At 50.4% G+C, this 283,567-nt stretch overlaps 6 protein-coding genes and 1 pseudogene across 37 annotated transcripts in view; 5 read left to right on the forward strand and 2 right to left on the reverse strand.

Moving 5' to 3' along the window:
* The first annotated feature begins 54,752 nt into the window (after positions 1–54,752).
* Positions 54,753–126,856, forward strand: LRP8 (LDL receptor related protein 8). Of its 19 annotated transcripts, XM_080654091.1 has the most exons (21): positions 54,753–55,005; positions 55,758–55,877; positions 90,534–90,656; positions 98,345–98,473; positions 101,457–101,834; positions 102,688–102,810; positions 103,565–103,687; positions 105,570–105,608; positions 106,815–106,934; positions 107,009–107,134; positions 108,831–109,005; positions 111,268–111,495; positions 112,407–112,525; positions 112,765–112,904; positions 114,521–114,662; positions 115,502–115,654; positions 116,635–116,859; positions 118,457–118,525; positions 121,425–121,597; positions 122,931–123,107; positions 125,378–126,856. In XM_080654091.1, the coding sequence occupies exons 1-21, from the start codon at positions 54,897–54,899 to the stop codon at positions 125,414–125,416; spliced, it is 3,030 nt and encodes a 1,009-aa protein (XP_080510217.1). In that variant the 5' UTR covers positions 54,753–54,896; the 3' UTR covers positions 125,417–126,856. The 19 variants fall into 19 exon arrangements, with proteins under 19 accessions (XP_080510217.1, XP_080510231.1, XP_080510228.1 ...); XM_080654105.1 differs by lacking the exon at positions 122,931–123,107; XM_080654102.1 differs by lacking the exon at positions 105,570–105,608.
* A 4,833-nt stretch (positions 126,857–131,689) lies between these two features.
* On the forward strand, positions 131,690–141,065 carry MAGOH (mago homolog, exon junction complex subunit). Of its 3 annotated transcripts, XM_080656065.1 has the most exons (6): positions 131,690–131,860; positions 134,653–134,711; positions 136,105–136,215; positions 138,549–138,631; positions 140,312–140,422; positions 140,670–141,065. In XM_080656065.1, exons 1-5 carry the CDS (start codon positions 131,773–131,775, stop codon positions 140,409–140,411), a joined length of 441 nt encoding a protein of 146 aa, XP_080512191.1. In that variant the 5' UTR covers positions 131,690–131,772; the 3' UTR covers positions 140,412–140,422; positions 140,670–141,065. The 3 variants fall into 3 exon arrangements, with proteins under 3 accessions (XP_080512191.1, XP_080512192.1, XP_080512190.1); XM_080656066.1 differs by lacking the exon at positions 140,312–140,422; XM_080656064.1 differs by lacking the exon at positions 140,670–141,065 and having other exon boundaries at positions 140,312–140,573.
* A 1,611-nt stretch (positions 141,066–142,676) lies between these two features.
* On the forward strand, positions 142,677–148,630 carry CZIB (CXXC motif containing zinc binding protein). 3 transcript variants are annotated; one of them, XM_080657329.1, is made up of 8 exons: positions 142,677–143,034; positions 143,247–143,330; positions 144,356–144,412; positions 144,762–144,843; positions 145,036–145,067; positions 146,260–146,337; positions 147,141–147,206; positions 148,383–148,630. In XM_080657329.1, the coding sequence occupies exons 1-8, from the start codon at positions 143,029–143,031 to the stop codon at positions 148,458–148,460; spliced, it is 483 nt and encodes a 160-aa protein (XP_080513455.1). In that variant the 5' UTR covers positions 142,677–143,028; the 3' UTR covers positions 148,461–148,630. The 3 variants fall into 3 exon arrangements, with proteins under 3 accessions (XP_080513455.1, XP_080513456.1, XP_080513457.1); XM_080657330.1 differs by lacking the exons at positions 142,677–143,034; positions 143,247–143,330 and adding an exon at positions 143,387–144,216; XM_080657331.1 differs by lacking the exons at positions 142,677–143,034; positions 143,247–143,330 and adding an exon at positions 143,401–143,580.
* A 1,164-nt stretch (positions 148,631–149,794) lies between these two features.
* Positions 149,795–174,892, reverse strand: CPT2 (carnitine palmitoyltransferase 2). 3 transcript variants are annotated; one of them, XM_080657327.1, is made up of 6 exons: positions 174,437–174,720; positions 166,390–166,470; positions 164,561–164,667; positions 152,233–152,810; positions 151,506–151,950; positions 149,892–150,541 (listed from the first exon to the last, which is right to left on the reverse strand). In XM_080657327.1, exons 1-6 carry the CDS (start codon positions 174,586–174,588, stop codon positions 150,210–150,212), a joined length of 1,695 nt encoding a protein of 564 aa, XP_080513453.1. In that variant the 5' UTR covers positions 174,589–174,720; the 3' UTR covers positions 149,892–150,209. The 3 variants fall into 3 exon arrangements, with proteins under 3 accessions (XP_080513452.1, XP_080513453.1, XP_080513454.1); XM_080657326.1 differs by having other exon boundaries at positions 149,795–150,541; positions 151,506–152,810; XM_080657328.1 differs by having other exon boundaries at positions 151,506–152,810; positions 174,200–174,892.
* A 34,710-nt stretch (positions 174,893–209,602) lies between these two features.
* Positions 209,603–210,117, forward strand: LOC308241649 (ferritin light chain-like; annotated as a pseudogene). The gene has a single exon. The product of its transcript is annotated as a ferritin light chain-like (transcript).
* Positions 210,118–217,520: 7,403 nt separating this feature from the next.
* SLC1A7 (solute carrier family 1 member 7) lies at positions 217,521–261,622 on the forward strand (the record flags this gene model as incomplete). 4 transcript variants are annotated; one of them, XM_080655648.1, is made up of 11 exons in its annotated part: positions 217,521–217,697; positions 224,712–224,791; positions 241,704–241,919; positions 249,840–249,882; positions 251,699–251,921; positions 257,122–257,221; positions 257,930–258,163; positions 259,185–259,379; positions 260,109–260,243; positions 260,686–260,788; positions 261,404–261,622. In XM_080655648.1, 11 exons carry the CDS (start codon positions 217,521–217,523, stop codon positions 261,620–261,622), a joined length of 1,725 nt encoding a protein of 574 aa, XP_080511774.1. The 4 variants fall into 4 exon arrangements, with proteins under 4 accessions (XP_080511774.1, XP_080511773.1, XP_080511775.1 ...); XM_080655647.1 differs by having other exon boundaries at positions 217,563–217,697; positions 257,930–258,176; positions 259,000–259,379; XM_080655649.1 differs by lacking the exon at positions 241,704–241,919 and having other exon boundaries at positions 217,563–217,697; positions 261,385–261,555.
* Positions 261,623–264,048: 2,426 nt separating this feature from the next.
* PODN (podocan) overlaps positions 264,049–283,567 on the reverse strand; it is a 21,683-nt gene continuing 2,164 nt past the window's right edge. The window contains exons 1-11 of one of the 4 annotated variants that reach the window (XM_080656062.1): positions 280,900–281,191; positions 278,908–279,224; positions 277,350–277,443; positions 276,077–276,141; positions 274,454–274,563; positions 273,258–273,414; positions 272,884–272,999; positions 271,646–272,303; positions 268,620–268,768; positions 267,457–267,656; positions 264,049–265,000 (exon numbers count right to left, since the gene is read on the reverse strand). In XM_080656062.1, coding sequence (XP_080512188.1) covers positions 267,464–267,656; positions 268,620–268,768; positions 271,646–272,303; positions 272,884–272,999; positions 273,258–273,414; positions 274,454–274,563; positions 276,077–276,141; positions 277,350–277,443; positions 278,908–279,219 — 1,854 coding nt within the window. In that variant the 5' untranslated portion in view covers positions 279,220–279,224; positions 280,900–281,191 and the 3' untranslated portion in view covers positions 264,049–265,000; positions 267,457–267,463. Of the gene's footprint in view, positions 265,001–267,456; positions 267,657–268,619; positions 268,769–269,004; positions 269,785–269,883; positions 270,115–271,645; positions 272,304–272,883; positions 273,000–273,257; positions 273,415–274,453; positions 274,564–276,076; positions 276,142–277,349; positions 277,444–278,907; positions 279,225–280,899; positions 281,192–283,567 lie in introns of those variants that run through there. The other 3 variants (XM_080656061.1, XR_013959931.1, XM_080656063.1) reach the window with 3 other exon arrangements.

A 283,567-nucleotide genomic window follows, 5' to 3' on the forward strand; every position in this document is an offset into this window, starting at 1 on the left:
GACTCTCCCCACCCCAACTTGAGTGAGCTCTGGGAGGCCATAGAGGCCCACACACGAAGCAGATGAGGCTCCAGCTGCCCTCCTGCCAGCAGGCTGGAGAATGTTGGGGTTTGGGAGGGTGCATTAAGTTGCTAGGGCTCCCATAACAAGGTACCACAGACTGTGTGGCTTAAACAACAGAAATTTATTTTCTCACTATTCTGGAGGCTGGAAGTCCAAGATCAAGGTGTCAGTCAGCAGGTTTGGTTTCTTCTGAGGCTTCTCTCCTTGGCTTGCAGACGGCTGGCCACCTTCTGTTTTCACATGGTCTTCCCTCTGTCTGTCTGTGTCTAAATATCCTCCTCTTATAAGGTGGGTTAGGGCTCACCCTAATGACCTATTGTAATTGGAACACCTCTTTAAAGACCTTACCTCCAAATACAGTCATATTCTGAGGTCCTGGGGGTTAGGACTTCACCATGTGAATTTTGGGGAAACACAATTTGGCCTATAGCAGGGGCATGCTGATGCTTTATTTTGATGGGGACCCTGTGTTAGTATCCTAAGGATGTCATAACAAGTGAGCACAGAGTAGGTAGCTTAAAACAACCAAAACTGGTTTGGTCCACAGTACTGGAGCCTAGAAGCCCAAAATCCAAGTGTAGGCAGGGCCAGGCTCTCTCTCCGAAGGCTCGTGGCAGGTTCCTTCTTTGCCTTTCCCAGCTTCTGGGGTTTCCTGGCAATGCTTGGCATTCCTTGGCTTGTAGACTTATCATTCCAATCTCTGCCTCCATCTTCACATGCGTTCTCCTCTTTGTGCCTCTGTGTGTAAACTTCCTTCTTCTTATAAGCCCCTTAATGCAACATGACCTCGATTAACTTGATTCCATCTGCAAAGACCCTGTTTCCAAGTAAAGTCACATTCACAGGTACTAGGATCTAGAACTGGAGCATATTTTTTGGGGGGGACACAATTCAACCCCCAACAGACCCATTCTCCTTACTTCCCTGCCCTCCTGCCCTCTGGGCTGCCCAGGTACCATTATTTTGCTTAAAGGTGGAAAGAGGGTGCTAACTGGCTTTCCTTGCTCAATGCTTTTTTTTTTTTCTTTAAAAAAATATATGCTTGCCGAAGCTGGTTTGGCTCAGTGGATGGAGCGTCGGCCTGCGGACTGAAGGGTCCCGGGTTCGATTCCGGTCAAGGGCACGTGCCTTGGTTGCGGGCACATCCCCGGTGGGGGGTGTGCAGGAGGCAGCTGATCGATGTTTCTCTCTCATCGATGTTTCTAGCTCTCTGTCCCTCTTCCTTCCTCTCTGTGAAATATCAATAAAATATATTTTAAAAAAAATAAAAAAAAAATAAAAAAAATATATGCTCAGTGCTTTTTTTAAATGACTAACATCTTTCTGTTTCCTGTCCCCTTTCCCTCCCTCCTTTTTTCTTTTTTCCTCCCCCTTCTCCCTGGACCTCTCTTGTTTTTGTCTCTCTGTTCTGCCTCTCACTCCCCCTCTCCCCTTACACCAGGTCCACAGCCTCCTCCCCTCCTTGCTCAGGCATCTGCCCAGAGGACACCGTTTTCTCCCCAGATGTGAAGGCCAGGAAGAACTAGAAAAATCCCGAATCTCTGCTTTGCTCTAGGGACCACACGGCGCCTTTCTTTCAGCGTGGTCATGGATTGGCTCTGCTTTTTTCAAGCATTTTATAATAACTATTTGGCTTTTTATCCTTCTGAATTCTCTCTGGAATTAATAAAGTTAAAAAAACAACAATACACCACAACCCTGGTTGTTTCCTCCTTCTAAGGAAGCCCCAAATTGAGATGGGTTAGTTAATTCAGCTCGAGTCCACTCCCTGCCCAGTGGAGGGGACCATTGCTGGTCCCTCGCTGACAGAGGCCCACCACGGGCCACGGGTGGGGTTTGCGCAGGGACCACAGTAGCACACAATCACACCATTCCCTAAATTTTCATGGCCAGTGCCTGAAGCCTCCGCCAGGTTTTTCCAGGCTGCTCTTTGCAATCTGGCTGGTCCAAATCTTGGTTCATTGCCCTCACTAAGGACTGTAGAGGCTTAAGTCCTAGGTAGTCAATTAGCAAACCCAATCCAGCTGAGTATTAAGAGACTAATAGGCCACCACCAAGTAGAGCGTATCACAGACATCAAGAGAGATCCCAAGAAATGAGCCCAGATAAATCTCAAAATCATTACTCTGAGTGGAAGAAGCCGGACAAAACGAGAAGACATCTACAACTCCAGCAAGTGCAAGCTGGTCAACAAGGACAGGAAGCGCACTGCTGGCTGCCTGGCGGAGGGGTGTGGGAGGCGCCAGGAGGAATGGATTTCAAAGGAGCAGGAGGGGACTCCTGGGGATGATGGATGTGTTCTCTCTCTTGAAGGTGGGGATGTTTTCACAGAGGATAGGCTTATGCCAAACATCAAAGCACACACACAACCATCACAGAAGACTCCACGGTTAAGAAACCTATTAATGCAGTCGAGCGCACAAGACTTGGCACAAGGGGTGAAGACATAAAAAGGAAAGGCACGTGGCAGATGGGGGGATGTGGTGCCGGCCCATCTCTCCCTCCCACACAGCTTTATTCAGTGACAGTGGACGCTGGAACCCAAAGGGCCCCGAGTTCTCACCGTGCCTCTGCCTGCGGTTGCAACTGGTGTCTTGTGTTTGGGCTTTGAGCCTGTTTTCTGCAAAATGAGGATAATAACTGTGAAATGAGGGTAGTAACACTGATGCGGCTGTGGTGAGGGCGAGAGGTAATACGCGTGAGGTGTTCACGGCAAAGTAGAGCCTCCATGGCTGGTAACAGGGAGAAAAGGATGACTCCTCGCAGCTTTTCCGAGAACCTGCTGTGTGCCAGGTACTACTGAGCGCCGATCCTGAGAGGACAGACTGGGCCCGGCAGTGCCCTTCTGAAGGCTGTGTGCAGGGACAAGCGAGGCACGCGCCGCTGCAGGGACTAGCCCGCCCCGTGCTCGCCCAGGATGGGCCCGTCCTCACTCCTTTCCCGGGAATTGTTCTGGGATCTCCCAGGGGAGGGAGGCCTTTCCTCACAAGCAAATTTCACCTGTTTGAGAAGCATTCTGAATGCAGAGGGGAACATTATACACAGCAGAGTAAAATGAATGTTGGAAAGGAAATTCATTTGAAAAGAAAGAAAGTCATAGTATTGACCAGAACAAGGGAGAGCGTGACACTGAGGAAATAAGGCATTAAGGCCATGTTTTGCGAGGTGAGATCTTAGGTTTTAGAATACATACCCAAGTTCTCCTGGCTTTGGAGGGCCTGGTTTCATGATCAGCACCTGCCATTCCCAGGGGAAGCAGAGATCGGGGATGTGGTATGGGAAGATGCTCTCAGAGGCTGCCCCAGGTGGGGGGCGGGCGGTGTTCCCACAGGTGTAGGTACACTTGCATGAGGGCTGGTGATGAGCCCTACAATCTCTCTTGGTAGCCCAGGTGTAGGCTCCATCGTAGATCTGGTCAGGCTGCTGAAGGACAAACCATCACCACCACCATCGCCACCGCAGCAGCGAGCTTCTATTGAGTCTTTGCGTTGAGCTAGGTGATGTTTGAAACACTTTCCATCGTTCATGTATATCTTGTTTAATCCTTACAACAGCCCTATGAAGGTTAATACTAGTTATGAGGGGTATAATATAATCCCTATTTTACAGATGAGAAAACTGAGGCATTGAAGGTTAAATAGCTTGCTTGAAGTCATACATACCAGTACGTGGCTGGGGAGGGGAGAAGAGAGTTGACATGCTAGCAAGAAGAATCAACAGATTGTTGTTGATGGATCATTAATCTAAAATTTTTATTTTAAGGGCATTGGCTCCCTAATCTCTAGGAGGATACAGGCCTGGGAACACTCAACCAGTGTGTGTGTGTGTGTGTGTGTGTGTGTGTGTGTGTGTGTGTATGATGCATGTCATGACCATTGTAATGATGGTCAGAAAACAGAAATGAGGGGCTGGGCCCATGGCTCCCAGACCAAACAAGGGGTGTGGGGTGACTCCCCAGTTTTTCTGCTCACAGAACATCTGAGTGACCTCACACTTTACAGATGAAGAAACTGAGTCAAGAAGAGCTAAACAACTTGGCCAGGGCCCCACAGCGAGTACAAGCTGGCACTTGAACTCAGGGCTTCCGTGGGCTAGCTGTGCCCACAACGAAGGCCTGTTATGTACAGTTACAATGACCTACCTCAGACAATCCCGTGAAACCGATGCGTATTTGAGCCCCATCCCACTCGTGGCAGGTAGTGGAGAGATTTGCCCAGAGTCCCTGTCATTTTGTGGTGGGCCAAGGCTGGAGCCTGGCATGTGCCTCTCCATCCAGTCTGCGAAAGAGGCAGAGGAGGAACTGTCATCCACACTCCTCTGTGTTCAGTAGTTTGGTGCCGTCGCCTCTGGGGTGCTGCCTGCGCAAGCCCAGGAGGACTGCCTGGCCCGCCTGGAAGGCCGAGGCCTGAAGAGCAGAGCAGGTGTGCATCCATCCTCTGAGTGAGCCTTTGTCCACAGAGCCGAGGTCTGAGCTTGGCAGAACGCCGTTTTGCCTGTGGCCAGCAGGGGGCGCCGCAGGACAGATGACTTCTTTGGGCCCAACTGCAAGCATCACCCAGGAATCCTGTCCTTCATACACTGCAAACCAGTGACCTTGCTCTCCCTCTTCTCCCAGATTAGGCCTTCTGCACCTAATACCCTTGACCAGGCCCAGACCCTTGGAATGAGAGGCCCTTGAAAAGCCCCCACCAGCAGTTTTTTCCAAAACACTTAGTCCCATTCATCAAGGAAGGGGAACAGCTCATCTTAAGGAGAGGGCTGGGGGAATGCTGATTGGAAGAGGGTTGCGGGGCGGTGGGGGAGGGGGGGGGCGGGGGGGGGGCGGGGCGGAGAGGAGCTATGAGCATTCATCAGAGCCATTGCTTGGCGCCTACTCAGCCCTTCCCCTCTTTAAGCTCCTTGCCCTCAGGGGATCTGCCTGCCAGGAGGGATGTCAGAATCCTGGCCCCTACACCCATGACAGTCCCAGAACAGCCCCGGGGTGGCAGAGGGCACTGCGGGGCCTGGAGGAAGTCTTCTCTGGTTATTTTAGGCTGAGAGCAGACAGCCTTGCGCGGGACTATGCAATGGGCTGTGCAGATAACCGCCATATGAGCAGAGTTCAGCGCTGTGATTAAATACTGCGTACAACAAGTTATCTCACGCCTACCTGAAGACACGTGTGACGGCAATTGTGTGGCATGATAGTTGGGCAGAAATAGAAAAAGCGTTGTGTAAGTGACTATAATTAACACTGCTTTGCTCGGCCACCTTTCTTAGAGCTTCTTGTCCCCTGCTAGTGCTTTGCTAAGCCAGGTGGATGGTGTCTCCTGACACCATCAATGGTACTCATTGAATGACTGGGTTTGTCGAGAGATGGAGAGAGATGAGAGGGATGAGCCAGAGGACAGGGTCATGCTACTCACTAGGCAGAGAGTACGAGGAAGAGAGTACGTGCCACCACCACCAGCTTCCACTTTGCAAATGTGTGGTTTGAGTAGCTGGGGGCATCCGGGCACTTGTCTGGTGGGCTGCTGGCCATGTAGGTCTGAGGGTGAGGGGGCTCTGGAGAATTCCTCTCCAGAGAGAAGAAGAGGACAGAGGAGCAGAGCCAGGTGCCGAGAGGTACCTCCGTTAAAGGAGGAAGAGGGTTTGAAAAAGGGAGAAGAGAGTTTGGAGATGCCCGTTCCAAAGAGCCCTCCCCGAGTCATTGCCAGCCCCACCCACACTGACCCAGCCCATCTCCGCGCAGGGACTGTGCCTGAGTCCTCCCCTCAGCACAGCCTACACCTGACATGTGAGGGAGCTCATAACTGTTTGCTGGACGAATGAGCGGGTGAAAAAGGAAAAAGCAGCGGGGCTGATGCACTACAGATATGAATTTGGCCCAACGTCTCACCAAAATAATCAGATTGGGACATTAGGACACCAGGTTGGCTTGTTCCTTGGGGTGGCACTCTTGTCTGACACCTCTGAGAGGGACTGTCTCCTCCAACCGAGGGGCCAGGGTCCTCCCCACTCCCCTCCCTCCCTTATGCCGCTCAAGTCACAGCCAGGAAGGAGCTGGCATGGAAACAGGCCACTTGTTTTCCTTTCCCTTTCCAAGACTTTGGTTCTTCTTTAATGTGGGTGCCCCTCAGCGCCTGGCCCCAGCGCCTCTGTGCTCCTCTCCCCTCCCCCCAGGCAATGTCTCCATTCTCAAGGCTTCCAGATGTTCCCCTCTGCTGACCACCGTGGTGCCCACTCAGACCCACACGGCCAGCAAACAGCCCACTGGACAAATGCCCCGATGCCCAGGGTACCCAAAGCACACATCGGCGAAGTGTCTTTCCATGTACCCGGCCCTCCTTGCACTCGCCTTGGAGAATAGCTGGCCCTGGCCTGATCAGTTCTCAGTGGAGGCAGGAGGGAGGCGGTCTCCAGAGGTTTCTCTCTGGGCGGCTCCCTCTTCTCTGGTGCGCTTGGCGCTGTGGGCTTCCATTCTGTCTCCTGACTCAGGGGACAGGCGCCCCCTGGGACCCCTCCCTGCACCGCAGCCTGAAAGCTCTCCCCAGGCGGGAAACTGGGCAATAAGGGCTCCTTCCTCGGGTGTCTCCTCTCCCGGGGGTCCCTGTCCTGCGCTGCCTGTAGTTCAATGTCTGAAATCCGTCGTTTCATATATCTTGTCTAGTGTTTTAGTTGTTTCAGGTGGAAAGTGAGCCTGGTCCCTGCTGCTCCATCTCGGACGGAGGCACAATTCCAGCTTTTGTTTATTTTAAGTGAGAAACGTAGTCGGTGTTTAGGTAGCAGGGTCATCTGTGTTTCTCACTCAGCATTCCAGCAGAGTGTTTTCCCAGGCTGTAAGCTTTCCACAGACATCATGGTGAGGGATTCAGAACATCCAGTCAAGGGCATTGACCTTGCCCTTCAGTCTGGACACCCCGCATCCCAGCCAAGTAAAAGGGGTGCAGCCCCCCAGGTCGGGGGCTCTGTTTTCCTTCCTCAGACTTTGCCCATCACTCAGAGGCACTTCCTCAAAGGAAGATGTTTTGTGTTTTGTGCCGCAGACTTCAATGAGGTGGTGATTAAGGGCTGCAGAAGAAGCGTTTTTCCATTGAAACCTTTTTTTTTTTTTCCTGAATGGAGCAGGTGTCTGGAAGTCACAGTTACAGGAATGAAAGGATTACATTATTCACAATTTTTCTGTAATTAGACTCATCCACTTTCTGAATGAAGCCATGTGCCTCAAATAATAACTATAGCTCCCACTTGTGGTTTGCTCCAGAGAACAGTGAACCCCCAAAGGCCCTCCTGGGACCCCTGAGCAGACCAAGGTCTGCTGTGAGCTGAAATCCTACTCTAACCAGGCTTCCTTTTCTCTGGTGCTGGCAGAGACCTGGTGGAGGAGATAAACCAAGCATGTTACCAGGGGGTTGACAAGATAAACTCAGCAACATAATACTAATGACTACCATTTATTAAGACTTAGTGCTAAGCGCTCACGAAAACCCTGTGAGGGTCAGAATGAGAAATTACAGCTCAGAGAGGTGAGTTCACTTGCTCAAGGCCACACAGTGAGCTGGTGGTGTTACTGGGATTCTAATCTGGACACTAACTCCAAAAACATTTCTTTTAACCACTATGATTTGCTTATCGACTAGAAGCCCCTCCCCCAATTCCCTTCCACCCTTCTCTCGACAAGAAGCGCAGGGGAGCGTGGAAGGGTGGGTGAGTCTGAGAAGTGCTGAGCCCCAAAGAAAACTGCAGTCCTGGGAACTGATCACACCGAACACGAAGAGCCACACCGCAGCCATGCCTCACCGCAGCCATGCCTCACCGCAGCCATGCCTCACCGCAGCCATACCACACCGCAGCCATACCTCACCGCAGCCATACCACACCGCAGCCATGCCTCACCGCAGCCATGCCTCACCGCAGCCATACCACACCGCAGCCATACCTCACCGCAGCCATACCACACCGCAGCCATACCACACCGCAGCCATACCACACCGCAGCCATGCCTCACCGCAGCCATGCCTCACCGCAGCCATACCTCACCGCAGTCATACCACACCGCAGCCATACCTCACCGCAGCCATGCCTCACCGCAGCCATGCCTCACCGCAGCCATGCCTCACCGCAGCCATACCACACCGCAGCCATGCCTCACCGCAGCCATGCCTCACCGCAGCCATGCCACACCGCAGCCATGCCTCACCGCAGCCATACCACACCGCAGCCATGCCACACCGCAGCCATGCCTCACCGCAGCCATACCACACCGCAGCCATACCACACCGCAGCCATGCCTCACCGCAGCCATGCCTCACCGCAGCCATACCACACCGCAGCCATACCACACCGCAGCCATACCACACCGCAGCCATGCCTCACCGCAGCCATACCTCACCGCAGCCATGCCTCACCGCAGCCATACCACACCGCAGCCATACCACACCGCAGCCATACCACACCGCAGCCATGCCTCACCGCAGCCATACCACACCGCAGCCATGCCTCACCGCAGCCATACCACACCGCAGCCATACCACACCGCAGCCATGCCTCACCGCAGCCATACCACACCGCAGCCATGCCTCACCGCAGCCATGCCTCGTCACAGCCATGCAGGTCTCTCCTGCTCCCACGTCCATACCTGTCCCCAGGTGCCAGTGCCCTCTTCCTGCCCCGAGCTCTGAAAGAACCAGAAAACCCTTTAGTGAAGTCCTGCACCAGCACTCCCAGTGGGTGTGTCACAGTGTTCTCTTTTGAAATTCTCTGGGTATATTTTTATTTATATATTTTTGTTGATTTCAGAGAGGAAGGGAGAGGGAGAGAAAGATAGAACATCAATGATGAGAGAGAATCATTGATCGGCTGCCTCCCGCAGGGCCTACACTGGGGATCGAGCCTCAACCCGGACATGTGCCCTGACCAGGAATCGAACTGTGACCTCCTGATTCATAGGTCGTCGCTCAACACCTGAGCCACACTGGCCGGGCTCTCTGGCTATTCTTATTCCAACTGTACTGATGAGGAAACCAGTCTGGGGGGGGGGGGGGTGATTTGTCTGAGACGTGGAGGAGGGGGGCTCTGAAGGGAGGTCTGCTGAGGAGCCTGTCGCAGTGTGTGGGAAGAGGACCCACCAGCAGGGAAGTTCTTCACCTGCAGGAGCCTCTGTGTCCCTCACCTCCGCTGTGAATCTGTAAGTGCTCACTGAGCGAGTGGACAGCACAAGGCGCTCTGCGCTCTGCTTCTCTGGGGAGGCGGGGGGCGGGGGGCGGGGAGCTGCATGATCAGACAGATGACGTGCGCTACACTCAGTCCAAGGCAGCCTGGCCACACAAACTGATTCTGAGAGCTCCCTCCAAACCATTCTGTGGCGTCATTATGGCGTGTGTCCAACAGGGTCCTTGGTTAAGAGCAACAAAAACGGACGTAAGCAACTGGAGCAGAAAAGGGCTTGCTGAAAGGATATTGATTTGAGCCCAGGGAGGCCAGGCACCCAGGACCCCGCCACAGCCATGCCACCTGGAGTCCCTGCACCACTATGGGGAGTCCCACAGAAGACCTACCCCTCCCCCCCACCCCGGCAGGACTCTGAAGGAATAACAGCAGCAGCTAACCTTCACTAAGCTGCCCCAGGTCCCAGCACATGCCAAATGCTTTGCCTGCACGAACTCGTTTTATAGATGAAGAAACTGAGGCACAGAACGGTGGGTCAGGTTGCCCAAGATGAACAGCCGGTAAATGGAAGAGCCAGGATCCCATTTGGCTGGCTTGTTCTGGAATCTGTTCTTTTTTTTAAAATACGTTTTTATTGGGTTTTAGAGTGAGGAAGGGAGAGGTATAGGGAGACAGAAACATCAATGAGAGAGAAACATCGATTGGCTGTGTCCTGCACACCCCCTACTGGGGGTGGAGCCCGCAACCCAGGCATGTGCCCTGACCAGGAATCGAACCGGTGACCTCCTGGTTCATGGGTCGATGCTCAACCACTGAGCCACACCAGCCGGGTGGAACCCATGTTCTTAACCACCACGGTGCTACCATCGCTGGTGGTCCTTTTTGCTTTGTTTCCCTTCTTCAGGGTCCAAGGTCCTAGCACAGTTCTGAACCAAGCCCACATCTCAGCTTTCAGGAGGAGGAGACCATCATCTCTGCCTCAATTTCCAAAGTGGGGGGCATAGCCTTGAATCTCGAGACCCCCCCCACCATGTGGAAGGGAAATGTTAATGGCCCCTAAGGACTAAGATGACTCCTCCTGAGGGCTGTCTGCCGGGTCTAGTCTGCCATGGCTAGCCCTCAAAATCTTAGACCCACACATAGGAATCAGTATGCATTACAGACTTTGGGATCCTTAGCAAATAGTTCGGTCCCCAGTTCAGGGGTAGAAAGGGTACCTTGTGGCATGAGCTGATGCTCCTGCATGGGGACAGCTGGGCTGGGGCCAGTTCCAGGCAGGCCGGAAGTCATATTCTCCCAGGATGGTGCCAGCATCCCTCACCCTGCTTTCGGGAGAGGCGGAGCGGCTGCCTCCCATTCCTGGAGTCACATCTCAAGGAGAGCAGCGCTGCTATCTTTGTTTGGCATTTTTCAATGTCAGCAACAGAGAAGCAAAATCAGCCCAGCGGACTGTTTAATTGCAATATGAAAAATCACGCTTTTTCAAGGGAAAAAGGAGAGTTCTCCACCCCTTTGGTTTCCAGCACAAGACCGTATCTGCTGATTCGGTCCCATTCAAACCCAAACAAGCACATTTATCATCACAAAAATTGCCATTTAAGTGAACGCTCTCCACGGGCCTGTATTTCACCTCAAATGTTCCCAAGCCCAATTAAGCCTGGTGCAAGCAGAGTGGGCATGCAGGGAGATGCTGCTGGGGCACCCTGGCAAAGGCCAGCTGGCTTCTCTGGTCCCCCCGGGGCAGGGGACAGTCAGCAGGAGCCCTGGACGGAGTCAAAAGCCCTGACCTAAATACCAGCTTGGACCTGGGGCCTGTCCCTTCCCCTCTCGGGGGCTTAGTTTCCTCTCTGTAAAAGCAGCAGTCAGGCTGGATCAGGGATGGCAAGTTTGTGAAACCTGCACCCCTCTTCTTCCCTCCCTTGCTCGTGCCTATGTCTCTCATTACTCAAGACTTTTATTTGCTGAGCCAGGTTCGGTCTCAGAATCCTTCTCAACACAGCCCTTTATACAACTGGCACTGGCGATGGAGTGCGGCCCAGCCTGGGCTATAACAGTCTCCTGGGCCCCCTCCAGGTCATGCACCTGAACTTGGAGAGTCTTAGAAACATCCACAGACCCCTGCTAAGTGCTCCCTGTGGGTCAGAAGCATTCCGAGTGCTTGACCCACCTGAATATTTACTGAATATTTACTGAATCCCTTCGATGACTTGTTGCTAACGGCCCCATTTTATGGAGGAGGCCCAACTGGATAAGTAACCTGGCCAAGGCTATACAGCTGGCAAGTAGAGGAGTTGGGATTCAAACTTAGGTCATCAGGTTCCAGACTGAGCTCATACCCCTCACTATGATACAGGTCCGTCAACCAAGAATCCACTTCCGGGAGAGGCAGTGGCCACCCCCGGTCATCTTTATGTCCCCAGCACTCTGCACTCAATAAATGTTGACTAAGCAGATGAATGAATGAATGAATGAATGAATAATGAAGTGAGAACTAGAAGAACACAGTAACAATGATGGAAATGATGGCTGCCATTTCTTAAGGGCTCACTGTGTGCCAGAAGTGACCCCCACCACCACCACATGGGAGAAGCTCCACATGTATTTGTTGAAAAATAAAGACAGTAACACTTATTTCATCCAATCTCCCCTCACCCCTGTGAGGTAAGAGCCCCGTGGCCTCATTTGATCGAGGGGAGAATGGACCACGTCTCCTGTCAGCAGTGAGGAGAGCCAGGCTCCGTGCTCAAGTCCGACTCTAACACTACCCTTCTGGACTCATCCTAAGCCATGGGAGGCCCCGGGGAGAGAGCAGCTAGGGAACCTGGAGTGGGTGTCCTGGTTAAGCTGGCCAGGGAACCCCCTCAAGCTGCTGGAAAAGAGAAGGCTCAGAGGCCGGCCTGGGCAGCCTCCGGGTTTCCTCCAGCCGTGGCCAGTGCTTTCGCTGCCTGGCTGCTCAGGGACCAGAGGGCCGCGTGGGGAGGCACGGGGAGGTGCTGTGCTCGGAGTCCTCTTCCTCCGCTCCTGCCTCATCACAGGGAAGGACGCGGCCTGCCCATGCTCAGACAGGCCTGCACATGCTTTACATGTTTGGAAGCACTCTGTTTTGTACACACTCCGGAACAACAGTCCCACAAAACAATACTTACCCTTTTGAATTGCAAAATATTGTGATAGCTTTCTATTCTATCAAAAGAAAATGCCAGTGGTGACTCACTAAGTGGATTCCATAGCCCATGAGTGGGTTGTGTGATTTGAAACACTTCACTCTGGTGTCATGCATTAGTAATAGCTAATATTAACTGAGCTCTCACTACCAACTGTGCCCGCAGGACTGGACTCAGGCAACAGCCGTTACTCTATTTTTCAGGCGAAGGCACTGAGACTCAGAGAGTTTGGTACCTCAGCGGTGCACCCCTGAAGCATTGGTCAACCACTGCTGCAGCACAGACAGCCTCAGGATCTCAGCGGAGCCAACAATACGCACTTCTTTCTCACTCGGAGGCCAGGGGCTGGCTGGTGTGCCTTCGCTCCATGTCTCTCCCTCATCCTGGGACAGCAGGCCAGCCTCTCAGTGGCAGGGGCACGTGAGCCCCACGACAAAGCACACCTCGAGCTCCTGCTTGCATCACCTCTGCCAGCTGCCAAGTCATGGGGATGCACTGCTGCTCTTTCGATGAAGGCTTTGGGCTCTTCAGAAGAAGAGAAAAGAGAGCGACCTACAGCTGTGCACATTCCATTCAGCTGCTTGTTGGGTGTGGGGTCAAATACAGCACTTAAACCTCATCCTTTACATACCCTATGCCTAGGGCAAGACTGCCATATGTGTTTCCAGGAATTCATTCTTGTCAGAAGAAAAGAAGGGGGAGAAGGAAGGAAGGAAGGAAGGAAGGAAGGAAGGAAGGAAGGAAGGAAGGAAGGAAGGAAGGAAGAAAGAAAGGAGGGAGGGAGGGAGGGAGGGAGGGAAGGAGGGAGGGAGAAAGAACCCAGAGGGTGGGCATTCAAGTGGCCTCACATCTCTGAGCAGAAATTTCTTCACCTTTAAAATGATGACACAGATGAATACGTTTTCACATGCTGTTGAGTGACAAAATTGGGTTACAGCACAGCGTGCAGAGTAGCGTCTCATTTTCGCAGCTTTGTATTCATGTGTAATATATATGCATGTGCGTATGTATTTAGGTGCATAAAGAGATGTCTGCAAAAGCTTTACCTAAATCTTACCAGCGGCTACTCACAGTGGTGGGATTTGGAGTGATTTTTTTGGTGTTTTTCTGTGTACTTTCTCTGTTCTGCATAAATGTTTTATCGGGAGAACCTATTACGTAGATCATCAGAGAAAGCAACAAGGATAATGATATTTTGCTAAACAAAACCCACATCACCAGCACTGTGTCCTGTCCCAGTGCCCTGTGATGCAAGCAGCCTACACCCCAAGCTGGCCCGCTCTTGGAGCCCAGGCCTGCTTATCTCCCAGTCAGGGCGCAGACCCACGCACACACCCTCACGTTCTGGTCCCGTGTCCTTGTTCCTCCTGCTCATCACTCTGAACACGCTGCACATCTTATCTTTCACATTCCATTTTCCTACCCCTTTTCCATGACCCTTAACAACATGGAGTTCATCTTCACGAACACTGTGAGGTTGGAATTCATTCATTCATTCATTTTTCCATATATTCACTCATCTATCTGTTCATTTAGCAAACATTTACTGGTGCCCACTTTATATCAACCAAGCTCTGTGCTTGATGCCAGGGACACAGAAATAAATCAGAAGCCTGCCCTCAAAGTACCCCTTGTCTGACATGTGGCACACATCAGCTGATAGTAGCATTACAAAATGCTCCAGGAGCACAGAGGAAACTTTGATTTCCCTGGTCTAACCCTCAAGTTTACAAATAGAGGAATACGATCACTTCCACAATACAGAGAAGCATGGCAGAGGCCCTGGCTTCAGGCCTGGAGGGCCCTTCCAAGCACCGGTTAGGGATGATAACTACATGACATGTGCAGCATCACTCCTAGCCCATGACCATGTTGGACACTGTTGCTCCAACAGGCATCTTTCCCCAGCACCCTGGCACCTTTGAGTCCATGTCTGCTCTCCGTTCCAAGGAGCCAGACTAGGCAACTGGAGTGGCATGAGTGCCATCAAGTCCAATCCCAGATGGGGGAGTGGAGACTCAGGCTCAGGGTGCTGAAGGTCATGTAACAGGTTAATCTCCTGACTCCTTGCTCTTCTTAGTCACAGAGGGAACTGACCGCAGAGGGGCTGTGTTGGCATCTGTGGGAGCTGCTCCAACCTCCCTCCCTGCACTGCCTGCAGGTGAACTCCGGCTCCCTCCATTCTCTGCCCTGTGGCTGGCGGGGAGGAAAAACGACTATCAGATGAAAAACTCCAGCAGGTGAAGTGGCAGGGCGGCTCTTCCGTAGGCCTGTAAATTGCCAAGTGGATTAGGAAGGATAACTGAGCCGGAACACACAAGGCCCACACAGGGTAACGGGCATGCTTGGACATATTTCATTTCTGATCACACTGGAACGGAGCAAGAATTATGGACAAAGTGCATAAATCTAAGCAGCTGTTTCTGATAATTTACACTCCTCACTGTCATTTTTAACACACCATGGCCGCCTCTCTCCAACCCAGGAAACACTAAATCCGGCCGCTTGAAGCACCACTTCACGTTACACTATGCCAAGAGTCTTTCTGTATTCGATGGGTGGGTGGATGGATGGATGGATGGATGGATGGGTGGGTGGGTGGGTGGATGGGTGGATGGGTGGATGGATGGATGGATGGATGGATGGATGGATGGATGGATGGATTGATGGATAGATAGATGGGTGGATGGATGGATGGATGGATGGATGGATGGATGGATGGGTGGGTGGGTGGGTGGATGGGTGGATGGATGGATGGATGGATGGATGGATGGATGGATGGGTGGATGGATAGATGGGTGGATGGATGGATAGATGGATGGGTGGATGGGTAGGTGGATGGGTGGATGGATGGGTGGGTGGATGGACAGATGAAAGGATGTCTAAATAGGTTTTATTTCTGGCACAGAGACCATCCAAGCAGGGGTTTGAGAAGCCCCAAGTTTGGCTTCCCTGATGTCAATCTCAAAAGTGACATTTTCTGCTTCCCTCAGTAAGCCACCACTCACCCACTATTAGAGAATTTTGCTGAATTCTTCGCAAACCTATCCAGATCCTCAGTAGGACTACATAGACCCCACTCTCCCCTTCTGCCTTATTAAGTCCAAAATCCTTAGCACTTAGCTTTGACCACTACAGCCAGGTCTGTCCACCCACACCCTGAGCTGGGGCTCTGTGGAGGGCAGGGATGGCTCTGGGAGGGGCCGGAGCCCTGCTCCTGGCTCAACACGTAGAGCTGAGGCATCTTGGGGAGAATACCCCACTGGCAAGTATGACTGGTGTGGGCCCTTTCAAAGTCTGCAGAGCTGTTCAAGGTCTCTAGTTCTTGGCTCAGCTGGGGCCAGCTTTAATCGAAAGCGCAGAGTCCCCCAGTTGGCAGCCTCCCATCTCAGCCAGATGCCCACGGCGGTGCAGGGTGGTGCCTTCCTCCTATCTCCTGCCATTACTTGACACATCATAAATTGCTTTTTATGAACTCAGGCAGGAGGCAGTCCAGGGGGAGCCACTGCCTCATGACAAGTGACATTGGTAAGGTGCGATCTTCATTCTGTGCAGGCAGGACGGGCTGCCTGGCGTGGAGAACCCGCAGCAGCGGCGGGCTACTGTACCATGGCCTGGGCCAAGTGCACCAGCCTGTGGGGCTCTGGGGGGGGGGGGGGGGCAGAGACACCGGAGGAGGTGGGTGAGGCACCCTGCAGGGACCAGTGCCAGCTGCCCGCTGCTAGTTCTGAGCTTTGGCTTCCTCTGCTTTCAAGTGAGTGTGGTGGCCGCTCCCACCTCACTGTATTATTCTGAAGATCAAAGAAACAGACGTCATTGCAATCATAACAGCGCTGGCATTTGCACTGTGTCCTAAGCTAACCAAGGCCCCTCCTTGTCAGGAACACCCTCCCCTCACCCATGAACTGCTGCCAATGATTCCACCATGAGAGTCGAGTTCCTTTGTCCTAAGCCTTGATTGCTCCCCTCCTGTCCCTTCCCAGAATGGAATGTTCGGGAGCAGCCCCAGCTCTCTCCTCTACACCCTGCTGGCCACCTTCCATCTTCGAGTGGGCAGGTTCAGGGAGGAGCAGGATCGCGCTGGGGGCCAGGACAGGGGTCTGGATGCCACGGAGGAAGCATCTACCCTGGAGAGGATGGAAAGGAAGGGAAATGTCACCCCCAGCTGCTGGCTGTTCCCAGCTGTGTGCTGGGTGTTGCACAACGTGTTGTGCGATGCTGCCAACAACCACTGCTAGGTCAATACGTATTAACACCCCATTTCACAGGGGAAACTGAGACTCAGAGAGGGCAAGGCGTGTCCCAGCCACAAGGCCAGCAGGTGGCCAGGCCACGTATCTGGATCTGCTCTGTCTGAGGCGGTGGCGGGGGGGGGGGGGTGGGGGGGAGAGGGAAAACCAGGGGACAACTGGATGGGTTTTGGCCATGTGCACAGACGGGCGAGGAGGGAATGGAAGGGTGTGTTGGTGAAGGAACTAGGAGAGTGCGGGTTAAGGCACAAGTTAACAGCAGAGCGTGAGTCAGGCTTCCCCCTCCAGCACAGTCTTCTCCTGCCCTCCTCTGGTCTGGGCCCCCGGGGCCTCCAGTCCAGGGCAGGAGAGGCCTTTACCTGGGCATGGTCTCCAGGAAGCTGGGTGGGCCCCGGGGAGGAGTGGGGAGGGGACAAGAACAGGAGATGAGACTGAGACTGACTTCCTTCCCTTCCTCCTGCCCCTGCCCCCGAGGTGTGAGGGCACAGGCCCAGCGGGGGGCGGCAGGAAAGCTGCAGGGAAGTCCTGCCTGGTGGGAGCTGTGCTGGAACAGTCACAGCGTTACTCCTGCTGGAACGGAGGAAGCCATGGGGAAAAGGGTCCCTGGGAGTCCTGAGCGGCCAGCACAGAGCTGATCCCACCCGGAGGCCAGCAGTTTCTCCTCATCGAAGGCGCAGCAGCTTGCACCCGGGCACTCCCCCAGATCCCCGTGCCCAGGCCCCCCCTGCCCCTCCTTTCGCCCCGGGAGCCTTGCACACCCAACGCTTCTCTGTCTGTGCTCATTCCCATCCTCATCTCCTAATCCATTTGCAGGGACAGCTCTTCCTTCCAGTTGGCCAGGCCAGGAACTAGGGCCCATCTTGGGAGACTCTGCCTCTCCCACCACATTGTCGTCAGATCATAGGCAGCAGTTCATAGGTGAGGGGAGGGTGTTCCTGGCAAGGGGGGGCCTTGGTTAGCTTAGGACACGGTGCAAATGCCACCACATTGTCTTCGGGTTCCAGCACCTTCCACAGTCCCGCGCTGGCCTGGGCACCCCTCCTAGGCCTGGGCACACAGTGGCTGCCCATTGGTCTCCCTGCTTCTGCCCCTGTCCCCTGCAGTCCCTTCTCAGCTCAGTGTTGAGAAAGAGCCCCATCAAATCCAGGTCAGATTACAGCACCCCTGGGCTCGGAACCCTGCATGGCTCCCAGCTCACCAGTCTGTCCTGTGGCCTCAGGCCCCGCATGACCAAGTCCCACCCCCTCTCTGGTTCCCCCACTCACTCGGTTCTCACCTCACTGGCCTCCTGTCTGTTCCTGGCGTCCTCCAGGCACATTCTCACCTCAGGGTCCTTGCCCTGGCTGTTCCCCCTGCCTGGAACCCCCACCACCCGCTTCAGTCCTGCAACCTGCCTCCCCCAACGAAGCAGACCCAATCTCCTTCACGTCCTCTCCTTTTCCCCAACCACCCTAGCACCTTCTCGCAGCGACATAATTCTGAATTTAGTGTGTCCATTGTTCATTGCTCCCCTGCTCAGGCAAGACAGAGGCAGGGATTTTTGTCTGTCTTATTCCTCCATGCATCTCAAAGCCTGGAACAGTGCTTGGCACTCTGTAGGCACTCTATCAGTGTTTGCTGAATGAGTTTTAAGTCATTAGAAATGTTCTACCGTGTTATAAAAAAAATGGGAAACACAATAGAAAGATGGAGATGTAAATTTCTCATGATGTTACCACTTAAACACAGCCTATCATTAATGTTTTGGGATAGTGTCTTCTAATCCCTTTTGTTAAAATGTGTATAGCAAGAACCATGAATTGTTCGTCTACTACAGACACTGTCCTAGGCATTTCCAAATACCATCTTACTCTTTTTCACAACAAGCCCTGTGGTAGGTATTGTGCCTGTTTTTCAGAGGAAACAGAGGCCCAGAGAGATGAAGAAATTTGCCCAAGTTTAAATAGTCACCTTAATAATTGTGTTAACTGGATTATAGCATTTTTTTTATCCTGCCCTTTTCATTTAACTATAATCAGAATCCTGTCCTCAAGTCACTAAAATGATTTGTAAACACAATTTTTAATGGCTACAGAATATTCTGCCCAGAGGTTACACTATTATTTTCTTAACTAATTCCTATTGTTTAAAATTTCGGTTATTTCTAAATTTTTATTATTATAAATAATAAATGAATATTCTAAAACATAAAGCTTTTCCCACATGTTTTATTATTCCCTTCATCTGGACTTCAAGGAAAACCTAGGGGTAAAGATGTACAAACATTAAAAAGGCTCTATAGGCCTGTTACGGAACGCCATGCTGACGTCTGAGAGGGAACGGTTCCGAGTGTGTGAGTCCACATCGGGGCTCATCTCAGATGTTTTCCTGTGGTGTCTGTGTCCTGTTCATGGGCCAGAGCAGCTCACGTTTCTCCAGGTGAGGCCCTCGTTCATTATTGAAGCTCTAGCCCACAACATGGCTGAAGCCAGGGCCCTTGGCCGGCCACATTCACTTTGCAGACAGCACCCCTGAGGCCCTAAATATTTGATCAGAGTGTGTGCCAGGCTGTCCGTGAGCCGTTTTTGGAGCAAATGAGACCTTCCTCCCTTCTGTAGCACCAAAGCAGTGTGAGGACTGGCCACCATCAGGCCATGCAGTCAGCTGTCTGTGCAGAGCAAATAACCGTGGGAAGACAGGTTAAAACAATAATGACACATATTACAGCAGCCTCATCATTCACTCTTTATATGCCACATCTGACAGCTTGCAACAGCACCCTGCCATCTGCCGGGCAGGGAAAGGCGGGGTTTATAACACCCAGCCCAATGCCTGGCACACAGTAGGCCCCCATGCATGTTCATCTGTGAGTGGATGACTTTTCCTGAAAACAGGGAATGTTCATTCAGGTCATTTGCCCACCACATATTAAGCACCTACTACTGAGAGCTAGGCTCCAAGTTATGCTCTTTGCAGTAATTGTTTTAATTGCACTTAGAATAGTACCTATCACATAGTGTTTTTAAAGGGTTAGCTATTATATTTATTATCTCAACTAGAGGCCCGGTGCACTGGGGGGCAGGGGTTCTTCAGCCTGGCCTGATCCCTCTCGCAGTCCAGGACCCCTTGGGGAATGTCTGCCTGCTGGCTTAGGGAGAGTGGGCCTAAGCCGGCAGGCGGACATCCCCTGAGGGGTCCTTAGCACTGCCGTGGAGGCAGGAGAGGCTCCCGTGACCACTGCTACGCTCGCCAGCTGTGAGCCCGGTTTCTGGCTGAGCAGCGCTCCCCTGTGGGAGCTCACTGACCATCAGGGGGCAGCTCCTGCATTGAGCATCTGCCCCCTGGTGGTCGGTGCGCGTCATAGTGACTGGTTGTTCGGACATTCAGTTGATTTGCATATTAGCCTTTTATTATATAGGATTCTCTATGGGAGGTATGATCATTATTCCCATTTTAGATGAGAAACAGAGGCTCAGAGACTCAACTAAGGAGTCAGGAGGCTGACCACAGTTCTTGATCATTCATTCCAGATCTAGAACTGGACATGGATACCATGGCCCTGGCCGAGGCTTGGGGGCTGCGTGGGGCTCCACATTCATCTACCCAGGCTCCTCCTGCCCTGGCTCAAACCCAGTTCTCCACCACCTGCTCCTTGCCCAGCCTCAGCTATAGGGAGAGAGGAACAGATAAACCCCTGGGGCCGAGGATCTGCCTCTCCTGACAAGTATGGCCCTGAGGGGGCAAGACCCTGGTTTTCACAGTAGAAGGTCCCCATCTCAAGCTGATGTCTAGCCTCTCACCTATTAGGATGCTCTAAGGCCTGGTGACAGGGCCTGGAAGGAGAACAGGAATGAGCTCTGGGGTGGCTGGGGTTGATATAGTGCAGAGGATGGTGAGGGAGGAGGTCCAAGGCAGATAGTTAACCCTTGGGGACACCCTGGCCATGTGACACTCATACAGAGCTGCATCTCGAGATGAGGCCATCTGGAGCCGCCATGTCCCAGCCCCCGTGAGGAGGGAGGAGCTGCCCTGCACAGGGGCCACAGGGAGGGGCAGGGCTCCCTGGCTATCTAAAGGTCACCCCTCTGGCCTTGGGCAGACTTCTGACAGATGTGTCTGCTCCCCATGCTCTCTCTGTGGCACCATGTCCTCTCATGTCCCAATAATATCATTTATTACCACTTCCAGGAGTGTATTTTTGGAAAATAATGGAAGAGGCTTGTACATTTAGTCACAATGGTGTTCATCATGGTGCTGATAACAAGAATGCTGCATCCATATGACTAGACCCATTCATATACAGTCACTAATTCTCTACCTCCTTCATTTGTTCATTCATTCATCAGACATGCTAAGAGGAGGTGGGAGGGGCTATCACTCCTCTACCTTAAATCCTCCTATGACTTCCCTTCACAGTTACCGGGAATCAAACTCCTTACCTGGCCTACAAGGAACTAAATAATCCTCCCTGGCCTCCCTCTGATGTCTTTCTGTTTCTCCATTAGCATCTGCTGTTCCCTTGTCTAAAACTCCCTTCCCCACAACCTCCCATCATCTTTCAGTCTCAGCTCAGCCTCCCCTTCCTGGCAGACCTGGCAGCTGAGGTGGCCTCCCTACTGGAGTAATGCGACCCCATCACCCTGTTTTAGTTACTCACTAGATTATCTTATTTAGAAATTTTCTTGTTTGTTGTTCACTCTGATTGCAAAGCCTCGTGAGCGCAGGGCCTTGTCTTGGTCACTGTTCCCAGAGTGCACATGCACGCCTGGCACTGCTGAGGGGAAGGAGAAAGGGAGGGAGGAGGACAGACCAAGCAGGCTCTCTGCGCCCGCTCTGAGCGGGTTTGGGGTGCAGCTGAGAGTGCCTACCCAGCTGAGACTGGTGCATGGGGAGGGAGGGACCCAGGTGCCCGGCCTGTGGGGTCTCTTTATCCCATGAGAGGAAAAGGACGGGCTGACTTTGCCCATTTTGCAGATGAGCCTCGGGAGAGACTGACAGGCCCTGGGATCAGAGGCTCCTCTCTCCCCGTCCCTGGCACTCTGCCCCACCCCCTCCATGGTCAGTGCATGGCTCCCAGTCGGGGAGCCTGCCTGCCCTGCTTGTCATTCCGGCCTCGGCTTCCTCCACCCTCCACTCTCCTGCTTCCCACCGCGCCAGGAGTAGGTTTGTGATAACGTCTGAATGAATTATTTAAGCATCTTTCGGTGAGGTGGAGATGAAACTGCAGGCTGATAACAGAGTGGGGCTGGAGGGGAGGTTCAGGGCCCCCCATCCTGCACCAGCTGTGACCATTTCAGGTGGGCCCCCTGCAGGTGGCTGCCTGCCCTGCAATAGCTGTTAATTAGACCAGGCAGTGCTGGGAGGGGGGCAGTGCTGGGAGGGGGGCAGTGCTGGGAGGGGGGCAGTGCTAGGAGGGGGGCAGTGCTGGGTGGGGGAAGTGCTGGGTGGGGGCAGTGCTGGGTGGGGGCAGTGCTGGGTGGGGGCAGTGCTGGGAGGGGGGGCAGTGCTGGGTGGGGGCAGTGCTGGGAGGGGGCAGTGCTGGGAGGGGGGCAGTGCTGGGAGGGGGGCAGTGCTGGGAGGGGGCAGTGCTGGTGGGGGCAGTGCTGGGAGGGGGCAGTGCTGGGTGGGGGCAGTGCTGGGTGGGGGCAGTGCTGGGAGGGGGGCAGTGCTGGGAGGGGACAGTGCTGGGAGGGGGGCAGTGCTGGGAGGGGGCAGTGCTGGGAGGGGGGCAGTGCTGGGAGGGGGCAGTGCTGGGAGGGGGCAGTGCTGGGAGGGGGCAGTGCTGGGTGGGGGGCAGTGCTGGTGGGGGCAGTGCTGGGAGGGGGGCAGTGCTGGTGGGGGCAGTGCTGGGAGGGGGCAGTGCTGGGTGGGGGGCAGTGCTGGGAGGGGGGCAGTGCTGGGAGGGGACAGTGCTGGGAGGGGGGAAGTGCCGGGTGGGGGCAGTGCTGGGAGGGGGGCAGTGCTGGGAGGGGGCAGTGCTGGGAGGGGGGCAGTGCTGGGAGGGGGCAGTGCTGGGAGGGGGGCAGTGCTGGGAGGGGGGCAGTGCTGGGAGGGGGGTAGTGCTGGGTGTGTGGGGAGGCAGCTGTGGGATTGTCCTTACTCTTGGGCTCAAAGTTCCTCAGGGAAACCAGGACCACAGGGCAGGGTAAACAGGCCGGGGTCACAGGCTGCGAGGACCAGAGGGAGCGCCTGCCCTCCTCCCCACCCTCAGGACCTCCCCGAGGGGAAAGGGTTCCTGATAGAGGCAGGGCTGGCCCTTCGCATTGCTGGCTCCTGAGAAATGGGGTGGGCAGTCCCTGTGGGGTGCAGTGCAGGGAGGAGTGTGTGTGGGGGGTGTCCCCAGAATATAAGGTTGAGGGAGCCTCTGTGGAGAGTGGGGGCCGCCTACAGGAGGTGACTGCTGCCTGAATTTGGGGCAGATGGGACCCAGAGTGTGTGGAACGCCAGCAGTCCGTGAGCACCTGGCAGGGAGCTCAGGTGGGGACCGCTCTCTCGGGGAGGACAGCAGCAGAGCCCCCTCCTGCCGTGAGTGTGGGGAGGGGAGGTAAAGCACGCCCTGGGGACCACTGAGAGGAGCCGGGGTCAAGCTCACGTCCGCAGGTGTGTGAGTAGTGCCTTCCCGCTTTTCTAAGAATCCACTCAATCTGCTCAGGATGGTGGGAAGGGCCTGAGGCGCAGGCTAAAGCACGGGTGGGGCATGGGGGCAGGGGTAACAGAGGAGACTCTTGGCTGGGGGATGGGCACCTCAGCCTTGGGTTTCTTTCTACATCTCAGGGAAAGCAGGGAAAGGTGGGCTCTGATCAGAGTATCCTTTGCAAGTTTCTGTTTTGGGGCAAAGGACTCCAGTGAAGTGGGTTTAAGACCTGGCCATGTGCCAGCGCGTGACCTAGGACCAGAGCTCTGACCCCCGTGAACCTCCACCATGTCATCTGTCACTCTCATGCGAAGTCCCTCTCCTTGCGCTCCTCCTCCCGGGGCCCTAGACCCGTCCAGTGTTGGGCTGGTGTGAGCCCCTCAGCACGCAGCACACGGGAGGTGCTCCTGGCCCCAGAGGACCGAGGCAGCGAGCTGGTGTGGCTGCTGACGGGCTGGGCTGGGACGTGAGGAGGCCGGGAGTGAGGTCCGGCCACAGTTCGTGGTGCTTCATGATCTTAAAGCCGGGGCCCCTTCCTGGGCCTCAGCTCCCCTACCCTCCGTGGGAATCCCAGTCCTTGCCCTGCCCACTCACAGGACACAGGACACGGGACACAGGACACGGGACACAGGTAAATAGTAACAGCTCAGCCTACGGAGTGCCTCCTGGGGGCCTGCTGCCCTAAAAGCCACACCTCTGTCCTCACTTAGTCCATGCAACAGCGAGATGGGCCCTCTGTCCCCCCTTACAGATGAGGACAGAGACACCGGGGTGACTGACCTGCCCAAGGACACCGCCAATGGAGGCTCAGAGTGGCTGAGCTGGCTTCAGAGCCGACGCTCTTCATCTTCACTGCCGCGCGTGACAGGATTTGAGGAAGATTTGTTTGCCACGTCCTCGGGGTGTGGAAGCTGGCCCTGGCTACCCGCTAAGGCCCAGGCCCTGGAAGGACTTGCCAAGGCCCCAGAGCCTGGTGGTGAGCTCTGCCCCCTCAAAGTGCCCCCGAAGGCGGCTGGACCCGAGGACTCAGGCTGCTGGAGCTGGGGGTGGGCCTGTGGGGGAGGAGGGGAGGTCCGTGTGGGGAGGACAGGCCGGCACAGGCAGCAGCTGGATCTGCCTCACGGTCACCGGCCGCCTCCCGCCCCCTGCCAGAGCCCTCCTGGGTAAAGAGCAGCTGCTGCCCTGGGGGGATGTTGGAGGCTGGTGCCACGTGGGAGGTCGTGGTGCCAGGGGCACCTGGCTTCTAGTCGGATGGGTGAAAAGAAGGAAGCAACACACCCACAAAACCTCACTGGTTAGGCGGGCCCATCCCCCAAACAGAAGCTGAGGCTGGAAAGGGTGGGAAGGAAGGGCACAACTGAAAGCAAAGGGGCAGCGGAGGCGGGGGGGGGGGGGGGGGGCGGGGGGGTGCAGGCTTTGGGCTAAGCCCTGCAGGCAATGCAGCTGCACCCAGCCAGCACTTACTGAGCACCTGTTTTGTGCCTGGCAACGTGCTGGGCCGTTAGCTCCATTGTACAGGTAAGTGACTGAGCTTCAGAAGAGAGGAGGTGGCCGCGGGGTCGCACAGCTGGCCGTGTCCGAGCTACCTGGAAGCAGTCCTCTGTCCGCTGGGAAGTTTTAGTCAGTTGGGGGAAACAGGCCCAAGGCAGCTGTGATGGAGATATAAACGGATTCCTCGGGAGGCAGCTGGGAGGGAGAATGCCAGTCAAAGGGGTTTCTCGAAGAGCAGGAGGAAAGTGCCTGACGGGGACATCTGCGCTGCTGCGCACCAGTTTAAAGGCAGGATGAGGGGGAGCATTCCAGGCATGGGAACAGCAGCAGCCAAGGCAGGGAGGCAGAGTGGGTCAGGGCAGCACCCAGAGAATTAGGAGGTGTCCTGGGAGGCTGGGCACCAGCCATGAGAGTAGGGAGGGGAGGGAGGCAAGGCAGCCCTCTGGGGATCCCCCAGGATGTGGAGAGTCTTTCTGAGGTTTGGAGCAGGAGAAGGCCAGTGGGGAACTGGCTGGAGGGCGATAAACCGGGAAAGGCCAGGGAAGCGAGAGGGGAAGAGTGGGGTAAAGAGGGAGGCGCGGGGGCGGGGGGGGGGGAGCAGAGCGGGGGGGGGGGGGGAGGGCGGGGAGCTCCCGAATTCAGCTGGGCCAGTTGTCTTGGGCTTCCACTCTGGCATCTGGACACATCTGGGTTTGAGTCCTGGCTCTGCCCTCACTTGCTGTGTGGCCTTGGGAAGTTGCTTGCCCACTCTGAGCCTTGGCTTCCCCCTTATGTAAAGAACTGCCTCCTGGGGTCATTGTAGATGGCAGCTGTGAGCCCAGAGCTTTTCATTTACCCCTTCCAACCTCGGAGGTGGGAGCTGCCATTCTCCCCATTTCACAGAAGGGTAAACCGGTGGCCAGTCCTGGCTGGGATGTAAAGGTCCAGACACTGACCCACCGCAGGGCAACACGGGCCATTGTGGGCTGCAGGGGTGGCCGAAGCTCTGTTGGACCAGGGGTGTCACCAGGGGATCTGTGGATGGGCCGGGCTCTATGAAGGCAGCCAAGGGAGGTCTTGGGTCACCCCATTATTCCCAGATAGGAGGAGGTCTGTAAAGAGAGATTGGCTTTCTGTGGAGGATTGGCTGTGGGAGAGAGACAGGGAGGGGCACTCCCACAGCCTGTGGGGACTGCAGTCCCTCCAGGATGGCGGCAAGTCCTTGGAGGAATGAAGACTCTGGACCATGCAGACAGAGTGTGTGCAGGGAGACGGGAGCCCAGTGGCAGTACCAGCGCATTCCTGGGTTAATCAGATTAGCTCCTGAGGGCCCAGGAGCGGGAAGATGGAGCAGGGAGGGAAAGTGGGCAAGAAAAGGCCTCCACTCTGAGCTCTCCTGGTCTCCCCCACCCCATTCTAAATCTTGTACATCTCACCATCTAACTGCCCTCCTTGCTGCTCCTATGGGGAAACTGAGACCCAGAGGGGAAAGGGACTTGTCCAGGGCCACACCATGTCCAGGTAAGTCCTGGCCCCAATCTGCCCTTCGGCTGTTTTCCCAGCCCCTTTGGTGATAGTCTCATCCCCACCCCGCGTAGGACAGGTAATTGTCGGGATGCAGTGCAAAATGAAAACGGACTCCCCTTGCCCGTGGAAACATTATTAAGTTTCAAGATGGTGACTGCAAAGCCCTAAACCCCTCTGACTGTGGCCCGTGTGATCGCACAGACTTCGGGAAGCCACGGCCCTGGCCCCACACCTGCTCAGCGCTGCTACTCCTCCTCCCCTCCACCTGGCCACATCCCCATCCTGCCATCCCTGAGCTCCCAGCCCCCATCCGCCCTGGGAGGGAAGCCTTTCTGGGCGGTAGTGGGTCAAGGGCTCTCCCAGACACAGCACCCCCTCCAGGCTCACGCAGGCTCACTCAGGACCCAAGCCCAGGCCTCAGAGTGGGATGGCCCCCCCTCTCCGGGAAAAAGGTGTGGGCTAAGGAAGATTAAGGTGATAAGGAGATTTCACGCAGAGCAGCTGTAAAGCTCGGTGACAGGCTGAGGATTAAGTAGGTTAATACCCAGGGCCCGGCTCCCGGTTCTGGGCTCTGAGCCCAAATCGTTGCTGATTACTAGTAAGTGTTAGCTCAAGTACAAGGAGTTCAAGAAGTACAGCTCCCTCCAGGCAGTCAATCTGGAACAGATAATTGATATTATTCCCATTGTGCAGATGAGAAACTGAGGCTCAAAGAGGTTAAAACTCTTCAAAGTGATTGAGGTGCAATTTAAACTCAATGCTGGCCCAAGATGCCTCTCTAGAGTATTGGGTCTTTGAACTGAGCCAGGCCCTGTCTCCACCCTCATGGCACTCACTATCTAGTGGCTGAGACCCCCAGGGCATGAGACACACAGAGAACTCAGAAGGAGAGGTCACGGTGTGCTAGGGCAGTCAGGGGAGGCTTCCTGGAGGAGGTGGAGGAGAGACCCATGAGCTGCCTTTGAAAGTCAAATATACCATTCTCTTCAGGTGAAGACAAACTGTCACCTGTGAGCACAGCAGCCTGAGCAAAGGGGTGGAGGGTGACTAGGCGTGGCAGGTTGGGATCTCCACACATGGCCTGGTAGAACTGGGGTCCTAGCAGGGGTCCCCACATGGGCAGCAACCAGTCCAAAGAGTTTGGCCCTGATCATCCTGGCCAGGCAATCTCTGGACAAGTGAATTTCCTTTCGGGCATAGCTAACTCCAATGCCAAGTACATTGTTCTGAGCATAGAGGAAGGCGAGCTCTCAATTATTTTCATGAAGACAGTTTAATATTGATAACAAAACACAATAAGGCACTAAGTAAAAAACAATAAATCAATCTCGTAAATATTGGGAGTGTGACTATCCTAAGGAAAATAATAATTTTAGGTATTGTGATGGGTAATTTCATGTGTCAATTTAACTGGGCCACGGGGTGCCCAGATAGTTGGTCAAACATTATTTTGAGTATGTCTGTGAGGGTGTTTCTGGATGAGATTAGCATTTGAGTCAGTAGACTGAGTAAAACAGATTGCCCACCCCATTGGCCTCATCTACTCTGTTGAGGGCGTCAACAGAACAAAAGGAAGGGAGGATTCTTTCTCTCTGCCTGTCTTTGAGCTGGGACGCTGATCTTCTGCCTCTGGACTTGGACTTGAATTGGAACGTACACCATCAGCTTTCCTATCCGCAGGCCTTTGGCCTCAGGCTGAAACGGCCCCATCTGCTCTCTTGGTTTGGAACTTCTCAGCCTCCATGATTTCATCAGCCAGTCTCTCTTTCTCTCTCTCTCCCCTGTTCCTCTGGAGAACCCCGACAACACAGGAATATAGTTTAAAATCCAAAAGCACATTTAAAAAAATAGCAGAATCTGTAACTAATCTTTGCATGGTTGAATTTTAGAAAACCTACTAATGTAGGTTAATATCAATAATGTAATATTACAAAATGTCATCATTAATAGATCAAAAGAAGAAAAATATGTTATTTTCTTGATAAAATGTAAATAAGTGGGTACTTCCTTAATGGGATAATATGTATAAAAGCAAAAGCCATTTTCAGTATGTATAATGGTGAGCAACTTAAGGCATTCCCAATAAATTTCAATGCTAATATCTCCAGAGTAATGTTAGATAAGACTGGTAGGAGGGGACATCATGTCCCCTCCTACCAGTCTTATCTAACATTATAGATAATGTTAAGGATGTCCCCTCCTACCAGTCTTATCTAACATTACTCTGGAGATATTAGCATTGTAATTTCACAAGAAATAAGGGGGGAAAATATTAGAAAGAAACAAACAAAAGACAAAAGTGTTGTTATTTGAAAAACCCAAGAAAATAGAATAATTATTACAAATAAGATAATTTGGTAAGATAATTGGGTACAAAATTAAAATATAAAAACTAATAACTTCCCTAAACATGAACAATGAGTTATAAAAGACAATTAAAGAAAAAGCTCATCTAAAAAAGCAAAAAAGACAAAATATATAAGGTAAAATGTCTAGCAACACATTTAATAAGAAAAATGCAGGATCTATATGCAAAAACATTAAATACTACTGGACATCTAAAAAAAAACACAGCCAGGAATAAATGGAAAGAGATTCTCTGTTCTTGGATAGGAAAAAGAAACCAGTTTTTTCTACATTAATATATATATTTAGAATAATTCCAAAAAATAAATATCTGCAAAACACAGGATTGATATCCAGGGTTTATAAAGAACTCCTACAACTCAATAATAAAAAAGGCAAACAACCTAATTTTTAAAACAAGCAAAAAATTTGAATTGATACATCCCAAAAGATATGCAAATGGCCAATAAGCAAAGGAAGTGTTTCACACCGTAAGTCATCATGGAAAACCACAAGAAGATACAACTACACACTAGAATAGTTATCATTTTTAAAAATTGACAACACCAATTATTAGCAAGGTTGTGGAGCAACTGGAATTCTTATATATTGTTGGTGAGAATGTAAAATGGTGCAACCATTTTGTTGGGGCGGGGGGGAAAGTCTGGTAGCTTCTTGTAATACTAACCACACACGTGACCTTCACCCTAGCAAATTCCACCTAAGAGAGATGAAAAAATATGTTCGTGCGAAGATCTGATTAGAATTAGCCCAGGTGTCCACTGACAGGAGACTGGCTAAACAAAGTGAAATATTCATATCATGGACTATTGTGCAACAATAACAAGGAACAATCTATTGATATGCACAACTTGGGTGAATTTCAAAAACATCATGCTGAGTAAAAGAAGCCCGGCATAAACATGCACATGCTGTATGATTCCATTTCTATGAAACTTTAAACAAGCAAAACCAATCAATGATGGGAAAACTTAAAGTTGTTGCCTCTGGGATGGTGCAGGTGGAGACTGACTGGGAAGGAGCCGGAGAGAATCTTCTGGGATGATGGAAATTTCTGTCTTGTTTTGAGTGGTGATTATACATGTATACAATTGCCAAAATTTACTGAACTGGACACTTAAAATCTGCATATTTTATTACATATAAATTGCACAAAATGAAAAGAATGGCTGGGAAGATGATAAAAAGAATTGATAATTAGACAAACACATATGAGATTTTAATTTGATAGAGGCATCATTTCAAATGAGTGGGTAAAAATGGTTTCATTAATAAACGATGTTGAAGTAACTGGAAAAAAGTATATTGGAACCACATGTCATTGCTTACACCAACATTAATTTTGGAGGGATCAAAAGTCTAAAGGTAAATAAAAACATGAAAGTATTGAAGCAAAGATGGATAATTCTTTTGTGATTCTTAGTTTGAGAAGGGGAAAGACTTTCTCAAAATAATTCAAACCCAGCAACTATAGAAGAAAATATGCAAATACCCATTAAATCTGAACATGGCCGATTTTTTTTAAATGCCACAAATGAAATCTTTTTTTAAAAATGAACACACTATCTCATAGATATGGGAGCCCACATGTCCATTTTTTTAAAAGATCAATAACCCAGAAGAAAAATGGGCACAGGACAGGGACAAGTGGTTCACAGAAAGCATACACAAATAGCTTCTAAGCATGTGAAACATGTCCCCGATCAATTACAGCGAGTGAAAAGCCGAGCTACTGTTTCCCCTATTAGATGGCACGGACCAAAAGCTTTGATAAGCTCCCGTGTTGGTGAGAAGATAGGACACACACTCTCAGGCATTGTGGATGGGCGTATAAATTGTTACAATTCTTGAGAAGACAATCTGGAGGTATCTATCAAATATAAAACTGCACCTACCCTGTGACCCAAGCATTCCACTTCTAGAAATTAATTCAGCAGATACACTTCCACATGCCCAGAAAGACGAACGACAGAGAGACCCGTGCAGCCTTGTTCGCAGTGGCAAACAGTGGCCATCAGGAGGAGGCTGGTTAAATAAACGACCGTGTCTGGATACAACGGAATTCCCTGAGATTGCCGGAAGTGCACCAAAACGGATTAAGTGGACCCTCACACATGGACTCTGGAGCCAGAATGCCTGGGTTCCACTTACTGGCTGTGTGACCTTGGACCAGTTGCCTAACAATGGTCGGCAAACCGCGGCTCGCGAGCCACGTGCGGCTCTTTGGCTCCTTGAGTGTGGCTCTTCCACAAAACCACGGCCTGGGCGAGTCTATTTTGAAGAAGTGGTGTTAGAAGAAGTTTAAGTTTAAAAAATTTGGCTCTCAAAAGAAATTTCAGTCGTTGTACTGTTGATATTTGGCTCTGTTGACTAATGAGTTTGCCGACCACTGGGCTAACCTAAGCTCTCTCGGCCTCAGTTTTCTTATCAGTGAAATGCGATTAGTAGCAGTGGTAATAATGCCACCTACTTTAAAAGGTTGTGCTGCGGAGTAAATGAGTGAAAAAAACCTGGTCTTAAGACATTTAGGTCAGTGCCTGGCACATAGTAAGTACAATGTATGTATAGACTGTAATTATTACTGATCTGAAGCAATCTCCAGAATATATTAAGTATAAAAAGAACTCCAGTTGCATAAAACCAGAGTGTGCAGGAGGGTCCTGCTCCTGGCACATACAGATCTCTAGGAGGCGGCACCAGAAACTGGAGCTTGCACCTGAGGCGTGATCGGGTGGGAGGCAGTTCTCACCGAGTAACTCCTGTACTTCTAAATATTTTCAAACACAGTATATGTATCACCTATTACAAACTTCTAAAATAAAGAAATACGCCCAGCGAGGTGTGGCTCAGTGGTTGAACGTCGACCTAGAACCAAGAGGTCACTGATTCGATTCCCAGTCAGGGCACATACTTGGGTTGCAGGCTCGATCATCAGTGATTTTCTCTCTCTTTCTCTCCTCTCCTTTCCTCTCTGGAATAAATAAAAATACATTTAAATAAAATAAGGAAATATATTTGGAAAAAATGTCCCTTGGGGTGATGGAACTGTCCTATGTCCTGATTATGGTGGTGATTATACAAATCTATACACATGTTAAAATGCATAGAACTGTACACCAAAAGAAAAATGTAAATTTACTGTACAATAATTTTAGAAATAAAAAAATAAAAAGTCCTGTTGGAGGACAGGAGACCACTAAGGAGGTTTTTTTGTTTTGTTTTTTGAGGGAAAAGAAATTCTTAGAGCCCCAGGGAGGAACGATAGCTGTTGCTTATTCCTGCACCTGACTCGGCTGCTGAGCCTGCTGTGGGGTGACTAACCGTCCTGGTTTGCCGGGGACTGACCCAGGCACAGCACTGAGAGACACTCATCCCAGGGAACCCCTCTATCCTGGGAAACTGAAACAGTTGGCCACCCTAGTTGAGTGGGGCTGTCAGGTCCAGGCCGGCCTGGGCTGAGGAGGCTGGGGCCTCTCTCCACGGCCTCTCATCCTCCAGAGGCCAACCCCGGGTGGTTCTCATGGCAGCAGTGACAGGGGGCCGAGATCAAGCAGAATCATGCACAACATCTTAAGGCCGAGGCTCAGCTCTGGCTTATCATCACTTCTGCCACATTCTATTGATCAAAGCGAGTCATAAGGCCAAGCCAGATTAATGGCGTAGGAAAATAGCCTCCCCTCTTGATGGGAGGAATTGTAAAGTCTCATTGCAAGAGGCATGGCTATGGGGGCCAAGGGGGAGAAAGGGTGCCAGCTTTGTAATCTGTCACAGAAGGGAGTCAGGTGCAGTAATAAGCCCAGCTGACTTGTAAATGCTTATTGTTTTACACCCACTACTGACTTGGGGAGGTTATTTGTTACACAATAAAATCACACTGATACACCTTCTCTAGTTCACGGGGTGCACTTGGAGAGTGCGGGGAGTTCAGCATGGCTACAGCATGGTGGGGCGATCAGAAAGTGGAGGTGGGCAAGAATGGCTGGGTCTAAGTGTTTCTCATCTCCTGAACTGGCAGGATGAGGACAACAGGAGAGGGACCCATTTAAGGTGAGAAAGACTGGGGCCCAGAGAGGGCAGGCATGTGCTCAAGGCCACACAGCTCGTCAGCATGGGTAGGGATTAAAATCTGCTGGGGCTTTCCCGGCTGGGCCCAGGAAGGCCATGGGAAGAAGAGAGGTTTGAATGTACTTTTGCAACCTCTTTACTTAAGACCGAGACCATCAAGTCTCCATGAACGAATGTGGAGGGAGACCTGATGGAGAAGGGGGTGCTGAAATCACGAAAACTCCCCTTGGCACCTACATACCTGCAGGACCGGGCTTATTTATCCTTTCAATTTGAATGATGATGTGTCTTTTTACTTCAAAAATTCCCTGGAGCTCTCTCTATATCATTAGTAGCCAATGAGTTTGCAGGTGTTTAATTAGGCTGGAAAATTATAGACAGCCAGGGCCTTGACCGGGATTCCCTGCCTCCTGGGAGGCTCCCAGGCCAGGAAATCAGGCCAGTTCCAGGAAAGGGTCTCCCTGCTCTCATCCTGGCCAACCAGGCGCCTTTAAATCCACTGACCTGTCACTAACTTGTGTGGCTTTGGACTAGGTCCCCTCTCTGGGCCTCTGCTCCTGGTCTATGCCGTGAAGGGCTGGACCAGGTGAGAAGCCGTGTGGTGGGATTTGGGACAGCCAGGAGGCCTGGTGTGAGCAAACGGGCAGTAACAGGACCAGCCAGGAGCTGTGTGAGGACATGACAGCCCCCAAAGTGGCTGTGAGGAGCCAGCTGGGCCTGGGGAGCCGGGAGGAGGTGGGAGGGGCTCTGTCCTCTCCTGGAAAGGGCAGGCGACATTCGGGTTTGACCACAAGGCTGCTTATGTGCCGGTACATGTAGTCTGCACTGCCTCACTTCAGCTCCTCATGCTCCTGGAGGGATGTTTGCTCCCCCCATGGCAGGCGGGAAGTGACTGTCCTGTGCGATGCAGGAGGCGTGAGTAGGTGGGATGGGCAGGGGGGTTCCCAAGCCTGACTGTGGCTTCCAGGCTCCCCGACATGTCTGCTGACTGCAGCAGCCCTCCCAGACCCCGCTGCCCAGGACTGGACTGGACACTCTCCGTTTGTCCCTCCAGGTACACACTCTGCCCTTCTCTCTGCTCCACCAGCTGAACCCCCTGGCCCTCTGGCTTCTGGCTGGGTCAGCCAGTGGGGCGCAGTGGCTGGGAGGGTGAGAGAAGAGAGAGGCTGGGGGTTTGTTACCTGGCGCCCCTCCTGTGGGGCTAGGTTGCGTCCCTCCAGGTGGCCCTCCCCCAGAACCTCTGCCCTCGGGGGACTCCAGCAAGGGCTGCCTGCCTGGCCCTTCAGGTGCCACTGTTCCCACTGTTGCTAGTCTCAGGATGTTTCACCACCTTAACCTGTCCTTCGACACAACTCTGAGAGACACCCACCCACAGGCTGCTGTGCCCCCAAAGAGCTCTGTGCTCTATCACCCACAATTTCTCAACTACTCTCTCCTCCCGACCCACCTGCCCCCCTGCCCACAATGCTCTTCTCCCGTGAACACAGTGGGTCAGCAAGAAAGCAGGCCAATCAAACTGGTTCCCGGCAAAGCAGTGCTTCCCACCCACCAGTCCCTGCAAACCTCCAGAGCCAGTATTTAGTATTTTCCTTCAATCAACTCTTTTTTTTCATAAAAACTTTTTTAAAACATTGAATCTGGGTTTTTTAATTAAATTGTTTAATTTTAGAGGCATTTTTAGATTTATAGAAATATTGTGAAAGTAATTCAGAGATCAACTTACTTCTTAAACTTTATTCTAAACGGAAGTTTTTATTATTCCTGCAAATGAAAAACCAGCATGATTTGCCTCAAATAGACGTTAATCTTAAAAATGAGCAGTGAAAACAAAACAATGTTATTAAAATTTAAAAACTGAATAAAAAATTAACAGCCCAATAGAAGTACTAGTAAATCTGATTGACATATAAAAATGCATTCTGTGCAGAATTGGCAGGGGTGTGTGTGTGTGTGTGTGTATGTGTGTGTGTGTGTGTGTGTGTTCATAGGCAAAAGGGGAGGCGGGGCTTGAAGCCCTTCACAGCGCAGGGTCATCTCGAGGCACCAGGTGGTTTTCCCCCAGGACCCGTGTCGATGACCCTGCCATGAGTTCTCCAGGGAGCAGGCCAACCACAGCCCAGCCGGTGTTTATGGAGCACCGCCTCTGGTGGGGCGCCGTTCTGGTGACAATCTGTTGACTCATCAGAGCCTCAGGACAGCCTGATAGTAGTAGGTGCTGCTATCATCTCACCTTTTTAACGGAGAAACTGAGGCAGGTTAAGTCACTGATTCAAGGCCACAGCTCAGAGACAGACCCAAGCAGTGGCGCTCCCAAGCCTGCACTTGTAACCACTGTGTTCTGCTACAGAGAAAACAGGACTGTCTGCGGAAGGGAATTCAAGGGAGAGGACTTCTCAGTGTCAGCCCCCTCCCCAACTGTGTACCCCACAATTCTTTAATTACACAGAGAAGTTGAAAGACTAGAAAATGAACACCCTATCTCCTTCTCCAAGATTCAGCAATTGTTAACCTTCTCTCTCTAGGTGTGTAAAAATAAACAAAGACTTTCTCCATGTGTCCTTGGCTATAATACCAGGTTTGATGCGCTTCTAATTTTTTTCCTGAGGACATTTAAAAATAAACACATTACTGTGAAAATAAGGAGATGCTTCTCCATGGACCTCCGAAAGTCACTCTGGTATGACCGCCACACTCTGGGAAAATCAGGCCCCAAAGCACGGGATACCCATGGGCCTTGTGGTTATTTTCAACAAGATTGCCACCTAGACCCGCCAGGTCCCTCTGCTGGCAGGGCCGGGCCGTGTGGAGAAGAGAATGTGGGTCTGGGTAGGGAAGACAGAGGTGTCCCGGGGTGAACCACCTAGACCGAGAAGGAGGCCGTGGTGCAGTGCAGACATGGCTTCACTTTGGTGCTCCCTGTGCTGGACACTTTTCCTGCGTGTTTGGAGGCACCCTCCCTCCCTTTCATTGGGTATCTGCTCAGATGTCCCTCCAAGAGGCCTTGCTGACCACGCATGCCACTTAACCTGCTTCATTTTCCATCAAAGCATTTCAAATCCTGGCACTGTTTTCTATATGGTCTGTTCACTCCCTCAGGGCAGGGACACCTCTCTACTCAGTGCTACCCCACGTGCCTGGCACAGAGCCTGACACTAGCACATGCTCAATAAGTGATCGCTGAATGAGCGGATGAATTAATGAATGAGTCAGTGGCATGGGGTTCAGATTCAGACTCTAGGCCTGATGCCATCACTAGGGGCAATCAGCCTCAGCTTGCATGTGCTCTGTGACAGGGATCTCAGTCTCTACATTCCTGAAAGGGGACCACATTTGGGGAGTTTTTTTCTAGATTTTTCTATAGCTATGATTTTTTATGTCCCTCCAAACTGGAAACATATGTCAACTTAAAATAGTAATGTAACTCCCTGAGGAAATGAGAGGGAGTTTGTGCCCAACATAGAGACTCAGTGAGGGCAAGGACCCTCTGGTTTCTCTGGACCCCCATTATACATATTTCTGAGTAAGAGCCCAGTTTCCCATCAGGCTCTGGGCCCATGGGGTCCTCACTCCCTGCCCCCTACCTCCAGTTTACTCCTCACCCCACCCATTCCTACTGTTGGGGAGATGGGAACATCCTCCTCATGGCTGGGAGGCCTTGTTGACAGAATCCTGGGCTGGATGAGGGAGTGGGAAGTCGTCCCCCTGAGATGCCTCAGTGCTGGGCTCTCTGCCATGGGTTCACTGTGTAACCTTCAGTCTCGCCTTCCATACCTGCAAAATGGGGATGGTGAACTTGTTCTGAGCCCAGGGATAAGAAACTGTGTTCTGTCAGACCTCCAAGCCCCAGGGGCCCTCTGCAAATAGCAACTGAACCACCCCGTCTCCAGAGGCCTCGGGCACAAATCAGCAGCACAGAAACACCTCCGGGCCAGTTCGCCTAAGCACAGGCAGAATTACGGAGGAGGAGCCGGGGAGGGGGCCTGCAGCAGCCTCCTTCTGAGCTGTCAGCGTGATGCATTCGATAAAATAAGTTCATAAAGTAGTCAGAGTGGGCTGTGGCAGCTTGGTTTCAAACTGCTTCTTGGCCACTTTGGCTGGGGGCTGGCAGGGTTGCCCTTTGAAAGGCCCAGCTCACTGTCCACCATGTCCACCTCCCCTCCCCACTGGCCAACGCAGAGCCTGGGCACCAGGCCTTTGCTTAGGCAATGTGCCTATCTGATGTGCTTCCCCCGCCTGACTCAGCCCACATTTTCTGATCCAGAAGAACTGGGTTGGGGGGGATTTCAGATGCCAGGCATCTCAGTGTAGGAATGCCCAAGCTGAGGAGCAGGCTTGCCCCTGCCCCAGCCTCCCAAAGACCCCTCCCCAGGAGCAGGTCCCCTTCCTCAGGCTGGGCCTGATACCCTGCAGAGCCATGGGACTGCCACATTGGCTCTTTCTCTATCACATGGCCCTGCAACCATCAACCCTGCAACACGGGCCCAGAGACTCACTGGGACTGGCCCACGTCACCTTTGTGCCATCGGAGGATGGAACACATTCCTCAGTGGTGTCCAGGGTCTCTGACTGTTGTCTAATCAGCTGGGCTTAGCCAAGGTGTCAGGGCATGACTGCCCGGCTGCTGGCCACACACCTCCTTGTCAGGCAACCAGGAAGCTGGAATTCTTATGACTCCTGGCCCTGGCCCTGCCCTTGGGAACTTTGCACACTCCTGCACAGGTGTGCCAGCCGGAAGTGCGGGCCGCACCCCAGCATCTTATTCCTCAGTGTGACTGGAGAGCTGCCTGTCCCCCACCGCCCAGGGTTCCACCATGAAAGCAGCCTCCCTGTGAGCCTCACTGGTATCTCTCAGGCGGCTGGAAAGGACACAGACTCAAGAGCCTGGGTCTGAATCCTAGCTATGCCCCAGCTGTGTGACCTTGGGCCGGTTCCCTCACATCTCTGGGCCTCAGTTTCCCAGAGGGTTCAAGTACTCCATGGACAGGACACAGCCTGTACAGTAGTTTGTTTGTTTTAACCAAATTGGTTGCCAACATTTAAAAAATAAAAGATTATGAAATTTTACACAAAAATCTAGATTTTCAGTTTCCCCCCACCCTGCCAGGTAACAGTCTACTGGATTGAATCACATTCTCCAGTCCCTACAGGCCATGTGGTCCCTGGAAGCTGCTGGGTTTTCTGTTCCTGAGAGCCCTCAGCCTCTTGCCTCAGGGTCCCCAGAGCTCCTGGCCCAGGCCTGGTTATTGGATGGGTGCTGACTGAGTTGATGAATGAATGAATGAATGAACAAATGAATGAATACAGCAAAAATGATAACAATAATGCCCTACTCCCTGCCCCTCACTTTCCCAGAAAAGCACAAGGAGTCCTCTCATTATGTAAACTTTGAAGTTCCGGGAATCTATACTAATAAGAGAGCAATATGCTAATTAGACCGGGAGACCTTCCCGAGACCTTCCAGACATCCTTCCGGACAAAGCTGGGGGCTTGGCCGGGCAGCAAACTGCCCCCAAACAGCCCTCAGCCCCTCGCCCAGGCTGGCCACGCCCCCCTGCAGGGACCCTCACGCCGATGGGGGCATGGCCAGCCTGAAAACGGCCATCAGCCCCTTGCCCAAGCCCACCCTGCCCCCAGCGGGGACCCTCAACCTGATGGGGACATGGCCAGCCTACAAACGGCCCTCAGCCCCTCGCCCAGGCTGGCCACGCCCCCCAATGGGGACCCCCACCCCAATAGGGGTGTGGCTGGCCTGCAAACCACCCCAGGTCCCTTGCCCAGGCCAGTCCCGCCCCCCAAAGGGACCCCTACTCTGATCCAGGACCCCCTTCAGGGTAGACCAGCCAGCCCCCACCCATGCACCAGGCCTCTATCTATACCAGTAAAAGGATAATATGCTGATTAAACCGGAAGGCCTTCCGGACGTCCTTCCGGGAAAAGCCATGGTGGCGGGGCCGAGGCAGAGGTGGTTAGGGGTGATCAGGCCAGCGGGGGGGGGGAGTGGTCAGTTGGGGGCGGGCAGGCTGGCAGTGGGGGGCAGTTGGGGGCAATCAGGCTGGTAGGGCTGGGCAGTTGGGGGTGAGCAGGCCGGCAGGCAGAGTAGTTAGGGGTTATCAGGCAGGCAGGCAGGTGAGCAGTTAGGAGCCAGCGATCCCAGATTGTGAGAGGGATGTCTAGCAGTCGGACATCCCCTGAGGGGTCCCAGATTGGAGAGGGTGCAGGCTGGGCTGAGGGATACCCCCCACCCCCCGCATGAATTTCATGCACCGAGCCACTAGTAATAATAATAAATATGTATATAACACTTACCAAATGCCCAGCCCTATTCAAAGCAATTTTCTTCTATTATCTCATTTGTCTCTCACCATGGCCCTATGAGGGGTCACCTTTTCCACCCTGGGGAGGAGAAGACAATGAGGAACAGTATGTGGCTCAGAGGGCTGGTGGGAAGATTAACTTAATAAATGTGGTAAGTGCCCAGAAAAGAGCCTCAATAAGCACTAGCCATCAACATACGCATCAGGCACTTTCATCAGCAGCGAGCTAATGTGGTGAACAGGTGAGCCCACCAGCGCTGGAGGAGGTTGGGACTTGCCCAAGGTCACAGGGCAAGTGGCTTGGAGAGGATTCTCGAGTGCAGAGGGAACAGGTGACTTCCCGCAGTGGGCAGCTGCTCTCCAGTGGGTTCTGATGAAGGACCTGAAGAGCATCTCTGGGTAGGGGCAGTGGGAGACCAGGAGAGCAGAGGACGCGGGCCACAGCAACATCCTTCTTGTCCTGGTTGAGCTTTGGCGCTCTGGGCTTCTGCCAGCCCCTCCCAGGTTTGCAGCTGATATCTGGAGGCTGCCTTTCCACACCTGAGCTCAGGGTCCTCCACTCCCATTGACCCACCAGCAGACCCTCTCGTCCAGCTCTCGCCGCACAGATGGAGAAGCCAAGGCCGTGGGAGAGGGTGGAGATGCCTGGGTTTCAGGTCAGACCCACCACGCTTGTCCCAGCCCTGCCACTGACTAGCTCTGTGACCCTGGCCACGCCTTTGAACAGCTCTGATTCTCCATTTTCTCATCTTTAAAGACCCGTCAAAAGAGTTTGCCCTGCCAGGCACTGGGCTAAAAGCCTTGTATGTATTATTCCGTTTATTCAGATTTCTTTCCCAAGGTCATACATCTGGAGGGGGCCTAAGAGTCAGAATTCAGACTCAGGTCCCAGTGAGTCCAAAGCCTGTGTTCTTGAAATAAAGAGAATGATGTGGACCCTTCCAGAATAGTAAAAATAAAATAGTAGTTCATGCTTTCCTAGCCATTAATGACATGCTAGGTGCTGTTCTGACTGTTTTACCATGTTCAATTGTTTAACCCATGCATCAACACCATCCGCAGGCATAGATGGGGAAACGGAGGCACACAGAGGTAGTGACACACCAAGGTCACCAACTAGAGAGTGGTAGGGTCAGGATTTGAATCCAGGCTTTTGGCTCAGAGTCCTTGCTTTTTTCCTCCCAACCCTGTGAACATAGAGTGCGGTGCGTGATCAGTGTGAGGGCGGCAGAGCCAGCAGCGAGGGTGCAGTTCCCAGGCTTTCCTGTCCCAGACCGCGCCCCACCCCCATCGGTCCAGCCCCACCCAGGTCTGCTCTGCGCACAGGACAGAACCACCAGGACAGGGAATTAACAGGCTGAGAACAATGCAGGAGCCGCACCATTCATCTCCCTCCACACCAGAGGCAGGGCTGGCCCACCCGCTGTGGGGAAGGAGGAGGCATTGACCTCCTCTTTTGAGGCCTCCCTTCCACTCAGTTCCCTGAGCCCACAATTGAGAGCTTTCAGGAGGCCCCTGGGGGCCATGACCACACTCTTGGCCTTTCCCTGTCCTAAATTCAGCCCCTTTAAGTCCCCTTAAGTGAGGAGACTTTACAACGTTGTTTCGACATGCTCTTTCCAAGTCCTGGGCCTTTGCGGCACTATTCCCTCTGTCTGAGGCTCTCCCACAACCTATGGAAAAACTCTCTTTTCCCTGAAAGCAGAGTTTGTACTGCTTTCCTCCAATGCCCCCAAGGCCCTTGTCACCCCCCATCACACATTATAGTCATGCAACTGCACAGAAATACATCACCATCTTTTCTTTTTTGGTGGCTGTGAAGCTGGGGAGTTCTGGGCCTGGCTGAAGGATGTTGGATCTCATTGTTCTCCCAGCCCTTTGACCCTCCCCTGAATGCCCTCAATAAAATGGTTGAATCCCCCCAAATATATACCACTGCTGTCTTCTCCTAGGTGCACCTAGACACCCAAAGACCCAAACTACACAAAGGCACATGCATACATGTATGATGCCCTAACCACACACATACATACACAGCTACCTGCACAGAATCCCATACTTGCAGACATAGCCTTCTACATGCCTGAACACACACAAATGCACACTCATGCAGAACCATGCACATCACCCAACAGTGGGATACACACAAAGGTGCAGAACTGCACACACACTGGAGCCAGTCCCCGGGGTCAGCTGGCTCTGGCCTGAGGCTGGGAGGACGTCTCCTGTCTCCTCGGAGACAGGCTGGCCCCCATAGCAGGCCCTGGGAAACCAGGCCACCACCTCTCCTGGAGCTCACGCCTGGAGGGGAAGATAAATGATGTGTCTACTGGGCTCCTGGGGGGAGGATCCTGGGCGGGAGGGGAACTCGGGCTGATTCCTAACTCCTGGTTCCTTCTTGCCACTTGTGCTTTCAGACCCCCTTGGGCTGAGTGAGCCGCTGCCCATCCCAGTGGGAGCCCAGGCTCCTGAAATTTTGACCCACAGGAGCTGAGTGCCTCGGGCTATCCTGGGCACAGCCAGACCACAGCTGGTGCTGGCGCCAAGGGTTTAAGAGATTAGGACAGGAGGAGCTTAAAACTAAGAACCCTCCACGCCAGGCTGATTGCCTTTACGAATTCAGCAAGACACCTGGGAGCAGACCCACTGGACGCAGGCTTAGAGGAAGCAGGAAACTGCTCCAGGCCAAACCAGCCTGGGCTGTGGGTTCCCCACGCCTCGTCCCCAGGACACTGGGAATATTTGTCTTGGACTCTCTGAGTGAGATTGACAAATCCTGCCCATCTCTGGGCCTCAGCCTCACTGCCCCCCCCACTCTTGCCCCTCCCCCCATCCTCTCCACCACTGAACTCCAGGGGAGATTTTCAAACCACATTTCCCATTTGGAGAGGGGCTTGGGTGGAAAGCTGCCAGCTGTGGGGCTCCAGGATCCCTCTCCAGCCTTCAACAGAAGCACTCAGTGGGACGGCGGGCTCACCAGCCTCATTTCTTCCTCCTGAGCCCACAGGAAGCCTGCATTTCTCACCCAGCCTGCCCGAGTGACAGGCTGATCACCGGGTTCTGTGGAAGGAGGAGGCAGACGTGCTGCACACTGTCCCCAGGCCCTGCTTTCCATCCCCCAGTGTGACGCTTAGCTCTTTCCTTTGCCTCCCACAGTGACAATGTCCTGAAGTCCCATTACTCAGGCACTGTGAGATGGGAGGGGCTTGGATCCCTGTGCCGTCAAGTGGAGGAGAGATGCTCAGGGGAGCCACTGACCCGCTTTGTATTTGTGTGAGCGAGAAATAAACTTTTATTGTGTCACCCCGTTGGGATTTCAGGGTTTGTTTGTTACCTCAGCAGGGCCCAGACTAGCATGGCTAATATACTCCCTTTTGAGGGATTTGACATCATGAGTTTTCGCATGGATGTTTATTGAAGAAAGAACTCTGTGACTAAAATCCCTCAGCCCTGCAGTCCTGAGACGCCCTATTCCGATAGCTGTGGGCAGTGGAAGCCAGGAGTCCTGGGTTTGGTCGGATGCCCTGGCTGTGTGGCCGTGGGCAGGCTTCCTCACCTGTAAAGAAGAGGCAGCGGCCCTGACCAGTTTGGCTCAGTGGATAGAGCGTCGGCCTGCGGACTGAAAGGTCCCAGGTTCGATTCCAGTCAAGGGCATGTACCTGGGTTGCAGGCACTTCCCCAGTAGGAGGTGTGCAGGAGGCAGCTGACCGATGTTTCTCTCTCATCGATGTTTCTAACTCTCTATCCCTCTCCCTTCCTCTCTGTAAAAAAATCAATAAAATATATTTTAAAAAAATAAAAAATAAAGAAGAGTCAGCGATGCTTCACTACAGAGGTTCTGTGAGGATCAACGAGGAGCCGCAGACTGTGAAGGGGGGACTGTGCTTCAGCAATACACTGGCATTACATCACGATGCACATTCTACCCACAGTACCCACTTCAGGCCAGGATAGACGAGAGATTTCAGGTGGGGCTCCAGGAAGTCATGCATTTTATTCCTTCCTTCACTCAGCAAATATTCATCGTCACCGCTTTAGTAGCACAGGGTCCAGCAGTGACACACCAAAGTCCTTGCATCAGGCAGGGTGTATGTACAGGTGGGGGACACATCCTGCCCTGTGCTGGGTCCTGGGCCACCAAGAGAGTCAATGCAGTCAGATCTTCTCTTCTCAGACATCATGCCCTCTGTCTTGGAGAAGAAGGAAGGGTGGTGTCTGCCCAAAGACAATGATCTTACACCAGTGCCTGCACATGAGACCATGGAGCCGTGCAGATCTTGTGTGTTTGTGTAGATGTGTGAGTGGTAGGTGTAGGATCGGGGAGGGGAGGCTGGTAGTGAAGTAGGCTCCCAAGACGAAGCAGAATAGTAAAATTTCTCTGTTGCTTTGTCTCCTTCTGTCTCTCAGATAGCCTCTCCCCAATTTCCTTCTTAACCTCATTTGATACAACTCTTCCTAACGTCACAGTTCTCTTTGCCCTGCTTTCATTCTTTAGTGCCTCCTCACTGCCCTCAGGAGACAACCCAAGATCCTAGGCTTGGCAGTCAAGGCCCCCAGGAGGTGCCGTCCTCAGTCTTGCTTCCAGCCACTGAGCTGCCCTGCGCTCTGTGCTCTGTGCTCTGTGTAGATTGAACTGTGGGAGCTGCCCTCCTGAGCCTAGCTGGGTTACAGGCAAGGTGTCAGGGACCCCTGGAGGATGGCCACACACAGAGTGACAGGGCGAGAGGAGGGCAGGGTGGGACCTGGGTAGGGTAGAGTGTGAAGACTAGGGCATAGGGAGGTCAGAATAGGCAGAGGTGTTCATCCGAGGCCCCAAGAACAGATACCCAGACTAGTTCAGAAGAATGCCAGGGCCAAACCACAAACATCCTATTTGACCTTGGCTAGGCCATGGCCCTGGCATTAAACATTACATATATTACGTAATAATAGATACATACAAACGAGGTGTATGTTGCATTTTTATAAGAAATAAATAGGGGCCCTGGCCGGTTTGGCTCAGTGGATAGAGCGTTGGCCTGTGGACTGAAAGGTCCAGGGTTTGATTCCAGTCAAGGGCACATGCCCAGATTGCAGGCTCGATCCCCAGTAGGGGGCATGCAGAAGGCAGCCAATCAATGATTCCCATCAGTGATGTTTCTATCTCTCTTTACCTCTCCCTTTCTCTCTGAAATCAATATAAATATTTTTAAAATAAATAAATGTGTGTGGGGGGGGGGCGGAGAAATAGACAGGTCATATAATCTATTATTCAAATCAGGACCTTTCTGAGAAAGAAAGGGTTGCAATAAATGATTATCTTGAGACCACAGGTGTTGGGAAGCCTGGATGTATGGCCACCCTGAATATGAAGCATAATAATAGACACCTTTGAACCCACTTACTCATGGGAGTGTGACTAATGCTGTGAGCTTCTTCCTTATCTCATTCCCTCCCTCTCCCCTATAATAATATCCACTATTTCAAATTTTGTGTGAATCATTTCCTCAATAAGAAAAAACAAACACACTTGTATCACATATATATGAGAACCTAAACAATATTAATTATTTTGCTCACTTTTGAGCCTTATAAATGTTGGATTATATTGTATGTAGTCTCCTGCAGCAGGCTTTTCTCACTCCACATTATACTTCTAAGATCCCTTATCATAGTTGGCTGCAGCTATATTTGATTCATTTCCACTGCTGTATAGGATTTCAGTATATGGAGGGGCATAATTTATTAATTCATTCTCCTGCTAAAGGCATTAGCTTGGTTTCCAGGTTTTTGCCATTATAAATGACTCTACTATGAACATCCTTGTACGGGTCTCCCGGTGCTTTTATGCAAGAGTTTCTTTACAGTTTCTACTTAGTAATGAAATCACAAGTCTCAACGTGACTATAACAATATCCACTGCTTTCAGAGCATAGAAGAATTCCTATTGCTTCACATTCTCATCAATGCTCCTCTCTGTCCTATTCCCTTTCTGAAAAATCTCATGCAGTATTCATTTGCATTTTCCTGATTACTATAAGGTTCAGCATCTTTTCTTTAGGTTATTTCCCATTCATATTTCCTCAGCTGTGAAATACTTGTTCATATCTTTTGCTATTTTTTTTAGTTGAATTGTTTGTCTTCTGGTTGATTTGTAAGAGTTCTTTATCTACTCTGAGTAGTAATGCTTTGTTCATTATTTGTACTGTAATAGAGTCTTCCAATTTGTGGCTAGTCTTTTAAACTATCAGAAAAAAAATGAGCCCTAGCCAGTTTGCCTCAGTGGATAGAGAGTCGGCCTGTGGACCAAAGGGTTCCGGGTTTGATTCCGGTCAAGGGTACATACCTTGGTTTCAGGCTTTTCACAAGTCCAGGCCCTGGTAGGGGCACGTGCAGGAGCAACCGATTGATGTGTTTCTCTCACATGGATGTTTCTCTCTGTCTTTCCCTCTCTCTTCCACTCTCCCTAAAAACCAATGGAAAAATATTCCTGGGTGAGGATTAACGGAATAAGAAAAACAAAGAGCTTGGAGGAAGCAGAGACTATGAATGGTATTAAACACATTAACAGAAACAATGATAAAACATTATTAACATCCTCAAATAAATAACAAAATATTGCATCCATAGAAAAAGGACAAGATACCAAAAAAAAAAAAAAAAAAAAAAAAGAATAGTCACTCAACAAACATGGAGTTCTTGGAAATATAATAAGAGAAAAAAGAAAATTGTAGAGGGTTAAAGAAATTTTCCAGAATGGCGAACAAAAAGAGGTGAAAAAATAAGAGAAGAAATGTAGACCACTTCAGGAGGGTCAGTATTGGAATTATTAAGGAGATCCAGAAAGGAAAAAATCGGGGGGGGGGGTGGAGGTGAAATAATCATTATAAAGGTAGTTCTAGAAAATTTTCTCCAAACTCAAGATGAGTTTCCAAAATGAAAGGACCTACAGCATGCCCAGCACAATGAATGGAAATAGATTTACTCTAAGACACACACAGGTCATAGATGTCTAAAAGCTTCCAGAGAAAAAGAACAAGGTTTACAGAAAAGATTAGGAAACAAAATGGCATTGGACTTTTTCAACAGAAATTAGAAGACAATGGAACAAGCATTTGGAATTCAGAAGGAAGATTTTTTCCAACTTAGAATTCTATACCTAGTCAAACTATCAATTAAATGTGGGGCACTTTTAGAAATACAAGGTCTCAAAATTTTACCTAAAATATCAACTTTTGGAAAGCTACAGGTAGATGTTCCCCCAAATAATGTGGGGAGTATAGAGGGAGGATGTGGGATCTAGGAAGCAAGAGATTCAACAAAGAAGAAGAAGCCTCCTATGGTGGTGAAGGGAGAGCCCATGATGCGGGCTGTGCAGCTGGCCTTGCCATCAACCAGGCCAGGATGGAGCCGTAAGAAATGTGCAGGGACTTCTAGGCAAGTGAATCAGTAGAATACTTAATATGAGTGATTGTATTAAGAGGAGATTTACACAAATGAAGGAGAGTTTGGAAATAAGGAATAAATTTTTAGAAAACTAAGCAAAAAATATAATATAAAGATTAAGTATTAATTTCAGGAAAAACACAAAGTTGTGCAGGAAAAAAATATTAATCACAGCACACTGTGAATAGCATTTCTTTTGCTCTGATGACATAAAAATCCTTTCAAGATATGACACCAAAGCACAGACCACAAAAGAAATAAAGATAAATTGGGCTACAAAAAATAAAAACTGTGTATCAAAGAACACAATCAACAGAGCGAATAGGCTACCTACAGAATGGGAGAAAATACTTGCAAATCATTGAGATGAAAAAGGATTAATGTCCAGAATATATAAAGAATTCCTACAACTCAACAACAACAAAAATCTAAAACAACTCAATTAAAAAATTGGCAAAGGATTTAAATAGACATTTCTCCTAAGAAGATATACAATGGCCAATAAGCACATGAGATGATGTTTGACCTCACTAATAAAGGAAATGCAAGTCAAAATTACAATGAGATACCACTTCATACCCACTAGGATAGCTTCTATCAAAAATAAAACAAAACAGAAAATAACAAGTGTTGGCAAGGATGTGAAAAAAAATGGAACCCTTGTGCACTATTGGTGGGAATGTAAAATGGTGCAATTAGTATGGAAAATAGTATGGCAGTTTCTCAAAAAATTAAAAATAGAATTACCATATGATCCAGCATTTCGCACTTCTGGATATATACCCAAAAGAATTGAAAGCAGGGACTAGAAGACATTTTTGTATATTAATGTTCTTATTAGTGTTATTTATAATAGCCAAGAGATGGAAGCAACCCACGTGCCCACCAATGGATGAATGAATAAATAAAGTGTGGAATATACTAGTACATGCAATGGAATATTATTCACCCTTAAAGAGGAAGGAAATTCTGACATATGATACAATATGGATGAACACTGAGGACATCATGCTAAGTGAAATAAGCCAATCACAACACGGTAGATACTGTCTAATTCCACTTATATAAGGTGCCTACAGTAGTCAAATTCATAGAGACAGAAAGTAGAATGTGGTTGCCAGGGGCTGGGAATAAAGGGGAAAGGGGACCTACTGTTTAATGGGTATAGGATTTCCAACATGAAAAACAGTTCTGGAGATGGATAATGGTTATAGTAGCACAACAATGTGAATGTACTTAATGCCACAGAACTTACACTTACAAGTGATTAAGACGGTATTTTTTATGTTATATGTATTTTACCACAATTAAAAACAAAAAGACATTTTTAAACATCGCAACCACATTGGAAGGATGGGCAGAAGTTGACGCACAGGGGGTTGAGTGTGTGGGTGTCCGCATGTGTATGTGTTCCAGGGTGCTGGGGGGTGTGAGAGCTAAATCTTCCTGGTCATGGTGGGAGTCAACAGATAGTGCCTGAGACCGAAAGATCAAGAAATAGAAACAAGTGTGTTATTTAATGATAAGGAAGTAAATACCAAAAGAATCAGCCAAAAGAGTTGAAAGTGTTTGCCTCTGGGAGAAGGACATGGAGGTGGAGAGTGAATGACTCAAGTGTTTCATAACCAGCCTTGCAGAACTATTTGGTTCTTTAAACGGTGTGAAGTAAAACTTTGATAAGAAAATATACAATAAAAATGAAACCACAACAAAAGCACATGGAAAATGGCGGAACCTCTCCTGGAAGGCCCTGTGACTCAGGCCGTGGGCACCCGGGGCCTGGCCGCCTACAAGTCACCTTGAGAAACCTGTCACCGTGGGCAGCGTGGTCAGGGCTCCTGCCCTCCACCCTGTGCCCCAGATTAAATGGGAGACACAGAGTGGAGACCTTGAGAGAAGCGGGGCACATCTGGATGGACAGAGGAGCATTGTTTATTTGAATAAGCATACATTTATGTTCATGTGTATTGGAAAAATATAATTAGCATATCAAACATGTGATTTCATGGAGGTTATTGCTTAGGATAAAGCTAAGTTTATTGAGTGAAAGGACTTAAAGGAAAATACTAGGATGAGAGAAGGTAAGTAGAAATGGAGATAAGAAAATAGTATGGCAGCCCAGCTGGCGTGGCTCAGTAGTTGAGTGTCGACCTATGAACCAGGAGGTCACAGTTCGATTCCTGGTCAGGGCACATTCCCCGGGTTGCGGGCTTGATCCCCAATGTGGGGCGTGCAGGAGGCAGCCGGTCAATGATTTTCTCCCATCCTCTCTGAAATCAATAAAAATATTTTTTTTTAAAGAAAGAAAATAGTATGGCAGTTCCAGGGGGAAATACTGACCTAGTCCAACCCCTCACATAGGGATGGGGACCCAAGCCCAGAAGGGGAAAGGGACCTACCCAGTGTCCTACAGCAAGGCAGTGCAGGGGGCAGATGTGAGGCCTGCTCTCCTGAGAGCACATGGCCAGCAGGAAGGAAACCGAGCCTGTGATTGCCCTGCTCTGCCTCTAGTCTGCTCTGAACTCTGGACACGGTCACCCTCCCAGTTCCTGGGCGTCTCCCTCTGTATAGTGAAAGGGTTCGACAGCTAAAAGCAATAATGTCCATGATAGTTGTAGATAATCCTTGTGGAGTGCTTACTGTGTACTAGAAGCAACAATAATAACGTAATAAGCAAACACTTATATTGGGCGTGCTACGTATAGAAAACTCTTCTGCACTAGAGGTATTAAGGTTCTACAAATGTATTCCAAGTGTATCAGACACATCCCTAGACATTTCCCTGGTCTGTCATTTTTAGCTGTGAGAGTTTTTACATTTTCATACAGGTATCTGAGCCCTATGAAAATGAATGTGTAAGTGCTTAATCAAACTACTTTCAAAAACGCCAACTCTTTTAGACTAAAAATGCCAACTCTTTTAGACTAATATATAAAACTCATATATTATATATATTATATAATATAATATATTATAATATAATATATTATATAATATATATAATATATAATTATATATTATATAATTATATATTATATAATATATAAATATTATATATATTATATAATATATTATATTATATTATAATATAATTATATATTATATAATATATATAAATATTATATATAGTATATAATATATATAATATTATATATTATATAATATATACTATATATTATATATTATATAATACATATACTATATATTATATATTATATTATATATAATATATATTATATATTATATATATTATTATATATAAATTTAATATGTATATAAATTTATATATATTAATTTATTTCACCCTCACTAATCCTGTGAGATAGTGTGGCAGCCAGGCTCCAAGACGCCCACAGTGATTTTTGCCTCCTGGCTGTCACACTCCTGTAGAGTCCCTTTCCACACGGAATAGGACTGATCTGTGTAACCAATAGGACATGGCAGAAGTGATCGAGTGTGACTTCCATTGTTAGGTCATAAAAGACTTCATCACCTCCTCCTTGCTTTCTCTTCCTCTCTCTTGGATCAGTCACTACAGGGGAAACTGGCTGCCATGTCGGGAGGACACGCACGCAGTCCCGTGGAGAAACATGTGCGCTGGAAAACGGAGTCCTCCTGCCAACAGCCAACATGAACCTGTCAGCCATGTGAGGGAGCCAACCCTCGGCCCCAGTTAAACCCGCAGAAGAGTCAGCCCAGCCAACACCGTGGCCAACTAAGCTGCTGCCCAGTTCCTGACCCGCAGACACTGAGAGATAATACATGGCCATTGCTGTCTCAGGGTGCTCCGTCTGGGGCTGCTGTTCGGTAACATCGTCACTCCTGTTCTATAGATGAGGCACTTGAGGTACAGAGAGTTCAAGTAACTTGTCTCAGGTCACACAGTTAACAAATAATTTAAATCCTGGCAGTTTGTGTCAGTACAAGGTTCATGGAATGAATTAGAATCCCCCTTTTATAGGAAGGAAGATGAGAGAGAGAGAGAGAGAGAGAGAGAGAGAGAGAGAGAGAGAGAGAGGAGAGAGAATTGGGAATTGGCTCACAGTACGGCATGAAAGACTTGGACTGGACTTCTGTAACGTGCAGGTAGTGAACAGAGGGAGAGCTCTGCTGCCTTGAAGCTCAGCTGTGATGAACTCAGGACCCATGCCTGGGGGTGTGACGCAGCCTTGGGTACCCGGGGGCGGGACTCTGATGCCCCCGAGCAGCCCCCTTTCTGGGGCTCTTTTCACACTGTGCTGCCACTGTGTGATAAGACCGAGATCTCAAGGGCCGTGATGAAGTCTAGTTCATCTGTGCCCCTTGCCTAGCACAAGGCCAGCAAGAGCAAGCTGGGGGGCGGGGTGTATGCAGAGGCCCTCTGGCCTTATTCCTGGCCTGGGGAAGAATTCATATTCACACTTCCCTTTAACAAGTCACCACTGGGGACACAGCAAGAACCAGGATGACCCCGTTTCTGGCTTGAGGAGCTCCCCATTGGATGGAGGATTCAAGGACGACAGCCCAGTGTGATCAGAGAGATGGGGACACACAGTGTTGTGGGGGTCGGAGCAGGCAGGACCTCTCTGAAGGAGACTGGAAGGCTTCCCAGAGGAGGAGACATTTGAACTGAGGCCCAAAGGACGACTAGAAGTCAACCAGTGCAAGAGTGTTTTAGGCAGAGGGTGCAGCCTGAAACTCCAGTTCTTGGGGGGCAGGGCGAAGGAGTAGAGTGTGCATAAGGTGGGCTGCTCGGCCACTGGTTGCTCCGGAGGCAGAATATGGAGGCTTAGGTGGGGCAGCAGATGGAATGTCACCTGTTTCCGTTTCACGGGGAATCATTGTACTTGGGGTTGGGTTTGAGGGTTTTCTTTGGAAACCCAGGAGTGTGCAAGGCCCCTATGTTTGAGTCGGTCGAGAATGAAGAAGGAGAGGACAGGGGAGGACAAGAACTCCCCTGAACAGCAGAAGTTGTACCAGAACCTCAGTGTCCCTTTGGTGTCTGGTATGTGCCAAGGGTTAGGCTTTCTCCATTTGCCCCTCACTAGATTTCAACCACTTATGTGCCCTGAAAAATTCCCTGCTCTGCCATGTAGGTTCCAATACTGGCTCTGCCACTTACTAGCTGTGTGATTTCCCATTCCTCAGTTTGCTTGCCTGTAAAATGGGATAAACGTGAAGGCTGCCTCAGGGGCTGTTGTCGGGACTAAATGAGTTAAAGCACTTAGATGGTGCCTGACCACCAGCAAGTGTACAATAAGTATTTACTATTATTATGACTTGATATGATTTTCCTTCTAACTTGATTTCAAGTATCTAAACATCATTTATCTAGTGCTTGTTATATGTCAAGCCTTGTATTTATCCTCTGAATATACGAATGATAAGATATAGTCCTCCTGGGTGTACAGAAACCTTCAGTAAAGGCAGGAACAAACATTGGTAAAATGTGGCCTGTGCCAGGGACCCACAAATGCAGGAGAGCTGATTCCTGTCCTTGGGGAGATCACAGGCTGACTAGGGAGAGAGGCAAGTGGCCCGAATTGGGGAGAGGAGTCCAGAGAACCTCTGCGGAGGGGCTGTCGAGAGACAAGGCGTGCCCTTTTTGGCAACTGGTCATTTGTGAGACAGTATGAGAAAAGACCCCCTTTGGAGGGGAGGTCAAGGAATGCCTGGGCTCAATCTATATTGTTTGAGTGTGGAGAAGCCATCAGGGTTTTCTGAGCAGGGAATTGTGTTTGAATCATAGCAACATAACTAACAGTTATTATGCAACTACTGTATACTACATGCTGTATATACACAATCTTATCTAATATAATCCTCACAAAAACACTGTGAAGTGAGTACTGTCACCATTCCCATTTTACAGATGAAGAAACTGAGCCACAAAGGTTAAGTGAGTTGCTCAGGTCACATAGCGAGGAAGGGAAAGAACAGGCTTAAATCCAGGCAGTCTAACCCAGACCTCATGCCCTTAATCTTTCTACCTTGATGCCTCTGAACTTCAATCTACATAATTATCTTAAAACTAGAATGAACCTTGGAAATATCCCATTACCCCCACTTTGCAGATGAGAAACTGAGGTTCAAAGATGGGGACTAACTTTCCTAAGACCACAGAGTGAAGGAGGAGGGGCTGAGCTGGGGAGGTCAATCTGGCCTGCAGGAGGGGCTCCATCCTATACTCCACAGTCCTAGGCATCCTGCTGTCCCAGCAGGCATCCTTGTGCTTAGAACAAAATCCAAACTCCTTACTGGGGCCTGTAAAGCCTTCATGTGATCAGGCCTTACTGCATCCCTCTGACCTCACCTGGTTGCCACCCTCTCCTCATCACCAGGCTCCAGCCCACCTCAAGGCCTTTACACTGCTGTTCTCTCTGACAGGAATGCCTTTCCACCTGATTACCATGTGTTTGGGCTCTGTCTTCGTCTATTTGGGCTGCCATAAAAAAATACCATAGACTGTGTGGCTTATAAACAACAGAAATTTAATTCTCACATTTCTGGAGGCTGGGAAGTCGAAGATCAAGGTGCCTGCAGATTTGGTGTCTGGTGAGAGCCCAATTCCTTGTTTATAGATAGCCCTCTTCTCACTGTGTTCTCATGTTGTAGAAGGGGCCAGAGGTCTCTCTGGGTCTCTTTTATAACAGCACTAATCCCTTTCACGTCCTAGTGCCTCCCAAAGGCCCCATCGCCATATATCTTCACATTGAGAATTAGGTTGCAATATATGCATTTTGGGAAGACACAAACATTCAACCTATAGCAGGCTTGCCATTCAGTGAAATGTTCCTCCTCAGAGAGGTCTTCCCTGATCACCTCTCACATAAACATGTTTTATTTTTTTCATAGCAGTTATGATGATCTGAAATTATCTTTTTTGTTTTCTTGCTTTTGTGTCTGCCTCTCCCAACTAAAATGACAGCTACAGGAGAGAAAGGAGGGACCTCATATATTTCTACACTGTATCCCCAGGCCTCAGACAATGCCTGGCACAGAGTAAGTGCTCCACACGTTTTTGTTGAAATCATACCTGTATTTCATTGTCTGCTGATGGTCTGTCTCCCCACCAGTCAGAGACCTCACAGGGGCTGGGACCATGTCTGATTCACCTTGGCACCACTTCTAGGCCCAAGACAGGGTTGGCACAGAGCAGGGCTGGAATATGTTTGTTGCATGACTGAATGAACAAGGGTAGAAGGGGCAATGGCATGAATACCTGCTGGGCTCTCCATAGGGTGGCCACAGCCATTGCCAAGGGGCTGCCCTTTGTGGGAAGTAACAGGGCTCAAGAGGCTGTTCATGAAACAGAGGGACTTCCAGGCCTGGGACTAACCCCTCCTGAAGCCCCGTCTTCTGCCCCTCTGCAGTGGAAATGAGAGGGCAAGAGGGAAGGGGTGGTGGACCTACACTGGGCTTGGGCACCTGTGAGTCTGTCTCTTTTAGTGGCCTATGCCCTTAAACATCAACAACCTAATCCCAGGTCTTCTCTCTGCACCCTGCATCCTGTACCCTGGCACAGGTGAGGTGGGCTGTGACTTTCCAGAGGTGGGGCCTTCTCAATTCATGCAGAGGCCAGCAACAGCGGCAGAGGTTTTGTCTCCTATGGGCAGGAATGACAAGTCCCTTCTGTGGAGCCCACGGTCCCTGCCCTTCTCTATCACAGCAAGGTCTACCCTGATGTCCCTTCTGATTGTCTACCCTCTGCCCCACCCCCTGGAGAGTGTCAAATGAGGATGAATGATTAAGTCTGTGCACCAGGTCCATCCTTGGCCATGGTCACATGAGCAGGTAACTTGCACAGATGTACTGTACATGGGCATATTAACCAGCTTCACGGATGTGTGATGTCCGGGTTGGAGCTGGTGAGGCACGCAGAGATCCAGCCCCACTCCCTTACCTTCTTCCTGATCATACACATCCTGGTACCCAAACTCCTCTCCACCACCACCACACGTGCCCACTGCACTGACCTGTGCACACAGGAACACATCTCCCCTCCCATCCAGATTCGCTCCTAGGCTTCCCTCAGCCTCCTACCAGCCTGCCACCTCCTCCAGGCAGCCTGTGCTGCTTCCTCTGGACTATCTGCTACCTCTGGGAACAGTGGCCTCATCTGGCTCACCCCAGCTTCTGCAGCACCCAGCACATGGCCTAAGCAGGGTCACGGAGAGCCTGCCTAGGGAGGAGAGGACCAACGTGAGGGAGAAGGGAGAGGTGGCAGCAGCGAGAGGGACGTGGGGCGGAGGCGGCAGCGGGAGGGGGCGCGCGCGCCGGAGGCGGCAGCCCAGGGCCGGGACCGCGCGCCCAGCCTGAGCCCGCCCCGCCGCCGAGCGTCACGGAACCTGCTTGAAATGCAGCCGAGGAGCCGGGGCGGGCGGCGGCGGCGGCGGCAGCGGCGGCGGCAGCGGCAGCCCCGGCGCCGCGGCAAGAACTCGGAGGGCTGAAGCGCGACTGCGGCAGCGACACCGGGTGTGCGGGGCGCTGCGGCCGGAGCCCGGGGCCCGCCATGGGCCGCCCCGAATGGGGCGCGCTCCGGCCGCTAGCGCTGCTGCTGCTGCTGCTGCTGCGACTCCAGCATCTTGCGGCGGCGGCGGATCCACTGCACGGTAGCCAAGGTACGTGCGGCCGGTCCCAGGCCAGGCTCTGCGCCGCCGTGGCCGCCAACAAAGCGTAGCCTGGAGGCCAGGGAGCGGGCCGCACCAGGGCCACCCAGCCCGGGCCTGGCAGAGGCGCCCGGGTAGGATAGGTTTCTCTGGACCCATTTATCTTTTCATTTGTCCCCCGCCCCCGCGGCTCCCTGTGTTGTGGGCTCTGCCCTCGGCACCTGCTCTTGGGGGATGGACGCAGTGGGGGCCCGGCGAGCCGGGAACTTTGGGGTGGGGGGTAGTCATTGATGATTTTGGGTGAGCTATAAGATTCTTGTCGTTGACACGCGCTCCGTGGCGGCGGTGAGCGGAGCCGGGCGACTTCCCCGCCTGACAATGCGTTTCCGGGGACCCCTGCACGCTGCAGAGAAAGAGGGACTGCGAGCAAGAGGGGCATGTGCCCAGTGCATGGGTCTTGGTGTGTTTGGGGGCTCCCTGTGGGATGTGTCTGCGTGGATCCTTGACTATGGGCCGAGTGTGCGGGCGAGTGTGACTGAATGGAGGGTACGCCTAAGTTGTTTGACACGGACTGTGTGTGCCTGGCCTCGTCGTGCCACGGAACTGCCTGCCATCCCAGGACCCCTCCTTCCCTCCTTCCAGATCGAGGGTGCCCGAGGTCCCCGGGGTTGCTGCATCGCCCCCTTTCCTTCACCGCAGGAGACCCTGCCCCCTGCCTGGACTGCAGGGTCCGCGGTCCGTCTCACACCCCGTCTCCCGCGCAGGGCTGGCCAAGGAATGCGAGGAGGACCAGTTCCGGTGCCAGAACGAGCGCTGCATCCCCTCTGTGTGGAGATGCGACGAGGACGATGACTGCTCGGACAACAGCGACGAGGACGACTGCCGTGAGTGGCCGGTGGGGGAGGGCGGGACGGTGGGGGACGCCATACTTAGAGCGCACGTGGCTCAGCTGCCGCCCAGCCACCTGCGTGGACCTCACTCCGGCAGCCGGGCAGCCGCTGGGCACCGCCTCCCTCGGGGCTGTGTGGCTGAGCGATCCCGCTGGGAGCTGGGCTGCAGGCGGGCCCTAATGGGGTCGGGGGCGGAGCCCGGGGCGCAGTGGCCCTGGAGGAGGGCACGCCATACCCGGTGGCTGAGTCGGAACTGTGGGCGAGGACGCGACTGTCCCTGCGCGGGTCCAGCTTCCTACGAACCGGCCTCCAGGGCTCCAGCCTCTGCTCCATGGAAAATGCGCGGCTTTTTCAAAGTTTCGCACAGCTCCAGGCCTAGCCGTGCTCCTCTACTTCCTCGTTTCTTTTTTTGTGAATGAATGTGCTCCCCAGGGCCCCTGATTGGCTGAGCCAAGACCACCCCATAGGCACAGGCCCCAGTGGTCTGAGCGGCCAATAGTGGTGAGGAAGGGTGTGTGGTTTTCGGGGTGCATTGGGCGCCAGGGCCTTGCCCTGGCCCCGCCTTGGCCACACCCCTGCTCACCCGGCTGGTAGTAGTTGCAGGCAGACCCAGAGCTAAAGCCCGCTGGTTTTCTGCCTAGTCACAGGGAAGCCCTTTTGTGCCACCCTTGTTAGCCCACCTGGATCTCCATGAGTCATACCAGACAACCAATGGGTCTTGGCTGCCTGTCACTACATGAGCCAGTTAAGCAGAGACAGGGTTGAATCATATATGAGCCATTATTCCAATAATGCGGGCAGTATGGGAGAGCAGCAGGTCATCCACAAAAATCTGCTCTCCCCTCCCCATAAGCCAGCTATTTATATTGGGTAGAAGGACAAAGATTACCTGGGAGAGTAAGAATTACAGGCCTGGGAAAGGAGGCAAGGTGTAATGGTTACAGGCAATGCGGGCTGGGGGGCGTTGCAGAAGATGGGTGCCTCCAGGCACCTCAGGCACAGGCAATATGGCCTAGGCGTTGCAAAGGACAGGTGCCTCCAGGACTAGATTGTTTCAGCCAGGAGGCTGTAAGTCTTTCCATGATGGTAGGCAGTTCTTGAGAAAGAAGGATGGACTGCATTCCGATGTTAGCTCCCATGTCCCAGGGTATACAGCTCTCAGCCGCGTTAGAATGTGCTTCCTCTAATTAGAACAGAACCATCACGGTTATCAGAACATGATTAATTTTTCTCATAATTGTAGCTAGTCCCCAATATTCTATTTCTGCCCCTAACCATGGGGCAGACCAGGAAGGAGGGAGCCAGGAGGAAGAGTTTGTTTCCTGGAAGGGACCCGAGGATCCCGAGGCTCCATGTGAACCCCGGCCGTGTGTTGGTTGCAGGTGATCTTTTCTGAGTTTGGTGTTTGTACACCGGGGGCAACTGCTTTGGAAGTTCCTTTTTGGGGTGCACGTGGTTTCAGATGTCGGTGGGACCAGAAGTGAGTTAGCAGGCAGTTGCTCCGGTGGAGTGTAGTTCCAGGAATAGAAAAAAACAGGATTTATAGAAACAGAATCAGGTGGCCATTCATTCTCTGTTACTGGGTGCCTACTGTGGGCAGGCACTGGGGCACTAGGAGAGCAGGCCCAGCCCACTGGCCAGGGGAACAGGATCTGCGGGAGGAGAGCAATGGGTAGATAGATGCTTAGCTCCACACGGTGGCAGGGGTAGGGTGGGGTGGGGTAGAGGGAACACCTAGACAGGCATGATCTGTTGTGTCCTCAAGGTTTTATTTTGTTTTTTAAATCCTCACCAGAGAACATGTTCATTGATTTTTAGAGAGAGGGGTTGGAGGGTGGGGAGAGAGAAACATCAATGTGAGAGAGGACTATCAATCGGTTGCCACCCTAACTTGTCCCAACCAGGTATAAAACCTGCAATCTAGGTATGTGCTCTGACGGGGACTCGAACCCATGGCCTTCTGGTGCACGGGATGATGCTGCAACCCTCTGAGCACACTGGCCAGGGCAAGGTGTTTGTTTGTTTGTCTGTCTGGGTTTGCCAGCCGGCCTCTGGGCTCATTTTCTCTGACCCGACCCGCAGTTGGCTCTGTGACTAGGGCACATCTTTTCCTCCTGCCTCTGTCTCCTTACCTGACCACGTGGGCTAATGATTCCTGCTCTGTTTTTTGTTTTGTTTTCTAATATATTTTTAAAATTGATTTCAGAGAGGAAGGGAGAGGGAGAACGAGATAGAAACATCAATGATGAGTCATTGATCCCCGGCACGGCCCCCACAGGGGATCGAGACCGCAACCTGGGCATATGCCCTGACCGGGAATCGAACAGTGACCTCCTGGTTCATAGGTCAACTGAGCCACGCCAGCTGGGCTCCTGCTCTGGTTTTGAGGACCAGTTCTAGTAATGTAATTGGAAGTAATGAGATTAACTCGCTGACCATTAGCTGTGTGCCAACTACTATGGCTGTGCTTGTATAAACTCCTTCAATCTTCAGATTCGTCCTATTTTACAGACTATACAAACAGAGGCGCTGAGACAAGTTACTTGTCCCACAGCTACTGAATTACTAAGTAGGAGCTTGAATTTAAGCATCTGACTCCAGGGTTCTCAGACTAATCATGACTCGACCATTATCCAGTGCTATTTGAAGTTATGAATATGGCTGAGCTGGGGTAAAATATTATGAGTCTCATCGTGGGGAGTTCTTCTCTGTGGTCCCTTTACAGCTGAGGATGAGGCAAGGAAATGAAAACTACATTTCTGACCGTGGCCAGGTGGCTCATTTGGTTGGAGCATCCTCCTGTACACCAAAAAGTTCTGGTTTCAATTCCCCATCAGGGCACATACAAAGGTTTTGGGTTCAACCCTGGGTTGAGGCAAGGATGGGAGGCAAACAGTCGATGTTTCTCTCTCTCCTGTCCTCTTTCTCTCTAAAATAAATCAATAAAAATATATCCTCCGTTGAGGATTAAAAAAAAAAAAAAACCTGAACAGCCCTGGCCCAGTGCTGGTTGAGCATTGTCCCATGAACCAAAAGGTCGCCAATTTGATTCCCAGTCAGGCCACCTGCCCAGATTGCAGGTTCTGTCCCATCAGTAGTATACAACAGGAGGCAACCGATGGATGTTTCTCACATCAAAGTTTCTCTCTCTCCCTCTTTCTTCCTCTCTCTCTAAAATCAATTAAAACAAACAAACAAACAAAAAACTCCTGTATTTCTGGTCTAGTTATACCTTATCTCCCTGATTCGTTCCAATAGCAATCTTCCAAGAGTGGCTGTGAAGAGCAGACCTTTTTCTTATCATCCTGTTTGTAGGTAAGGGTCTGGCTCAGAGAAGTTGAGTGACTTGCCCAAGATCACACAGCAGACAATGACAGAACTTGGTCAAGATGTCCACCTGCCTCCCAGCTCTGGGGATGGGGAGTGGGGTGTGGAAGGATCTAGGAAGGTGATCCAGGTTTTTGAAAGTCATACTCTGTGTGTTGAGCCTGTTACTTTTCTTCTTTATTCGAGGCTCTGGGCAAGATGAGTGTGAAGTAGTGGGTGGCTGGGTGGCCCCAGATGGGACCAGGGGAGATCTGATGGCCAATCTGGGTTCCTGATTTCATCCTGAGATAGAGGGGGTGGATTGATAGGCAGAGAGTGAAGAAAAACAAATGACATTGATATCTTGCAGCAGAAGAAGGGTTGGGGGCTTTGCTGTTAGTACCAAGCATCAGTTCCACATGCGTGTCTTCTCTGAGTTTGTTTCCTCCTTATCTGCTGAATGGGGGTAGCTGTTCCTCCATCATAGGTTACACGTGTAAAAAATGTTCACGTAGGGCTGGCAAAGAGAAGGGAATGGATGACTGTTCACACCTCCAAGGTCTTTAGAAAGGGACCCCGAGGAGCCACAAAAAGAAATCTTGAAGAAAAGGGGGTGGGGCCAGTTGTTCGAAAATGATCTTTCCTCACTTCTTCCTTCCTCATCTGGGGATTTCTCCCCCCATTCTGGGCCAATTGCCCAAAATACATTTCTTTGAACTATCCTCCCCTCAAGGCTCTTGGCTTCTCCCTGAGCAGCCTCCCTGCCTTTTATTTTTTATTTTTATTTTATTATTATTATTATTTTATTGTTTAAAGTATTACAAATAGTAGTACACATGTCTCCTTTTTTTCCCCCCCATTGAGCTCCCTGCCTTTTAAATGACCCCTTTCTTTGGCACTTCCACCCTTCCACTCCATGACAGCTGCCTCACCTTTGTACCTTTTGACCTGCAAAATGGGTGTTGTGATTTGTAAATGAAGTCTGTGTGAGGCAAAATGAGTTCAAGCTCCCAGAGGGGCCAGAATGCAGCCTGTGAATACCAAGCACCGAGGGAGGCTGGGGAAGCACAGGAAGGCTTCCTGGAGGAGGAGACAGATAGACCAGGCCTTGAAAGATGGTAACTAATACCATTCCCTTAGAGCTTACCACTTAAAAATAGGTGGTACAGTCCCCATATTATAGAGGAGGAAAATGGGGTCAGAGAGGTGAAATTACTCTCCCAAAGTCACAGAGCTCATCGGGGTTGGAGGCAGCACTCAAACTAAGGCCTTCTAAATCCTCATCCTCGGCCACCGCAGGTGGGACTCAGCCCTCTGGAGATACAGGATAGAGCTGGCGGGCTGGGGAGAGGAAAGGCTCACAGAGCTTCAGTCCCCAGCTCAAAGGGCCTTCAAAGTGTAGGAAGGGGCTGGAAGCCCAGGGGTGGCCCAGCCAGGGGAAGTTGGGTGGATCCCTGGCTGTGGACATGGGTCACGTAGGCCAGCTGGCCCCTTGGCCTCAGTTTCCTGTTGCTCCGTAGTGTCTGGAGGCAGACATGGGGGCTCTGGTCTCTGGCCAGCCCTTTGCTCCCAGAGTAACAACAACCGTGAACGTTTACTGAGCACTTGCTGTGGACCGGGCGTTGTGCTGAGATTCTCCGTGCATCACATCCTGCTTCTTGGTTCTATAAAATGGGGCAACTCTATGAAGTACCTGCATTATTCCCATTGTACAAAGGCACGAAGGAGTTAAGTCACCAGTCCCAGTGTGTATGGTTTTTAAGCAGAATCGCCTCCATGGTGTGAATGCAGGCACCCACCTATGGAACCCGTGCTCTCGCGAGCACTCTCTGGTGGCCTCGGGCAAGTCCTTCCAGGCCTGCTTCCCCATCCTGAGATGACATCCATCCACTCTACCCCTCCAGCTCTGGGAAGAACGTGTGTTTCTCTCTGTGGATGGGCTGAGGGGCTGGGTATATGGTGGACCGGTTTTGTGCTCAGATTCCTCTGCCTTGCTCTGTCTCCTTCAGGCTGCCTTGTTCTCCCAGCCCTCATCACCCCTCCATCCCAGGTCTAATGAAGAGCAGCCACAGCGAGCTCTCCCATGGCTGAGAGTTCATTAGCTGGGCAAGGCCCGGCTGCAGGAGCGCTGAGGCCTGCTGGGAAGCAGCCTCGTAAATAATTAAAACTCCGCCACAGCTCCCAGCTGGGCTGCGGCCTGCATCTGCCCTTCTGTGTGCTGCCTGGCCGTGGCCCCATTCTCACACCCCTGCACTAGGCCCAGCTTCATCTCCTTTCTGGATGGAGTCATCTGACAGACAGCGCCGCTCCTCTCTGAACCTGTTTCCTCATCTGACCAGGCAAATCCTCCATTCAGGGTCCTTCTGAGGCCTTGTTGTCCACGTCCCTCTAGCCCAGTGGTTGGCAAACCGCGGCTCGCGAGCCACGTGCGGCTCACGAGCCGCGGTTTGCCGCTCTGTTGACTAGTGAGTTTGCAGACCACTGCTCTAGCCTGTTCCTGTCTCTTCCTGTGAGCCTGTGACACCACACTGTAACTTTTTTCTCACTCTTGCTTTCCTACTGCTTCTCACCTCCGGGTCTTTGCACGTGCCATTTTGTCTGCCTAGAATCCTCTTTCTGCTCCCTCACCTAGCTACCTTCTTGTTGTCACCTTCGAAGATTCATCTTGGGTGTCACCTCCTCAGGGAAGCCCTCCCTGCTGCTCTCTCTTCTCGAGGCTGAGATACAGGAGTCAGAGAGAGCGACTTAGAGGCCTGTGTTTAAATGACAGCTCAGTGGGGCCCTGAATCAGATACACCTGGCTTTCTACCTGCTGCATGAGCTTGGGTGTGATAATAGTCTCTCCCTCCCAGAGACGGTGTGAGGATTAAATGAGATAATGTGCCTGGTCAGCAGTAGGTAGATGTTCATTGAATGGCGATGAGTATGATTGTTCTTGGAGGGAGGATTTTCCCTGAAGTCTCTAGTACCTGCTGCCCAGGTGTCTGAAGGCTCCTGCAGCTGGGGCCTGCCTCCGCCGGTGGGTTGTCCAGCCACAGCGGAGGTTGCCCCAAGGCCATTCATCTTGGACCTGGAAGGGAGAAAGGTGTCCAGGGAGGGGCTGAGGGAAGAAATGGGTCGAATAGGCCTGGTTGGTTTCAGCAGGGGCAGTTCCCGCAGGCCTGTGCTTGTCCCAAGGCTGGTTTTGTCCTGTCTGGCCTGTGCTCCTTTCTTCCTGGCTGTGCCTCGGAGGGGGAAGCCCAGCACCCCCAGGGCTCTGCCCAGCAGGCGAACTTGGGAGTGTCTCTAGCCCCAGGCTTCAGAAGGTGAAACCAATGTCCCGGTAGCTGGACATTGGCTCCAGGGATCAACAGAGACTCAGTCTCAGAACTAGGGTGTCCTGGGCAGGACTCCAGTCAGAACAGTGTGCTCCCACCTCCTCCCCGCTGCAGCACCCACCTGCCGCCCCTGCCCTCTCTCTTCCCTCTGGATCAGGGAACAAGGTATTCCCAGGCTAAAGGCAGGCCACAGGCTTATGCCACAGAAAGGGCTTTGGGGGACTCCAGGTGCCCGCCCAGGATTGCTGGGAACGCATCTAAAATCATGTTAGTTGTAATAAGAGTTAATGAGCATGTTTGCTGCTAGGGGCTTTCTCATACGAGACCCCCTTCAGCCAGGGCCAGGAAAGAGCCGAAGCTCCAAAGCTTACTTTTCCCAGGCAGTTTGGCTGCTCGGTGGCAGGACTGGGCCAAGCCTGTCTGGTGGCAAAGTCTGATGCAGGTGAAAGGAAGAGATAGACATTCCACCTTCACACATCCCGGTCACAGCAGCGTGAGTGGCGCAGGGGATGAGCTGTGGCCCTTCCTTTCCAGGCACTCCAGGTGTCCCTCTTAGCCAGCCCCCGCCAGTGGCTCCTTCTGGAGCAGCTCTGGCCCATGCAGACCCTCAAGCATTTTTAACCACCAGCCTCGCTCACCCCGCCTCTCACAAGCTTCTGTATGTCACAGACCCCAGGCAGAGCCTCTCAGCCAGAGTGGCTCAGAAGGGGCAACTGTGAGCTCCCCATCCCCTGCATCCAGTCTGACCTCTGTGCCCCTAGCAGGGCCTCGCCCAGAAGCTTACAAGCTGGCCGCTTTGGGGGTGCAGAACCCAGCATACTATCAGGTCCCTCAGAATGCCCTCTGGTGACTGAGAGAGTCAACCAAGAGTCATGGGGCTTTCAGGCCCACACAGTTCCCAGGACCCTCACGGCCTCCACACACCTGCCCCTTGGAACACGGCAGGACAGACAGCCCAAAGCCTCTCTGGGAGTCCATGGGAGTGGTCATGTGGCCACTCAAGTTGCCACCAGGGACTTTAGCCCAGTCACTCTGGAGACTACACTGAGTGGCGAGATTATTATGATCTCTGAAGGCATAATAATCTGGCCACTCAGTGTATAGCCTATATAATAAAAGGCTAATATGCAAATTGTCCCCTTGACCAGGAGTTCAACCAGCAGGCAGGCCGGCCAACCATCCATGTCCCCTCCCCGTGGCCAGGCTGGCTGGACCCCACCCATGCACAAATTCATGCACCGGGCCTCTAATACACACACACACACACACACACACACACACACACACTGAGTGGCCAGATTATTATGCGTTCAGAGATCATAATAATCTGGCCACTCAGTGTATTTCAGGTTCTAGCCCTCTCACCTGTTAGGCTGCAGGATGGCCTTTTCCAGCTTATGCCTCACAGCCATCCTGGGAGGCAGATGGTGCAGGGGCTCATTATTACCCCATTTTCCTGATAAGGAAATTGAGGCCCAGGGAGGGCACGGGGCTCGCCGAGGGCCACACAGCTAATTATTGGTAGTGCTGGAGCGGAGGCTCGCTTCAGTTTATTTTATTCATTTATTTTTCCAGTGGAAGTAACTTGATGATTATAAGAGTAATTTCATGCTTGTAATTAAACACACACACACAGAGACAACACAGAAAAGCAGAAAGGATGCTAACAGTCACCCTTGGTTACACCGCACGGAAGCAGCAGATCCTCCAGAGGTTTTCCTCCGCATGTGAGCTGGTTGTATGAACACATTTATTTTTTAAGCAAAAATAAGGATGTGCTATGCCAGTTCTTTTCTCCCATGTCATACGTGTCTCTCCATTTCAATAACAGAAGATTTGTATCGTTGTTTTAAAGGACCAGGTAGTATTCTGTTGCATGAATCATTCCATTTAATAATACCGTCTCCTACTGATAGACGTGTGTTTAGTTGGTTCTGTTTTTCCTATTCCACACAGCGCTGGGACCAACATCCTTGAACTACATCTTTGTGCGTTTATCTGATTCTTTCCTTAAGATAAATTCTTACTGTAGGGTTTGCTGAATGTGTGCATTTTTATGAGAAAGCCACATTGCTCTCTTTCAAGGAGACTGTTTTCCCATCTCACACCACCACCTAATGCCCCAGCCGGTGCCCGGCCCACAGGACTTCCTTCTTCCTTGAGCACAGGGCCACCTTGTCCCGGGTTCACAGGACAAAGTAACCAGATCTCATCTGCACAATCAAAGCAAAGAGAAAGGACAATTGTGTTCTGGCCCCAAGGACTTCCTCCCCCACTGAAGAAAATAAAAGGGAACAAAATTGGTCTTCGTTCTTAAGATATTCATAGAATCCATGCCCTTCACAGCATTATAGTGTTCTGTCTCTACCCCCACTTGACCCTGGGCCAGTGGCTCTTCCTCTCTGAACTTCATTTCCCCTTTAACCACTGGTCCTTGCTCTACCTACATTGCAACCAGCACTCTGAGCAGATTCCTCCTCCCAGGAGCTGGGCTCAAGGCCAGTCCAGGACTGGGGGTGGGAGAGCTGTGGCCCTCACGCTCCTTACTTCCTGGTGAGGATTGGCAGGAACCTGGCTGGCTTGGTGGGTGGATTCTGGCAGGCAGATATGAAGGGTAGCTGGGCTTCGTAGGGTCCACTTCCAGAACTCAGCCCTTAGGCCCAGTTTCATTGGGCCACTTCCCTTCTGCCTTCTTCCTGTGCCGTGATTGGGCTGGATGCAGTGGAGTGATGGAGAAAAATGGAGTCAGGTCCTTCAGCCCCAGGACCGGCTGGCTGGGATCCTGGTGTAGGCCTAGATTCTGAGCCTTAGATCCTGGTCTGTGAAGTGGGATAATGAGCCCAGCTGGTGAAGGTGCACAGGCTGACGCAAAGCATTCTGCCCAGATCCTGGTCCTGAAAATGAGCATCCTCATTCCCCTTCCCAAGCCTGTGACCCCTGCACAGGGAACAGCTGACTAGAAGGGACAGCAGCAGCTTCCCTTCTCCTCCACCAAGGACGCAACAAGAGGGCAGCTGCTGAAATAGCAGGAAAGATGTAGGTCAACTGGCCAGTGGGGAGGACTTGGCTGCCTGGAGCACAGCCGCTTCTCCGGTTGGGAGGGACTCTAGGAACCATCCGATCTGCATTGGGACCCCCAGGGTGGCTGCTTTCCGGGTGGCCTGGAGCAGCTAGTTAAGCAGAGGGAGCCAAGGAGAACTGGTTAACCTGCCAGGCCTGGCATGGTTAGTTATCCAGGAGGGGCCTTGGTTCACCAATGGGTCCAAATTAACATCAGAGAGTTGGCTGCTGATAAGAGGCGGGAAGGCCCCATCAGGCCCAGGTTAAGCTGCTGGAGTGAATAGCTGGAGACCAAGGCTGGGCTTTCCTGGTGGCCTGAATCCAAGGACATTCAGGCCAGTGCTCCCCTCTCCCTCTCCACTTCCTGGACCCCGAGCTGCCATCTGCTGCCCACCTGCCCTCAGAGCCCTCTCAGCCATGTGCCCCAGCTCACGCGCATGTGCACTGGGTGTGCGTGCTCGAGGAGGGGTGCGCCACGAGGGAGGTGACTTATGGATACACAGAGGCTGCAGGGCCAAGGACGTCCTTCTTCCTCCCACACAGGCCAAGGCGGCCCAGCCAAGCCAAAGCCGAAGCCCCCCACTGGCTGTTTGTGGTGGGGAATTATTTGTAGCTGGAGAAGTGCCAGCAATCTCTGTTCCCAGCCTGCCCCCCGCCAAGCAGCCTCTCCCCACTGAGCCTCAGCCTGAGCCCACTGTCTAGCCCCCACCTAGAGGGCTGAGGTTGATATTATTGCCATGGCCCAGACCACTGGCCCACCCTGCTTCACCCCTGCCCCTCTTGGGGTCTCTACTCATGGGGAGCCAGGCACCTCCAGGCCTTTTTTGGCCCAGTTCTCTGGGATTCTTTTGTTTCTCCCTGAGAGCCAGGGTATTCACAGGAGTCCCCCACAGCCAGGCCCCAGGTGGGAGTGGGGGTGAGGGTGGGGTCTAAGGAGCTGCCCCTGATCCCTGAGGCCAGGAGACCCCTGAGCAGGGAGCAGGGACTGTGAACTGCAGCCCCTCACACAGGGGACATGGCTAAACACGCACACAGAGCCAGAACCAACTGTTACTACATTCACTCTGGAGTTCCGCCTGTTTATTTCTTTGCTGAGTTTGACCAGGCCAGCAGAGCAAACGTCTTATCAGCTGTGTTTGTGACACTCTTTTGTCTCCCTCCCCTGTCCACCCACCACCCCGCAGGCCACAACTGTCTGTTTCTCAAGGGAGCAGAGTGGGCAGGGACCAGTGTGTCCTCCCAGTGCCAGCCGGACCTGGGTTTCCACTGCACTTCCTCTGCATCCTGGCTGGGGGGCCGGGGGCAAGTCCCTTGAACCTGAACCCCAGATGTGGGTAAAAGTAATTTCTGGCCCATATAAACTGTGTTGGGTCCCACAGGGCCAGTCAGTTCTTCCTTCACCAGGACCTGGGCCACACCAGGGCCCAGAAGTCTGCCAGCCTGTGGGTGCAGCCCCTGGCCCCTGTGCCACTCCTCTCCCAGACCTCTCGCCCACCCTATCCTTGGCTTTGGGCCCTCCCACTCTTGCATTCTGTACGAAGTTCTCCCCCTTATCTGTGTGGGTTCACTGAACCCTGCTGCTGTTCTCACCCACACCCCTGGCTCTCAGACCCACCAGGAACCAGGTAGCCTCACCTTGTCACTGACTTGCTGAGTGACCTGAGCATGTCTCTGCCCCTCTTGGGGCTTCAGTCTCCTCACCTGTACTGGGCGGGAGTTAGGACTGGATCAGGAGTTTGAATCACTTTGGGCAGCATTTGAAATTCAGATCCTCTGGCCCCTGTCCAGGCCTGACTCCAAACCTCTGTTTACTGTGCATCCTGGAGGGAGCCATAGACGTGAAGACACCCCCTCAACCCCCTTCAGGTCCCCTGCCTCTGACTGCTCCTGCATGCGTCACCTCATCCATGAGAGGCCTCCCTGCGACACCGATAACAGCCAGGCCTCTCACAGGACTGCCTGGGGTCCAGTCCATACTTCACTATTTCCTAGCTGTGTGACCCTGGGCAAGTTGCTTCACCTCTCTGAGCTCTTGCCTCATCTGTAAGCTGAGCCATCAACACCAAACCCTCAAGGTGGCTGGAGGACTATGTGAGTTAACTACAAAAGGCACGGGGAGCAGTGCCTGGCCCATGGTCAGTGCTCAAGTCATGGTTAGCTAAGCTTATTTCGCCTTCTGTGACCCCTCATTTCCTGTCTGTACGTCAGGAATTCCCTCCCTTGCCATGCTTCTCCACTGCTGGGTAGAATGGGAGGGGCGAGGGCCCCAAAAGGCTCCTTTGTCTCCCCTTCTTCCCTGCGGCCCCGGGCCATAACTTACTGTCCTAGTTTAATTAGGAAGAGCCCTTCCAGAGACCTCATTAGGAAATGAGCCCAGAGCCTCAGGGACCTCTGGAAGGGGTGGGGTGCTGGAGGAGGTTGCATTGTGCTTGCCCCTGCCCAGCCCATGGCCCCGTGCTCGCTCATTGAGAGGGGACGATACAGATCTGTGACATGGAGCGTGGGCAGCCAGTGCCTCCATCCTGTCCCCTGTCCTGCACCAGCCTCGCCCCTGGGTGGGGTTGTGGAAAGCTGAGAGAGGAGGTTTTTCTCGGATTCTGCTCATGGTCCCCAGCCTGGCAAGAGCAGGCCTTGGTGAACGTGTGCTGAGTGAATGAAGGAGTGAGCCATGGCTCTGGGGCTGGAGCAGCATCCTCATGTCGCCCAAGCAGCCTCCCGACTCGCATCCCAATGCAGGAATTCCCGCAGCAGCCTCAGGGCGGGGTGTGTGGAGGGGTTTCCAACTTCTGCTTGAATACCTCCAGGGACAGGGAGCTCACTAACTGACCAGATAGCCCCTTCTGTCCCTGGACAGCTCTTCCTGTAGAAAATCTGTCTTCTTTGCAATCCTGGATCTGCCTCCGGTGACTCTGCTGTCCCCCTCTGGTGCCAGCTCTGTTTCTGGGGCCTCTGCTCACAAAGACTGCCTTCACCCCAAGCCTGCTTAGGGTCCCCTCCCAGCCTGTGACAGCTGACATGCTGTATGACCTCAGGTAAGGCCCATCCTCTCTCCATGGCTTCTCAGGGCCTGGGGGCTGCACCCTCGGGCTCTGCAAACGCTAGCTGTCCCTGTAACCCACCTGCCAGGGAAGTGGAGGGTGCAGACGGATGTGCCGGGCCTTGAGGTAAAGGTGACATCTCTACAGACAGCTTGGTCTCCTGGTCAGCAGGGTGGAGTGCCCTCACCCTATGATGACCTGCACACAGGCACTGGGGGCTGAGTATGGACCTCTTCTGCCCCTGGCAGCAGTCCACAGCATGGACCTCACCCGGGCCCTGGGAGTTGTCACAGCCCCACTCTTCCTCACCTACAATAGCCACCAAATCCTTAGATTCCTCCCCTGCCACCGGCCAGTCCAAGCCCTTTCCCCACTCACTGCAGCCTCCCTGGCGGCTGCAGCAGCCCTGACTGTGCCCCGCTCTGCAGCTCTTAAACACGCACAGTTTTGTTCTGTCCTTGCTCAGCATCACCCTTTCACATGCAGTTCCCCTCTGCCTGAGGCCCTTCCTCTGCTTGTCTGACCCTGCTTTACCTCCAGAGTCATTTCCAGGAACTTTCCCCACAGGTGAGTTGGGGCCTCCTCTGGGCTTCGACCCCGTGTTTCCCTCATCTCCATCCTTGCCATTCTGCACTGGAATGGTCTGGTTAAGAGTCTGGGGTTCACCCTGGCTGGTGTGACTCAGTTGGTAGGGCATGGAAAGGTTGCTGGTTCAATTCCCTGGGTTGCGGGCTCGATTCCCAGTAGGGGGCCTGCAGGAGGCAGCTGATCAATGATTCTCTCTCATTGATATTTCTATCTCTCTCTTCCTCTCCCTTCCCCTCTCTCTCTCTAAAAAATAAATTAAAACATATTTTTAAAAAGTTTGGGGTCACACCAGATCCCGGACCTCAGAGGGACCTGGCCAGGGCCTGGGAAGGAGGGTGGAGGGGAAGGAGGAGGGATGGGGTCTCTCTGGCCTGGCACATGCCCAGTGTCCCTCCCACCCACCCCATGCTGTGTCTCCACACCTCATGCTGTATGTGCCCGGACAGGGGTGTTTCTGTGGGTCCCATGGAAGCATCTGGTGTGGACTGGAGCCTTTGAGTCCGAGCTCCAGTGTTCACGGAAGGCTTGCTCTGCACCAGTGCCCTGCCAGGACCTGGGGAGGATCTATAGATGGAAAGCAGGCCCTGTCTTCTGAGCCGTGGCCGCCTAACCCAATGTGTGACCTTGGGCAACGGGTGTCCCTTCTCTGAACCTCAAGCTTCCTTGGCTATGAAAGAGCTGGAGAACTCAAGACCCCTCCCCCTTTTCCCTGGGCACATCTGTGCCGTGGTTGGGGTGAGATATGGGCTCCCCAGGACCGCAAGACTGCAGCTGGGCCAGCACTTCCTCTCCACCTGGCCTCGGGGCCATGGGCCCAGCTTCACGGGGTAGAGAGTGAGCAGGAGTTTTACTCTCTTCTCACCGCTGCGTCTGCCCAGCACTGCGGCATTGTCCAGGGCCTGCTCCCCCGGGGGTGACCACTCGTCTGGGTGTGCTCAGCACCGTCCTGGTTTTTAAACTCAAAGTCCCATGTCAGATGGGACGTATAGGCAGTCTGCCTGCACCTCATGAACCCTGGTCGCTGCGCCCCCAGGTCTGCAGCAGGGCTTCCTCATTATTAGTGGGTTCTGCTGCCAGTTGGTCAAGGATCACTTTTTTTAAAAAAGGTGAAGAGTTGATTTCTTCCTCATGTTTGGAGAAGTTCAAGGAGAAATAAAGCCCCTTGGAAGGAAGGTCTGGAGGAGCCAGGGCCGAGCATCCTGTTTGGGGTGCTGCTGGTGTGGACTGTCCAGGAGACCTGGCCGCTGTCCCGATCCCGCCTCTAACCCGGCCGAGTGGCTGCTCCCGCCTCCAACCTGGCTGTGTGGCTGCTCTCGGGCCTCAGCTTCCCAGCACTGCCCTGTGCACCTCACATTGCGTTCTTGCTGGCTGCCATGTACATCCTTCTAGACATTGTCCCGTCTGTTCCTGTACCATTCTGACCTCTCCACTGCCAAGAGGAGGGCAGCTGGATCTCCATCCCCACACTAAATAGGAAGAAGCTGGGGACACCAAGCATTTGCCTGCGCCAGGCCCCGGGACTCACAAAGACTTGCCACATCTTGCCTCCGGGCTCCGAGTGGCCCTTTGGAGGCATGCTTGCTGGGATTGACTGCTGAGTTGTATAGACAGGGACACTGAGCCCACAGTCCCACAGGATTCCGACCCCTTAATAGGCAGGGAGCGGTAAGGGATGAAGACAGATGGGTGGCTTGCTGTGGCTGTGGTATGTGGAGGTTGCAAATAAGTGTGTGTCACAGGCTGGCTGGTCCCCCCACCACCACTCCCACTTTGTCAATGTCTTCATCAGCAGGAAAGAGGCAGATAGACAGAAGGGAAAGGAAGACACAGGGGTGGGGGGAGAGCAGGAACATGGGGGTGGGGAGCGCTAGGGCGGCAGTGGGGAGGGGTCCAAGCAGAGTCGCTGCTTACTCTTGTGGTTCTCACAGTCTGTCTCACCGATTCCTGACAGATGGAGGGTAGGGGAGAGCTGGTGCCAAGAGGCTGTCACCGCAGGCGGGCAGAGTTGGGGGAGGGTGCTTTGTGACCAGGGTTTGTGTGGGGAGGGGGCAGCAGCTGGTGGTCTGGCTGCTGGGCCTCCTTGGAGCCTGCTCCCCGGGAACCATGGTTGAGGGGGGCGGGATGTGGGGCAGAGCAGTGAGTAAGGGGTGAGCTCACCACCTGCCTGGGACAGGCTGTGCCCTTGTAGAGACAGCTACCCCTCCCTCTTTCACACCCTGCTGCCAGCAGGCCCCTCCCTCCAAGGACACCTCCTCCCCACCCCTCACCGGGTACTGGGACAGGCAGGGGGGGACTGGGACAGGCAGGGGCGCCGGGGGCTGGCAGTGATCTGTGGTCAAGGTGGAGCAGGGCAGGGAGAGCACGGGCCCTGGGAGGCGCGGGAGGCCCCCGGGATCACAGGCCTGGGGGGCGCTCAGAGCAGGTAGAACCCAGCCTCACTTCAGGGGCCAGAGCTCAGCCCCTCTTGTAGCTGCCGGGTGTTTCCCGAGCCTCCTTCGTGGCAGTGCCTCTCCTTTCTTCTCCAGGCTCCGACACACTCACAGGGGCGGGCAGGCCTGACCGGGGTCTGTTTGGCACCTTCAGCATCTCTTGAGTGTGGGTTTCTGCAGGCAGGATTGGGTCTCATGCTCTTTCCCAACCCCCAGTGCCCAACACAGGGCTCCGCACAGAGGAGGGGCCAGTGAATGCTTGTTGAATGAATAGATGGATCCCTTGCTTGCATATCTCCTGGGACAGAGACTTCACTTTTTCGAAGGAAGTTCTTTCTATTTCCAGAGACAAAGTTCTTTCTGATTCTGTCCTGAGGGGTTCTGTGAGTCCCAGGCCTGTTACCGGGCCACCCAAAGGCCCCTGGCTGATTCTGCTGTCGGAGCAGCCTTGAAGCTCCTCCAGGGCACCTGGCAGGGCTGGGTCTTCCCTGCACTAAGCTCCGTTGTCAGCAGTCATAGCTGACAGCAATCAGTGCTGTCAGTCCCTGAGCCCCATTCAGTGCCAGGTGGTCTCTCATTTGATCCTCACGGCAGCCCCATAAGATAGGTACTGTTTTTGTCCCCCGTCTTACAGATGAGACAAATGAGGTAGAGGTGATGAGTGGCTTTCTAAAGGTCTCATGGCTAATGTCTGAGTCAGGAGGTGGGGGCTTGGCAGAGGGGGCCAGGAAGGCTTCCTGGACAGGGCGCTGTGGCAGGGCTTGGGGGTGCATGGGGCTTGACGGGGCTGGAAAGCAGTCACACTCTGGAGATAGAGCTGCCCCCTCCTGCTTCCCCACAGTATTCCCAAGCAGATCCTTGACACCAAGACTCCAACTGGGCCCTGGCCAGTGTGGCTAAGTGGTTACAGTGTCGGGTCTGCACAACAAAGGGTCTCGTGTTCGATTCCTAGTCAAGAGCATGTGCCTCGTAGCAGGTTTGATCCCTGGCTCCGGTCAGGGTGCGTGCAGGAGGCACCCAATTATTGGGTCTCTCTCACATCGATGTTTCTCTCTCTCTCTGTGTTCCTCCTTCCCTCCCTCCATTCCACTCTCTCTAAAAATCAATGGAAAAAAGTATTCTTGGGTGAGAATTAACAACAACAAAAAGACAACAGGGCACTCCCTCGGTCCGATCTGGGGACCTGGGGACCAGAGCCCCTTGGAGACCAGGGCAGGGGGTGCTCCTGGTGGAGCCCAAGGACCTTAACACAGCCTGTCCTGTTCAGTGGCCCAAGATGTGCCCAGGGTGCTGGCTGGGCCTGATGTGTTGGGATGGATGGGTGGGTGGGTGGGGCCTGAGGCTCCTTCCTGCTGCCGCTTAAAGTTGGCTCTGGTCAGAGGTGTCTTCCTCATTAATATTAATAATGGCGATCATTAATGATGAATTACGCTGTGCCTGCCCCAGGCCAGGGCTGGGCTGGGTACCCTGAAGAAAGCTGAGAGGAATAGGAGGTGATACCAATCTTGAGAGCAGGGCTGCACCTTCCACTGCGATTGTCTTCCTCAGAAAACAGGCGTCTGGACCTCTCTGGTGGGGTACCCACTGCCTCCATCATTCACAGGCGGATTCCACATGGAGCCCTCCCCTTGGCTCTGTGGGTCCTTCCAGAGGCTCTCCAGTGAAGCAGTGGGTGCTGTGTTCCCCGCACCCCTGCGGACTATCTGTGTGGCCTTGGGCAGACCTCCTCCCCGCTCAGTGCCTCGGTTTCCGCATCTGCACAGTGTGGTTACCAGTATAGCAGTCCCTACCCCCAAGAGCCACAGGGAGGATTAAATGAGATGATGAGCAGGGACAGTAATCCTCAGTGTTTGCTCTGATGCTTATGATTTGGGGGTTGTGGGGGGAGGATGCAGATCTCAGAGCACCTTTGCTCTCCGTGAATGACCTCCCGAATCTCCTGACAGCCCTGGGAGAGGGATTTGTCCAGTCCCCTTTGCTGATGAGGAGAGGGAGGCACAAAGAAGTGGAATGACTCCCCTAAGGTCCCTCAGCATGAGAGGGCGGATTTGAACCCTGGTCTCTTGGACTCTGAGGCCCGTGTGTTTGCCACTGTGCCAGGCAGGGCACACAGAGCTCAGCTTGAATGCTCCTTTATAATTAGAGTCACAGAGGCTCCTAGCTTCCTGTGCTGATCTGCAAGCCTCCATCCAGCCCCCAGATCCCAAATCCCTCTTAATCCTGGGAGAGAGGCAGCCCCCGTGGTCACGTCTGTCAGCAGCTCCGAGAGCCCTCCCTGGGCCTCTCACCTCCCATATGAGCAGGGAAGTGGCAGGCGAGGGCCTGGGCTGCAAGGATAGGGGATTTCCCAACTCTGGTTGAGATCTGTCACAACATTAATGTTAATTAAGCCTCGTTAATTCAGCCCTCTGCTTACGCAGAGCTCCTGACAGCAGATTACTCATAAGTGAGGCGGTAAATTTATTGCTGCATTTCCCCAAACACTCAGCAGCAAAGAATGCACCCCTGGAGAAGGCAGCGGCAAGGCCTGCAACCTGAACCACTGTGCTCTCGTGGCCCAGAGAATGGGCCAGGGCTCACCTTGGTCCAATCAGAGCAGGCTGCCTGGACACGTAGTGAGCTCCCCCTCGCTAGAGGCATGTAACAGGAGTGCAGGGAGCATTGCCAGTCCCTCTGGACTAGCCTATTATCTTTCCAACTCGTCCATCTCACACATACTGCAGTGGCTCTGTGCTTTGTTTCCTCTCCTGGTACCTTGAAGTCACACAGTGGGGCTCATAGGGCAAGTTTGGATCTCAACGTGAGCCCAGAACTATACAGGCTGACAGGAGCCCTGGCAGCCTTGCAGGGACTGAGCTCCCTGTCTGCTGAGGTGTGCAGGCTGGGCAAGACAACCCTGCCAGGGCTGCCTCAAAGGGGTCTCTCCCTGTCTGAGGTCGTGGGGTGCTCTTGGAATCAGGATCAGGCCCATGTTTTGAGTGCAGCCTTCCTTGCTAGGCTAGGCATCAACCCTCCAGGTGAGCGCTCAGCCTCTCCTGGGTGCAGGGGGAGCCCCTCTTCCTCCCAGGCCCCCTTTCCCTCTCCCTAGGACCTGCTTCCCTCCTTGGCCTCAGGCTGGGCCATGTTTGGGACATTTGGAACAAACCCTTGCTCTGGGTTCCTAGAATATTTTTAAATTAATTAGAGCATTAAATGGTAGCCCTCTGGGAGAATCCCACCATCTGGTTGTCACAGGAAAGGCAGGAAAATCTATGATTATTTGTCTGTAGTGTGTGAGAGTCATATGAAGCCACCTGTGCACATGTGGGTGTGTGGTCCGTGTGCTGCGACATGTGCACAGTGCAGCATGTGTGTATGAGTATGTTCAGTATATGGTGCACGTCTGAGTGTGCAAATGTGTGCCTGTCTGCACATACGTGTGCTGTGTGCATGGGCCTGAGGTCTGCACGTCTGCCTGGGCACACTTCTGTGCCCGGCTCTGGCTTTTGGTACAATGAGCCAGGCAGAGAGGGGGCCTCCTCTCGTCCCCTCCTGGCCACAGGGGGCAGGGGTTAGGGCTAAATTTAGCCAGTGCACCGCTGACCTGCAAGGGGCAGGTAGGGTGGGATTCTTGTCCCCTGTTTGACAGACGGGGAAGCCCAGGCCCTCCCAAGCACAGAGCCAGGGGGTGAAGGGGCCAGGACTGGGGCTCCCTGCCATGCTCTTTCTCCTCCAGGAGGCTGTTGCCCTGGCCAGTGCTTCATGCCTTTGCTACCTTTTTGCTATTGGATTTCATGGTGGCACAGAGAGGTTCTTGAGAGGGTATTACCCCTCTTCTCAGGGTTGCTCAGAGGGCAGGGTCAGGGCTTGTACTGCAGTTCCTTCCCGTTGCATTCGAGGAGGCAGCCGGGCCGCTGGCCTGGCCCAGGGTTGTGGTGTCAAGGCAGAACACTGGGCGGATGGATGGTCCTGAGCCCATCCTGTCCCTTTCTGAGCCTCACGGGCTGGTGTAAGAACTAAATGAAGAGGTGTACTATATACAAAGGGCTTTGTAAACCTTAAGATGCAATGGGCAGATGGGGGCCTGGCCCAGAGGCGCTGTCACACTGTGATCAAGGCCACATATCTGGTGCCCTCCCCAGCCTTGCTCTGCCAAGGTTTATAATCATTGTGGGATTAGCTGGGGATGCCACTTCTGAAACAGCCAGTCCTGTGAGCCCAGCTGGCTGTCCAGCAACAACTCCACCTGGACCTTTTTCTCTAAGGAGCAGCCCTTCTACGCTATGTACGGAGACACCAAGTTAGGAAGAACGAGGCCAGGCCTCCTGATGCCCTTTAACAATTGTAACAAAAGCTTCCTGAGGACCCCCTACCCGCTGTGTGCAGAGCCTGGGGCTGGGGGAGCAACTGAGAAGAGTTGGGAGGAGCTTCTGTCGCTGAGTATTTTCTAAGTCCAGGCTTTATATTGGGAAAGACTCACAGTCTGCAAGGCTAGGAGGACACCAGATATGTGGTCTTGATCACAGTGTGACAGCGCCTCTGGGCCAGGCCTCAGCTGTCCACTGCATTCTGACTTGAATCCTGACAGTCAGAATTCATCATCACAGTTTTGGATGAGGAAAACACAGGCTCCAGAGGTCAAGTAAGTTGCCTGAGGTCACAGCCAGGAAGAGGCAAAGCCAGGGTTTGAGCCCTGGTTTCTTAATCTGCTCCTGGTGGGAAGAGGGCACAGCGGGCAGCAGACTGGCATCTTCCAAACCTGTGCTAGGAGAAGATGTCCACTTGAAGAAAAGCCTGAGGTGGTGGGGTTGTCACGAGGCAGCAGGCACGCTATAGAGCAAGCTGTTCCAGAAGTGGCTTCTCTTTCATCTAATCTGTGCTGGGACCCATCTTGCTGGGGGAGCCCTGCTGGCTCAGAACCTCAGGGTGACGGGCACCCTGCCTCAGAGGCTCTGAGAAGTGGCAGGGGTGGCGGAGGTCTGGGCCAGGATGCCAGTGGGAAGTGAGGGTCTGCTGGCACCTGCCCCACTCCCTCTCTCTGCTCACTTCCCACAGCATGTCTGTCTCCTTTTGCCCAGCTCTGGCCAGAGCCTCCTAGCCATCCTGCTGGGCCCCTGGCCGGAGGCATTGAGCTGTGGCCCGCAGCCATTACTCTGCCCACGCTGCCTGCCTCATGGGTGGGTGGTCTCCACCAGAGCCTTGAGCCCAGCCCTACAGGATATGGCCACCTCTTAAGGTCTTACCTAACTACAGGGCTTGCACCTAAGAGGGCACCTGGCACACAGTAGGCCCCTACTTGATTCTTTTGTTTTCCAGCAGCAGAGACCTGAGATGTTCCAGTTAGAAGAGGGGTCTACAGAAGCTCCGCCCTCCCAGACTCCCTCCCAGGACACAGGACTTAGGGGTGTGAGCTGGGCAAGGGGAGGCCCCAATGGCCCCTGCACTGAGCTCTCCCTGAAGAGGGCCTGAGACATCTCTGCCCTGAGCACTTGCCAAGCAGTCCAGTGGCAATATGTGGGCCCGCCTTCCCTCCCCCTTGCGTAGCCATCTCGCAAGAACAGGGAATTTTCCCTCATTCCCATCATTAGGGTGCCAGGGCAAACAAACAGTCTAATCCAGATGAGCCCGGGGCCACAATCACAGGCTCTTTGGGGGTTTTCTCTTTATTTCTAGCAGTTTTGAGAAGGCTGAAGTAATTGGTATTCCACACAGGTTAATAGAATTGCTGCCTCCTCAGTATTATGCCTTAATGTCCTTTATCGCACAGCAAGTTGGAATTAATCGCCCCTCTCCATCCCTTTTCCCACCGAAACCTATTACCAGTCTGTCTGCTGGTTAAAGTCATTTTGTGGCAGCTCTTGGCTCCTTTCCACTTCCCTAGGAATCTTTCTGATCAGAGCCAAAGAACAAGGAGGGGTGAGAAATCCATTTGTACCAAGTGGGGATCTCCTGTTGAGAACTTATTTCCCTCCCTGTACAGAGGAAGGAGCACTCGAGCCCCCGGCCGGCACAGCTGACTGAGCCCCCTGTCGCTGAGAGCATTCAAGGAGGCAGAATTGCCATATGTCAGCGGTGGGAACGAGGATTCCTGCACTGGTGGGAGGAAGAGCAGGCCTTTGCCACCTGGTGCCTGGAGCAGAGTCTGTGACTCGAAGCTTCCCGGGTTCTGTTTTCTGACTTTGGGTTTACAGTTCTCTCTGTGATTTCAAAGTTGGAAAGATTCTGTGAAGTCACCGTCCTAACATCGGGCCGTTTAGGGTTAGGTACATTTTTGTTTTGTTTTGTTAAGCCTCACTGATGATATTTTTTCCAATGCTTTTCAGAGAAAGTGTGGGGAAGGGAGAGAGGGAGAGAGAGAGAGAAACATCGATGTGAGAGAGACACATCGACTGGTTGCCTCCTTCATGAGTCTGGACTGGGGGTGTGGAGTGAACCCGCAACCCAGGTATGTGCCCTTGATCAGGAATCAAACCCGCGACCCTTGGGTGCGTGGGCTGACGGTCCCACTAAGCATACCGGCCAGGGCTAGGTTTAAGTACTTTCAAATTGTGTGTTTTAAGATTCCAAGACCCTCTCCTGGAATTGGAGATTCTGTTCTGTCATTCTAAGGCTATTTTATGATTCCGTGAGCCCCTTAAGCTGCAGTTCTGTGCCATGACCAGGTCTTGGGAGGGCTTTGCTGAGGCTGCCTTGGGAGTGTGGCTTCAGGCCAGGCCAGCTCTAGCCTCAGTTTTTCCCCATTTATGAAATGTAAGATTTGGACCAGATGGCCTCCAGGGCCTGACCTCCCGTTGTGCTCTGCCTGCAGCCCCAGTGAGCACCTTCTGAGCCTCCCCCCACAGTGCCCCACCTGCACTGGCCACCCCCCAGCACCTCAGGGGACCTTGAAGCTTTTCCCACCTGAGCCAAGCCCCTTGTCCACCTGCCCACATCCCTCTCCCATTCCAGAAGGGAGGCACCCCGCTCTCCTCCAGAGTCCCAGCAGGAGAACCGGTGGGGTGGTGGTAAAAAATAAGCCAGATCATTGACAAGAGCTCTGTGGCCTTTTTGCTCTCTACAGTTCACCATTTAATTTCAACATCTGTAATACCCTTTCATTCTCACCCCTTCCCTGAGGGTGTAGTTATCGGTTGTTGCCCGTTTTATAGATGAGGAAACTGAGGCTCTCAGAGGTTAACTCACCAGTAGTCACACTGGTCGTGCCAGGACCCTGCGTCACACAGCCTCAGGCCACCCGAGTTGACCCTAGCCTAGGTAGCCCAAGGTGGTCAGTGTGATGAGGAAGCCCGGGGGCCCTGGGCCATCCTCCTAGGAATCGCCTACCTGCAGGGTTGTAGCCCCCACACACTTTCCTGCTGGAACCAACTCCTGGGCTGTTAAAGGACTTTGGAGAACGGAGCCCATTTCCTTCCAAAAGCACAAAGAAGCAAAAACAAAACAAAACAAAAAAACAACAAAAAAACACCTTCTCCATCTGCTCTTAGAATCTACCTTCTTCTGGATCAAACAAGATTTCTCAAGGTGGGCTTCCCCAGCCCCTACTGGCTGCCGCCAAAGTCACCCCTTTTCTGAGGTTCAACTTAAAGGCTCCCTGCTCTGCCCCAGCCCCTCAGCAGCCTCGCTCACAGCGAGTAGAGGTTCAGAGACCCCCTGGGTTCAGCATCCTTGTTCCCAGGCTGGGGCACTGAGGCCTGAAGAGGGGAGATGACTGTCTGAGGTCACACAATGGCCTCCCCACCCTCGATTCTAATCAGGACCATCTTATCTGGTTCTGGGTTGTGACTGTGGTTATATCTGAATTCCTGGCTCCTCAGCTTGGCCGTAAACTGTGAGGAAAGGTCCACCTCTCATCTTTTTATTTTCTTGTGGAGCATTAGGGATAAGACCACCTGGGTTCTGGTTCTGCCTTGAGCTCTAGGACCTTGGGACAGTCCACTGCCATTCAAGGACTTTGCCTCCTCACCTCTCAAAAATGGTGATGCCCCCCACCTCACAGAGCTGCTGGGCCTGGGGGCTCTAACCTGCTACTCAGCACTGCATCCACTCGGGATCCCTGTCCTGCAGATTTCCTGTGGACCCTGATGAGTCTAACCAGTCTCTTTGTCCCCCTAACATGGTTCTCCTCTGTGGCCCCTGATGTCAGCCCCCTTCCCCTGTCTCCATGGAGCACCTGCCCTGAGCCACTCGGGTGCTCTGATGTCCTCCTCACACCTGCTGCTCCTCCTAGAAGCAGGTGCCGACCACGCCGGCTCGCAGCACTCAGCCCTGCCCACACACCTGGAGTGCCCTCCATCAGTCCCTTCCACTCTCCACCTGGGGAGGCACCCAAGGCAGGCTTGTGCGTGGTGCACCTGGAAAACCTGACTCCTTTTGTAACCGGACAACCAAGGGGTCTGGGCTGCCTGCCACTACGTGGGCCAGTTAAGCAGAGACAGGGTTGAATCATATATGAGCCTTTATTCCAATAATGCGGGCAGTATGGGAGAGCAGCAGGTCATCCACAAAAATCTGCTCTCCCGTCCCCATAAGCCAGCTGCTTATTTTGGGTAGAAGGACACAGATTACGTGGGAGAGTAAGAATTACAGGCCTGGGAAAGGAGGCAAGGTGTAATGGTTACAGGTAACAGGCAATGCGGGCTGGAGGTGGAGGGGTGCCTCTGGGCACCTCTGAGGCAGATTACAGGCAGTAGGGGCTGGGGGTTGCGAAGGGTGAGCGCCTCCAGGAGTAGATTGTTTATCTTTCCATGATGGTAGCAGTTCTTGGGAGAGGAGGATGGACTGCATTCCGATGTTAGCTCCCATGTCCCAGGGTATACAGCTCTCAGCCAGGTTAGAATGTGCTTCCTCTAATTAGAACAGTACAGTCACGGTTAACAGAGCATGATTAATATTTCTTATAATGGTAGCTAGTTCCCAATATTCTATTTCTACCTCTAACACTTTCTCCTCTCACGACTAGATGAGGAGACTGAGGCATGGGGAGGGTAAGGGACTCATCTGAGGTCACTCCAGAGGTCAAGGGCAGCCTGGGGAGTGCCCAGGATTCCAAGGCCCATCCGATTCAAAGGCTCCTTCACACCCTCCAAACCCTAGCCTGGGTTTGTGGAACGTCCCCAGATGAGCCCGTGAAGGGCTTTCCCACAGCCCAGAGCCCAGCTACAGGGGGAGGGGAAGGTTGGCACCTCCTGAGGCCGGCTTCATGGTGGTGGCCGAGCCGCTGGCGGATGGCTTATGAGCCCGCACCAATTTGGTGGAGGACTCCCTGTCCTCCTCGGCTGCCAGCAGGGAGATGAGTGCTGTCCAGCAGGGCCCTACATCTTCACCTGGACACTGCCAGCCAGGGTGGGCGCAGCCTGGAAGGGCTGGCTGCAGACACTGCCCAGGTCTGACCCCCCAAAACTGTGGCGACAGAATAAACACCTTTTGCAGAACTGAGCTTGCTAATGTTCTGCCCTTGGTGCTCTGGGCCCCAGCAGGCCCGGGGCCGGGGCTCCACTCCTTTGGCCTTGTTGGAAGTGGAGGGCGTTGTCAGACCCCTCCGCACTGATGCTCCAGTGGCCTGGACGGGTGGGGAGGGTTTTCCCAGTGAGATGGAGGAGTCTGCTGCTGGTGGCGCTGCACAAGCCCAGGCACCTGGTGGGACAGCCCTCTGTCTGTCCTTGACCATTGAGCGGATGTGGAGGCGGAGCGGCCAAGGATGCAGAGCGGGCACATGTGGCAGGACAGCCTGACGTGGTCCTTAGTACCTGCTAAGACACGTGGTCACGCTCTAGGGGAGATGGGAACCCAGTATAAGAAGGAAAGATGGCTTTCAGATTTTGGGGAGGCCACAGCAGGGCAGTGGCTACTGACTCTGGATGTACAGCCCCCAACCTGGAGCCACAGGAGGGAATGGGGAGGCCGGGGACCGAGCCATGGTTCCCTCCCTCTGCCAGCCTCACCTGAACCCCGGAGGGTAATACCATACCTCAAAAGGAAAGGAACTTAGAGATCATCTTGTCCAACCAGTTATTTTGTGGGGGAAGCAAGGCATAGAGAAGGAGGAGGAAAGGTCACATGGTAGAGCCAGGCCCCCAACCAGGGGTGGAAGAACCCAATCCTAATCCCATTCACAGTGAAATACTCTTTTTTTTTTTTAATTTTTTAAAATTGATTTCAGAGAGGAAGGGAGAGGGAGAGAGATAGAAACATCAATGATGAGAGAGAGGCATTGATTGGCTGCCTCCTGCATGCTCCCCACTGGGGATCAAGCCCGCAAACTGGGCATGACCTGGAATCGAACTGTGACCTCCTGGTTCATAGGTCAATGCTCAACCACTGAGCAACACCGGCCGGGTCGCAATGAAATAATCTTAATCTTTCTTCAAGTAAAAGCCAGCAGCTTCTCTGGCACAGGCCTAAGCAGCTTCACAGAGTGACGCCCTCACCTTCAGGCTTCCTTCGGGGCCAGCGAGGAGCTGGGGGTGTTGGAAAGCTCATACCAGCCTCCTGAGCAAGAAGCCCTGGGCCAGCACAGAGGGCATGCCCCTGAGAGACCCACCCAGTCCCAGGCGATGGATTTCCCAAAAATCGGGTGTCGCTGTCCTTTACCACCAGGGTGGCCCAGTGGGGCTCCTCCTGGAAACGCTTCTCCGTCCAGCCTAATTGGTGAAATCATTTGCATTTTCCACTTAGCCAGGGCTGCTTCCCAGCATGGTCAGCCACTGCCTCATGGCCAGAGGTGCTGACTGTGTGAGGAGTGGGAGGAAGGACTCTCCCGCAGTCACTCCCTCACACCTCCAGGCTGTGGGGCAGGAATGACTGGCTTGTCTCCCGCTCCCTCTGCAAACCCCATCTAGGTTGCTGACTGAGACAGAGTCCCTGGTAGGGATGGAAGGGGGAGGGGGGCATCCACAGCTCACTGGCAGGTCTGACTCATGCAGCTCTGCCCTGCGTGGGTTCTCGGGCCCCTCTGGCCGGGCCTCCTCACTCCTGGCTGCAGGGCTCTGTCCTGGAGCCCTGGGTTCCCCACTTGAAGCCGGTGGGGAGGAAGGTAGCAGAACCCAGAGAGGCCTGCCCGATGTCACCCAGCATGCTGGTGGCAGAGCCGGGCTGGAATGAAACCTGGAGCTTTCCCTCAGCTGCTAAAGAGGAGGCAGAAGAGCTGCCTCTCCTCCCACTGAGGGCTGCCAGGGCAGGAGAACAGGCCCTGGAAGGTGGGGGCCTTGGCAGGCTCTCGGGTCTGCCTGAGGGAGGTGGAGCCATGGAACCACCCCACCCCCAGCTCAGGAAGGTCCCATGGTCAGAGGAGGCTGAGTCCCCACTGGGGCCAGCAAGTGCTCCTGCCCGAGTGGAGGGGCAGGTGGCTGGGAGCCAGGCTGGCTCTGGCTGGAGGTCACGGGGGCTTTCCAGCCTCCTGTCCTCTGGAGGCTTCTACTCTGAGGATACCCTGCATTTTCCTCTGGCTGGTTCCATGAGACCTAAAATCCTAATGCCAAGTGGGTGGCCCAAATCCAGGGTGGGCAGGCCTGGCCTAAAAGATGGGCAGAGCCATGGGTAGCCTCTGTGTCCTGCCTGCTCCTCTGAGCAGCACCCCTGCATGGTGCAGACGCCAGCCGGGACCCATGCGATTCCCCCCACCTCTCCCACACCCATTCCCCCCACCCCTCCAGCTGTCACTGGCCCAGTACCTCCTGCATCACAAATCACTGGGACAGGAAGACCCCTTTGTCGTCAGTCCCTCGGAGACGCTCGTCTTCCCCGTGGCGACAGGGAGTCCCACATACCCCAGCGAGGGCTTGGACCTCCCTTGGTGACAGGGCTGGGGTCGGGCAGCTGGCTGTGCTGGGGCCTGGAGGAGGGACTTGGCCGAGGAAAGCCCCAGGTGACCTTTCCGGAGGGGCCTCAGGCAGCGCCATGAACCACAACCATCTGTGTCTTTAAGTTACAGACCCAGAATGTCTGCTGTTGGGGGTCCTTAAAGGTTTGTTCCCCTGAGGAAACTGAGGCCAGAGTGGGAAGAGGTCACACGGTCTGGCAAAGGGGCGGGGCCATAGGTATTCTTTGAGCACCTTGGTGTCAGACCCTGTGTGTGGCCGTGTGAGGGGGACGCTGCGAGGAAGGAAACGCTGGGGAAGCATAACCAAGGGGCCAGGTGACACCCAGGCTGAGGACACTGCCCAATTTAAAAGCAAGGATGCCCACACCGGAGTGGTCGCCTCACACTCGCCCCTTTACTCTTTCATCTTCTCCAACCCTTCACAGGCTCACCTGCCCGTTCATTTCCTTTCTCCCTCGGTGGGAGGAGAGGCTGGGCGAGGAAGCAGACTCAGATGCTACCTGCTGAGGGATGGTGGAGGCCAGAGCCCCGGAGCCCGCCGGGCCCACGGAACCTGGAGCTTTGCCCCGCCGACCACACTCTGTGGGTGTCGGGACACTGTGGGAACTATTTGCTTCTCTGGTACCACCAAGACCCTTGAGTCTGACTGTCAGTGTGTGGACTGAGACATGTCCCCTGTGGGGATGGGAGGCGGGGGGCATCCACAGCTCACTGGCAGGTCTGACTCATGCAGTGGCTGTCCTGAGTCCATCACAGGGCCGAGGGGGAGTCCCTGTCACAGGGCCGAGGGGGAGTCCCTGTCACAGGGCGGAGGGTGAGCGGACCCAAGTGGCGCAGTCTCAGAACCTTGGGTTAGCAGAGAGTGAGAACCGTAAACCCAAGGCGCTGTTTAAATGTTCTATTAGTCCCTCGGGACCTTTACACCGAGGGTTATTAGGAACATCACACACCTGGGGAGGCGCCAGGGTCCGGTGTGACCCACAGCTGCTGAGAGCCCGGGTTTCACGGCCCCACCAGGCCTGTGGGCGGAAATGGGGAAACAGCTGCTGAGGTTCCCCTCCTGCTTCCAGGAGTGCAGCTTCACGTTCACGTTGGGGTTTCACTGGGAACAAGGGTTCCTCTGCTTAAAATAAAGAGCGAGTTCTCCAGGCCCTGCTGGGCCGCAGCTCCGTGCCAGGCCCCGCCGCAGCCTGGGAGGACGGCTGGCTCTGGCGGTGGGTGAGTGGGCGCAGGGGAGGGGGCTCCCCGAGGGGGTGCAGGTTGCTCTGGGCCACCGGCTCCTCCCCCTCTCACTCCTGCTGTGTTGTTGCTGAGGCCAGAGAACACTTGGGGTCTGTCGTCCGTTGACTGGGGTGACAGTTTAATAGTAGCTTCCTGGGCTGTCATTTAAATCTGCCTGCCAGGTTAGCAGGCCAGAGGCGGGCTGGCACGCCCCCTGCCCCCACCCGGATCTTCCTTCTGCTGGCAGCGGTTGTCTTGGCAACGCCAGGGTCTGGCAGCTCTGGGGAAGGGTAACCATGGGGGGAGCAGCCCTTTCATCTCCCCGTTCGGGTACAAGTGGCCCAGCTGTCTTAGGACTAGGCTGCAGGGCCAGAGCCAGGCCACCCGGAGCCAGGCTGCCAGTGCTGGTCCAGGCCGGGAGAGGAAGTGGGAGCAGATGAGTCCCTCTGTGCGCTGACCGCCAACGTGGGGCTTTACATCTCTGCCCTCTCAGGCTCCCTCCTGCCCCGGGAGGGGAGGGGACATGCCCAATGTTGAGCTGGCATCCACCTTGCCTATGGGTCTCCATCCTCACAGAATATTCCCCGGGGCCCACAGCCTGTCTGTAGAAACCAGAGGGCAGACAGAGCCTGCATCCCTGACGTCTCGTCTTCCTTTCCCGTGTGGCCTGGTATCAATCCCCCGCCCCCATGCTGGGCTCTCCTCTGGACATGTCCCTGCTCTGAGGACTGGGGTGACCCCAGCGGTGTCTCGTCAGCTTCACTCTGGGCCAGGTACTCCGGGAACGCCTTCTCCTATAGTCACTGCTTGGTGGAGCCGGCCCAGGGACAGAAAATTGGGTACGAGCGTCTGTGTGTGACCATAGGCCAGTCTTTCCCCTCTCTGGGCCTCATCTGTAGAATGAGGGGCTTGCACTGCAGCGGTGTTTCCCGGGGTGTGGTTTGTGAGAACACTGGTTTCTTGGGAAAATGACATACATGGCAACCAAAAGAGAAGGTGCTTGGCTCAGAGGTGTGGGAAGCGCTGGGGGAAAAGAAGTCAATTCCATATCTTTCCTGCAGGCTTTCTCGGGGCTTTCGTAAGCCAGTGGGCATCATGGACCTCCAAGAGGGAAAATAAGTGTCTTATCCCAAACATCTGGGTGGGTGGCACCTGCTCCATGTCCTGCCCTCTGCCGTCCTCCTCCTCTGCTAGGAAGGCCCAGCAGCTGAGAGCCATAAGTTTGGTTGGCTGCCAGGAAGCAGCCCTGTGCTGAGCAGAGGCTGGTGTCTCTGGGTGAGCTCAGGAAAAGCTAGCCCCTGCGCCGGGCTCTGAGGAGTAGCTTTGTGCAGGTGGGGCAAGCTGGCCTTGGCCAAGGGAGCTCCCGGGTCTCCAACCTGCCTGGCCATTCTGCTCCACGTCCCAGGCCTGTGATCCTGGAAGGCCCTTCATCGCTCTCCTCGCTCCCACAGCTTGGCTGACTCCTCTTCCTTGAATACGGTCCCTTCCTCCTGGAAGCCTTTCCTGACCCCTAGACGTGGTGGGACCGGGAGTCAGAATCTCTGGGTGCAGGTGCAGGTGCAGCTCTCCCACAGACAGTGCTGTGACTCTCAGCAGCCACTTCCTTCTGCCCCTGGTTTTCTGGCTTATAGAACAGCCGAGCTCATAGAGGCCTTCGAGGCTCTGACAGGACAGAACCCTGTGACTGCCAAGAGGAAGCCACACCAAGCGGTTCGGCCTGGCAGCCCAGGCTAATCTTTGTTTCGAAGCCCCCTGTATGCACCGGGGCTGTGGGATGAGCATGGGAGGGGAATAACAGTGTGAAGGATGCATATTGTCTCGGGGAGGGATGCCTCTGGGGGTGGGGAAGCTGCCAGGTACCGAGTGATCATAATTTCACAAGATCCTAGACTCTGGGCACAGAGAGGGGCTGAAGATGCAGTCGGCACCACACCTCCATTTCCATATGAGGAGGTAGGCCTTCATCTGTGACTGATGGGCCCAATGTCACACCCCGCAGCTGGGGCTGCTGGCTTCACACCCCTCAAACTTGTGCCTTTATGCTTTTCAGTCTATGCACTGGCACCATCCTTAGCCCATTCACCAACAAACCTGTGTGGTGAAGCAGGGATATTATCCCCGAATGCAGATGAAGAAAGCAAGGCTCAGCCCTAGCTGGTTTGTCTCAGTGGATAGAGCATCGGCCTGTGGACTAAAGGGTCCTGGGTTCGATTCCGGTCAAGGGAACATGCCTGAGTTTCGGGCTCAATTCCCAGTGGGGGGCGTGCAGGAGGCAGCCGATCAATGATTCTCTCTCATCATTGATGTTTCTCTCTCTCTCTCCCTCTCCCTTCCTCTCTGGAGTTTCAGACTCAATTCCCAGTGGGGGGTGTGCAGGAGGCATCAATGATTCTCTCCCATCATTGATGTTTCTCTCTCTCTCTCCCTCTCCCTTCCTCTCTGAAATAACATATTAAAAAAAAGAAAGAAAAAGCTCAGAGAAGTTCTATAACTTGCAAAAGGCCACGCAGCCCACAGGTGGCAGAGCAGAGTCCGTCTGGCCATGGACTGCCTGACACTTTCCTTGGCCAGTTTTCTTGTTATAAATAGCCATTCCCACTTCCTTTGTCCTGGATTTCCCATTCTCCCCCCTTGGCCTGTGGAATCCCAAGCCCTTTGTGGCAGCTCATCTGTTGCCATGGCACCAGATTATGATGTCGCAGACCCTGGATGATTACATATTGCTCCTGGGCTGTGGAGTACAGGGACTCACAGAGGTGGGCATTGTCCAAGGGGCGACTGGCATGGAGGGACATGAATCCCTGGAAACAGGGAGCCACGGCCTCCCGCCCAGCTGGGGAATCACCCCGGGAGCTGGAGCCAAGGCTGCCACGGCCAAGAGAGGGGGCTGGCATGGCTTGTCCGACAGCCTCGGAAGACTGCCCAGCCCTCATGGCCTGGCAGTGCTGATGCAGCCTCTTGACGAGGGGCTGTCGGGCTCAAGTCCCTGAACAATCGGCACCGGGCGCTTGCTCGGTCCTCCAGGGGAGCCTTTTGGCCTTTTCTGTGTCCATGCTGCCTGGGAAGCCACCGGCCCCACTTGCCCAGAGAGGGAAGGAACTGGCCCAGGGTCACCCGGGGAGGAGGTGGCTGTGCCAGGATTCACTCTCAGCTCTGACCCAAATCCTTCCGCGTTGTTACACTTCAGACGGGCCCATCAAGGTGGTTTGGTCTAGTCCCCGACTTAAATGGCACGCTGCCCGCCTCAGTTTCCCCAGGACAGCCCATGAGCAGAGCAGGCGTTGACATAAGCCCAGGTTCATTCTGTTCACACTTACGGGCACAATCCAGGAGAACACCGCATGCAGGCACCTCCGGGCTGTGTTGATCTGCCTGGACCGGTGGCTCCTGGAACCCAGTCACACTGCACTTGCCACTCCGGAGTCCTCCCTCTCAGCCTGGTGTGCTGAGATGGCTGAGGGCCTTAGTGGAGGGAGCCTATGCTTTGGCAGCTGCCACATGGAATTGAAATCCCACTTCTGCCACCACCACCCTCACCTCTTTGAGCCTCAATTTCCTCTTGTGTAAGATGGGATTAACAGCAGCTACCAGGGCATCTGACTGTGAGGTCAAATTGTGGCCCTGCTTTCACCCATATGTGACCTTGGGCATGTAACTTAGCACCCCTGGATTTTCCCATGTGTCGAGCGGGACAAATGGGCCCCTTGTTGTGGGGTTTCCTGGAAAAGGGCCTCGCACAGAGACGGGCACACAGGACACACTCAGGGAATGTAGAACAGGGATGCTTCTCTTTTGGATGCTGAGCTTCTGGTGGAGAAAACACCCTGCTGTCCCTGCTGAGAAATGCCCAGGTGCTGTGGCTCATCCCTGTCCTTACTTTCAGGTGATTATGGACCTGATTTACCTAAAGGTGGTATTGATGTCTATGACCTACCACCCCCGTGGTGCCGGGCTCAGGAGGGCTGCTGGAGTCAGGACGGCTGGTTCTGATCCCTGCCTTGCTGTGTCCCTGCGCTGACCCTTCCCCTCTCTGAGCCTCAGGCTCCCCATCTGTACGTGGATTCTGATTCCTCTGGTTTCTTCTAGCCCTGCACAAGGGTGTTCTTCTATGGAAAGTGTGAAGAAAACATCCTAGGATGCAGATATACTGCAAGGATTCCATTGAAAAGAGAGACAGGCCCAGCCAGCATGGCTCAGTATTTGAGCATCAACCTATGAACCAGGAGGTCACGGTTTGATTCCTGGTCAGGGCACATGCCTGGGTTGTGGGCTCGATCCCCAGTATGGGGCGTGTAGGAGGCAGCTGATCAATGATTCTCTCTAATCATTGATGTTTCTATCCCTCTCTCCCTCTCCCTTACTCTCTGAAATAAATAAAAATGTGTATTTTAAAAAAAGAAAGAAGAGAGAGGCAGAAATAGGATGGATTCAGGAAACCCAGTCATGTTGCTCCAGAGGCAGCCAGAGGGCCTGTGGGAGGATGGACATAATCCAAGGTCGGCCACTGGGAAGGAGCTTCTGGGGAGAGGGGGAGCCCTGGCCCAGGATGTGTGAGCAGAGGCTGGGCAGCTGTGCTTCCATTGGGCTCGAGCCCCACTGAGAGCTACCCCGTCAGGCCCTGTGCTGAATGTGACATAGCACCTACACTGGGGAGCATCAGGCCAGTGAAGGGACAGGGAGAAGGGCACCCTACTGGACCCCGTGTTCCTGTCCCAGTTCTGCTCCCAGCTGTGAGAGCTCAGCCTGCTACATCATCCCCCACGAGACCATGGAACACCCATTTCCTTTGCTTCTAATTAAGACTTCAGACCATGAAAACAGCAATAGCTGCTACTTACCGAGCATGTGCTGTGTGCCAGGATCTCTGCTGCGTGTTCCTCATACATTGCAACTTGCTTCCTTCTTCAGAGCCCTTTGCTTCCTTCTTCCCATCCTATATAATAAAAGCCTAATATGCAAATAGACCAAACGGCAGAATGACCGGTCGCTATGACACACACTGACCACCAGGGGGAAGATGCTTAATGCAGGAGCTGGCCCCCTCTGCCCACCCTCCAGCACAGCGGCGGTGGCAGGAGCCTTTCCCGCCTCTGTTGCAGTTGGATATTCCCCGAGGGCTCCCAGACTGCAAGAGGGCACAGGCTGGGCTAAGGGAACCCCCAACCCCCTCCCCGACCCCCGACGCCGAGTGCATGATTTTTGTGCACCGAGCCTCTAGTTATATAGAGGCTCAGAGGTTAACAACCCCAATGTCAGACAGATCAGAGGCAGAGCTGGGATTCAAACCCCCCATGTGGAGGCCTCCCCCCACCCCCAGACTGGAAGCACCCTGGAGACAGAGACTGATTGGGGTGTCTTGCCCAGTAGATTCTCTTTCCACCACTATGAACAGAGGATATCTCATTAATCTTGTCATAAAACAATCATTCGCCTTTGATTTATTATCACCAGCTTTCTGGTGCTTACAGAAGAGGCCTTGACTTTGGTCTGGTTGGGGGAGCAGGTAAAGGGACTGAGAACTGGCAGAAAGGGCTAAAGCATCTGCCCTAGGTGGTCAGGGAAGACTTCCTGGAGGCTGTGACAGTGGAACTAGACTTTGGGGGAAGAGAGAGAAGTGATAAGGGAACAGGCATGCCCTGGTGGATGGATCCTGTCTCACTTGCTGGACTTAGCTCTGAATTTGGAGGGCAGGACAGGTGTCACCTGCCTCCATCTGGTGCTCAGTAAAAGCCTTTCCCTCCTGTTCTCCCCCTTCGGTCGATGGGGCTCCCTGTGACACAGGGGGCCATGGAAGGCCATGTGGCCCAGCACATTCTGGTCACCCCACAGTCGCCTGTCCTAAAAAAGCTTCCTGTGCCCAGCAGGCCCCTCACGCTCTTCGCCTTGCCCCACAGCCAAGAAGACTTGTATGGACACTGACTTCACCTGTGACAACGGCCACTGCATCCCCGAGCGGTGGAAGTGTGATGGCGAAGAGGAGTGTTCTGACGGCTCCGATGAGTTCCAGGCCACTTGCCGTGAGTCCTGTCCCTCAGACTGGGGGTGGGGGGTCTTGGGCTTCGGTTTCCTCATCAGATCTTCCTTGTTGGGAGGTTGGGAGGCTCAAGTAAGGTGATCTGTCAAACACAGCCCCGGACTCACTTTGCGCTGTGCCCGCAGGGGCTCCTGGCAAACAGCAGGTGAATCTAGTAGCTGGTGTCCAGCATCCTGCTTCGGGGCTGTCTTCACAGCTCCCTGGCACGCTGGGCCCTGCTCCTGCAGTACCAGGCGCCTCCAAAAGAGCCCCTTTGAGCCTTCTGGCCAGAAGTTGCCACAGCACATCCTCCAGGCAGCCCCCACCTCCCCCACTACTTTTTTGAGGACTCTAATCATAATTCTAATAATACTAATGACGGCTGGTGCTTATGAAGCATGTATTGTGTGCCAGGCACTGTGCTGAGCTCTTTGTATACGTTAATTCCTCTTATCCCCACAGCAGCCTCATGAGGCAGGGACTGTCACTTTCTGAATTTTACAAAGGAGGACACCGAGGCTCAGAGAGGTTGAGTGACTTGCCTAAGGCGCCCCAGCCAGGACTTTGAGGCCTCAGTTCTTTCCTCTGCCCTGGGCAGCTCTGCCCAGGTCCCGGCCTCCATGGCGGGCTGGCGGCAGCCCAGGCAGCGGGGTGAGTGGAAGGCAGAGCTGAGCCCCGGGCCTGCCCCACACTCAGGGCTTTGTCTCTCCGTGATTTCTTTTCCAGGCTCTAATCCTCAAAGCAAACTTACACCATGCAGGTCATTCTGTGACATTTGTTAAATTAAAAAGGGAGATGAGAAGGGGGCAGGGAAGGACCCAGTGGTCCTGGAGGCAGAGCTTCATTCGAGCGAGCCCGAGACAAAAGACGGGGGGTGGCGGGGGGAGGTTAAGCATGTGGAGGATGTGGGGCTGGGGGACCCTGCAGTCACAGCCCCACGTCCTGTTAGGGGTCACAGTTGTCCCAGAGGCAGAGGCAGGGACAATGGAGGCCAGCATCCCATCTAGTCCCATCGAGGGCTGAGCTAGTGATAACTGGGTTTCCTTGTCTCCTAGCAACAGAGCTACCAGTCTCAGAGTGAAAGAGAAAGGGAGAGAGAGTGAGAGCAAGAGCAACCCAGCCTACGACAGGGCCTTCTAGCTCCCTTCCTTTTTGCCCCTGCCTTCCCTGCATTGCCCCAGGCCCGGTCCTCTCCTCACCCAGCAGGTAGCCAACCCCAGCGCTACCCTGGGGATGCCTGGGCAGGGGGCAGCCAGCTCATTGTCCTGAGCTTCAAAAGGAACAAAGCCCAGCCACACCCACTGTGACTCTCACCGTCAGGACAACCTTGGAAAGGGGGTGGGATGGACCCCCACTTAGAGAGAAGAAAACAGGCTGGAACAGGTTCACGCCCTCGCCCAAGGCTGCCCAGCTAACAAGGGGCAGAGCCTGTACGTTTGGGGAGGGGGCTGTGGCCACAGGGGCGTTTCCACCGCTGCAGTCAGCCAGGTGGACCACCCAGCTCTCACGCCAGCAGTTGCCCTGGACGCTGGGCAGAAAGGGAGTGGGGGGAGCTGCATCGCCGTTATTATGGGGATCTGTCTTGCTGCCTGAGAGCAGCAACTTCCCTGTGTTGGTGTCCCTTCTCATCCTCCTCCTGCCCAGGGTCCTGCCCACCCTGCTCTCCGGGGCTGCCTCCCTGTGCTGCCTGCCCCTCCCTCACCTGCTCTGCCCCGTTTCCCTGTCTTTGTCCCTTTTGCCCATTTAGCACTTGCTGCCTTCCCACCCCGGGCCTGCTTCGCACCGGCCCTGAGGCACTGTCATTGGCGGCCCAGAGCAGTGGAGGGCCTTGCTTCCAAGACGCTCAGGTGTCCGTGGCTGGTCTGCCTCCCGTGACGACAGGCTCCACAGGCTCCCTGAGGCTTGAGAAAGCACCCATGGGAGCGCAGCCAAGGCTGCATCCAGGGAGGGAGGAGCCCAGCTTTCTGGGTCCTCCCAGTGATTACTGTGAGGTCCTCTGTGGGCCCTGGTTTCTAACATCCCAGAATTCCAAAGACCATGATTCTGAGATTCCTAGACTCAGGATTCTGAGATACTCTTTCTCCCGTGCCTGTGCCCAGCTGGGACACCAGCCCAGGACCCCACTTCCGGTGTAGAGTTGCATGGTCAGAGGTGGACAAGGCCTATGGGCAGGGAGGACTGCCTGGAGGAGGTGAGCCAGGAGGGACCTCGAGGGTCAGGCAGCATTGGGGGATCTGGTAGCAGGCTTCCTGACTGAACAAGAACCCCACAGCCAATCCGCTGCCCATTGAATTGGTGTTGTCATAGCAACCTTCACAGCCTACCAGGTTTCTGGGGATTGTGCCAGCTCCCAGGATTCAGCCCCCTCCCCCGCTCAAAGAAAGATTGTAGGCAGTAGTAAAGTGTGGTGAGTATGGTGTTTGATATATTTGGGTTCAGGTCCTCTAACCTGTGAGGCCTCAGGCAGATTGCCCAATCTCCCTGGGCCTTAGCTTATTCATCTTTAAAATGGGGGTAATGGTATCTGCCTTACAGGGGATGTGAGAATCAAATGAAAAACTGCACGCAAAGTGTCAGTGCTGCAGTAATGGCAGTGTTACTTTTATTATTATACTAGAGGCCCAGTGCACGACATTCGTGTGCTGGGGGGGCGTGGTCCCCTCAGCCCGGCCTGCGCCCTCTCACAGTTCGGAATCCCTCGGGGGATGTCCACCTGCGGCTTAGGCCCACTCCCTGCCATCGCCGCTGCACTCGCCAGCCGGAAGCCGGGCTTGCTGCTCCTTAGCGTGAGCCGGCTTCTAGCTAAGCGGTGCTCCCCCTGTGGGAGCACACTGACCACCAGGGGGCAGCTCCTGCATTGAGCGTCTGCCTCCTGGTGGTCAGTACATGTCATAGCAACCAGTCGTTCCGCCAATTGGTCAATTTGCATATTAGGGTTTTATTATATAGGATTTTTACTTCAGGCCCTCTCCCTCACATACCCCAGTTTAAAATCTTAGAATAGTATAAGTGAGGGGGGTTGCATCAAAAGGGAAAGGGATCTGGGAGCAGCCCCCATCCCTGCATTCCTCCACTACAACTGGGGTTTCTCCCAGCTCTCTTTCCTCTGGTTCTGGATTCTGTCTATCAAACACAGCCAGGAGTCACAGTAGGAAAGCCTGGGACATTTGCCTAATGAAAGTAGCATTTCAGCTCTAATTATAGCTCACTTGATTGGGGAAGGCTCAGACCCACCTTCAGGCATCTGGAGGGGTGGGAGGTGGGGAGTTTGGTTCAAGGTGAATGAGTTGCAATTCTTGGTGCTGCTTATTGAAAATGAGGTTTAATGCATGAATCTTAGAACCTTTCCACCTGGAAGCAGACCTCACTGATTAACCAAGAGTACCTTCCTATCTATAATAATAAACGCTGAATATGCTAATTAGCACTTTGCCCCCGTGTGAAGGAGCTGCTGTAACCACCCCTTCTGCACAGGCAGCAGCTGGACACTGACAGTTCCCAGGGCCTGAGCTCTGGTCCCCTTGGAGCCGGCAATCCCCACTTGGAGGTCGGCCGCCCTTGAGCCTCACGTGACCTGACACACAGACGTGCTGGCTCAATAAGCAGCCGCCAAGTACTTTCATTCTTTTATTCAACAGACATTTCCCTTTTTATTAATTTGTGAGCTTATGAATTAGAGAAAGTACCCGTGGGTTTGGATTTCTGGGGCAGATTCTCTGGGAATGTATAAATGCCTACAGCCTCTCCAGCCTGCAGTTGGGCCCTCGCCAGCCGTGCAGGATCCCCGATGTCTGAGACGGTGGCTTCCTCGCTCCTGCCTCTCAGAACCTGGGGATACTTGAACAGCAGGCCGAAGGCTTCCCTCAGGCATCTGTCCCAGAGAGACAAACATTCTGGGCTGGGGGCTGAGGGCTGGGGGCCGAGGGCTGACCGTGGTGGGCCAGGATAACGTGCATCCCCAGGGGTGAGACCAGGGCCCTCCCATCCCTTTGCATTTGCATTTTATGAACTAAAACAAGGGCCATTCTTTCTTGAACTTAGAGTTTCTTGCAGGTTCTGAGAGTAGGCATTTCCATGTTTCCCCGTTTAAACCACCCACCAAATCTAGAAGACTGTGTAACCCCGTTGAATTTCAGACAAGAGGAGCCAGAGTGCAGAGGTTAAGCGATTTGCTGAAGGAACCCCAAAGCCCAGGCTCTATCGCCTACCTCACGCTGCCCGAGGCCTTTGGCTTCAGTCCTCCTGAAAGTGGACGTCGGACGGCCATCTGCCATCTTGCAGACCCTGCCCGAGCTGAGGCCCCTCGAGCCTCCTTCCTTCGGTACCCTCTCCAACCCCGGGATGCCGGGTAGACTGACAGGGGTGGGGGCCCAAGGGGCCTGCTTTTCTCTTGTGGCGATAAAGTGCAAAAAAGTCAAGCAGTGCGTTTGGAGGCGAGTCCTGGGATGGAAGGCCAGCTCTGCCCCTCGCTGCAAGACTTTAAGCAAGCGACTCACCCTCCCCAGGCTCTGCTCTCCTCATTCGTAAGATGAAGGTAACGATAGTACCCCCTCATAAGGAGACACTGCACTTCCCAGGGCCTGCAGTGAGCGGCCTGGCCCAGGAGCCCGGAGAGCACGGTGCACGTCCTGGCTTTGGGGCAGAGCTACATCACAGCAGAGACAGGGAGGTTCTGGGAGAGACGGGCTGTTGGAACAGCCAGCATCCCATAGCCTCAGCAGGTCCCTTCCCCTCTCGGACCTCTGTCTCCTGTTGCTCTAACAGCTGCTCCTCCATGTGACCACCAAGACCCCTGGAGTCTGCATTCCAGCATGGCGCCTTGGCTCTCTGAGGGCAGGAGGGCTGCTGTCAGGCGCTGCTGAATCCTCGAGAGCCTATAATTAGAGCTGTCTATTTAGGGACACAGCAAATGTCTTATTAATTATAAAGAAAGGAAGCGCACGGATTGTTTAATCATTGTCCTTGCTGAAAGGTTATGCAATTAACTGTATAAATATTCACTAAAAGTTCAAGCGGCTGCCTGCTGCGCTGGGGTCTGCAGGACCAAGCCCCAGAGGGGGTGCGGGTGGTCAAGGGACCGTCCACCACCTGGGATTTGGGGCAGAGTCTGGAGCTGTTCTGAGCCACTTCTCCACCCGCAGGAGCCTGTGGGTTTGATGGGAAGGGCTCTGCTTCTCGCCGCTGTGCATTTTTGCCATTACTTGGTCTCTCTGAGCCTCCGTTTCCTCATCTGCAACATAGGATGAGGGACCACTACCCTGCTCCACTCCAGGGGCAATGCTCATATGACAATCTTTATGAATGGTGCCCCTGGAGTTTATGCTCACAGCCTGCAGGGCCTGCTTCCCTGGCAGGTGAGGGTAAGAGTGAAATGGGGGAACGTCAAATGCTCAGCGTGGAGCAGGCCGACACACTGCAGGTGCTCAGTGCATATGACTTCCTTCCAGCTCCTCCGTGAGGTGGTTTCCTGAGGCCTGGCTCAGGGATATACGGTCACCTTGTTCCTCATCCCATTGCTCTCTCCGGGCTTGCAAACATTTAGAACATTGCTATCATTTTTCTGGGAGTGAATTTAAAGAGATGAAATAGCCTATATCTTTTGAACTTGCAGAATGATAACCTGGGGGGTTTCAAAGGGGTGCATGGGAATCACTGGGGTGGGGGATTTGCTAAAATACAGATTCCTGACTCTGCCCTCGAAGTCTGGATTCAGTCTAGTATGGGCTGGGGCATTTCCAACAGCTGCCACCCCTCACCCCTTAGTCAGGACTCTGGGAAATGCTGCTCGCCCCAGCTCCCTGTGTTCTGATGGGCCCCGAAGGGGAAGTGCTTACTGAGGTCCCACAGTGTGTTAGTGATAGAGTGCCCTCTCCCAACTCCCAGGCCCCTCACCACCCTGCACTGCAGCCCCAAGGCCGCCCCAGACTCGACACAACGGTTACTTGTTAAGGGAAATTTCTGTAACATGAATCCTGTATGCCCGATGGGTTGCCTTGTATTCCATGAAATGTAGTCCTAGGGATAACTTTGGGGTCCATACTGGGGGCCAAGGAACTCCTCTCTCGTGGCATAGCAGTGTTTGGAGGCCAGGACTCACACTCCTGTGCCCCCACCCCATCTTGTCTGTGCCCTTTCTCCATCCCTTGTGGCCTCTCAGCCCAGCTGTGGAAGTAAGAAGAGAACGAACTAGTCTGAGATGAGAGAGAAGAGTGAGGGTCAGGCAACAGTAACCCACTGCTTTCCAGGGCAGTGGACTGTCCGGCTGCAGGCACCAGACGCAGCTGACCCTGAGTCCTCACTCCGTGCTTAGCCAGCTGTGTGATTACCATGTCTGGTGCAGAGCAGTGCTCGGTAGATACTGGCCGAGAGAATAAACCATTCCTCCTCCGTTACCTGTGGACACTGGGCTGGCCATTCCAGTCCTAAGTTCTTCCCAGACATTAACTTAGTCCTCAAAACAATCCTATGTGGTAAGCCGCAGTGGTCGGCAAACTGCGGCTCTGTTGACTAATGAGTTTGCCGACCACTGGGATAGGGGCTTAATCACAAGGAACAACAACAGCCTGTAATTATTGGAATCGAGAGTCCAGGTCAGTGATCAGCAAACTCAGTCAAGAGAGCGGCAAACCACGGCTCGTGAGCCGCATGTGGCTCGCGAGCCGCAGTTTGCCGACCACTGTCAGGTAAGGAATAATATTATCCCCACGTTAATGGCATAGAGATAAGGATTATTGGCTAAGGTAGCTAGCCAGTGAGTCACCGAGCTGGGATTTGAACCCAGGCAGCCAGGCTCCAGAGCCCATGCCCTTGATGTCTGTGCCACAAGATAATCCTCCCCCTGCTGAGTTTTTGTGAAGACGAAGACTATGCCTGGCACATCCTAGAGACCATTGTGTTCAGGAGCCAGCCGCCGAGGTCTCAGAGGCGTCTGCCTTGGCTGGGTCTGCCCCACGGGTCATCCTGAGATGCTCAGAATGAACGCCATCCCTAGCCCTGATCAGGGTTCTCATTCTTTCTTCCAAATTGAGAATCAAGCCTGGGGCTTCGGGCCCCTGACTGAGTCAGTCTCTGATTGCAGCTGCAGTAATTATAGCTGTGCGGTCCCGCTGGGCCCTGCCACAGGCGGCTGCTCTCAGCAGCGGCTCCCACCATTGCCGGGAGAGCGAGTTGGAGGGGTTGAGTTGTAAGGGGGGCAGGGGGGAGGGGGGGCTGTGGAGGCCTTGGTGAACCCTTCAGATCTATAGGTTTGGACCAATGAGTCACTGATCTGGAAGGCAAACTGAGACCCAAATGGGGCATGTCTTGCCCAAGGACACAGCTGGGAAATGGCAGAGACACATGCAGGGCATGGCAGCTCCATGTTGCTGGAGCCTAAAGGGGAGGTTTGGACGAGGAACGTGGGGCCATCAAAGTAGGCAGGAGTTGGCTGGATCAAGGAGGCTTGAGCGCCAGGGACGAGGGGGGCATGAAACAGAATTAGGTAGGGCAGTGGTGGAGTCAGACACAGGATTCAGAAAATCTTCAGGACAGACAGGGGCTTCTCAGATGAAGAAACTAGACACGTGAAACAGGAAGGCTTTGGTGGATTCCCAGGGCCTCGGGCCAGATGGCTGGGGCCAAGCAGCAGGACTGGTTGGCACCAGGCCGTGTGTCCTCCTTGGCCAACATATGCACATGTGTCTGTCTCCACAGCCAAGCAGGTGTGTCCTGAAGAGAAGCTGAGCTGTGGACCCACCAGCCACAAGTGTGTGCCTGCCTCGTGGCGCTGCGACGGGGAGAAGGACTGCGAGAGTGGAGCGGACGAGGCTGGCTGTGCCACCTGTGAGTCGGGGTCAGATCCCTAGGGTCTGCGCAGCCCCCCGGGGCGTGGTCAGTGGGAGGAGAGGGTGATGATCAGGACACTGGTGATGGCCAGGCACTTTGGAGATACTGTTTTCTTTCATCCTCACAACCACCTCACAAGCAGCCATTATCATTCCCATTTTATGGGTGAGGAAACTGAGGCTCAGACAAGAGAGGAACAGTACTCAAGGCTGAGTGATGGAACTGAGATTCAAATTCAGGTCTGGACAGCAGAGCCCATGAGTTTTTCTTACCATGCCTGACATTTGCTCATCCATTCCATGTCTCTGCCGGTCCCTGAGCAAGGACAGGGAGAACAGATGGGACTGTAGCAAGAAATGGTGGTGGCCTGGGTCAGGGCACTGGTAGTGTGCGGGGCAGGGGTGGGGAGAGGACAGATTACTGAGGTGTGAAGGACTGTTGCTGAAATCTCAGATTCGAGCGCCACGTCACAGGGCAGGGAAGACATTGCCGGCGGCCTCGGCAGGGACAGATGGAAGTGGTCACTGGGACAGTTCCACATCACTGAGCTTCAAACACAGGATTATCTCCATCCCAGCGAGCAGGCCAGCAGGTCCTAGGCCAGTGGGGAGCGTGGCTGGGCCTCGCTGGTTTCCATTTGATGGGCTCCTACTGTGTGCAAGGCCTGAGCCAGGCTCTGGAAGGGACAAGAGGCGAGTCCTACAGTCTTCCCTCTGGGGACTCATGATTAATGGGGGAGACAGACCGGCTGTCGATAACCAGGCTGTGAGGCTGGGCGGTCACTCGGGAGCTTTTGCCAGGCATGTGCCCACCACTGCCTTCCACCCCACTCCCTACCCAACCTCTGTATTTGCATCTTATCCATCCTTCCTGGCACAAGGGAAATGCCCTGTCCTCTGGGGGCTTCTGAGTCACCGCTCTCTGAGATTCTACGTGTGGAGTTCGGATGTGTCTAAAGCAGGAAGCATGTGGGCATGGGGGAAGACCCCGACTGGGCCAGCAGTGTCAAAGCCCCCATGATGGCACTGGCTCTTTTCCTTGTGGGGCCTCGCCGCCCATGAGAATCCTCTGCCCTTCTCACCCCCCATAATCGGGTGCTTCCTCAGTCATGAAGGCCATCAGCCACTATTGCAGGGGTGGGAATAGCTGTAACCAGGGCCTAGCATGCTGTAGCAGGAAAGTTCCGTTAACCGTAGCAGATAGGGGGGTTAGATGGTTTTAGTGGGCTTCTCTGTTACAGCTCCCAACCTGGGAAAGGGAAAAAGAATGCTCCCCGCTCTGGTCCCTCAGAGTTTCTTCCATTTGTGAATGCTGTGAGTGGGTCTCTGGGCATAGGCCTGAGAATACAGATCTTAAAGTAGCTGTCAGCTTCAAAACGTTGGAGAGAATTCAGTATAGAGAAGTACTTCCTCCCAGAACTCTGAACAAAGTGAGTCCTCGCTCCCTGGACATGTACACGCTGTCTGGACAGGAAGGAGTGCAGCTAATCGAGGCATCAGCATAATCTTGAGGGGCAGACATCACAGGGTGATATGTGCTTTTCCTACCAAAGCCCCAACATCCCAAAAGCCTAGAAGGGGAAAAAGTGCTTCTGTCAGAAATTTGACAGAACTGTCAGCAACATGTGACTTGAGCTGCCTACACTGTGAAAGTGAAGGCATTGTTCTATTTTATAGTCAGTAACAATGAAAAACATTTTTCCATCAGAAAATAAAAAGACTCTTGGCGCCCCCATGTGGAGTGATCTGGTGCTACCACCTCCTCCTTACCTGTGGCCACAGCCAAGCCCCACCTCAGCCCCTACGCTTGTTCTTGGCCTCTGTGTAAGGAATGAAGGAGGCAAGGAGGTCACCGCTCTGGCAACAGCTTACACTCCAGGAGAAAACCAGAGTAGGAAGGAAGAGCCCCAAACCCGAGTTCTGTTTCCCTTGTCACCCTGGACAGTGTGACCCTGAGGCTCCCCTCCCTGGGCCTTAGTTTCCCCCTCTGTAAACTGGAAGTTGGGCTGGTGATCTCTAAGGCCCTCCCAGCCTCTCAGCTCAGAGCAGCCCACTAGAGAGGGAAAACCTAGGACCCCAGGCAGGGCCAGTGACCTTTGCCCTTAACTACTGCACATCCCTAAATGAACCCTCTCACCCATTCACAACACACCCGCCCTGTGCCAGGCCCTCCGCACCATGCTGGGTTGATCTCAGAGCCAGTGCGATGCAATGTGTGGTCCTGGGGCCGATGGAGAAGGATGTGAGAGCCGGACACCTGATCGTGATGTGAAAGGCACCGCAAGAGAGCGGGAGGGAGGCTTCCGGAGCAGGGGAGCATGAAGTGTGTTAGGAAAGAGGTGGAATTTGGGCCCTCGTCATCACTGTAAAGTGCAGAGACAGTGGTGGGCAACGTATATACCAGCAGATGCAAGAGCTGGAGCCAAGGCCCAGAGGTGGAACATGTGCAAATGGTCTATTAAAGGAGGGTGTGTGCTAGAGTGAAGGAGGTCATGGCACAGGGCAGGGGCCCCGTGCTCGTGGCCTTGGGTGCCAGGCCAGGAGACTTAGATGGTGCAGTACCGGCCATGGGAGGGTGGAGGGGGACCTGAGCTGCTGAGCTGTGCTGTAAGGAAACGGCCCAGACGCTGTTCCCTGGGTCAGTGTCAGGTTGCACACATTTCCTAGGAACATCACAGAGGCCTGCAGGTGGCGCTCTGCAGCTTAGAGATCCTTATAGCGCCACCATCCAGCGGGCCGTGAGGCTGGGAGGTTCAGGGAGGGGTAGTGTGTTCCCAAGCTCGCCCCCTCCCCAGCCCCACCCCGCGTAGTACGTGGATTGGAAGCCCCCTTTGCTGTCCCTGGCGGCACGTCCACCATTCAGGCCCTGTAGCAGGACTCATTCTGGCCCAGAGGTGAGGGTCAGGCCCCTGTAGCAGGACCAGCGGCCGGGTCTCCGGGGATGGGGTTCGGCGGGCCGACCGGCTCTCTGTCCCGCGCAGTGTGCGCCCCGCACGAGTTCCAGTGCAGCAACCGCTCGTGCCTGGCCGCTGTGTTCGTGTGCGACGGCGACGACGACTGTGGCGACGGCAGCGACGAGCGCGGCTGCGCCGACCCGGCCTGCGGGCCCCGCGAGTTCCGCTGCGGCGACGGCAGCGCCTGCGTCCCCGAGCGCTGGGTCTGCGACCGCCAGTTCGACTGCCAGGACCTCTCGGACGAGGCGGCCGAGCTCTGCGGCCGCGCGCGCCCGGGGAATGCGACCGCGCCCGCCGCCTGCGCCGCCGCCCACTTCGCCTGCCGCAGCGGCGAGTGCGTGCACCTGGGCTGGCGCTGCGATGGCGACCGCGACTGCAAGGACCAGTCCGACGAGGCCGACTGCCGTAAGCGCCCTCCTCCGCCCAGCCCCCTGCGGATGCGCGGCCGCCGGGCCCAGCGCACCTGCCTGCCGGTACCGCCCTGCTTTACTGCGCGGGGCGCAGACCGAGCTTGAGTTCACGTGGCTCCTAAGCTGCGGAGCTCAGGTCTAACTCCTGAGGTCAAGGGTCTTCAGGGTACCTGTGTCCTTGGATGATGCTCCCCTATCACACCTCCCACCCTGCCCTTTTCAGTCCCAGGCAGTGGGTACGCTCCGGAACTGCCACCCTCCTACCTGCTGGGCCTGCTCCCCGGAATCCTCCCAGCTGAGCTGGGTCTCTCCCCTGGCCTCCCACAGGTCCCCCAGCTGCCTTCTCTGATAACACTCCGCGCTGTTGTGCTGCCCGCTGTATTCCACAACCTGCCTCCGCACCCCAATCTCCTAGGCCTGGAGGATGGGGAAGCTCTTGGTAGTCTCTGGGTGCTCATGCCTAGTACGGCGAGGGCACACACTGGGTGCTCAGAAAGGGTCTGCTGAAGGGATGAAGTCATTAAGAGATGAGCACCAAAACCAAAAAGAAGGCCATGTGTCCGCTGGAGAGGTAGCCCCGGGGAGAGGCAGGAGAGGGAGAAACAGGAGACCTGAGTTTTAGTCCTGGCTCTGCCGGCCAGAGTGCTGTGTGACCCTGAGTGCGGCCTTCCCCTCTCTGAGCTTCAGTCTCCCGTCTGTACACTGGAAGTGCCTTGGTCAGGTGTCCTTCAAGGTCCCCAGGCTCAGCCACTGGTTCTGTTCTTGCCAGGGGTGGACAGGGAGGGGGGTAGGAGAGCTGTCCCAACACCGTGCTGGCTCTGACCCTTTCCCTTGGCCTGTCCTGGCAGCACTGGGGACCTGCCGTGGAGACGAGTTCCAGTGTGGGGATGGAGCCTGTGTCCCTGCAATCAAGCGCTGCAACCAGGAACAGGACTGTCCAGATGGGAGTGATGAAGCTGGCTGCCTAAAGGGTGCGTGTGGTCGAAGCAGAGGGGCAGCATCCTCCAAGAGAACCCCGAGCTCTCCCAACTCCAGCGGGGAGAGCAGAGCTTGAAACTGCCTCCCCTTGGCCCCCAAGATGCATCTTTCCCCCAGAGCATTATCTGCCCCCACACCACCCTGCTCCTCTCCCTGGGGTCCTAGTAGCACCAGGACTAGATTGTTAAGGACTGCATGAAAGGGCACTGCAGGAAGCCCAGCCCCCACCATTTGTCCAGGTCCGTCTCCAAGTGGCTCTCCTCACTTGTTCCCAGACTGAGCAGAGGCTGTCCTACTCCCCAGGGAGCCCCCTTCATCCTCAGATGGCTCTTCTGGTCATCACTCACCCCCTGCAGGAGTAGAGGCCCTGGCCTACTGGTCATCTGGGGAAGTGGGCAGTGAGGCAGCCTCCCCTACCCAGGGCCCCTGGACATAGGTCCCCCCAGGAGATGCTCAGTCCAGCCCCCAGGGTCTGTTGAGCTGACACTTTCCCCTCCCTGGGCCCTGGTACTGCAATATCAGGTACAGACCCCGAGCCCGGCCCAGCTACATGATGCCTGGGCATCCTGATCAGCCTGGGGTCCTGCCCTGTGAGCAGAGCTCCCACCAGCCCTTCACCCAGCTGTCTGTCCTGGGCCACCCTCTGGAGACGCTGGGGCTGGAGCCTGCTCACCTCCCTGGGCCCAGCCTAGCCCTCCCTGCTGAAGGCCTCACAGGAGCTGTCCACTCTCTTGTCTGGCCCAACAGAGTCCACATGTGAGGGTCCCCGCAGATTTCAGTGTAAGAGTGGCGAGTGCGTGGACGGCGGGAAAGTGTGTGATTCTCAGAGGGACTGCCGGGACTGGTCGGATGAGCCTCTGAAAGAGTGTGGTACAGTACCTGTCTACATCCAACTGCTGGACTAACCCCCTCCACGCCCCTCCTGGCAGCCAGGCCAAGGCCCTCGCCGCCCCTGAGCACCCGTTCCTCTCTGGCCCTCTCTCTGGACACCACTGTCCTGTGGCCTCTGACGGAGCTGCCTGCTTTGGGGCCTCTCGTTCTGCATCTCTACAAATAGAACGGCCTCTCCTTTCCGGCCCAGATGCTCATAGCCATGCTTCCTCTCACAAACCCAGCCTCTCCTCCTCCTTCCACATGCCGACCTCTGAGTGTGTGCTCACTCTGGATCTCTCTCTTACTCAGTGTTTCTGCTCTGCTGACCTGCCGGAGGCGAGGTGGGGAAGAGCAGGCAGGTGTCCACCTGGTTCAGGCCAGGCCTGGGTGAGGGAGGACAGAACCAGCAGCAGAGGGTGGCATCATCCTGAGCCCCGAGGAGCTTAGACTTTCTGGGACCCAGACTCACAGGCTGGACAAGAGTGAGGAGCAGAGGAGGTGGCGTCCTGATGGCTAGAGCTGTCGGGGGGCGGGGGGTGTCCGAGGTTGAAAAGAGCAGGAGTCTGGGCTGCAGGTGGGTGGGCATTCCAGAGAACAGACAGAAACCATTTCTGAGGTCAGGGGTTTGGACAGAGCCTCGGTCAGGCCCTCCCTCCCTCCCTCCCTCCCTTCCTGGCAGGCCCATTGTCACCCAGCACCTCCCTCCAGGGTGCTCAGAGGACCTTCATTCTCTGGAGCACCATAGGAACAGCATGTTGCTGCCCCTGGTGAGGATTTTAAAATGGATTTTGAAAGGAAGAGTAGCTGGGTGAAGGTCACAGCCTGCACCTGAGCTTGCAGGTGACAGACTAGCCCCCCACTCCCTTCAGGGCCCTGCCAAGAAAAGTCCCAGAAGAAGATAGAAGAGGATAGGAAAGCAGGAGCAACTGAGCCCAGCCCCACCCCACCCATGCCCAGCCTGGGAGCTAGCCAAGGACTACTAACCCACTAAACTCTCTTCTCTCTCGTCTTTTGCATGACACGCCAAAGAGAAGTATGTACGCATGTGTTTGTGTCTCTGTGCTGGTGAGAGGCCAGTATCTGTATCCATGGCTCCTTCTCTGAGTCAGGCAAGGGAATTGCATCACGGACTCTGTGTGTGATCCCACGTCTGTGTGAGTGTGTCTGTGGAGCCCATGGGCCTGTCTGCCTCTGCACGTAAGCTGGCGTGTGTGTGCATGCCCGTGTGTGCAGGTGTGTGCATGCCGGTGTGCACAGGTGTGTGCATGTGCTGGGAAAGTGTCACTGCCCTTCCTTCCATGGGGGACCTCGTGCTGCTCAGCACCTGCCCCTCTCCCCCTTCAAGTCCCCCCAGAAGAATCACCTCCAGGCTAGATAGAACTGGGAAGGCCCAGAGGTTCCCCTCCAGCCTCCACCTTGGCGCTAGCTTTCCAGGGACGGGTAGACAGGGTCAGAAAGGTCCGGGCCCGCTACCCATTCCCACCCTGACCACCTCAGCCCTGGAAGACTCTGTGCTTTCCCGTTTCCCCTTTCCAAGCCATCCTACACCTGCCATTCCATCAGGGGGCTCCTGTAAATACATGTGTTGGGTTGCTGCTACCTGCAAAAGGAGAGAGGAAGTGAGTGGGTGCATGAATGAGGCAGGGAGTGAGTGGGTAAACAAATGAATGGGTGGTGCTGAGGGAATAATATGGTGTGGGAGAGGTCAGGGAGGGCTTGGAGTGACAGCAAGATTCCTGGAGGTGGTGCTCCACAGATATCACCCCAAAGGTTCCATGGCTTAGCCCATGCAAAGGGGCTGGGCTCCCAGGGCTGGGCCTGGTTGAGTCACTCCCAGGCCCCCCTCAATCATGGGGTTGCTGTGGTCTTGTTCTTTCAGCTCTACCAGCATCTCAGGGAAACAGGAGGAGGCCCAGGGGTAAAGGGGAACATTCCCCAAGCATGGCTTAGGCTGGAGGTGGGGCACCACAGCTGTGCATGGCCTGGGGTAGGCAGCTCCAACCAGCTGTTTGCATGGTCATGGCTGGCTCAGCTCAGCTCTGCTTGGCTTGGCTGGAGTGGTGGTGCATGAGCCTGGAGGGCAGAGGGGTGGGTGGCACCTTCCCTTGGCTTGCAGAATTAACCTTCTGTGATTCTAAAGCTCAGAAGATGCTGTGAGAACTTGCGAGCCTTGGTCCTGGCCTCTCTGACCTCCTCTGGGACCCTGCCAGAAGGTGATGAGGGAGTGGATGACCAGATGACCTCCTGGCATCCCTTCATCCTTTGCAGGAGTTGGTAATCCCAGAGCCAGGCCTGTGGCTAAGTGTAGGAATAGGCAGGTGCTGGAGGAGAGGAAAAAAAAACCATTTTAGTTCATGGTAGGAGGGCATTGACTTAGCCACCGCTCAGAATAGAAAAAGACATGGGGATCTTAGATAACCGCACGCTCAAAACGGGCGAGACTGTTCAGACTTCTGCATGGTGGGCTAGCTCTGGGCCCTGTCCAAGCGGGACATGACAAATGGGGTGTATCCAGAGAAAGGTAGCTGATTGATAGGGATCAGAAATCAGTGCTTTAAGGAGCTTCTGAGGGAGCCATTAGACTCTGGTCAGCTCCACATGCAGAGCTGGGAGCGGGAGCAGAAACCACGGAGAGGAGGTCCTGCGAGGAAGGACTTTGTTCCCTCAGAGGGAGGGGGGCTGCTGAGGCTGCAGAGGTTGAAGCGAGGGCGTTTCAGAAGGGATTGCTGGGGTATCCTGAGGGCTGGACATGGCACATGCAGGCCTCTTCCACTCTGAGGCCATGAGGAAGGAAAAGCTGGGAGAAACTTGTTTGTGAAAGGAAAAACCCTAGGCAGCCTAGCAGCCTGGCAGAGAGCCCTGGCCTGAGAGGCAAAGGACCTGAGTTCTGGTTCCACTCTGTCCCTGTCTGTGTGTCTGGCCTGGAGCGAGGACTGCTCCTCTCTGACCCACCTCTTGCCCAGTCACCTGGTTAATGAGGCTGAGGTTCAGTGAGGCCACAGAGCATCCTGGCTCCTCGGGAGTCCCGCTGCCCTGAGGCTCTGCTTCAGCCCTGGCCCACCCCTATCTGGCCCCCACCCCAGGCTGGGCTCCTGGACCCTCAGGAGCCCATGTCCCTTTCCAGGGCTGAATGAGTGTCTGCACAACAACGGCGGCTGCTCCCACATCTGCAATGACCTCAAGATCGGCTTTGAGTGCACCTGCCCAGCAGGCTACCGGCTCCTGGACCAGAAGACCTGTGGCGGTGAGACCCTCCTCTCACGCCCCCAGGCAAAGGCAGAGCCTCCTGCCAGTCCTGACCTCTGCTCCTCCCCACAGACATAGATGAGTGCGAGGACCCAGACGCCTGCAGCCAGATCTGTGTCAATTACAAGGGCTACTTTAAGTGCGAGTGCCACCCTGGCTACGAGATGGACACGCTGACCAAGAACTGCAAGGCTGTTGGTATGGACGCCCCAAGGTGTGGGGGAGGGGAGCTCTGAGGAGGTGCAGAGAGCAGTGTGTTTCCGTATAGGAAGAGTGGGTGTGCGCACACAGTACTAGGAGTGTACATATACATCACACACTGCACTGCACACGGACACCCACCTAGACACTACATAAAGCCACCCAGTACAGCCCACAGAAACAATATACAAGCAAACTGGGCCATGCAGACTATACACACAGCGTAGGCAGCCCACACAGAGAGCATGGCATGTGCACACCTAGCTGGTCGTTCAGCCAACTGCATTCGCTCATTTTATTCAGTCCTTTATACAGGACACCTAACGTTGGCACTAGGTTCAGCAGTAAGCAAAACAGACACACATCCTTGTCTGCCCTCGTGGAACTTACATCCTAGTGGGTGAGACAGACAAGAAACCAGATAAATAAATAAAATACAGTGCGTGGCCGAAAGTGATAAGGGTTAGGACAACTGTAAAGCAGGGAAGGGGAGGGGGAGGTCCAGGAGGGCAGTGGCTTGCCGGTTTGGATAGAGTGGTCAGGGCCCTCCCCTTCGTGAGAAGGTGACCTGTGAGGTGAAGGAGTGAGCCGTGCATCTATCTGCAGGAACAGCCACAGGCAAAGGAACAGAAGTGCTAAGGCCCTGAGGTAGGAGCATGCCTGGTTTCAAAGACCAGTGAGGACGCCAGTGCAGCTGGAGCAAGGAGAACAGGAGGAAGTCAGAGGGGCGACGCGGGCAGATCACAGAGGTCTCCTCCTCCCAGCGAGGGGTGACTCTGGGTTCCATTCTAAGTCAGGGGAAGCTTCTGAGGGTTTTGAGTAGATGAGGGACATGGTGTGCCCTCCATATGCAATAGCCAGGAATGTCTAGGTCACTGATGACCTTCCTGAAATCTAATCTTTAGTCCATAAATGGGTTTTGTATATACACATACATAATCCGTGTCATATATTGCACACATCCCACCCCTGCTATTGGCTCAGAATAAAGTGCAAATTCTTCACCCAGCTGATAGGACACTTCATGGTCTGGCCCCTGCCAACCTCTGCAGCCTTATCTCTTATGTCCCTAAGTACAGTCCACATAAACTAAAGACTCACAATGGCCTCCCTGAATCTCCTCCCGCCAATCTCCTCCCTCCAATCTCACCCCAGCTCCCGTGTCTGTCCTCCATACTGGATCCTCAGTCATCTTTGAAAAACACTTAATGCTCATGTTGCTCTTCTTGAACTATCGCAGTGGGGCCCTGAGCAAAGGAGGTGGTAGTTGCTGGGGAGAGATGCATTCTAGGTAGAGGGACAACTTAAGCAAAGGCCCCAAGGCAGCAAAGCGCAGTGGTGGCTGAGTAACGATAGGTGGTCTGGAGGTTGGAATCGAGGTGTGCTGGAGAGGCAAGTGATGAGGCTAGACAGGGACTTGGGGTCACACAGCCTTCAGTGCCAGCCTGAGGAGGAAATGGGGAGGATTGTGGAAATTTGTATCTAATAAAAAGGAAAAATCCTGTTATGTGTGGTACGTTTGCATCTTACGCTTTTTGTAACAATTGTTTCATCTGCTCCTCTACGCTGTGAGGTGACTTGTCACCTGTTCTACAGGAAAATGAGGCATCGCCCAGCAAACCAGTGGCAGAGCCTTGGTCTCCCCTTCCTCACCTCACCTGACCCTTTCTCTCTCCACCTCTCTGCACGGCAGCTGGCAGGAGCCCGTCCCTAATCTTCACCAACCGGCACGAGGTGCGGAGGATAGACCTGGTGAAGCGAGACTACTCACGCCTCATCCCCATGCTCAAGAACGTCGTGGCACTAGACGTCGAAGTGGCCACCAATCGTATCTACTGGTGTGACCTCTCTTACCGCAAGATCTACAGGTGAGCAGCCAGGCCTCGGGAGGTGGAGCTGACAGAGGCAGAGAGGAAGGGTGGCCTCTGTGCCCTTTCTGCCCCTGGAATTCTCCAGGACTGAGTTGGGGCTTAGGAAGGGACACAGAATCACAGTGGCTATGGAACTGCAGGACCCCTTCCCACCCCACCCAACCACCCCAACCCCCCCTTGCCTGGCCTAAGGCTGTGGCTCCATTGGGAGAGCAGCTTTGATCTCCACACACCTGGGCTTTGACTGCCCCCCGGTGGCCTAGTAGGGCGTGCAAGACCCAGGGAATGTTCAGTCAGGGCAGAAAGGAAGAAATCCCTGCCTTTGGTGAGGACTTTCAAAGCAGCTCACAGGTCTGTGTGTTGGATCCTGAGGACTCAAAGATGACGCAGATGCCTGGAGAACCCATTCATACTGCAGTGACATCCATTGTGATGATCATGAGTCATGAGTCATGAGGGGGATTACAGAGGAGGCCTCTGACCCAATCAGGGGGGTCAGGGAAACCTTCCCGATGCAGTACCCCTAGTCCGGCCCTTCACTGTGTCTGTAACAACAGTCAGTGACCTTCAGCTCCCAGGAAAGCTCCTCACACACTCAGTTCTCTCCTCCCGCTCTTTCTCAGATACCACAAGCCAGCCACCCTGCGTGTCCCGGCCCCTTGGGGCAGTCATAGCCTTTCTTTGTCGTGAGATCCATCCACTTAGCAGACCTGCCATGACCAGGCACTGGGGAGACTGTTGAAAGAATGATGGGATGGATGGATGGATGGATAGGTAGAAACAAATATACCAAATGCTACTCACTGACAACTCAATGACTACCGCCCCCAACACAATCCGTTCACACTCACACACACAGAAACAGCTCGCCTGTCCAACAGCTATTACTGAAAGAGGCAGGATTTGGTGACAGGGGAAATGGGGCTGAGGAGGAAGAGTCAGATGAACTTCCAGGTTCATTTTGGGAGTTTTAGAGGTTCTGGCTCGGGAGGTTCTATGGGTGATGCTGTTCTCTGAGGTGGGAGCTGTGGAGGAGAATCAGGTGGGGTTTGGGGCAGTCCAGCAGGCTGGCTGAGGGGCGGGCAGTGGAGGTGAGGGGTTCCGGATGTATTGAGTTTAAGGTGTCTGGACATCCAAGGGGGGCCAGTTGGCTTTACAGTCTGGAGCTTCAGAGAGTGGCCGGGATGGGAGAGTCAGAGTTATGGATGGCAGTGGGCACCGTGGAACTAACCTCCCAGAGAGAGGTTATGGGGGAGAGAAAACCTTGGGAGAAACAGCATTTGGGAGACGGAAAGTCCTGTTAATATTGCCTCCTGGGCGTCTACTGTGTTTTCAGCCCCTTCTCTCCATTCTCACTGGCACAGCCTCCCGCAGGCCCTCTTGATCTCTCACCTAGAGAGTAAACAGCCCCCTCCAGTCTCCCTGCCTTCATTCTGCCCTTTCCAATCCATCTCATAGTCCACAGGTGCCACGGTGATCTCACATGCCCTTCTGACCTGTTCAGTTACCTGCTCTGTGAGAAAATCCAACTCCTCAGCGCGGCATGAAGAGCCCACCAGATGTGGCCCCTTCCCACACTGACTTCCAGTCTTATATCCCACCTCCCCAGCTCTACCTCCACTGAATGTCGCGCCTTATTCAGCATTCCAGGACACACACCCCTGAGCGTTTGCACGTGCTGTTCTCTGTGCTCCTAATGCACGGGCCCTTCAGGACTCACCTACAAAGCCTTCTGCAACCCCCCAGGATGATGCAGCCTCCATTTCTCTGCTGCCACAGCCCCAAGTGGTTTATGTAATCACATTATACTGCAATGATCTGGCTGTAGATTTCTGTCCCCCACAAAATGAACTTCTCCAGGCTGGAGGCTGTGGCTGATTCAAGCCTATATGCTTACCCTGGTGGCCCAGCGAATGCATTGAGTAGAAATTAGCTAAGCTCCCCTAAAACCCACGGCCATCACCCAGAGGGGAGAGAGCGGGGAGAAGGGCGCACAGGCAGCCCCGGGGGGACGCGTGGGCAGAGCACCCGCCCCCACGGCCAGCTCTGGTTGCTCCTAGCACAGCCTTGGGCAAACTACGGCCCGCGGGCCGGATCCGGCTGTTCTATCCGGTTCTCTTGCTCTCCCCTTCGCTCCTTTACTTTGAATTTATATTAGTTCACACAAACACTCGATCCATGCTTTTGTTCCGGCCCTCCGGTCCAGTTTAAGAACCCATTGTGGCCCTCGAGTCAAAAAGTTTGCCCACCCCTGTCTAGCGCGTACATGGACAAGGCCAGTGACCCGGCGGAGCAGGAGGTCCTCATCGACGAGCAGTTGCACTCTCCAGAGGGCCTGGCAGTGGACTGGGTCCACAAGCACATCTACTGGACCGACTCGGGCAACAAGACCATCTCAGTAGCCACAGTCGATGGCAGCCGCCGACGCACTCTTTTCAGCCACGACCTCAGTGAGCCCCGGGCCATCGCCGTCGACCCCCTGCGAGGGTGAGTGTCCTCACCTGGAACTTCCTGTTCTCCCACCATAGGCACACAGTCACTCAGTCCCCGTGGATCTGTCCTAAGAGCTATCTTGAGGGCTTTGGGAGGCCTTAGACACAGCCCATGGGAGGAAAGTCCAAGCAGGCCCCTCTGTCTCCAGGACTCTACCGCTCATTCATCATGCTATAGAATCAGTGACACAGTGTCTCAGCACAGAATGGGCCCTGGAAATTGCCTGTAAACACTCCGGGGCAGGGAGCCTGTCCTCACGCTGCAGGCGGGCCTCTGGTGGCTGCTCACACGCTTCCAGAGACAGGCGCCCATCACTTCCCGGGGCCTGTCTCATCTGGGGACAGTTCTGCCCATTAGAAAGGATTTTCTTGTTTTGTTTTGTTTGTTTTCTCATATTCTCCAATCTGCCTCCCTTCGACTTCCTCCATAGTCCTGACGTAGGTACATGAGGTGAAACCACTCAGCCCTGTGCCTGGCACATAGTAAGTACTCAATACCTGTTCAGGAAAGGAAGAGAGAGAGGCCCTGGTCAGTCTAGCTGTGTGGCCCTCGTAGTCATCACTTTCTCCTCTGTAGACCGGAACAGTACAAGAGGGTGGACAAGGGCCCTCCCCACACTGGCATGCCAGGGCTCTGGCTGGAGCTGCCGGAGGGAGAGATGGCTTCCAGGCCACCCAGAAGAGGCCAGGGGACACTTGGGGAGCACAGGCTTCCCAGCACTCGGATGAGGTGAAGGCTAAAGCACCTGCTAACGCCCGCCAAGATGGATTATTCCTGTGGATTTCAGGCCTTCCCAGCCCTACTACGTGTCATCTTCAACATTCAGTGGGTCACTGGCCCTTGTGATCCAGACCACCCAACCATGTCCCTGACAAGAAGCCCTGTTGGGTTCTTCTCTCTTTTAGGTTCATGTATTGGTCTGACTGGGGGTACCAGGCCAAGATTGAGAAGTCCGGGCTCAATGGTGCGGACCGGCAAACACTGGTGTCAGACGACATTGAGTGGCCCAATGGAATCACCCTGGGTGAGCCCTGCCCTCCGATGGGGGGCTGTGCTGGCACCTGGCCCTGACCAAGCCCCTGGGTCTTGTTCCTGCACCCCTCACGGTGCCAGGGCCTGTGCTTCCTGATGGTTGCCCCAGGACAGCCTCAGGTGGAGGCCTGGCCTGGAGATGTGGGCAGGGAGGGGGCACAGAAGAGCAGAGATCCAGGCTGTGGTCCCAGGCTGGTGACCTGATCCCCTGTCCCCTTTTTCCTCCCCAAGATCTGCTGAGCCAGCGCTTATACTGGGTAGACTCCAAGCTGCACCAGCTGTCTAGCATTGACTTCAGCGGAGGCAACAGAAAGATGCTGATTTTCTCCCCTGACTTCCTGAGCCACCCTTTTGGGATAGCTGTGTTTGAGGTGAGCCCACGCGGGGAGGCATGGCCCATAGGAAGCCAAAGCCTAGAAGAAGTTCATTCAGATAGGATGGCTCCCTGAGGCTGTCCAAATAGAAACCGAGGGACAGGGAAGCCAGCGGCGTGTCTGTGCCTCTGTGAGCGGCCTCCATGCCAAGGCTTTGCGGCCGTGTCCACGGGCAGCCTTTCCTGTGCTCCCTTCCCAAGACCACTCTCTCAGAGCAAGCTCAGAGGTAAGTTGCTAGACCACATGTTTTCTCTGGGAACTTGCAGCACCCAGCACTGGGCCCACATATACACAAGGCACCCAGTTATGGGAGGGAAGCGGGGAGGGAGGAAGGGGTCTGTATTTCCTTACAATCATTTATTGTTGGAAATGGCCTGAAAGATACTGTTCAACTCAACATACTTTTACTGACCTTTTCTGGACCTTGGGGTCATAGAAGTGAAGCAAACATTATCCCAGTCCACGAAGCTCCCAGGAGGGTGAGAGTTAAGACCCTCCTTTGTTCTGACCCTGATAACCTTTCTCCTCGGGGAACAAAGAAGCAAGAACCAATCAAGGTCTCACACATCTACTTCTGCCCCAAAACTAACTCTGCCACCAAGGGAGGGAAGGCAAAGGGACAGTGGTCTGTGGTGGGCATTGGCAATATTTGCTTGGAGCGACATCACCCAGCAGTGCTCTGAATTTATGGGCAAATCCAGCCCCTGCTTCAAGACAGGTGTGTTCGGACACATGTATGTGCTTGTGCATATTTGTGACACGTACGTGTAAAATATATGTATGTGCATGTGTGTACATGAATACATTTAAAAGCATGCTTTCCTTGCCCGGGCCGGTGTGGCTCAGTTGGTTGGAGCGTTGTCCCATGCACCGGAAGACTGTGGATTGTGGGTTCAATTCCCAGTCAGGGCACATACCTTGGATGTGGGTTCAGTCCCCAGTAAGGAAACAATAGATTGATCAATGTATCTCTCTCATATCCAGGTTTTCTCTCTCTCTTCCTCCCTCCCTCCCTCTCTCGCTTAAAAAAAAAAAAGAAAAGAAAGAAAGCATGTGTTCCTGTATATGCTGGTGCTTGTGCACATAAATATTATACCAATACTTACATAAGTGCTTATTTAGGTACAAGTGCGCCTTTGTGTGTGTCGAGTATGTGGGTATGTGTCCAGTTCTGTGCATGAGGCTACATGTTTGTTCCTGTCAATGTGGACATCTCTACAGATACACATCCAGGCTTGTATGGATTAAGCATGTGTTATGACCAGAGGCTGTAGGCAGCCCAGCAGGGAATAGTCCTCAGTAGCTCACACATCCCCTCCAGTCATGGTCCTGGGCCCCAGTAATGGTAACAGCTAATAGAGACCCAGGAAGCAGGCCTAGCTGAGCACTAACGAGCAGCCTCCAGGCCAAAGCACAAAATCACCAAACGGCACTCTGAGACGGGGAGCCGGAGCACATGCCACAGGCCAGCGGCTGCGTCCCCCTGTGACCTGTGGACAGGAAAGCTCAGGGAGACAGCAGGGCAGCTATGACCAGGCTTTGGGGCTGACCCCTCAGACTGGGGTCCTGGGTTTAGGCTCTAGGCCTCCCATCCTTTGCATCTGTACCCACAGGACAAGGTGTTCTGGACAGACCTGGAGAACGAGGCCATTTTCAGTGCAAATCGGCTCAATGGCCTGGAAATCTCCGTCCTGGCTGAGAACCTCAATAACCCACATGACATCGTCATCTTCCATGAGCTGAAGCAGCCGAGAGGTGAGCCTTCCCTGGTTCCGGGTCCCCTGCCCACGGCCTCTCCCTCCACTAAGCGCATGCAACGTAATATCTCAGCACCCCAGGAATAAAGGCAGCAACCCTTCCGGTTGGTAGAGTGCTGAGCTGTCACATGTTTTATTTCATTTTGCCTCAAGCAAGCTCTTGGTGAAATAAGCCTGGGCATAAAGAAACAAATATGTAAGTGCCCTCTTTTTGCCAACCCTACAAAGTGTGGGTATTACTGTTCTCGTTTAACAATTGAGGAAACAGTGGCTCAGAGAGGTAAAATATTGTTAGCTCAGGTTCCAGAGCTCCTTCTGCCACAAGGAGCACATTGCTTCTCATTTATTATGTGGACCCTTTGACAGTAGTATAAACTAGTGAATCCTAGGGCCAGATTGTAATTCAGGTTGTTGGTTGGGAATAGAAACCAGGAATCCTACCACCTGCTGTCGCCTCCTCTATCTCTAGGGTATACTAAGTCTCACTGTAACTGAGGGGTTGGCTGCCAGGGTGCAGGTGAGAAGTCATAGGGGATAAGGAGATAAGGTCGGTGCCTGATTCTAGATCTAGAAATTTTAAGAAGAAAGAGAAATAGCTGGTGACATAGGGGGAAAACATGGACTTTGGAGTCCAACAGACCTTTTTAAATCTGTCTCCCAAATTCCTAGAGGTACAGCCTTGACAAATGTATTCTCGTGTAAGCGTAGCGGTCTTCTGTCTGTCCATCTGGGGCCTAAAGCCCACCTCCGAGAGCTGTTGTCAGGATAAGCGAAGGTGTGGGGTAAGCCCCGGCTCCAGTGTGGAAGGGGCCTGCCTCTCTCCCTCCCTCCCACTAGCTGGAGATGCCTGCGAGCTGAGTGCCCAGCCCAACGGCGGCTGTGAGTACCTGTGCCTTCCTGCTCCTCAGCTCTCCAGCCACTCTCCCAAGTACACGTGTGCCTGTCCTGACACCATGTGGCTGGGCCCCGACATGAAGAGGTGTTACCGAGGTAAGCTGACTTCCTCCCCTGGCTCCTGGGCACTGTGTGCTCCTGGGCTTCCTCCATCTGCTCTGGCTACCGGTGGCTTTCGCGGGCTCCTCTTCTTTACCTTCCTTCAATGCTGGTGTCCCCGGGGTCCTTCCAAGGCTTTCCTCTTCCCACTCCCCCAAAGACTTTCAGGAACCCCTTTAAGACTTCAGATTAAGAGCCCTTGATTGGCCCTGGCTGGGTAGCTCAGTTGGTTAGAGCATCATCCCAACACACCAAGGTTCGATCTCTGGTCAGGGCATATACAAGAAACAACTAATGAATGCATAGATACATGGAACAACAACTCCGTGTTTCTCTCTCATGCTCTCTCCCTTCCTTTCTCTAAAGTCAATAAATTTAAAACAAAACAACATTTATCCCCATGGCATTACCACTGTTTATATGCAGGTGACTATGAGCTTGCCTGTTTGCCTGTTTCTTGCCCAGAACTTAACACATTACATAGAAGCCCTTTGTGACATGATCGGGACTAATAGTTCATACTTCAGCCATATAAATTTCTATTCATTCCCAAGTCTTGATGCAGGCTCAAGGCCTTTTGTTTGAGCAAAAGTCCACTGTATCATTTATGATTTCCAGATGCAATTGTTTAAAGTGGAGTGGGAATTTAACCCTAATGATGTAACAGGATACATGTAAAATCCTTCCAGATTGACATGATTTTCCCTCCTCCCAGACTTTTACAGTGGTCTTACCCACACCTAATTCTCAGCATTGTTTTAATAACTCATCTTTCTCAAACTCAGACATGGTGCTTGGGATTCAGCTAAAGGAAAGATCACAGTCCATTCAGGAGGATTAGGGAAGGCTTCCCAGAAGTGGCGCTTGAGCTGAGCCACGAGGATACGTTCATAAGTCAAGTCCATTGAGGCAATAATGTAGGCACTAAATCCATAAAATTCTCTGTCCAAGTGACCTCCATGGTATTTCCCCTCCAGCACCTCAATCTACCTCAACTACGACATTAGCCTCTACCACAGCGAGGACCGAAGCTGACTCTGCAAGAGCGCCTGGCACCGCCATCCACAGCCCCACCCACCAGAACCACAACACAGAGACGCCACGCCTGGCAGCTGCAGCCCCAAGCTCAGTCAGTGTCCCCAGGGCTTCCAGCATCGGCCCATCTACCCCAAGCCCTGCAACCAGCAACCACTCCCAGCACTGTAAGGAAATGAGTTCTGCCTTCTCTCATTCTGTGGGCAGCCACGATGGGGGCATATGTGGAAGGGGAGGTCATACCAGAGCTGAAGAGTGGGTATCTCTGAGGTAGAGTGCTCACCTATGATTTAGGAGTCTTAGGTGCCCCTAACTTACAGAGGGTCTTAAAGGAAGCTACTTCCCGTCTCTGAGCCTCAGTCTCCCCACCTACAAAGTACAATAATAACAACCCTTCTCCTACCTGCTTCACGAGATTGCCATGAGAGGCAAAGGAGATGGTGTAATAGAAGTGCTCTCACACACAGCCTCTGCTGCTCTGGGGGGGGGGGGGGGGGGTCTGTGTCACGTGTACTGACATGTATAGGAGGGAGTGCCCCTTCGATTTGGAAACTTCCGAAGTTCTGGTCTCAGTTCTCAACACCCTCGGTCGGTCCCTCAGATAATAATATCCATAACTAGTCTGCTTGTGCCTCTTCCCAAACCCCGGGCTGAAAGTCATTAAGTTCCCCCACTAATTAAATCATCAGGAGCAGTAATTATCACTGCCAGAAAAGTCCTATCTCATTAACCAGCAAACACCTTTTTAATTGAGTTACCTGCCAAGGGGAGTAATTTAAGAGGATACACTTTCCTGTACATGCGAGGCCCAGAAACCCGGCCGCTCGGCAGCACCTTGCTAGAGGTGGAGTTTCAGAGCGGAGCACCTACCTGCAGGTTTGCGAGGCAGGTGGAATATGGGTGAATTCCAGTTCCCCTCAGCCAGGGCGTCGCCTCTGAGCAGGAGTTCCCCCGCTGGCTTCGTCATGCTCTAGGCTTTACGATTGCTGTCCAGGGTTTGCTGGGCCCCAGGGAGAGGACGGCCACGTTGCCATAGTAGCTGTGTAAGCAGTGCAGCTCTTCTCTCCCCTCAATATTAGGCTCCCTCAGAGCGGCTTGGAGAAACAGACACACTGAGAGAGTGCCATCTGGGCCACTGTCAGGGGGCATTCATCTCTCTTGGAGCAAAAGCAGATGATAGCTTCTCTTCCCGCTCAGAGGGCGTCATGAGGGTCCAAGGGAGGAAGGCCTTCCAAACTGCAAAGTGCTGTACCCATGTGACAATAAAGGTGGTTGTAAGAGTGGGAAAATGACACAACATGCTTTTTTAAAACTACAGTTCACTTTCCAAGCACTTCTCAGTTTAGAATGTGCTTCTCTACAGTACGCGCTATTGCGTTTAGGCTTCTCAACAACCCTACCCCACTCCCTGCCCTCCTTGAACCAGGCAGGGCTGTGCCAGGCACTGTGCTAAGTAAGCATTTTACATGAATCATCTCCTTTAGTCTGGACAGTATCCCTAGGAGGTAGGTAACATTATCCCCATTTTAAAGACAAAGAAATACATTTATTATATATAATAACTTGCCCTTGGTCACACAAATAGTGAGTAGTAGAGCTAGACTTGAACCCAAGAAGTCTGATCCAGGGGCCTGTGCTCTTGATTCCACTACATGATACTGTGTCCCATTTTCAATTATGTCTTAAAAATGAATGATAATGCAGATGGACAGAAGGACCACTGGAAACGAGAGACATCATCCTACGAATGTTTGTGTTTTGCAGACGGAAATGAAGGCAGCAAGACGGGCTCAACGGTCACTGCTGCTGTCGTTGGGATCATTGTGCCCATGGGTGAGTGTGGCCCCAGGTCACTGGGAGGAAAGAGAGACCTTTCCCGGGGCCTGGGGGAAAGCCCTAGAAGGACAGAGCACTTAGCATGCTGACCTGCCCCATTGACCTCTTTCTGCTCTGGCAGCCTTCCTGCCCACCTCCCAGTCCTGACTTAATTTGGTTTCTTAGTTTGGCACAGCGAGGCGCTTTAGGACCTGGCCCCAGGCAACCACTCAGATGCATCCCCCATTACCCTCTCATTCACACTCTGCATCCAGCCACGGGAGCTGCACGGTAGGCTCCGTGGGACAGGGGTGACATCTCGCATGCTTGCCCCTCTCCCCAGCTCCCAGCAGTGCCTGGCACATGGTAGGAAATAAAATATTTATTGAATTAATGAGGAGAGCTGCTTGCCATTGCTTTAATCGTGCCATCTTGCTTTCTTTCTGTTTGGTTTTCAACCAACATTTAGCAAGCAGCTACAATGTACCAGACTCTGTGATAAGGGGAGGGAAGTGGTTAAAAGTAGATAACACATGGTTCCTGCCCTCCAAGTTTATAACCTTGTTGGAGAGACACACTTAGCACAGATAATTTGATTATGACATGGTAAGTCTTATAATTAAGCCATATGTGGTTCAGGAGAAGTGCCAAGGAAGCATTTAACTTAGAACTGGGAGAGAAGGGGAGCAGGCAGGGAAGGTTTCCTAGTGGAAATTGTATTTGAGCTGAGTCAGCCAAGTGAAGAAGGATCAAGAGCAACCCAAGCAGTGAAGACACCATGAGCTGAACCAGGAATGGGAAATGGCATGGTGTGTGTGTGTGGCGGGGGGACGAGGGGGCCTTGAACTAGGAGTTCAGTATGGCCAGAATATATAACATTTTGTTAAATCTCACAAAGAGCCCCAGGGATTGATTCATTCTCTCCCACCCCAGTGATCACAGAGTATCCTGTACATCCTGTCTCTCATACCTGTGTCATCTCTTGGCGGGATCTTCGGATTGGGACTGTCCGTTCATAGGTTTATCTCTTACTTGCCCATGAGTAGTACCTCAACTTAACCCGGGAACCCCCAATATGGTGGTGAATTAGTGAGTAAATGCTTTAAAAAATTCTATATTGAGCAAGGGTCTGGGCCAAGTGCCAAGGATCCAAGGAAGAAAGAGACTTTAAGAGCTTTCATTCCTTAATCAGACTTAGTCATAAAAGAGTGGTTACACACGAGGTATTAGTACATGTTATGTGCAGTAACAGAGGCATGGTGCCCGTGCAGGAGAGGGGATGGCACTTCTGGAGAAGATGGCGTTTGAATTGGCCTTGAACAGGTTCCGCAGTAAAGATGGTGGCGAGGCTATTCTAGCCTTACGTTGTGTGGAGTGGATGGAAAATACTGAGCATTGTTTAGTGAATGAGAAACTCACCCCTTTCCTGTCATCCGGTGCTGTGCAGAGGGCACGTGTATGCTGTCTTCTTGACAATAACCCACTCTGATGTAATCAGTATTTTAAACCTCCACTGATTGGGGGGCTGAAAGGTGAATATTCTTTCCCTGATGTTTTCCCATCCCATGAGCTTATTGGCCATTTACATTTCATCCTTAATGAATTGCCTATTCACAGTCTTTTCTTTTTATTTTCCTGTTGGTTCTGAGTCTTATTCTTATTTATAGAAATGTTTATACATAATGAATGTTAAACATGTTACAAATATTTTCTTGCATAATGCCACTTGAAATTTGTTTATGGTGTCTTTTACCATGTGTAAATTTAAAAAATTTTTAAGTATCAGATATTAATCTTTTGTGTATGGTTTCTGGGTCTTCCTTAGGAAGGTTTGCCTCACTCTAAATTATTAAAATAGCTCCCTGCATATTTTTCTGCTACTTTAAACATATTTTAGTATTTAGATATTAATACATTTGGAAGTTATTTTAGAGTCTGGTGTGAGGTAGAGATTTAACTTTTTTCCCCTGCATGCCTGTCTAGTTTTCCCAAGACCATTACTGAGTAGTTGGTCTTTTCCTTCTGACTTGAATTGTCACCTTTATTATGAACTACGTGCCTGTGCAGACTGTGATCTGCTTGCAGCCTTTTCTCCCCCACCAGTTGCCTGTCTGTCCCTACATACTAGAAGCACAACTTTGTGCTCTGTCTTAATATCTAATAGGGCATTGTTATTCTCGCCACATTTTCCTAGATGTTTTTTTATTTAAATCTTTCTTTTTGAAAGTATTACATATGTTTCTTAGCTATTTTTATTTCATTTCTCTTCGTGATGAACTTGAGAATCATCTTATTAATCCATAAAAGTTATGCTGGAATCCAGTTTGTGCCCAGCTCTGCTTGAGAACTTCCTCCTGTGTGCTTAACATGCTGATTTATTCCAACTCGGAGCCTGGGTTTCCCTGCTTTGTCCCCTAGAGATGCTCCTCTTCTTGCAGAGCCCCTCTCGTTCGGGGAAAGAACAGTTTTCTTGGAGAAATCCAGGGAAGCAGCAGCATTAGGGCAAAGGCGTGGTGAAGAAGTTCACTCATTCACTCAGCACACGTCACTGAGCACCTACTCAGGGCAAGGCACTGGCCATAGAGAGAGAAAGAGGACACAGGCCCTGCCCACAAAGAGCTCAGTCTAGTTGGGGTACACATATGTAAAGTACGATACCCTGGTCTGGGAACACATGGGAGGGAGCAACTGAATCTACCTTGAGAAGCTGAGCAGAACTTCCCTTGGAGCTGGATTTGAAGGATGAGTAGTTCGTGAAAGAAGAGATGGGAGAGGGCTTCCGAGCAGCAGAGAAGGAACATGCAGAAACAGCCTAAGGAACAAGGGCAGTAAGATCGGAGAGGTGGCAAGGGAAGCACTGCCGTCTGAGCAACGGGCTGGCCTGCTGGAGGTCAGTGCCGCGTGTCTCTTTCTTCAGCTGTCATAGCCCTCCTGTGCATGAGCGGCTACCTGATCTGGAGAAACTGGAAGCGGAAGAACACCAAAAGCATGAATTTTGACAACCCCGTGTACAGGAAAACAACAGAGGAGGAGGATGAAGATGAGCTCCACATCGGGCGGACTGCTCAGATTGGCCATGTCTATCCTGCAGTAAGTATTCCTTGCTGGAAGAAGTCCTTCCTCCCTCCCTTCCTTCCTTCCTTCCTTCCTTCCTTCCTTCCTTCCTTCCTCCCTCCCTCCCTCCCTCCCTCCTTCCTTCCTTCCTCCTTTCCTTCCTTCCTCCTTCCTTCCTTCCTTCCTCCTTCCTTCCGTCCTTCCTTCCTTCCTCCCTCCCTCCCTCCCTCCCTCCTTCCTTCCTTCCTCCTTTCCTTCCTTCTTCCTTCCTTCCTTCCTTCCTCCCTCCCTCCCTCCCTCCCTCCCTCCTTCCTTCCTTCCTCCTTTCCTTCCTTCCTCCTTCCTTCCTTCCTCCTTCCTTCCTTCCTTCCTCCTTCCTTCCGTCCTTCCTTCCTCCCTCCCTCCCTCCCTCCTTCCTTCCTTCCTTCCTCCTTTCCTTCCTTCTTCCCTCCTTCCTTCCTTCCCTTCTTCCCTCCTTCCTCCCTCCCTCCCTCCCTCCTTCCCTCCTTCCTCCTTCCTTCCTTCTTCCCTCCTTCCTTCCTTCCTCCTTCCTTCTGTCCTTCCTTCCTCCTTTCCTTCCTTCCTCTCTCCTTCCTTCTGTCCTTCCTTCCTCCCTCCCTCCCTCCTTCCCTCCTTCCCTTCAAACATTTATCAAGAACCTACCATGTGCCAGGCACTGTTCTAGGCCCTGGGGACACAGAAATATTGGGGCAGGTAGCTGGGGTAGCAGGTAGCGGGCTTCTCCTGGAAGTAAAGACACCAACTGTCTGTCTTTCTGCTGAGTGAGAACGCACTTGCTCCCAAGGAGCTGGTGGGAGTTAGAGATCCCCTTCCTGTCATACAGCTGTGTGCCAAGTGCCATGGTGGACGCTCAGGAGTCCCCTCTTCTAGGAAACTTTCCCTGGCTTTCTTTGTTCTCCCACAGCCTCTCCCCATCATAGCACGTCACACTCTGGTCAACTTGTCTTTTTACTCTGTGGTCTTCCCCCTAGACCGTGAGCTCCTTGAGGGCAGGACTGTCTGATTAATCTGTTTCCTGGTGCCCGTACAGCAGAGGTGGCTCCCAGTGCATATTTGTTGAACAAATCAACAAGGGAGCTGTTAATTTGGTTTGGGAGCTTTGTCAGGGAGCACCTCACAGAGGACGTGACAGATAAACTGCATCCTTGAAAGAGTAACCGTTTTCCGGGTAGAGAAGGAGGAAAATGGCGTTCCAGAAAGAAGCACGTGTAAAAGCTGCGAGGCACAGCAGGGCATGGCTTGTTGGGGGAGCAAGGACTGCCAAGTGGCTGACGCAGGTGTCATGGTTGTATAGCAGTGAGGGGGCTGAGTGCAACCTCATAGGTCATCCAGTCCATCCCCCTGTCAGGCAATCAGCAGCTTTGATCGCCCACTGTGGGCAGAGCCCTGTCTTGGGGAGACCAGAGAACTGGAGGACCCAGCCCCTGCCCTCAAGGAGCTTTTTGTCTTGCCGGGAGAACCAAGGTCACAGCTGCACCAACTCCCGAAGAACCCTCTTTCCGAGCTGCCTGTCGTCAAGTGCAAGGTAGGGCAGTGCCACTCTGAGGGGCTAACGAGTGAGGGTGTGAGCCCAGGCAGGTACAGCCGAGCCTAGAAGGCGTTCTGGCCATGGAAGGCTGCAACCTGTAAGCGGGTATTGGCGCAAAGAGAAACGATGGGGTAGGTACAGACTGAGGAAATGGCATGTGGAAGAAATGATTGAGGATGGGCAGGGCAGACAGAATTGCTGCTGAAGCAGATTGTTCACAAAGGGGAGACATGGGAAATGAGGCTGAGCAAGTGAGGAGGGCTAGCAGGTGGCCTTGAGGAGCCTTAGCTGGGGCCAATCCGAGCAGATAGTTGTTTAAGCAATGTTTAAAGGTCAGAGAGGGCACAGTGGAAGAAATGATGAGCTTGGAGCAAGGAGATGATTCCCAGTTTCACTATTCCACAACCCCGTGATCTTAGTCACGTCTCTGCTCACTTTTATTTATAAAATGGGACCAATAATCCTCCTTCTACCTGCCTCCTAAGTTTATAAAGTTCAAGCGAGACAGCACATGCGCCAGTGCTTTGTGAGTTATTAAGCACTCCGCACATGGGAAGTGGCATTGTTTTCAGATAAGGAAATAACCATTCAGGAGGAGCTATTCCCGAGGAATCTAGACCCGAGGAATAACCTCCTGCCAGTTGCAGAGAAATGGAGTAGGAGAGTGAGGAAATCAACATTTAGTGAGGACCTACTATGTCTCAGACACCACTCAGTGTTTTACATACATTTTCTTGTTTAGTCTTTACAGTAACCTTATAAGGTTAATATTATTATCCCCATTTTGCAGATGAGGAAACTGAGACTCAGAAAATAAATTATACCTAGGATCACAATTAGGAAGTGGTAGGACCAGGATTCGAACTCCAGTCTGTGTATACACAAAAACCCATGGTCTTTCCCCTCTAACATGGGGTAAATAGCCTTGGTGCTCTGGAAGCCAGTATTCTCAACAACCTGTTCTCCCCCTGTCCCTTTCTCAGGAGTTCCCTTAGCACTTCTTGGGGCCTGTCCCCAGCCTGGAGATCTGCCTGGAGAGAGTGGGAGGGTAACTGGCTTAGAAAAAGATACTCTCAAATATCGATGCTAGTGGAGCAAGGTCATGGCATTCATGCAAAACTACAAATAACCAAAAGATGATTTGAAAGGCAGTAGAGTTGACCTTTTATTGCATGTAGAATGTCCAGAGGTGGAAAATGCTAGTCTGGTTGTGTTTCATGCTGGTTAGGTTGATCTGGAAGACTCTGGACCCCGTGTGCGTGTTCAGTGATATATTAAGCACTCTTCATACATTATCTCATTTGATTTCCCAACAACCCTAGAAGGCAGGCCCTATTATTCTTCCCATTTGACAGATGATGAAACCAAGGCTCAGAGAGGTGAAGTGGTCAGCCCAAATTCACAAAGCGCAGAGAAGATATTGAAACACGGGTGTGTCCAAAGGAGGGTATCCAGGAAATGGATGAGTGGGAAACAGGATTACAACAGGACCAGCGGGGAAAAGCTAGATGTGTGGCCAGAGAGGAAAACATTCCAAAGGAAGGGAACTCAAACACTCTGCAGATTTCAAGTGTTGTCTGTGTAGAACTGTCTGAGTCTAGGAGAAAATCAGGGAATGTGAGAAGATAAACGGATTTCATGTCAGTATAGGAGAGCATTTAAGGCCACTGTCCACAATGGAATAGGCTGGCTCGGGCATTAGTAGGTTCACCATCCAGGGGTCAGGCATTTGTCACAGACGGAAGTCTAGCAACCAGTGACTAGAAAGTAGGGGTGAAGGAAAGAGGTATTGAGTTTCATTGACCTGCATTGCCTTCCAATGCTGTGTAATCAGTTGGGAGGGATGCAGCAGATTGCCTTCCTGACTGTGACTAACATGCTTGAGCCAAGCAGCTAATGACCTGAGATCAAACATACACCAAAACGAACCCAAAACATATGCAAACCTAAAATCCTGAAAGAAAGGCTTGAGGAGGTTTAGACAAAGAGGCAGAACAGACTAATGGAAAAAGCTAAAGCTCTGGATTCACACAGATTTGGGTTCAAATTTTAGTTCACCCACTTGCTACGTGATCCAGGACAAATGTTTAAGCTCATTAAGTCTCAATTGTCTCATCTGTAAAATAAATATGAGAAACCTGTCTCCTAGGGTAGTTTGGAGATTATCTGAGTTAATGCCTGTAAAGTACTAGAATGTCTGGTTCCTTAGGCATACTCAATAAAAAAATTCCTGTGGTTCTAACGATGATTTCTTTGTGTCTCCCCAGCGAGTGGCATTAAGCCTTGAAGATGATGGACTGCCCTAAGGATGGGACCACTCCCTTCATGCCTCACGGAATTCAGTTCCATGCACTACACTCTCTGGATGGTGTATGCCTGGATGGAAGGATTTCTGTATGGGTCTGTGTGAGTGTGTGCGTGTCTGTGTGCGTGTGTAATTTTAATTTATGTTGCAGAAAGGTAACCACAAAGTTATGATGAACTGCAAACATCCAAAGGATGTGAGAGTTTTTATATGTATAATGTTTTATACACTTTTTAACTGGTTGCACTACCCATGAGGAATTCATGGAATGGCTACTGCTGAGTGACTAACATGATGTACATAACCAAATGGGGCCGATGGTACAGTAGCTTACTCATCATTTAAAAACTATATTTACAGAGAGAGTATTTGATTTTGGGGGGCTTTTTTAGGTTTTGGAGTTTTGGGTTTTTTTGTAAATAAAATTATTATGCTTTGTGGCTATCCATCAACATTAAAAAAAAAGAAAAGGAAAGGAAAATAAACACCTCAACTCCCTCCCCAATTTAGATTATTTATTAACAAACTTCATAAATAAGATTAGTTCTATAAATAATTTAGAGACATGAGAGTATTTATTTTTGGTATGATTGGCCCACCACACAGACTCTGTGTGCATTTGTGTTTGTCTGCATGTGTGTGCAAGAGAAAACTCTAGAGAAGAGGTGCACCTATGGCTGTTGTTCAAGTACATAAAGATATATTTTAAGCCAGTCCACAGGAGGGTATCTGGCGTTTTCAGAGAATTAGCCTTTGGAAATCTGGCTCAGAAAACGGATGCCATGGTGTGTGCAAACATGTAGTGGCAGAGGCAGAACCTCCCACCTCTGGCTATTCCTGGGACCCGACTCGGGAAAAGCCCTCCAGCTCACCCGTGGCTGCTGGGACTCCCACCTGGGCTTTCTCTTGTGTGGCTAAGGCCAGCGTACAGACTTTACACAGTGCCAGAAGTCCTCGTGAGCTAAGGTGAGAGCATGTCTGAACCTTGGCTACACCTTGTTTTAAAGTTGGCATTTCGAGTAACTTCATTTTCCTTCAGGACACTTGGTTGAACTCATTGAGGTTGAATTCCTTATGTATAGAGAGCTAAGTGGAGATGTTTCCAGAACAGGCCAAGTTTACTCTAGGGCCTGGCTTAGGCACAGAACCCCTGCGGTACACCATGGATGAGGATAAAGATGGTGGAATAGGTTTTGTTATATCTCTATCTCTCCCTTCCTCTTACTCTCCCATTTCCTTTAGGTGGGGAAGAGTAATACATAGGTTTGTTGCCATCATGTGTTCGCATAGATGAAACTAATTTGGGGATTAAGGCAGTAAAAGTGGCCAAACCTAAAGTCCTATTTGAGGGGGAAATGGCATACGCAATATTATAGTACACTGGATGTATGTTCACACAGAAATTTGGTTTACTGCTTTGTAAATAAAAGGAAAAACTCTAGGTATATGTACAGATTTTTTTCACCATGGACACTTTCTTTGCCTCTCCTGGGCCTTGGGGAGGCAGGGAGAAGTGTTCTCTCTTTGTGGGGTCTACCGTTGAAAACATAATCCAACAGTCCCAGAAGGAATTCAGTCCCCACTGGCTCTATCGTCCAAGGTCTTTTCTTAACTCTGCTGTTCTGCCACTGTACTCCCACTGGACAACCAGGGACAAGATGTGACACAGAGTGTATGGCTTCAGTAGGAGCAGAGGACATGTACCTAACCTCCACATACCTGGAACTTGACCCATGTAAGCAAATTCCTCTCCCCTACTTCCCAGTTGCCCCCAACTCAATGATGCGTGGATGTCTCACCCATTGCCACCCTTTGAATTTCCAGACAGACATTCTGGAGTTCTATCACCCTGTTCCTAGGACCTTTCTTTCTCTCTGTCACTCATTATCTCCTAGATTCTGGGGAAACAACCGTATTCTGGAGCCTGGGCACTATGCTTTGCATAAACAAGCAATTTCCTCATAATATGTATGTGCTGATAGTCCTGAAACGCCCATTAAGAGGGAAAAATGCATTGACTTAGAATGCCCATTACCAAATAGAATTTTAAAGACATCCGGCCAACTCCTATGGAGCTTAATCACTTACTACTATTCTTTCAAGAATAAAAAGTAAAATAATTTTTGACTGAAGAAAAACTATGAAAGTGAAAAGTCATTGAAATTTACACAAAACAAGCAACTTTTTTTGTAACCTGCCTCCAAAGAAATAGAATTTCCTGGGGAAATTATAATAGTGTCTAATGCATAATATCTAGACTTTCAGTCAGATCCTGGCCTTCACAGAAAAAATAATGAATGGGATCAGGATGATTCAGCCTGATATCTCAAAATGATGATGAGACACAACTTTCTCAGAGACACCCATGTTTTCTGAATATGCTACAACTGCGGTTCAAAGAGGCAGCTATGGGAGCAACCTACAAAAAACAAAACTGTGGAACACTGACGTGTTAGATGGTAGTCAAGTAGATGAAATCTGAGGACTCGAATCCATCTTCTAGTCCTGAAGGCTTTAAGCCTCATTCTGAGGTTGAGTTGCATTTCTGTTGCTTTTTGCCCCTATGCCATCATATATCAACAGTCAAGAACAGGTCAGAGTCATTGGACATAGAGCTGGAGGAAGCTTAGAAACACCAAGAGGGCAGAAAATTTATCAATTTTTCTCTATTTAAAAGAAACTGGCCCCAGTCCTTTTCCTCCCTTTTCTTCTCCAGTTGACTACTTTGCACTGCCTGAACATTGCAGCAAACCTGCTACCTATCGTTCCAATGGGATTATGAAGGCACTGGCAGAAATGGCCTTCCAGAAACAGGGAAAAGTAAATTTCATTTATTTACTTTTGAGAGCATGATTATTTAAAAAATAGATTGAGATAATCTGTAACCTCAGGATGAGATTGGATTTAAGTTTATGGCAATAAGCACTATGGATCCCTCCAAGTCTCTCTTTGCGATTGCAATATATGCATTCACTAAAACCATTTGCTAGGTATCAACTAAGTGTCAGGCACTGCAGAAGTATAGGTCAATCAAACGTTTTCTGTCCTTACAGAGCTCACAGTAGCAGTAGAGGAAGACATGTGGAAACAAAAAAAGAATAGATTCTTTTCAGAATAATGTTATGATACAACGTGGTCATTTCTACCGAAGGAGATGAGGAATGGGGTCAAGAAAGCCACCATAGGAGAAGTGACCTTAAGCTAAGTCTTAAAAACTAAGTAGGGATGTCAGGCTGCTTCAGGCAGAAGAAACACAGCTAAGACACCGAGGCATGAAACAGCATGGGGACTTTAATGAACTGCATGCAATTCATTATAACGAGCAAAAAGCTCAAGGGGGACGTAGCAAGAAATGAGCTGGATGGAAAGACAGGTTCAACATAAGCACTTTATAGAATACTTCTATTTAACTTCTGATTCAATTAAGCAAACATTTCTTGGTCATTTACTGTGTATGAGGCACCAAGTGCATGGGAAATTCATCAGGATGCATTGCCAGCACTTGCAGACATAACAGTCTTGAGCCTCAAGCTTTCTGGTGGCCAAAGAGAAACAGTGACTTTTTCATATGTTCGAGTTGAAGTTTTTTGATATGGTCTATGAAAACTAATATGAGGGCAGTGGGATTTTCACAGAAGCATTCCATGTTGTCAAGAGCCTCTGAGATTTCTTCAACAGAGAGAAAGAAAACTGGAAGTTTTGAAGACGTAGAGTTTGCAGAGGGAACCCCAAGCACTGTTCAGTGTGGCGCTGGTGGGAATGGGGAGAGGGCACAGGAATGTGAGCCTCCCCAACTCACTCCCTAATGTCAGCCATACACTCATCACTTCACAGAATAGAAATGGTTAGCAGTTAAACGGTTCGGAGTAAATGATCTTTCCCATCAACGCATGAAGATAAAGTATTGGAGTCTTTTTATACGGTACTTTTAGGGTATTGGGGATTTTCAGGAAATGGAGAACTTAGAGGTGGAGGAATTACAGCTTCAAATTTTCAGTTAAAAGAAATGAGGAATCCCTATTCATTCAGGCTATGCACCATGTGCATAGTCAGGAATCAGCAGAAACCCTCTGTATTTGCAAACACTTTGTGCTATAAAAAATAATTTTAAAAGAGCCACCTGTATATGTATATATATTTAAAGACATGAAGGTTTTGATACTTTTTTACAAAAATTACAAGAGAAAACAAATACCTGTACAAACCATGTGTTTTAAAATAGCATTTTGTTCTATACAAGCTGTTGTTAATTTGGGGGTGAAGTACTGGTTTGAAAACTCGACATTGTACCCAAATGAATTTTCCCTGTTTGTCTACACACACACACACACACACACACACACACACACACATACACACACACACACGTCCCCAAATTGCCATATTTGATGTAACAGGCATGTTAGAATGTTGGATCACACTAACCATTCCTGCTCTTTTTGTCTTATCATTCCAAATTCCATTGTCTTCTGTACTCAGTCCCCTTTGCAGTCTGGTGTCTCTTCCAGAGGCAAAGGGTGGTGTGTTGCGTCTCACTAGCTGTACTGACATCATCTTGGTGAACTAAAAAACAAATGTGGACATTTGTAAAATCATTGCACTGTTTCTAGAAAAAGATTAAATTCCTTTTTTAAAATCTGAAAGTATTGTTTCATTGTGATGCTTTAATGAGAGGAGAGTGATGGTCATTGACTGAGTCCCTAACATGTACCAATATTCCACAAAAATTACCTTAATCTTTGTCAACAGTCCTGTGAGGTAAATACTGTCAATATTATAATCCCCATTTTATTGATGAGGAAATGGGTGAAGGAACTGCCCAAAGTCACACAGTTATGTTTAATGCCCCCGAAGTACATGCAGCACATGTAGTGCTCATGTACATGTGGCCTTCTCCCTAGATTTTCCTTCTCTGCCTCTATCTGGCAACTCGTCTGTCCTTGAGTACTCCAGGAAGCATTCTCCATTCTCCTACCCAGATCTAACTCATAGGCTTAGGTAACTCTGTGCTCCCACTACAAATCTGGCCTACTTGTATCCCAATACTTTCTGCCTTGCTCCTCACTTCATGCCACTGAGGTTGCTTTTACCAAGGTCATCCAGGACCTCCCTGATTATAAAACTTGTAAATACTTTTAGTCCTATCTTCCTTGACCTTGGAAGGGGTATTTAACATTGTTGGTACTCCTTTCTCGGGATACTCTTATTTTGGTTTACATGACACCATACACCTGCTTCCCGCCCCCTCCCCCTCTGGCTACATCTTAATCTCCTTTGTCCGCCGTTTAAATTACGATATTCCATCTCAAACCCATCCACATTAAAAATATATATATATTGCCCTCACTGGTTTGGCTCAGTGGATAGAGCGTCAGTCTGTGGACTGAAAGTCCCCAGGTTCGATTCCGGTCAAGGGCATGTACCTTGGTTGCGGGTACATCCCCAGTAGGAGGTGTGCAGGAGGCAGCTGATCAATGTTTCTCTCTCATCGATGTTTCTAACTCTCTATCCCTCTCCCTTCCTCTCTGTAAAAAATCAATAAAATATTTAAAAAAATAAAAATAAAATTATTGATTTCTGAGAGAGGGAGAGGGAGAAATAGAAACATCAATGAGAGAATCCTTGATCAGTTACCTTCTGCATGCCCCACACTGGGGATCAGCCCACAACCCGGGCTTGTGCCCTGGCCTAGAATTGAACCCTGATCTCCTGGTTCATAGGTCGATGCTCAACCACTGAACCACACTGGCAGGGCTAATCTTTGCATTTTCCAGTCCAATCTGCAACATTGCTACCAGAGTGATCTTTCAAAAATGCAATAGGTCATGTCATGTTTAAAGCTCTTCATCTGTTTCCCTTGCATTAAAATCCAATACCCTTCCTTGGGTTTTAGCCTGCACTTCTTAATACGTCTTGTAAAGAACTGATGATTTAGCGTCTGTCCCTTCTCCAACCTTGTTACTATCTTCACAACCTCATTCTGTATTCTAACCACACAGTTCTGGGCCCTCTCTCTGGAACACTTCCTTCAAAAGACTGGGTTAAGAGCCACACCATGTGCTTCCATAGTTCCATAGTATTCTGCACTTCCCCAAGTTGTAACCTTTACCCCTACATTGTAATTGCTCCGGCTGAGGGGGCGTGGCTGCGCTGACCCCGCCTCCGAGTGAAAGGGGCGTCGTTTCCGCCGAGAGGGGCAGGCAGCCTTGTCCCCACCTCCCGGCGGGGGCGCGAGAGGAACTACGCGCAACTGCGTTGCCTTTACGTCACTTCTGCGCGCCGCTAAACGTCACTGTCGGGCGCGTACTGCGCTACAGCTCGCTGTTAAAGTTCGGTCTCAGTGGCCTTTCGCGAGCCATGGAGAGTGACTTTTATCTGCGTTACTACGTGGGGCACAAGGGCAAGTTCGGCCACGAATTCCTGGAATTTGAGTTCCGACCGGATGGTGAGAGCGGTCTCGGGCGCGGGGACTGGGCCTGGGGCGGCCGGGAATGTGCGGGGAACTAGAGGAGGAAGGCACGGATCTAGAAGAAGCACTCCTGTATCCGCCCCACTGGTTTTTTGTCCTGGTGCAGGGTCTTCTGTATAGTGACATTTTTTTTGCCAGAATGCTTCAGCAAGCATTGAGTGAACGCCCGCTTTGTACCAGGTTCTGTTTCACTACCTGGGATACAGGCGTGAACGACAGACAAGTTTCCTCTCTCGTGGAACTTTTATTCTAGGGCTGGGAGAGAAATCATAGGAGATTCCAGATAGTATTGAGTGGCCAGAAAATAAAACAAAATGACGGGCTGGTTTTAAATAGGGTGAACGTTGGAGAGCTCTCTGAAAAGGGGATATGTGAACTGAACGTTGATTGACAAGAAGGAGCTAGCCTTGTGACGCTCAAAAAGAGCATTCTAGTCAGAGGGAGTAACAAGTGTCAGGGCCAGCGGCCGGGGGTGAGCTAGGCATATTTCAGGTGGCCAATGTGGCTGAAGAGTAGTGAGCTCTGGGGAGGATAGTAGGAGATAATATGGGATAAGTAGGCTGTGGCCACAACATGTAGGTCTTTATAGGCCATGGTCAAGAGTTTGGATTTTACTGTAAGTACAGCAGGAAGCAATGGAAAAGTTTTAAGCAGAGAACAGGTGTGATCTGTTCTTGAAAAAATATTCTAGTGGTCGGGTACAGAATGAGCAAAAGTGGAAACAGGGCTACTTATTAGGAGACAGTCAACAATTGTCCAGACAGAAGGCATGTTGGTAGGGACTAGGGTGAAAGTAAAAGTGGAGAGAAGGATTTAGGATACTGTTAAAGGCAGAACCAATATCACTGTCAGTTATAGGATTTAGGGAGGGGGTGCATGGTGAAGGAAAAGGGATCAAAGATGATAGAAATCTCCTAAATGGGGGCACAGAGATGAATCTGACAAGCCACATTTGTGAAGGAAGTAGGTTTGTAAACAGTGACAAGACAGTATATTAGATGCTGTGGATGAAAGAAACAGAAGGGACTCGGAACAGAAAGAAGGCACCTAATCTAGCCCGAGGGTTCAGAGGAAGCTTTCTGCAAAACATGAGGGAAGGGGGATGTGAGTTTTCAGTAACTGTAGTTGTTGTTTAGGCAGACAGCAGTTAAGAATACATTTTGGACAGCATTAATGGCAAAGAGGCTGAAAACCACAAAGTGCATGGGATGTTTCAGACAGAAACCAAGTACAGACAGTCCTCCGGTTACGTCGGACTCGACGTACGTCATTTTGTGGTTAGGTCGCCAGCTCCCATTTATTTTTTAAAAAAAAAGTTCCATCATTTCGACCTATGTCATATGTGCTTTATGTTTTTTATTATTTACTTATCACAAGTAAAGGTCAGGAATTATCTTCCTTTTAAATTTTTTTTACTATTTCACTTCATTACTGCTGTGTATGTGCTCCGTGTGAGTGACATAGGTGCTTATATAGGTGGGTTCTGACTTACGGTGAAAATCGCGTTACGTCGCACAGTAGGAACGGATCTCTGATGTAACCCGAGGACCTACTGTAGTCTGATGTGAGAGACAGCTGTTGCAGGAGTGAGCCTGGAACAGGCAGGCAGAGGCTCAGTTTAGCCGTATGCCATGTTGAATTTGGATTTTATCAAGGAGGCAGTGGGAAGTGATGGTCAGTATCAAAGTATTAGAGTAAACTGATCAGATCTTTCTGTTATACACTGAGTGGCCAGATTATTAAGATCTCTGAATGCATAATAATCTGGCCACTCAGTGTATATATATATAATGCAAACACTGGACAAAAAAACTGATAAAGCTTGTATGTTAGTATATCAATACATCAGCCAATAAAGTAGACCTTAATGCAAATAGTATTAGAGGTAATATATATGTGACATATGTAATACATATATAAACCTAGCATAAACATGCTATATATTACACTGAGTGGCCAGATCATTATGCATTCAGAGATCATTATAATCTGGCCACTCAGTGTACATCACTTTGTCCACTGTGTGGAGAACGAACTGAAAGGAAAGAGTACAGTGAGGCATCATTTAATTTGGTTCTTTTATCTTCTTCGTACCCAGATTAGCCTGTTGAATACATATATACACAAAGAGCCTTGTATACCAAATGTGTTCAATAATAAAACAACTTTTTTTTTCAATCTTCACCCAAGGACATGTTCATTGATTTTAGAGAAACATTGATGTGAGAGAGAACATCTATTGGTTGCCTTGTACCCACCCCGACTAGGGATCAAACACGAAATCCTTTGATGCACGGGACAACATTCTAACCGACTGAGCCACACCGGCCAGGACTAAAACCACACTTTTCTGTCACAGGAATATATCAGAATATTACACAGTCACATGATAATGTATGTAAATTATATTTTTCAAAGGCTTTCATAACTCATTTGAGCCTCAGTAGGCCTTGTGTGCAGATAAGTTACCAATTACTAACCCTGTTTTCAGCTTAGGACATTAACGTGTAGAAATACGAGTCTGTGTTCTTTTATCATACCTGAGCTACCTTTTGCAAGACCTGTAATTCAGCATCAGCTATAGTTTTGGTTGTGAGGCTATTTAATAGCCTAAAGTGAAGAATTGAAAAAAATGTATTGTTGAAACACTAAAGGTGTAAATATTTAAAAAGTTAGAATACGTTTTAAACAACAACTGATCATCTTAGTAGGCTAATGATGGTTTAGTCGTATATTTTTATTATATATTGATTTTTCCCCCCTTACAGGGAAATTGAGATATGCCAACAACAGCAATTACAAAAATGATGTCATGATCAGAAAAGAGGTAATGAGCCTTCTGAGAGACTTTCTCATTCACTACAGTTGAGCCTTTTGTCTTTTTTTCTTTCTGGGAGTAGTAATGAAAGATAAAGAATAGGAAAGTATAAACATATCTGTGGACAGCTTCTGACATTTTTCTCAAATCTTTTAGTTTATATTTTCTTTCACAACACTGAATCAGTTACTGGATATCACATGAAGTCTTGCAGATCTTGGCTTGAACCCTGAATCTGCTGCTTACTAACCATGTGGCCTTGGGCAAATTTCCTGGCTGAACTTGATAAATTCAGTTTAAAAACAAATAAGAGCTACTCCCCACTCAAAGTGTTTGGTATATTCCCTGGTACGCAGCACTCAGTGGAGCTCTAATTTGCATTTGAATGGGAAAGAAAGCATGGAAAAACAGTTAACCTTATTGAATGCATGTTAGATGCCAAGCATGACACTAGATATTTTACATACATGATCTTATTTGATCCTGATTGTAGGCCCGGGTGATGGATGATATTAGATACCCTTTGCAGATAAGACTGTGAAAGCCCAGATATGAATTATGGAACTTGTTCAAAGTCACCCCTGCCAGTAAGGGATAGAACAGGAATTCAGACCTATTCCTGCCTCTGTCATGTGCTCCATTTTGGTGTGATTTCTACCACATTAAGTCTTCATCAAAGCTACACTTTCCTTTTAACCTCTTTGTTAACATTTGAAACTATGTTAACAATCAGTATATTTTCATACTATTATATTTAATGAGCAATCAGTTTTATGCTTACCTACACGTCAGCATCCTTTTTAAAATATATATATATTTTTATTGATTTCAGAGAGGAAGGGAGAGGGAGAGAGATAGAAACATCAGTGAGAGAATCATTGTTTGGCTGCCTCCTGCATGCCCCACACTGGTGACCAAGCCCAAAACCCAGGCATGTGCCCTTGACCAAGAATTGAACTGTGACCTCTTAGTTCATAGGTCAATCACGGAGCCACACTGGCTGGGCCTCTTTTTTTTCTTTTTTTATATGTAAACTAATATGTAGAGTATATTTAAAAGACATGTCTCTGCTTTTCAAAAGCATGTCATCTAGTTAAGAATAACCAGGGTTACACACAGACCTTTTGTTTCGGGTCTAGGTGTGAGTTAGATGTGTAGGTAAGGAGAGGTCCATGTGAATAGGATGTGCCAAGAAGTAGAAACAACCATATGGGGACTGAGGTAGTCATTGGGCACTTCTGACCCTGCCCTCTTCAGCATGCTGAGGTCAAGCCTGAATGTCTTCCCATTTGCAGAGGTGCCAGAAATGAGTTTTCAGGAGCAGTCTTTTTTATCTTTAATCGCTGAGGCAGAACGCTGCTTAGGAATACAACTTAAATTCTGTTTTTTAACTTGCTTTCAGGCTTATGTACATAAGAGTGTGATGGAGGAACTGAAGAGAATAATTGATGACAGTGAAATTACCAAAGAGGATGATGCTTTGTGGCCTCCCCCGGACCGAGTGGGCCGGCAGGTGAGTGTTTTAGCAGCTATTCCCGGTGCAGAAATCTTACAAGATAAGTTGACTACTCTCCATATGACATTGAATCTTCCACTTGTGTGCGTGCACGCGTGCATTATGGAGCCCTACGCGAGGCAGATTACGAGCACCTTGATCTAAGGAAGCAGTGAACCCACAGGGAGAAACAGAGAGCAAGAAGTGCTGCTGACCACCAAGAGCCCAGCCCTGAGTTTCTTCTTGTGACCTTCCCTCTCCCTCTTCTCAGGGTTTTGCTGCCCACCTTACTTACTGAGTAACTCCTATAGACAAAGCAGTGTGAAGATACAAAGATAAATAGAACATAGGTATTTCAGTAGCCCGACAGTCTAACGGAAGGAAAATCATGCAAGCAACTAACCTCATCTGCTTCTTTCCTAATCCAGACTTCTAATTGATTTCTTTGTTTCTCCTCTTATCCTGTGCAGCCCATTTTCCATCCTGGAGCCAGAGTAATCTTGTAAAATGTAAATTTGTTTATGTACAGCAGGTCCTCAAATAACATCGTTCTATTTAATGTGGCTTCCTTATAATGTGATGAGATGCCATAGGAATTTAACTGTTATTTCTATCAATTAGCCTATGATGAAGTTGTTATACTCTGTCGCTTTGCTTAAAGTCACAGAACCAACCAACAATTTAAGAGCTTACTGTATTTCACTAATTTTAAACTCTCTAGTACAAGCATGTCAAACTTGTGGTCCACAACGAATATTTTTGTGGCCCAGCCAATATAATGGTATGTAAGAAACGTTTTAATAAAAATTTCATAACATTTTTACAATATCCTATTATACATAATTATTAATAATGAACTACAATGTTCGCTAGTGACTGATTACTATCGTGTTACATTCATTTCCCTTACGCGCCTTAAGCGCAGGCGCACCATTTCTCTCCGCTAATACTAGCAGCGAATATTTCAGCAGCCGATTGTCACATCATTAGTCTTGGACTGACTTGTTTGGTGTGCGCAACAGGAAATATTTCGCTTTCAGAGAACAAGAAAAATAGGTTTATTTGCGTTACACTTATTAATTTGTGCAGTTACTCAGTGTCTGGTAAGTTAATGTTCAAGAAAATATTAATTTTTATTAAAATGTTCTATTATGTTAATGATTACTCATTTATTTCAGCCCTTTGTATTCAGCATGTCTCTATCGAAATAAACCTATGTTTCTATGTAAATTGAAGCTTTTGTCTTTTTGCAGCCCACATAAACTTAAACCTTGTTTATTTGGCCTGTGTTAGCCTTTGAGTTTGACATGCTTGCTCTAGTAGCTTCCCACTGCATTTAAAATAAAATCCAAATTCCCACCTTATCCTATAATCTCTGGCTGTGTTCAAACCTCACTGGTCTTATTTCTGTCCTTCAGACATACCTGTTGTTCTTAGTTTAGGAGCTTTGTATTTGCTACATGCTTCCTAAAATATTTTTTCCAAAACTTTATTATTGAAGGCTTTTTAAATTTCTTTATTGATTAAGGTATCACATATTTATCCTCATCCCCCCCATTCCCATCCCAAACCCCTTCCCACCCATGCCCCCACCCCCCTGTTGTCCGTGACCACTGGTTAGGCTTATATGCATGCATACAAGTCCTTTTGTTGATCTCTTATTATTGAAGGCTTTATATGTTACTTTTTCAGTGATATCTTGTCTGTCCATCAAATCTAAAATACCTCTCCCCATTTAGAGGCTATGGAAAACTTGCCCAAAACCAGTGAGTAGTAAGAACTCCATCATGAAAAATTCACTCCTTTGGCTTGCTGAATTTGATGTACATTACCCAAGGTCTGCAAACCTGCCATTTTACAAATCTTTGATCAGTATCTACTGAGCCAGACGCCACTTCATAGCTTTCCTCTGAAAATTATTAAAGGACAGACTCCAAATAAACAAAGAAAATACCTCTCCCCATCATTAAAAAAAAATGTTTGATCATCTTCATAGCATTTATCATTGTCCAAAATTGTCCCATTTTGCCCAGAAAAGTTAGATTCTTGGGATTTGTAAAACATATTTATACCTGTTACTCCACACTGTTAACAACAAAAACACACATACGAAACAATTATGTAATTTCTTCCAAATTACAGACACAACTTCCTCTAAAAGTATGAGCTACTCAAGGGAGTATTTAATTTATCTCTTTATTTCTAGTACCTAGCACAATTTAGTGCTCAGAGTGAATTGGTCTTGTTTAGGTGTAGTAGATAGAGTTTGTGTGATTTGGCAGATGAACCTCCTGTGTACTTAATGAACAATCCAATTTGGCTTGATTTTAAACATTTTTAAATGTTTCCAGGAGCTTGAAATCGTCATTGGAGATGAACACATTTCTTTCACAACATCAAAAATTGGTTCCCTCATTGATGTCAATCAATCCAAGTAAGTGTACATGATCTGTATATCCAGATGTGTCTGTTTTGCAGCAGATTGATATGAAATCCTTAACCAAATTGGGACCATTATGGTAAGATCCGGTACAGATAGAGAGGCTCTAAATTATTTTCAAGGCTTGCTCCTATTGCTTTTGACTTTTTGTCCAGTTATCTATAACTAGAGGCCCAGTGCACAAAATTCATGCAGGAACGGGAAGGGGGTTGTGTCCCTCAGCCCAGCCTGCACCCTCTTGCAATCCGGGACCACTGGCTCCTAACCACTCTGCCTGCCTGCCTGCCTGCCTGATCACCCCTAACCACTCACCTGCCTGCCTGATCGCCTCTAACTGCCTCTGTCTCACCCCCCGCCGCAACGGCTTGTCCGGAAGGTCATTTGGCCGGCAGGTCTAATTGGCATAAAAGCGTAATATGCTAATTAGACCAGAAGGCCAGACAAATGACCTTCTGGACTACTTTCAGGACAAAGCTGGGGCTGTGAGGGATGCACCCCTGGCACAAATTTCGTGCATCAGGCCTCTAGTTAATAAGAACTTCTCAGTGACACACAGAGTAATGTCATTGGAGCAGCCAACGTGGGTAAGAATCTGTCCAGAACAGAAAAATGAAATATGCCAATACAAGTGCTTAAGATAAACTGTAGAGTCGCTAAGTCTAACTACCTTCCTCAGTGTTAGTCATTCAGACTAGCACATCTTAAAGTCTGACTTGGATGAAACTTGAAATTATTTGGAATATAAATTTTAAAATTTGTGTTGTCAGGAGGGCAAATTATAATGTATGCTTGGCTCCTGTGTTTTGGGCATTTGGGATTAGACATGGTTCACTTCTAGTACATGGTGGGCGTAATTGTCTTCCTTTGGACAGTCTCTTTATTCTTAGCCAGTTATGCTGTAGTAATCTTCAGCCTCTTGACCCTGACTAGTACTGCTACTTTTAAAAAAGTTTTCCTAATTCTGAAACTTATACATGCTCATTATAGAAAATAAAGGAAACCTAAAAATGTAAGGGGAAAATCACCCATAAAACTGTCAATTAGACAACCGTTAATACCCTAAAGTATTTTTTAAAATATATTTTTATGGATTTCAGAGAGGAAGGAAGAGGGAAAGATAGAAACATCAATGATGAGAGAGAATCACTGTTTGGCCGCCTCCTGCAAGTCCCACACTGGGGATGGAGCCTGCAACCTGGGCATGTTCCCTGACTGTGAATTGAACCCGTGACCTTCTGGTTCATAGGTCGATGCTCAACCACTGAGCCATGCCAGCTGGGCTGAAAGCAGCGGTCGCCAACCTTTTGGACCTCATGGACCACCAGTTGGCGACCACTGGCTTAAAGTATTTCTTATCTTTTTTCTGAGCATTAAAGAATATAGTTTTTAAAGGCACAGAAAATATTTAGACCAATAATATGTTATTTTAATGATTCTTTCACTTAATATAAACATTTCCCCATTTTTAAAAACCTTAACATTTTAAATGACCTCATAATATTCCATTTTAATATGTAGCATGTAGCCTTTTCCTTCGTTTTGGACACTGTTGTTTTCAAATTTTCAATTCTGTAAATACCTTTATGAGTAATACCTTGGTACATAATTTGTTAAGTGGTATTATCTTGCAAGTTGTCTCTGCTTTTTAAACATTTTTTCCCTTTTGCATTTTAGGGATCCAGAAGGCTTACGAGTATTTTATTATCTTGTCCAGGACCTGAAGTGTTTGGTCTTCAGTCTTATTGGATTACACTTCAAGATTAAACCAATCTAAATTGAATATAGGTGTGGACACAAGGGGGGTGGGAGTAGCTGGTTTTCATTACCATTATCAGGAAATTTTTGTGTATATCAGGCCAATATTTTTTTTATGAACTGTAAATGATTGTCTTTAATAAATACATAACAAAATGCAATTATTGTTTTATAGAGACTTATAAACGTGTATATAAATATATTTATGGATTTCATAGAGGAAGGAATTACTTTTTTTTTAATCCTCACCCGAGGATATGTTTTTACTGATTTTTAGAGAGACAGAAACATTGATGCAAGAGAAACATCAATCAGCCACCTCCTACACGTGTCCCGACTGGGGATCAAAACCACAACCTCGGTGTGTGCCCTGACCAGGATGGAACCCGCAACCTTTTGGTGTACAGGATGACGCTCCAAACTGACGAAGCCACCCAACCAGGAACCAATTACTTTTTAAAACACTAACAATCCTATGTAAAGTATTGCCCCAAAATCTAATTGAATTGACTCTTTAGACAAAACTACCAATTCATAGGAAATAAGAAAATAAAGCCCTGGCTTTATAGCTCAGTTGGTTAGAGTATTGTCCCAATATGCCAAGGTTGCAGGTTCAATCCCCACTCAGGGCATATGAGAATAAACCAATGAATGCATAACTAAGTGGAACACCAAATGGATGTCTCTCTCCCCTTTCCTCTCTCTCAAATCACTAAAAAAAATGAAAAAAACATGTTGAAAAATACAGTGCAAGTCCAATCAGCAATATTCAAGAGAAAAGTCCCCAGGGCAAGGCATCTGGTTTCTTCAATAAAACATAAAATAGAGATGGAGCATGAAGCTATAGATTAAAGGAGAGTTAAGAGACTCATAAGGCAATGTTTGGATCCCATTTGGATCATGATTCAAAAAATTTTAAATTGACATTACGAAAATTTGAACACTGGATATTTGATATTAATGTCTTTTTTTTTAGGTGTAAAATGGTATTGTGATTGGGTTTCCTCCAGCTTTACTGAGATAACAGGTTGGGTTTTTAAAAATCATATTTTATAGATAGATAATATTTACAGTTATTTCATTATGGAAGAAACTAATATAAGGGATAAAATGCCTAGTCTCAGTAAAGTTTTCCAATACATTTAAAAATATTTTTTATTGACTTTAAAGAGAGAGAAGAGAGAAACATCGATTGGTTGCCTCCCATACATCCCAACAGGATCAAACCTGCAACCTGGGTATATGCCCTGACCAGGAATGGAATCAGCGCACGGGACAACACTCAACCAAGCCACACCCCAGCCAGGGCTCCAATACATTTTAAAATCAGACTACCCACAGCTATTAAGAACTGAGACCTGCCCTAGCTGGTGGTGTCCGCCTGCGGACTGACGGGTTGTAGGTTCAATTCCCGGTCAAGAGCGTACCTCCTACCTTGGTTGCAGGTTCCCCAGCCCTGGTAGGGGTGCATGTGGGAGGCAGTCAATCCATGTGTCTCATGCCGGTGTTTCTCTCCCCCGCCCCTCCCTCCCTCTAGAAATCAATGGAAAAAATATCCATGTGAAGATTTTAAAAACAAAAAAAGCTGAGACCTAGTGGGTATAGATAGTGTGGGAATTTAAGTGAATCTGTAGGAACTTGCTGCTAAATTCCTTAGGCAACTTGCTGGTTGAATAGACTGTGGGCACTGAAAGGAACCGGCCTTAAGTCACTTGACTGAGGGGAAGTGCTTGGGCAGCGCTCCCATCCCTCAAGACAAGCTAACTTAGGACAAGGTCCCAAGTCTGACTAAGCCAGTGCTCCCACCACTCCCAGCATATACACACCCTACTCTGCCTCCTTCAAAGGTAACAGGGCAGCAGGTAAGGTGCAGATCTGGGACCTGAGATGTCTAGGTTCCTGACTCTACAGGAGGCTACTTGGGGCAATGAGACAACTTGGTGGTAAAGTAGATATCAAAATAGTCACTCCAAATTTTAAAGAAATGACCGCGCGGCGCTCAGAAGGCTATAAGAGTTTCAAATGGGCTGTTCTTGTAGTGTTTACAGCACCTGTATGGTCTGCCTTGGACAAGAGGGCAAGAAAAACGAGGTTCAGTAAATTTATAAAGGATAAACGAGAGGCGAGCCCAGAGGAGAGCCTGTCTCGGGGACCACCAAGAGGACGAGTGCACGGGACAACCCTCTGAAAGCAGGTCTCGATGAGGAAAGAGGAAGGAACCGTTAGAGAAGACCAAGGCCCCAAATCTGCGAAGCCAGCGCAGAGCGGGGGGGGGAACCGACGTAATCTGAGGAGCCTCAGGGCAGGCAGGAAGCCGGCGGGGAAGTGGGTAAGGGAAGGCGGAGTGGTGAAGAGCCAGGAGAGAGCTGAGGGCAGGAAGAAGGTTGCTGCGGCATCCCTCAGACTACCTGCCTGCTGGCACGGACCCGCGTTCAGTGAACACCTGGAGTTCCTGATTACTGGAGGCAGGCTAATTGAGAACTCCGTGCGCCGGAAGTAGCGGCGCACGGAGACCCGCCCCCGCGCCCCGCCGATGCAAGCCCAGGCCCGCACGGAGAGTGCGCAGGCGGCACCCACCGTTTGCGACGGGCCGGAAAGCAGCGACCGCAGCCAGCGCCGGGCTGAGCCGGGCCGCTATGGGGGTGAGACGGGAGCGAAACGCTGCCGGGGCAGGGAGGCGGCAGTGGCGTGGATCTGGGATGCGGGAGCTCGCGCCGGGAGAGAATGAGGGGAGCGGGCCTGCGCTGAAAAGGAGCGGAGAGGCCGCGCTCGTGCCGGGGTGGGCGGGCTGGGGCTAGGCGTGGGGCTGCGCAGGCGCGAATAATGCAGTCGCTTTGGCCCTCCCTTTCCTCAGAAAATCGCGCTGCAGCTCAAAGCCACGCTGGAGAACGTCACTAACCTCCGGCCTGTGGGGGAGGACTTCCGGTGGTACCTGAAGGTGCGGCTGCGGGGGCGGGACCCCGACGGGGAAGGGGAGGAGCCCCGAGAGGCTGTGGGCACTTCGAGGTTCCGGAAGGGGGCGACAGAGGCCGGGCCCGGAAGAAGGTTCCCCTACCTGATCTGTGCTTCACTAAATGTTTTTTTCTGGGTAGAATTTTATATTTGCTTTTAAAAATTTATTGGCTAATCCTGAATTGACAGTGTTTGGGGATTCCTTTCGTAATTTTTTCTCCGTTAAATATTTTACGGCATGTAAACGCTAAACGAAAGGCTGCTTGAAGGGATATTGTGATTATTTAGTAAGAAGGATAATTTCACCTGTTTTATTTGTTGATTGGTTTTATTGTGAAATCGTTTAATTATGTGCATGGCTCCACCCCTGCTTCCCCACCCCATACTGGTAAATCTGGTACTACCAGTGGCATGGTCTAGAGAGGACCCCTCTTACCCGAGTAGTTTAAGCCCTTTCACTCTCCCAGATCCCAGAGCTTCTGCTATTTGCCTTGTAGTCTAAATCCCAGCATCCTTCAGTATTTGGCAAAAGCTTCTTCTGTTTCAGGAGGCCTCTGACCACCTTTAATCCCATATATTTTGAAGACGGAGTGCCAGGGCTTATTTGGGGAATTGATGTTCTTTGGTTTCAAAAAGCACAGAGACTAGGGAAGGAGACAGAAAAACAGTAACAACAGAGGACAAACACTTACACCAGGGACCTGCAGGGCCTGTGGGAACGCAGGAAGCTCCTAACCTAGCAGCGTGGATGGGAGGGGGGCCTGTTGAGACCATTTCTGTACATGAGTCTTGAGTCGCCCGCTAACCTGGGCACTTAGAGGAGGGTGGGGCTGCCAGCATGAGAAGCACCTTGTCCTGTTCTTTGCCCAGAGGTAAGTCTGGTTACGTCCTTGGTGGGGCTGGTTGCAAGGATGAGGTGAGATTGCTGGCAGGAAGGCAGGTTATGAACCTGCCTTCTTACCCTTCCCTCAGTGTCTGCCTAACTAAACTAATACTCTTTTCCCTCCCAAGATGAAATGTGGCAACTGTGGTGAGATTTCAGAGAAGTGGCAATACGTTCGGCTGATGGTAACTGCTCCCCCCCGCACACATACATCTCTAGGCAGAAATTTGGGGAATCTGTGATCCTAATCTCTCTGGTCTTTGAACCTTGCTTTTTGTGGTTTGGGAGGGCAGGCATTAGTGGGATCAACAGTACAAGTAACAGCCTTTTTTGGGATATGAGGCAGAGTTCAAAATCAAGGGGAAGCCCTTTCCTTGGTCTTAAGAAGCCTCCCCAGGATTCTTGTCCTAGCAAGTCACTCACCCTCTCTGAGTCTTGGTCTCTTCAATTGGATAATAAGTGGTGGGACTGGGTCTCTTCAGGACCTTACGTCTAATTGATATGTAACTAGAGGTTGTGTTTACTCCTTGCTAGGACAGTGTGGCACTGAAGGGAGGCCGTGGCAGCGCCTCCATGGTCCAGAAGTGCAAGCTGTGCGCGAGGGAGAACTCCATTGGTAGGTCAGGCCATGAATACTGAGCTCTGCCAGGCCAGCCCCTAGCTTCCTGATACCAGACCAAAAGCAGGCTCATGTTACCTGAGGTACCCAAGCTTCTGTGGCAGACTCTTTCCCAGAGCCACATCTGGGGACCTGGGTAGGGCCAAGGTATGGACTCAAGTCAACTTTGTCTTCTGTTTTATGTTTCAGAGATTTTGAGCAGCACCATCAGATCTTACAATGTAAGTTGCCTGCTGTAGTGGCAGGCATGGTGGGATTAAATCCAAGCTAGGAGGCCTGGGTCCTAGAGTTATACTAGTAAGTGCTGGGCTGTGGGAGCTCAGGGGACCTCTGATCAAGCTGGCCATTCAGTTTCCATCATTGGGAGCATTTGCCTTATCTACATCTTAGCAGGTCTACTGAGCCTTCTCTGAAACCATGGGGGGGAAGAGTTCTTTAAATGGTACCTTCCATCCTTGATATTGTCCATATTATTAGGTAGTTATTCATTACTGTATAACAAATTAGTTCAAAGGTGAGGGAGGGTGTGTGTGCTTTGGGTCTGTGTGTTTAAAGAAGGGCATTTAACTTGTATTTATCCATTCCTTATTTGGTATTTTTGAAAAATGTCTGATTCATGCCAAACTTCAGCTTTGTCCTGAAGTTAAAGAGGACTTGCCCTCAAGTAAATCATACTCTAATGGAAGAGACAGATTAGCAAACAAAAAACAAACTAGGGCCAGCACACACGGTTGGTGTGCAGAAAATGATTTTAGAGTGAGCGACAGGATGAGAGCGAATGTGTAGGCATGGTGCTTGGGGTCTCTGGGCCCATGGGTCAGGTAGGCATGAATTTCCTGGCTACACCACCTTGCTTATAGGTACCTCCTCTATAAGCAAATCTCATTTCAAAGGCTTTAAGTCGTCCCCCTGCCTTCAAGCATGGCAGATGGTTAGCAAAAGGCCACACAGTTAAGTGTGCTGGGGCCATTTAGATGATCTGGAGACTTTGTAGCTTAACATTCTTGTTCATATTTGTGATGTTGGTAATTTTATCTATTAGTTACTGGGCATAGTGTTGGATACTCTGCTGGGTACTTTACACATACTTCAAGTTCTCACAATAAATCTGTAGTGGTTCCTCACCTCTAGTTGATAGTCTCAGGCCCAGAAGGGAAGTAAGACAGAGCTCTTCCTCCCATCTAGGCAGGCTGACCCCAGAGTCCACACTCTTTGTTCTGTAGCATCCATGTCCAGGGTCTTATGGGGAGCAGGTGGCTAAGACAGGCTTCTACCAGAAGGGGGTGATTTGGTCCCAGGTCCCATTCTGGGCTCACAGGGTCAGTAAGGACCTGCTTGGCAGGAAGGGTAGGGGCAATGGGGCTATCCTGAGGGCCCATTTGGGCCTACCTCCTCAATCTATTTCCTTTCTAGGTTGAAGACAATGAGAAGTTCAAGACGATAGTAGAGTTTGAGTGCCGGGGCCTTGAACCAGTTGATTTCCAGCCCCAGGTGTGTGTGTGTCTTCCTGGGAAACCTGTATCTTTGGGGAGGGCATATAGGAAGTAATAGCAGAACTTTGCTTCCTACAGAAACCATGAACTAGGAATTCTCCTTTGTAAGAATAATAATTATTATTTATTAAGTGCTACTCTATGTTGGGCACCGTACTGGTCAGTTTTACATGTTTTATCTTATTTAACCCTCACAGTCACCCTGTGCAGTTATCCGAACTGTTTTTCAGACAAGGAAAGAATTTCAAAGTTTTGCAACTTGCCCAGGGTGACACAGTTAGAAAGCAAGGGAACTGTAATTTGAACGCAGGTCTCTCTGACTCCAGAGTCAGTGCTCATCCCACTTTTTGGAGCGGCATTTTCACCTCACAAGTCTGAGATAGGCAGAAGAGATAATATTACCTTCCCTGTTTCATAAATAAGAAAAATAAGGTCCAGAGAGGAAAGCGGCATGCCCAGCTGGTGGATGGTTAGCAAAAGGCTGCAGCTAAGTGTACTTGGGACCATTTGGGTGATCTGAGCCTTTATAGCTTCGACTGTCTTTCAGACAATCTAGTAGTGGAAGGGTTTACTCTGCAGCTCCTGCCTTCTGATCTAGGGCTGTAATTGGAGGAACCACTCTAGTCCCAGGCAGCTGCCAAGCCCTGGAAGCTCAGTAGTTATTCCAGAACAGCTGCCAACACTGCATCTCTGTGCTCCCTTCCCAAATGTGTTGTGAGAAAAGCCAGTTCCCTGGTCAGGCTCACGTGCCAGACCAGTGCCTCCTTTCCCTCAGACTCACTGCCTTCCTGTCCCTTACAGGCTGGGTTTGCTGCTGAGGGTGTAGAATCGAGGACAATCTTCAGTGACATTAATCTGCAGGAGAAGGTACGGGACTTGGGGGCCTTGCAGGGTGCTGTAGGGCACGTGGTGGAAATTATCTTCTGTGGTGAACAAGACATCAATGGAAAGCTGACTGCACATCTTTGTGCATTTTGTTGGTGATTTTGGTGTATAAGATGGCCCCAAGTTTAACGCTGAAGTTCCACCAAGTGTTCCACATGCATGAAGGCTGGGATGTGCCTGCTAGAGAAAATATATAATAGATAAGCTTTGTTCAGGCATGAGTTATAATGCTGTTGGCTGTGAGTTCAATTTTAATGAATCAACAATATATTAAAAAGGTGTTTTTCGCCCTAACCCGGTTTGGCTTAGTGGATAGAGCGTCAGCCTGCAGACTCAAGGGTCCCAGGTTCGATTCCAGTCAAGGGCATGTACCTAGGTTGCGGGCACATACCCAGTGGGGAGTGTGCAGGAGGCAGCTGATCGATGTTTCTCTCTCATCAATGTTTCTAACTTTCTATCCCTCTCCCTTCCTCTCTGTAAAATATCAAAAAATATATATATATATATTTTTTAAAAAAGGTGTTTTTCAACAGAATCATACATGAAACAAGGTTATGTATTGATTGGTTGAAAACAGTGTTGTGATCAGATGTAAACTCCCGTGAGTTTAACCCTGTGTTTTTCCTGGGAGCATTGGTTCATTATTCACTAAGTCAGCATTGTGGTGACTTTGTAGAACATAACCACCACAAATAATGAGACTGGACTGTATCACTGGACATAGTAATGCTTTGCAGATAATGAAACCTTGTGTTCAGGCCTGAAAGGAAGGACAAAAACTTCATTCAATTTGCACAGCACATAGTAATAACAGTAACTAGAATTTTTTGAGCTTTTACGTGTATCCGGCACTATACTAAGTACTTTTACATGTGTTACCTCATTTGATTCTTTCAACATTCAACGTGAAGTCTATTGTTGTCCCTTTTTTTTTAAATGGAGAATAGCTCTGAGGATCAGAATGGTTAAGTGACTTGCCAAAATCACAAAGCTAGAAGAGCTGGAATTCAGGCCTGAACAGTCTGGCTCTGTTCTATGTCATACGTGTTCATGCATGGCTGGGTCAGAGTCTGAACTAGGTCTTTTAAATCGCAGTGCTCCACTCCACACTGTCCTAGGCTGCCTGGTGAGGCTAACACTGCCATTTTTCCCCCACAGGACTGGACTGACTATGACGAAAAGGCTCAGGAGTCTGTGGGAATTTACGAGGTCACCCACCAGTTTGTGAAGGGCTGAACCCTCTTCCTGCACACTTGCCTCTAAGAACTGAGAAGGGACACCAAGCAGCAAAGCCCACAGGCTGGTCTCCTCATCCTTTGTCTCCTGGCAGCTGTCCAAGCCCTCACAGGCTGCATGCTGGGCTGTCAGTTTCCCAGGCCCCACCAATAAAGCCCATTTGTGCTGTACTCGTGCACCGAGGTAGTCAGGTAGCAGCCACTCCCTCCACAGATAAGAATTCATATTAGAGGTCTTTTTCTGTTTCCTGACACCTTCCCACAATATAGAATCTTACACCTGACTACTTTACAAACTGTGCAGGAGCACACAGTTTCTAAGGGCTCTTTAGCTCATGAGGAGTGGGCAGATCAACCCAGAAAACCAAAGGTGTCCAGGCCAATGGTATGAAATGCAGCTGAGCCTATAGAATGATACCATGAGCCAAATAATCCAGAGCCAAAACACTGCATTGATTAGCTTGGCTCTTAAGTAAATGCAGGCATCTCTGTCAGCTGGTGTCACTTCATATTCTAGGGATAAAAGGGACTGTAGAGGTCAGCAATCCAGTCCTGACAAGATTCTGCTCTCACATTCTGGCCAGGTGGTCATTAGGTCTTGACTCACCTGCTGTGATGGGGCTATCGCCTCCCATCACGGAAGTCAGTATGAAAGTTCTTATATTAAGTCAGCATCTATGCCCCAGGTAGCTCCTGGTCCTGGTCTGTCCCCTCTGTGGTCACACTTCTGTGTGCTGCCCACCCCTCCCCTCCCCCCCCAGGCAGCCCTGTGAAGGTATGAGAGCCCCTACCCAGTGGACAGAGCTGTTTAATGCAGTTAGATCCACGAGGCATGCTCATGCCTTCCCACCAGTGAGTCCATTTGGAAAACTTGTTACAAGAGACCTTATTTATCCAGTGTTCTCCTGGAGCCAGGAATTCTTTGGAAGTAAAATTAATATCCTCATTTTCTGAATGGTCCACTGGGAATGGGTCTGCCCACTCCCAGGCTGGTTGTGGGCATTAGGAAGGGGGATCCTCCAATATAAGGTGGCCGTATCCAAGAGGTGAAGAGGTTCCTACCTTGTCCCCTCTCCAGTCTGGCAGCTACTTCTTGTTTCCCCTAGGTCTAATATTCCTGGTTCCCTCTGGGCCTCTTTTTTGTACCTGACAACAGCATTTCTTCAGCCCTCGCTCATCCAGCAGGCCTTCCAGCCCCCTATCCACTGTGTCCAGTCCACTGCCCAGCCTGAAAGCAAATAAGTGGAAGTAACGGGCTGGGTAAGCAGCCTTTCTAGTTTTTAGTCTCTGTACCAGCCAGTGTGTTAAGCTCATAAAGACAAACACTAAAAGGATCAATAGCTTTTGTTTATACTTTAAATTGCCTTCTCATCTTTCAGGAGGTAAAAGAATTAAAAAAAAAACACATTAATTAAAAGGGAAAAATAAAGTAGATTATGTCAGTAGATGCAACAATTAAATTTTATTTCTGCTTCAACAATAAATACACCTGAGTTATTTTTCCAAATCCTACTACCATCCTGATCAAATGCCCTTAAAGTTGAAATCTCACATCATCTTTGTGATCTAATTCCACTTGGAAATTACATGTTTAGTTTTAAAACCATGATTTTAAAGCTCAGGCTTCACATCATTGGCCGCTGAGGTACCTCATGATTAGTTCCAATAGTCACAGAATGGTACCTATTGGCTACACAGGCCTCAATTTTCATGTAGATGAATCAATGGAGGCTTTTAACCTGCCCAGAAGCTAAGTTCTGATGGATTTGCCTTCCATGGCATCAAACATGTCTTCTAAGGCCTTCTGCACACATTGGAGAAACTCCTGGGCATTGCGGCCTGTGTAGGAGGAGACGTTGCAGCCTATCCAGTTGTCATGAACGGCATACCCAACACCAAAGCCATCAGGGACCACGGGGGCAAAACCACCAATGTTCACTGCTGGGCTGGTCAGTGTGCTAGTGGACAGGATGTTGTGGTTTATCTGCCCATATGCAGGGTCCAGATACAGCTCAGGCAGGGCAATCCCTTTGGCTGCTGCCAGGTACCGCAGAGCAAATAAATGTCGGTCAAAACCCTGGCCTGTCAGAGACAAAACAAAAAACCAGTCTCAATCGCAGAACTGAAAGAAGCCTTAGTAAACCTTCCCACCCATGTAGGAATCCCCTTCAAAACATCCTTGAGAGTGGAAGGAGGGTCTATCTACCTCTGCATGCACACCAGCCTCTGGAGCAGTTCATTCTAGAATTTTTTCTTAAGAAAAAACTGTCAACAGCTGAGTTAAAAATGAGCCTAAAATAAAAGTATGATTTTACAAAGTCTGAAACTAAGTTTAGTCAAGAAAGTACATGAGCGCTCTGGACTCAAAAACTAAGATAAAAGCCACAGTCCAAGTCAAGTGTCAAAGACAATGAGTCAGTAGAAAACAGAAAGAGTTCTAATCTCATCTTTACTGCTAATTTGCTATGTAACCTTGGGCCAGTGGCCTCTATTGCCAACCTATAAAATGGGGAAGGATGAGACCAGAATGTCTTGGAGTTCCCTTTTAGTTCCAGGACTTTTTGCTGCATGAAAGGATTGGGCTATGTGATCCTCCAGGTCCTTTCCAGGTCTAAGTTTTTGCCACAAAGAGGCAAAGAAGACAGACACTTAGATTTGGGAAGAGCTTCTGAAGTGACCTATTTACAGGGAGCCGACACACTACATATGAGGTGAAGTAAGAGGGCCTGTGGGCTTAGAAATCCTAAATTGTCACACTGAGTCTAATGACTAATAAGTAATAGAAAGAATCGTGTCACAGCTGAAAGTGACCTTCACTGAGGATAATGTCAGATGTATTTCTCCATCCCTGCTTAGGAGAACATTCTGATCCCTAGTGGCTCGCCTGGCTATTCAGACTATTAGGGTAGAAAAAAATAATCATGTGGTAGCTGGCAGATGGATACAATCTAGTGAAGAGGTAGAAATCAGATGTGGGGTAGAATATAGCTGAGGCCTACCCTAGTGCTGAGGGCAACAAGACCCAAGGGCATGCTCCCCGTCTCACCCATTGCCGCTTCTTTGGTCAGCTGGCCGTGGTATCTGGAGCACTCGGCCATCATCTGCTTAAGCTCTCCAGCATTGTGCTTGGAAGGTTCCCTGACAAAGGCCTCGGAGCACCTCTTTGTGAAGATGGAGGCAGGGCGGATGGTCTCGGTGCGGCCGTGCTTGAACGCTGCAGTGCTGCAGGACTCGTAGGTGGCCACCGTCTGCCCATATTGCCGCAGAAAGGCCATCTGGAAGGCCAGCTGAGCCACCGAGTCAGGGCTCAGCTTCTGCTTCTTCAAGAATTCTTTGCCTCCCCTCTGAAACTGGATGCAGTCAATGGTGAGGGTTTTCATGGTGGCATCAAACTTTTCCTTAGCAGCAATGATGCCAGTCTTTAAGGCATCGTTCAGCTTGAAGTTGAGCTTCTGCACAGCAGCAGAGGAGTCAGTGCTGGCCGGCTGGCTCTGTGGAGTGATGGCAGGAGCCTGAGTGCTGTCTTTAAACACTTCATTGAAAAACCTGAGCACTGCAACCCCATCGCCCCAAGCATGCTCAAAGTGGACAGCGGCAGTGCCGTCCTTGGCTATAATGAGGTTAAAGGATTTATCAAACCAGCGGTTTGTGCCGTCACCGTGCAGCATGGTATGGGACAAGTGGACAAGGTCCTTAATGGGGAAGTCATCTAGGCAGAGACAGAACACAGCAGAGTCCACTTTCCTCAGGGTCTCCTCGTTGCCAACACTCACCAGCTTCTGCCTGAGCTCTGCCCAGATATCTCGGTTCTCACTGGGCAGATATGCCAGTGGAAACTCGGGGGCAGGGCTATTGTCTGAGAGAATGTACTTCAGATGAGCCTGGATTTCAGAGGCGCTCACAATGTTCCCATTTTGATCCAGGACATCAAAGACATAGAAATGTCCTTTTCTTAGGACCAGGAGATGTCTGGCCTTGTTATCAGTGAAGAGTTCATCCCGACTGGGTCTGGGTAAACGAGTTGAATTGAAAAGTCGGAAATACTGGGACATATCCAGTGGATATGCATTGACCAAGTAGGCACCATACCAAGACAGAGAGGAAGGCACAAAGCGTATGAGTTTCTTAAAGGTATCAGTGTCACTTTTAGCAGGGTTCAAGTGGAACACTTCTGGTTCCAAAAGGCCATCCCGGAGTGTCTTCAGAAACCGGATGGCAGAAACCGTCATGTTGGTCGCCCGGGTGAGCTGTTCATTATACTCAGACTTTGGGTCAGGGTTGAATGCCATAAATGGATTAAAGTTCAGGACAATGGGGTCTCGAGCAGTTAAGTACATATCAAACCAGGGGCCTAAAACATAAAAATAAAAACAAAAAGTTAATGCAGTCACCAAAAATAAAACTTAAGAAAAAATATGTCAGACATATGCAGAAGAAATGATATCACCTCCAGAGGGAGGAATTTCCGGATTATTTTTTTGTTCTGCAATAATTCATGTTGTATAAACAGGATCATACACTATTTGGTCTTTTACATCTGGCTTCTATTACTTACAATGTTTTTGAGGTTCATCGATGTTGTAGCACGTAGCAGTTCTTCATTTCTTTTTATTACTGAATAGTGTCCCAATATATAGATATAGCACATTTGTCATCAGCTGATGGACATTTGTGTTCTTTCCACTTTTTGGTTATTATGAATTCTCTTGGGGATATAACTAGGAGTAGAATTGCTGGTCATGTGTTAAACCTTTTGAGGAACTGCTACAGTCTTTTCCAAAGTGCCTGCACCATTACCACCAGCAGTGTATGAGGGTTCCAATTTCTCCACATCCTTGGCAACATTTGTTGTTTGTCTTTTTGATCAGAGCCAGTCTGGTGGGTAACCATTACTGTGGTTTTGATTTGCATTTCCCTAATGTTTATTAATTGCCTTTTTTTCCTCATTCTCTTTCCTTTCTTGACTCTTAAAGGAGTAAAATATAATAACACCTCACTTGCATTTATGCTGGAACAGAATAGTTGTTAATTCCCATACCATCTCCTTTAGTTTCCCTTCAGGGACAACATTCAACTTGACTATCTCCCTAAAACGGGGAAAAGTCTTCACCATCATTCTGTGTACTGTGTACATTTATGCACTTCCTCTTTTAGGAAATACTCAAAAAGCAATTAGAGAGGAGGGAATAATGGCGGCGGAATAGACAGACGTGTTCTGAGCCTTGTCCCGGAGCAGAAAGAAAGAACAGCTGAGGGTCGCGCAAGGAGTGTTTGTTGGCTGGTTGGGAGACAGCTGAATTCCAGAAGGAGGTGGGGGACTGCTGAACGGGGTTCCCCTGACCTGGCAGCACGAACTGCGGCTGGGTCCCCTCCCGGAGCTGCGGGCTTGGACGCGGAGTCTGCGCCATCTTGATCCGGAAAGTGGAGCTTATCTGAAGCCTGAGAATCCACAACTGCGGCACCCCAGGAACAGCTGCGAGCCCCAGAACAACGCTCCCCAACTGGCGCAAGCACACGGGTTCAGAGAAGCTCTACACTCCACCACGGAAAGGTCAGATTTCGCCTGGGATAAGGTGAGGTCTCTGGTCCCGGCGGGAGAGAGGAACGCGCGTTTTGCGGGAGCTGGAGGACCAGGGAAGTCTGTGCCTAGAAAAATCCGTGGCTGTAGGGGCTGGCGTGATCTGTGACTGTGGAAAGGGGTCCTCAGAGCTGCTAAGAGAAGGGCACTCTAAAAAGCAACCCATTTTGATCTGAAGTGCAGGGACACCCTAAGAATTTCAGGCAGTCCAGACTTACGCGCAGCCCGTGCGCTCCCTGGGTGCCTGGGCTTACTCGCAGTCCCGGAGTTCGCACACTTGGGCTTTTTCCTCTTCAAATCCTTGCTTCTGATTACTAAGCCCAATACATAGGATCACCCAGTTGGGGACACCCTGGGAGACTGCAGGGGAAGGTTGTTTTTCTGGAACCTGGGGATCGGAGCGGGGAGTGACCATCAGAGAGTCAGCTCTGAGGCAGACCACTCCCACAGGCCCGTGGCGAGTGCCACAGGGAAAGAAGGCTCTAACACTGCCTAGAGAGGCCATAGATAGACCTGGAAGTCAATCCAGAAACACTGCCACCCAGGGGCTGAATCACAAATTGACTCTTGTGTAATCAAAAATAAAGGAATACGAGAAATTAAGACACACCGCCTGCTTAAAATCAGGACTGGCTTACAACACCGAAGAGCAGTGGATCGCAGGGAACTGCAATACTGTCTGGACTGAGAAACAGGCGTGCCAAACAGAAAAACAGAGGAAGTGAATGACCTTCACTACTCCACATTTTATTTTTACCTTTTATTTTTTTTATTTTTTTATTTTTTTTTAATTTTCATTTTTTGCATCTTTTAATCAAGAAACTTTTTTTTTCTTTTTTCATCACTTGATTTTACCTTTTTAATGATTACATTTTTATTTTCAATCCGTATTATTACTACTGCTATTTTATCTTTTTTTTTTTTTTTTAAGTGTCATTTTATTTTCTCTTCATTTTATTTTGGGATTAGGGTTCTACATTCTATTTTTTATCTTTCCTTTAGCATCGTTTTACTCTATCTCAACTCTACCTTTAGGCCATCACTCTCTTCCTAACCTCCCCCTTTTCAGTGTCCTGTTTGTCTTACCCTTTTACTGCTTTAGATTTTCCCTATTCTTTCTGTTTACCCCTTGTTAAAATTTCACCCTACTTACATATCTAATCTCCAATCCACTGCTCCAAGTCCACATACACCTCTCCCTTCGCTGTCTGAGTTATCCATAAACTTGTCCTTATCTCTGTCCTTTTGTTGTTGTTTGCTTGAATGTAGATTATATCCAATTTTTATGCTTTTTTTGTGAGATTGTTTTGCTTATTCTTCTTTTGTTTATTTTTTTGTTTGTTTTGTGCTTCAGCTTTCCCTTGCCTCACTCCATATTAGTTGGTGTTGTAGTTTGTACTAATCCCCAGGCACTTGTTGCTGGCATTTGCTGGGATTAGTGATTGTTCTATTGGAGTTTTATCCCCAATATATATAGTCTGTTCCCCTTTCTCTCTTAGTCAATTTCTTGTCTCTCTTATTTTTTTTTTCTCTTTACTTTCCCTTTTCCCAATTTCATTTTCACACTCCTTTTTTCTTTTTTTCTTTCTTTCTTTCTTTTTTCCTCTTCTTCTTTCTCTCCTATCACCTAATTTGCCTTTCTCTGGTGGTCACCTTTATTGGAGGTTATTAATATCGTGAATACATTCCTGTTCAGTGCCTTGTGAGTTGTACCTGGTAGTGCTGTATTTTGTGCCTTTAAATCAACCCAGGAGAGAGAGAACTACATAACCAGACACCCAGAGAAGAGAGACCATGGGGAGACAAAGAAGCAGCCCGCATATGAAAGAAAAGCAGGCATCACCAGAAAAGGAAGTAAACGAAATGGAGGCAAGCAACCTTCCAGAAAAAGAATTCAGAGAAATGGTCATAAGGTGGCTGAAAAGAATGGAAGACAAATTCGACAATATGAGCAAGAACCAAGAGGAAATGAAGAAGAACCAAGAAGAAATGAAAAATGACATCGCTGCTGTAAAGAACTCAATAGAAAGCATCAAGAGTAGACTAGAAGAAGCAGAGGACCGCATCAGTGAGCTAGAAGACAAGATGGAAAAAAATACCCAAGAAAAGCAACTTCTAGAAAAAAAAATTAAAAGGCAGGAGGAGAGTCTAAGGGAACTTTGGGACAACACGAAACAAAACAACATCCGCATAATAGGGGTTCCAGAAGGAAAGGAAGCTGAGCAAGGAATAGAAAACCTCTTTGAAGAAATAATGACAGAAAATTTCCCAGATATAGGGAAGAAAAAACCCACACAAATCCAAGAAGCTCACAGAGTCCCAAGCAAAATGAACCCCAAAAGACCGACGCCAAGGCACATTATAATTAAATTGGCAAACACCAACGACAAAGTAAGAATCTTAAAAGCAGCAAGAGAGAGACAGAAAGTTACATACAAAGGAACCCCCATCAGACTAGCAACTGATTTCTCAACAGAAACTCATCAGGCCAGAAGGGAATGGAATGAAATATACAAAGTCATGCAAAGGAAGGGGCTGAATCCAAGAATACTGTACCCAGCAAGGCTGTCAATCAAAATTGAAGGTGAAATCAGGAGCTTCACAGACAAAAAAGGACTAAGGGAATTTATTACCACCAAACCAGCAATGCAAGAAATGCTAAAGGGTCTACTGTAAAAAAAAAAAAAAAAAAAGAAAGAAAGAAAGAAAGAAACAGGAAGCGAAGAAGTAACACAGGGGTAAAGAATAGGAATGGCGACAAATAAGTACCTATCAATAATAACTTTAAATGTAAATGGATTAAATGCCCCAATCAAAAGACATAGGGTAACAGATTGGATAAGAAAACACGACCCATATATCTGCTGTCTACAAGAAACTCACCTCAGAAAAAAAGACGCACACAGACTGAGGGTGAAGGGATGGAAAAAGGTTTTCCAGGCAAATGGAACTGAAAAAAAAGCTGGGGTAGCAATACTTATTTCTGACAAATTAGATCTCAAACTGAAGGACATAACAAGAGATAAGGAAGGCCATTTCATAATACTAAAGGGAGCAATCCAACAAGAAGAAATAACTCTGGTAAACATATATGCACCCAATACAGGAGCACCCAAATACATAAAAAAACTCCTGGAGGATATCAAGGGAGAGATTGACAGCAATACAATCATAGTAGGAGACTTTAATACCCCACTATCACCATTGGACAAATCCTCTAAACAAAACATCAGCAAAGAAACATCAATCCTAAATGACTCACTAGACCAGATGGAATTAATTGACATCTTCAGAACATTTCACCCCAAAGCCACAGAATATACATTCTTCTCAAGCGCACATGGGTCATTTTCAAAGATAGACCATATGTTGGGACATAGGCAAAGTCTCTTCAAATTCAAGAAGATAGAAATCATATCAAGCATCTTCTCAGACCACAGTGGCATAAAACTGGAAATCAACTACAATAAAAACAACCCAAAGAAATCAAACACATGGAGACTAAACAGCATGCTATTAAACCATGACTGGGTTACCAGAGAGATCAAAGAAGAAATAAAAAACATCATGACAACAAATGACAATGAAAACACTACAATCCAAAATCTATGGGACACAGCGAAAGCAGTCTTGAGAGGGAAGTTCATAGCTCTACAAGCCTACTGCAAAAAACAAGAAACAGGGGTAATAAATTACCTAACCCAACAACTCAAAGAGTTAGAAAAAGAGCAACAAGAAAAGCCCAGTGTAAGCAGAAGGAAGGAAATAATAAAGATCAGAGCACAGATAAACGACATAGAGACCAAAGAAACAATACAAAAGATCAACAAAACCAAGAGCTGGTTCTTTGAAAGGATAAACAAGATTGATGAACCTCTAGCCAGGCTCACCAAGAAGCAAAGGGAGAGGACCCAAATAAACAAGATCAGAAATGAAAGAGGTGAAATAACAACAGATCCCGCCGAAATACAAAGGATTGTTAAAAAATACTACGAACAACTCTATTCCAACAAACTGGACAACCTGGAGGAAATGGACATATTCCTAGAAAAATATAACCTTCCAAAACTCAATCAGGAAGAATCTAAACAGCTCAACATGCCAGTAACTATGGAAGAAATTGAAGCAGTCATCAAAGAGCTTCCGGCAAACAAAAGCCCGGGGCCAGACGGCTTCACAGGAGAGTTCTACCAAACATTCAAGGAGGAACTAAAACCTATCCTCCTCAGACTATTCCAAAAAATTCAAGAGGAAGGAACACTTCCAAGCTCCTTCTATGAAGCCAGCATCACCCTAATACCAAAACCAGATAAAGACAACACAATGAAAGAGAATTACAGGCCAATATCCCTCATGAATGTAGATGCCAAAATCCTCAACAAAATTCTAGCAAATAGGATCCAGCAGTACATCAGAAAGATCATACACCATGACCAAGTAGGGTTTATCCCAGGAATGCAAGGATGGTTCAATATCCGCAAATCAATAAATGTGATACATCACATAAACAAATTGAGAGATAAAAATCACATAGTCATATCAATTGATGCAGAAAAAGCATTTGACAAAATCCAACACCCTTTCTTGATAAAAACCCTCAACAAGGTGGGAATAGAAGGATCATACCTCAACATCATAAAAGCTATATATGATAAACCCACAGCTAACATCATTCTCAATGGGCAAAAACTAAAACCATTTCCCCTAAGAACAGGAACAAGACAGGGATGCCCACTCTCACCACTCCTGTTTGACATAGTACTGGAAGTATTAGCCACTGCAATTAGACAAGAAGAAGAAATAAAAGGCATCCAAATTGGAAAAGAAGAAGTAAAGCTGTCCTTATTTGCAGATGACATGATATTGTACATAAAAAACCCGAAAGACTCCATCAAAAAACTAACAGACTTAATAAATGAATTTGGCAATGTAGCAGGATACAAAATTAACACCAAGAAATCTATGGCATTTCTATACACCAACAATGAACTTACAGAAAGAGAGACTAAAAAAGCAATCCCATTTTCCATCGCACCAAAAAAATTAAGATACTTAGGAATAAACCTAACCAAGGAGGTAAAAGACCTATATGCGGAAAACTACAGGACACTGAAAAAAGAGATAGAGGAAGATGTAAACAGATGGAAGAACATACCATGTTCATGGATTGGTAGAATCAACATCATTAAAATGTCCATACTACCCAAAGCAATCTATAGATTCAATGCACTCCCCATTAAAATACCAACGGCGTATTTCACAGACCTAGAAAGAACTCTCCAAAAATTCATCTGGAATAAAAAAAGACCCCGAATAGCCACAGCAATCCTGAGAAAGAAGAATAAAGTAGGAGGGATCTCAATACCAGATTTCAAGCTGTATTACAAAGCCACTGTCATCAAAACAGCCTGGTACTGGCACAAGAACAGACATATAGATCAATGGAACAGAATAGAGAATCCAGATATCGACCCAAACCAATATGCGCATTTAATATTTGACAAAGGAGGCATGAGCATACAATGGAGTCAAGACAGTCTCTTTAATAAATGGTGTTGGGAAAATTGGACAGATACATGCAAAAAAATGAAACTAGATCACCAACTTACACCATACACAAAAATAAACTCAAAATGGGTACAGGACTTAAATATAAGACGGGAAACCATAAAAATACTAGAGGAATCCACAGGCAGCAAAATCTCAGACATATGCCAAAAGAACTTTTTCAGTGATACTGCCCCTAGGGCAATGGAAGCCAAACAGAAAATAAACAAATGGGACTACATCAAAATAAAAAGCTTTTGCACAGCTAAAGAAACCATCAACAAAACAACAAGAAACCCCACTGTATGGGAGAACATATTTGCAAATGGTATCACTGATAAAGGTTTAATTTCCAACATCTACAGGCAGCTTATACAACTTAATAAAAGGAAGATAAAGGATCCAATAAAAAAATGGGCAACGGACCTAAATAGAATCTTTTCGAAAGAAGACAGAAGGAAGGCCAAGAGACACATGAAAACATGCTCAAAGTCACTAATTATCCGAGAGATGCAAATCAAAACAACAATGCGATACCATCTCACACCTGTCAGAATGGCTATCATCAACAAATCAACAAACGACAAGTGTTGGCGAGGATGCGGAGAAAAAGGAACCCTCGTGCACTGCTGGTGGGAATGCAGACTGGTGCAGCCACTGTGGAGAACAGTATGGAGTTTCCTCAAAAAACTGAAAATGGAACTCCCATTTGACCCAGTAATCCCACTCCTAGGAATATATCCTAAGAAACCAGAAACACCAATCAGAAAGGATATATGCACCCCTATGTTCATAGCAGCACAATTTACAATAGCTAAGATTTGGAAACAGCCTAGGTGCCCATCAGCAGATGACTGGATCAGAAAACTATGGTACATCTACACAATGGAATACTATGCTGCCGTAAAAAAGAAGGAATTACTACCATTTGTAGGCACTTGGATGGAATTAGAGAACATTATGCTAAGTGAAATAAGCCAGTCAATGAAAGAAAAATACCACATGATCCCACTCATTTGGGGATAATGAAAAACATTATAAACTGATGAACAAAAAGATAGTTACAGAGGCAGTAAAGCATCAAACAGACTGTCAAATTACAGTGGTAAGGTTAGGGAGAGGTGGGGGAAATAAGAGATCAACTGAAGGACTTATATGCATGTATATAAGAGTAACCAACGGATGCAAAACATTGGGGGGTGAGGGCATGTATGGGAGTGGGGTGGGGGTGGGGGGCAATGGTAAGATATGTACACATATAATACCTTAATAAAAATTTGAAAAAAAAATAAAAAATAAAAAATAAAAAAAATAAAATAAAATAAAATAAAATATTCGCTACTAGCATTAGTGGAGAGAGATGGTGCACATGCGTGTAAGGCATGTAAGGGGAAATGAATGCAACACGATTATAGTAATCAGTCCTTAGTGAATGTTGTAGTGCATTATTAATAATTATGTATAACAGGATATTGTAAAAATTAAGTTATGAAATTTTTATTAAAACATTTCTTATATACCGTTAAAAAAAAAAAAAAGCAATTAGAAATAACTATGAGTGTATGTGTACCACTCAAACTAGCTCTCCACATTCCAATGGATGTTTTGCTTGTGAAAATTCCAAAAGCAATATTTTATCAGGAAAGGTGTCTTCAAGGGAAGCTCCTGCCAGTATTAGAAAGCATGGGTAAACTCTACTAACAAGGACCATTTTCCATTGGAAGAAATAATTTCCACATCTAAAGCACTGGGGAAAAGATTACTGAACACTTATTTATCTCTTATTCATTTGTTGGTCCATTTATTCCATTTCATTCCTTGAGAATAAGTGTGGAGAATCAGGCCCTGGTCCAGGGATATAGAGAAGAACAGGACATGGACTTTGATTTGGAAGAACAATGGTGAAGGAGACAAACAGAATAAAAAACATAATGCAATGCACTAAAATGGTAAGGAGAAAGACATACTGGGGGGTGGGGATATATTTAATGGAAAAAGACATGATTTATGCCTCTGATCCCTCCAGTAAATAATTTTAAAGAGACATAAACCAATAAGGCAAAGAAAATGAAAAAGAGCAAATATTACAAGTTGATGCCCTAGCCAGTTTGGCTCAGTAGATAGAGCGTCGGCCTGCAGATTGAAGGGTCCCAGGTTCGATTCCAGTCAAGAGCACAGGCCTGGCTTGTGGGCTTGATCCCAGTGGGGGGCAGGGCATGCAGGAGGCAGCCGATCAATGATTCTCTCTCATCATTGTTGTTTCTCTCTCCTCCCTTCCTCTCTGAAATCAATAAAAATATTTTTTTAAAAGTTGAAAAGCATTTAGGTAACTGGTAATGACTAAAGCAGACTCAAGAAAGCCAACACTAAGTTGAGAGCAGAGAAAGCCAAGAAATCATATTTACAAAGCAGAACCCCTAGAGCAAGCATGTCAAACTCAAAGGCTAACACGGGCCAAATAAACAAGGCATGCAGTCCGGGGACCGAGAGTTTCACATGCTTGCCCTAGAGGGCTCAGGAACTGGCAGCCTAGACCCGTGGTCGGCAAACTGCGGCTCGCGAGCCACATGCGGCTCTTTAGCCCCTTGAGTGTGGCTCTTCCACAAAATACCACGGCCTGGGCGAGTCTATTTTGAAGAAGTGGCGTTAGAAGAAGTTTAAGTTTAAAAAATTTGGCTCTCAAAAGAAATTTCAATCGTTGTACTGTTGATATTTGGCTCTGTTGACTACTGAATTTGCCAACCACTGGCCTAGACATAACTGATTGAAAAGCTATTTAATTAGACCCACACTCCTACACCCCAGATATTCTCTGGCAAAAGTAAAATTATGGGATATAGATCTGTGGAGATCTCAAGCCTTTTCCTTTATCCCACTTCTACAACACTAGTGACCAGGAAAATACCTCTTGGCAGTTTTCTGGAAAAGCCTTCCCTGGGAGCCTAAACACAAACACTAACGTTAGGGACACTCAAGGAACTGATTTAGCCAGATCACATGCAATGAAGCTGTGACAAGCCCCACCCTCATCCAGAGAGCTCCCAATAGCTTGTTAATATTTCACCCATATCCAAGACAACAGAGAAGGATAGAAAACATCTGAAAAAAGAGGGCAAAACAGGAGAAAAGCAACTTGGATACGGACTATGAAGAAAGATGAAAACTTTAAAAAAAAAAATTCCCAGATAAACTATTAAGCACATGGAAAGCTAAACATAAGAAAGTATAAAATAATCATTAACTTCAGAGAAAACAAAAAGTTTATCCAGGAAAGAAAATAAACAATCCCAAAGTGCTACACAACTCACCTGACAATAGCAATTACATGATCCTAATAGTGTAAATGCAAAATACTAAGCTAAGCTTTGTGCAATGGCAGTATCGTAGCCAATGAGGTTTATCTGAGGCACAATTATTTTTTTTTGAGGCACAATTATTGCTAATTGAAAAATAAAATAAATAAATACTACAGTAACGAAAATTACAAATAACTATACTGTGAAAATGAGGGGAAAGGAAATGGGCATGTACACTCTCATATGTGGTGGGGATATAAGAGACTGATAAATTCTAATCTTCTATAGCGAGATGCCAATAGACAATGCCTAAATCAAAAAAAGTTAAATTGCAGTAATATAAATATATAATGCAGGGGTCCTCAAACTTTTTAAACAGGGGGCCAGTTCACTGTCCCTCAGACTGTTGGACGGCCGGACTATAGTTTAAAAAAAAAACTATGAACAAATTCCTATGCACACTGCGGGCCCGGGACGAGTCAGCTGCTAAGCAGGACAGGCAGCGGCACCTGGTGGGCCGGATAAATGTCCTCGGCGGGCCGCATGTGGCCCGCAGTTTGAGGATGCCTGAAGAGAATAAGGATACATATTTCAAAAGAATCAGAGAGCAGCTGAAAGTAAGAAGTGGGAAATTACGGAAGGGTCAGGAAATCGCTGTTTTTCCTAATAAGCCTGATAGAACTATTTGATGTTTTAAATTATGTGCATATATATATATATAACCTTATAAAAAATATAAACTAAATTAAAGTGCTGTGAAACAGAGGTGGAAGCAACAAACTCTGAATGGAAAGGGAGAAAGACAGAAAGGTTTCATACCAAGAAATAATCCTACCTGGTTCTTTCTTTTCTTTTTTTCATTGAGCATATAATTGGCATAAAAATTATACCAGTTTCAGGTGCACAATATAATAATTCTATATTTGTATATAGTGATATTGTGAAATGATCACCACACTAGTCTAGTTAACATCCATCACCATACACAGTTATATACTTATTTTTCTTATGATGAGAATTTTTAAGATCTACACTCTTAGCGACTTTATAATACAGTATTATTAACTATCGTCATCATGATGTACCTTACATCCCCATGACTTATTTATTTTATAACTGGAAGTTTGTACCTTTTGATCCCCTTCACCCACTTCAACCAACCCCTGCCTCTGACAATCATTGTACCTGAGTCTTAAAGGAAGAAATTTCCAGGTAACAAATGGCAGTGTAAACAACATGGAGAAAGGCACAGAAGAATGAAAGAATTAATGGGTTGAGGGAACAAGTTGTTTAGTTTTGTTGAAGTATGAAATGTTTCAGAGAGAATGGTAAGAGAAAAGGCTGGAGTGGGCAGCTAGGCCAGACTGTGAAGGATCTAGAATGATACACGTAGGGACTTAATCCTGCATGCATCCTTTTCAGACAGACCAATGATTAGGTTCTGTCTTGATTCCATCTATACAGGAAGCAAGCGGTTGCTCTTAAGCATGAATTCAATCAACATCTTAGTGTTGGAGGAACTCACTCAGCCTTAATGTTTACCTCAGGAGAAGAGGATGACACATTATTTCACTGCTGTCCCACCAAAAATATTTTTGAGACCAAAACAGGAGAGAGCTGCCTTACTTTCAATTATGGAGGGCTCTGAGAAAAATTACACCCGCAGCCCAACCTCCCTACCTGAAATGTAGCTCGTATGTTTATTCTGCTTGTCCTGAGCAACCAGCTGATTGTGCAATTCTTTTCCAATCCCATTTTCAAAATTCTTGCAAAATTCTTCTGTTTTCCTGAAATGTTTGAGAAAAGATAGAATCAAATAATGGCAGAAAATACATGCTTTTTAGATTCACGGCCCAAAACTCATACACGGAGTTTTGAGTCCCCAATAGTATATTCCTAGGACCTAGGACTGAGATCAGAACAAGAATAAATCTAAAATGAATAAGTCTAGGATATGTTTTTCAAATAACTGGGAAGATCAATCAACATCTCATAAAACTATCAGTAATCTGGGAGGCAGTTTGGCATGGAGAAAAGGACATAAGCTTTGGGGTAAAAAAGAGCTAAGTTTGAATTCTAGCTCTGTCGCTTTCAAACAGTGTGACCTTAAACAAGTTACTTGATTTGACTTTCAGTTTTTTCATGTGTAAAACAGAGATAATATATCACCTTATAAGATTAAAACATTTCTAAAGCTAAGGATTTAGGATAGTTTGAAATATAATATTTAGTAACTGGTAGCTATTAAATTATTACCATCTCAAGAGAAGCTTCAAGTGACTAATAAGGAATACTTAAAAGTATAGGACTAGATTATGAACAGTTCATCTATGTTTTTCCATCACTGTCCAGTGAAGGATTTTGTGATTTTAATGACAATTCCCATTATCTGCATGAAAAATTCTCATCATGGATAAAGAGGACTACAGTAGGATGTAAGAGCTTAATGCAACTCACTTTTGGCAATAGCCAGTATTATTTTCCAATTCCATGCGCCATAACAAAGTAGCACAAACTGGATAGCTTAAAACAATAGGAATTTATTCTCTCATAGTTCTGGAGGCTAGAAGTACAAAATCAAGGTATTAACAGTACTGTTTTCTCTCAGAAGACTCTAGGGGAGAATGTATTCCATGCCTTCCTCTTAGTTTCTGGTGTCACCAGCTATCCTCGGCATTCCTTGGTTTGTTGGCACACTCCAATCTCTGCCTCCATCATCACATGGCTGTCTCTGTGCCGCCTCTTCTTATAAGAATATCAGTCTCCTTGGATTAAAGACCCACCCTACTCCAGTTTGATCTCATCTTTTTTTTTAATCCTCACTCTAGGACAGCAGTCACCAACCTTTCGGACCTCATGGACCATCGGTTGGCGACTGCTGCTCTAGGATATATTATTATTGATTTTAGAGAGAGAGGAAGAAAGAGGGAGAGAGATATCGATGTGAGAAACATTGATTGGTTGCCTCCCATATGCTCCGAAACCGTGGATTGAACCCACAACCTGTGTATGTGCCCTGACTGGAAATTAAACCCACAACCTTTCTGTGCACAGGACGATGCTCCAACCCAGCCACACTGGTCAGGACTGATCTCATCTTAATTACATCTGTAACATGTTTACTTCTAAATAAGGTCATATACTGAGGTTCCAAAGAGAGCATGGATTTGGGGGGCACACTATCCAATCCAGTACACATGCTCACCAAGGAAACTTCTGGTCTGCCATATGCTCTCCTCAATGTACCTCCCTACCAGGAGCACATGCCTTCTGCAAATGACCAGCACCAGCTGGCCTCCCAGGTACTCCTACCAAGGATACAGTACAAACTTCTCATTCTGGCTTATAAACCATCACTTGTTGAGTCTGGTTAGAGAGACCTGGTCAGCCCTTCATCAGGTTCCTGGAGACCCAATCTAATCACAGATACTTCCTGAAGCAGTCTACCATTATTTGTCAGCTTCTCTTGAACCACCCAACCATGGTCATTCAGGGTTCTCAGCATTTACCTGAACTGCCCATCATCCAAGAGAGGCTTCTGTGCACTGAGGTATCGTCTAATGGTGTCTTCAAGTTTGGGAACAGGCAGCCTGAGGAGAAAGCAAGGTCCATGTAGGTGACAATATGTGAAACAGGTTAATTAGCTTCACAACCCAAACTAATCCTATATAATAAAGAGGTGATATGCAAATTAACCCTCACAAGATGGCTGCCTATGACCAGGCCAGCAGGGGAGTTAGTGAGGGGCGACCAAACGACTAAACAAACAGGCTGCGTGGGGCGACCAGGCCAGTGGGGGGGACCGTAAGGGATGACCAAACGACTGAACAAGTAGGCTGCGTGGGGCGACCAGGCCGGTGGGGGGGACCGTGAGGGGCGACCAGACTGGCTGGGGGGGGGGGGCAGTTGGGGGCGACCAGGCCAGCAGGGGGGGCAGTAAGGGGTGACCACGCTGGCAGGGGGTAGGGGATAGTTAGGAGCGACCAGGCCAACAGAGAGGGGGAAGTTGGGGGCAACCTGGCCAACAGCAGGGGGCAGTTAGGAACAACCAGGCCGGCGGGGGGGGGGGGGGGGAAGGGGGGAGTTAGGGGCAACCAAGCAGGCAGGCTAGGATCCAGCGGTCCAGGATTGTGAGAGGGATGTCTGACTGCCGGTTTAGGCCCTAAACCAGCAGTCAGACATCCCCCAAGAGGTCCCAGATTGGAGAGGGTGCAGGCTGGGCTGAGGGGGACCCCCCCCCATGCATGAATTTCATGCACCGGGCCACTAGTAAACTAATAACTGATAACTACCTTCCAAAAAAAACCAACAATGGGAAGCCACAGACAAATCAGAATTGATGGATTTACTAGTGTAAATATCAATGATAACTATATATATATTTTTTAAAATATATTCCATGGATTTCTTACAGAGAGGAAGGGAGAGGGATAAAGAGTCAGAAACATCGATGAGAGAGAAACATCAACCAGCTGCCTTCTGCACACCTCCCACTGGGGATATGCCCGCAACCAAGGCACATGCCCTTGACCAGAACCAAACCTGGGACCTCTCAGTCTGCAGGCCGACGATCTATCCACTGAGCCAAACCGGTCAGGGCGATAACTATATTTTTAAGTAAAATAATTTTAATGTATTAATGATGAATTTCATAAGCTAAATTAGTAAATATACTAATAGATTCAAAATGGGGAAGCAGAAGCTTCCCCAAACCTTTCAGTTTCCTGGTTACAACTACAATACCTGTACTATACCTGTATTGGAACTGATTTGAATTCTACCCTTAGTTTGAACTGAATTTTTCTCCCCCAAGATTAAAAAAAAAAAAAAGTTCTATTTTTAAATGTGCTTGTGTATTGTACAACAGAGATTCCTACAAAAGTGAAACACAGGTCTGTCCAAGGGCCAGCCAAATATGTGGTCGACAATCAAGCCATGCCCAGCCACCAGGAGTCCTGTGAGGAAGAGCCAGACCTTCCTATGTGCTATTTATTCATCATTCTCTACCAGTAGATTTCCAGGGACTGCTATGGTGATGAAGTTACTGGTCCATATTGAAATTAAAACACATGGACAGTATGGTGAAGTGTACTTTCTTTTTCACGTCAATAATTTTATTGAAAGATATATCCCCTGGTACCAAAACTTAATTTGTTAGGTTATCTCTGCCAACTCAAATTAACAATGATATATTCAAATTATCTAAATATGGCAGCCATTTAGGAAAACTGGAAAATTATCCATAAAATGTAGCTTGAACCATCAGAAGTGAAATGATGGCCATCTAAAAAGTAGGAAGCAGGCCCTTACCAGATACTTAATCTGCCAGTACTTTGATCTGGGACTTCCTAACCTCCAAAACCTTTAGGAATAAATCTCTATTGTTTATGTCACCCAGTCTATAGCCACCCAAATGGACTATGAGAGGCAGCCTTCAAAATGACACTTCAGTCACAGTCTGACTGTTCTTGTTGGGATAACTTACATTAGAAATACCCAGCTGAGATCTGTCAACTTCATGAATTATCTATCCTATATGATAAAAGGCTAATATGCAAATCGACCTAACAATGGAAAGACATGTTGCTATGATGCACACTGACCACCAGGGGGCAGATGCTCAACAGGGGAGCTGCCCCCTGGTGGTCATTGTGCCAGAGGCCGGGCTCACAGGGAGCAGGCCTAAGCTGTCAGTCAGACATTCCATGAATGCTCCCGGACTGCAAGAGGGCACAGGCCGAGCTAAGGGGACCCCCTGAGTGCAGGAATGTCGTGCACTGGGCCTCTAGTATATATATATGTATAATAAACATGCAAATTAGGTCAGGGCGCCCTAACGGTCACAACCAGCTCAGGAGGAGGGGCCAGGTGCGGGCCCGAGCCTGAGAGAACAACACGCAGGCGCAGCCCAGAGCCTGAGAGAAGAACACACAGAGGCACCTGCTCCAAGCCTCTGTGGCACGGCTGGGGGCCGGCCCCCAACGGACACACGGACACACACACACACACACACACACACACACACACACACACATACACACACAGTGCCTGCTCTGGGCCACCCCAGCGAGGCTGGGGGCAGGCACCCAGCGAACACGTAGGGACGGACACACGGACACACACGGACGGACACACACACACACACACACACACACACACACACACAGCGCCTGCTCTGAGCCTCCTGGCGAGGCTGGGGGCAGACCCCCAGTGGACACGTGTGGACACACACACACACACACACACACACACACACACACGGCGCCTGCTCCGAGACTCCGCGGCACAGTCTGACATGCCCTCATCCTTCTCCCTATCTCATATCCTGGAATTATTGTTCCTTATTTTGACAGTCACTTGAGTGAACCAAGTAGCACCATCACATCCCAGTTAAAAGATCATCAATTACAGTGAAACTACACTTTCACTTCATCTCAGCCACTATTTCCAAGGCTGTACTCTGAGCCTTATCCCACCTGCAACTGCTAACATCAGAAATCATAGCATGGCCCTGGCCAGCATTGCTCAGTGATTAGAGTGTCCACCTGCCCACTGAAGGATCTCAGGTTCAAGGGCACAAACCTGGGTTGCAGGGCAGATGCAGGAGACAACCAATTTATGTGTCTCTCTCACATCAATGTCTCTCTCTTTCTCTCTCTCTCTCTCTCTCTCTCTCTCTCACTCTCAAAATCAATGGAAAAATATTCTCTAGGGAGAATTAATAAACAAAAAAATAAATCATAGCATGTTGTCCCTGACGTCCTATTATATGATTTCTTCTTTTTTTTTCTTTTTTTTTCTTTTTTTGGCCTATCAATGATCTCCTCCTCCTCCTCTCCATTCATATTTTTCTTTGCATAGGCTGGGCTGTGGGTTCACCTGCATCAGTGGAGAAATAGAGCCCCCAGTAGGTATTTCAAACAGATAGAATTTAATATTGGGAATTGGTTACCAAAGGGTTGGAAAGGAAAGTCTAGAAGAGAGAGAGAGAAAAAGTGAAGTTAGAGATTAATAGCTACAGGAAGCCATTCTCACTCTCATGGATGAAGGAGCCAGACCATGACCTGCTGAGGCTGCTGAGAACTTGCTGCTGCCATTGGAACGGTGCTGCCAAGGAAGACAGCAGCCTGCGGACTGCACTGCCCGTGCCCCTATTCCTGCCCCCACCCCTGCTGAGCCCAGTGAGGAGCAGAGAGTGGAGCTTCTCCACTGCATCCATGCTCCGCAGTGAGAAGTTAGCTGCCAGGGCATCTAGGAAACGCAGTTTCCCCTGAACTACAGGAAAGCACAGAAGGGCATAGATGGAGCTCTGAGCCAACAGACAAAACCTACCCTTTGCCTATTTGGCATTTATTCTCACCCTTTACCCTATATTAAACTTCCAGGAACAACAGCAGGGTCCACAAATACCCCTTAAATAATTGAAGATGCTGTCACTTTCCCAAAAGAGAGGCACAAGGCCTCATCAGTCATTATTTCCATCTCTAGGTGATCTGCTCCCATTTGAATTTTCTTAGAATAAAGGTAATCATCAGTAATATTTCTTATCTATAATAATAAAAGCATAATATGCTAATTAGACTGGACAGCCGAATGACCTTCCAGACATCATTCCAGATGTCCTTCTGGACGAAGCTGCGGCAGCGGGGGGCGAGGCAGAGGCAGTTAGGGGCGATCAGGCATGCAGGCAGAGGCAGTAGGGGTGGAGCATTTAGGGGCGATCAGGCAGGTAGACAGAGTGGTTAGGGGTGATCTGGCAGGCAGGCAGAGGGAGTTAGGGGAGATGAGGCAGGCAGGCAGAATGGTTAGGGGTGATCAGGCAGGCAGGCAAGTAATTAGGGGTGATCAGGCAAGCAGGCACAGTGGTTAGGGGTGATCAAGCAGGCAGGCAAGTGGTTAGGGGTGATCAGGCAGGCAGGCAGGCAAGCGGTTAGGAGCCAGTGATCCCGGATTGTGAGAGGGTGCAGGCCGGGCTGAGGGACCACCCCCTCCCCTGCACAAATTTCATGCAGCAGGCCTCTAGTCTTACATAATAAAATAATTTTTTCAGGTACAAAAAAAATGTAGCTTAAAACCTTACTATAAATAAGATATACTGTGGTTCTTCAGTTTATTTTCAATGCATACTCATCCAAAAAAAAAGATATAAAAAGTAAATCTGAATTATTTATAACCATTATGAACTTAGGTTGAACTGAATAACCATTCATGACACTTTACAACTGTAGATCCCCTTACATTCGTGGACTTACAAAGAAAACCCCAAATACTAGCTCAACTACCTCTTAATTACAAAGTTACCCACTCACTTTTCTCAAGACTTTGTTTTGACACAGAAGAAACATTAATGAAAATTTACATTCTTTTTAAACAAAATTCTAAATTAGAGGCAATGGCAGTTTTGTAAAAACAGTGCTTATTAAAAATTCTGGAATGTTAACTTACTTACTAGCCTGAACTTACTTTAGTGGGGAAGTTTTCAGAGTGATGATTTATATCTTAGTCTCCTCAGAACTTCCAGTTTATATTATGAAATTAACTGTTCAGTATATATCAACACAGCCCTTTAAAAATAACACCTAACTGAGCACTGTTTAATGCCTGGTTTTCTCTAATTCTGAGATGGCAGCCAAGCACCCCCTCTCTGAAGAGTGCAGGGTTGCTATTAATCACGTGGCATCTTATGAACTGCACATCAGTGATGCTTGTTTATCTGTGGCCTGTTATTACATTGAAGGCTCAGAAGAACCTCGTTTTGCCACATTCTTTGAAAATCAAGGTGAGGTAAAGAGGGAACATGAAAAGCAATTCCTAAGATACCTAAGAGAATGTGAGCGAAATCTGCCTTCCGGTCACTGAGGCCTGAGATAGATAGCTGGGGAACCGGCATGCAAGATCTAGGGTCTGCTCCAGAACTGGAGAACTAGTTAACCAAGCTCCTTCTAGACGTGAAGGCCATAGCTTCTGCCAACAATGACACTAATGTCTTATGCTTCAGGGGAAAGTACCTGGAGGAACAGAAGAGTAACACAAACTACCTGCAAAAGCCAGCTTGTATATCACAAGGAATTAGAAAATCAGGCCCAGGAGGAGGAAGAAGAATTGGAAAAGCCCGCTGAAGTGTCAGGTGAATAGACCCAACATCTGGAGGCAACAAAGCGAGTCTTCCCATTGTACTAGGCCCCAAAATCAGCTCCTTAAGAATCTTAATTGTCTCCATTTGTCAGAAGACTGCTTTCCTTCAGCGGTGTATGTACAAATAAATCTGTTTTTGCATTATAGAAAATTAAAAATAACACCTAACTGAATTGGACACCTAAAAATAATTAAAACGGTGAATTTTATATTATGTATATTCTACCACACTAAAAAAAAAGCAAGGAAAAAACAGTAACATCTAAAAAACAAGCAAATGCTAGTGCAAGGGTTCCTAGAAAAAAAGTGAGTCGACGGCCACTTGGTCAATAGGCAGCAGTAATACCACAGAATAAGAGGGAGGTCCAGTTGGACCTCTTAATACAAAGGGACCACCCTTGCCAACTAATTGGGACCATTCCCTATTTCAGGCATCTTATCTCACAGTAGCCCAATGAAATGTGTCCCATTGCTACCTTACAGGGAAGAGCTGTGGCTCAAAGAAGTTATCAGAATTGCTTTTAGTTTCAGAGTGTAAGATCCAGACTCTGAAACCAAGTTCTACCAGACTTCAAAGCCAGGGCTTTTCCCCAAGTGTGACATCAAAATGAGTGTCAAAGATAACACATTTTACCAGTCTAGGATCTCACAGATAAAAGGAATCTTATTTTATCTAAACTCCTCTTTACAGCTGAGCTAATGAAGGCCTGGGGGGAGCTCTTGTTTCAAGTTACACATAGGTGATGACTCAGTGCTACTGTTTGTAGCTTCTAATTCCTACAGATTTTTGTATTGTGGCTTGGAGAAAATGATCTTGAATATTCTCCCCAGCTTTCCAATTTTAAAACAGACAATCCCTCTGATATGGGAAGTCAAGGATCCATCTGCAGCTGGGCTTGGCAAACGCAGACAGGTTCTGTCATTCCTCACCTTTCCCCCACTTACAGGCCCAGCCCACACACAGGCTGTTAAGGAGGAGGTGTGTCCCAGGCCTATTCCACAGGCACAGAAACACCTCTCCTTCCTCTCCCCCTACCTCCGGCCAAATTTAAACGAAGGGATTTGGGCTAGATAAATCTGCATTCTGTAATTTCGCAAGAATCACCTTGATGATTTTCCTGAGAGGGTGGGGGTGGGCAGTGTTGACAATGGGTTCAGGGGTTCCTGGATGTGAAGAAAAACAGTAGTTGGGGTGATGCCTGCAAGGCAATCTTTGTTCTATTCATGTGGTGGGGAACACTGGCCTCCAGCCCCTGGACTAGGAGAGTCCTGATGGCAGTTTGGAGAGAGAACAATCTTTGATACAAACTTGGAATGTGGCACCAGGAACTAACTGGTGAATACAGAAGGTTAAATCTGATTTTAGAGGGTGAAGGAATTGGGGGAATTTTCTCATATTGGAGGAGATCTGGCAGCTCAGATGAAGGCTGGGAAGGTAGGAAAACTGGAAACTGAGTGGAAGAAAATACTGGGTGAGGGAAAGGGTAAGATTTATTGGACTGTTTTCTTTCTTTTTTGTTATTTATAAGAAAAAGTTTATTAGAAAGTTACAGAGGCAAAAGGGCCCTTCGGATTTAGGAGAGAGAAGGGTAAAGGTAGGGAGCCTGGGGGGAGGAGGAGGGGAGGGGAAAGTGCACAGGGGCTGTTTTCCTAGGGGAGTAGGTTCTAGGCGGAAGGTCTTCGGTGGTTTATGGTGAGAAGGATGGACTCTGGATCTAATCTGAGTGAGACTCCGGAAGGGTTTTGAGGGTGGTGCCTAGAATCCTGTGAGGGTGGGCTGAAGTTGCTTGGGGTAATGTGGGTTAGGAAGATATTTTAGGGGGAGTGTTAAGGAAGATTTGATCGTGGTGAAAGGTTTTCGGGTGGAGACTGGGCCTAGAATGCTGCGGACTTGGGGGAAAGTAAGATGGACACTCGAGGGTGCTTGGGGGGCTGCTGGGGGTGCTAAAAGGGCAGAGTACTGTTGGCATGGGAGTGGGCTGAGGGTTCTGAGTAGCGGTGATGAAGAAGATAGGGTGTTGGGAGAAACTGAAGGAGGATAACTCTTATGTATCAGAAATTGACCTGTCCATATTCTGGGCAGGAATGTGGGGCGGTCATGAAAGCACTTCGGGGAACACCGTGGATATTTTTCAGGGGAAAATGTGAGGAACTCTTAGGGTTTCTGGCTGGAAGTTGAGTTACCGGAGAGTTTGAGAAGGTTCAAGCTGGAGAATCAGGGAGCCATGGGACGTCCTCAAATAGAATTTGCGCGCGTTCGGAGGTTCCTGTGCCAAGAGATTCTGACAGCCACAGGATTTCCGCGGGCGGGGAGGGCGTCCCAGGTGGGAGTGGGGGCAGACGCGGTTCAGCAGGAGCCGTGAGTGCCTGGGTAAGACTGGGGCCGACCCTGGGCGGGCGGCGGGCGGCGGCCGGGCTCACCTGGGCAGGCTGTCCTGGTAGTGCATGGTGGGCACAATGCTGCGCTGCAGGTACTGGCCGGGCCCGGAGCCGGCGCTCAGGGGCCGCCGGGGGGCTCCCGGGACGACGGCAGGGACCCGGGGCCAAGCGCGCAGCAGCAGGCGGGCCACCATCGTCCCTGGAGGCTGCGGCCGCGGGACGCCGAGTGCGGGGACCTTTGTGGGGCAGGGAAAAGCCCTCCCACCTCAGCCCCGGGACGGACGCAGCGTCAGTCTGGGACTCCGGCCCAGTTCGCGTCTGTCCGCAGAGCCACTTCCGGTCCCGCCCACGGAAGGCTCCGCCCACAACCGGGCCCCACTCACCGACTCCAGAGCTCAGAGGGTCTAGGTGGGCACGGTGCCACCTCCCAGCTCTGCTGGTCCAAGTTCCCATCTCGAGGCGGCGGGAAACGGAGCTCTGAAACCACTCTCTTCTTTACTGGAGCAAGATAGGAACTAGAGCTGAAGAAAAGCCGGGAAAAGCTCTTGGAATCTAATAAACCTAAATTTGATCCAGACTCTGCCCCTGGGGCAAAATTTTAAACCTGTTTCCTCCCCTGTGAACTGGAGATCACGATCGTTCAGGAAATGAGTTAACTGGGTACGGACAGTGCTGGCGCTATAGGCAGTAAATGGTGACGGTTGTTGTTAGCAACCTGTTAACGTTTACCCAGCAGATGTCTGCCATGATTAATGCCGCACAGCTGCCCGGCAAGCTCACCTGAGCGGGAATTAGAGAAAATGTGTGCCAAAGCCAGAAACCATGGAGTCCCCCATCCAGCCACCTCTAATGCGCAGAAAGATCCTTAGAGCACGATTCCCTTCGGCTTGAACACTTTTCTCAGGTTGAACAATTCCAAAGACAGGAAGCTCGGTCTCTGGCTGCCGGGAGTCTTCCGTGATCCGTGGACTACATGAAGCTGCCTGTCACCACCACACATCACCTCCAAGTTTCCTTGTAACTCTGACTTTAAGATTATACAACTTGACCAAAGATTCATCATCCCTCAACCATCACAAAACAAACAACGCGGCCACATGCTAATCCCTGCTGTCAGCTGCAGCATTAAATAAGCTCTGCTCCCATTTTACAGAAGAAAGGGAGGTATCAAAATACATTGCGTCATGCTGTCTGGCTTGAGGTACAGAATTCCATTCTGGAAACAGCCCTCCCTTAGCTCCAGCTCTCTATCATGGCCTGGTGGGTTTGAGGTACCAAGTACATCTGGTCTGGCTCCTAACTGGCTAAGCAGAGCCAGGAGCCAGAGCACCCTGGAAAAAGCACTGGACTGGGAGTCAGGAGACCTGAGTTTTTATCTCAGTTCTGTCCTTGTCTAGTTAGGTAACTCCTGGTTCAACAGGAAGGTCACTAGCCAGCTCTTTCATTCACTCCGTGGTGACTATCAATACTTAAGACCTGAACATGAAATTTAAAAATACTGAATATCTAATCTTCACTTGACAGGAGAACAGACAGAGCTGACCCAAATCTAAAGCATCAATGCCAATTGCCTGCAGTGTATAGGGCATGAGGGAGAATATTAAATCCTTTAGAAAAAAATCACTCCACCAAATCCAGACAGTTTTTAAAGGCTTGAAACCTGAGGCAAACATAAGGAGCTATGGAGAACTAAGGGCATCTGAGGGCCTGGCAGAAAGTGGACCCAGTAGAAGAGCAGTGGCTCAATTCTAGAGACAAAGGGCCAAGGAATAGTGCCCATCCAGTATAATAGCTAAAAGAGAGGCTCAAAAGCCTTCTGTGGGTGCATGGCACAGGAACAAATCTAACCCCTCAGGCCAGTGCTCAAGGCCTTCTAATTCTGACTCCCACCTGCTCCCCCACTTCCCATATCACCCTAAGTACCCTATGCCACAGTAACACTTGAACTACTCACAATTCCCAGAAATTGTCCTTACTCCATGCCACTCCCCTTTTTTCAGCTGAGCCTCTGTCTGGGATGTTCTTTTCATGCATCTATGCCTAGTACACTCCGACATCCTTCAAACCCCATTTTAAAATTTACAACCTCTCCAAAGTCTTCCTTAATCCTTATCCTTTCTCCTTCCCACAAAACCAAATTCCTCCCTCCGTGATTCCACAGCACTTTTCATATCACTGTTATATATGTAAAACATAACTATGTTATGATTTATTTAATTATCAGTTCATATCTCACAATAAACTTTGAGGCTCTCCAAGGCAAGAATCTTGTTTTCATTTATGTACCCAGCTGTCTAGCACAGGGCCTATCACAAATGGGTGCTTTCCTTTTTCCGTGGGATGGCCCTGGTGCCTATAGCACATGGAGGATAACTATAAGCTGGAAGACCAGAAACACCACATTTTACTGTGGAAGGGTCAAAAACATCCCACTACTTAGAGAAAAATTCTGAAGAATAAATTGTTTGTATTTAAGTAATCACAGAGTTCTGCTCTGTTTCAAATTAACTCTGATAAAGCAGAACATGGTGGCCACGTTAAAGTAATATCCTTATTAAAAACCAAAGTTCTTAAAGAAATAAACTTTAACTAGATAGCAGAAGAGTTCATATGTCAATTAAAAAGAGACCCAGTTGATTAAGGATGAACAAAGACAACAAATGTGAACACCAAAATAATCAGAGAAATGACAGGAACTGGTACTGAGAGTTGGCCTGGCAGTTTCAAGTTGTCTGGTTCTGCTAGATCTTCCCTGGACCAAGTATTGCTTGAACTAAGGAAACATGTGAGCCAGGCCTAAATTTGATGCCTGACTTAATGCAATTTGTTGTAATGAACTCCAAACTTTTAAAGAGAAACTGAATACGTGAGAAAGTATTTAAATACGAAACAGTGAAACCAACGTGTAAAAAATGCTCTCTCTCCCTGCCCCATTGTGATGGTTGATTTTGTGTAAACTTGACTGGGCTAAGGGATGCTCAGACAGCTGATAAAACATTTTTTTGGATGTGTTGTGAGGGTGTTTCTGGGAGAGATCAGCATTTGAATTGGTAGACACTGAATAAAGATGATTGCCCTCACTAGTGCAGTGGGCACCATCCAATCCATGAGGGCCTGAAAAGAACAAAAAGGAGGGGGAAGGGCGAATTTGCTGGCTTGAGCTGGGACATAATTGGCACTCCTGGCTCTTGGCTTCTGGGTTTGGATTGAAGCTTTCCTGAGCCTCCGGCTGTTCTTATCTAGTTGGGTAATCCCTGGTTCAACAGGAAGGTCACACTAGCCAGCTCTGACACTCATCCAGTGGTGACTACAAATCCTTACGACCTGAACATGAAACTCAGGGCTTTCCTGGGCCTCCAGCCTGCACATGGACTTCTCAGCCTCTATAATCTTGTGAGCCAGTTCCTCATAATAAATCTCTATCCACCTATCTCCTATCAGTTCTATTTCTCTAGAGAGTCTTGACTAATACATTAAAAAAAACTTTTAAAATTCCCTCATAGATACATTAGATGTTTGATTAAATCCATCCATGAGGAATTCATGGTATGTGAAAAAATATCTATTCCTTTTAACTTACAGCTAACCTGATTTCACTTTTTGAAGCAATATTGGAGAAAAAGAACTGATGGCTAGAGCATAGCAAGCTTACTGCATGAAAGCTTGGAATTTAATTTGAGGGGTGTGAAGAACCAAGTTCATGCATCTCAGATGTGGCTTCTGGTCATCTGAGGTGGTCTGGTCACCTGAGCTGGCAGGCTTCTGGATCCTGGTTGCAATGATGCAATGGAGAATGGGGCTGTGAAGTGGGGAGCAGGGGGTACACAGATTTTACCCACAGCTCAGAACACTTCCTGGGGGGAGCGCCGGCCCCTCTCTGGACCCTGTGACAATAGATTCCTCACTTCTGCTATACTCCTGTGTGTACTCAGCTCTTCCAAGTGATCAAGGTCAATCTCAACTCCAGCATCCTCCAACTATCACCATTTTCACTCATAGACTTCTTTGATGAGGGCAGGCCTCTCCACTACACCCCAAATCAGCACTGGGCAGACATAGGGAGGGCAACTCTCAAGCCACAAAAATAATGGCCTGGTCCAGCTTACAACGTGTGATGGATTATTATAAAACACCATTTTCCAGTGTTGTTTCCACTTTTGTTTCCCCACTGGGTCCTCGGGCCCCAGTTCTCTTTATGCCTCTTTACCAATTTCAGTGGGCAAAGAACCTAGTAGGAATATGTGGGAGAGAGAGAGAGAGAGAGAGAAAGAGAGAGAGAGAGAGAGAGAGAGAGAGAGAGAGAGAGCGAGCACATGCACTAGTACTCTCTGGGTTAGTTAAAAACTTCACAGAATTCAACCACACAGAAACTTCAGTTCAAGTTTTTAAAGATGGTACTATGAAAGAATAAACAATATCAAAAGGAACTGATGTAAAAAAAATTGGTAGTGAAACAACCAAGATGGCCATGGCATAGGTAAACACCTGTACTTGCTGCCTCTCACAACCACATCAAAACTTCAACTAAAAGACAAAACAAATATCATCCAGAACCACAGGAAAGCTGGTTGAATGGAAGTTCTACAACTAGAAGGAAAGAAAAAAGCTCATTGAGACTGGTAGGAGATGTGGAGGTGCGGAAGAGCGGAGGTATGGAGGCGCGCTCGAAATGGGCTGGCAACTGGGTGCGCTGTTATTTTTTTCAATCGGGAGGGAGATACAAGCTCCCAATTGCTCTGAACTCCAGTTCCAGGCGAGACTCTGGGGACCCAGACTCATACGGAGAGAAACTGAACTGTCTGGCATTGGGCTGGAATGCGAGGGTGGCTTTCTCTCAGAGGTACTGGCAGTGATCATTGTTCCTATATGGGGCCGCAGTATACAGAGACCCGGGACCTCTCCAGGGCAGGGCTGACTGGCAACCATTGCTGTTTACTCTGCCCTGGTGATTCCCTGAGACCCCACCCCATGCAATATACAATCCCACCCAAGCTGTGCGCAGCGGCTTTTGCATATGAATGGCCTGTCATTTTGCAACCTAAAACCTAACAAACTGCAGCTGGGTCAGAGAGCTCCAAAGCTTCCAAAAGAAGGCCTAAGGCCCTGCAGCAGCAGCCTGCATTGCTTCACAGCTGGGCCTCATCTGGGCACTTCCAAACCCCAAACAAAGAGGAGGAATCTGCAGATCTCTCTGTAGCTCCTGCTGGGTGGCCTCAGGCAGTGGCTGACTTTGCACCTCCTTGGAGATCCAAGAGCCAGTATACCCAGTGATCAGTGTGAGACCATACCACATTACAACTCTCCATATCCATAAGCGAATGTTTATATCGACCAGCCACTTCTTTTATTTCAAACCTTTGCGGCCATGCCAATCCACTCCACACACCAACTAAGAGGAATGTCCTCAACCTTCTCAATGGTCATATGAGGGTTCTATCTTCTGCACCTGTGGGCCTCAGCAGCAGGAGTACCTGGTGTGAAGTAAGATGGACCAGGTTCCTTCCCAAACTTGTCATGTGACTTTGAACAAGTCAGTTTATATCTGAGCCTCTGTTTCCTTTATTAGTAAAATTGGACTAATCCTTACACAGACTCCTCCTCAAGTTTGTTTGTGAAAGGAATTTGCAACTCCCTCATGCAGGTGTGAATTTTTTAAATTGCAGGAACCAAGTCTTCTGAGTCCTGTAAAGTCTAAAAATCTGCTTTCTTCATGTCTTTCCTATTCTTTAACTGGATTGCATAACAGTTTGTGACCACTTGTTTCCAGTCTGTGTCCCCTCCAGTTCTCTCCATGGTGTTGTCAGTCTCATCTTTCTAAACCACAAATCTGGCAATAACAATAATATTATTATTATAACAATGATAGTGCTGAGGACTAATATGTATTGTGTGTTTGACATTTGCCAGGTACTTTGAGTCTTCTTAAAACCCCAGATTTCAGAACTAACTAGATTTCAGTCATACTCCTTAGCCTAGCATCCCTTTGTGATCTTATTCCTAGCCTCTTCTCTAACCTGGTTTTTGGCCCTCCCACGGGTGAACCCAGGTCTTCCCTAACATGCTACGTTATTCCATACATCTTCTTGCTCTAACTTGGTCCTATTCATCTTTTTAATGTGGCTCTAACTTCACCTCCCAGGAGAAGCCTTCCTTGCTCTTGACGGAACAATCTGGCAGAATCCCCACACCCTTATCCTGGGCTCCCACATAGAGCACTCATACCCAGCATTTATCATAAGCGTTGTCATTGCTGGTTCTTTTGTTTGTCCTCCTCACCAAATTCAATGCCTGGCTCAGAGTAGAAGCTCAACAAATACCAGCTGATTGAATGACCCAGAATTAGCTGGAGAGCAGATTTAAGAAGAATACTAGCCCTGGCTGAGCACCAGAATCACTTGGGTTACTTATTAAAACTATAAATGCCTGAGCCCCGCCCTTGGAAATTCTGATTCAGTACATCTAGTGTAGGAGCTGAGAGTCCACCCTTTACAAATCTCAGTATGTAATTCTAATGTACAGTCTGGCTAAAGTCACTGTTCTATACCTTTGCTATTCAAAGTGCCGTCGGTGGACTGGGATCACCTGAGAGCTTATTAGAAATGCAGACTCTCGGGCACCATCCTAGGCCGACTGAAACAGTCTGCATTTTACAAAGACCCCGAGGTGACTCATAGGTACATTAGCTTTTGGGAAACACTGGTCTCTTCCGTTGGACTAGATACAGGGGTGGGCAAACTTTTTGACTTGAGGGCCACAATGGGTTCTTAAACTGGACCGGAGGGCCGGAACAAAAGCATGGATGGAGTGTTTGTGTGAACTAATATAAATTCAAAGTAAAGGAGCGGAGGGGAGAGCAAGAGAACCGGATAGAACAGCCGGATCCGGCCCGGGGCCGTAGTTTGCCCAAGGCTGGACTAGAACCACCTACCTCATGCTAACAAGGAACATCTGCCAATGACATTTGTACATTCATCAGTTTGTAATTGACAAAGCACATTTCAAATAGTAAAAGGAAAAGCAATAAAAAAAGTATTTAGTCCTCATGACAACCCTTTGAGATAGGCTTTGCATAACAAGCACTCTGTCTGACCAATGACAGCTATGCACAATGGTTCTCCAATCAGGTACCTGTAAAGACGCCTACCCAGCCTGAGCGAGTTAGTGACTATGACTAAATTCACACGATTAACAAACACGTACCTTCCTGAAGGGCCACCATGTTGTCTTCCATATTCTTTTCAGCCCAGAGGTTCCAAGGTTCTTTGGTTCAACTTCAGAGTGACTTAAAGTCAATCTGTTACCATATTTTTGAGGACTTGCCAGCAGGGGTTTCACCAAGGCCCGCCTGTGATACACCTAATCTCAGGTTATCAGAATTTCTATCTACCTCATGTGGCTTCTTTGATCAATTGAAAGTGGCTTTAGAGGTTCCCTGATAATGTGAAATAGTGTAATATGAGATAATAATAAATCCTGGCCTTATGTATACAACTTTAAAATAATGCAATCCTCCCTTATTAAAAAAATAAATCAGCCCAGCTGACATGGCTCAGTGGTTGAGCATCAATCTGTGAACCAGGGGGTCAGGGTTCAATTCCCTGTCAGGGCACCTGCCTGGGTTGCAGGCTCGATCCCCAGTGGGGGGCATGCAGGAGGCAGCCAATCAGTGATTCTCTCTCATCATTGATGTTTCTATCTCTTCCTCCCTCTCCCGTTCTCTCTGAAATCTATAAAAATATATTTTAAAAAAATTTAATCAGGACACAATTTCAACTGGTTATCCAAGTAAATTATGAGTGGTAATTATATTCTTGCCACACGGTGGCGCCACTTTAGCTGGTAAACAGAAATCCGTGCAGCGTTTTGTCAGTCTTGTCTGAACTAGGCTGTGGTTTACACACACCAGAATTTCTTCGAAAATTGTGCTGGCTTTCATTTCATTTTTGTGTTTTGAAATCTCTTTAAATATCTTATAATAATGTTACCCAAACATTCCATTAGCGGTGGGGCTACTGAGAGTGCTGAAAATCAATTACAACGGAAGGGAGGTTAGATGTGATTAAAACCCCATGATAGGGTCTTAGTTTAACAGCGGAGGGCACGCCATAAAGTATGAGATAATAATGAGGATATAGAAGAAAGAAGTATGCTAGAGGCTGTAGATGGATGTTTTCCTAGAATGCATTTCCCTAAGAAATATTCTTAAGGGGAAATGAGCACTGACTGATGGGTGCTTGGATTGCTGTCCTGAGTGCAAAACCTTTGTTTATCTTGCGTAATCAGCCACATGCTGGGAGATTCTAAAGACCACAGGAAGGTTCCGAGGCTGTTTTGTTTAGCAGTTAGGCCCGTGGGCTATGGATGGAGACAATCTGGATTCAAATACCCCTACTCCCACCACTTCCCAGTAGTGTAATCCTGGGTAAGTCATCAACTCTCTGTGCCTTATTTCCTCATCTGTAACACAGCACCCAGCTCACAGGGTGGCTGTGTGAGAGCTAAATGGAGAAAATCCAGTAGCGGACCGAGTAAGTGCTCACTAAATGTCAGCCCTCCTCCTCCTCAGCATCGCCATTATCCCCGCTTAGGACTGTGCCGAACCCCCCGGAGATGAGTTCCCATCACGGAAAGAATTCTTCTCCCTTCACCTCTCTTTATATCTGACACCTTACTGACTGTGCTCATCCTGGAAAATCTCTGTTATTCAGTTCCTTGTCAATCTCATTTTGAAATCCGTGGGAAAACTTTTGGGTTTTCCTGAAGTCGTAGGAAAGGCTGTCATAGCCCTGTGGGTGAAGGCTGGCAAGATGTTGGCAGAGTCTTCCAGGACCTGTCCCTCCCCTTTGCCATGTCCACCCACCTTCTCTGGACTTGTCTGACCACCTCCTCACACTGCTGAAGCCAGCACCAGAACATGCTGCCCAAGACACAGCACCCTGTGAGCCAGGCCCCGAATTCTCCCCCTCCCCTCCCTCTAATCTCAGAAAGCGGGGCTCCAGAGACTTCCTTACGCCTCTGGAGGGCCCCTTGCCATCTTTGGGGCACGGGATATTTTAGGGCTGAGTAAAAGGATAGGGCTAGAAGAGGGTTATGGGGACACTTCTCCCTCTCTTTGGAGTGGGCTGAGCAAAAGGATGATATTTTAGGGCTAAATAGAAGGATGATAAGGGCGGTATGATGGGGGGGGGGCAGTGCTGAGGGCTGGGGGTGAGGTTGGTTCTGACTGAGAGACTCTGGGACCACTGAAGCCACCGGGCAAGCCCCGAAGAGGAAGATCAGGGGGCGACTCCTTAGCGCGTCATCTCGGCCAGGGTTCAGAACCTTTCACCTGCTCCCCATCAACCTCCTGTCCTGGAAAGTTTTAGCTACCAAACTGCATTTTTAAAACAATCCATTAACTCACTTCTCCACTAAATACACACACACAGGGCTGGGTGTATAAACAAAGGAGTGGCCTCGGGGAGGTCAGTTGGGGTAAAAGGCAGGACAGGAAATGCAAGCCTCCACTGGTCTAGGATACCGAGGTACTGGCTTCAATAACGCTCTGGAAAGGGCCCGGAGACCCCATCACCAATTTGCTGTGTGACCTGGGCAAGTCACTTCGTTCAGCCTCCGTTTGGAAAGTGAGGGAGTCTGACAGCATGAACTCTGCGATCCCCAGGGCGGGTTCCCTCCTCCTGCTGGTATTACACCCCCTCTACATGTTCAAGTCCCTGAGACACCCAGACCTTGTCTCTTGTGTAACTCTGCACAGCACCCAGCACAAAGCAGACACCTGGTACAGTATGCGTTCAATGAGTAACTGACAGAAAGAGCTGTCGTGTCTGGAGCATCTACCGCGTGCCAAGGGCTGTGCCCGGGGCCTTTGTGAACATTTTGTATAATTCCGACAACACCTTGAGGCAGGGATTGTTTTAAAACTCCTGATGCAGGAAATGGAGTTGATCATACCTCTTGGTTAATAGCCCACTATTGTCATTGGTCCATGCAATACTGGTTTTCTGCCTTTATTCCCCCCCCTTATCATAACCTTCACTCCTCTTCTCCTCTCGTAGGCATCCATTCTAATGCATTTGATATAGGTCTGAAGTATGCACGTACCCTTGTTGGATATGTTCTCGTGTTTTGTGTGTGCTTGTGCTTTCTATTTATGTCCATGGTGTTGTGATACAAAAACCTCTTCTGTTTTTACCTAATATTGCTTTGGAGAATCATCCGTGTTGCTGCATATACATCTGGTCCATTGCCTCTGCCTGCCGTCAGAATTCCACCACCATCGATTCCTCTGGTGGTACCACCACGATGAATGGCCTCCTACATGTCCCCTTGCACACCGGTAAGAGAACTTCTCTGGGATGTAATCCTGGAGCAGGATTGTTGGGTCACAGGGCACATGCAGAGTAAAGAGTATAGTTCCACTTTTAGAGCTGAAAAAATAATGCTTAGGTTACACACATAGAAACTGGGGGGGTCTAGAATTTATTTCCAGAATTTTTGCCTCCAGATGCTGGACTAGTTCCAAGGTGACTCTATAAATAACTCCATCTGGTCCAATCAGCTCAACAAGTAGTTTTCTGTGATGCGATCTCAATAATGAACTCAGATAAACCGACTGGGTTGTCTAGACATGTTGGCATTTGCTGTTTTAAGGGCGTACTGGCCCTACCGGGTACATCACCCCGAGACTGTGGCTTGAGGAACTCTAGCTGCTTTGAATTACTGACAACCTCTCACATGTTACAGCAAAAAGCACATCCCACATGTATCGTCTTACTTCTCATAACAACCCTGTGAGGTAGGAACACTCATCATTTCTATTTTACAGTGAAGGAAGCTGGGGTCTAACGTCATTTAGCTGTGAAGTGGCAGGGCCAAGACCCAAACCCAGCCCCTGAGCCCAGGACTAATGAACTCTCCACCACCCTGGACTGGTAGCCGAGGAAAGCAAGCCTGGCCTCCACAGCGGGGCACTTGGATGAGACCACAAAGGCTCAGAACTTTGAGGCAGTTGTTTGAAAATCCTGACTGCATAAGTTTGCCATTTGGCAGGGCCATCTGCAGCCAGGAGAGACCCAAGCTGGCACACAGAAGGCGCAGGCCCAAGGCACCAGGCAGAGCTTCCGCATGGGTGACTGCGGAGCTGCCGAGCTCCACCTGAGGTGGCTGGTGGTGGCAAGGTGCTGCGGCCTGCACCAACGAGGGACCACCTGGCTCCCCTCCCCGGGTCCCCTCCCCCCAGACTGTAAGCAGCACCAGTGGTGGCAGAAGAGAAACTAACACCCTCTGCTTGTGAAGCCTTCCCTGACAAATACTTGGTTTATTTTATTCTATTCCGTTCCGTTTGCAAAGTCATGCACTTTGAAAAATGCAGACAGACATTTACTCTCTACTTTGGGCCAGGCAGGGTGTTCGCACTGAGGTTGTCATTAAGTTCATGAGCCACGAGATGCTGAGCCCTCTGAGTCAAAGGCGATACCATAAAACCTGCCTTGCAGGGTGGCTGCAGGGCGAGCACGTGCCCAGCAGAGTGAACACGCTGCTGACTAGTGGTATCGGGCATTGTTTGATGTGAGCAATAGGAAAGTGCTAAGTAGGAAATGTTAGGGAGCCCTGGAGAGGGAGCAGGGAATGGCCTCTGGAGAGAACAGTGGAGGCTATAGTAGGCTCCACTGAATAGAGAGATGGTAATGAGCTGGGCTGAGATGATACTGAGCTGTGGGCTGAGTTCAGTGGGGAAGAGGCACAAGGCAGCAGAGGGAAGAGCATGTGTGAAATCATGGTGTTCCTCCCTCTGCAAAGCACTTTTACAACCTGCTTCTTTTCTCCCCCCTGCAGCCGGTACAGGTCTCTCCAGGCACTGCCAACCCGTGGTAGCACTGCTCTGCTTCCAGGCCTGTCTTTCCCCTACACTCTGGGCTCCCGAGGCCTGGAATTAGGTGATCAGCCCTCAGCACAGGTAGTACACAAGGTCAGTCCTCAATAGAGACTTGTTGGGTGAATGAAAAACACAGAGGCATAAAAAAGCATAGACTCCATGAGTAGTGACAAAGAGCTTTGCACAGGTTCCAAGTCTAGAGACTTTGGAGGCTTTTGTTTTTTATTTATTTACTTTTGTTGTTGTTGTTAATCCTCACCCGAGAATATTTTCCCATTGATTTTTAGAGAGTGGAAAGGCGGGGGAGAGACACACAGAGAGAAACATCAATGTGAGAGAGACATCAATTGGTTGTCTCCTGCATGTGCCCGGATGGAGCCTGCAACCAAGGTATGTGCCTTGACCGGGATAGAACCTAGGACCCTTCAGTCTGAGGGCCGACGCTCTATCCACTGAGCCAAACGGCTAGGGCAAGACTCTTGTTTTTTAGACCTCTCATTTGAAAACTTACCAGACAAGTCCTCTACTTTCTGGATAAATGTACTCACATGAGAGAGAAGAAATCATTCAGAATACAAATCCCTACTTAAAAAGAAAACAGACAGAAAGAAGCTGTAAAACAAATGTTTCACCTTAAAGCATATAACTAGGAAACACTATTTTAGTCTATGCATATAAAACAGTATGCATAGATTTGGTACATAATTTCTTAGTTTTTACTTTAAGAAAAAAGACAGTGAGGAAAAGGTCTATAAATCTCTCCACCCCTTGTATAAAAAGTTGCTACTGAAACCAGCAATCCCTTTCATGTAAAACCATCAACAAACTTTAATATAAATCAGACCTAAGGAATTGGAATTTACCTGCATGAGTTTTGGATGATCTTTTTAAAAAATGCACAGTTATATCATAGAACACTATGGCTCTAAATCTGAGACACTTTTGAATGGGCAAACCCTGCCTCCGTAATACAGGGAAGCAAGAATCCTCTTTCCATGGCCATCAAGTATAAACATACTCTACAGTCCGATTTGCCTTTATCCAAGGTAAAATGATCACTGCTACATGTCATGGATTATTTTTATCCTTAGTAGTTCCTAAACACAAAATAAATTTCAGGTGAACTTCGATCACATGAACAAGATACTATGACAAAATGTATTAAACTGGCAGAATGGGCTAAAGAAAAAGAAATTAAGTATAGAATGTTTACAACTTCTTTCCAATTTTACAACAGCTTCAGGTTTTGAATTCTAGTTAGTTTACTTCATAATTCAGCGATTTAAAAAAGATTAGTTTTGAAATGTTCACATCTGAGTTTTGAGGTTTAAATGTGGGTAAGTTTCTTTAGAAAATTGAATGTATGACGTGCTGTGCAGATATCCGCTCCAGACTCTCCCAGGGCGCTCAGCACACCCTACACGCCTCAGAGAAGCTCCATTGCACCTGCTGACAAGGCAGGGACTGGGCCCCCATCTCACAGCACGCAATAGAACAACCCCAATAGTGTTTGGTTCACTAGATGGACTGAGTGGCAAGGGCATTCTAGATGGTGGAATAACATGTGCAAAGGCACAGGCAGAAAGCGGACACCTTGAACCCACATGCCACCCTCCTGAGTTTGCCATCATGCCCACCACTTGCAAGGCTATGCAGTTGTCTTTGAGTGTCCTCGTTTTTAATGTCTGTCTCACAAAAGGGTAAATAAATAAATAAAAAGACAATGAAGAGGAGTGTGTGTGGGGAAAGGGCACCAATCCTTTGAATCCACTGGAAGTCACTTCACCCGGATGGGTAGGGGCTTGCCACGATGGGGTGAGGTGCCACAAGAATTGCGGCCCACCTCTTCGTCCACACCTCTGTGATCAGGAGAAGTATTCCATGGTTGGAGCTATTTGGAGGACAGGACCCTGTATGCCCACTCTGGCTCCTGCAAGCGGTGTGCAAGCTGCTCCATGAATGCTGCTCCACACACAGCTGCCTGCCATGTGGCTGTGGATGGGCAGCTGCTACTGTGCTAAGAGCTGAAACTGACTAAAACTAACTGTAACTTGCCATCCAATCTTTCTCCTGGAGATTGCAAGCTTTGAACAGACTCCAGAGTTCCAAAATAGAGTTGACTCTTGAACAACACAGGGGCAGGGGTGGGCAAACTTTTTGACTCGAGGGCCACAATGGGTTCTTAAACTGGACCGGAGGGCCGGAACAAAAGCATGGATGAAGTGTTTGTGTGAACTAATATAAATTCAAAGTAAACGTCATTACATAAAAGGGTACGGTCTTTTTTTTTTATTTCAATAGTTTTATTCATTACAAACATTTTAACAAGAAGAATGTAAACACTAATTATTATAATTTGAAACTTCAAAAAATGGAGGAATCATAGCACAATAACATACCTTATATTGAAGATGGCAAAGGCAAAATAAAATTGCCTAACAAAGGAAAGGTACAAAAGCCTTTCAAATTAAACTTAAATATAATAAAATAATTTAAAACTAAAACAAATAGAAAAGAACAAAATGTGTAAACAGTAAATTAAACATTTTCTTTAGTGCAACTTCCAAATTATGCCCGGGACATAGATGTAGATGGCAATGTAGACTGGGTTGAAAGGTTTTTGGTCTTTAAAACATCAACTTCAGTGGGAACAGTGTTGTTGGTCTCCTTTTTAGCTAATGCTCTGATACTGTGCTTTCCAGGGGCGTGTCTCCCTACATCACCACGATAACGTGTCTACGCATTCCCAGGGTGATGTCGGGGGACGCGTCCGCGGGCATTACAAGGAGCCTCTGGAAGATTGAGAGGTTGTTCCTTCTACTGAATATCCGCCCACTCAGAAGAAGGAGCTGCAGCCGTGTTTCCCGACGTTGCCATGTTAACACTGCTGCTGGTGAAAGAGCGGAGGGGAGAGCAAGAGAACGCTCCGCTCTTTCGCCTCGGCGGGCCCGATAGAATAGCCGAACGGGCCGGATCCGGCCCGCGGGCCATAGTTAGCCCACGGCTGAACTAGACCTACATTTCTATGAAAATTGAAGCTGTTGTGTTTTTGCGTCCCACATAAACTTAACCCTTGTTTATTTGGCCCGTGGTAGCCGTTGAGTTTGACGTGCTTGAGCTAGATTCTGCAGTGTGCTTGTCTAGGAGGGGAGACAGATCCCTGGTGCTTCCTCCTACACCATCTTCCCAGCCCCCTCTTGTGTTTAGTCTTTTTTTTTTTTTTTAAAGTTAACTGTTTTTGTTTTTTTAAAAATATATTTTTATTGATTTCAGAGAGGAAGAGAGAGGGAGAGATAGAAACATCAATGAGAGGGAATCATTGGTTGGTTGCCTCCAGCACGCCCCCTACTGGGGATCAAGCCCACAAACCCGGCATATGCCCTTGACCCGAAACGAACCAGGGACCTTTCAGTCCATGGGCTGATGTTCCATCCACTGAGCCAAACTGGCTAGGGCTTGTGTTCAGTCTTAAAGGATTGTTTGGTTCACTAGATGAACTGAGTGGAGAGGGCCATTCCAGGTGGTGGAATAGCACGTGCAAAGACGCAGACAGAAAGAGGAGGAGTGTGCTGGGGAAATGACGATAATTTCCATATGAATGGGCCAAGGGCAAGAGGGAGTATGGGAGGGAGAGTAAAGAGAGATGGAGACAAGGAGAACAGGCTTTGGCCTTTGTGGCAAATACTAAATTTTCACGGCAGAATTCTTGTTGATGTGCAAATTTAAAATTCTATTCAAAACAGAATATGCAGTGATCAATCAAAGGCCCTGCAATTGAAGTATTAAGTAAATTTCATTTGTACAGTTTGTCTAAACACAGCTATAAAAAGACCTAAACAGAGGTTGAAAAGGATGTTTTCAATTATTAAAAAAAAGGGGGGGGAGGCAGAGTCCAAAGAATGTTTTGTTGTTTTCAGGGAAATTGTCTTCTCCATGCTTTGGGGATGGTGCCTGCCACCTCGCACAGGTAACAGAAGTGGAGGGTCCTGTGGCCCCAGTACCTCAAGGGCACAACAGCCTCTGGGGAGCCTCCTCTGAGTTTCTTCCTGCAGGCCCACTGTCTTCCTCGTCTGTGCTGCCTGCAGCCCTCCTCTCGGGGGAACCCCTCAACAGCCACAGCCTGTTTATCCACAATCCAAACAATCAAGGGGATCAAGGAACCCATGGAGGGGGGCGGCATGAGAGTAGCTTGCATTCAATTTTATGAGCAATAACTCACAGGAAAACAAGCTCCTGTTGGGAATCTAGCTCAGCAATAGCCCCCAGGGTGGATGTAGGCCCACCGCCAGCACCATCCGACCTCCACCCATCTTGTGTGGCACTTGAGACTTTTCACAATGTTTGTAAAATTATAACACACGATCTGCATCTTTAAAACGCATCAACGTCACTCTGGCCAGTGTTCTCAGTGGTTAGAGCCTCAGACGGCAGACCAAAGGGTCACAGGTTCTACTCCTAGTCAAGCACACATCCTGGGTTGCAGATTCAATGCCCATCCCCTTCGGGGCACCTTCCGGAGGCAACCAATCCATATGTCTCTTTCACCTCTCTCTCTCTCTCTCCCTTCCTCCTTCTCTCTCTCTCTCTCCCCTCCCCTGACCCTCACCCCCGCTCCCTCCCTCCCTTCCACTCTCTAAAAAAATAACCAATGGGAAAAATATCCTTGGGTGAAGATTAAGAAAAAAAATTGTTTTAAATAAAATAAAAAGCATTAAGGTCTGTTCAGCGAGGGGCATATTTGAGGGGCTTGGTTATTTCAGAATAACCAAGCATTCACTGGGATCTTCCTAAAAGCAAGTCTTTTGGACTTACTCCCCTGACCGCAATCTATGAACTTGGAGCTACAGCACACACTTCATCTTAGCCTAGAGGGCTATTCATTCACTTGACAGTAATTTGTTTACCATCTACTATGTGCCAGGCACTGCACTGGTTGTTGTGGTTCAGCGTCATAGGCAATGGTTATAACCAAGAGGTAGGAGCTAAGTGCATTCAACTGAGCAGAATGGAGAGGCTGCATTGTGGGAATAAACACAGACCACCCAAATGAAAGCAAACCGCGGCTACCGATTCAGAGCTTGCTCTAGCAAGGGAGTCAGCCGTTATCACTTGCACTGGCAGAGACTCAAAGGCAGACAGGGAAGCAGGAAAGCTTTATGGTAAAAAAGGGAGAGGAGGGGTCAGGGCGGCTCTGATTGGAGGTTGTTGGCAAAGGGAAGCTGGAAACAGCTGATTGGAAGAGGCCTCTTGATGGGATGGGTTTGAGGAGCACACTTGGCTTCCCATGGGAAGTCCCGAGTGGAAGTGTGAACAAAGAATAGGAAAGCTGACGTCATTGACCAAGTCCCCACCTGGTTGCCACAGAGACTGTGGGTCAAAATTCAATTGTCATTTATAATCTGGCCATTGTCTACTTATATAAGCATTCTCTCAGTACACACACATCCCCGATTTTCATATTCATTTTCAGACTGTTGGCTACTTTTATAAAATAGGACACAAGCTAGAGGCATACTGGGTTAAGAAGTGAAGAGGTAAATTTAGCACAGTGATGGGACAGACAGCAAACATTTAATAAGTCCATACTGAGGCTGGGAGACAAGTTTAGGACTTCACACTTCTGTTATAGCTCATCCTCAACTCCATTCATTCCATTCACCCAACAAATATTTTCATTTGTTAATGTGTTAAAGTTGTCTTCTCTTTCCTCCATTAGTGTTCCACGCCCCCCGCCCCCCGCCCCCTCCACTTGACCATCATCTGTTCTGATTTTTTAGCTTGGTCTCCCTCCCTCCAGTTTCTGAATTCTCTTAAATGGGTTGTAATGGGTTAAATGGTGCTCCTCTCCCCCTGAAAAAGCTATGTCAACATCCTAATTTCTGCAACCTGTGAATGTGACCTTATTTGGTAAAAGGGTCCTTGCAGATGTAATTAAGTTAAGGATCTTAAGATCAGGAAATCATTCTTGATTATCCGGTGGGCCTTAAATCCAATGACAGTGTCTTTATAAGAGTGAGTCAGTGGGCAACCGCGAAAACACAGAGGAGAAAGCAATGTGAAGATGCAGGCAGAGACTGGAGCGATGTGGCCACAGACCAAGGAACGCCAAGGATTGCTAGAGTCTTTGGAGGCTCAGATTGAGGCATGAAATGGGTTTCCTCCCAGCGCCTCTGACGGGAGCACGGCCCTGCGGACACCTTGATTTAGGACTTCCGGCCTCCAGAACTTTGAGAGAATAAATTTCTGTGGTTTTAAAAGCCTCCAAGTTTGTGGTAATTTATTATGGCAGCCACAGGAAGCAAACACAGTGTCCCGTAGGAAGAAATTACTTTTGTTTAGGTCAAATAATTGTGTGATTTTGAATACTATGTTTAGATAAACATTGTAAACATCACCTAATTTTTTTTTCCAAAAGGAAGAAAGGAACAAAAACCCAGATTCTCACTAGGAACATTGATAATTTCTTTTTTTTTTTTTTTCATTATCTTCCATTATTACATTTGTGAGTACATATTGTAAAACTAGTATTTGCAATGCTCCATGTTCATTTAACTTTAGAATAGAGATGTTGTCCCATGTGGCTTCATTGTCTTTACCAATGTATTCATGATCACATTTCATAGAGGAGAAGTGCAAGCATTAACTATTTAATTAATCATCCTGTATTGTTAGTTATCTAGACTATTTCCACACTTGTTGTTCCAGACAATGTGACAATGAAAAATAATAACAATAATAATGCCATTTGTGGTGTGCCTATGAAGGCCATATCAGACACTTCACTTTATATGGTTTTATTTAAGTCTCTCCATCAATAATTCCTCAAAGCAAAAAAAGAGTTTGTTTGAGGGGGGATGTGGGTCTTAGAGATGAAGAAAAATGGGGCTCTGAGAGGCAATCAGCCTGGCCCCCGAAGCCCATAAAGCTAGGAAGCGGGGGGCCTGGATTGCAGTTTGATCCGTCTGACTCCAAAACCCACGCTTTGTGCTTAAGCCATGCTGCCTCCCTAAATTCGGTACAAATAAAACTTTAATTTTCATCATATCTTGAAATGATGTCCCCAGGAGTGAGATGACAAAGTCAGGGGTTAAACGCCTATCGTGTTCTAAAGACATAGCATCCTACCACCTGGGCTGGTCATTTCCCGTTGTGCCATCCGACCGCATCCACTCTCCACCCTCCTCCTGCTCTGAGACCCGGGAGGCCCAACCCCCTGCCCCCATCTTCCAACTGCCTTGCTTCCTGGCTTCAGGTTGGGCAGGAGGAGAGAGCAGTTGGTATTCCTTGCTCTGCTCAGCCGGTGGTTTGGACAGTGGCTGTGGCCTGCCCCCTCTGACCCATGGGTGCTGGCTTCAGTCCCCTCTCGTTCCAGTGATGGCTCCTTCCCGCTTCTCCCCCTTCAGGCTGTGGACAGCTGGCCTGGCCCCCCTGTTGCGGGTCCCAGAGTGCTTCACCATCCCTGTGGACTCCCTTAACTCTGCCCACTCTTCCCCAAACACCCTCATTCTCTCCCTTCCGTTCACCTTCTGAGGACACCATCTCGTCCCTGCCGAATGTTTGAACTATTCACAAGTTTTCATGGAAGTGAGGGATCCCATCCAGGCCTGAGATCTGGGAGAGCAAGAGAGGGTTGCCAGGCAGGAGCGGGATCCCTTCGGATGTAGACCTTTCTGGAGCTTCCTGTCCAGTCCTCCAGCCATGACTTCTGTGTGAGGGTGGGCTGGCTTTCATGGGGCCCTGTCCTCTCTCTCCAGGTGGAGGCCTCATCTAGGTAAGGAGCCCTGTCCCAGGAATTTGGGATTGGGACCCAGAGACCACGACTCCTCGTGATGGTGCAGTAGCGGAGAGGTCAGGCTCCACTGGGTCTGGAACCAGTGGCCCACCGTGGCATATTGGAGGAAATAACCTGGTTTGTACAGAAAGAGAGAGAAAACTGAAGGAGACTCGGAGAGAGAAACAGGGATAAGAGAGGCGATAGCAGAGGATGGAAACTCCTCCCTTTTCAGTTCTTGGTTCTAGAGCAGGGGTGGGCAAACTTTTTGACTCCAGGGCCACAATGGGTTCTTAAACTGGACCGGAGGGCCGGAACAAAAGCATGGATGGAGTGTTTGTGTGAACTAATATAAATTCAAAGTAAAGGAGAGGAGGGGAGAGCAAGAGAACCGGATAGAACAGCCGGATCCGGCCCGCGGGCCATAGTTTGCCCACGGCTGTGAATCTAGACTCTTGTGAAGCCCAAGTGGCCTTGTCCTCAGGTTCTCTGATGGACCTCCATTTCCCTCTCATAATTTCCTTCCTTTTGTTTGATCTAGTTTAAGCATCTTTCTGTTTAACCAAACTGTCTCTGGTGAAGACCCTTTTGACACAGGGCAGAGAGATTCAACTTGGCCTCCTGGGGAGACCCCCACACAAGGACCTCAGGACAGGTGAGCAGGTGTGAGGCCTGATCAGCTTCCATTACAGGCGCCCTGCAGTGCTCACGCCTAGGAGGAGCAGGAGTACCTGGGCATCACAGGTACCCCTCTGGTCTTAAGGGGTGGGTGCCTGTGCAGCAACCTGCTCAGGCTCAGGCCTACTTCTGGGCGGTGGGAACAAGGGCCCAGCAGCATGTACCAAAGGCCTAAACACTCTACACTCTCTTTTATCTGAAGGTCATAATCAGTCAGGTATTCACAGATGTTATTCACAAGGTTATTCCCTAATCTATACTAATAAAAGGGTATTGTGCTAATTAGACTGGGAGACCTTCCAGGAGACCTTCCGGATGTTCTTCTGGACAAAACCATGGTGGTGGGGCCAAGGTAGAGGTGGTTAGAGGCCAAGAGGGGAGGGCAGTTATGGGTTATCAGGCCAGGATGGGACGCCAGTTGTGGGTGATCAGGCCAGTGGGGGGCAGGGGGGACGTTGGGGGTGAGCAGACCAGCAGGGGAGCAGTTGGGGGCGAGCAGGCCAGTGGGGAGGGAAGGTGGGGGAAAGCAGGCCAGCAGAGGGGGCAGTTGGGGGCGAGCACACTGGCACGGGGGCAGTTGGGGGTGATCAGGATGGCGAGGGAGGGCATTTGGGGGTGAGCAGGCCAGCAGCAGGGGGCAGTTGGGGGCGAGCAGGCCGGCAGGCAGAGTGGTAAGGGGCAATCAGGCAGGCAGGTGAGTGGTTAGGAGCCAGCAGTCCTGGATTGCGAGAGGGATGTCCGACTGCCAGTTTAGGCCCGATCCCCATAAACCAGCAGTAGGACATCCTTCAAGGGGGTCCCAGATTGGAGAGGGTGCAGGCCGGGCTGAGGGACAGCCCCCCCACCCCCCACCCCCCGTGCACGAATTTCGTGCACCGGACCACTAGTTATATATAATAGCAAAAAAATTAGAAGTAAGCCAACTAAGTTGGTGAAAATGTCACAAATGGATCATTGATCATTTCTAAGGAGAAAAGTAACTTTCTTGGCAAGGGACTTACGTCCACATATATCCTGTATTTGAATCTTAATTGTCAATGTTTCCCACCTGGACTTGAGCTACTCAAGAGCAGGGAACCATCATAAACCCACATACTGGGTCCTTATCTTTATGCTGATTAATTAATGAATTACCTTATTTATAGACACTGGGGGTACTGCAGGTTGACAATAATGCATTTCTAAATTCTTTCAATATTTCTTATGCTTATGCTACATGTCAGGCATTGTGCTAGGTAGTGGGGATACCTGCACCCCACCCAAAAAACCCTACAAAACCTTACAGAAAGTTAGGGCCCATAGGTTTGCCTATTTTTTTAAAAAGAAAGGGAGGCGGGAAGGAAAGACTAAGTTGCAGTACATTGAAATGAGTGCAGATTAGGGCTCAGGAGGCTTGGGTTTATTTTGAGCTTTCTAGCTGTGTGACCTTGGGACAAGCACTTGACCTTTCTCTGCCTCAATTTCCTCATCTGTAAAATAGGGATAATAAAAATATCCAATAAAATGATTGTGATGATTAAATTAATTTAGATGTAAATTGTTTAGAATAATATCTGGCACATGTTGAATGCCCAATACATAGCTATATATTGTTATTACTAATATTAACAACCTAAGTAGATCACATAACAGCTCAGCTTCAGTTTCTTCTGCTGTAAAATAAGATAATAGTAACATCTCCCTCATGTTACTTCACCTCCTTCAAGTGAGATGAAGTGAAAGCACTTTATAAACTGCGGGTTCAAGCTTGTGACTCAAAGCCTTTATGGCCAGCTGTGCAGGGAACCCAGGGAGATGAGGGGTAATGAGCTGGAAGGTGGTAGAGAGTCATGGGGACTGAGCAGAGTGAGAAGCCAACACTCGGCTCCAGCGACTGTGGTCACACAGATGTTTTCAATGAAGCCGCAAATCCAGACTTTTATGTAAGATCTCTAGTTTTTACATGTTGGCAATTGAATCAGATTCTTGTAAAACACTTTGAAAGCCAATCAAAATAAGGGTTCAGGTCGCCAATCTGTGACTTGTTATAAACTTTTATAACTATTACTTAATAAACCAAGTGGGGGGGACTGTGAAAACAACTGATGCAATAACTAAACTGAAAAGCCAAGAAGTCACTAACAGTAACTGGGTGCTCTGTGTGATGCACATTATAGCATTTGATTCTCCCAGCAATCCCAGGAGATAGGCAATAGCATCCCCATTCTACAGATGAGGAAACTGAGGCCCAGAGATGCCTCAGGTCACATGGGTGGATGCCATGTCTCTTACTCTAAACCCCAACTTCTTTTCACTCTGATGGTGTGGCAAGATTGCAGATGGTTTCATCTGTGCCCACAGGCCCCTGGACTTCACTGCAGAACTGAAATGCCAAGCAGTGGGCAAAGGCAGTGGGCCCAGCATTCAGACTCATTGCCCTGTCCTGCTCCACAAGTGTGGAAACCTTCATGAAGGCCATTAGTGTCAACGTTTGATATGGTCCTCGCTTGCAAGAGCGTCTTAGGCATTAGCGTATTTTTTCAGTAGGGCTTCTGGATCTGGACTAGGCAGCCTAAAGAGAAAGGAGAGAGAGGACATCAGAGGCTCCAAATCAAAAAGGGTCTCAGAACCAGTTCAAAGCAGTGTACAAAGATGCAGCAATGTCTCTATGTTAATACACTTTATGTTAATAATCCAAACCATAGGTCTACATTGCTGTGGGTTAGACCAGGGGCTCCCATCATCCTCAACCCATGTAGGGTCCCACTGCCTCCAAACAATTACATCAAACCCTACTGGCCCAGAAGGTCTCAAAATATGATCCCCTATCTGGCAACCTGGGAACTTGTTAGAAATGCAGAGTTTCAGGTTCATCCCAGGCTTACTGATTCAGAAACTCTGGGAGTGGGAGCCAGTAATTGTGTTTTAACAAGCCTTCCAGGTGATTCTGAACCATGCTGAGATTTGACAACCACTGCTCTAGGCTAATAAACATTTCTCTTCATTTCTTAAGTATCGTTCCAGTGTCTCTTTGTAAATACCAATAACACCAATATTCATTCTTCTTTTCTCCCTTCTTACACAAACACTATTCTGCACCTCAGTTTTACTGCCTAATATATGCTGGAGACCTTTCCATGTAAGTACAAAGTTCATTATTTCCTGTACATTCCTATCACTTCATTGTGTGGATGCACAATAGGATATTTAACCAACCCCCGCCTAATGATTTAGGCTATGTCCATCTTTTGCTATTCTTTTTTTTTTTTTTTTTAATGTTTTATTGATTTCAAAGAGAAAGGGGAAGGGAAGGAAAGAGAGATAGAAACATCAATGATGAGAGAGAATCATTGATTGGCTGCCTCCTGCACACCCCCTACTAGGGATCAAACCCGCAACCCAGGCATATGCCCTTGACCGGAATCGAACCTGGGACCCTTCAGTCCACAGGCCGATGCTCTAGCCACTGAGCAAACCAGCTAGAGCTCTTTTGCTATTCTTATTTGTTACTACAGTTAGTAACTCTGTGCATGTGTCATTTCACATTGATGCAAGTCAGAGGATGAATTCCTACAAGTGGGATGTAGGAACAAAGGGCAAATGAACTTGGAAATTTCAAAGGCGGCGTTTGCTACCCATAGAGCTTTTTGCTTTCTTGTCTGCAGTGAATGAGAACATTTTGTGTCACCACAAACTCACCAGCAGAATGTACTGGATTTTTGCCAATCTGTTAGGTAAAAAATTACAGCCTAGCATAGTTTCAATCTATATTTCCCTTGTTTTGAATGAAGTTGACCACCTTTGCATATATTTAAGAGCCATCTGTATGTAACTGTGAACTACCCATTCTCATCTTTGCCCACCTTCCCCCCCTCTATTTCTAGATAATCCTTTGTGATATGAGTTGCAAATAATTTTCCCCAGTTTGTTCCTTGCCTTTTGACTTTATGGATTTTTTTGTTTGTTTGACTTTCATTTTAATTCTTAATATTGTTTTCTACCTAAAATTTAGTTCTTGAAAAATCTGACCTTAGTAGCTCATCCAAAATTAATTACAGCCTAGCAGAAGCAAATGACTGTGTTCTGATGAAGGCAACTGAGACCCCCCAAAAGTTAATAATTGTTTGCAATATTTGCTTGCAATATTTGCATCCCAGCATTAATGTAGTATCTACTTTGTGTCAGGAACAAAGTGGTTTCTTCCTTTTTCTTTGAGCCTGTATATTTTTTCCTACAATATGTTATTATGCATATATGTCAGCAAACTGCGGCTCGCAAGCCACATGCAGCTTTTTGGCCCCTGGAGTGTGGCTCTTCCACAAAATACCACGGCCTGGGCGAGTCTATTTTGAAGAAGTGGCATTAGAAGAAGTTTAAGTTTAAAAAATTTGGCTCTCAAAAGAAATTTCAATTGTTGTATTGTTGATATTTGGCTCTGTTGACTAATGAGTTTGCTGACCACTGGCCTAAAGCAAACTCCCCCAAACCTGATAACCTTACTGTTTACTAAACATTACCATTGATATGTCTGTTTGCATTCCTAAAAGGCAATTGTGTATTCTAGTAAATAAAAACAGACTCAGTGGAACTTAACTATTACAGTTAAGCTTTTCCCTGTCTTCCCCCCATAATTTCAAAATTAATTTTTATTGTCTTGTGTGTCAATTTGTGCATCAGCTCTTTCTCCAAACCTTTGAACCCAAAAGCCATGCCGGCCATGGCTTTTCCCAGCTGAGTGTGTCATGCCTTTAAGTGTCTGCATCTGTGCACATGTTCCCTCGGTCTGGAGTCCCTCTGTGTACCCATTTTCCAAAGCTGGGGCCTTAGCCAGCTCCCTGGGGCAGGGCCCCAAGCTGGGGGCCTTGTTACTTCTGGCTCATTGTCTCCCTGCGCTGTTGGATGAAAGGTAGACAGTTGCCAGCTGGGGCCAGAGCCTGAGAACTGGTGTTGGAGTACAGAGTTCATCACGATCTGAGCCAACTCGACCCCTATGTGTAGGAAGCCCCCTCTGACCACAAAACCCCCTCTGAGCTCAAGATAGCCTTTCTCTCTGTGAAGGAGACAGAGGAAGAAAACAGAAAATAAACTAATATTTAGTTTTACATATTCAAGACCACCCCATTGAGGTTGGGGTTATCATGAATCCCCATGGGTAGCCTGAGGGAACTGAGGCCTGTAAAGGAAAGGGACTTGTTTCTGGTCACATAATTAATGGGGAGCTAGTCTAGAATAGCAGCAATGGTAGTGACAGTTATTGAAAGTTTGCTATAGGCCAGAAACGGCTACGCTGTTCTAAGAGTGGACATGTTGGATGTGGTATGGGTAACGCCCGTGTGGCCAGGAGGAAACCAGAACAAGGCTTGAAAGGAAGAATGTTAGTATGCTCACAGGCCCTAGAGAGGTCACCGCACAGGGCAGGGCCACGGGGAAAGCGGGAGTGTCGGCCAGGAGACAAAGGAGCAAGGGCCAGAGCCTTCCCTAGGATTCCTGCAGGAAAGGTAGGGCTGGGCAAGGCCAGCAGTGAGCAAATCTGACGGGCTCTGGGCTCTAGGGGTGGTCTCTAATTGCCTGGCACCTGACTCTGGGATGTTTAGGGCGAGGGAAAGATTGGCTTGGTGTGTGTGTGAGCTGGATCGGAGGGGGTTAGGGGGTGCAGACTCAAGATGGGCTGGTTTACGCATGAAAGGTGTGCTCCTGGGCAGGTTGTTCTAGCCCTGGGAAGGGCAGTCTCTCCCTGGGTCTGTAAAGCTGTTGATGCCAGAGCATCAAGAAAACAAGAAACACAGACTCCATTTAATTGGGCCCGTGATGAATGGATGCCAGATAGGCAAATACTGAACCGAAGAAAACACAGAACATGTGTTTTTCATTTGTAATGCTATTCAATGCTCAGACTGTCCTCCGAACAAGCAACTGTTATGAGCCCCTCTAGTTACTGGTGAGGAAGCTGGATTACTGAGCCGTTAAGTGACTTACCTACTGTCCCCTAGCTGGGAGGCAAGCGGAGCAGGATTCACACCTGGTTCCTGTCACTTCCGCCTTGATGTCCCACTGTCCCGCGTAGCAGGCCTTAGAAGGGAGTGGGAGGAAAAGTGACCACACCTCTCTCCCCCTCCACACCGGCTCTCCTGGCTGCTCCCTGTGGATTGAAAACTTTCCCCTACAGAGGTCATGTTCTCTGGTTTCGCCTTCAAACAGGAAGGTAAGAAGTGCTGGGGTCCAAATCCTGGCTCTGCTACTTACTAGCTAAGTGATCTTTGGAAAGTCCATTTATTTTGGCCTCAGTGTTCTCGTTTGTAAAATAACAGTGACAATATCTCCCCCATGGGGTTGTTGTGTAGATTGGATGAAATCACGCAGGTCAAGGACTCAGCACAGAATAGGTGAAGAATAGGTTTTCTCTTGGTGAGTGGGTTGAAACCAAAGCCTTCATTCACATGGGGGGTGGCTGTTTCTCTCAGGGTGCAGACCTCTCTTCTCCCAGCCCAAAAACGATATTCAGCATCCACCAGGGAGGAGGAGGCACTGTCTCCTTAGCTGTGTGGGGATGCTGTCTGGTAGGGAGGAAGCCTCGTCCCCGCTCACCTGAATGGTCTGACGGCCTCGGAGTCTGATGGAACATGGCTGGATATGCCTTTCCCCCGAGTCCAGGTCTGACGGCAGGAGAAGCTGGTAATGGCGTCAGCTTCTGTGCCTTACATTCCACATATGTGGAGAAGAAAAGAAATCTAGAACCTGGGGGCGGGGATCTAGAACCCCAATGTTACGCATTCCTCTAGTACAGTGGTTCTCAACCTTTCTAATACAGTTCCTCATGTTGTGGTGACCCACAACCATAAAATTATTTTTGTTGCTACTTCATAACTGTAATTTTGCTACTGTTATGAATCGTAACGTAAATATCTGTGTTTTCCGATGGTCTTAGGCAACCCTGCTAGCGGTTCTCAACCTGTGGGTCGCGACGTGAGAAAGGTTGAGAACCACTGCTCTAGCACATACACCTACTTCTATTTACAAACTGAAGTTTCCTAGGTCTGTCCGGCTTTGAAAGGCAGACCGTCTTTCTCTGTCATATTTTTTGCTTCTTTATACAGAACAAGTGACTTGAATGACCTGTTAAAAACTTGTTAGTGTTCTCTGGCATCCCAAGGCAATGCAGCATACTACTCAGTGAAGATGTCCTTAGATTAATAAAAGGATGTGGGCCTGGCCTGGAGGAGGGAGGTGGGGGGAAGGGTGCTGTGCAAACCTCCCAAGTATACGGTCCATGGACTTTCTCCCTGAAAGATATCCACATCAGACAAACTAGGCAAAAAAAAAAAAAAAAAAAATAGTGCTAGACATAAAGAGGGTCACTACCTAAAAATCAAATCACCGCCGAAACCGGTCTGGCTCAGTGGATAGAGCGTCGGCCTGCGGACTGAAGGGTCCCGGGTTCGATTCTGGTCAAGGGCATGTACCTTGGTTGTGGGCACATCCCCAGTGGGAGGTGTGCAGGAGGCAGCTGATCGATGTTTCTCTCTCATCGATGTTTCTAACTCTCTATCCCTCTCCCTTCCTCTCTGTGAAATACCAATAAAATGTATTAAAAAAATAATAAAATAAAAAGACATGAACTAAAAAAAAAAAAAAATCAAATCACCAAAAAACTTGTATGAAATTTAACAGCTTTAAAATATATAAATTACAAATGGAAAGAATGACAAAGAAAAAGACAAATCCACTATCTTATCAGTAGGTGTTAACATACTTCAACCAGTCATTTATAGAAGACACAAATGTGAGGATAGAGAAGATTGGAACTAATGCATTCTCAAGTTTGTCTTAACGGATGTACACACAACACTGCATCCATTATCTGCAGAACACGCGTCCTTTCCAAGCGCATGTGGACCGTTTATGAAATCGAACGTTTACTGGGTCATAAAGCAAACCTCTGCAAACCTGAGAGTATTACTGTTATATGTCCCCTCTGTCCACAATAAGATTATTAAAAATCAATACATTTTTCAACAAACAGTGATAAAACATGCAAAAAGGTGACTTTAGACACTCCCTTCACACCACACACACAAATTAATTCAAAATGGACCCTAGACCAAAATTAAGAGCTAAAGCTATTAGAAGAAAACGTAGGAGAAAAATCTTCTTAACCTTGGATTAGGCAAGGAGTTCTCAGATGTGACACTAAAAGCATGATCCAGCCCTAGCCAGTGTTGCTCAGTGGATTGAGCGTCAGCCTGTGGACTGAAGGGGTCCCAGGTTCAATTCCAGTCAAGGGCACGTGCCAGAGTTGCGGGCTTGATCCCCAGTAGGGGGTGTGCAGGAGGCAGCTGATCAATGATTCTCTCTCATCATTGATGTTTCCATTTCTCTCTCCCTCTCCCTTCCTCTCTGAAATCAATAAAAAAATATGTATTTTTTAAAAAGCATGATACATAAGGGAAAAATTGATAAATTGTACTTAATTTAAAAATGTGTACTTTAAAAGACACTATTAAGAAAATAAAAAAATAACTCACAAACTGGGAGAAAATATTTGCAAACCACAATTTTTTAAAAAATATATTTTATTGATTTTTTACAGAGAGGAAGGGAGAGGGATAGAGAGTTAGAAACATCAATGAGAGAGAAACATTGATCAGCTGCCTCCTGCACACCCCCTACTGGGGATGTGCCCGCAACCAAGGTACATGCCCTTGACTGGAATCGAACCTGGGACCTTTCAGTCTGCAGGCCGATGCTCTATCCACTGAGCCAAACCAGTTAGGGCAGCAAACCACAGTTTTAATAAAAATTTAATATATAGAAGTTTTACAACTCAAGAAGGAGACAAACAACCCATTTTTTAAATAGGCAAAAGATTTGAATAGACATTCCACCAAAGAAGATGCAGTCACCTCCCTTTCCGGTTTTACTTTCTGCAGTTTCAGTTATTTATGGTTAACCTTAGTTCAAAAACATTAAATGGAAAATTCCAGAAATAAGCAATTCATAAATTTTAAATTACATGCCATTCTGAGTAGCATGATGAAACCTCTTGCTGTCCTGCTCTGTCCCACCTGGGACACGAGTCATTTCTTTGTCTAGCGTATCCATGCTGTATACACTACCTGTCCTTTTGCCCATCACTTAGTAGGTTATCAGATTGGCAGTCATGGTATCACAGTGCTTGTTTTCAAGTAATCCTTATTTTACCAAATAATGGCCCCGAAGCACAAGAGTAGTGGTGCACAACTTAGATATGCCAAAGAGTAGTTGTAAAGTGCTTCCTTTAAGTGAAAAGGTGAAAGTTATTGACTTAGTAAAGAAAGTAAGAAAGAAATTGTATGCTGAGCTTGCTAAGATCTACGGTAAGAACAAAACTTCTATCTATGCAATTGCCTAATTTATCATAGATATGTATGTATAGGAAAACACATGGTACATACAGGATTAGGTGCTATCTATGGTTTTAGGGATCTCCTGGGCGTCTTGGAAGGTATCCCCTGCAGATAAGGGGGGACTACTGTATCTGAATAACTAATAAGAACATTAAAAGATGTTCAACAGCCCTATCCGGTTTGGCTCAGTGGATAGAGCGTCGGACTGTGGACTGAAAGGTCCCAGGTTCGATTCCGGTCAAGGGCATGTACCTTGGTTGCGGGCACATCCCCAGTGGGGGGTGTGCAGGAGGCAGCTGATCGATGTTTCCCTCTCATCGATGTTTCTAACTAACTCTCTCCCTCCCTTCCTCTCTGTAAAAAAATCAATAAAACATATTAAAAAAAAAAAAAAAAGATGTTCAACAGCATTAGTCATTAGGAAAATGCAAATTAAAACCACAAGGAGATGCCACTTCTTATCCACTAGGTTGGCTTTAGTAAAAAAGACAGTAACTCTGAGAAGAGATGTAAAGTAATTGGAATCCTCATACATTACTGTCAGAAACATAAAATGATGTATCCACTTTGGAAAACAGCTTGGCAGTTTCTTAAAAAGTTCAACATATATTTATGTTTAGCAACCTAGTCATTTGACTCATAGATATCTACTCAAGATAAATGAAAACATGTGTCCACAAAAACACTCGTACATGAAAGTTCATAGCAACATTATTCATAAAAGTCAAAAAATGGAAACAATGCAAATGTCTACTAACTTGGAGTAGGAAAAACAAAATGTGGTATATCCGTACAGTGTAATACTATTCATCAATAGGAGGAATGAACTAGCTATACATGCTACAAACATGTGTGAACTTCAAAAGTATTATGCTAAGAGGAAGAAGTGAAAAAAAGAAGAGAGAGAACACATATTGTAGGATTGCATTTATCTAAAATGTCTAGAAAAGGAAAATCAGTGGAGATGGGACACAAATTGGTGTTTGCCTGGGAATGGGGATGGGAACAGAGATTGACTAAAAATTGGCATGCAAGGTCTTTTGGGAAAACAAAAATGTTCTAAAATTTTATTGTGGTAATGATTACAAAACTCAGTAAATTTAGTAAAAACCATTGAATTGTATGCTTAAAATGGGTGAGTCTTATGGTATGTAAATTATCCTGTATAATAAAAGCCTAATATGCTAAGTGTCCAGTCATCCGTTCAACCAATCAAAGAGTAATCCTATATAATAAAAGAGTAATATGCAAATTAACCATCACTCCACTACACCCACAAGCCATGCCCACCAGCCACACCCACCAGCCACGCCCACCAGCCAATCAGGAGCAAATAGCAAATAAACCCAACCAAGCTACAGCCACAGAGAGCAGGAGGGAGGCTTGGGTTTCCCCGGCAATGGAGGAAGCCAAGCTTTCCGCCTGCCCTTGCTGGCCTCGGCCTCCACTCAAGGCTACAAAGTTTCAATGATAGAAGATACATAAACCCCAACAGAAATGGCGGCAGCCACAGAGCTGGAAAGAGCAGGAGACTAGGGTTGCCCCAAGTGATGGAGGAAGCCAAGCTTTCTGCACACCCTGGCCGGCCCAGGCCTCCGCTTAAGGCTACAAAGTTTCAATTATAGAAGATACATAAATCCCCCCAAAAATGGCAGCTGCCACCAGAGCGAGCAGAAGGCTTGGCTCTGCTCCAGGCTACAAAGTTTCAATTGTAGAAGATAAATAAACCCCAGATACCAGGGCCTCCACTTGGGTCGCCAGGGGGTGTGGCCGGCCTGCAAACCACCACAGGCCCCTCGCCCAGGCCGCCTCACGCCCCAAGGGAACCCCCACCCTGATCCGGGACACCCTTCAGGGCAAACCAGCTGGCCCCCACCCATGCACCAGGCCTCTATCCTATCTAATAAAAGAGTAATATGCAGATTGACCATCACTCCAACACACAAGATGGCTGCCCCCATGTGGACACAAGATGGCCACCACAAGATGGCCAGCAGGGGAGGGCAGTTGGGAGGGACCAGGCCTGCAAGGGAGGGTAGTTGGGAGTGATCAAGCCTGCAGGGGAGGGCAGTTAGGGGTGACCAAGCTGGCAGTGGAGGGAAGTTGGGGGAGACCAGGACTGCAGGGAAAGGCAGTTGGGAGGGACCCAGGCCTGCAGGGGAGAGCATTTGGGGGGGACCAGGCCTGCAGGGGAGGGCAGTTAGGGGTGACCAGGCCTGCAGGGGAGGGCAGTTGGGGGGGACCCAGGCCTGCAGGGGAGGGCAGTTAGGGGTGACCAGGCCTGCAGGGGAGGGCAGTTGGGGGGGACCCAGGCTGGCAGGGGAGCAGTTAGGCATCAATCAGGCTGGCAGGGGAGTGGTTAGGGCAGGGGTGGGCAAACTTTTTGACTCGAGGGCCACAATGGGTTCTTAAACTGGACCGGAGGGCCGGAACAAAAGCATGGATGGAGTGTTTGTGTGAACTAATATAAATTCAAAGTAAAGGAGTGGAGGGGAGAGCAAGAGAACCCTCCGCTCTTTCGGCTCCGCGGGCCGGATAGAACAGCCGAACGGGCCGGATCTGGCCCGCGGGCCGTAGTTTGCCCACAGCTGGTTTAGGGGGTGATCAGGCTGGCAGGCAGAAGTGGTTAGGGGCAATCAGGAAGGCAGGCAGGCGAGCAGTTGGGAGCCAGCAGTCCTGGATTGTGAGAGGGATGTCCGACTGCCCGCTTAGGCCCGATCCCACCGGGCAGTCGGACATTCCTCGAGGGGTCCCAGATTAGAGAGGGTGCAGGCTGGGCTGAGGGACACCCCCTCCCCCGTGCATGAATTTCGTGCACCGGGCCTCTAGTATGCTAATAATATGCTAAGGCTGCTCAACCACTAGCTATTATGTGCACTGACCACCAGGGGGCAGAGAGTCGACTGGTCGACCAGTCGCTATGACATGCACTGACCACCAGGGGGCAGATGCTCCAACTGGTAGGTTAGCTTGCTGCTGGGGTCCAGCCAATTGAGACTGAGTGAGACAGACCAGACACACCCTGGAGCCCTCCCGCGGTCCCTCCCCAGCTGGCCATCCTCCTGTGTCCCTCCCTGGCCCTGATCATGCACCCATGGGGTCCCTCAGCCTGGCCTGTGCCCTCTTGCAATCTGGGACCCCTCGGGGGATGTCACAGAGCCAGTTTCAGCCTGATCCCACAGGCCAGGTCGAGGGACCCCACTGGTGCCTGAATTCGTGCACCAGGCCTCTAGTAACTAAATAAAGCTTTAAGAAAAAATAACAAGGTAAGTAGGAAAATCTTATGCTAGGGAGTTAGAAACATACATATTTTAAAAACCAAAAACACTTTTAGCAAACTAAAAATAAAAAAGAACTTCTTAATCCCATAAAAAGTATATACAAAAATATAAACACATAACAATAGCAACACTTAGTGGTAAAATGTTGAGAGCATTTCTCTTTGATATGGATATCTCAGTGGTCGGCAAACTGCCGCTTGCGAGCCACATGCGGCTCGCGAGCCGTGGTTTGCCGCTCTGTTGACTAATGAGTTTGCCGACCACTGCTGTAAAGCATTACCCTTACCCAGAAGTTTTGACTTCAGGTTAAAGACATTAGTACATTATTAAAATGTTTTTTAAGTGTTTTTCCTAAGGCAGTGGTCGGCAAACTCATTAGTCAACAGAGCGGCAAACTGCAGCTCGTGAGCCTCAGTTTGCCGACCACTGTCCCAAATCATTGATTTTACATTCAACTTTGTACTGGAGGTCTTAACCACAGCAGTAAGGGGGGAAAAGGATATAAAATGTGTAAGGATTGAAATAGAAGAAGCAAAGCTTCCAATATTTGCTAATGGTATATTTGTCTACATAGAACACCTCAAAAGTATAAGGGAATTTACTAAGTTAACAGAATACAAAATCCAGAAACAAAACCAATTTTATTTCTACACCCCAGAATCAAACAGAAAATATAATAAAACAGGATACTATTTATAATAGCATCAAAAATATAATGTGTGTAGGAATAGATATAAAAAAGATATTCAACTCTTATGGAGAAAAATGATAAAACTATTGTAACAAGATCCAAATAAATGGAAAGATATATGTTTATGAATTGGAAGAATTCAATCTCATAAAGATGTCAAATCTATCAAATTGATTAATAATTTCCATGCAATTACAATAAGAATCACAATTTTCTTCTGGAACTTGACAAGTGTGTTGTTGTTGTTGTTTGTTTGTTTGTTTATTGAAGTCCTATACATTCCTGAAGAGGAGAAAAAAGTAAGGAGACTTGGCTGGCAAAGTACCAAGAATTATCATAAACTTACAGTAATTAAGACAAAGTGGTATTGAAAAAGGTATTACAAACCCAAACATACACAGAACTTGATTTTATTATAGAAAAGTAATTTTAGTTCATGGTGAAAGAAGAGATTTTTCAACACGTGGTACTGGGACAATTAGCTAACCTTGGGGAAAAAGTTAGATTCTTACTTCAGTCTTTAATCAAGTTGGTTAGACATCTATGAGAAAAGTAAAAGAACACAACTCTTAGAAATTTTCATAGCAGAGTAACTTTTTTAAGGGTAGGCAATATTTTTAAAACAAGACACAGACAAATCATAAACAAAAAGATTGATACATTCAGTTGTTCTTGAGTTCTGTGGAAGCGTCGCCATCCAGTCTTTTGGACAGGACTGGTTTTGTGGGCACCAGAAAAGTCCCATGATTAACACTGTGCTTTTACCATCTCTAAATTCTTATTAATTTTATCTTTGAAATTGCATTTTATAAGCAAAGTCTGACAGGACAATGGGGTATGGATGTGAGCAAACAAGATACGAGCAATATAAATGTCCATTACTATTCCTTGCCACTCAGTTTGCATACAGTGTATGTGAGGCCCCATGAACTCAGAATTCAGAATTCAGGCAAACTGGAGATGCCTGGGAGTTCAGCAAGACTCAAAGCAAGTACCAGGAAAACATGTCATGTCTGCAACTGAGTAACCAGGGGTGCTGACAGCCAGGAGAAACCACGCTTTCCTCAAACCAGAACTTGCTCCAAACACAGAGAAGAGACAATGGCATTCTAAGAAATACAAGTGACCAAGGAATCTTATCCTATCCTTTCTTGCTTGCGTAACTTCCCTGTGTTACCCAACCACTTACACTGAAATGATATAGAAGAAAAAGGAAACAGGGCTATCCGTAGTTCCTTTTCTCTTCAGTCCTTCCTCACTCACCAGTAAGCCAATGGTAGAGAATGTACTGGTAGGAGGGACATGTATCAAGAAGTGAAATAAAAACAGTTGAATTAATTTTGGACAGCATTTCCACTGTTCTGGTTAAGAACAAAATACAGGAGCAGAGCCCGGGGGAAAGCGAGGCCCACGCCTGTGCATCTAGTCACCATCTGCAGAACCAGCTCAGCCATCCTCAGCCTTTGAGACCAGCCAACACCGTTTTTTTGTTTTGGTTTTTGGTTATTTTTGTTTGTTTGTTTTACCTTAACTCCTATTGCTGAACAACCATGAGCTCCCAAATTCGTCAGAACTATTCCATCGAAGTGGAGGCTGCAGTCAACTGTCTGGCCAACCTGCATCTGCGGGCCTCCTATACCTACCTCTCTCTGAGCTCCTCTTTCAACTGCAATGACGTGGCTCTCCAGGGCGTGGGCACTTCTTCCAAGAGTTGGCGGAGAAGAAGCACAAGGGCACCGAGCTTCTCTTAAAGATGCAAAACCAGCGTGGTGGCCGCATAGTCCTCCAGGACGTGCTGAAGCCTTCCCAAAGTGAGTGAGGTGAAACTCAGGACGCCAGGGAAGCCGCCCTGGCCTTGGAGAGGAACCTGAACCAGGCCCTTCGGAGCTGCAGCCCTGGGTTCTACCCACACAGACTTCCTGGAGAACCACCTCCTGGATGAGCAGGTGAAACTCATGAAGAAGATGGGCTACACCTGACTCACCTCTGCAGGCTGGCCGCCCCTGCCCCCCAGGCTGGGCTGGGAGAGTATCTCTTTGAAAGGCTCACCCTCAAGCTCGACTAGGAGCCTTTGGAGCCCAGAGGCCTTTGAGGGGCCCCTCTGCGTTCCCCTGGTGTCTGGCTTTTGCCTGAGCCTCTCCCTGGAACCACTAGCCATTCTTTTACCCACCCTGGAGCCTTCTCCCATGCATTGGACTAAACGGAAACAGTAAAGCTCTTTGCAGAAAAGAAAAAATAAAAAGAATCCAAGCTTTTGGCCCTGGCCAGGTAGTTCAGTTGGTTAGAGCAGTGGTCGCAAACTGTGGCTCACGAGCTGCAGTTTGCCAACCACTGGTAGAGCGTCGTCCTGATATGCCAAGTTGGAGTGTTCAGTACCTGGTCAGGGCACATGCAAGAAACAACCAGTGAATGCATACTTAAGTGGAACAACAAATCAATGTTTCTCTCTCTTTTTCTACCTTCCTCTCTAAAACCAATCAATAAAAAGCCCTAGCTGGTTTGGCTCAGTGGATAGAGCGCTGGCCTATGGACTAAAGAGTTCCATTCCAGTCAATGGCACATGCCTGGGCTGCGGGCTCCATCCCCAGTAGGGGAAGTGCAGGAGGCAGTCAAGTGATGATTCTCATCATTGATGTTTCTATCTCTCCCTCTCCCTTCCTCTCTGAAGTCAATAAAAATATTAAAAAATAAATAAAATCAATCAATAAAAGATAAAAAATATAAAAGAAATTTTAAAAAAGAAAAAAATACATATCATGTATGAGCTACTAATAACAAATTGTGTAATTTTCATGATTCTGCATACAAGTTAAATGCTTTTACATTTGCATTTACAACTGTCATTAAAAATATAAAGATGAATGGAAAAATTCATACTAATAATTAAAAATTTTTATTTTTATTTACTTAAGAATGACATCAAAGAGCAAATTAAAAAACACCGTAATAAGTTGAGAAAAATACTGTGGAAGAAAGAAAAAAAAACTTCACATTTTAGTATCTTTAATGCACTTTTTTCCTGCTTTTAAAAAATATTTATTGATTCTTTTCTTCTTTTTTTCTTTTTTAGAGAGAGAAAGAGGGAGAGAAAAAGAGAGAGAGAAGTGAGAGAGATTTGTTGTTCTAATTTTTTTTGCATTCATTGATTGCTTCTTGTATGTGCCTTAACTGGGAAGCCAACCAACAACCTTGGTGTATTGGGACGACATTCTTACCGACTGAGTACCGGGCCTGGCTTTTCCTGCTTTTTGAACAAAAAGCCACACATTCATTTTGCTCTGGGCCCCACAAATTATATGGTCAGCCTTGCCGATAAATTCCCCATATACCTAAACCAGCTTGATTTAATTTCCTGTTATTTGCTAACAAGAGTCCTAACTTATTTGGAAAATGTAATTTGAATTTGCTGGGGGTTTTAACTTTATACTTTGCTCCAACTATTATATTCAGATGAGCAGAAGTGTGATTCAATGTAAAGAACACGGGCTTTTATAGATGCGGAAGAGAGGCTCAGAGAATGTCACTCAATTGGACAAAGTCACATAAATTCCAAGGAAAGGATCTGAGCTGTGACTCTGGCTCATTGTGACTCTAGGACGTTTGCTAGAACATGCTGAATGTCCTGGTACTGCACTGTTCAATATGGTAGCCACGAGCCACCTGTGGCTACTGAGTCCTTGAAATGTGGCGAGGACAACAGAAGACCTGCATTTTAAACACCATTTCATCTTCATTCACTTTCATTTAAACAGTGTGGCTGGTGCTCCAGTACTGGACGGCACAGGTGCGGAACTTGGGCCCTGCTCTGCAGCTTGGGCGCGTGGCTGATGCAGCGAGTCCCGTGGAGGGGCTGAGTGGCTCACTGGCTCCTCAACAGTCTGGCGCATAGTAGGTGGTCAACTAACAGCAGCTCAGTGGTTTCATGGGTGCTCAGGCTCAATTTCTATGGAAGAAATATCTAGACCGGAGGGGCTGGAAAGGGAAGCCGGAAGGTGACACGAGAGAGCCCACCACACGGGAGTCACTCTACCCCATCCGCTGAGACAAACATGGGAGAGGACCGGCCTCAGCGGCCGTCAGCACAGCCCCTTGGTGACTAACACTCGAAGGAATCCACGCCCGCCGGTCTCGGTGTCCACAGAGAACCTTCCGGGAAGGCCCAGCCTATAGTGAGCCCAGGAGACGCGTCCAGGAGGATATGAAGGCGCCTCTGGTATGTCTCTGGAAAGCAGCCAATGAACCCAGAGCTGTCATCACCATAAACCCAGCTGGGAGCTCCGACGGTCAGCCTAAACTCATTTTGATACAGGGTGGAAGGGGTGAGGCCCCAGGCCCGCCGCCACTCCAGCCCACGGACCCACTGGGGGTTCCCAGCTCTGCCCCTCCAGCCGGGGCCCCTTTTTCCGAACAGGCTCTCGTCTCGCCTCCCCCTTGACCAGCGCGCCCTGTGCTGGATTAACTCCTGGCTTATTCAGGGCTCTGACGAAATGACCCCTCCTCTGGGAAGCCTTCTTACACTCACCTCCCGGGCTGAGTTGGCCCCTCTGCTGGTCCTAGAGAATCATTAATCATCAGCAAAGACATGGACCCTGCTCTCTCCAGCCTGCACAGCCTGCACAGAGTTTCCTGGTGAGAAACAGCTCGAGGCAAACTCACTTCTGCAGAGTGGGGCGGCTGCGCCTGTGAGCTGGGATTCAGGGCCCGTTTCCTCCTCTCTGCCCATAGCATCTTATTCTGTGCAGCACAAGTCTCCCGAGGAACGTCTTCCAGGCTTCCTGCTACCCATCAGTTTCAGCTGCTCTGCAGGGCAACTCCTTGATTCTTGGGGTGCTCCCCTAACCCCCCCCCCTCACTATACTCTCCAACTTTGAGGATGATCCATCAAGTTGTTTTCAGATGACAAGGGAACAGACAGAGACTTCAGTTTATTCACATAGATTTTTTTAAAAAATTTTTTTATTGATTTCAGAGAGGAAGGGAGAGGGAGAGAGAGAGAGAGATAGAAACATCAATGATGAGCGATAATCATTGATCGGCTGCCTTCTGCATGCCCCTACTGGAGATCGAGCCCGCAACCTAGGCATGTGCCCTTGACCGGAATCAAACCTGGGACCCTTCAGTCCGCAGGCCAACGCTCTATCCACTGAGCCAAACCAGCTAGGGCCACATAGATTTTTATTTCCGTATCAGAGTGAGTTACAAGGGAACTGGGGTTTATCCCCAAGTGGCCATGGTGAAAGTGCCAGAGTTAGTGAGAGGAGGAGAAGAGAGAGTGTTGTATCTGGGGTAGTCAGGGAAGGCTGCAGGGAAGATGGGGCATTTGACCTGTGACTTTAGAGACAGAGGGAAGAACATTCCAGGTAGAGGGAATAGCATGGGCACAGATGTGGAGGCCTGAGAGAGGGTGCAGGGCTCAAGCAACTAGAAGTCATTTGGTGTTGCAGAAGCTCGAGGTATGATGAGAGGGAGAAGGTGGTATGCTGAGAGGTGAGCAAATGCAAGTCCTAGAGGACCTCAAATACTTCCCTAAGGGGCAGGGACTTCATCTTGGAGGCTGGAGTATTCCAAAGTGAGTTCTCCAAACACCTGACCCATGGAATTCTCAGCTCCAGAAGAGGGCTGGGATTCTGTGTCCCTCACTTGGAGACTCCCTCTAAAATATGTTAGTACTAGACGCCCGGTCACGAAATTCATGCATAGGTACAGTCCCTAGGCCTGGCCGGTGATTGAAGAGCAAGTGTCTGGCGTGGAAGGGCACGTCCCAGCTGACCTCTGGGCCCTGGGCAGCACCTGGGCCCCCAGACTCCCACGCGTCCTCCTCCACCTGAGTCATTGGGCCCCTGTCCAACTCCCTCAGGGCCTGGGAGCCCGGCAGTGGCCCCACCCCCTGCCGCAGCTGCTGGTTTCCCTGATCGCACCCTCCTTGGCCTGGTGCCACCATTCACCTGCTCCACCATCCTGCCTCAGTCCCACTCTCGTCAGGGCCCATTGGGGCCACTGGGCCCATTGGGGCCAGCAGCACCTCCACTGCTGCCTGCTGCCAGCACCACGTCACCAATGCCCGCCATGTTCCACGCCTCCCCTTGGTGGTCAGCGCACATCATAGTGAGCAGTCGAACTCCCAGTCAAGGGGACAATTTGCATATTAGGCTTTTATTATATAGGATTGTAAAGGCTCTGCTAAAACGAATAGTAACTACATGTGAATGTCTGCAAGGCACCACCAGGCAGTGCTCTTAGCATTTAGCATGCTTCACCATATTTAACCCACATCACAACCCCACAAATGCAGTACTGTGGTATTATTCCTATTTCACTGAGAGTTTAAGAAATTTGCCCAAGGTCACACAGCTAGTAAGTGGTAGAGCTAAGATTTGAACTTGAGCAGTCTGACTTTGAGCTGTCCTGGAATAAAGAATCTGCTTAACTTTGTTTCAGCTAGCATTCCTCAACTTGCTTTTCATTATGGCAGGGGTGGGGGGGGGGGGAACTGCATATCTTATAACATTATAAGGCAATTGATTCTGCAGGAAATGGGGAAATATTGAAGGGTTCTTTTCCTGGAGCCTTTCAATTTCATTTGCAAATATCCTTAGTGAGCTCATTATCAGTCACTTGCTCATTAGTGTGCATTAGTCCTTTCTTAGAACCTCTCCATTTTCTTCTAAGCTCCCTGAGGGCAAGGACTCTGTCATTCACTGCTGTGTCCCAGTACCCAGAGGAGTGATATGAGATGCTGCTATAAGGACAGTGTTTGAATGAATAGTCATTTCCTCGGTTGAAGACAGTGGGGGCAACAAAAAGAAAGGCCTATATTCTGGGAAGCAGGTGGTGGCAGAGTCAATGTGGGAGGGACGGAAGGCAGGAACAGTGGTGGAGGCACCGTGGGAATCGTCTTGGAGTTCAAGTGGAAAGCAAGACTTCGTGGCAAGGTGAAAGGCCATTTGATCTTAAATGCAAATTCAAATATCTGCTCAGAATGTGTTCTTTTCTAGACAGTAACTAAGCCACCTGGTTAATTGGAAAATGAGGCATTTGTTGGATTGAAGGTATATTAGAAAATTCTTGGTTTTAAGAGTTGGAGTTGGAGGGGAAAAATAGAACTCTCAGACTTGTAGCTACTCCACCCTCACCCCCAAAGCTACTGGCAAGGAATAAAGGCTTTGGAAGGTTGGCTTGTTGAACTGAAAGCACCTAGCCAATTTCTCCAGTTCTAAGGATGGGAAGACTGAGGCCCAGAGAGGGCAATGTCACAGAGCTGGTTAAATCGGGCTAGAATCTGAGGGTCCCCTCCCAGTCGGGAGCTCTCCCAGGGCTTCAGGGCCTGCACCCTAACCCCTTCCACTTAAGCCCCCAGCAGCTCCTTGTGCCCCCCAACCCATCCTCTCCATCCATCACCCCTCCACCCCCTTTGTCAGGGAGTGCAGCCCTTTTGCACACCACAGACTGTGCTCCCTGCTGTGTCTGACTGCCCCTAATGAGATTACAGATTCCTGGTAAAATAGATGAGAGTTAATTCCCTCTGGCTTTAAAGGGCAGGGCAGGCCACAAGAAAGAGCAAAAAGAAAATCTTTCTCTAAAATGCTAAGTGTAGATGATATTCTCTGTTCAGCACGTTACAGTTCACCACTGCTTTCACGAATATTCTCTGGAGGGGATGTGGCACCAGCCCTAATAAAGTAGATGCTGTATTACTATGCCTATTTTATGGATGGGGAAACTGAGGCATGTGAGCATTACATGGCTTGTCCAGGGTTACACAGTAAGTGGCAGAGCTGGGACTTGAATGTAGGTCCCTCGGCTCTGTCATCTTTTTAAAAATAATAGGCCCTGAGGACCTACAGAGGTCTTAGCTTGGGCTTAACGTGGCCCTCAAGGAAGCATCACAGCAAGTGGCAGAGCCGGTTTGAACTCAGGTCCACTGGACTCAAAGCCTGCATTCCCCACACTTCAAAGGCTAAGCACCTTTGAACCCATCTGCTTGCGCATGTGGTGAAAACCAAACCAACACAGGCCTGAATCCGCTCTGCTACTTGCTGACTGTATGACCTTGGCCCAGGGACTCTGGCTCCTGGGGTCTCCATCTCCCTCCCAGTAAAATGAAGGTCGGAATCCTAGGCTGTCGGGATGATTCCCTGTGATTCACACAGGTAAGGTAACCAGAGCCAGTCAGCACACAGCACATGCTCGTGACTCAACCTCTCTTTGCCTCAGTTTCTTCATTTGTAAAATGATACGTATTTTACTTACTTCTTGGGATTGGTGTTTATATTAAACTAGAGGCCCAGTGCACAAAATTTGTGTATTGGGGGGGGGGTCCCTCAGCCCAGCCTGCACCCTCTCCAATCCAGGACCCCTCAGGGGATGTCCAACTGCCAGTTTAGGCCTATGGGATTGGGCCTAAACCAGCAGTTGGACATCCCTCTCGCAATTCGGGACTGCTGGCTCCTAACTGCTCACCTGCCTGCCTGCCTGCCTGATCACCCCTAACAACTCTGCCTGCCTGCCTGATGCCCTTAACTGCTCCCCTGCCTGCCTGATCACCCCTAACTGCTTCCTGCTGGCCTGGTTGCCCCTAACTGCCCTCCCCTGCTGGCCTGGTCACCCCTAGCTGCCCTCCCCTGCCGGCCTGGTCACCCCTTGTTGCCCTCCCCTGCTGGCCTGGTTGCCCCTAACTGCCCTCCCCTGCCGGCCTGGTCACCCCTTGCTGCCCTTCCCTGCCGGCCTGGTCACCCCTTGCTGCCCTTCCCTGCCAGCCTGGTTGCCCCTTGCTGCCCTCCCCTGCCGGCCTGGTTGCCCCTAACTGCCCTCCCCTGCCGGCCTGGTCACCCCTTGCTGCCCTTCCCTGCCGGCCCGGTTGCCCCTAGCTGCCCTCCCCTGCCGGCCTGGTCGCCCCTAGCTGCTCTCCCCTGCCGGCCTGATAGCTCGTAACCACCTCTGCCTCAGCCCCTGCCAATGTGGCTTTGTCCAGATGGATGTCTGATCTAATTAGCATATTACCCTTTTATTAGTATAGATGTGCTCATGTAAGTAATGTGCTTCTAGAATAATACCTGGTGCACAATAAATGCTTAATTAATGTTATAAGTTAATTTGGAAATGAGCTGGTATCCTATTGCCTTGCCTTCAGTTCTTTCTGGAATGACGTGGGGGTAAAATCAAAGCAGCCAAGCAAATGTTCCTCTCATTCCTCCCACCAGTCCCTGGTCCCCTCCCCTGTTTAAGAGGAGCACTTGGCTTTGAGGTCCGAGCCCCCAGACCACGTGGCCTGCTCTAATTTCCCAGGCCCTAATCTGCTCCCAGCTCCTAATGATGCAGCTGGTAATAGGATTGTGGCTTCCCTCTGGCGCAGCCACTCAGGCCATGGCCGAGGGGCTGGCAACTGGTGCTTAGCAACCCTGACCACCTGCCTGCTGAGGAGCCAAAGCCCCCAGCCAAGACCCTGTGCCCCCGGCTGGCCTCACGTGCATGGAATGGTGCTGTGCCCGGTGCCAGCAGGCTGGGCTCACCATGGTGCTGGGTGCCATGCTGGCACGAGGGAGGGATGTTTGTAAGCGGAACGGACTGCTCATCCTGTCTGTGCTATCTGTCACCGTGGGCTGCCTCCTCGGCTTCTTCCTGAGGACCCAGCGCCTCTCACCACAGGTCAGCCACCCAGGCATCACGGGGTCCTCCTTTAGGAGGGTGTGTGGGCTTGAGGGGTCTGAGGGTCACATTCTCTCTCCATGGCTCCCAGATAACAACACCATGGGTGAGTCACTTTGCCTCTCTGGGTCCCAGTTTTCTCATCTGTAACATGAGTGTGAAAAATACATTACGGGACTAGAGGGACATCCAATAAAATGGCTGAGCAAGTGTTACAAACTGGCATCACCAGATGAATGGAGGCAAGGATGCCTCATTAGCATAACTATGGGGCTAAGAGCTGTGGGATCAATGATTCTCTCTCATCATTGATGTTTCTATCTCTCTCTACTTTCCTCTCTGAAATCAATAAAAATATATTAAAATAAAAAAAAAAAAAAAAGGAAAACATCCCTCCCTGGGAATTTTGGGCTGTTCCTGTAGTAACACCTTCAGTTATTTAGGAAGAAGCATGGACTCTGGAGGCAGAGGAACCCTGAACTTTGACTCTACTAAGAAGTGGCTGTGTGGCCCTAGGCAAAATCTTATCTCCTTTTTGGCCCTCAGTTTCCTCATCTGTAAAATGGAGTGGGGGCACTCTGTGCCACTAGAAGGGTTGAGGAGTAAACAAGGATCCATCAGTGCCTGGCATACAGTGGGTGCTTACTGCATGTTACCTCCCTCCTCCCTCCCTTGCCTACCTAAGTGCTACCTACATCAAGACCACCTCCTGTTCCAGATCTTATACCAGGTCTCCAGATCTGCCCCTATCTGAAGTGCTACTCTCCTCCCACACTCACCCCGGCTCATCCCTCCACTGTAACCCTGCTGCCGGCTGTTTTGCTTCAGAGCCATTTGTGTACGAGTCTATTTCCCCAGCAGACTTCAACTTGCTGAATATCACATGGGCTTTCTTGAACCAAAATGTGAACCTAGGTCAGTGCTTATCACAGAAAGAACCCTCAACTATTTGCTGAATTAAACTGGCAATGGCACAAACCATCTGCTATCTGCTTTCTTTAATTTTCCCCAACAACAAAACTATATTTCCTGCAGGAAGATTATTTTGTGAAAACAAGTTGGAACGCTTATTATGAAAAGCCAAACTCATCTGGGGCTTCCTTTGCCAAAGCTGTCTTCCCCATCTGTTTGGAAATGCAAATATATTCCCATCTGAATCAACCTGCTAGATAAACTGAAGGAAGTATGTGGAGTCTTAGAACAATTATTTGACAGAAATTGGCTTTCTCAGCATCTTACTTTGAAATCCAGGAGTTTGTTTGATCTCTGCCTGTGACTCAGAAATCAAGCCCTTCTTATTTTATAAGCTTATGCAACAGGCAAAAAATCATAAACAGTTTACAAAATGATAGACGGTTCTATTTCAGAAAATAATTTACAAGATTTATAATTTGTGATATTATTGAAATAAGTATCTCATTTAAAAATATAGATCACTTTGAGAGTTCCAGTTAAACAAGGTGAATTTACAACTGCACACGGATTGGATCCTACCAAAATCCTGGATTCTACCAAAATTATAGTAATGGAATTTTTTAATCCTCACCTGAGGATATGTTTTTATTGATTTTTTAGAGGGAGAGGAAAGAAAAGAAAGGAAGAGAGAGAGAGAGAAACATCGATATGAGAGAGAAACATTGATCAGTTGCCTGCCTCCCGCACACGCCATGACCAGGTATCCAACCTGCAGCCTAGGCATGTGCCCTGATTAGGAATAAAACCTTCAACCTTTTGGTGTATGGGACTACAATGTTCCAACCAACTGAGACCCCCATCCCCACCGGCCAGGGCTAAATCTTTTCTTTGTTCTTTGAAGATATGAGAGAAGATATAGTGACTATACAACAGGATGGGTTGCAAAAAGAAGAAACAATCCAAGAACAAGAAAGAGCTTTTGAAAATTAAAAATAGATGAGCCAGGATTAAAAGATCAATAGCTGGGATAAAGTTGCAGAAATCTCCCAGAAAGTAAAACAAAAAGAGATGGAAACAGATGAGGAAAATTAGAATGCCCAATATCCAACTCTCTTGAGAGTTTTAGCACTAAGAGGAAAAAGGGGAGACAAAATTCACGGAGAACACAAGAAAGTTTCTCAAAAATGAAAGGTAATATTTCACGAGAAGAAAGTGTACCTAAAATAAAAAGGTATTGTCAAGATTACAGAAACCTGTTGAAAAGGAAAAAAACAACAACACGATAGGTATGCACGCACTATGAATTTTTTAAAAAGAAAGAAGAAAACCTCATACCATGGTTTATCACTTTGAAAATTACAGAAAATTGGAGATAAACAGATGATCCTTAAATGGTTCTGTGGGAATAAAACAAGTCTCACGTAAAGAATAGGAAGTAAGAGTAGCTCCAAACACCTTAAGCAACCCTGGAATCGAAAAGGCGAAATGTAAGTGCCTTTAAAATTCGAAGGGGAAATTCTTTTATTTATTTATTTTTAATGAATTCATTGGGGTGATATTAATTACAATTCTATAATACATCATCTGGGTATTGTATTGTGTGTTCACCATCCCAAGTCAAGTCTCCTTGGAGGAAAAATTCTTTTAAACTAAGGATCTTACATATGGCTAAACTACTATCAGAGGTAAAGGTAGAATAAAGGCATTTTTACTTATATAAGGACTCGGAAGTTTCTCTCCTATTCACTCTTACTGAGAAAGCTACCAAAGGAGATATTCCCGAAAAACAAGGAAGTAAACGAAGAAGACAAGATATCCAGGAAAGAGGGGACAATATACAGGAGAAAGTCCCAGGATGACAGCAAAGAAGAGGCCCTGGGACAACCATTGGGCCTGGAGAGCAATCTGTCCAAACTGGAATAGGAAGATGGAGAGCTCGTGAAGGGCACAGAAGGAACGGATGTGCTTGAGTACATAGAAAATACTCTTGTTGGGCCTTTTTATTTTTTATTGTTTTGTTGTTGTTGTTGTTGTTGTTTGGAGTTTTTAAAGAAATGTTGAAGCATTTGGAAGAAATTAGTGAGTGGTTCACAGAAAACAAATGAAAAATTAGTCAATTATTAACTTGCAGGAAAGTTAGGTCATACAAGAAAGGTTGTACAAAAAAGGTTGTAGCATATTACTTGGCTCAATAGTGACTGTTAATTAAACCTTGACTATTAATTTAACCAAAAACTGTGATATAATGGTGAAATGGTAGGAGAAAAAAGGGAATAAGTCTTCATCTGTCATGGCAGATGTCAAAAAGGGAAGTTAATAGATGTCAAAAAGATATATTTAGAAATAGTATTATAACTGTATTATTTAGAAATAACAATACTAAGGAAAACATCTAAAGGAGTTGAGGGTGTTTAATCCTGGGAAGTTGGGTTGGGATAGAGATGGGTGAGGAAGGGGCTGCCTTTTATCATTATAGTGCTACTTAAATGAAAGAATATACACATTGGTTAAAATTAATTAAAAATACATAGCCATGATGGGTATATATATATATTTTTTTAATTTAATAAATCTTTATTGTTCAGATTATTACAATTGTTCCTCTTTTTTCCCCCATAGCTCCCCTCCACCCGGTTCCCACCCCACCCTCTGCCCTTACCCGCCCCCCCTGCCCCACTGTCCTCATCCATAGGTGTATGATTTTTGTGCAGTCTCTTCCCGCACCCCCACACCCCTTTCCCCCCGATAATTGTCAGTCCACTCGCTTTCTATGTCCCTGATTCTATTATATTCACCAGTTTATTCTGTTCATCAGATTTTTTTATTCACTTGATTTTTAGATTCACTTGTTGATAGATATGTATTTGTTGTTCATAATTTGTATCTTTACCTTTTTCTTCTTCTTCCTCTTCTTAAAGAATACCTTCCAGCATTTCATATAATACTGGTTTGGTGGTGATGAACTCCTTTAGCTTTTTCTTATCTGTGAAGCTCTTTATCTGACCTTCAATTCTGAATGATAGCTTTGCTGGGTAGAGTAATCTTGGTTGTAGGTTCTTGCTATCCATTACTTTGAATATTTCTTGCCACTCCTGTCTGGCCTGCATAGTTTCTGTTGAGAAATCAGCTGACAGTCGTATGGGTGCTCCCTTGTAGGTAACTAACTGTTTTTCTCTTGCTGATTTTAACATTCTCTCTTTGTCTTTTGCTCTTGGCATTTTAATTATGATGTGTCTTGGTGTAGTCCTCTTTGGATTCCTTTTGTTTGGGGTTCTGTGCGCTTCCTGGACTTGTAAGTCTATTTCTTTCACCAGGTAGGGGAAGTTTTCGGTCATTATTTCTTCAAATAAGTTTTCAGTATCTTGCTCTCTCTCTTCTTCTGGCACCCCCATAATTCTGATATTGGTACACTTGAAGTTGTCCCAGAGGCTCCTTACACTATCTTCATATTTTTGGATTCTTTTTTCTTTTTGCTTTTCCAGTTGGGTGTTTTTTGCTTCTTTGTATTTCAAATCTTTGATTTGATTCTTGGGATCCTCTAGTCTGCTATTAGATCTCTGTATAATATTTTTTATTTCAGTCAGTGTATGCTTAATTTCTAGTTGGTCCTTTTTCATATCCTCAAGGGTCTCGCTAAATTTATCGGCCTTTTCTAGAAAATTCTTGAAAAACCTTATAACCGTGGTTTTGAACTCTATATCTAGTCATTTGCTTTCCTCCATTTCTTTCATTTGTGATCTGTTTCTTTGTCTCCGCATTTTCACTGCTTCCCTGAGTTGATAGAGTGGCTTTGTGTGCTAGGTGTCCTATATGGCCCAGTGGCTCAGCCTCCCCAGTTACCTGAGGTGGACACTCTTGGTGCACCCCTTTGTGGGCTGTGTGCACAGTCTTGTTGTAGTTAAGCCTTGATTGTTGTTGGTATCACTGGGAGGAATTGACCTCCAGGCCAATTGGCTGTGAGGATCAGCTGTGTCTACGCTGGGAGAACTTCTGTGCTGGAGACACCCTTATGATATAACACTTGCAAAAGTCTCTGTACTCAGCTTGGATGGGGCGGAGTCTCAGGGCGGAGCAGACAGCATTGGTTTCCCATCAGCCCTGCCCTAATAGGCCCCTGTGTCTCAGTCTCCCATGGTAATCACTGCAAGCACCTCTGAGAGATAGCTGCCCTCAAATTTCACCCGCTGCCAGACAGTCCAGTTTCTCCCCGAATGAGTCTGGGTCCCCAGAGTCTTGCCCGGAACTGAAGTTCAGAGCCATGGGGAGCTTTTGTCTCCCTCCCGATTGAGAAAGGCAGCTGCTCACCCAGCTGCCTGCCCTCTCCGCGCGTGCCTTGGTACCTCTGCCTTCCGCAGTTCCTCTGAGTCTCAGTGTGTTTTTCTCTTTCCTGACAGTCCAGTTTCACCCTGTATGAGTCCGGGTTCCCAGAGTCTTGCCGGGAACTGGAGTCCAGTGCAGCCGGCAGCTTTTGTCTCCCTCCCATCTGAGAAAGCCAGCCGCGCACCAATTGCTAGTCCTCTCTGAGCACGCGCATCTCAGCACTTCTGCCTCCCACAGCTCCTCTGAGTCTCAGTGCGCTTCTCTCTTTCCTTCTAGTTGTAGAATTTCCACTCAGCCAGCCTTCCTGTGGTTCTGGATGATGTCCGTTTTGTCTTTTAGTTGTAGTTTTGAAATTGTTGTGCGAGGCAGCAGTTTAGGTGTTTACCTATGCCGTCATCTTGGTTTCTCCCATGATGGGTATATTTTTAAAAGCAGAATTTCTGTGCATTGGAAATGGTAGCAGAACGGGACTAGGAGGCCTAATTTCAGGTCCTCACTGATGCTAACTCACTCTGTGAAGCAAGTCACCTCCCTCTCCTGGCTCTGCTTCCTCAACTACAAAAATGAGTCAGCTGGACTAAAAGATCTTTAAAAAACCGTTCTTGGCACCAAAATTCTGATTTGGAGCTTTTCAAATCATCAGACCATTAACCAAGTGTGATGTTTGGCCTTTAAAAAAAGTTTCAAGTACAAAACTTTAATTTGGATGGTGTTTGAAAGTCCATGTACCAGCCTTTACCACAACCTCACCCTTTGATGAACGTGGCCTAAAACTAGGGTTGCCAGAAATAGCAAAACTGAACTAAATTGAATTTGAAAACAGCATACCCAGTTACATTTGAATTTCAGATAAACAATATTTAGTATAAGTAAAAAACAAATATTAGTTGTTTACCTGAAATTCAAATTTTACTGGGCTTAGTACCTTCCCATTCAGTTGTCAGAGTCTGGTCACAGGATCTGGAGACAGCTGATTGGGCAAGAATTTAGGACCCGAATGCCAGCTTCATAGATAGGCTGGAACCAGCAGCCCATGAGGAAGCCCAGCATAAGAACTCTATCCAGTAGGGGCTCTTTATATTAAGTGGTGTCTCACCAATCCAATCCAATTCTCTTTCAGCATTTTAAATGTGAGACGTGCTGTGAGGGGGGCTGTGTGGGGAGGCAGACAATGGACCCAGCATTGAATGAGAAACTGACTCAAGAATACCATGGTCTGTTTATGAGTCAGTCTCCTCATAAACTAGACTGAGAACTTCAGAGCAAAACTGTGCTTATTTCATTTATGGGTACCCAGTGTGATGCCTGGCACAGTAGGTGTCAAATGAATGTGTGAGCAGCATGCAGCCCTGCCCTCATGCCTCCTAGCATCTACTACATGAGACAGATTTATAGCACGATAGGTAGTGAATGGGGCAGAGGTGGGGGAGAACTGTTATTTACTGTGATTACTGAACATTTACTCTCAATCAGGCACTCTGCCCAGTGCTTCATGTGCATCCTCTCATTGAAGCCTCCCAATGACCCTATCAAGTGGTTATTACTCTTGTGTTACAGATGAGAAAACTCAAAGTAGCTTGCTTAAGGCCACACAGCTAGTCATGAGGGGGCAGGGGACAAGTCTGTTTGGCTCGAAAGCCCATGCTTCCTCCACGGACTCTGCTGTGCACGTTGTAGACAGGAGAGTGGGAATGAAACAGCGCTTTGAAGATTATAAAGCACTGAGCAACTGTGACGTCTGCAGCACCTGCTATAACCTCACTCTTGATGTGTTTTCAGGAAATTAGTTACTTCCAGTTTCCTGGGGAGCTTCTGATGAGGATGTTGAAGATGCTGATCCTACCACTGGTGGTCTCCAGGTGAGGGGCAAGGCGTTTGGCTGGGAGGTCTGGGCGGGGAGGGGAGAGGATTCTGTACGGTTCTATTGGTTTCCTGCTCCTGCTATGAGCGACTGGACTGCCCCTGTGGGCCTGGGAGCCGTGTGATGGTGGGGCCTTTATGGGCAGGAGACTGTGGCACAGGCTGCTGAAGTCTAAGTTGTCCAGTGGCACCAGTTATTTCAGTCCCATCCAATGGACCTTAACAAGAGATTTGGAGTTATAGGATGAGACCTGACTCCAAGGTAGTTCGGGGTTCATGGATTGCTTCCCAGGGGAGGGGCTCTTTATGGTGAAAGCAGCAAGGTGTCGGGGGAAAGATGGCATTAGAGACTCTCCCGAGGTGATATCCTGGCTCAGCTGTGTACTGTACTGGCTGTGTAACCTTGGCCAGGTTACTAAACTTCTCTGAGCTTCAGTTTCCTCATCCATAAAATGAAAAATAACACCTACTCCCAAGCCTTATTGTGAGGACTATATGAGGTTATATATTTGCATGTGCTAATGTTCAGGGGGCTGGGTCACACTGTGTGAGAAAGGGAGGGGGGAGATGAAGTTGGAAGGGGGCTTCTTGTTCAATCATGAAAGACCTTGAATGCCAAGCTACAGATTCAGACTTCACCCACGAGAGCGAGGGACACAGGAATCACTGGAGACCACCTGGTCTCTATCACTGATGTGCTGGGTGACCTTGAGTAAGACCCTGCCCCTTTCTTTTCCAGATGTGTAGTGAGCTAGCTGCTCCATTTAGTATCGAAGAGCCCTTTGCTCTGAGGCCATGTGTTTGGAGTCCTCACTTCCCAGGACTTCTCTGCAGGGAGGGAAGCAGATGAGCCTCTGAGTCCTGGGGTTGTGATGGGCTCTATCCCCTGAGCAGGGTCATCAGCCTCCCTGCCCCACAGCCTCCCTGCTATTGAGGAATAAGACAGCTCCTCCCCCTTTCCCTATAGTGTCATGGACATAATGCTCCCCAGTCCCAGAGGCCAATTAATGGTACCTTTGGTTACCCCCAGGGGAGCCTTGTTCAGCTTCTTGCAGGCAGCATTTAGGTCTCTCAAGACTCATTCTTCCATTCTCTGCTGAAATGCCACCTCCCTCCAGAAGCTTTCCCAGACTCCTCAACTCATTCTGGTTGTTGTCTCCTCTTTAAGCATCCTCCAAGTCATTCGCTGAGTCAGCAAGTCTGTCAAAGTTCCCAGTGGCCTCCATCCTGCTAGGCCAAAGGCCACTCTCAGTTCTTGCTTTACATGAGCTCTCTCCAGCAGTCGATACACTTGATACAGCCCCTGATCACTCTTTTCCTCCTGAAATGCTCTTCCCTCGGCCTTATACTCTCTTGGCTCTTTGCTTGCTCTCTGCTTACTCTCTGCCCCTCCATCCCAGTTTCTCTCCTTCTACTCGACCTCTAAATGTTGCAGTTTCTTCGGCTTTTTCTAATCTGTCCTCATGGCTTTAATATCTCACCTACAAGTCCAACACTCCCTCCGCTATAGAGATCTTCCTCCCAATATTTTCCACACAGCACTTATTAAACATTAGAAGCCCAGTGCACGAAATTCGTGCAAGGGGGGTAGGGGGGGTGGGTCCCCTCAGCCCAGCCTGCATCCTCTCCAATCTGGGACCCCTCGGGGGATGTATGACTGCTGGTTTAGGCCCAATCCTGGGGACCAGGCCTAAACCAGCAGTCGGACATCCCTCTCACAATCCGGGACCGCTGGCTCCTAACTGCTCACCTGCCTGCCTGCCTGATCGCCCCCCCCTATCTGCCCCCCCCCCCGCCAGCCTGATCACCCCTAACTGCCTTTGCCAGCCAGCCTGATTGCCCCTAACTGCCCCCCCCGCCAGCCTAGTCGCCCCCAACTGCCTCCCTGCTGGCCTAGTCACCCCCAACTGCCCCTCCTGCCAGTCTGGTTGTCCCCACCTGCCTCCCTCTGCTAGCCTGGTTGCCCCCAACTGCCCCCCTGCCAGCCTGGTTGCCTCTCACTGCTCCACCCCCCCCACACCCCCCCGCTAGCCTGGTCACCCCACGCAGCCTGCTGTTCAGTCATTTGGTCATCCCTCACTAAGCCCCCTGCCATCCTGGTCACCCCACACAGCCTGCTGTTCAGTCGTTTGGTCGTCCCTCACTAACCCCCCCTGCCAGCCTGGTCGCCCCACGCAGCCTGCTGTTCAGTCATTACTGTGAGAGCGTCCTGACCAATTTGCATATTACCCTTTTATTAGTATAGATTGTTATTTATACATATTCAATTGTTGACTGGTTTCTTTATCTTTCACTGGACCATAAATTCTGTAAAGGCAGAGACAACATTCAGTTGAGGCTTCACTCTGGACCTAGCCAAATGCCTGGCACACAGTAGGTACTCATTAATACTTGTCAAGTGAATTAATGAATGCATTCAACAATCATGCATTGTGCTTTCTGGGCACTTGGCCCTGTACTGAGCACTGCAGCTACAGAGATGAAGGCGGTTCGGTCCCTGAGGAGCTCACAGGCTGTGAGGGAGACTGATGAGAAAATAGTTACGTGATAGCTAAATAAGTTAATGGAGGAAGCACAGGACGCCCCCTACCCTTTCTTTCCAGTTTTATTACAAAATAAAGCACAGGACTCTTGTTAGGCAGCTTAATCACCCTTCACTGTTGACCATCCTTCCTGCCTCTTACTCTCTGTGTGGAACCTAGAGTCAGACAGAATTGGGTTTCCACGCTGGCCCTGCCATTTCCTAGCTGTGTGACCTGGGACAAGTCATTTAACTTAAAAAGGAATCCTGAAGTCAGCGAGTCAGGGGTCTAGGTCCTAGAGCTGCTTGCACCACAAATCATCCTGTGACCTTGGCTAAGGCACTCCTCACCCTGGGCCACAGTTTGCCCGGTTTATCCAGTGACTAAGGGCCCATCCAGCTGTCTGAGTCGGGCTCTCAGAGGCCTGATCTCTCTTTCCACCAGACCCAAGTGCTTTCTCGTGGCTGGAAATGAAATGTGGCATTAACTTGAGAAAAGCCAGTGTGTGTTCATACATTCCATTTGTTTATTATACAGTTTGGGCTGGTGCAGAGCAACCGTGTCATTGAAAAAAAGCAGTGCTTTAACATTTTCCTCCTAAGGAAACCTTCTTGGGGAAAAAAATGACACATTTCTGAGCCTCAGTTCCCTGCGTCCCTGAACCCTGCTTTCTTTACCTTCAACTGGTCTATGATCCATCCATCCACCCATCACCCACAGTTCTCTGAGTTCCTGCTCCAGCCAGCCCAGGGCTGGGCATCATGGTCCTCATGGGGCAACCGCCCTGGTGCGGGGACTGTCACTCAGGGCTGAGCAAAACCACCAAAGATGCTTTGAAAATTCAGATGTCAGGCCTCATGCCGGGCTTACTGAGCCAGACTGCCAAGGGGCCCAAGCAGGTGTTGGTTTTAAAAGTTCCACAAGTGTTCAATGGTTAAGAAAAAAGCAAAATCCTGATGTCTTGGGGTCAAGCCTGGCGTGAGGGCTGCTGCTCTTCAGTCCCCAGGGGCTCCAGGCTGGAACCCAGCAGACCAGGGCTGTCTGTGGTGTTACGTGGAGAGGCAGGGGACCTGGTTCATGCCCTGCAAAGGCTGCCATGAACACGGGTGTGCAGGGCTCACGCAGGTTTGTATCAGCGTTGAGGGAGCACCCACGTGTGCCTGAGTCAAGGTAGACTTGCCAGAGGGAGTGACGAGCTGTGGTGCGAAGTCAAAGCACGAAGAAGGAGGAGGTCACCCACAGGGACTGCCTGCTGAGAGCAGAAGCAGAGGGAGAGGGTTTCCTGAAACATCTCCTCTGGGCCTTGGAGGAGCCTGGGAAGCTTTAATAAGTTAGAGAAACATGTGACACCCGTAATGAATCAGGAGCCACGCTGGGTGTTTTGAGTACATCTCTGATTTCATTCTCAGGAAAACCCTGCAAGGGAGGGAGGAGCTCGTCCCATTTTACAGGTTGGGCACCGCGACTCAGATGTGAAGAGCCTTGGTTGGGTTCACCTTTCTGGCAAGTGACCCCAAAGCTCCTGCTCTTCCCCTGGAGCCTCTTGCAAATTCTCAGCCACACCCGCCTGTGCTGTGTGTTCAGCGCCCTCGTGGTGACTTACGGAGCCACAGCTGGCTGGAAAGGTTGCCCTCAGCTGGCCTGTGGCGTGCCTGTCTGAGGTGGGCCTCAGGCCAGGTGCCGGTTTGCAGTAGATTGTAGAGAAAAAAAGCCCAAGAGCCGGAATGTGCCAGATTGTGGGAAGAGTGACTGAACTGGGCTCCAGCTGAGGTCAGCTGGCCCCTCCTCCCTCCCCCTGGGCCTCCTTTCTCTGGAACAAAGTGTCTCTGTGACTGTCTCCCTGCCAGATGGTGAGACCCTCCAAGGCAGGCACAGGATCTTTTCATTCCTCGCTTCAACCTCCACCATCACTGCCCATACTTCTTTACATCTTTTCTTCTCTCTTTGCTTGACTATTAGATTTCTGTCTCCTGCAAAAATCATTACACGGACCACCAGGTAGAGGTTAGCGTGAAGGACACAGGGGAATATGAACCGGATCCGCAGTGTCTCGCATAAAAACACAGTGATGTACATGGAGGGGTGGTGGCAACTGGTCCTACCCCTCAACAGGGGCAGTCCTTTTTTTAGCGCCATGAGTGGCTAGTCCAGGTAGGAATACTGGTTTATCTCCATGTCATTACTGTACCTAAAACAGTGTCAGTACTCCATAAGGTGGTATGCCAGTTGTGACTGCAAATTCGGTTAACTAACAATAACTGAGTACATCCAGGGATACATGCAGCATCAACAGTGGAGATACGTCATAATCGATATCTATTATAACAAAAGCATAATATGCTAATTAGATGGGACAGCCCAACGACCTTCCGGACGTCCTTCTGGACGTCCTTCTTGGACGTCCTTCTGGATGAAGCCGCAGTGGCGGGAGCTAGGTCAGAGGCGGTTAGGGGTGATCAGGCAGGCAGGTGAGCAGTTAGGGGCAATCAGCCAGGCAGGCGAGTGGTTAGGGATGATCAGGCAGGTAGGCAAGTGGTTAGGGGTGGCCAGGCAGGTAGGTGAGTGGTTAGGGGTGATCAGGCAGGCAGGCAGAGTGATTAGGGGTGATCAGGCAGGCAGGTGAGTAGTTAGGGGCGATCAGAAGGGCAGGCAGGAGAGCAGTTAGGAGCCAGCGGTTCCAGATTGCGAGAGGGATGTCCAAGGGTTCCCGGATTATGAGAGGGTGCAGGCCGGGCTGTGGCACACCCTCACCCTGCCCCTGCACGAATTTCGTGCACCAGGCCTCTAGTGTATCAATAAAGAAGAGCTGGGAGGATTTCACAGACAGAACCTTGAGCTAGGTCTTGAACATAGAGTAGGCCTTGACTAAGAGGAGAAGAGGGCCTTCGTGGGAGGAGGAACAGCATGGGCAAAAGTGTGGAGGTAGAGAAAAGTCTGTGGCATGGGTGGGGACCAATGAGGTGCCAGCCTGCTTCCAGGGGCTTGGCAAAGGGAAGGGGTGGCAGGTCCTCCTGGAAGAGGGTAGAGCATTTAGTGTCACGCGTGTCAGGATTTGGGGCCCAGGCTTGCAGGTTATTGGAACTAGAAGCAAATTGTGTGTCCTCCCGCTGCCTCGGAGCAATTACACCGCAGACAGCCCTGGCCACCTGGGTTCCAGCCGGGAGCCCTGGGGACTGCGGAGCAGCAGCCCGCACGCCAGGCCCTGTCGCTCCAGCCAGAAGGCCTGAGCCCAAGACATCAGGCTTTTGCTTTTTTCTTAACCATTCGAACACTTGTGGAACTTTCATTTCTTTATCATTTCTTTACTTTTTACATTCAACATTACTTTGTGTTTATTAGTTTCAGGTGTACAGCATAACGATCAGACAACCATGTACTTTACAAAGTGCTCCTCCTGATATTGCTAGTTCCCACCTGGCACCATACATAGTTATCACAATTTTACTGACTGTATTCCCTGTGCTGGACTTAATGCCCCATGACTGTTTTGTAACTACCAATCTATACTTCTCTCTCTCTCTCTGTTTTTAAATAATTTTTTTTTGTTGAAAGTATTACATATGTGCCCCATTTTCCCCCATTGACCCTCTCCAGCCTGCCTCGCCCCCCTCTCCCCCAGGCTCTCATCCCCCCATCATCTGTGACCATGAGCCATGCATATAACTGGTATGCATACAAGGTTCTTGGTTAATTACTTCCTACCCACCCACCCTCCCCTGCCTTCCCTCCAAGATTCCCCACTCTGTTCAGGCTTCCATGTCTCTGGACCCACTCCGTTCATCAGTTTCTTTTGTTACTTGTGGAACTTTTAAACCCAATGCCTGCTTGGGCCCCTTGGCAGTCTGGCTCAGTAAGCCTGACATGGGGCCTGGCATCTGAATTTTCAAAGCAGCTTTGGTGGTTTTGCTCAGCCCTGAGTGACAGTCCCCGCACCAGGGCGGTTGCCCCATGAGGACCATGATGCCCAGCCCTGGGCTGGCTGGAGCAGGAGCTCAGAGAACTGTGGGTGATGGGTGGATGGATGGATTATAGACCAGTTGAAGGTAAAGGAAGCAGGGTTCAGGGACACAGGGGTCTGAGGCTCAGAAATGTCATTTTCCCCCCACAAAGGTTTAACTCTCCTTAGGAGGAAATTTTTAAAGCACTGCCTTCTGCCCTCTCCAAAGGTAGTTCCTAATGTGGCTCTCTGCTTCATCGAGGCCAGGAGGACGATCCCTCACTCTCCAGTCTTCTAAGACAAAGTCTTACATAACGTAGTCACAGGAGGGACATCCGTCACCGTTGCCACAGGCTTATTAGAAGCACTCACACTCAGGGAGGGGAATTTTACAAGGGTGTGGATCACTGGGAGTCACCTTAGGTTTGTCCACCTTGCTCTCTGTCCCTGCACCTTCCTTCTCTCTACTGCTATTCCAAGAAAATCCAGAAATCCTGCCCTCCTTGTCTTTCAAAAGTCACCTCCACTCATGCCCTATTCCTGGGAGTGGGGGTGGGGGAGGGATCCTCAAGTCTGTCCAAATGGCTCATCAAGGAATTTCTTGTGAATGAGGATAACTCCCTTAACATGAAAAGAATTCTGGAGAATATCAATTTTTCTCTTTCACAGGGACATCACAGGGTCTGGTACATAGTAGGTGCCTAATAAATGCTTATTACCCGACTAAAGCGCAGTGGAAGGGTAGTGGAAGTGGGATTCAGGGAAGTTTCATGACTAGCATTTGAACTGAGGATGTTAGGAGTTATCTTTTAAAGATATTTTGTACTTTAAAACATTCTGTAAGCAAATTACAAACATTTTGGGAAGCAGGGGGGAAATCCTCCTATTATCACACAACCCTCATTCCGCCACTGTTATCTTTTCCCTCTGTTTTTACCATTCTTAGCAGTGAATGCGCCAGGCCCAGTGAGGTCCTCAGCTGACCGCTTCAGAAGCTCTACCTTGTCTGAGCCCCTGTGCTGGTCATGCCTGTTCTCTGATGCTGACAAGAGACCATATAAACCGAGTGCCAATTGATCACAGAGATAAGTAAATGGCTAACAACACAGGTGCGCACAGCCTCAGGCCAGAGCATCCCCACAGGGTCACACTACTGGGGAACTCACTGGCTAAATCCATTTGCTGGCAGGAAAACTCATTTAATTGTATAACCAATGTGACTCCAGGTTTGCCATTTTTGGTGAATTTCTGGGGTCCCACCTGGTAGAGTCCCACCATATGTGCATTTAACCCAAGTGACTTCAGTTACAACGAATGCTGTGAAAAGAGAAAAATAATTTAAAGGTGGCAGGAGCTCTTCCATTCAGAACTATGCCCCCAGGTGAGCGTACCCTGGGAGGTGGGTCTGCTTGGCACCAACCCAGCACCAGCCCCTACCTGCCTCTCAAGGTGTATTTCCCTGCAGCCATTGTGATTCTAGGCTCTGAAACAGGGTTGTTTGGGTTTTATGCCACCATGGCCTCTAAGGGGATGCTGACTGCTTCAGCTGGTGCATATTCCTAATCAAGCCACAGGGATGCCCTGCTCTGGCTCCTAGATCCCACCAAAGGGCTCAATCATTGTTCTTCAAAGCATCCTTAGTCATGCCCTGCGCTTAGTTCCTTAGGAGTGAGCCCTAAGTCCCTTTTTCCTCCTGATAGGTCAGCCCTGGAGATCTTTAGTGCCCAGAGACCTTGGTATACCTGGACCCTAACTTCAACTCAGAGGGGGGCAAGAGTTGGGATCTTCATCTCTTTCCTTTCAGAAGGCCCCTGAGCCTCTCTTGCAAATTGGTGCACCTTCCCATAACTCTGCAGGTCTTAAGGGCTCCAGGAGGGGCACTTGCATCAAACCACTAACGTCTCCCCCTTTCCCTGGACAATGAGTGCCTTCTTAGCTTACAGTTGCCATTTATAAAATTCTTCTAAAAACAAACTCAGCTGCAAGGAGACTTGCTGTCTCTACCTATAAACACAGAAGCCTCAGACAAAATTTAGAAAAGTCTGCCTCTCGTTACATTGGCATGGGACGAAAAGTCAAGCCTTTGTAGCCTGGGAGCCTTCCTTTCCCACTTTCTCCCAGTAATACCACTTGTCACTACTCACAGCCCTTTTCCTTTTATTTTACTTTTATTTTTTAAAATAGATTTTTTATTGATTTTATAGAGAGGAAGGGAGAGAGATAGAGAGCTTGAAACATCAATGAGAGAGAAACATTGACCATCTGCCTTCCGCATACCCCCTGCTGGGGGTTAACTCGCAACCAAGGTACATGCACTTGACCGGAACCAAACCCGGGACCCTTCAGTCCATGGGTCGACACTCTATCCACTGAGCCAAACCAGTTAGGGTCCCTTTTCCTTTTAATTTATAGGTTAACCCAAAGAGTATTGTCAACTTTCTGTTCCTTTAAGTTCTTGGAGAATACTTACTGTTACTTCTGCAAAAATAAGGCTATCTGCTTCTTTTGTCTTTTTCATTTAAAATGATGTCAGAAGAATTGTCCTGCTGCACCCTCATCTCCATGATCCTGTTTCACTTTTCCACTCAGGGCTGGAGCGGAGTTTGCAAAGCCCCTTGGCCTTCACTAGATATCTAGGATGCTGCCAGGTATACTGTTAGGGCATCACCATGCCCCAGAATTTTAGATTTACCCCAAGCTCTGTCATTTACCATAGCCTTAGCCTCAGCCACCAAACAGACACAATGCCATCTGCAAATTTACAAATAGGTACTCGTGTGTGCGTGCGTGCGCGCGTGACCCATTATAGCCCCACTGAGGCTGGAGTTCACATCTAACCCTTGGAAGTCAGCTGAGCCTTGTTTTCACACATCCCCAGACCAGGGCGACACAGGGAACCAGGGGTGGGTCAAGTCAGCATCTGGATCCCGCTAGGGCTTCCAATTCTCCACTTGCTTTTTGCCAAACCCTCCTCTCCCCTCATTCTTCACTTTCTTAAACCAGGCATCATTCAAGGAAAACTGAATCCATGTGTTTGTGATTCACTGAGGCTGAACATGGCAGAATGTTTTGTAAGCTCTATCTCTTAACAAAGAAATCCAAGTGCGTGTGTGGGTTTATGTGTGAATGCATGGTGTGCCTTTACATGTGTGTATGGTGTGTGTGTCTATGTATGCATCTGTGTTCCTGTGTATATATTGTTTTCCTTTCTATTTCTTATAAGAATGTTAAACTGATTTTTCTTAGAATCAGGAAATCATATTTGGCCAAAGAAACCCAACACTCCCTTCTCCCCCTTCCTGAGGAACTCTAGTTTGGCAGAAAACTCCCAAACACCCACGTCCTAACTTATTGGAGATGGTCCTGGGCCAAGCAGCCGTCAAAGTCTGGTTTGGGAGCCAGTGTGCAGGGGGCAGCTGCCCCAGGCTGCCCGGGACCAACAGTGAGTGGGAAAGAGGCAGGAGGTGGGCAGCCTGTGCTTCTAGACTCTGCCCCTCAAGCCCTGGGCATCTGTTCTTAGCAGAACTCGGCTGATCTCTCTGATGGGGCCCTGGGATCTGTCTTTGGCCCTCTTGCCCAGTCAGCTGACTGCCTTACTCATCAAGAGGGGAAACATGGCCCAGCTGTGGGCTGCAAGGGGGGTCAGACCATTAGCCTGGTGACTCTGACAAAATCCCAGGTTGTATCACCCCTCACAAACTCCCATGCTCTTTCCCCCTTCCAGATAGAGCTCCTACTCATCCTTCAGGACCCATCCAGCAGTCACCTCCTCTATGAAGCCTACCCTGATTCCCAACCTGGGCTACACTCTGCCCCTGGCCTCTCTCAGTCCCAGCCATGACCCAGGGTTTTGTGTTGTCTCTTAACCCACAGAGCTCCTTGAGGACCACAAACTCACCTCATTCAGTTCTGGAACCCCACAGCACCCTGAGCAGATGTTCAACTTGGGGTGGGCTGGGAACTTACCTCAGTCTGGGGAGGGGGGGAGGTTTTGAAAAAGCTCCTGTTCTGTTCTCTGGGGAGAACTGCAAGACCCTGCACTGGAGAGGGTCTCATCTGACCTAGGCCAGAGCCTTGGGGGGTAGGCACCAGGAGCCCAGCTGGTGGAGGAGGACGAGGAGGCCCGTGTTCTCATAGGCTCCGGGTGGGGTCTTTCCTTCCCGGTGGGGCTGGGCTCCTAACCGTGGCATGTTGGCGCTCGTCATAACCAGCCATGACAGGCATCCCAAGGAAGTTGCTCCTAATGGTAGAGGTGACAGTCGTAACTGTAGAGCTAAGTAATGGACACGCTGGCTCCTCACACCTGCATTCGTTGCCTCGGGGGAAAGAAAGGGGCAGGGGCTCAGCTCACGTGGAGCTGGGAACCTGACTTGGCCCTTATTTCCCAGTGGAAAGTGGCTGAGAACGGTCGACGGTCAGGCCGCTCTGAGCTCTCTGAGGGCGGCAGTGGAGGTTCCTCCAGCTTTTGCTTTTGATCCAGTTCGAGCTTGTTTGTAAGTCCCAGTCAAGCACTGTCCCAGTGCCCAGGGCCATGGAAGGAGGGACCTTCAGAAGCTGGTTGGGGATGCCAGGGTGATGTCCCGCCAGGCCCGTGTCTATCTGTGCACGACCCCTTCTCCTCTCTCCCCCCACCTCCTGCACTCCCTCCCCACCTCCCCCATGGAATCTAAAGTGAAGCCAGAGGTGGGCTGGAGGGGGTTGATGGGGGATGAAGGGGGACATATGTAATACTTTCAACAATAAAGATAAATAAATAAATAAACGAATAAATAATAAAGTGAAACCAAAGAGGTGGGGTGTGTCTGGCTCCAGAGGGCAGGGCTGGGCCCCGTGTGGGGGATTCTCCGGAGGCAGATTTCATTCTGGCGCCAGGAAGGACATTCTAATAAGCATAACCATGGAGGTAGTGAGTTCTCTATCTGCTGAGGTGTGCAAACAGAGGCAGCAGAGGAATTTCTGCCCCTGACATGGGGGCTCTGGGACCAGATATCCCAGACTTTAGCCAAGTGGGAGTTGGGCATCTGGCCTCAGGTCTCAGAAGGCGCTGGCTCAGGGCTGGGAGTGTGGCAGAGCCATCTGGGAAGCGTAATTCTGCATAAAGTGGCACTTGCTGTCAGCTGCTGGCCTGTCATCTGCTCAGGGGGAAAGTAGGCCACAATGCTTGGCAACAGAGCAAAGGGGCCTCCACGGACCCCAGATGCCTCCTCTACTTGCCTGTCAGGTGGACTCCCTGCAGCTGCATCCCAGAGGCCGGCTTGGGAGAGCCTCCCCGAGGTCAGCCGAGGCCAGAGCCCAAGGACTTGGCCACGGGGCTCTGAGCTCCTTCCTGTCTCTCACATCCCGGTGCCAGCATGTTGTGATTATGGATGTTGTCATGCTAGCAGACCACGTTCAAATCCACTTCCTCACTGTGTGACTTTAGCAAGCTCACTGCTTCTCAAGGTGGTTCCTTCCAGGGCGGGCAGCTCTGTTTGTGAGAAAGTTATTCCAGGTGCTGAGCTGAGATCTGCTTCCCTGTGGCTTTCCCCATCAATCCCAGCGTCCCCCAGGTCTGCTCTGCCCAGGCTCCACAGCCCTGCCCCTCCAGGCCTGCCTCGCTGTCACCTGCCACCTACCCCAGCTGCCCTCTGTGCGACACACCCCTCCCTCCCCGACATCAGGGCAGGTCCATGTCCTCCTTGACAAGTTCCCCAGGCTTCTGGCCTCACAGGCTCTGCACCCGACCGACTGCCAGTTATTCTTCAGCTCCATTCCCCAGGAGACTCAACAAGGTGGAAGCAAACAACCCCCACCCCACCCCCCAGGCCCTTCCCACAGGCTGCGGCTGAGGCCCCTCCTTCCCCTCCCTCTTCCAACCCAGTTTGTGCTCTCCGAGCCATTGAAGCCAAGTATGGCCCAACACATGTCCGTGTTCAGTTTCATCATGTCAGAATTGGCCCGTGGTCCCAGTCTGCTGGGGTCTGCTTAGTCCCAGCTCCCTCATCCAAGACATTAGCTGTTCCTCCCAGCTTCCTGTCCTCTGTAAATCCGATCCACATGCTGTCAGTAGCCTTGGCCAAGCCATTGATAAAAAACAACCAACCGGGAAGGAGAGGGCTGAAAGCAGAGCCTGGAGTACACCTCCAGAGACCTGTCAGGTTCTCTTCACTCAGAAGAGAGCACTGTCCACAACAGTCATTCCCCAAAGTTCCCCTGTATTCCCCAAAGTCTGCTGTCAGCTGCTGTGTTCCCCAAAGTCTGGTGCCAGCTGCCTCAGTGTCACAGAGACGCACAGAGCCGGGGGCATTCCCCTAAACCTGGCAAGGAAGCCAAAGCTGGCCCAGACGGCCTGTTTTCAGGGAACCCACAATGGGCGCTCAGGGCCATCCGAGCTCACAAGTTGTTGTTTTAACAATCTAGTCTAGACTTCCACCCTGGCTTAACATCACACACATCAACACACCTGCACCCAGGCTAGGCCAGGCCCTGGGCTCTGTGGACCCAGAACTGAGCCAGATTCAGCCCCTCTCTGAAGGTGCCCCCAATCTGCAGGAGACCAGAGAACAGGGAATGCTAATAAATAGAATGTATTGAATATTTATTATTCTAAACCTAGATTAACCTTAAAAAAAATCACTGTCCCCATTCTATCCTCCAGTGGAAACCGAGGCTCACAGAGGCTCAGGAACTTGCCCAAGGCCTCCCAGTTAGTGAGGGATGCAGGCAGGAGCACACTGGAGCTGCCTAGTGTAGTCTGGAGGGCTCCTGAGGGAGGTGGTGCCTGAGTGGAGACTTGAGAGATGAGTAGCAGCAGTAGAAGAGCAGAAAGGAGAGCAGGAAGGCAGGGGACTGGGTTCCTCCCCGGCTTCACTCAGCACTGTTCCTACCAGCCTGTGGTGCCCCAGAGCTGGGGACTCAGGCAGAGCGCCAGCCCATAACAAGCTGGGAAGCACAGGGTGCCCTGGGGAGGAAGGTGAGATGGCTGTCAGGGAAGGCTTCCTGGAGGGAGTGCTGTCTAAACTGATTTTGGAAAGGGTAAGTGGAAAGGACAGGAAGGTGGACAGGGGAGACAGAGAGTTCCAGGCTGAGGAACAGCCAGGACAGAGGTGGTGCAAGGACAAGTGGGGAGACTGGGGTGCTGGAGCGGCACTGGTGAGAGGAGGGGAGTGACCTGAGGCCATGAAGGAGTCTGGACAGCTCCTGAGGACTTCGCACGGGGAGGCACCCAGCCTGGGCAGCCGCCCACCCTCCAGAGTGAAGTGCACAGGCAGCGGTGGGCACCTCCGGGTGTTAGATGGGTCACAATGCCCACGTCAGGGGTTGGTGTGAGAACCAGGTGCGAGTCAGCAAGCGGCCTTTCTCCCCCCACGGGGAGCCTGGCAGTTGGTGCCTCCCTTCCCCCACCCGGCAAGTGGAGCAATTACCAGACTGAAACAGATGCCTCCTCTCCTGGGACCCTGGAGCCCAGCTTACTCTCCAGTCACCACAGTCTCTCCCGGGACTGGCCGGTACCAGGTGGCTTAGGAGGGAGCCCGGGCCTCTGGGCTTCCGGGGCTCTTCCCCAGGGCCCTTGAGCATATGGGGCTCACAGGAGCGCTTAGCCGTGCTGGGAGAGGGGAGGCAAGGTGATCTCTCCTCACCATAAATCACAGAGCCAGATGGGACAGCTGAGGTCATCCTAATGGAAGCTCCCACTCAATCTGGAAGCCCTGATCTAGCATCCCAACAGGTGGCCACCTCCAAATCTCAGGGCTGTCACCTGGGGCAGGTCATGAACTCTGAGAGTTGAACTAAAGAGGCGGTACCTGGTCTGAGTCACATTAAAATCCTGGTCAGCCAAAACCAGAAGACCTTTTTCTTCCACAGGAGTTCAACCAAGAGAGGCACTGAGGGAGAGGGGGAAACTGACGGGGGCTTCGGAACCACAGCCTTTACTTGACAACTTACCAGCTGGGAGGCTTGGCCATGATCTCCACCAGCTGAGCTTTATTTTCCTTATCTGTAACTCCGACGGCACAGCCCAATAAGGCAGTCTCGGGTCATAAATAACTACTGCTCCCTTGAAATGTGGCTAGTACACCTGGAACTGAACTCTTTAAAAAATTAATTTAAATTAAAATTTAAAAGCCTGACGCAGTTTTATAAACATTTGAATAAACATGTTTATACTGATTTCACGTTAACATGTTTTGGATATACTGGGTTAAAATATTATTATAATTAATATCACCCAAAAGGAATTTCGCCGGTTTCTTTTTGCTTTTTTACTTTGACTACTAGAAAAATTTAAATTACAAATGTGGTTCACATTATAATTGTGTAAGGCAGCACTGACTCAGAACATTAAGATCAAACTAGGTGGCTATTCAGGTGTTTGGGGACAGTTAAGCTCCAGACAAACAATGGTGTGTTTTCCATCATACAAGCAAGACAAGCTCATCCTAGAAATAATAGAGAATGTGGAAAACATTAAAAACAAAACAAAAATTACCCATAATTCCATCACCCCAAAACAGCTTCCTTTCTAGAGCTTTTTTTCTATGCATGACCATGTGACCTAATACTCCCTGCCAACTACCCTACCCGGCTTTAGGTTCTCAAAAAGGCCACTTTAGCAGTTTGGCCCGAAAGTTCGAGACCTTGCGGAGCCCCCATCAGCTGATGGCAGGACTTTGACCCTCCTTTCTTATTCCTGAGCTCTGGTGTGTGGCCTGGGGCAGGTCCTCCTCTCAGGACCACGGCTCCCCTGTGGCCTGAAGCAGTTGGACCTTGCTGGGGGGATTCTGTGGTAGTCGGGGGGCAGTTTGGCCCTGGGCTGATGTGCTGGCCCTGGTCTGGGGATAATCTCTCCCAATGGATAATGATTGTAGGGTGGCCCCCCAATTCTGCTGGCCATACAATCTCATTATAAGCCCTTCAGGATTTGTGTCTGAGACCCACCCTAAGCCCACTGCAAACGTTGACTCGTTCATTCATTCATTCATTCATTCATCCACTCCTTGATTCAGCAGACGGCTGGCACACTGTACTGGCAGGTCCTGTGCCTGGCTTTATGGACCCAGCATTGAATCAGATCTCAGCCCAGCCCTAGAGGCATTTCCAGGAAGTAGTCAGCAACTTAGTAAAGTGGGCCTGGGACAGAGGGCAGCACAGGGGCTGTGGGAGCCCGGAGAAGGGAGCTTCACCCTACCCGGTAGTCAGGGAAGACTTCCTGGAGGAGGAGACACTTAAGTGGTGTCTTCACAGAAGAGTGAGCCTTTGCTCCAGCGAACAGGGAAGAGCAGGATGCTTACAAGCAGCAGTTACAGCCTGGGGTCGGGAGACGCTAACTGTGCTAAACCTGATGCTGGTTGCTGCCTGCACGTAGTCTAATGAAAAGAGGAGCATGGAAGAGGAGGGATTATCTGTTCTTGTTTACATGATTAAAACCAGACAAATACTTCCTTTATCTGAAAGAATGAAAGGGCTTTGGGGGAAAATCCTTTTGGCAGCAAAACAAAGCATGAGCATTTCCTTAACTAATCTCTCCTTTCCCACTCTCCCTCCCCCCTCCCACAGCCATGAGAAGAGTAGTAGCTCCAGGCTGACCTGCACTGGTGGGTGGAGCCCAGGTCAGGGTGGGCAGGGGTCGGGTGGACCCAAGAGGAGAGAGACCCACAAGCCCCCTTAATACAGCCTCCCACTAGGGGAGTCTGGGTCTGAGCACTAACCCAAGATGGCCACAGGGGGCAACCTCTCAGGGAAAATCTAACCATGGCCACATATTATAGATTGAGATCCTGAGGCCCAAAGATGGGAGAGTGACTTGCTTGCCTGAGGTCATATAGCTAATGGGCAGAGCAGGACTAGGACCCAGGTCACCAACTCCCAGCCCAGAGCTCTAACACACTCATTGACTCACTCATTCATTAGTTTATGCAGCAAGCACTGCGGTAACCACCTACTTGGTGGCTGCACCAAGAGGGGATCCACAGAGGAGTCAGATCTGTCCCTCTTCTCACATGTCCTCAGTCTGAGAAGGGAGACAGACAAGAAAACAGACCGTGACAACCAGGTCATGACAAAAGGGGCCAGGAGCTCTGGGAATCCAATGGGCTCCTCACTCTGGGGGAGACGCAGGTAGTCCAAAAAGATCTGACCAAAAAGGTGACACTGCACCTGATCTTACCCAGTGGGTAGGAGTTAGCCAAGTGAAGGAGGTTGAACAGAGACATCAAACAAAGGAAACAGACAGGGAAAAGCCCAGAGGTGGGAAAGGGCTTGGCTGCTGGCCCTGGACCTGGGGGAGAGAGCAGAACAGGGGAGAGGCTGGAAGGAGCCAGGAGAACTGAATTGCTGGGGATGGAGGGATTCCCATGCCTGCACGTCCCATGGAGCACCGTGAGGGTGCTGGGCAGAGCCAGGAGGATGGCAAGGGTGGGTACGCTCAGGGCCTGCCCCACCCACAGACCCTGACCCACATTGCCCTCCCAGCTTGATATCTGGCCTCGCCTCTCTGGATGCCAAGACCTCCAGCCGCTTGGGCATCCTCACTGTGGCATACTACCTGTGGACCACCTTCGTGGCAGTCATCGTGGGCATCATCATGGTCTCCATCATCCACCCGGGCGGGGCGGCCCAGAAGGAAGAGACGGAGCAGAGTGGGAAGCCCATCATGAGCTCAGCCGACGCCCTACTGGACCTCATCCGGTAACCTTGCCACCAACACCCTGCTTGGGGATGCCATGCCCGGGCTGGGGGTGCTGGCTCCACAGGCCCAGCCCCACATCTGCCAGAGGGCAGGGGAGCGGATGCTCAGGGCTGCTCTTAATTCCTCATGGTAACCAGGGGGCAGCACAGAGGCTGCCCTTTGCTCCTCCAGCCCCTGTGCTCCCTCAGGGCAGGAGGGGGGCTGCTCCTCTGGGAGCCCAGCCCCAGGGAACGGCTGGGCACAGTCCAGGTGTCAGGGAATGTTTGCAGACTGATGGGCCTCGCTTGTGCACACCTAGCTCCTCAGGTGAAAGGCCAGCAGTCATGGTAGCCCCTCCCCACCCCGCCTCCACCACACTTTTATTTGGTCCCCTTTGTACAGAAGAGGGAATGAGGCTCAAAGAGATGATGTGACTTTTCCAGGGTCATCCAGCTGGTGGTTGTACAGCCAGGATTCAGTCCAGGCCTGTCTGACTCCAAGGGCTGTGCCTTTCCCCTGCACTGACCCTGCCTGAGCCACGGGGAGCTCTGCTCACCATTTGTTTCAGGGACCTGCGTTCTCCTCCCAGAAAAGTGCTGTAGGCCCTACAATATACCCGCATCTGACTCCCTTCCCCAGGCTCCCACAGGCCACGCCCTCTACCCGGGCTCCCTCACCAAGGCTGCCCCTGCGCCAGGGCCCTCTGAGCTGGCCTAGTTCTGGAGGAGAGAAAAGCCCATGGATAGACACAGACAATGGGGGTGAAGAGAGGGTCAGAGGAGGCAAAGCTGCTGCTGTAAAGGACAGGATGCCTGGGAGGGCAGGGGAGGCGGGGGAGGCAACAGCTGTGCACAGGTCCTGAGCTGAGAGGGAATGTCCTGGGGAGAAGTCACAGCCCATTCAGGAGAAGTGGTGGTGTGGGGGGGGGCAACAATCGCTGGAGGAGTCGGTGGGGCCGGACCATGAAGAGCACCATGAACCAGGCCCAAATTGTGTTTTATCCTAAAGTGGTTTTTAAACATAGGAGTGGCGTGATTCAATTCAAAAGGCTCGCTGCCTGACTGAGGGGCGGGACGGGGTGCATAGCAGGAGAGGAAGACAGAGGCAGGGACTGGGCCAGGGTGGTGGCCATGGGCCTGTGGGGGAGGGGCAGGAGGAGAGGGCAGACCAAAGGGCCGCTCAGGAGGTAAAATCCACAGGAGTCAGGCAGACGAGGGGAGGGTGAAGGAGGTGGTGGTGCTGATGAAGGTTCTGGTCTGAGCACCGAGTGGATGGCAGTGTGGTCACCAAGCCAGAGGATGGTGCCAGAGCAGGACATCTGGGGGGATGACAGCTGATGGCCGGCTAGTGCAGCTGAATCTCATGGGAGGAGGCTGGGAAACCAGCAGGGAAGAGGCGTCAGGTGGACCCTGATGGCAGAGGGGGTCGGCCCAGTGCGGGTGAGGAGAGCAGGGCCGGAACAGAGCCTGGGGAAGCGTTTATTGGGCTCAACAGGATACTCATCAAACCTGCTCTGTGGACTCCTAGTCCCTTTCATTTTCTTGCCAATCTCAGATATAAGAAACCCAGTCCAGTCTAATATTAAAACTCCTGACGCATCCAATTTAAAATGATTCTTGTCTTAGCCTTTTGCATCCGATTCAAACTTGGAAACCTGAACTGGAAGATCATAGTAGGCTTCCCTCTTTCTTGCTCCACCTCTCCCCCTGTTGCTAGCACTGGGGTTGGAGCAGTGGAGAGGGGAGAGAGGGGGGCTAGAAGGTCCTCCTCCACTGGTGGTGGAGTAAGCTGGGATAGGCACTCCCAAGTTGCATTTCTTCAGAGGTGCTTTTGTGGGTTCTTTGGAGCCCCTTCTGTCACAAAACAACAGGCAAGTTGTATTGCAGAGCTGGGAGGGTGTCTCTCATGTTAGTCCCTTGACTTGGGTGATCCCTGCTCCATCTGGCTGCTTACAATGCCTTCTTCAGGCTTGAGGTCACCTCACGGCCCTGGGTGATCCTCTTAGGCAGGGTCCCTTCAGCAGGGTCCACATTGGGCCCATGGGAAGCACACATATCTTTGCTGGACTGTAGACCTTTCCCAGGGCCTTTGGGAATGAGTCAGGCACCAGCCCGACACTCCTCAGATCCTAAGGGACATTCCTCTCCTCCCCTATGGGGATAGATGCCCAGCACACAATTCTCTCTCCCTCTCTCTCTCTCTCTCTCTCTCTCTCTCTCTCTCTCTCTCTCCTCTCTCTCTCTCTCTCTCTCTCTCTCTCTCTCTCTCTCCTCTCTCTCTCTCTCTCTCTCTCTCTCTCTCTCTCTCTCTCTTCTCCTCTCTCTCTCTCTCTCTCTCTCTCTCTCTCTCTCTCTCTCTCTCTCTCTCTCTCCTTCCCCTCCCCTTCCTTCTCCCTCCCTCCTCATCCTCTCTCTCAGTTATTAATTGCTGTGTAACAAACCAACCCAAGACTGAGCGGCTTAAAAAAACAACTTCGAGTCTAAACATCAGCTGGAAGGTTGTGCATCTGCAGGCAGCTGGTCACTCAACCGGGGAGCAGCTGATCTAGGATGATCTTGGCGGAGATAACTTAACCATGCTCCCCCAGCAGGCCAGCCCGGATTTAAAAAACTCTCCAGGAGGGTTAGATCTTTAAACAACCTGTTTCCTGCAGCGCCCCGGAGCCTAGAACAGCAGCTGGCAGGGAGGAGGAGCCAAGTGTTTGCTGAATGCGTATGCGGGTGTGGGGTCTACAGTGGAGCTGGGGTTTGAACCCGGGAGAAGAGGGACCGGCCCAGGGGGACTGTGCTGAGCACACGGCACCGAGGCCGGTGTGAGCCGTGGCCCTCAGCCGCACTGGAGGCTGTATTGCTGACGGCAGGAGCAAGCCCAGGCCAAGAAGAGAACCAGGACAGCAGATGTCCTGGGAGCCAAGGAAAGAGGAATTTTGAGAAGTTTCAATTCTAAGATCCGTTATGTCTAAGATCTGGTGACACTGATTCATCATTTCTTGGATTCTGTGGTTCAAAAGCCTTCCCTCATGGTGGGAGAAGTTGTTGATGCTCGGGGAGCCCCCACCCACCCACCGCTGCCTCCCCTGCTCAGGGCCTGAGGCTCTGGATTGGCATGTGTCAGGGTCAAATGGTCCAGGAGCAGCTCCTGCTTTCGGTTCCTTTTCACGTGGTGAAAATTGATCCTCTGGTTTGAGGCTTTCCCCCCAGTCGCTCTCAACCCCCAGGCAAGTGGTTCTGCAAAGCTGGGAGGCTGTCACCGTTTCTTAGTCAGAGAATGAGGCTGCAGGGGGAGGTGCACGCTTCCCCGGACCAGCAGCCAGAGCCTTGGAGATGCTCTGCGAGTGGGTCACTGTGTGGCCTGGGCAGACTAGGCCCACTCTCTGGGCCTCAGTTCCCCCGGTGGTTTTCCAGATCCCTTCTAGTTCTGTGGTTAGGGACACAAAGGCCTCCGGTCCCCTGAGGAGGCTGCAGAGCATGAGCAGAGGCCTCTGGAGGCGGGTCCTGGGGGCTGAGGTTGGGAGGACAGTGCAGCCCCACCTTGGAGACCTTGACTCTAGGCTGAGGGGTCGGCTGTTATGCTTTAGAAACAAGAAGATGGAAAGTTTGGGAAGGACGGATTGGAGCAGGGTGGAGTGGACAGGAAGTGGCTGACTGCATGGGGATGCCCTGGGAGGGGGTGCAGTCAATTCCGTTCCATTCAGCCCATCTATATTAAGTACCTGCTCTGGGAAAGACACTGTTCTGAGAGCTGGGGGTGGGGTGAGGCAATTACAAGTCCCTGCATCAGGCCATCACCATCTCAGGACAGACAGACAGGAAGAGCGCACTAGACAGCCGCTCTCTGAGACCCTTTCTAGCCCCGACGTCCGGAGAGGCTATGTGTGCTGTGAGGACGCCAGCGAGGGGGTGGGGGGATTAACAGGGGCCCCCTCGCTCTCGCGCTGGCCCAGAGCAGACGCCCACCGTGTGTGGAAAACTGAACAAGAACACGATGACCAGGGCAGGGACCTGGGAACTGGGGCAGGTGTGACAAATGAAAAGTCCAGAAGATGTGGGGGCAGGGCACACCTCAGGGGTGGGAAGGTATGTGTCTGTCTCTCAAAGATGATTCCAGAGGAACACAACAGGCTGTGTCCCTGGGTGAGTCGCCAAGACATGCATTCATTTCCCAGGGCTCCGGAGACTGACGCTGCTCACAGGGCAGCCTCCCAGAGGGAGCCCAAGCAGTGCACTAATCAGAGCATCTCCCCCCCGCCCCATCTTATTAAAACACCAGAGAGATTAAGTAATGATTTGGCTCTATTTGTGTCTCCCCGTTACCCTCTCAGGGATTGGATGGAGCTCCCAGGAGCTGTGCTTGGAAAGGAACAATTCCCACTGTCCGGGCTGGGTTGGGGACATGAGGTTAGGGTGAGCTTGAAACTGACACAGTGGGAACTTCTAAACCAGCCTTGGGCATTGCTCTCCCCTCCGCTCCTTTACTTTGAATTTATATTAGTTCACACAAACACTCCATCCATGCTTTTGTTCCGGCCCTCCGGTCCAGTTTAAGAACCCATTGTGGCCCTCGAGTCAAAAAGTTTGCCCACCCCTGTTCTAAACAGTACATGAGGAGAGGAGCCAAGAGGTGAACTTGCCCCAAGAGATGTGCAGGCAGGCCCACGAGAGAGTATGTGTGTACTCGATGGCCCACGAGAGAGTATGCGTGTACTCGATGGCCACGGCCATGGATGCCTCCCAGGCCCGTTATGTCTGCATTTTATGGAACTGCCTCCAGGAGCACGCCTCCTGGGACAGACAGGAAGGCTCCCATGGGTGTTCAAAAGCAAAACAAAGGTCGTACATTTTCCCATTTAATCATCAAAAGTAAATTCTTTATTAAAATCTGCAGGATATGTTCATTGACAATCAGTATGAACATATGCATTAGTCAAGAACTGCTTTTGGCTGCTAGTTAAGAAACGCTTAAAGCAGCAGAGGCTTGAGTAAGGTAAAGGCTTGCACTTTCTCCCGAATAAGCAGTCCAGAGATGGGCAGCTCACGCTCATGAGGTGTTCCCTTCACCTGTGTGCTTTGCCGTGCTTAGCATTTGCCTTATATCCTCAGTGTGTCTCATGGTCCAAGAAGGTTGCTGAAGCTCCGGCTGTTATGTCCATGTCCCAGGCAGAGAGAAGAAAGTTGGAGGAAGGGACCCAAAGGTCCTGGCTGAGTGGGCACCTTTTCAAGAGTTTTCCAGAAAACACCTCCCAGTGACTCCCACTTACATCTCATTGGTTACGCCTTTAGCAAGAGAGGCTGGGAAACAGGGTTGGATGGCAGGGCCCCGTTGGTCCCCACAACATCCCAGGGCTTCTGTTAGTAAGCAAGGAGAGAGGTGGAGACTGGTTAGGCAACTAGCCATCCCTGCCACAGCACACATGCTAAAGATTCTCATTTTAGAGGAAGTTGTTAAGAAACGTACATGCTAGGTATGTTTCATTAGGTTTCTTATGATCTTTCGGATGTTCTTAGTTTCTACACAGGCTGAAGCAGCCTTCCCTCTAAGCTACCTGAGAAAACCACCTCAGAAGTCACTGGAGCCTCCTGGAGCTGGACCCGGGAGAGCCTCTCAGACTATTAGCGGTCAGTACAGCGTGGGCATCCTCCATCTGGTGGCGAGCACCCAGGGCTGGTGGACCGTGGCGCTCGGGCAGGCTGTGTGCCCGGCATGTGCTCGGGTCTGCTTGCTGTCAAAAGCCCTTGTAGGCAGCTACGATTCTGGTGGCAGAAATCTGCTTATCACTCATTGGAAAAAAGCTTCCCTCGAGCTTCTGAGAGCTCAGTTCCTGACTCTGCCTCTTGTCTCCCTTGTGACGAAGCTGAAATCAGAGGGAAGAGCCACGACCATCCATCCTCTCTCAGTTTTCTGCCTCTGCAGCTCATTCTAAGCCCTTTTCCTCTGGCCATGTGCTCACACGGAACCTGTGTTTCAGGAGCAGAGGAAACAAAAAATGATAGTTTCTGCTTTCCAGCAGTGGCTGCTGGGGTGTAACGTTAAGAAATAATCACACTCGCATTTACATCTATGACTCCATTTACGTGTAAGCTGAGTCTTGGAAGAGTAGAGATTTGCTGAGAAGATTGAATGGGGATTGCAGGGCTTGATCCTCAGTTGGGGACATGCAAGAGGCAGCCAATCCATGAGCCTCTCTCATCATTGATGTTTCTATCTCTCTCTCCCTCTCTCTTCCTCTCTGGAATCAATAAAAAATATATTTAAAAAAAAGGAAAAGAAGATTGAGTGGGAGGGACGACCCAGGTGGAGGAGGCTGTGTGAGTGGGGGTGTGAGTCTGAGGCACCGGCCAGTTCCAGGAAGGGCAGGCACATGAACAAGGATCCTTGTTAGATCTCTGGTTTAGAACAGATCCCGGAAGCAGCTTATCAAGACAAAGATGTAATGCTGTAAAGCCCCTGGGTATGGATTGCTAATTGCTTCACAGCAAGGTTGCTGCCAGAACCCTGGGTGGCGCCCATGTCACCACACCTCTCAGCCTTGTTCATTGTCATTTTGAAAACTCTTTACCAGCTTTAATTTATTGATGAAGCGGAACATTGTTAAAAAGCTTTTGAAGCTGCTTGTGTTTCTTCTTTGGCGAAGTGAATTGCCGATTAATGTTTTTGTGGCCCATTTATTTATGCAGCAGCAAATATTTACTGAGTGCGGGTCACTGCCGGGCAGAATCCCAGGATCTGGGGACACTGTGATGAACAAGACACCGACCTCTGCCCTGCAGGGAGCCGGCGTTCTGGGGAGAGGAGACAGTGAGCTCAGAGACAAGGACTGACGGGACTTGTAAAAAGTCTTTACAGATGTCGGACGATCACGCTTTGTCACACGGTTCCCCCCGTTTGTCGTTTGCTTCATGTGCCCTTCACCCAGCTTCCCCTGACGTGAGCCACTCACATCACTGGCGCATTCGTCACGACTGGAATTAAATCAGTTCAACTAGTAGCTGAATCACAGACCTTATTTGGACCTGACCGGTCTTTTCACTAATGCCCTTTCCTTCTGTCCCAGGACCCCATTCAAGAATACCGTATTGTACTTATGACATTCTTAATTTTAATGTAGTACCATCTGTTAATTTTTATTGCTCATTTTGTTTTTATGGAGTCCTTCCATATCCTGAGATATGGTTGCGTTTTTTTAATTGATTTCTTTAAACCATCTACAAAGTGTAAATCAGAATCGAATTTTTATTTTTCTGAATAGTTGGGTGTCTGTACAGCTCTCTATAATGAATTCCTTTCTTCCCTGATTTGTGAAGCAACTTTTGTCAACTATAAAATGCTTAGATGGCCCAGGGTCTGCTTCCAGCTACAGGTTCCGCTACATCGATTTTTCTATTGACCGCTGTGTCAGTTTCTCAATATTTTGAGTTATGTCTTTATAGTATGTTATCATATCTGGTAGGACAAGACTCTCTCCTCCTCTGGCTTTATGAAAATAATATTAGTAAGAATAATGATCCCACTTATGTGCCAGGTCCTGGGTTGAGCACCACAGATAAGATATGAACGAGCAAGGGCCACCTTCAAGGAAGCCAGTCTGGGGGGAGCCAGTGCCGCGCTGTGTGCTGGAGAGCAGGTGACTCAGGGGAGGGGCCGCAGAGTCACCCTGGAGCAGTCGGAGGCTTGGCCTCCGGAGTTAGAGAAGCAGGAAGGGCGTTTCAGGCAGAAGGAACAGTGTGAAGAGAGGACTGGAGCTGAAAAGGATGCGGCGCGTTTAGAGGATGCAGTTGCATTGGAGCTGAGTCCTGGGGGTGGCCGGTGTGGGAGGAGGTGAGCCTGCCGGGGAGGTGGGGCTGGGTCATGGGGGCCTTGACTATGAGGGAGACGCTCAGATGATCCCAAAGGCCTTCCTGTCCCAGGCTCTGGAATTCTTCAATCCCTGACTCTCTTCCCAGGAACATGTTCCCGGCCAACCTGGTAGAAGCCACATTCAAACAGGTGAGTGGGTCCCCAGGGGACGAAGGGATGGCAGGCAGGGCCAGTCTGGGCCCCACTGGGTAGTTTACCAGCAAGTCTCCCCATCTGCTGGGGGCAGGATGCTAGAGGGGAGGAGGGCGAGCCTAGAACCTTAGAGCCTCCTGAAGCCATACCCCTGCTCTGGGTTCCAGCTTTGCATGAAGAAACCTGTGAGGGTGGAGGCCCGCTTTACAGAGTGCTGCTCCGCTGGGTTTACAGCAGGCTTACACTGTCCTCCCTGGGTCCTCAGAAGAGCCTGCCCTCAGGGAGGGTTCACCCTGCTCTGGATGAGGAAGCAGAGGCTCAGAGGGTTAAAGGGTTTGCCCAAGGTTATACCACTAGTGAAGGGTAGCCTAGTAGGTAAACCTAGGCCAGTTGGCTTCTAAGCCTGTTTTCTCTTTCTTTTTAAAATAACCACACCCCCCCCAACACCCAATAAGAACAGTAGTAATGTTCCCTAATACTAAAAAATATAAAACAGCCCTAACCGGGTTGGCTCAGTGGATACAGCATCGGCCTGCAGACTGAAGGGTCCCAGGTTCGATTCCGGTCAAGGGCATGTACCTTGGTTGTGGGCACATCCCCAGTAGGGGGTGTGTAGGAGGCAGCTGATCGATGTTTCTCTCTCATCAATGTTTCTAACTCTCTATCCCTCTCCCTTCCTCTCTGTAAAAAAATGAATAAAATATATTTTTTTAAAAAAGAAAGAAAAACCCAAAAATAAAAAAAATAAAAATATAAAACACAAAATAAAAAATCATCTCTAGTTCCAGCACCTAGCAATAGTGGAAGTAGTTAGTATGCTTCTAGTCTTTTTTTCTCTAAATAAATATATTTTTAAAAAATAAAATTAGGATCACAGTGCACATACAGTGTGCATCTTGCTTTTCGCCCCGAATTCCCTGGGGGAAAAGGTAGGCAGTTCAGTGGCTCAGTTCTTCCCAGCTGGGACCTCATCTGGTCAAGAAGGCTCGGGGCAAGCTGAGCTTTTCAAACACAGGCATACCTTGGAGCTACTGCAGGTTAGGTTCCAGAGCACCACAATAAAACAAGTATTGTAATAAAACAAGTAACCTGTCTTGCTTTCAATTTGTAACAAAACATGTGAAGCTCAGTAAAGCAAGGTTCAATAAAATGAGGCTTGCCTAGAGAAGGTCCAGGTTTCCATCAGTGGAAGGTACAGCTGGCTGGCTGCTAGGTGAATGGATGAAGGTTGGCTGGAAGGGTAGATGGGTGAATGAAGAATTACCTGAGTGGGTAAAGAAAGAGATAGACAGACAGTTAGAGAGGGACCCAGAAGGGTGTAACGATGCTTAGAAGGAAGAAGAGGGAAGAAGGGATGAATAGAGGTGTGGCTGGTTAGTGTGTATCAGGGGTCCTCAAACTACGGCCCGCGGGCCACATGCGGCCCGCCGAGGACATTTATCCGGCCCGCCGGGTGCCGCTGCCTGTCCTGCTTAGCAGCCGACTCGTCCTGGGCCCGCAGTGCGCATAGGAATTTGTTCATAGTTTTTTTTTTAAACTATAGTCCAGCCCTCCAACGGTCTGAGGGACAGTGAACTGGCCCCCTGTTTAAAAAGTTTGAGGACCCCTGGTGTAGATGAATGAAGGGATCAATTTTCTTTTTGGTAAAATATTGATAATAATCCCTGTCCTGCCTACCTCACAGGGTTATTGTCTATCAAATAGTTCATGAGTGGATACAAATGCACTTCCAAGATATTATTATTGTTGTTGTTGTTGATATTAATAACAACATTGGCCCTGACTCCTTCCTGGTTGGGGTGTCGCCCACCAGTACCGCACCAAGACCACGCCCGTGGTCAAGTCCCCCAAAGCGGCATCGGAGGAGGCCCCTTCTCAGCGGATCCTCATCTATGAGGTCCAGGAAGAGAATGGCTCCCACATTCAGCACTTTGCTCTGGACCTGACCCCACCACCCGAGGTCATCTACAAGTCAGAGCCTGGCACCAGCGATGGCATGAATGTGCTGGGCATCGTCATGTTCTCTGCCACCATGGGTATGTGCTGCCCACCCCACCCAGCAGTGCCAGGGAACCAGGTCCTCCTCGCACCTACCCCTCCCTGCACCTACCCCTCCCTGCACCTACCCTGCTGCATCCAGCAACCTGAGTAACCTAGAACCTCCCATCCTCCAGGCGGTTCCTTCCTTTCCCATCCAGCGGAGTGGCTCCAGTCCTCCCCCAGTTGGAGCCAGTGTTCCTCAGGAGGAATTCTCTATCTGGTACTAGTTTGCCTCCAGGGGTGTGGGCCATCCCTCAAAGAAGACCATGCCTCTGGCCCCTCCTGTTCCTGAACTTTTTACTGAGGTCTGCGAATACTGGGAAGGTGAGGAGGCAGTTACAATAAAAAAACAGGAAAAGTCTAAAAACTCTCAGCCATCACTGTGCATTTAAAGCCCTTATTCCTCCTCCCATCCCCAACCTCAGGGGCTTCTCACAGGCGGCCTCCCCCCTGAGACATGTCTGTGCCTTTTCTTGGGCCCACAGTTGGCCTCCCTGACCACACCCTCCCCTTTGCTACTCTTCTCTGCGTCTCCAAGGCCCCAACCACAGGCTACTTCTCTTGAAGCTGGTGAAGCTTAACTTGCACAGGCCCCTTCTGAGGCCTGTACCTTTTATATATATATATATATATATATATATATATATATATATATATATATATCCTATCTAATAAAAGAGTAATATGCACATTAACCATCACTCCGCTACACCCACAAGCCACGCCCACCAGCCAATCAGGAGCGAGTATGCAAATTAACCCAACCAAGATGGCTGTGGCCACAGAGCGAGCAGGAGGCTTGGGTTTCCCCGGCAATGGAGGAAGCCAAGGCTTTCCGCACACCCTGGCAGGCCCAGGCCTCCGCTCAAGGCTACAAAGTTTCAATTATAGAAGATAAATAAATCCCAACAAAAAATGGTGGCAGCCACGGAGCTGGAGAGAGCAGGAGGCTTGAGTTGGCCCCGGTGATGGAGGAAGCCAAGCTCCTGCAGCCCTGGCCTGCCTTGGCCTCCACGCAAGGCTACAAAGTTTCAATTATAGAAGATAAATAAATCCCAGATACCAGGGCCTCCACTGGGGTCGCTGGGGGGCATGGCCAGCCTGCAAACCACCACAGGCCCCTCGCCCAGGCCGCCCCACACCCCAAGGGAACCCCCACCCTGATCAGGGACACCCTTCAGGGCAAACCAGCCGGCCCCCAACTGTGCAGCAGGCCTCTAACCTATCTAATAAAAGAGTAATATGCAAATTGACCATCACTCCAACACACAAGATGGCTGCCCCCATGTGGTCAAAGATGGCTGTCCCCATGTAGACACAAGATGGCTGCCACAAGATGGCCAGCAGGGGAGGGCAGTTGGGAGGGACCAGGCCTGCAAGGGAGGGCAGTTGTGGGCAATCAGGCCAGCAGGGGAGGGCAGTTGGGAGGAACCAGGCCTGCAGGGGAGTGCAGTTGGGGAGGACCAGGCTTGCAGGGGAGGGCAGTTGGGGGGGACCAGGCCTGCAGGGGAGCAGTTAGGCATCAATCAGGCTGGCAGGGGAGTGGTTAAGGGGTGATCAGGCTGGCAGGCAGAAGCAGTTAGGAGCAATCAGGAAGGCAGGCAGGCAAGCAGTTGGGAGCCAGCAGTCCTGGATTGGAGAGGGATGTCCGACTGCCCATTTAGGCCCGATCCTACTGGGATCGGGCCTAAACGGGCAGTTGGACATCCCTCAAGGGGTTCCACATTGGAGAGGGTGCAGGCTGGGCTGAGGGACACCCCCCCCCCCGTGCACAAATTTCGTGCACCGGGCCTCTAGTGTGAATATATATATATATTCTTTTTCTTAAGGAGGGTCCCAAACTGTAAGCTTCAGATCCCACAAACTCAGGGATGTGTCTGCCTACAGTGACCCAACCCACCCCCCACCACACACACCTTTTCCTTTTGGGTGACACCTCCTAACCCATCCAGAACAATCTAGCTTGTCCTTCCAGGGTATGCCAGGGGTCATTATGAGTCTTATTCTAAAATTGGCATCAACTTTCCCCATCACCCCAGCCAAGGGCCTGGGAAGTTCTCTGCTGCTTTCCTGACTTCTCCACACAGTTTCCTTTTCAGGTAAACAGCCTCCCCACCCTTCTGGTTGCTCATAGCAAGAAATCCGGGGTCACTTTCTACCTCTCCCTCAGCCCACACTCACAGCCCGTCAGGCAGCCTCTGAAATCTGTCTCCAATCCCTCATTTCCCTCTGCCCACCGCCATCACCCTGGTCCAAGGCCACCATCATCCCTCACCTGGTTTCAGCAAAAGCTGCCTAAAGAGTCCCCTGTGCTGGTGTGCCCTCCTCACAGGGTCACTAAGTCCTGCTTAAGGCCTCCAGTGGCTCTTCACTCCACCAGGAAAGGGCCCAACACTGCTGCCTGGGAGCGCCGAGCGATCTGGCCCAGCCTACCTTGGGCTCCTCAGACTCCTCTGGGTCCCGCTCACTCCCTGTTCCATGCTGCCAGAAGACCCCTCCCTGAGAACCTTCCACTTCCTCAGCCTGCCTGCTCCTGCCCCCTCCTCTCCCCTGCATCTTTCTCATCCTTGAGGGTGGTAGTAAAGGGGCGGGGGGTGTCTCTTTATAAGATTCACATCCTCAGGAAGTCTTCCCAACACCTCAGATGGTCATGTGCCCTGGGTTACTCCTTAAGCTTTTGACCCTACTGCAGGTATGTAGTTGCTGGTGTAATTGTTTAATGTCTGTGCAGCAGCCGCTGTAAGCTCCTTGCAGGAGGAGACAGGCCTGGCTTGTCCTCCATTTATCCCCACAGCCCACCACAGTGACCCACAAGAACCTATTGGAGAGATGGATGGGTGGGTGGGTGGGTGGATGGATGGATGGATGGATGGATGGATGGATGGATGGATGGAAGGATGGATGGATGGGTGAGTGGGTGGGTGGGTGGGTGGATGGATGGATGGATGGATGGATGGATGGATGGAAGGGTGGGTGGATGGATGGATGGATGGATGGATGGGTGAGTGGATGGATGGGCAATCATAAGTAATGGAGCTCTTATCATCTTGGCCAAAATGACAGGCATGCAGAGGGGCCAGGACCTTAGTAACCTAAGTGTGTGGCAAGATGGTGTTTGGAAGTGTGTTTAGAACATCTGACAATTAGTCACCAATCCTGAACATTCTTTCTCCTCCCAGCACTGCCTCCCTCAGGGGTGAAAACATATAAAAAGGATATCTATTGGCAGAGCAAAAGAAATCCCTGAGACCCTTTGACTCAATTCACAAAGTGTTTACTGACCATGTGTAATTGTCCATGGATAAGTGTATATGTATGTATGCGTTCCCAAGTCAGTGTGTGCCCAAGACTGTGTGTACCCATGCCCATGTGTGCCCACATCTGTAGTGCTCATGTCAATGTATGCCCACATCTGCTCACACTCAGACAGCTGCTCCAAACGGGGCTTTCTTTGGTCCCCTCAACCCAGCCTCCGTCCCCAGCTTCTCCCTGGCATTGGGATGTGGCTGATGCTAAGATCTCATTGACCTTTACTGTTGGAGGAAGCCCAGGCCCACCCTGGGGCCTATGCACACTAATACCCAGCCAACCAGAGCCCTTGGGTGACCCCAGGGAAACTTAAGTGGAGGCTGATGAGGGGCAGGAATACCGTGGGCAGGGACAGAGCCAGTAGGGGACCTGGGTCTGAGTTCACTTAGGCTTCCACAGGCCAGATGGACAGGGCTAGGCCAGTGTCACTTCCAACTCGGGCCTCTCCTATGCCAGCAGAGCCCCCACCTCATCCCAGTGGTAGCTGGTCCGAGGACGGGTGGGTTCAGGGTTTCCTGGGGTAGGGAAAGAGCTCTCTCTGGAGTTCCATAGGCCAGGTTCCCATTCCTGCCCTGCCCTCCCCTCCCTGGCTGAATCGGTCAATGAGCCTCTCTGAGCACAGTGTCCTGAGGGCAGCACAGAGTGTGTTTTGCTCTTCATTTCTGTGTCAACAGAAGGGAGAGCAGTCACTCGTCACTGTTGCGAGAGTGGCCTGACTGTGCTCACTTGCATGGAGCTCCCCCGGGGACTGGGACACATACGAACGCTTCCCAAGTACAGGAGAGTCCAGAACCCCAGTGGGGCTTTGGGAAAAGCTTTTTCATTCATTCATTCATTCATTCAAAGGTTATTGTTGAGCATCTACCTCGTGCCAGCTGAGATATAGTTCTTGCCTTCATGGAGCTAGTCTTCTATTGGAGGAAATGGAAAAACAATGGACAACTGGAGAATAACAGCTATAAGTTGTGATAAATGATATGAAGGGATCAGAAAGAGATGAGACAGATAAAAACAAATTGGGAGTTTTCAGAGGCGAGTGGGGATGGGTGTCCGAGGCATGTGGAGAGCTGGGCAGCGTGTTCCAGGCATCGGAACTGCATGGCAAAGGCCCTGAGGCAGCGAAGAGCTTGATGGATTCTAGAAATGTAAAGAAGGCCAGGGATGCCAGAGCAGAGTGAGGAAGGCACGAGCAGGGCCAGGTGGAGGTGGGAGGTGTAGATCTGGGTCAGACAGGGGTCAGGTCAAGTGCAGCCAGAGCATGGGGAGCTAGGTTATGGTCTAGGTCAGTGGTCGGCAAACCGCGGCTCGCGAGCCACATGCGGCTTGTGAGCCACATGCGGCTCGAGAGCCGCGGTTTGCCGTTCTGTTGACTAATGAGCTTGCCGACCACTGTCATGTACTACCCTTTACCTCTTTGCACACAATATGCCACAATTGCCTAATCCTCACAGCTTCCAACTACACGGTAACATTTAGTCTAGTCCAGCGGTCGGCAAACTCATTAGTCAACAGATCGGCAAACCGCAGCTCGCGAGCCGCATGTGGCCCGTGAGCCGTGGTTTGCCAACCACTAGTCTAGGTCATCAGGGAAGCCAGTGTTTGGCAGGGAGCATTTTTATCTTAAGAAGATGACACTGCTGGTGTGTAGAAAATGGATTAGAGAGAAGGAAGAAATGAGAGCCCTGTTGCGAGGTTGCTGCCCTGGTTCAGGGGTAAAGGTCAAGGAGAAGGAGGGGAACACTGGTGCATGGAGGCTGCTGGGAAGTCAGCCAAGGGCGAGAGTCATGTGTGCATGGGGATCTGTCCCTGCCTGCCCCCAGCCTGTTGGCACGTGTTGGCCTTGGCCTGTGCAACCTGTGATCCGCTCGTGTATCCCTGTCCCCGCAGGGATCATGCTGGGCCGCATGGGTGAGAGCGGGGCCCCCCTGGTCAGCTTCTGCCAGTGCCTCAATGAGTGCGTCATGAAGATCGTGGCAGTGGCTGTGTGGTAAGCCTCACTGGGATGGGGGTGTCCTCTCCTACCTCACCCCTTCCACTCCTGTCCTGGGCAGACAGAGGAACCCCGTGGTCCCATCCTTTGTTCTCCTAGGAGTGAGCTGCCCAGGAGGCTGAGCCCTGGCCTGGGGCCTCCAGAGTCACACGTGCTCCCCTGCTCCCAGCCCTGACCAGGCCTAGTTCCAGCCCTGGGCCTGCCACTTCTGGCCCGGTCAGGCCTGCTGCAGGAGAGCCCAGCGCTGAGCCTGGCCTGCTCTCCTGGCCTAGTTTCCCCATCACATGGAGCTCATCAGCTGAGCTTTTGGAGGAAGGGAACTCTGGAAGTGAGAACCAGCTGCCACTCCTTGGATCAGAGTTCAGACCTTAGAAATGATTTAGATGGGGAAGTGCAGAGGCCTGTCCCAGCTCATGCACAGAGGTAGTGGCATTGCTGGGTTCAAACATGGGCCTGCAGAGGGCAGGCGTACTCCTCAGAGGCCTGGACAGGAAGGCAGGGGTGTGAGAGGTTGTGCAGGGCTGGGCTGGTTGAGGGTGGAGGTATCAATAATGCCATGTTCTGGGCACCTTGGCACTCAGTCTCATTCACCCTCAGGGGCCCTGGCAAGCTCAGGGGGAACAGGCCAGGCAGTGATGCAGTGCCAGGGCTGCCTGGGACCCTCACCTGCCTGGCACTGAGCTGGCTGCCCTGTCCCCACAACAGGTACTTCCCCTTCGGCATTGTGTTCCTCATTGCCGGCAAGATCCTGGAGATGGATGACCCCACAGCCATCGGAAAAAAGCTGGGCTTCTACGCCGTCACCGTGGTGTGCGGGCTGGTGGTCCACGGCCTCGTCATCCTGCCCCTGCTCTACTTCTTCATCACCAAGAAGAACCCCATCGTCTTCATCCGCGGTGTCCTTCAGGCCCTGCTCATCGCACTGGCCACCTCCTCCAGGTATCCCTGGGCGGCAGGCAGAGCAGGGTGCTGCTCAACTCTGCCCACCTGTTCAGCCATCATTTGTCCATGGCCATAGACTCAGAGAAGTGTCAGTAAGGCCTGCTCCCCACACTTGGGGGTAGCTATGGTAACAAGACCAATTTTTGAAATGTAATGCTTGGGGCCCCACCTGCCCAAATGGCAGAAAGCCTTTATCACCTCTTGAGGCCTTCCCCTCCCCCACTCAATCCACGTGGGGGTTGGCGTCCACACATAGCAGCCCTTGGCCACCTGCCCGACAAGAACCACAACCTTGGGCCCAGCAACAGGAAGTGGGGTCCCCAGGCAGTGACCTGTGGGATGGGAAGGGCTCTGCAGCCACACCAACCCAAGTATTGGCCCCAGCACTGCTACCAGGAACTCTAGTAACAGAACAGTAACAGTACTAGTAGCTACCATTGCTTGAGTACTTGTGATGAGGCAGACACTATTCTAAGCGCTTACTCGTTAAATCATCCTAATAGCTGAATCCAGGTATTCTCCCGTCCTGGGACAAGGAACCCAAGGCTAGTAGGAGGCTGGAATCTGAACCCAGCAAGTCCAGCCCAGAGCCCTGCTGTTAACCACTTCTACGCTTGGCATAGCAGTGTGACTTCGAGTCAGCCCCTCCTCCCTCTGGGCTTCAGTTTCTTCATCTGTAAAATGGACTCAAAACCTCTCCTTCGATGGAAGCTATGAGGATCAAAAGAGAGTGTGTGTGAAGCATGGTACCGGGCACATAGTAGGATTCTGCTGGTGGAAGTCCCTTCCTGACCTGTGTATGGGGGGGTCTCTGAGGCCCAGGGCCTGGGTAGGCCTGGCTCGGCTGCTGTCCCACACTCCCAAAGGGACCATTTTCAAGGCCCCTTCAGCCTGTTCTCCCTGCAATGGGCGGCTGCCTGGGCTGGAGCGAGCTTCCCGTCACTGGCAGGAGGCAACCCAGAGGCCCTGACCATCCTGGAGGAGGATGGAGGGCAGACACTGGCCCCTCTGCCTACAGCTCAGCCACACTGCCCATCACCTTCAAGTGCCTGCTGGAGAACAACCACATTGATCGGCGCATCGCCCGCTTTGTGCTGCCCGTGGGCGCCACCATCAACATGGACGGCACTGCGCTCTATGAGGCTGTGGCTGCCATCTTCATCGCCCAGGTCAACAACTATGAGCTGGACTTCGGCCAGATCATCACCATCAGGTGCCCCCAGTCCGGGGGGATTGGGGTGGAAGGGTGACTGCTGGGAGGGCCTGGAGGATGCTCAAGCTCCCAGATCTGATAGGGTCTCTGAGGCCCAGAGAAGGTGAGGGGCTCCTTTTAGGCCACACAGCACGTGGGCGCTGGGTGGGGCCATGATCTGATCTCTGTGACTGGTGGCACAGGCTTCCTCCCCAGTGCTGCCCTGCAGGGCGGGAGCTGAGACCCAGAGGAGGGCTTGCATTCTGGACACTCAGGGCAGAGGCAGGTAGAGGCCGGGGCAGGACACTGGAGGGGCTGCTGGTGCGGCTGGAGCCGAGGGAAGGGTGCTGAGGTGAGGGGCAGAGGCTGAGGGGAAGGCCTCACACGCCAGCCTGACCCTGGGGACCAGGCCCCCGAGGGAGGCTGGGCAGAGCTGCGCAGGTGGACAATCAGAATCTTTGGGCGGCTTCCTGGAAACCTTCCTGGCAACTGGCTCCAGGCACAGGGTTTCCCACAAATTCCTCAGGGGGTCCTGCTGAGGCCAGGGGAGGGGCCCATGGGGCTATAGGACCTCAAGCAGGAACATGTCCCCCCAAGAACTCCTTGATGTGGACTTCCTAACAACCTCTGCCCCATTTGGCTGGCCCCAGAAGCGATGGCATTCTGGCCTCCTCTTTGGAGCAAGGGTCCCCACAAGGCAGCCTGCCCCTCCTGCTTCTCTCTCCTCCTCCTCTCCCCACCCCTCTGCAGCATCACAGCCACCGCAGCCAGCATCGGGGCAGCAGGCATCCCCCAGGCCGGGCTCGTCACCATGGTCATCGTGCTCACCTCCGTGGGCCTGCCCACCGACGATATCACCCTCATTATTGCCATCGACTGGGCTCTGTGAGTGGGGTTCACCCCTCCACCCCCACCCCCCAGGCAGCAGGCTTTTGGGGTAGGCAGGGAAAGTGCCCTACTTTGGCACAGCTTCCTGGAAACCTACAGCGCCAATAGCTCTGGCCTAGCTGCATAATTTGTAGAGCCCAGTTTTCAAAAACGAAAATGTGGGGTCCCTTGTTTACAGGTTATAAGGGATTTCAAGAGGGTGAGAGCAAACCGTGAAACCAAACCTGGGCCCTTCTTAGCACAGGCCCTGACACGTCCGTGAAGCCCGCCCTGCATCAACCCTCTTCCACATCCCTGAGCGAGTGGTGGGCTTGAGAGGACGAGGAAAGCGCCTCGCTGTGGGCTCTGCCCTGGCAGCTGGTGCCCACAGGGGCTGCTGAGCTGGGCGCTGCCCTCTCCCGGCTCCCCTTACAAGTGCCCACCGCTCGCCACCCACCAGGGACCGCTTCCGCACCATGATTAACGTGCTGGGTGATGCGCTGGCCGCGGGGATCATGGCCCACGTCTGCCGGAAGGACTTTGCTCAGGACACGGACACCAAGGTGAGAGCAGTGCCTCCCCCAAGCCTGGCCACCCAAAGGCCCTGGAGGGTGGAGCCCAGGTGGGATGGGCACCAATCTTCCACTCACCAGCTGGGGAGCCATCAGCCAATCCCTGCAGCCTCCCTGCCTCAATTTCTCATCTGGTACCGGGGTGACTAACTCCTCTCACAGCTAGTTGTTGAGCACCCACCACGGCTGGCCCTGCTCTAGACACAGAAACAAAGGAAGCCAGTGCCCTGCCCTCAGGGAGCTGTGCCCTAGTGTGGGTGGCGCTGCCCACAGCAATGCGAAAGTTTGCACATCCGCAGGGGCTTCATGGTCTTAGGGCTCCTTCAGTGACCACGAGCAGCAGGCTGCCCACTCCACCAGGAGGATGCTGAGGCCCAGGCAGGGGCCCGGTTCCCTCACGAACCCTGTGGGTCAGGTCCCCTCCTCTACCACGACAGCCGCAGGCGGTGGCAGGGCAGCCGAGAGGGGCCCTGTGATCTGCCGAGGTCCCACAGCACATCCGTAGGAAAACCGACCGTGTGGTTTCCCGCCCTCGCTTGTTCAGTCCTCCCTGGTGTCTACCCTCAGCCCCTCCACCTGCTTCCAAGGCCTGTCTCCCCTCCTCAGAAACTGCCGCCCTGCGAGACCAAGCCGGTGAGCCTGCAGGAGATCATGGCGACCCAGCAGAACGGCTGTGTGAAAAGCGTGGCGGAGGCCTCCGAGCTGACCCTGGGCCCCACCTGTCCCCACCACGTCCCCATCCAGGTGGAGCAGGATGAGGAGCCGGCTGCCGCCGGCCTGGACCACTGCACCATAGAAATCAGCGAGCTCGAGACCAACGTCTGAGCCTGCAGAGCCGCAGGGGCCAGGGGAGGCCTCTAGGGGTGGAGCAAAGAGAAGGATTTCAACTTACTGCTCTCCTGAGCAGACAGGGGCCAGCCTCACACTCTTCGCACCCTGAGAGCTCGGAATTAGCTCCACTTGACCAAAAATGGAGTCTCGGAGGGAAACCCAGCTGGGGAGTGGTGGGCCGGCGTAGCCCAGCCCTGGCTGGGACTTTCCATCACGTTGGCCCGTGAGGACAGCAGGCAGGGGTGATGGTCCATCTCTTCTGGGTGACAGGGTTAAGGCTGAACACATTTATCCCAGGTCTCAGAGCCAGTCAGGGCTAGGACTCCAACGCAAGACTTTCAAGCCCTGGCCACGCCCTCCTGGGGGCAGGGGCACCCGCAGGCCCAGATGCCCTGTCTCAGAGCCCCGCAGCCACCACTGCTTTCACTTTATGAAGACATAACAGCAGTGCCCTGGGTCTGCCCCGGTGTCCCAGCCCAGGCCAGCCCTCCCCCAGCCCCATAACATGTGGCCTCAAACAGCCCTCCCCAAAGCAGGCCCAGCCCAGGACCACGGCCTGCTGCCTTCCATGTGCCACGGCCCGTCTCGTCTCACATCCCACCAGAATCTCTCACAAAGCTCATCGGAGGTGGAGACCGGGCCCTTGGAAACGCCTGGGCCAACCTCCCATGGACAGGGGCCATCCAGGACCCAGAAACGGGCTCACCGGGGATGCTCTGATCAAGCTGCCCAAGTGGCTCTGGAGTCAGGACTCCCCAAAGCCTGTGAGATAAAGTGGAGTTAGATTTTTATATTCTTTTCTGTGTCTGCAAACTCAGAGATAACTCCATAAAGGCATTTTGTTTTTCAAGTTCTGAGGGCTTAGCAACAACCATACTCTGGCCAGCATTTCTTCATTGAGCTAACACAGGCTGTCACCATGCAGACTGGCCAGTCTGGGCAGCCAGAGCGTGGACAGGCCTGTCCAGGTGGCCAGACAATAAACAGGCTTGTCCTTGTGGCTAGAATGCAGACAGGCCTGTCTGGGCTGTCGCTGTGTGGACAGGCCTGCCTGCGAGGCCAGGGCGCAGCTGAGCCCGCCGGGCTGGCCACGGTGAGGACAGGCCTGTCGGAGCTGTCACACGCAGGAGGCAGAGTGCAAACCGGCCTGCGGGGGCCTGTCTCGACAGCCAGTGTGGACAGATCGCTCTGTCCCTAGCCTGGGCTTTGCTCTGCAGGCAAGGCCCTGCGACCAGTCCCCACAGAAGGAACAATTTCTTCAGCCAGTTGGGCTCCCTTCGGCAAGTGCTTTGCTTTAAGGAAGGGACATGCCCCAGGACAGTCCCAGACTGTGTCCTTTATTCTCCTCGGCCCCAGGGGGCCTCCCGGATGCTCACGGGGGGCAGAGATGAACTCTGGCCACACAGCCTGCTCTGGATGCACTTTGGGGAGAAGATACACCTCCGGGGGGTGCGGGTGGGAGTGGGGGGCTTGCACTGTGGAGCCATAAAGACATTGAAGCCAGGGGAGGAACAGGCCTCCCAAGGTCACTCAGAGAATCAAGAGGACACCTCCCGCCCAGCCCCCATTCCTGAACTACTCCCACCCTCCTCCCAGGGCCATAGTCTGAGGAGTCCTGCAAGAGGCCTGACCCCAGGATCCCCCTCCCACTATGGGAGCACCCTTCCTTCCTTAAGGATAAGCAGCTAAGAGAGGTCAGATGTCAAGCTCCGGTCACTCCCACCGTCAGGTCTAAGGCCCTCTGAGCAGTGGAGTCTGCCCCACCACAGGCAGGCACCTGCTCCTGACTGGGCTCAGCAGGAGTGTGCTTACACACCCTAGTAGCGGGGTCACTAATTCCCGGGCATCCATCCAGGGCAGCACCGCCTGTCAGAGGCGCTTCTCTGCTCTGAGCAGGTGCTGTCCCACCACACCCCACCCCAGCTCTGGCCCTTTGGGGTGGTAGGCACCCTGGGCATGTCTGCACTCTTCCCGAGGCTCTGCTCCAGCTCCCAGGCCTGTCTCGGGTCCCCTTCCCACCTCAGCTGTCCTCTGCGGGACAGACCCCATTGGGAATGCCCACTCAGTGCACAGGCGACCCTCCAGGTGAGCCCCGAGCAGCCCAAAGCCAGTGGTCCTTTGCTCGGATGCTCGGCCTCTGGGGGTACACAGTGAGCTCACAGGCCCAGTGTGGTGGTCCCACCGGATCTGTTGACCCCCACCCTGCTGATGGGTCACACATGCCTTCAGGCTGGCTTACCTGTGACTACACCCTTTATCCCCAGACCTCTGCCTATGGGGCTACTTTGTTGGCCCCAAGAACTGAACTTTGCACTGACTCCTGCTGGTCTGGACAGGTGCTGAGATGCCTGTATCCTGCCCCCCTGGCCGGGTGCCAGCTCAGCACCTGGCAGGAAGCACACACAGACACAGCCACGGGCTGCCAGACAGGGCTAATGCTTTTATATTAGTTTTTCTGTAGAAAAAAAAAAATTCAGCTTTGAGGTTTTCATCACTCTTTTCTTTTCTTTAAAAAAAAAAAAAAAAAAAAGGTACCCAGCACTCCCTGCAAGTCCAAAGAATAAAAATGGTGTCTCCTGGGTGGGGCCAGGCCTTCCTCATTCAGCCCAGTGCCAGGACCTCCATCTCACTCCTGCCCATGGCCCCTGGCAGTCCCAGGAGAACTGTCCTCTGGCCTTGCCCATCCAAGACGTGCCTGTGGCTGGCCAGGGAATGGCAGGGAGTGACTCCCCCAGCAGCTGGGGGCCGGGCGGGTGGGGCCGGGGCAGCAGTCCTGAAGGTTCCTGTCCCCAAAGGTAGGGAAAGGGAACAAAAGCCAGCTTTTGTGAGTTCCAGAGGGTAGCAGGCACCTGGCCACAGAGAGCTCGGACATAACTCTGTGTCTTCTCCAGAGGATGGACGAACTGACGGACAGTCAGACGACAAGATGTTCTGCCCACTTTTGGCTGGGGCAAGAGCTGTTGATGGCATAGGCCAAGGAGGGCCATTTGCACGTGACTGTGTGTGTGTATGTGTGTGTACGTGTGTGTGTGCACGTGTGTGTGGGGGGGGTAGGAAGTGTGAGCCCATGCACACCAGGGTGGGGTCAGGCCCTTCCCTGAATCTGTGTGATTCAGAGGGAGTGATGGGGGGGCTGGGGGTGGGGGAGAGTGGGACCCTTTGGAGAAGAGCAGCGGGCTGTGTGTAGGTGGGTCATGGTATCTGCAAGTGTCTGGCTGTGGCACAGACTGCAGGAAGGTGTGGGGATGGGAGACTGTGTGTTTAGCTGTGTTGGGGGGTGTGGGGGTGCAATGCTGGGTGTGTCGAGGGTGGCAGAGTGGAGGCTCACAGGGCACAGGCACGTGCTGCAGAAGGGGTCCAACGTCCATCGTCCTGCAGAACATGTGGGAGAGTCAGGGAGGCCAGAGCAGTCCCACCAGCCACAACCTGTCTGAGGGAGCCCCTTGATCAAAGCTGGGGAGCCCCCTTGACAGTGCTCTGGGGGGACCAGGGGACTGCGGGCAGGAGGGGAAGCTGCCCCTGGAAGTTCAGAGTCAGTGGGCGCCACTGGGAGGTGCTCATGTTGCTGTGGCCGGGCCTGCTGTGAACTAGAGGCCCTTTGGGTCCCACTGGACTCTTGGGGCCTCACCCAGGGCTCTGCTCCACTGACCTGACCAAGGCCAAGAAGGGGCAGATACTCTCCCATCCCAGGACTCCCCAGTCCCCTCGTGAGGTCCACAGCAACAGTCACCCCTGCTGCTGACCCCTCGCTCTGCCTGAGGATAACGCCTGGAGAGAAGGGGCTCCACCTTCATAGCCCTGGACCCCTGGAGTAGAAAGAAGATGGCTCCTGAGCACTGCCCAGGCCTGCCCTCCACGCTCACACCACTGCCCCTACGCACACTCTTCTCCCCACCTGTCATCCGCCCCTGGGGTCCTCACACCCCTCAGGTTCCTTTCTGCCCCAGGCCCTACTTCAATTCAACTTCCTAAGGTGGCCCCGTGGCCTCCCAGAACCACACCCTGGCCCTGACCCCCAGCTTGGCTTACCCTGATATCGCTCTAACCAGACCTCTCCACTGACTCCTCACCAACACCCCCCTGCCCTCTCCAACATCCCCCTCCAGCAGTCCTGCCTGCCAACCCCTCCCCTCTACCCCCCGTCTGCACCTCCTTCCCTCCCAGCCTAACCCCGGGATCCACCACCGCAGACAGTCTCTTGCCGATGCACTCAATTTCCTTGTTCCTTGCCCTCCTGTCCCTCGCACCTGGTCAAAAACCCAGCCATGGCTGGATCCAGTTATCCATCTTCACTCACACCCACCACCGTCTACTGAGCACCTGCTGCCGCAGAGAAAACACAAGGCTGAAGGCACCTGGTTGACGTGACTTTATGACCAGCCACCAAGCCACTAGCCTGTGACTGCAGCTGCTCAGCCCCCTGTCCATCCTGCCACAGTAGACGCACTGACCCTCCTACAAAGCCAGTCCCTCCTGCTGTTTCCACGGGGATCACCACGACACCCTGCTCTCCTCTCATGTCTTTAATGCCTCCCTCCTCAGCAGCCCTTCCCCATCAGCATCCAAACCAGCTCCATTCCTTAAAAAAGGCCCCACATGAACTGAGCCCTGCCCGGACTTCTCACTCCTTCCCACTCCCGCTCTAATCTCTTCACAGCAGACTTCTTCATAGAGTTGTCTACGCTCCCTGGATCCACTCCTTTCCACCACTTTCTCCACCCCTGTCCCGAGGCTGCTCCCCACAAGCTCGTGGATACACGCAGTGGGCCCTTGGCAGTGCTCAGCTCCAGCAGCCTCTCAGCAGCACTGACACAGCTGATTCTCCCCACTGTGCATGTATGCATAACATGCATGTATACATAACATGCATGTATATAAATGTGTGTGCACATAAGGGAGAGCCCGTGTGCATGGGGATGCATGTGTGCACATGTTCTACATCTGTAAATGTGTGTGCTTTGTGTCTTCCATGAATATGTGCTTTGTGGGTGTGCAGGCGTGTTTACACGTGTATGCATGGGTACGTGTGTTGTGCACTGCGTATATGTGTGGGTGCTTGTGTTACATGCATGTGTAAACACCCTCTCATCTGGGCTGTCTGTGGCTTTCCTACCTCCTCCCCCAGCTGCTCCATCTCAGACCCCTCTGCAGGCTGCCTTCCCTCTGGCCATGCCTTCTCTCTCCCTCCTGAGCTCCCTGACCTCCTGCAGCCACAGTGACTGTTCAGGCTGATGATGTCTGGATGCCACCTCCAGCCCAGACCTCACTTCTGAAACCCAGACCCATATATCCAACCCATCCCTGGGCACCTCTCCCAGCGACTTTCAGGCCCCTCAACTCAACATTCCCCTAAACAAACCTGTTCTTCTCATCCACCCTCACTTCCCAGCTCGAACCTGGGCCTTGTCTCTCCCTCACCCCATGTGAAGTCTGCCTCCCCAATCCCTTTCAGGCCATCTGCTTATCTGTATCCTCACTTCCTGCCCCATCCTCTCTGGCTTAGATTACAGCAGTGGCCTCTGCCTGGGCCCTCACACCACTCCCTGCTTCCACCACATCAGGCCCTGTGTGTGGCCCATCAGGGCACTCATCTCCCTGCAGAGAAGGCCCAGCACAGGCCAGCCTCCATGGGCTTGCCATTATACCTGGCCTCCCACCCACGGCCCGGTGCATACCAAATGCTCTTACAGGTTTACACAATGATCGGTGACCCGGGGACAAGGTGAAAAATGGACAGAAAGCCCCTAGATGGGTCAGGGAGAAGGAACTGGCAAGGAGAGGTGAGTGTGCCCCACACAGACCACCCACCTATGTCAGATCCCATTCACCTGGTCACTATCGCCTCTCCTCTTCCTCCTCATCCTCATCCTCCTCGTCCTCCTCGTCCTCTTCCTCCTCCTCTTTCAATCGATCCCGGTCCTTGGAAACGTCACCAAACTCAAAGTTGCCTTCTATGTCCAAGACCTGCAGGTGCTTCAGCCTCCGGAAGGCGCTTTCCACCACAGAGCCCACGGCCAGCTTGTTAAACCTGCACGGCCACCCACGTGGGGTCAGAGCTAGGAGCCCAACCCTCCGAGTCCCCACACTTACCCACCCCTGAAGGGAAAGGGGAGGGAACGGGCCCTCCAGGAAGATGGCACAGCAGACACAGAAGGCAGGGGGCTGGGAGGCACCGTATCAAGGGGAGTCCAGGCTGTCCAGGGTGGCTATAGCTTGGGGGGGACAGGGGCTGACCCCGGGCCACGCATCCACACAGTGAGGGAAGGCTTGCCACTGCATAAGCTCTCACTACAACGTGGGAACCTCCTCTCGCCTGCCCTCTGGAATTAACTCTGAGTCCTGAGACTGCTGGGCCCGGTCACCCTGGTGCCTGGTGTGAGGTGGCACACAGGCAGGGCCAGAGCCACGCTGGCCAGGGGACACACAGATGTGGGAAGGCAGAGGCTGGGCTCTGATCCCAAGCCCCCTCCACTCTCTGTGCCCCTGTCCCCTGCAGCAGCCAAGCACAGGTCACATTCCACCCCAATGTTGCCCAGCCCGGGACCCTCTGGGCCACAAAGCCCCTGGGAGAGCACACCTGCCTTTCTCCAATATGTCTTCTCCTTTCTGATTTAAGGGGGTGGAAGGTGGGGATGTTGGCAAGAACCACCCTGGCTCTGCTGTATGGAAGCTCCCCATCTCCTTGGGGAGCTGGGCTCCCTGAACTATTTAAATCCCCAGAGCCCAGTGAGGACCTGAACATCTGCTGCCTGGGTCTGAAGCCCAGGCACAGCCCAGCCAATTGTGGACACCGCATATCGATGCTCTCTGGGCCTCGGTTTTTCCAGCTGTAAATTGGGAAGATGCTCTCTGGGATCCCTTCTTGCCACAGTCACATCAATAATGCCCAGGTGCACCACTTGGATTTGAACACTGACCTCTACCTGCATGCTGTTCCCAAGTGCCTTGACTACCCCGCTAGAGCCAGGGCGGGCCCCAGGGAACCTCCTACCTGAGAAAGATCCCCTTGAGGTTGGGTGTGGAGTCGAAGGCATTGGCAGGCACGGTGCTAATCTTGTTGTTCTGCAGGTACAGGTACTCGAGGGACTCAGGGAGCCCCCCGGGGATCTCTGTGAGCTGATTGCCAGCGATGTCCAGCAGCTACAGGGGTGGCCAGGGAAGTAAAAGCACTTAACAACTTGCAAAGACCCCCACTAACACTGCCCCCCCCAACATACCTAAATCTCACCATAACCTTGGGAGGTGGGATCTGAAACTATCCACATTTTCCAGACAGGGAAATAGAGGCTCAAAGGTTAAGAGATATGTCCAAGGCCACACAGCCTATACAAGGCGAGAACCTGGCGCGCCTGACTCCTCTGCCTTCCCACGTGGATTCACAGCCAGAATGTCCTTCCTCACTAACACACATGCCACCCCCATCGGACTGAAGAGCCCGAGGGCAAGGGCCAGGGATCCTCAATCTTTGAATCTTGCCCTACTGTCCCAGAGGAGGTGGAGTTAAGGGCAATAGGGGTGGGGCTGCTCATTTCTGGACCTCAGGGGCCATATGGGCAGGGGTCAGGCTCAGAGTCACCATGTGCCTACATTCCGGGAAGCAGGAAACCAGGAAAATGGGGTGGTTTCCCTAGAGAGCAGGAGACCTGGATGCACATGGCCCAGCTCACTGCCCCTCAACTGTCAGCACACCTTCATCCAACACACACTTGTGCAGCCCTGGGTGGGACTCCATCATCTCAAGCTCCCTTCCTCACCCCAACAGGCAGGGGCTCACGGTCAGCAAGCTGAGGGCCAAGAATCCAGATTCAACATTTAACGGGAGCACAAGCTTCACACACCATAGAGAGCCCCATCTCCTCCTCTATACACAGGGCTCCCTGCTCCCCACCGTGTTCCCTTCGCACAGCTCCAACACCTCCTCGTTCATTCCACACATCCTCTGTGCCCATGGGTGCTGGGACATGGAACCCACTGAGACACTGCCTCCACCCTCGGGAAGCCAGGCGGCAGGGGAGAGGGACACAGAACCTGACAATGCAGCCAGTGGGATGGAGCCAAGACGAGGGAGCCTGGAGGAGGAGCCTGACTCAGCCTAGGGTCAGGGCCCCTGACAGCAGCCAGTGCAGGTAGAGGCTCTGAAGTAGCAGGAGCAGCTGCTGCTTGTAGAAAGATCCAACAGTGAGAGGAAGAGTGGCCCCAATAGACACCCTATCCCTGACTGAACTCATCCAGGCCCAGGGAGGTATTTAACCCACCCATCATTGTTGGCTTCTAGAGGAGGTGACACCTGAGTCCCAAGTAGATTAGAGGCTCCAGGAGAGTGGTGACCCTCCATCTGTCTTATTCCCTGCTGGGTCCTCAGTTCTAGAACTGCATCTGCTCATGGTGAGGTCTCAATACAGACTCACGGAAGGAGTGAATAGGTATCACCAGAGTGGAAGTGGTGCTTCCAGCAGAGGGGCCGGGATGAGCAAAGCCCAGTACACCTGGGAAAATAAGAAACTCAGCTGGGGACAGGGCAGAGCAGGCCTTGACGGCCGTGGCAAGGATTCTGATCTGGGTTCTAAGGGCAGGAGTGTAAGCTGAGCATATGTTTTTCAAGATACCCTCTGATTGCATATGGAATACAGGAGTAGAGAGTTCCTAGGACGGTTGGGTCCAGGTAAGAAATGGAGGTGGGTTGGCTAGGAGTATGAGCCGCAGGGATGGAGCGAAGTGGACAGAGTGAGATGTGATGGAAGAACTGGCAGGGGATAGTAACAAGGGGCATTGTGTGGCAGGCTGTGTGAAAAGGGGATGTCAAGGGCAGCTTCCAGGTATCACGTGGGCACCAGGGGTGGTGTCACCCCCTTTAGTGAGTTAGAAAATGCAGGAGGAGCTGGTGTGAGGGAGAGGACAATGGGGTCTGGACCCCTTGAGAACAGGTTCTGGAGTATACCTAAGAGGGACTGATGGGCAGAGGGGGCTGACTCTCCTGTCTGGCACTCAGCAGGGAAGTCTGGGTGAGGAGAGACACCCCGCTAGGGCTGCTCCTTCAGGACCAGCTGCCTCCCCTGACTCCCACCCTGCTCCATCCTCAGGATCTGCCTCACCTCCCTGCCCCCTACTCAGACATTCCTATCCTGGCAGCTGCCCCCACAAGCATGGACTGGGAGCCTAGCCGGTCGGGGCCTTGGGTCCAGCAGTGAACACAAGAGACTAAAATGCCGGCCTTTATTCTAGAGAAAAGAACAGGCAACAAGAAAGCAAACAGATGACCTAATGCCTGGGAGGGATGAGGGTTATGAAGAAAAACAAAGCAGAGGAAGGAGGTAGGCGTGAAAGACCTCCCAAGGAGGTGACATTTGAGCATATCCCTAAGAGACAGGGAGGAGCAAGCCCTGGGACAGGGAGGGTAGGGGGGGGGGGGGGCACAGAGGACAGCATGGCAGGCCCTGAAGCCCCCTGGGGGTCCTGGCAGCACCTTGGCCCTGCCTCCCAGGTTTCTCAAATGAGGTTCCCTTTCGGCCCCTCATTAAGTGTGTGTGTGGGGGGGTTCATTGTAAGAAGCTCAATTCTTAAGGCCAGACATCCTGCCTGACTCGGACCATGGCCACGACAGCCATACCCACGGCTCAGAACACCTCAAGTAGACTCCCCCAGCCCTCTGGAGACCACCTCACGGCCTGCTGCCCTCCCCCAAGTCCAGCCTTCTCTAGGCACATATTCCTGTGCCTGTGGGTGGGTGAGCATGACCCTCCTGCCACCTGAACTGCCTGCCCCAGTCCTCCTGAGCCATGGGCCTCTGCCTGTAGCCATGACCTCCCCTTACTCCCATAGCCCTCACGCCTGTACCTCCAGTTAGTGAGCTCTGCCTGGCCTGCCTCACCGGCTGTATTCGGCCCTTCACTCCTTACCGGGCATGGCAGCCATACTCTCTGCATGGCCCACCTCCCACCCCCTCCACCCCCATTCCTAGGGCCTGGCCTCCCCAGCAGGTACCTCCCTCATAGCCCAGTCCCCTGCCCGCCCCTTTACCTGCAGATGGGCAAGGTCGGCCCAGGCACTGGGGCCCAAAGCCCGGCTGCGCAGCCGGTTGCCGGTGAGGTAGAGCTCACGCAGCTGGGCCATGCCGGCCAGCGACCCGCGTGCCAGGGCAGCCAGCTCATTGCGCTTGACCTTCAGCACATGCACGTTGCGGGGCAGCCCCGGCGGCAGTGTGTGCAGCCGGTTGCCAGACATGTCCAGTGAACGCAGCAGGCGCAGCTTGCGGAAGGCGTCGCGGTGCACCTGCGGGCTGGTGATGCGGTTGTAGCTGAGGTTCAGCTCCTCCAGGAAGTAAGTGGTGGCAAAGTCGTCGCGGCCGATGCCTGTGATCTGGTTGTGCAGGATCATGAGGGTGCGCACGCGGCGGGGCAGGCCGCTGGGCACGCGCTCCAGCGCGTTGTTGTACAGGTGCACGGTGTGCAGCCGCTTGAGGCCCTGGAAGGCCCGCGGGTGGATGCCGTGCGCGCGCAGCTGGTTGCTGTGCAGCAGCAGGTACTCGAGGCTGCGGATGGGGGTCAGCACGTCCGCGTCCACGCTGCGGATGGCGTTCTTCTCCAGGTGCAGCAGCACCAGGCTGCGCGGCAGCCCGGCCGGGACCCGCGACAGGTTGTTGCTGGACAGATCCAGGTACTCCAGGCTGGAGAGCTTCCTGGGGGAGAGTGAATGGGACAGTTGGCAGGAGCCCACACAGCAGGAGCCCGCTCTTGTTCCCACCCTTTTCCCAGGGGAGGTGGCCGGGAAACTGCCTCTAATTCACCCCAGTTCTTACTGGGGGACCTCAGTCCTCTCCAGGCCCACTGGATTAGCCATGACCTTGGTGCAGAAGGCTGTAGCATGGTTTCTGATACATGGAGGTTTATGTGAAGACCAGTTGTTTAAGATCTTGGGCGGGGGGGGGGGGGGGGGGGGGCGGGGGGAGCATACTTTGGACTCAAAAAAAAAAAAAAGTAAAACATATTTGCCTTCAACAAGAATGTCTGAGTTTCTATTTTGTACCAAGAAGCCGGCCTCTGCCAACGCTTCCCTGCCTCACTGGAATTTTGGCAGCCTTGCCCATACACATCACTTGCTCTTGGGGACAGAAATGTCAGCAGAGGCACAAGCCTCAAAGTTCCTTCTCCAGGGAGCCTGGCCAGGGCAGGGGGCGGGAGATGCGTGTGGGAGGGCCTGGCTGGGTGGGCGCTGGGAGGGCCTCCGTGACCGGTCCTGCTGAGGCCGGCGGGGTTTACCAGAAGGTCTCGTTGTCCAGGCCCTGGTCAGTCAGGTAGTTGTTCTGCAGGTACAGCTCCCGCAGGTTGCTCAGCTCACTGAAGGCACCTGGTGGGATCTTCTCCAGCTTGTTGTTCTAGGGGAGGGGCGGGGGGGGGGGGAGCATGAGACAGCCCAGGGCCCTGCAAGGGGCACCGAGGGCTCTGAGGGAGCCATGAGGAGCGGGCCCAGGCCTGGAGCACGGACAGCCAGGTGCCCGGGCTTCTGCCTGCTTCTCTGTAGTGGGTGCTGTGCCCTCTGGCATGTACTAAAGGCCCCACAGCCTTGCCACATGAGCTCTGCCCTCACTCTGGCCCCTGCTCTGACGGGGCCCCATCTGCCCTCTACCTCCTACCTTGAGGTGCAGCTTATAGAGGGCAGGCGGCAGGTGCTTGGGCACATGGCGCAGGAAGTTGCTGGACAGAATAAGGATCTCGACGTTGCTGGAACCGTTGAACATGTTGTCTGGCAGCCCGGCATCTGCCAGCTTGTTGTTGTGCAGGTACACGGACCTGGGGGGTGAGGTGCAGGTCCTCACCCACACAGGCCCCCACTCCACCCCTGGCCACAGCGCCCATCACCTGGTGAGCCTCCAAACCTTGCTCAGGTTGGGCCTGGGGCCGAGGGCACCTTCCTTCCATCTGAGGAACCTCAGACTCAACCTAATGTAGTCCCCCCCCCCCCCCAGTACCACTGAGGGGACCAAGGACCACCAGCAGTTGCCCCATAAGTTAGTGGCAGAAATAGGATTTCCTGACCCCCAATCCATGCTTCTCCATAGCCTTCAAGACTCTCAGTCATTCCCCGCCTGTCACACCCACACAGCTGGCTCTGAGTTCTATAGGACTCCTGAAGATGGAGAAGATGGGGTGTGTCCCTAACACCTCTTGTCCCTGATGCTCAGCACAGGGCTTGGCTCAGAGGGGGTGAGTGTCCCCACATGCCAGGAATGTTCTAGATTCTGAAGATATAGCAGTGGACACCACCACCAAGATCCTGCCCTCATGGAGGTAACATAGTAGAGGGCCAGAAGACCAGGACCAAAGGAATACACAGAAGACATAGCTCATTCTTGCTGTGTGCCTCTCTTGGGCCTCAGCCTTCTCATCTGTGGGATGGGGCCACACACGGTGACCCTGGCTCCTCAGGGGAATGGAGAGAATCGAGTGAGGTGACAGATTCAGGTACAGAAGCGACACCAGGAGTGTCAGTCCCACCAGCACCACTCTGCCCTGCTCACTCCTCCCAAGGCTCTGCCCCCAGGGGCTGAGGAAGGAAGGAGGCACCCTCTCCAGCTCCCACAGCTCCACAGACATCACCCTCCTCCATCTTGCCTCCTCATCCTTTAGGTCTCAGCCTTTGGAGCCTGTGCCCCCGCAGCCGCCAGCGTCTCTGACCACAGCCCTGAGCATGGGGCCTCATGCCCACACTACCCAGCATGGCCCTCCTCCAGGGCCCATCTGGGTCCTCTCTGCCTCAGTCAGGGTGGCAGCCTCTGCTCAGCTCCTCCCTCACCCCAGCCTGAGCCCAGGGACCCCTCTGACCTCTGACCTCAAGTTTGGCTTCTGGCCAAAGGTGAGCCCATAGATCTTGGTGAGATAGTTGGCAGCGAAGTCCACACTGATCAGGGTATTTGGCAGGAATCGGGGTGCCAAGGTCAGCTGGAAAGGGAAGAGTTGGGGCAGAAAGACCAATGGAGGGGAGGAGGTCCGCTCTGGGTCCCACTGCCTGCTGCCCATTCGGGCCCCTTCACTTGTCTCCACCCAGCAACCACAGCTCCCTTTCTAAAGTGGAAACCCGTCCCCTTCCTCTGATAACACAAACACAGACCCTCTACAGCTCCCCTGAGCTTGGCATTCAAAGCTCGCCAGCCTGTCTGCTGCCCTGCCTGTCCTCCTGTTCTCTCCCCTCACTGGCCCCCCGACACTGGCTGTCCAGCCACAGTGAGCACCCACGCTTTCCCAGACACAGCCCACGATGTCCACTCTTCATTCATTCAACAGCAGAACCCGAGTCTACAACATTCCAGGCACGGTACAAGGAGCTCACTGGGCACATCCTGGGCAACAAGACAGAGAAGTACCTCTGCCCCCCACTCCAAGCTTACATCCTCATCCTCATGGAGAAGACAATAAACAGGGATAACAGTATCTGATAATGATCACGGCTATGCAGGGAATTCAAACAGGCTGAAGACAGAACGACTGGGTTGGGTGCTCGGGGAACAGGTGACAGGCACTTAAGGCATGACACACCGTAAGTGCCAACTGAGAGGAGGGCTCCCAACGCAGCAGGAGCAGCATGCAAACCCAGCGTGGAGGGTGGGGTTGCAGGGCTTGGGGGCTGGAGAGGAGCGGAAGGGTGTGAGCAGGGCTTGTTCAGAAAAGCAGGGGGAAGTGTGGCTTTCATTCTGGGTGGAAGGCAAAGCCACTGGAGGGTTTTAAGCAGGGAGGGGGAATGTAGGGGAGAAGCAGGGCATGATTTTTAAAGGTCACTGTGGCCACTCTGAGGAGAAGGGGCAGTGAAGGAGGAGGCAGGGTTGGCCAGTTGGGAGATAGTGGCTGGGGGGTGGGGATGGGCCTGCAGTGCTGCTGGACACGGTGAGCGAAGCCCTCGGGCTTCGCACTCGGATTAGCAGTACTGTGGGTGGTTGGAGACGCCCTTCACAGAGACGGAGAGCCCGCAGGAGGACTGTGGGCTGTGGACAGGAAGCAGTCCTGCTTCCATTAGACCTCTGGGGAGACATCCAGGGGCAGAACGGGGAGGGGCTGGAGGTTGCCACGGGACCAGGCGATTATGGAGAGAGTTCAGAGAGAAGGGCCAGGACAGAGCTCTGGGCACTCCCAATATATTGAGCTTGAGTGTCTCTGTGCCTTTTCTCACGCTGTCCCTCCTACTTCAGGACCTCTGCCTGAAATCCTGTAACCCTTCACGGCCCTTTAAATGCTATCACCTCCACAAAGTCCTGAAAGTGTACCAGCCCGCTATCACCCCACCCGCTCGGCCTCTGTCTTTATTAACTGACCACTCTGATGCCCCAGGTAAGGCGTGGGGTATGGGCCATGTCTGAGAGCAACAGGGACCTGAAGAAGTCCTGGTGAAAGTTCCCTGAACTCAGCCTCTGACACCCAGGGGCGTGGGCAGCACACCTCCTCCCTGCTGCAGGCCCCTCACCTTGTTATTGGCCAGGTACAGGTAATTGAGGTTGGTCAGATGCTCAAACGCCTCCTCGGGGAGCCCTTCAAAGGACAGGCATCGGTCAGAGCCCTGGATGAAGGAGACGCTACAGGGGAGCACACCAGCACCAACCCCCAAGCCCACCCCACTTGCCAGGCCTGGGAAGGGCACTCCCTGAGGCAGTGTGGCTCTGCTCTCGTCCCAGCCAGTCCCAGCAGGCCTTCCCAGCCCCTTGCCCACAGGGGCCCAAGCTCAGAGAAGCAGGTGGGAAAGTGTCCACCGAGGGGTGAACCACCCGGGTGGGACTGGGTGCCCCCCGTAAGGTCAGGCCATGGGAGGGAGGACCCAGACTAACATTTTCCAAGTCAGGAAGGCGTGCTCCCCCGGGGGCAGCCCCACAGGATCCAAAGCAGGGCACGGTTTCAGCCTCGGAGCCTCCCCACCACCTGGCCCGCCCCTGTCCCATGTAGTGTCAGGACTCGCTGTCACTGGGATCCCAGCCAGGCTGGCCCTTCTCCAGTCCCGAGGCTCCCAGACCCTAGGATGCTGGGACTCACCCAATTATCTAACGAGAGGGAACAGTTACGTAAACGGTGCAGCATCCTCCATGGAATAGCTGCCGTGTAAAGATGGCCGTGGAGGGTTTTAGCAACAGGAGGAATGCTGCCGAGCTAACTGCTGAGTGAAACAAAGCACTTACAATAGTTGTGCCGCCTACACTATACATTCAGCTAGGAATGAGAAAATGCAAAGAAAAGAGACTAGATTGGATTGTGATGATGGTTGTGCAACTGGATAAATGACTAAGACTCATCAAATTGTACCTTTTAATTGGGTAAATCTTATGGTATACAAATTACAGCTCAATAAAGCAGCTTTTTAAAAATGGAAAGAAATACACCAAAATGTCAATAGTGATGAACTCCAAGTGGTAGAATTGACTGGGTTTTTTATTTTCTATATTTCCAATTTTTCTATTATAATAAAAATTATTTTCATCGGCAGCAAAAGAATCACTTTTTAAAACTTGAGGGCTGTACAACTCTTCGGTTCTAAAGTCCTTCTGTGACCTGAAGAGTCCGCCACAAAGGTCTTTGAATCCTCTCCCGAGTCAACTCCCAGGTCCCAGAGACTCCCAGGGGTGGCTTTTAGGCAATATCCGGGACCCACTGCCACCCAGCCCAGACCTGCTCTTTCCCACACCCCGGGGTCCGCAGGGTGGGGCTCTCCCCTGCCTGGGGCCCCGCCCCGGCTCTGGGTGATCCCTCACCTCGGGAAGTCAGGCGGTTGTTCTGAAGGTTCAGAGTCTCCAGGCGATGCAGCCGGGAGAGCTCCTCCGGGTAGATCTTCTCCAGCTGGTTGTTCTGGGGGTCAGGGGTGGGAGTGGTGAGGAGGCAGCATGGGGATAGGCCCAACCCATCCTCAGCCCCAGTCTCTCTGTTGGGCCCCTCTCTTGGGATTCTCCCCCACGGTAGACAGGCTCTGGGTGCTAGAGGCACAGCAGGGACCACAACAAACATGGGGTCCCACGTTCTAGGAGACCTCATATGGGTGTCCACAGGAGTTCAAACTTGTCCCACTGGGTGACAGCCCATTCTCCCACAGGCCCACTTTTGGTTCCCTCTCTGGGCTGCGTTCCCCACTCCCCTGGCACCACTTTAAAACCTGGGTGTAGTACCACTTCCTCCAGAAGCCTTCCTGGGTCGGACTGGGAGTTTGAGTAGGAGCTGCTCTGGGCTCACAACTAGTCCTTCTATCTCCTTCTATCATCCTCTCTACTTGTTCCGTTTACTGCCTCCCCGACACCTGGGAGGGGCTCAGGCAGGGTATGTCTGAGTCCTCTCCATGTGCCCAGCACCCCACACAGGACCAGAGGTGGAGAGCAGGTTTCCAGGACATATTTTATGAATGGAGGAGTGAGTGAATGAGCCAAAAATAAGTGTTGTCATCAGCTTGTCCCTTTCCCTCAGAGGCTACCCTGGCCTTGGGCTCCCACCTCTGCCAGCCCAGGCCCACAGGGCTGTGTGCTGGCGAGCAGGTCACTTTCCTTCACTGGACTTGATCTCCTCTGGAAATGGATGTACAGCCCTGTCCTCGCCCAGGGGTACCGGGCAGCACAGTGTGATGGGGTGCACCAGCACTCCCAGTCCCCATCTGGAACTCCTTGTCCCACTTCCTATACCTCAGCTGGAGAGAGCACTCTGTCCTCTGAACCCCCAGAGCACTCTATTGGGGTCCGCTTTGCTCTTATTCTCCTGGCCTGTAATGGTGTCTGAGGGTCAGCTGCTGGGCAGCTCTGTGTCCATTTTTAGACCAGGCCTGACTCTATGTACGGGCCTCAGCCAAGACTCCTCCCAGGGAAACAAAGCAGGTTATATCATGTGCCCGGTGACCCAGACAATGATCAGAGGGCAACACCTTACCGTGGAGCTAGATCCTCATGTCTGACCTGCTCCAGCGCCCCAGGTCTGGGGGTGGGGAGCCAGGAGCACTGGGTGTTCTGGACAAGCAGGGAGCTGTGAGTGTGGAGGTTCTGGGACAGGAGCCGTGAGTGTGGGGGTTCTGGGACAGGAGCCGTGAGTGTGGAGGTTCTGGGACAAGAGCCGTGAGTGTGGAGGTTCTGGGACAGGAGCCGTGAGTGTGGGGGTTCTGGGACAGGAGCCGTGAGTGTGGAGGTTCTGGGACAGGAGCCGTGAGTGTGGGGGTTCTGGGACAGGAGCCGTGAGTGTGGAGGTTCTGGGACAAGAGCCGTGAGTGTGGGGGTTCTGGGACAGGAGCCGTGAGTGTGGGGCAGCCCCTGGGGACCACTGATGCAGTGCCCATCTCACCTGCAGGGACAGGTGGTTGGTGTGCTCAGGCAGGTCCCCTGGGAACTCGCGCAGGTCGATACCGCCACAGTCCACGACACCCTCCTGGGAGCAGGCACAATCTCGGGGGCAGTTAATGGTGGCTGGGCCAGGCCCCGGCTCCTCAGGCCTCAGGACCAGCACTGGCTCCTCCTCCACAAATTCGTTCTCTTCAGGGCTCAGGCTGTGGGCGCCATTTCGGCCAAACACAGGGGCCCTCACCGCGAGCACCAGTCCTAGCTGCAGCTGTGGAGGCAACAGCAGCAGGAGCAGCAGCGCCCTGCTCCAGGCCATGGTGCCTGCAGGAGGGGTTGAGTCAGACCCACCTGGGAACCAGGGCTGACTTCACCTGTTAGGTACAGTAGGCACAGGGCTAGGCCACAAACGTCCTAATGGGGCCCTTGGGGCATGAGGCAGAGCCCACACTGGATCCTGTCCTCAGCACGCATCTGATCTGGTGACTGCTGTTCCCCCACCCTCATCCCCCACACACACCCCATCAGGGCTGCCCTCAGGAGGGATGGGGGCGAAGTGAAGGGCTGCAAAACCTCCCACAACCCTCACCAGGCCTGGCCCAAAAGAATCTGTGTCCTCCTTTACAGAAGGCTCAGGAAGCACTGTGCTGTGCAGGGCTTGGCCTGGGCTTTGCTGAGCTCCCCCTCCAGCTGCCACAGGCCATGGTGGGCCCGGCCAGCAGGTGCCGCTCAGCTCTTCAGCTGGCCATTCTAGGATCCTCAGATCTTGGCCCTGCCAGTCTTCCAACTCTCGCACCCACCTGCCCCAATTATACAAGTCTATTTAGCAGTTCCTCTCTCCAGGCCTTGCTCCTTTTTCCTGGAATGCCCTTCCCTCTCTTGTGCAATCAGCAAGTTCTCCAAGAACCAATTCCAGCACTGTGTCCCCTGGGAAGACTCTGAAATGCCCCAGGGCTCTCCATTACTGTGCCCCCCCACCCCGCCGCTTGGCATGAATTGGGTTGGGTTATGAATACATAATGGTGTCTTTCTCCCACAACAGGGTGAGTCTGGATGGAAACACAGGCAGAGCCGGGCGCAGAGTAGGCATCAGTGACTGGAGCTGCTGCTGCCTCTAGAAGCTCCCAAGTCCCATTCCTGGTGTTGGACCCTCAGCTGCCCTCACCAGGGCCTGCTGTGCTCACATGACCACTACCACCTGCAGGAGACTACTGGCCTGGTCCCCTGGGGCAGCAGGGGGGGGATTGGAGGGGGGAGGGGGGGAGGGGGGGTGGGACACAGAGGATAGCTCCAGGCCAGTGGTCGGCAACATGTGGCTCTTTGGCCCCTTGAGTGTGGTTCTTCCACAAAATACCACGGCCTGGGCGAGTCTATTTTGAAGAAGTGGCGTTAGAAGAAGTTTAAGTTTAAAAAATTTGGCTCTCAGAAGAAATTTCAATCGTTGTACTGTTGATGTTTGGCTCTGTTGACTAATGAGTTGGCCGACCCCTGCTCCAGGCAATTGAGGAAGATGCTGGTTCCATTGTCTCAACAGCCCGTGGGCGGGGCTGGTCCCAGGAGTTCTTTTCAGAGACTCACTCAGAAAACTTCTCTGGGGTAGGTGAAGTCCCACCAACCCCAGTTCCAGTCCCCGTCCTCCACTTAACAGCTCTGACCTTGCTAAACCTCAGCTTCCTCATCTTACAGTTAATCCACGTGAGCTCACAGCTTCCATGAGGAGTCCTAAGTCACAGCAAAGCACCTGGCACCTATCAGGTGACATGCTGCTATCAGCGCTGCAGCGAATACAACGCAGGTAAGTATCTGGGCCTGGGGCACTGCTCCTCAGTCTGAGCCCTTAGAGGGGTCTAACGAGATGGTGGGCTGGGAGGTAAACTGGAAGCTTGATGAGGACACGGATGTCTGGTTAAGAAGGTGGGTTCTGGAGCTCAGCCCTGGCTCTTAGCAGCTGTGGGACTTGGGGCGAGTGTTGTCACCCTATAAACCCCAGCTTACTTACCTGTCCCTGAGCTGGTAGCAGGGATGTCCTAATGGGAAGAGTGTGAGATTCAGTGGGATGAGCATACTGCACTCAGTAAGTGCTCAATAAATGTTAGCTCTTCCCACCATTAGTATCTGATCTATGGGCCTTGTTCACATTTCAGCCACACCACTGCCCACTCTAGAACCCCCTGCTTCTTACCCTTCCTTATTGTGCTTTGTGGTCCAGTTCCAGGCCCACCTCCTCCCAGAAGATTTGGAAGGTGTGAGGAGAGAGAAGAGGGGTGGCAATCAGGCTCGCTTGACCCTGTAGGTCCCCAAGGCCTAAGCAGACTTGGGCCCCAGCCCTGGCCTGGCAGAGAACCAGGGAGCCCAGCACACAGAGTCCTGGGCTGCAGCCTGGCCCTATGCCCACCCTACCACATACTTGCTGCCCCCATCCCCTGACCAAATGGACGATAAATCCTCAGCCAGTCTACAGACCATCATTCCCATGGCACAGTGGTCAGCAAACTGTGGCTCGCGAGCCAATGCGGCTCTTTGGCCCCTTGAGTGTGGCTCTTCCACAAAATACCATGGCCTGGGCAAGTCTATTTTGAAGAAGTGGTGTTAGAAGTTGTTTAAGTGTAAAAAATTTGGCTCTCAGAAGAAATTTCAATCGTTGTGCTGTGGATATTTGGCTCTGTTGACTAATGAGTTGGCCGACCCCTGCCATGGCACATTATAACCCCCAGCAAACTCAACAGCCTCAGTCCCTGGACCCACCAGCATCACTCTGTCTGACTCTACTCAGAACAGGACTCTGAGAGGAGAGGTGGGCACAGGCTCAGGCCCCAAATTCAATCCGGGCAAAAGGCCAGGGAAAAGGAGTCTCCCCACACATCCTGTGCACTCAGGGGCCAGCTGTTTTCCTCCTTCAGTTTGTGTCTGTATAGGTCTGCAAACTGTATCTGTAAAAATATTTTATTTATATTAACATCTGAGCCACATTGAAAATGTTATCATCACCACTTTATAGATGAGGGAGCTGAGGCCCTGTGGGATTGGCCAATGTAACTGTTAAATGGCAACGCTGAGCTCTCAGCCCAGGTTTTAACCATGATGCCATGGTTAATGCAAAATACAGCTGGGCACTGAGGACCAAGACAGACCACTCAGGGATGGCTCTGCCCTTAAGAAGCTCACCCTTGCACTCATCCAATGTGGTTGCAACATGTGGCTACTGAGCACTTAAAATGTGACTAGTCTAAATTGAGAGGTGCTGAATGTGTACATGGGTTTCAAAGACTTAGTACAAGAAATGTAAAATATCTTAATATTAATGATCATAAAATAGCTTATTTATCTTTTTTCTTCCTTTTTTGTTTTTTTCCTCACTTGAGGATATTTTTAAGTTGATTTTTAGAAAGAGAGGAGGAGGGAGGGAGGGAGGGAGGGAGGGAGGGAGGGAGGGAGGGAGGGAGGGAGAGAGAGAGAGAGAGAGAGAGAGAGAGAGAGAGAGAGAGAGAGAGATATTGAGATTGCTCTGTTGCCTCCCGTACGTGCCCTGATTGGGAATCAAATTCAAAACCTAGGTATGTGCCCTGACTAGGAATCAAACCTGTGACCTTTTGGTATACGGGATGATGCTCCAACCAACTCAGCCATCTGGCCAGGGCACTCATTTATTTTTTTTATTGATGACATAATGTTTTGAATCTATTGAGTTAAGTTATTAAAATTAATTTTACCTGTTTCATTTTACTTGTTTACTGTGGCTTCTAGAAAATTTTACATTACATGTGTAGCTTGCCTTTGTGGCTCACACTATGTTTCTTTTAGACATTATGTGTAAATTGTGTGATAAAGGGAAGCTAAAGTACATGGGAACACAGAGGAGGCCTAACCCTGCCTGGGGCCAAGAAGAAGACTTCCCAGAAGAAGTGATGCCTCATCTAGACATGAGAGATGAGAGTATTAGGTAAAAGGCAAAGGGTGATACAAGCAAGGGGTACACAGGCCCGGGGACAAGAGAGCCCACGTTATGACCTCTAAAAAGCTCATAGTCTGGTAGAGTCTGGAGACTGGGAGTGATGCAAGTGGACAGTGGCCACAGTCCAGGAGAAGAAAGGCAGGTTAGGGAGAGTGACCCTTATCTTTGGGGAGATGAGGAGCTGTTGAAGAGTGTGGTGTAGGCAGGCTTATGGATGGACCAGTGTGGAGCTTTCAGAGGCTGTGCAGTGGTGCAGGCAAGGGCTACTGAGCCTGTTCTGGGCAGACAGGGAGGTGCTGGGCTGCAGGGACGGAGCGGGAGCTGGGTTTGAGGGAAAAGAACAGACAGTGCTGGAAGAGTGGTGACCCAGGTGCCACTCCTCCTCCTCCCAGCTTGACCAGTCTCCCTTAGAACCTTGGAATCCTGAGCAACTCCAGCTCCACTGTCTGGTTTGCTGCGTGACCTTGGCTACATCACAGACCCATCAGAGTCTCAATTTTTGGTTGTTATTGTTGTTCTAAGAATGTTCAGCAACCTAAGTCCCAAGGCCCCTTCTATGTGCCCCACCATGTTGGAGCTGTGTGTAGAAGAAGAAGAGAGAACAGACCCCTTGTCTCTGGAAGTCCCCAGAGTGAAGAGTTCCCCTGGTGAGGAACAGCCCGCACCTTTGGGAAAGCTCTGAGCTCTGTCTGGGCAATGGAGATGGGAACTCCTC

This window comes from Plecotus auritus, assembly GCF_963455305.1.
Source record: "Plecotus auritus genome assembly, chromosome: 2".
Classification (NCBI taxonomy): Eukaryota; Metazoa; Chordata; class Mammalia; order Chiroptera; family Vespertilionidae; genus Plecotus; species Plecotus auritus.

Excerpts from the sequence above, each read along its gene's own strand:
- CZIB (XM_080657329.1), top strand. Across the intron at positions 143,331-144,355 it reads ACTTCCGGTGGTACCTGAAG|ATGAAATGTGGCAACTGTGG; the intron begins GTGCGGCTGCGG and ends TTCCCTCCCAAG. Across the intron at positions 144,413-144,761 it reads GGCAATACGTTCGGCTGATG|GACAGTGTGGCACTGAAGGG; the intron begins GTAACTGCTCCC and ends ACTCCTTGCTAG.
- LRP8 (XM_080654091.1), top strand. The coding sequence starts at position 54,897 with ATGGGCCGCCCCGAATGGGGCGCGCTCCGGCCGCTAGCGCTGCTGCTG. Across the intron at positions 109,006-111,267 it reads TCTTACCGCAAGATCTACAG|CGCGTACATGGACAAGGCCA; the intron begins GTGAGCAGCCAG and ends ACCCCTGTCTAG. Across the intron at positions 111,496-112,406 it reads GCCGTCGACCCCCTGCGAGG|GTTCATGTATTGGTCTGACT; the intron begins GTGAGTGTCCTC and ends TCTCTCTTTTAG.
- CPT2 (XM_080657326.1), bottom strand. The coding sequence starts at position 174,588 with ATGGTGGCCCGCCTGCTGCTGCGCGCTTGGCCCCGGGTCCCTGCCGTC. Across the intron at positions 166,471-174,436 it reads TACCAGGACAGCCTGCCCAG|GCTGCCTGTTCCCAAACTTG; the intron begins GTGAGCCCGGCC and ends CTTTCTCCTCAG. Across the intron at positions 152,811-164,560 it reads ACATACGAGCTACATTTCAG|GCCCCTGGTTTGATATGTAC; the intron begins GTAGGGAGGTTG and ends TTTATGTTTTAG.
- MAGOH (XM_080656065.1), top strand. The coding sequence starts at position 131,773 with ATGGAGAGTGACTTTTATCTGCGTTACTACGTGGGGCACAAGGGCAAG. Across the intron at positions 134,712-136,104 it reads ATGTCATGATCAGAAAAGAG|GCTTATGTACATAAGAGTGT; the intron begins GTAATGAGCCTT and ends ACTTGCTTTCAG. Across the intron at positions 136,216-138,548 it reads CGGACCGAGTGGGCCGGCAG|GAGCTTGAAATCGTCATTGG; the intron begins GTGAGTGTTTTA and ends AAATGTTTCCAG.